The sequence below is a fragment of the Osmerus mordax genome, chromosome 12, assembly GCF_038355195.1.
Source record: "Osmerus mordax isolate fOsmMor3 chromosome 12, fOsmMor3.pri, whole genome shotgun sequence".
Lineage (NCBI taxonomy): Eukaryota > Metazoa > Chordata > Actinopteri > Osmeriformes > Osmeridae > Osmerus > Osmerus mordax.
The window spans coordinates 10,706,950-10,995,307 of NC_090061.1; the positions used below are offsets into that span (position 1 = coordinate 10,706,950).

General features: G+C 44.8%; 11 protein-coding genes and 1 long non-coding RNA gene across 21 annotated transcripts in view; 6 read left to right on the forward strand and 6 right to left on the reverse strand.

Annotated features, from left to right (window-relative positions):
• Window positions 1-6,287: 6,287 nt before the first annotated feature.
• glra4a (glycine receptor, alpha 4a) lies at window positions 6,288-34,773 on the forward strand. Its single transcript, XM_067247619.1, has 9 exons — window positions 6,288-6,515; window positions 24,504-24,634; window positions 24,890-24,957; window positions 25,884-26,107; window positions 26,881-26,963; window positions 29,752-29,892; window positions 30,040-30,254; window positions 30,772-30,921; window positions 34,480-34,773. The coding sequence occupies exons 1-9, from the start codon at window positions 6,448-6,450 to the stop codon at window positions 34,771-34,773; spliced, it is 1,374 nt and encodes a 457-aa protein (XP_067103720.1). The 5' UTR covers window positions 6,288-6,447.
• Window positions 34,774-48,137: 13,364 nt separating this feature from the next.
• gla (galactosidase, alpha) lies at window positions 48,138-51,925 on the forward strand. The gene is made up of 7 exons (XM_067247668.1): window positions 48,138-48,381; window positions 48,611-48,785; window positions 50,027-50,201; window positions 50,311-50,402; window positions 50,531-50,692; window positions 51,018-51,215; window positions 51,302-51,925. Exons 1-7 carry the CDS (start codon window positions 48,212-48,214, stop codon window positions 51,629-51,631), a joined length of 1,302 nt encoding a protein of 433 aa, XP_067103769.1. The 5' UTR covers window positions 48,138-48,211; the 3' UTR covers window positions 51,632-51,925.
• Window positions 51,926-52,283: 358 nt separating this feature from the next.
• LOC136953999 (large ribosomal subunit protein eL42) lies at window positions 52,284-53,871 on the reverse strand. Its single transcript, XM_067247517.1, has 5 exons — window positions 53,788-53,871; window positions 53,017-53,122; window positions 52,868-52,935; window positions 52,639-52,761; window positions 52,284-52,364 (listed from the first exon to the last, which is right to left on the reverse strand). Exons 1-5 carry the CDS (start codon window positions 53,869-53,871, stop codon window positions 52,344-52,346), a joined length of 402 nt encoding a protein of 133 aa, XP_067103618.1. The 3' UTR covers window positions 52,284-52,343.
• Window positions 53,872-59,521: 5,650 nt separating this feature from the next.
• On the forward strand, window positions 59,522-64,670 carry btk (Bruton agammaglobulinemia tyrosine kinase). Its single transcript, XM_067247313.1, has 17 exons — window positions 59,522-59,761; window positions 59,855-59,959; window positions 60,243-60,324; window positions 60,545-60,673; window positions 60,812-60,870; window positions 61,007-61,194; window positions 61,367-61,429; window positions 61,700-61,754; window positions 61,849-61,928; window positions 62,173-62,300; window positions 62,399-62,473; window positions 62,793-62,964; window positions 63,130-63,349; window positions 63,520-63,584; window positions 63,682-63,800; window positions 63,889-64,046; window positions 64,147-64,670. Exons 1-17 carry the CDS (start codon window positions 59,621-59,623, stop codon window positions 64,216-64,218), a joined length of 1,911 nt encoding a protein of 636 aa, XP_067103414.1. The 5' UTR covers window positions 59,522-59,620; the 3' UTR covers window positions 64,219-64,670.
• LOC136954430 (uncharacterized) lies at window positions 62,522-63,347 on the reverse strand. Its single transcript, XR_010878107.1, has 2 exons — window positions 63,236-63,347; window positions 62,522-63,168 (listed from the first exon to the last, which is right to left on the reverse strand). It is a non-coding gene; the product is annotated as an uncharacterized lncRNA (long non-coding RNA).
• A 207-nt stretch (window positions 64,671-64,877) lies between the features above and the next one.
• timm8a (translocase of inner mitochondrial membrane 8 homolog A (yeast)) lies at window positions 64,878-66,149 on the forward strand. The gene is made up of 2 exons (XM_067247895.1): window positions 64,878-65,076; window positions 65,475-66,149. Exons 1-2 carry the CDS (start codon window positions 64,966-64,968, stop codon window positions 65,634-65,636), a joined length of 273 nt encoding a protein of 90 aa, XP_067103996.1. The 5' UTR covers window positions 64,878-64,965; the 3' UTR covers window positions 65,637-66,149.
• Window positions 66,150-66,204: 55 nt separating this feature from the next.
• On the reverse strand, window positions 66,205-69,439 carry zgc:101583 (uncharacterized protein LOC494104 homolog). Of its 2 annotated transcripts, none has more exons than XM_067247894.1 (6): window positions 69,311-69,439; window positions 68,791-68,923; window positions 68,624-68,680; window positions 68,149-68,239; window positions 67,766-67,926; window positions 66,205-67,584 (listed from the first exon to the last, which is right to left on the reverse strand). In XM_067247894.1, exons 2-6 carry the CDS (start codon window positions 68,921-68,923, stop codon window positions 66,923-66,925), a joined length of 1,104 nt encoding a protein of 367 aa, XP_067103995.1. In that variant the 5' UTR covers window positions 69,311-69,439; the 3' UTR covers window positions 66,205-66,922. The 2 variants fall into 2 exon arrangements, with proteins under 2 accessions (XP_067103995.1, XP_067103994.1); XM_067247893.1 differs by having other exon boundaries at window positions 69,378-69,429.
• Window positions 69,440-69,886: 447 nt separating this feature from the next.
• On the forward strand, window positions 69,887-72,180 carry mars2 (methionyl-tRNA synthetase 2, mitochondrial). Its single transcript, XM_067247393.1, has 3 exons — window positions 69,887-70,213; window positions 70,293-70,627; window positions 70,784-72,180. Exons 1-3 carry the CDS (start codon window positions 69,952-69,954, stop codon window positions 71,975-71,977), a joined length of 1,791 nt encoding a protein of 596 aa, XP_067103494.1. The 5' UTR covers window positions 69,887-69,951; the 3' UTR covers window positions 71,978-72,180.
• Window positions 72,181-72,328: 148 nt separating this feature from the next.
• med12 (mediator complex subunit 12) lies at window positions 72,329-91,803 on the reverse strand. 2 transcript variants are annotated; one of them, XM_067247392.1, is made up of 44 exons: window positions 91,680-91,803; window positions 90,581-90,685; window positions 90,283-90,474; window positions 89,796-89,955; window positions 89,374-89,549; window positions 88,955-89,065; window positions 88,255-88,527; window positions 87,942-88,088; window positions 87,642-87,741; window positions 87,393-87,529; window positions 86,875-87,006; window positions 86,322-86,448; window positions 85,866-86,095; window positions 85,666-85,725; window positions 85,373-85,543; window positions 85,007-85,151; window positions 83,801-83,919; window positions 83,528-83,671; window positions 83,174-83,337; window positions 82,916-83,047; window positions 82,558-82,785; window positions 82,277-82,421; window positions 82,052-82,172; window positions 80,651-80,761; window positions 80,405-80,518; window positions 80,153-80,289; window positions 79,101-79,280; window positions 78,647-78,718; window positions 78,363-78,523; window positions 77,990-78,151; window positions 77,554-77,665; window positions 77,195-77,284; window positions 76,909-77,018; window positions 76,598-76,733; window positions 76,192-76,341; window positions 75,721-76,089; window positions 75,357-75,504; window positions 74,953-75,164; window positions 74,674-74,748; window positions 74,290-74,513; window positions 73,959-74,136; window positions 73,223-73,444; window positions 72,950-73,031; window positions 72,329-72,780 (listed from the first exon to the last, which is right to left on the reverse strand). In XM_067247392.1, the coding sequence occupies exons 1-44, from the start codon at window positions 91,779-91,781 to the stop codon at window positions 72,743-72,745; spliced, it is 6,504 nt and encodes a 2,167-aa protein (XP_067103493.1). In that variant the 5' UTR covers window positions 91,782-91,803; the 3' UTR covers window positions 72,329-72,742. The 2 variants fall into 2 exon arrangements, with proteins under 2 accessions (XP_067103493.1, XP_067103492.1); XM_067247391.1 differs by having other exon boundaries at window positions 74,290-74,516.
• A 186-nt stretch (window positions 91,804-91,989) lies between these two features.
• Window positions 91,990-110,126, reverse strand: wu:fb13g09 (ATP-binding cassette sub-family C member 5). Of its 3 annotated transcripts, XM_067247226.1 has the most exons (29): window positions 109,843-110,126; window positions 108,186-108,374; window positions 107,599-107,754; window positions 105,732-105,879; window positions 104,118-104,351; window positions 103,675-103,848; window positions 102,997-103,144; window positions 101,812-101,960; window positions 101,618-101,725; window positions 101,157-101,516; window positions 100,982-101,053; window positions 100,676-100,800; window positions 100,516-100,588; window positions 100,179-100,382; window positions 99,794-99,919; window positions 99,361-99,472; window positions 99,051-99,235; window positions 98,547-98,693; window positions 97,332-97,461; window positions 96,989-97,142; window positions 96,013-96,141; window positions 95,700-95,886; window positions 95,145-95,234; window positions 94,438-94,630; window positions 94,160-94,319; window positions 93,983-94,061; window positions 93,777-93,890; window positions 93,395-93,559; window positions 91,990-93,289 (listed from the first exon to the last, which is right to left on the reverse strand). In XM_067247226.1, the coding sequence occupies exons 2-29, from the start codon at window positions 108,362-108,364 to the stop codon at window positions 93,182-93,184; spliced, it is 4,209 nt and encodes a 1,402-aa protein (XP_067103327.1). In that variant the 5' UTR covers window positions 108,365-108,374; window positions 109,843-110,126; the 3' UTR covers window positions 91,990-93,181. The 3 variants fall into 3 exon arrangements, with proteins under 3 accessions (XP_067103327.1, XP_067103328.1, XP_067103329.1); XM_067247227.1 differs by lacking the exon at window positions 99,794-99,919; XM_067247228.1 differs by lacking the exon at window positions 109,843-110,126 and having other exon boundaries at window positions 107,599-107,747; window positions 108,186-108,222.
• Window positions 110,127-117,451: 7,325 nt separating this feature from the next.
• LOC136954203 (ecto-NOX disulfide-thiol exchanger 2-like) lies at window positions 117,452-224,055 on the reverse strand. 4 transcript variants are annotated; one of them, XM_067247783.1, is made up of 16 exons: window positions 223,946-224,055; window positions 202,280-202,368; window positions 171,270-171,413; window positions 144,794-144,925; window positions 137,619-137,774; window positions 136,143-136,349; window positions 134,335-134,568; window positions 132,770-132,982; window positions 129,709-129,815; window positions 126,004-126,124; window positions 124,105-124,289; window positions 123,336-123,476; window positions 120,700-120,756; window positions 120,041-120,146; window positions 119,162-119,247; window positions 117,452-117,637 (listed from the first exon to the last, which is right to left on the reverse strand). In XM_067247783.1, exons 2-16 carry the CDS (start codon window positions 202,311-202,313, stop codon window positions 117,506-117,508), a joined length of 2,055 nt encoding a protein of 684 aa, XP_067103884.1. In that variant the 5' UTR covers window positions 202,314-202,368; window positions 223,946-224,055; the 3' UTR covers window positions 117,452-117,505. The 4 variants fall into 4 exon arrangements, with proteins under 4 accessions (XP_067103884.1, XP_067103883.1, XP_067103887.1 ...); XM_067247782.1 differs by having other exon boundaries at window positions 124,105-124,295; XM_067247786.1 differs by lacking the exon at window positions 223,946-224,055 and adding an exon at window positions 217,495-217,549 and having other exon boundaries at window positions 124,105-124,295.
• Window positions 224,056-254,510: 30,455 nt separating this feature from the next.
• LOC136953907 (ecto-NOX disulfide-thiol exchanger 2-like) overlaps window positions 254,511-288,358 on the forward strand; it is an 80,678-nt gene continuing 46,830 nt past the window's right edge. For all 3 annotated transcript variants that reach the window (XM_067247374.1, XM_067247376.1, XM_067247375.1), the window contains exons 1-2: window positions 254,511-254,635; window positions 279,874-280,017. In XM_067247374.1, coding sequence (XP_067103475.1) covers window positions 254,614-254,635; window positions 279,874-280,017 — 166 coding nt within the window. In that variant the 5' untranslated portion in view covers window positions 254,511-254,613. The remainder of the gene's footprint in view (window positions 254,636-279,873; window positions 280,018-288,358) is intronic.

Consider the following 288,358-nt stretch of genomic DNA (forward strand, 5'->3'; position numbering starts at 1 on the left):
AGACTCATTTGAAATAGCAACCGTGACTCTCCTGAAATCAGGGAGAGCAGACTCAGCAGAAGGTATGAAAACCCAAATAAAGACACAGCAAGAAGGAGAACCCCAGGTTATCCCTGTGGACCACATTTTCAGACAATCTCCCTCAGGACGCATCTGAGGTGCCCTGTGGGGAAATGCACACTGTGGGGCAGAGCGGGACCGGGATTGTCATTTAGACCTGAGAAAAATACTGTTTTCTCGGTCGCTTCTGCAGCTAGAGTAGGTGAAAGGGATGCAGGGGCCCCTCGGACTGAGAGACCAGCTCCTGTCTCCATCTTCCATGAAGAACACCAACATGACTGGGTCTCCATTTTGAGAGGACACCACACACAAAAACTCAAACATGGAAACATCACTTTCCCACATCGGTTTGTTTGAAGTTGGTCGTTTTTTGTTGTAAAGCAAACTGAATGACAGCTTTTGTTCCATCCACCAAACCACAACTCCACCACGTGAGGACATGGGAGACATGACAGAAAAGGGGAACATGGGGAAACTTGACACCCCACGCTGTCACCAGGCATCCTTGTAATTCTTCCGTGACCTTTCTCACGGTGACCTAACTAACCTGTGCAGCCATAAGAAGGTCTGTCATTAAAGTCTGACCTTTTCCTCTAATTTAGCCCGTCTAGCAACTTACGTTGAAGCACCACACTCGATACCACATTGCACTCACCAAGCCTTCCCACCACATGCATACACACACACCTGTTGTAGGGCATCTGCAGCTGGCTGAATATCCAACAGACCAGGGTCAGAGAGAGGTGACTGGGCCGGGGTCACAAAAAGCGGCCCACGTTGATCCGTGTGGGTAATTCTCCATCGTTATAGCGTATTCTCTCTTTGTAATCTGTCAGAGGCTGAAGTGGAAGTTGCACAGGCGGCCTTCTCGCATAATTCCGAGAGATTCCCTTGTAATTATGTGTCAATCAAGGCAAAATGGAGACCCGTTCACTGCATTAATGCAAGCAGCAGTAGACAGGGGACAGGTGGGCTCTGTGGCAGATACCTTCTAGTTTCTGCAGATTTCTGAAAGGTATATTTATGTCCTTCCACATCCTTAGTCCTGACCAGCTCCATTTAGCTGTGAAGCTGTGAGGTTGACAGCCTGTACGGTAATAGATAGTCAGGGATGTCTTAGATGAGTGTTTTCAAAAGGGTGGCTGACAAAAAAATAATCAGTTCATTCTGACAAGTTACAGTGCTCTGTGAATTGGTGTTGGTTGTCTGGTATTGTTCCGGGGAAGTTCAACTGACTGTTTTGTATATTTTCACATCTTTTAGTATGAAGAACTTTTACTATCAATGTTGGATGTACAAAAAAACTTCCTTGTCTGAACAGTTTAGTTTCAACTACATTAAATACAAATATTCAGATCCAGCAACATCTCTGAAAACTTGTACAAAAGATTCCTTAATGAGGCACTGTTTAGCGTTGAAATTCAGGTCAAATGAGAAACTCCCCTTCAGGAGATCACGGCTAAATCACCCGACTAAAACCCTATTCAACCCACTGTGAGAGGAGCTTTCTCCATCACATTTGCACTATTGTCGAAAATCCTCTTTGGCATCTTGGCTTCCCACTAGTACTCTGAGCCAGACTTTTCCTGGCTGCTGGGCAAACACCTTAGAAGGGGAGAACGTGATCTGCTCTGTCTCATGAAGGAGAAAAGAAAACATAGCCCAAACACAAAAAGAAGCTATATGTGCTCCGCAGCACTTTCATTCCTCCTCATTAATCATCCTCGTGATTTTTTTTCTCCAAAGGTGACACATTGTTTCAGTCACATATGTATATGGGTTGTCATTTGCTCCGTGTCAGCCTTTTCACTTTGTCAGTGGCTGTTGACATTCTTTGGGATGGCTTGTCTGCTTTGGCTGCCTGCAAGATTGAATGAATGCTTTAGGCTTGCAAACTCATGCCAGCGTCTGTCCCTTTGAATAATGCTTTTACCGTCCCCACACGGAGACCAAGGGAACGTCATCTCTCTGCATTTACATCTGCTCAGGGGAGAGTTCCTTGCTTGTTCTCCACACACAATAATCAAATGATACAAACATTAAGTGAGGAGAGCACTTTTGCTTTCGAGAGTTCGCCGCCAGTCAAGGTTTTTGGAGTTCAAAAATGTGAACAGGCGAATGAGCAAAGGCCGGAAGGATTAGGTTGAACAGAGGGATTTCCATCTTTATGTATGAGGTACTTAGATATGAGTACACACGTTCTTCATCGGATGGAAAGGCCTCTCTTTGAACAGGCTGCCCTGCGTACCTTTTCGAATAGAACGTTATTACATGGAACAAACGGGTCGCTTCGCAAGTCTGAGCAAAACATAAGGCAAAACCTTCCATTAAGGTTACAATAATGACCATGTGACTACATGGCCATACCTATAGTAACAATATTGTAGTTACATAGGAAGTGCTATATTTACACCTCATTTCAGTTTAGCAGAACAAGTTATGACACAAGTGACACTTTGAATGGGGGAGGTTCTGCTTTCCAGGGGTGCATGGGTAGCATTGATCTTGTTTTGCTGGTCCAACCTTCAACTGCCCCTTTACAACCTTCCCTCACACCCCTCTGCCATACTGGGCCATCTCACACTTTTGTAATAATCGTTACCACTCACACATTTAATTCCATAGCCATTCTTATTCAGTGTTGTCAAGTATTGCTGTTGTTACGTGGTCGTTAATGTACCCTTAATTCAAAGTGTTGCCAAACATACTTATTTCAGTATACTATACTGCATGGTATCAGATTACTGGTCCATTTTACATCCCACCAGCCTCTACTATTGCATTTAAACCTGCCATGGATATTTTTGTCCAACTAACCAAAGTCTTGACTAATAACAAACTTACCATCTCACATTCCATTTGAACAAGCTGATGTTCTCTTGTTCTATTGATTATTTCACATGAAGAAACCAAACATGGTCCTCCATATATCACCATGGCAACAACAGTCCATAAAAAGGAGAAGCCATTATAAGACTATTACTTCTATGTCTGAAGCTTTTATCTTTTCTGGATAAAAATAAATAAATAAAATAAAAACAAGACTTTGTAAATACGAAGAAGATACGTACTATCCATAAACGTATGAATGAATTATACAAGAAGCTAGCAGGAGAATTGTAATTAACAAATCTACCTCAATCCTCCACGACTACACCACAATAGTAACAATTAAAGACAAACATATCCGACGTTGTTGCAGTGTCAGTTTCCTAAACAGTGTGAAGATAATCGCCTCTTTAGGCAATGTACAACATGGATCGGTGCACAAAGCCTTTTGTATCAAGCTGAGGGCGTCTGCGGAAGGTTATTTCGCCTGCTGCCTGTGGAGGAGGAAGGAGGGGGTAGCCCCCGACAGAGGAACGGCCCCAGGTCAGGAGGCAAAGACCCAGGATGTGCCAATCTCCGAGGATGCAGCAGGTCCCAACCCTGCCAGGTATACTGAGCAAGCTTAGACGCCGTCCTCGCCGCTAATGGTAGACGCAGCACCCGTGAAAGAAAAGAGCTCAGAGCAGCTTAGAGAGCAGAAACATCACAGACATCCTGGGTAACTGAGCTGATATGTAACCACTCTCTGTGTGGAAACCTGAAGGTAGGTGTCTTCAGCAGGGGCTCCAAGTGAATCCATTTCATTTGATTTCTTTTTACATGAGAGGCACGAGAGTTAGTTCTGCACAGCACAAGAATGTTTGTTTATATTGAGAATTCTGGAAGTCGACTTTTCATTGGTTGGTACAGGTATGTGTGGTTGAAAAGGCCTTTGAGAGGGACTGGCAGACACAGCTGGAGAGTGACCTTTCGTGACTGCTTCCCATTACATCTGAAGGGGAGGCTGACAACAGAGGTTGACCATAGAGGTTGGGTGTCCTCTTCTACTGTAACAGTAGCCACGAACAATGTCAAAAGGCTGTCACTGCTGTTTATTTACACACTTGGGTGAAATGTGTTTCTCCGAATCTCTCGGACTTCTCCAGAAGTCAACATGAACATAAAAAGCAAAGGCATGGAACTAAGTATTTTTTTTATCATGTCAGGCGATGCAGATGCAAGTGCAATCAGTTTGAAAACACAGCACGTTGGACAACTGGGATGTTTGGTCTTGATACCAGAAACCCACACCAATACATTCAATGTGTTAACTTCAAAGTTGGGAACATATTCTATATTCAGCTCTGCTCAGTACTTTCTGGGGAGCCTCCCTGCAAGTGGTGGCATGTGCTCCCAGCCTCCTCCAGGCACAGGTCAGGAGAAACACTCGACACATAGCATGAGTGAGGAGCCAACCTGCAGTGATGGGAGAATTCCCCATTTGATTTGTGGCCAAGCCTCTTCAGCCAATACAACAGGGATGTCATGGGACGTTGACATCCGTCTATATTGGGTGAGCGCTGCTCTCTCCCATCACGTTTGTCTCTGGTGTGTGTGTGACAGATGGATCCGCCACCCTGGGTGTCAGCACCCCTGTTTGGGTGCTGTCCGCCAGCCAGCGGGCAAGGCGTGCGAGCCCCAGCCTCGGGGCCAAGCTGGCTGGGAAATGATGCTGTCAGCTCCGCGTTTGATAAGGGTTGCTGCTAACAACATGCTTTTCCTCCTATCCCTCCCTCCTCCCTCCGTCCTTTATGTTGTTCTTCTCTAATCCTGCTCCACCCCACCCATCGCCGCCCCCCCCCCCTCTCTTCCCTCGTCTAGACCATCCTTACATTTCCTATTTTCTCTCCCTCTGATGTCACCTCAACTCACGCAGCCCCCGTCCTACCCTCCAGTCCTCGCTGCCCTCCGTCCCAGCTAGTTACCATGGTTTCAGCTGTTGGCCAGAACAACCAGCTGATGCGTTATGGGAGGGGCAGTCCGGTGGGTGGTTGTGGTTTTGTCAGAACGTGCAGCCACCATCTCAGCAGCCAGGACACTCCACTGGTCAGCAGACAGGGACACACATTGTGATGCTCAGAGCATTCTTCAGTTCAGAGTCTTCCTGTCCCTCTCCTGTGTCTTCTACAACCCCCCAAGATGAGGGTTTCTGGCAGCACTAAAGCATCTAGTCCAAAGAAATAAAAAAGGGCTTCCTTTTCTTCAAGAATAAGCATTTTCACAGAGAGAGAAAACAGAGAGAAAGGGAGAGTGAGACAGACAAAGGCAGAAAAAGGAGAGAGAAAGACGGGGAGAGACGGAGAGAGAGAAGAAGAAAGACAGAGAAAAACAGGGCACGCTCGCTTTGTGATTGCCAGCTTTATACTTCCAAGTCACTCATGGGAAAGAATGTCATGCATCTTTAATAAGATGGCTTCAGAGCAGGAGGAACAGGGAGATAATTGTAAAAGGTGAGGATGTAATCTGCCGTGTTGCACTCCCCGACAGATTAAAAAAGAACGAGACCTTTATCTTCTTGGGTAGCTGGGGAGTGCCATGCACGGTCCGCTGGGAAGATGAATGACTGGAACCGAGGCGATTTGATGGTCAGGCCCATGAGTGATGTGCTATGTCGCGCTCTCTTCTTTTCTGATCTCCAGTTTACTAAACCATTAATGCTCCCGCTGAGCCTCCCTTCGTCGCCACACCATTCATTCTCTCTTTGGGCTCCCTCTCTTCTCCTCAGTGAATGTTCTAGATCAGTCACATTCAAGTTGAGGTTATTTCTCAGGTAATGGCATCAGTACGGAATAATTATTGTGAGATTGGAAAGGAGCCTTTTATATTTGCTGTTATTTGTTATTGAAGTTATTTGATTAAGAAAATTACACTCTCTTTGATACTCATGTTTACATACTCTGCACACACATATCTATTTTTACTGTACAAATCTCGCCACGTCCATTTTAAACTAGTATGAACAGATATCTACAACTCTTCCTTTATCAGATCCAATACATACAGAGGGAAATAACATCTCAGCTCAGTCAACCTGTATGCACGATAAACTAGTCTTTCCCATCCCAGAGACTCCATCCTCATCCTCTCCATCCATCTTCCTCACTTGAAGCTAATTGCGAGTACATCGCAACTATCATAAAAAGGGGGACTGGCCCTTTAAATCCTCCCCCTGTTATAATTCCTGGAGCGAGCAGCTGGCCATAAAAAAGAGCGAGAAAGAAGAAGAAAAGCACAGACTAGCCATCTAAAACACAAACACATTGACACAGACACATGTCCACTGACATACTGACCACTCCTGCTCACACAAGTAAGGGAAGAGGCTATTCTGGATCTGTACAGCCCTGTGGACTTGGTGGGAGGGGAGGAGAAGTTTCTCCAAAGACAAGCTTGGATCACTCTGCAAGACGATGCCTTCCTCTTGCCTAGTCTCCCAAGCAGATCAGTGGATTTGGTAATTCCTCAGATTATTTATTTCAGCAAGTTTTTCAGAGGGACTGAGAGAGACTGATCCAGAGAATGCTCCCACAAGTCATAAGGATTCTATATGTCTTGTCTTTTTGCTTTTTCCAAGGAGGCTTTATCAGGTAAGACACACTCGATTGTTTATTAATTCTCTCTCTCTGTTGGATTGTGAGGTGGATGGAAGACAAACGTTACATTTCCTTTCTGACCCTTTTGTGGTGACACTGAGGTTGGTCACATTTTGATGAGGATTTTCTGTTTACTTCTGGTCTTTAAGTAAAACTTTTAAATCTCACAGCGTGTGAACACACTGAAATATCAACTCGGAAAGCAAAAGAAGACCTCTCTAGGAGCTTAAATGTAAAAAAAAATGTAAGAAGCTAATATATTACCCACAGAAACCAAATACGCCTTAAAGACACACACTCACAGATAAGGATGCATCTTGAAGGTACTGACCTACACCTCCTCCTCCATGTGTAATCTCTGATTAAATCCAAACTTTTTGTAATACCTCTACAGATAATGAAACATTTATCTGCTGAAGTCTCACTTTACCAGTGAATAAACTGTTTTAGATAAACGCACAGAAAAGGAATCTGCACTGACCTGAACTACCTGTGGAGTAACCAGCTGCGATACAGGTCTTTGAGAACGGACACAGTTGTTTATTGTGCATGACTGACATGCTTAATTAATTATTGTGTGAAAAAGTCCAGTGCACCCGTCCGTGTTTATGCTGTGTGTCTGGAGTGACAGACACAGCAGTCACACCTCTCCTCCCCTCGCTCGCTCTCCGCTGCTTTGCTCAGTCTGCCCGTTTGCCCCACCTTCTCCACTTCCCCCCCCTCTCTAAATCTCTCGCTTCTCTCTCCCTCCTTTCTTTCTTGCTGGGTTTCTCCGTATCCTCTTCCTTCTGCCTCTCTCACTCTTTCTCTCTGTACGTCTCTCTCTCACTGAAAGTCTCACCCCTTTTCCTCTATCTTTCTCTCTGCATATCTCTCTGTCTCCCCCTTTACTCTTTCTCTCTCTCTCTCTCCATAGTTTTGCAGTGAACGCTTTCCCTATTTCATGCCCTGTCAACCCCAGGTGTGAGCGGAAAGGGAATTAAGATCTGCATAATCCCAGAGCCTCCACTGTTTGAACCCGGGGTGGAGAGAGCAGCGCTTAGCCTGAGGAGCACTGAGGGGACAGGACCTCCTCAGAGAAATCAGCAGAGAGGGGGGGTTGAGAAAGAGAGAGAGACAGAGGTAGAGGGAGGGTAGGGAGAGAGAGTGAGAGCGACAGAGAGAGAGAGAGAGAGAGGGGGGGGGGGGGGGGGGGACAACAGAGCAATGAATAAGAGAGATAAAGGGTTTTGGGAAAGAGGGCAAGGGGAATAGGACACTTTGAGAAAAGGAAAGACAGAAAGGTGGGTTAGAGTATAGAGAAACATGACATACTATGCATAGAGAGGGTGAAAAAAAAGAAAGGCGCCCTTAAAGAATGTAGTGGGAATGGGAGCGATATAAACAGAAATGAAGACAGATTTGTGGGGGCAGGAAGCCATAACCCTTCCAGACATGGGGGCAGAGAACTGTGGAGGCCCAACATGGTCACTTAGGGACTGACAACCCAGGACAACTAGACAGCAGGGTTCAGTAAACCATTTGTGATATAATCGCGAGGATGGGCACATTAACAACGTGTGTGCGTGTGTATCTGCATGTTTAGGCATGCGTAAGGCTCAAGTCTGAAAATGTCAACTGTGAATGGCAGCTGAATCATTCAAAAACATGACTTTCCTAACAAAAAATAAGACCCTTGTCTAGGAGGAAGATGGATTGACTAGACTGATACATGTTATTAACATGTTGAAATCTTCTTTTTCTGACTTCATTTCAAATTACATGGGAAATACTGAGATGGGTTAATATTGTTAAGAAATGTTCAAATGCCGAGAGAGAGGCATGAAGGAATAGAAACGCACTGAGCCAAGAACAGAGACAGACACACAGATAGAGGAGCGAGACATACACAGATAGAGACAGAAGGAGAAAGCACACTGTACCTCTGGTAGACACCAGAAGATCATCGTAGTCATTCTATAGCCTAATCTGAGAGCAAGAAAAATAAAGAAAGAATAGACAGAGAGAGAGAGAGAGAGAGAGAGAGAGAGAGAGAGAGAGAGAGAGAGAGAGAGAGAGAGAGAGAGAGAGAGAGAGAGAGAGAGAGAGAGAGAGAGAGAGAGAGAGAGGGTGGGTGGGGGGGGGGTTTGGTGGGGGTTTCCCACTCAACTTTGTTCAATCACATCACATAGCTCAGCGAGAGAAGGTGAAAAACGAGAGAGGACATTCATTAAATATGTACTGTACAAACACAAAATGGGGGTAGGAGGTGATTCAACTGGATGTTGACTAGTCAACATTGATTCCAGGGCATCTTCTAAAATGGGTCAGTGTCTGAATTATGTAGATACACAAGGGTAACTTGGTCCAGTAAGAACAGGTAAACATACACGGCGGTGGACATGTCAGAAGGAAAGGAGGATTTGGGGAAGCACTGATTCCCGGTTCAGCAGTCATGCTTTGTCTTGGCCTTCACACAGAACACTTGCTTTGCATAGGTGGGTTTTTGAAATCAGGTCAGAGAACTCAAGACCAAGTTTGTCAGCCGCATATAAAAATGTCCTTTTCCGTGGCCATAGAGAACTTGACAGCTTAACAAGTCAGGTAGCCTAGTTAAGTATTTCCTTCCTTCTTCGTTGAACATGCAACACAAAAACCTTCCATCCAAAGTGACTTCAAAAGAACGGTCTGAAACTAACATTGTTGCCTAACTTTCTGTAAATACTTTAATTAAATTCTGATGGCTAGTCTCACTGGAATGTAAGCATCCTTTACAAAATGTTACTCGAGGCATAAATACAAAGAAGAAACAGCTTTTTGGAGCAAGTCTGTCTTCAGTTTCCCTGAATCACAGCGCTGCTGCAAAAAGAAAACTGCGTACCAGTAGGTCACATAAAAAAGCAAAAACAACTAGCTTGTCAATAATTAAACGTACAAAAATGTGGTTGGAAATTGGTCTGTCACAGACACCTGGGACACATCATCTCTCCCTTTCCTTTCAAACCCCTTGAAAGTCCACTTCACTTCCCTGAGAAAGAATGGAACAATTAAGAAATACTGGGGTGGAGGAGGAGAGAAAGCACATTTGTAATGCTCACACGTTAGTTCAATATTTTCACGAGAAAAAGTTTAAAGCACAGAGGAACAGGCGTTTGTCCCACACTAGGCTCACACAAGACAAGGCACACCAAACAGTCCCAAATTACCACTGAATTAAATAGAAAAAGAAATCCCATGTCAACATTTTATCAGACTCATGAATTAGCAATGTCTGTTCATAAAGTTAGACAGTCTATCATAATGAATATTCAATGTTCATCCTTGGCATACTGTGTTGTCTAAGACTGTTTGCCATTGGCTTATCTGAGTTCAATAACCAACTCTAGAGCCAGACAAAATCACTCCAGACTAATTTTGTACAAAACAAACAGACTTGCTTCTCCCTTCTATCAATATTTGTCTGTTTGCCTCAGTGCCTTTCAGCAAACAGTTGGGGGTTAAACAATGAATCAGGCAAACACACTTGGCCTAAGTTTATCCCGACAACACCACAAAAGTGGACCGCAACAAGGTTGTGACACAGATACTTCCTGTGCTTCAGTGGGGATATATGGTGCGGAGGTGACAGTTTACTGATGGTCTCTCCGGAGAGAGCCAGTGTGTTCGTGGCAGGGTTGACACCTTGGGCTGAGGAGATGTGACAGATGACTCTCTGCCTATTTCACTCGTTGCCGTGCATGACCTTTCCCTGTCTTGACGAGATGAAATGTGCATAACAAGCTCCTTCCCCACATTTGAAGACTGAGCAAAACCCTGAGTGCTGCGGAGGTACTGAGATGTCAAGGTGCTGATAGGACTCCTTTTCAGGAAGTGATTTCAATTAACACCACAGGTTCCCGGTGCCAATGTTATCACTTCCCTCTGTCGCAAACATCCCAATGCAAAAAGTACAAAAACTCAGGTCTCCTACTGTTTTTCACACTGTTCTTCACCATTGTGCTTCACCCGTGAGAGAAGTGTGAATGTTTATTTATTCTGGAGTGTTGTCATCAGGTTCTGTTCATGCTAGCAGGGTGTCATTTCCACACTTCAGCTGTAAACCATGAACCTCTGACTCATAAGAACAACGATGCACGTGACCCGAGTGTAAACTCAAATAAATTCCCCTTAGCACCCCGCTTCCTACTAGACGAGCGGTGAGTTGGAAGTCTTCCCTATGCCGCGCTGTCCACTGTGGATGCCAGCTGTCTCATTCACACATAGGACGGAGCACGGCTGTTTGAACATGTTGGAATCAAACACGGGTTCAGAGCTTTCCTGGGTGGGCTGGCCTCAGGAACTCCCCTGGAAAAAAACACAAGGAATCCCGAAGGTGCCAGAAAGCATTTAGCCCATTTGTGTTCATGTACGTGGTCTAAAGGGCTGTAGAAAGAACCAGGGAGGAATGTGGTCCTGTCCAAAAGGCTTAAGCTTTCGTCGTCAGAGAGGCATATAGTACAAGGTGAAACATTCTCAAAGAAACCCCAGGCCTGAGATCCATTTTTATAACGTTCAACCTGTCAACATTGAGACGGTCTCTTTCTTGTCTTCATACTAACAGGCCCAACACTGTCACATACAACATAGACGACAATCCTTCTAAATATTTACACGTGAAGTACAGTATGTGAGCTGAGAAAATGTTGGCACACTCCTTTCTATTCACAAACATGTTATCTTTCTAGAGTGTTAAGACTGCATGGGCTTAAATAATGTTAACTAGTGATGCTCACATATGCGTTTATTTGCATAGTCTATGCATGCGCAACCCGCCCTCTCCAGAGTATTCAGAACACGGCGTCCCGTCTGGTCTTCAATCTACCCAGACGCTCCCCGCTGTTACCCCGCTCCTCATCTCCCTCCACTGCCTTCCCATAACGGCCCATATCAGATTCAAGACTCTGGTACTGACGTTCCGAGCGGTGAACGGGACTGCACCCGTCTACATCAAGTCTCTCCTCCAGCCTTACACCCCCCCCGCCACCTACGGTCTTCTTCTGACAACCGTCTGTTGGTCCCACCGCTCAAAAGCGCCCGGTCCCCACACAAGCACTTCTCCTGTCTGGCCCCCAAATGGTGGAATCAACTTCCCACCTCCATCAGGGACACTGACTCTCCCCACCTTCAAGAAAAGGCTCAAGACGCACTTGTTCCGGGAGTACAACGGCACTTAGGAATGCTTGGCTGGATCTGATGTTAGTTTCCTCCAGGATCACAATGACTCGTATTGAGAGACTTGTTGCTCTTGTTGGTTAGTGTAACAGTTTCAAATTCTTGTACTCGCTGTGAAATATTTTACTGTTGATTGTTTTTTCTACAGGTACACTCTTGCAGGGAGTTTCATGTTGTTCAATTGTAACTTGTTTAACTGCATGCTCTTATGGTTCTTCCCTTTGGCACTTATTTGGTTTTCCACAATGTATGCTTCATGTTTTGGCTGCTCGCAATGTTTGGGGCTATCTCGTGGTTATGATCAGTGACCTATGCTCTTTTGTAAAGCTCTCTCTTGGAACTCGCTTTGGATAAAAGTGTCTGCTAAATGCATAAATGTAAATGTAAACCCATAGGTATGTTTAAAACAAAGACTTGGCTGCCTGCCCTAATGGACAACAGGGGCCAAGGCAGACTACAGCTCTTTGTCAACCCTTGACAATGGAAATGGCCACTTACTGACTGAAACGGCACTCCAGGGTTCACTGCTGTAGGTCATTATATTCTCTGCAATTAGGAACATGAGGTGAGCCCATTCCAAAGCTTTTCATCTTGTCATTACATTACACAGAACATGTTCATTAGACGCAAGCAGGGTTGAGACAGCCTTACAAAGACAGACAGAACTCAGTGAACCCCACATTAAAAGAGTCAAATCGAAGTACTTATTTGTCAGAGTAGTTTTGATTTGCAGTACCATCAATAATGCCTGCGGGTGTGTAATTACTATACTAAAATGTAATTCATCATATCATGTCATTTGGTTGTTGCCGATGAAATATATGAGGCTATCATGGAACTGTAATAGAATCGCACTTCCAGACTCTAATTCAAAAATAATAATTTTCAATAATCTTGGTTTGGTTCAAATACATGGAATGTATTTAAGAAATGGAACTGTGGATTGATAATCTTGTGTGAAAAGGAAAGGGACTGGGAAGATTGAATCTTTTGATAAAAGAGAAGGTTCTTCAGACTGGGTGAATCTCACAGAGAGATGAGTGGGAGATGGAGTTCTACTGCCAGTTAATGGAATTCGGAATGAATGAGATGTCAGTCGGCCAATTTCAGTTTAACCCAGCACTGGCCGGTCAGTGAGGGGTGGGAATTCAGACTGTTGCAAACTGTTGACAACGGGTAATGCAATTATTTATTGTTGCTCTATGCGTACTGATAGTTTGCATCAGTGAATTTAATATAAGTGAATCAGTATGACAACACAAACACAATTTCCTCAATTTTATCATCACAGATCTAGTCTGAGACGCCACTTCAAGGTCACTCACATTTAAGACAGACAGCCAACTTCAGCCAATTTTTGTGCTTCAGAGTGGGCTGAAGCACAAAAAAAACAAGTCTCCTCAAAACGGTTTCTTTCACTTCACCTCCAAACCTCCAACCTCTAACGCTCCCTCCTCTCCCAGCCCATGTCACGCATCACTAGCGAAGCAGTCTTAAGAGAGGGGGGGGGGGGGGGGGGGGAAGGGGTGTGTAGCGAGGTTGGGATTACAACTGTGCTCGTCAGATAACACAATGGCGGGGCACGAGGGCCGCTCCTCTCCGGCAGCATGGACTGAGAGCGAGCCGCGCAGACGCCACACGGGGGCCCGTGTAATTCCTCCGCACGCCAGATAAATCAAGGTGCCCCTTGTCTCTCGTCCGCTGCCGGAGGAGCAAATTAAATCCAACGGCACTAATCACAGCCCTGCCGCTTGCCGAGTCTGAGACTCGGTACGCTGACCTCGCTGGCGCTACTAACAACAAGCAAACGCACACTGCCTGGCCACTCAATGTTTATGCTATTGACATTCTGCTTCCTCCATTACACCAGCAAGAACCAATGAGGACTCCGATCATTTGTTTCCATGGCAATCGGACATTATTGATTGGCTGGGAAACCGGTGTCCATAACGGGGTATCCATTATGTTTCTTTGCCGGTGGTGTGTGACCCATTAGCTAAGGTGATTCTCTCCACAGAACAACTGAGGGGAGGATGCTCTCTCAAGGGTAAACATCTCTGTCCAGCTGGACCACTCTGGCCTCAGGTCCAGTGCCAGACACACTGCGCCACTCCGCCATTAGTGAGATTGACAAGATGTCCTTGCGTGGGCTGTGTCAAAACTTGCAATGTCGGCTATGTTATTACCACACCATGCTCTTAGCATTAGTGCAAACAAGCGTCTATCCCCAACCCATGATGTCGATTGTATCTAAATTCATGGGCCGCCCTCAGAAACCTGTCCACCCTCGGATGGAGGAGCTGACGACATCAGGCATGCGTGGCCATGCTGCCGCCATGTTTATCTGAGTCGCACACACAGGGCCCAGACTCTTCTAACCATCCATTACTCTGCTGGGGACGCATCTCTTTATCTACCCCAGCAGACGCAGATTGGGCCCCCAACAGCCGTCCTTGTTCTCTCTTCTCACCTTGATTGCCGACCACCGAGACTCGAGCCATTAGTCTGTCTGTCCCCAGAAGACTTCAGCGTGGGGCACCGAGGTCGTGCAGGTCGGCCCCTGAGCTCCCACAGGCAGGGGGATGTTTGTCTTTCAATAACGGGGAGGCGCAGTCGATAAACACGTCTCAGATAGGACTGAACACAGTGGGGCCTTTTTTGCCTCAACTTCCCCAGGAGATTCCGGCACAGAATGAATTTGTCTCAGAGATTAAGGTGATTTACCTGCTATGTCTCTAAGATGGGCTGGACGCACAGCAATCGAAGACTGAATCTGCGGAGGGGCAGACTCAAATGTCTGCTCCTCCAGAATGTGGGTAGGTAGGAGAGCAGGACAACACACGCTCTGTGTAACTGGATTAGTTTGTTCTCCCTTTACTTCTATTGTCTTTAACAGGCTGAAGCGGGACCATGCCCACATTTCTTTGTTCTCAACACGGAATCAAGCATGGCTTGCAATTCCACAATGTGTGTCCGATACAGTTACTTTGTACTGGTGCCAGTTTGCAGAAAGGCTCTCAAGACAAAACAGGTCTGGGTCTCTGGATACAGTAAAAATGGGCCAGAGACAAGCTGTCTTACTAGGCAAAGATGACTATACTTCACTGGTTGTGAAAACAGCATTCGTGTATGTGGGGTTCAGACAATTACTCAGTACAGAGAATTAAACTACAAAACACCCTTGCCTTGAAAAGAACCTTAGCAGAACCTAAGATATTATAGCATGGCTGTTCCATCATGAATATGCATCATTACTCCTCTTGCCTCCCCCTGCTTCATCAGCAAAGAGGAAATAACAAAGACAATATCATTTTTCTCTCAGCCGGAGCTTCTGCGTGAGTTGCATCGGTGGCCATTCTAATTAGTCGTAGAGTTTCAGGAAGCGGTCTGTGAGTCTGTGGGTGGTGATGTGTGCTGGGAGTCTGAATCTCTCCTCCTATCAGGCTGAGATGAGCATGGAGACCTCAGATGACTGGCACAGAGAGAGACGAGCGAATCGTGAGTGTCATTGGAACAGGGCTAGGTGGTGTTGAAGAGGGGAAGAGTAAGGGGGGGAGAGGGATAAAGGATGCAACATGTTTGACTCCTACTTGAGCAGCTACGGCAAAAGTTGTGCAGAATTTTTCAGAGTCCAAGAGAGAAAACCAGCTCGTTACCACCAGTGGTTGTCTGACGCAGGATTTATATCTTAATAGAACAGGCTATTTAATAATGAATGGCTTTGGCTGCTGATGCAAGATTCTCTTTAGGATGAGCAGCTCAGCGGTTCCATGGTGAGGCAAGGAGAGAACATCCATCCAGCGGCATCCTGGTGGAGAGGAGTACACTCTCCTCACGGCGATCCTCACTGTGGTATTGAGCGAGTGAGGAAAACTTCTACGACTGATAGTGTCAGGAATAACTTTTTCCCCCATAGATGATGGCGGTTAAGTAGAGATTTAATAAGCTTTAGCAACTTCATTTAGGGAATCGAACGTGCTTGATAAGCCATGTGTATTATTATCATCCGGGATTAAGATCTTGAAATTACAACAATATGACTTCCCTCTATGCATGTACATGTCCAAATCACTCCGAATCCGAGTGTGAGGATTAAAAGTTCCCAGGCTGATTGTATTATCTTCCTGTGCATGTCTAGAACTTTAAACAGGGAAAATGTCTGCCAGGGTTAGTTCTGGGTTAGATGAGCAGCATTGACTCACACGGATGAAGGGAGGGAGAGGCAGTTCACTGAGCTTAGTTAGCTGGCCTCTCCTGCCTCCTTCACGGGTGTAATTCAGTAGAGCCTGCAGGCATGGATCCATGGTGGCTTTGGTATGTCCCCCTCCACCGCCACCGTCCCTCCCTTACTGCGGCTGGCAGTTCCGCTGAAAGAAGCAAACCATGGGCCATGCCTTTGGCTGCTTCTGGTCTCGCTGTCATGTCCAAAACGGGGGGTCAGAGAGAGTGCACTGACGGAGAGGAAGGGTAGGGGTGGGTGAGAGAGAGAGAGAGAGAGAGAGAGAGAGAGAGAGAGAGAGAGAGAGAGAGGAGAGGCCAGGTTATTTCTGACAGTCTGTCTTTCTATAATTTGCCTCGTCCCCATTGGCAGCCATGGTCCCGTTATCTAGAGGAGAGCGTCAGAGCCTCCCAGCTCTGTCCACACTGGTTTAAGCCATAGGTGGACAGTAATCGGGACCAAGCGAAAGCCGCTTGACTCACCCTCCAAGGAGGTCGGCAGGCCCCCGCTCTGCTCACTATCAGTACACCCTGGTCCCTGGAGGGAGACAGGCAAGGGGGCCAGCTCACCTCGCTTTCCCCTGAGAAGCAGGCCTGAATGGATAACTAGGGTGACTCATTGGGCCAGCGAGTGGGCAGCGATAACAAAGAGGAGCCTGAGAGGCTAAAAGAAGCTAGTGTTATCAGGCTACGTGATTAATACTGAGAATGATGGGAGCTGACACCTGCATACATATTCATCCTGGCCCAGGTAGCGAATAGAAGACATTAATCATTACACTCAAGCAGACTACATCTTCTAATTATACTTCACTGTATATAAACACTGAGTCCTAAGGGATTTCACACAGAGAGATTTACCGGTGGGATTCAACACCGGGGTGGTGCCTGTCAGCGGGAGAGAGAAACATGCGCACATATTGATGCGCACACATACACATGCGTACACACACAGGCATTTACACAAGCTCACGCTTCATTATGTCACACACAATTACCGTCCTGGTTCAGTCTCATTGAAAATCAGATCTTATTCATCTAATCACTGCATTTCCTTACCTTGACTAGATCAAGAGTACACAGAATAGTGAACGCCCTGCTTTGATCAGTCACATTAGACTCAATCTAGAATATACCTTTGTAGGGTGTATCAAGGTTAAAGAAAGCAGGGCAGGAATTTCCACTTAATTGGCTTGGGTGTATACAAGAACATGTTGACCAAGTGGAAGAATGTTAAGATCCAAGATGTCTGTTCATTATTTGTTTATTACTAAATCTACAAGCCTTTGGATGTGTAAAAAGCTGATTGTGATGCAGTAAAATCTATAAATCCTTGATGGTATCATCAGTGCAGTGCTTCATAAGTAGTATGACGCACTGCAACATACACCTGAGACTGGTGTAAAGATCTACTCCACGGTGCTTGAGTAATCCAACCAGGTCCTGAACCGACACATCAAAGCTCTCTCTCACGGCCAGCTCAATCCTTCTCTGTATCAGTGATGCTGCCAGCGCTGTTTCTCTGAGACTGACAAGAGGCAATCTTCCCCTGATATCAGATCTGAGGCATGGGTGAGACTTATTGTATACAGAGAAGACAGACAGCGAGGGCTGGATCGTGTCTCTGCTAGGGCCCCTTCACCTCTCAGGTTCATAGTCAATGTTCGCATTGGCCAGCATCTATTTATCCATTCTGGGATTTGTGCTATGGTCACACTAGCCGTTTGACTGTTGTGCGATGGTGGGTTTTCATACCCCTGGATGGTCATTGCAAGCTGAAGGATGTGTGTGATCAGAGCAACTTTGATCCCGCTGTTATTAAAAAAAGTACATCCAAGTGAAGGTGATGATATTTGCATTAAGGAATCTCTATCAAAAGAATCTTTCATTGAAAATGAGAGGGCGGTAGTAGTAGCGGCTTACTTTTTAAACCTTCTCGTTCTCAAAATTGGTAAAAATTGAATTCAATGCGAGCAAACAACCGACGAGATCCTTCACAAAAACTCTCTTTTTCGTGGTTACATGAGTCTACAGTAGACAGTTCAGCTCTCAGGAGAAAAATCTGACGGCAGATCTTCCAATTAAGAGTAAGAGAAATTAAAGTGATAGAGCTTCGATCAAGGCCTAACATTCAGGCATCCAGCTGATAGCACTATCAAATCACGACAGTGCACATTTTGGCATGAAATAGGAATAGGAAGATGTAGCCAGTCTTCGGAGATGAGTAATGTAGATCAGTGGAAGACAGACCCGGGAAAGCCTGAGGTCGTGGTGGGAGTTCAAACTGGGAAACAAAGGGCACCCTCTAAGACATAAATCGAGCATCAAAGTGCAGCCTATTGTGTCCCTGTCAGCGACTCAGCACAAGCATAAACACATCATTTCTGTTTGGTCTCTAGACATGTCAAGCCTCACTCCCACCAGATTAAAGATTGCATTACAAATTAGAACACATGAACAACGATGCAGAGTGGGAAGCAGCGATTGACTTTGTGGGTTAGTGTGGATTAGTCTAAATCATTAAACCCCAGGGCCTGCAATCCCAGTGCTAAACACACAACGTTTCCATGAAGCTAATTTTGCCATCAGCTTTGGCTCACGTGCTAAACAAATTCTTTACCCAAAAAAACTAACCATTATAAATACTGCAGAAAACATAGTATTTTAAGGGAGTGGGGGAATCACTCAGTAATCAGATCATGAAGTAATTTGTTTGTGGCATTTACATGAGATAGAATTAAACTCTGCTATGCTGGAAGGTCAGTTCACTCGCATGACTTTTAGTGGTCTGTCAATTGAACAGCAGGTCACCTTACTATACATCTCATTTTCATCTAGGAGACTTCTCTCTTAGTGTTGGTCTACCTTATCTGAAGAACAACGAGTCTCTGGATTGATAAAACAAAAAACATGAATAGTACATGCAGTAAGATGTTCAATAGCTTCCAGTCAATAGTTCAATAGCTTAATAGTCTATGCTCCTTTTTTGACATGAATCTCCTTTACATCCTGGTCACGATCTTACTGAAGCCTGATTGATACTCCCAGAAAGATGTCTGGCCTTTCCAGTTTGCTGTGGTGTGTGTTTCTACTCTATGCCCTCAAAGAATAGACTTGACCTATACTTGTGACCCATGTCCATTTGTCACCATGTTCCTCGGCAGGGTCATTTGTCCTGCTGGGGGCGATGTAACAGGGCTCTAGTGGGGGTTGCTGGGAGTTGGAGGCAGTGACCGTGCGGTACCATGCTTTACATCAGTTCATCCATGTCGCCCGACACAGACGCTTCACCCTAACGGAGTGGCTGAGACCACATCACTGAAGACAAATGTGCTCTGGTAAATTGCAGTGTGCTCTCAATCCCATTTTCCAATGATGCTATTGATCAAAAGAGAACAGCGATGTCCTTAGGCCACTCCCCCGTCACACAGGCGTTCGTGGTGGCTCACCACTACACTGTGGCATGACGGAAAGGTCACCACATGTTGTTACATCAGAACATTACACGTCAATTTGTTACCACAAAGTTCAGTGAAGATGTACCGTGAAACAAGACCGGTGACCGGTAAAATGACTGAATTTCCTCAGCATACTATGAATGGATATTATGTCTGTTTAATGAATGGACTGCAATCTACATGAGTTAAAAATAACTGTATCCGCTAAAGAAGTCTTATTCGTTTTACTTTTCAGCAGTTGATTGCTATTCAATAGCTAATTGCAATTCAAAAGCCCAAAGGGAAGTAATATAAAATACTAGAAGGCCGAGTGTATCAGAGAGTGCGGGTGGTCTGGGGACAAGACAGAAAGCTTCTGTGGATGTAAAGGACAATTTCACAGGTGGGAAACCAGAAAAGCGTGTTACTACAGGCCGAGAGACCTGTTTAGCTCCGTCTCACATTATGCTAATGGCCCTAAAAACCTGGAATGTTCACGCATGGGTGTCTGACGACTGTGATTTCCCCCATGCTCACAGGATCCAGAGCACAGCCGAGCCACATTCCCAGTTGATATGCTTTCTGATCACTGGCTCCTTAATGAAAAGCAATTAGCAGCATATGTTTGCAATTCACTGGCAGAATATGTGCTCCATCTAATTGAAACTAATCGACTTCGGTAAATTCTACGCTGAGGCGCTGCTCAGATGGGGAATATGAAATATGAGCCCAACTCCATTGACTAAAATGTCCCTGTCTTTGTCTGCCAGAATCACTGTTTGAGTAAGTAGTTAGAAACGTACATCAAGGTACGCCTTCAGGCAAGAATATGGAAATCTGTCCACTCACAGTGTCCGCAGTCGCTTTGAGATATGTGAGATAAGATGGAAGGAGAAGAGCTCTTAATATACTCCTATGGGTCCAATAATAACTATGAAACGAGAGTAGAATATACGTCCGTGCCCTAAGGTCTGACCTCACCACATCCCTACGGTTCACTCCTGCTCATATATACAGTGCGTTTCATCAGAATTCGCTGCAAAGTTTGGCTGATAGGTTCTTTGTTCTTATAGCAGATAACTCTTATAGCTAGTGTAGCATGATAAACAGATCATGCATCATTTGCAGGCTTTCTTAGTCCATCAGTGTCTTTTCCAGCATACACAGTATTACTTAGGTAGACTATTGTCATCAATATATAATGTTGAGGCAGTTTACCACAAAAAGATAGGGGTGAGAATGCTGCTTTAGAAATCTATAGAATCAGATAGGCTAGATGTGAGATAGGTGACATGATAGTCTTGCATTTATTGGTACTCTGTAGAGGTGAGATTCAACACCACAGGAGATACCCAGGTTTCCATGCCAATACATAAAGCTTTGCTAATACACAGAGACCCCTGCATGGAATTCTACAGTGAAAAATAGAAAGGTAATCAAATCTAGACTAGCAGCTGTTCTGACACACATGGTGATATCATGCCATTCCAATAGGACTGTCATTTCTCTGCTGACAGAGTTCCTCTGACAGGCTTGGCACAAGTCAACTCACTGCTTCCTTTTCAAACTGCAGACGTCACTCCACAACACAACACCAGTCATGCCCAATATCAACACGAGCCACACACACTGATACCTGTTGTTGAAATGTGAAATATTGTTGCTGTTGAGTGTTTGTCCATCCGGATATGACACAAGCATGCGTCTGTCCTGAGTTATTACTATGCAGTTCAATCTCTGAGACAACACAAGCACCAGACTAGAGAAGACAGGTGTCTGGAAACATGCTTAATAACATGGCAGCACAGACAGCCACCTGGATCCACACAGTGACTGGGAGAAGACAACTTATCATCATGCATTATGTTCAATGGATATTTGTTTGCTCAAAGTGAAATGTGCATATTGAACCTGAAAGAACAACAGGTATACATTTCTTTCAGAGGTTTTACTTTACTCTACAGATTGGTCAAACATTCAAACGTGGACAGTTTCTTTTCACTAAAATGAATTCTGAACAGCTGTTGAGCTATGATGCTATTTAACCTGTCTTGTTTCATAACAGCTCTTTTCAAGGTTTACCCAATCATATGCTTTAAAAATATAGCCAATTGCATTTGGACTGTGGCAGAAATATTGACTTTTTCCTCCTGACTTTGGAGCAGTCCCACTTGCTTTTAAGGGTCACTGTATTGATGTTCTGTTGATCATTTCAAGGGTACGACACATTTAAAACACAATTTCCACCAAATATTTATATTTAGTTTGAACCCAGGTAGGGAACAACATAAGATTCTTGATGATCTCTGCAGACCAGAACATTCACTTATTCTCTGGAAGTGGGAGTCAGGTGGCTGAGCGGTTAGGGAAGCGGGCTAGTAATCAGAAGGTTGCTGGTTCGATCCCCGGCTCTGCCAAATCACGTTGTGTCTTTGGGCAAGGCACTTCACCCTATTTGCCTCGGGGGGAATGCCCCTGTACTTACTGTAAGTCGCTCTGGATAAGAGCGTCTGCTAAATGACTAAATGTAAACGTAAGTGAGAAAAAGTGGAGGGAGAGTTGTTTGGTATTCAAGGAATCACTTCAACATGGATGCAGAGATCAGATGTAGGTAGAGAAGACCTCAAAAAGGTCAGTCTCATTAGATGTCCCCTACTTGGTTTTCAGTGATTTGGCCTCCACGGTTTCATTCACAGGCTCCGAGAGCCTCTTCAAGGCCATCAATGACTGTCAACAGCATTGACAGAAAGCCACAATTATCCTCGGAGGGCAATTATGTCTGACAACAATGGCATAATTTACATGTACTTTCAGGTAACTAAGTAGACGTGTTATGTGAGTGCTTAATTGCTGCAGTTGGCAGGTTTCCTTCAAGCCTTTAATTGATCAATGACAAATATCATACCAGTCAGCAAAAGATTAGTCAGCGAAAGACTTCCAATTAGTAATTCATGAGGGTTGATGGGGAGGTGTCCAGGGGCCTGGGGGAGTTTTCCTACTACCCAGGGCTCAGAGATTAATATTCATCTACGGTCAGAGGAGAGACAAGGAGACCCTGAAACTACTGAACTGCTTGTGGAGAAAAACAAAATTCCAGGAAAGATCCAACTTTGTTTAATGTGATGACTTATACGGTTTAGTGACTTATGGTCACAGACTTATCATGTATGTGAAGCATGCAATACCTTACCTTCCAGTGTCAGCACCAGAAACCACAACAGATGATGAATCCCAAACAGAAATCCTCCTTCACTGCTGACTATCCCCAGTGACACATACAGTAAAAGTCATCCTAGTCGCTCACACCCTGGCTGGTCAACATGTCCCAGCAAATGTCTTCTTAGCTAATCACTTTGGCTTCAGAACATTGACTCTCTGATGTATGGGTGGAAAGTATGTTGGTTTATGTGCTTGACTTTGCGCTGAAGCCAAATGAGAAAGGGAGTCTTTGACTCTTCTGAACCCTCTCACAGCTTAAGTGACATTTAAGTGGATTTATGTAAGACATCCCCCTGTCATCGTCAGTCACTTTCACCCCTCTCAGAATCATACGGAAACCCCTGCTAAGACTAATTATTTCAAATGGGAAATTTCTCCATGTCTCTTGATTGGATTAGAGGTATTTTGTTTTTGAGTGCATGTGGTAAAAATCATATGACAAACCTGCTCAAAGTGAATCCCTTTTTCAAACAAGTTGATTTGTGCTTGAAATGTATGCTATGGTTTTGCAAGTTAGATTGTGGTTGAATTTACATAAATTCACATGTTTATTTGTGTCTACAGTTTGTGTGGGTGTGTGCCTGCGTGAGGGAAAGTAAAATATAGAGAAATGTACAGAACAGCAGTCAGCAATGAAACAACCCAATTCTAGTGGGAGTTCATTAATTCAGAGTAAAAGGGACTTGATGAATGGCTAGTCTGTTTCTGTATGTTAATTACCCTTTATTTTCACCCTAATTAGTATCAGCAACACATTTCTAGTCTGTTGCACTGTGTGAAAATACTTTCCTTGATTTAGCTAATCCCTGACCCCCTGTAACATTTGCTTGATCAAAGCCCTTTTTATCCTCAGCAGCAAATGCAACATGTAATATCACTCAAGGTTTAGATCTAAAGGCTAAAACAGTATGACGCTAACGAAATATTAATTTCCCACAAAACGTCACTTCTCAGAAGGTCAGTGAATAGCTTAATGGCTTCAGAGTTTTTGAAAACATCCGCTGAAGCCTCCATATATAGTTCCTCGGTGGGAAGGGAGATGCAGAGAGCGAGGTGCCGGGACCTCAGGGTTGGTCTGTCTGTGAGGAGCCTAAGACAGCCAAGGAGCCCTAGGCAGCAGATTGGGCTGGCTGTCCATACTTCACCAGAGACCCGGTCTTGACTGATCCGCTAACAATTGCATCAAAAGCATGGGGGGGAAATCAGCCACGTCACAGCAGGGGCTAGCTGCTGAGAGAGATCCGTCACCCACGCTGGCCCCTGGGCACCAGTAGGTCTCTCTCTCCGTGTCTTGTCCTTTCTCTGTCTCTCCCTCTCTCTCCATTATTCCTCTCCCTCTCCTTCCTCCTGATGAGGCTGCCTGTCGGCGGCAGGCTGAGCCATGCTGGAGCTGGTATCAAAGCCTTCCTCCCCTGGTGTGACATTCACAGCATTTCAATTGAGCCATCAATCTGTCAAGCCTCACTGCTGCTGAGCCAGAAACCAGTGTATAGGGAGAGAGGAGAAGAAGAACGGAAGAATGGAAGGAATATATCTTTTCCCTTTTTACCACCTCTCCTCTCGGTAGTTAGGGTCTATCGAGCACAATATGTCCCAAACAAAATGGGAAATGGTGGAGCCATTCAGCGCCAGCTGAGACTAGTCATTTTCAGCCTTGATTTCTATCCTCATTTCCTCATCAACCGCTGGGTTTTCCTGTGATGACAAAGTTTTGATTAATTACGCATCTTTTTTTCCGTCTTTTTCTTTCCGTCTTGCTCTCTTCCTGTATTTCTTGCCCTCTCTCTTCATCTCTGTCTCCATCTCTCTCTCTTTATCCCCCATCTCCTCTCCCCCTTCTCTGTTGTTTAATTTCCGTTTCTTATTTCCTGACTCCTTTTACGTGTGTGTTTTCTCTGCTCTTCCTGGGTGGTGTCAGACCAAGCTCCTGTAAGGAGGAGATAAAGCCGTCCAGCCGGGCAGGGCCACAGCTGTCCCCGTCTGACTTCCTGGACAAGCTCATGGGTAGAACGTCTGGCTATGACGCCCGCATCCGACCCAACTTCAAAGGTACTGTACATCAGAGCAGTACCCTGCTTCTCTGTAAAATATCCCAGACAGAGCACTTACAAATATACATAGAGGCTTTCTCCAACGCCTGAAAATTTGTTGCCGCAAAATGGGTGAAATTGAAGAGCTGATCCTCCTGCCACATGGTTTGAATGAGTAAAATCGAAAAATAAGCTAAGGTTGACTTCTACAGGATGCAGGGATGTGGACTAATTTGTCCCAAACCACTGATATCTTTCATTGATCTTTTTACAGGGGAACCTGTAAATGTCTCCTGCAATATATTTATTAACAGCTTTGGGTCCATCACCGAGACAACAATGGTAAGACATTTCTGAAGAAAATGAACTATTTTTTACAAATACACATCCAGGAATTAGAAAGTAGCTGAACGTCATTTAAGCATGATAATTGAATGCCCTTCCTGAAAAATATCAAGATTAGGCACCTTTTCATTTTCAACTTCTCATCGCTCTGATAGCGATCTTATAAAAAAAAAAAAAAAAAAGCAATATCTTTCTCAATCGTTCGCTTCTCAGTGATTTAAAAAAGAGCCGTCCAAACTCTCCCTGTTCAGCCTGCTGGTCCATGGCTAATACAGTTCTTTGTTAATACTCAGAGTGTCAAACCTCCCAACGTTTCTGGGGCACATCAGACCAACCTTCAGACCATAGGGTCAGTGATGCACTGATAATGAACTGTCCGCTCCGCAATTAAAATAAAACATTGAGAAAATTGATGAAACGAGGAGAGAGAGGGGAAGGGAAGGATCCTTCACAGGCTTGTGGTTTGGTCAGCAGAAAGTTATGATGACCCGGTGTAAAGGTTGTCATGTGGAGTCCCAGAAGGCCAGTGTTTCAGTCAGGCCATTTGGGGCGAGAGACAGGACATTACTGATGTCACTGTTAGGCCTGGATACAGCCTGGCATATAGAAAGGACAGAGACAGACCTTCAGTTAATAAAGGTATACTTGCGAAACTTCAGGTGAGCATGTTAATATACCCCGAAATGAATTGGGCATGATCATCTGGGTGCTTATCATCCATCTCATTAGTTCCTGCACTAAAAATACTCAATTTAATTAACAGTAATTGCAGGTGATTATTCCTATCAGGGTTCTCACTGAGCAGATCACAAACTGATTTAGCTAATTAAAGGTGTGAGGCCAGGCAACTGCGTCATCATATGATCACCCAAGCATGAACATGAGGACGTATGACGCATGCCATACTGTTGGTCCTTCTACAGGACTACAGGCTCAATGTGTTCCTACGGCAAAAGTGGAATGACCCCCGACTGGCATATAGTGAATACCCCGATGACTCTTTGGACTTGGATCCCTCCATGTTGGACTCCATCTGGAAGCCTGACCTCTTCTTCGCCAACGAGAAAGGGGCCAACTTCCATGAGGTCACCACTGACAATAAACTGCTGAGGATCTTCAGAGATGGCAGTGTGCTATATAGTATAAGGTGAGCAGTTCATGATAAAAACTGGCATCTCAAAACAAATCTATGGCTTTTTTTGGAGGCCGTAAATCAATTACACAAATAAACCCTATGATATTGATGACCATAGGTGAATTTAAAAGAAATACACAAGTTGGTTTGCAAAGACTTTGAAGTCTCTCTAGGACTAAGACTAAATGATTGCGGTTGAAGAACAGAGGCTTCATTCATTACTGTGCAGTTGTGGGCGATGTTCGGAGCCGAAAGTGTGTGCGCTAACACAGCACTAGAGAATGGCTGTCTGCGAGTAGTGCTTGTTGCTTTCGTCTCTCCACTGGGCAATGCATTACAGCAGGTAATTACACAGCGCTCTCTTACCCAAACTCCTTAATAGCGGCGGCTCTTCCACACGGCTCCTTGAAGGCTTAATGCGTCAGCGTGGCAATAAATAAAAGGAGGGATGTGTTCGCCAATTAGTTTGCTATTACGGTAGAGTCATGCAATCAATTGGCACCGTAACTTAGTTCGTGCTTTGAAAACTACTTTTGTGATAAAGGGAAAATGCCATTTAGGTCACATTTGACGTTTATCATGGTTGTAGACTATAAAAACGCCTGCCAAGAAAGATTGTGTCTTGTTTAAATTAAGCGGAATTCGCTTTAGTAGCCTGCAGCTCTGCATCTGTCGTCTTTGCGTCTAACTTCAGACCTACGTTGTAATTCTGCTCACTCTATCCATCCCCTGCTTACCTTCACTACCTATATGTGCCCTTTTCTCTCTCTGCATGTCTATCCCAGGCTGACTCTTATCCTGTCCTGCCCTATGGACTTGAAGAATTTCCCAATGGACATTCAGACCTGTACCATGCAGCTTGAAAGCTGTGAGTCCTTTATTTTCCTCCCTACCAGTGGCGAAAATCTGCTAGCAAATTTGGGGGGGACAATTATATGACATTTTCTCAAGAGCAATTCCTGAGGGGGACACCAAAATTACTGCTGTAACACATAGCCTACATTGTAATATGTTAAATGTATATTATTAATATTATTTACATTTTCTTATGCTTACAGTGATTTATTTGGGGGGACAAATCATATTTTTCTCAGGATGGGGGGGGTCGCGTCCCCCCCGGGGATTTCCGCCTATGCTCCCTACCATTCCTCTTTTCATTGCCTCCCTTTCCATTTTCACACTCTGGCTTATTATGACATATTCTTCGAGACAGAGTAAAATTAATTCACCATCCTTTCTTATGTAGTCTAATTATTTTTCTAACGCATTCTTAGTTTTCATTAATGAGATGAAGATTGTGCTTTCTGACATTGCACTGTGCAGTTAATTGTGGGTAACCCAGAGGAACAAATTAAAAGTGTAGCTTTCAGCCACAAATGTTTCTGAAGGCTAATTGAATTCATGTGCAGCAGATCTAAATTGTAAATCAATTCATGAAAGGAACTTGAGTAAAGTCCCTGGCAAATCTTGTGGATAACATGTCCTACCTTATTACGTTGATCGAAGCTAAGGTAAGGGAAAATAGAACAAAAGTCCATTCAACACCCCCTTGCCCTTGTCACAGATAGCATCTGCCCTCATGAAACCAATTTCTCGGATATCAATAATGAAACTTTCATTTTGTGTTCTTATATTACATGACCCACCTCTATAGCTTTTTGGTGGCTTAATTCCACCATGAGAAAAAAGTACCAAAGTCATAGCAAATGAGCACAGTGAAGCAAAAAATTCATCTTGAGCTGGCAGTTCAAGATACTGTATCTAAAACACCTGAATAAGCCAAGCTGTGTAGTGGTATCTTTATCTGCTTCCTCTCTCCGTCTCAATAACGGAGGCATCTCTTGATTTTTCCCTTGCAATTAAAGTTTTCAGTTTGACATACATAAATATTTAGTTGTGTGGCAATCCTTGCACATGCATGTTGCCCTAGATGCTCAGGTACTAGAGGCCGAGGAAACAGGGGAATGTCATCCCAGTAGTGTAAGGCGGGCGGGCAACCAGGTGGGTTTTAATACCTGTCAGCACCATTAGCGGATACCTAATCATTTCTGATTAAGGGGGGGGCATCCTCAGCCGTGCTCTAACACGGCTAGCCAGTTCTGTTTTTGACAAGTGTTAGTACACCCCCCAAGGGTGTCATCACCTTGGCTGACGAGGACACTGTGAGGACACTCAGGTTTTACAACCACACACTGTGCCAACACTGCCCCCCACCCCACTATTCACGGAGAAAGGGTGGTGTGTGTGTGAGAGAGAGCGAAAAACAGGGTAGGGATGAATAAAAGAGATGGTATGGTATGTGTGGTGTGCATGTGGACTGTGCAGGGGAGGGCGTTGCGAGGAAAATATATATATTTGGGATCCTAACATGAAAGTTAAGACCAGGGCTGTTTGCTGGCCTATCATGCCCTGGGCTCATGTAGATAAAAATAGCCCTATCTATAAGATTATGCCTTATTGTGGCACATCAAAGTCCTATATGTGCAGTTTATCCTTCCTCAAATTTGACTCTAAGCTGTCATGTGTTCTTATGACCCAAATCAGAATCATGAAATAGAAATAAATAGCTTCCGTTGGACAGTAAGTCTGTCTGACGCAAGTCCAGGGTTCAGCACAGACACTAATCTATAGCCTGTGCTTTTAATAATATCAAGGCAGCATCCTAGAACGTCTCAAACACAAACCATTTCCTCAGCTTCCTCACCTAGTCAACACATTCACTGCCCACCTCACACCTCGCCTTTTTAACTTCACACATTGAATCATTCATTCGATTGTTGACGAATGAATGCTTTGTAGCTGAGCACCACCTTATGAAAACATTGCTATTCCACTCGCTCATGAGGGAAGGATGTGTGACTGACATGGAACCCTCCTCAGGAGTGAGATTGTGGTCTTCGTTTTCCAATGAGTTGAGCGAACAGAGGGATAATATCTTGAATAATTGATATATTTGTAATGTGGGCCCCAAGGGGACCCGATAGACATTCGTATTATTCAGATGTGTCAAGAGTTTCCAAGGCATTATTGCATGCCGCATGCATTTTTTATGCACTTGTGATATGGAACCTTTGAGGAGAAACCAGCACTCCAAAGGTGAATGTGTGTATGTGGACGAGGTGTGTGTGTGTGTGGTGTATTTGTGCAAGGGTAATTATAGTCACCTGACATGGTCTGAGTGGTCACACATAGCTATGGTCAGGTGATGTGTGAGCTTTCCCAGAACCTCACCAAACCAACAAGGTCTGTAAATATTTAGAGGTGCAAACACATGTTAGGAGGAGTGCGAGGGCAACCTTGCATCCATTAAGCCATCAGCTCGATGTGTGTGCTAACATCACTCGCTGACGTGGATGAATGCTCCTCACGTGCACCCTTGTGTTCGACCTTCAAACCTCCGTTCTGTCACTTGGGAAACTGTGGCGTGTGACCTTTCTAATGACAAACACTCAGCGCCCGGGGTGGGAGGGTTGGAGAGGGGGGGGGGGGGGGGGGGGGTTGGCAGCTGGACTGAGGGATGTCACTATCTTTCATGCCCCCAACATCCCACCACCACCACCACCACTTTTCTCTTTCCTTCAATGACAATTTCTATGCTATTACATCTATTTCTCACTCTCTTTTTTATCTCTCTCTCCCTCGATCTCATACCAAAGTTGGGTACACCATGAATGACTTGTTCTTTGAGTGGATGAGTGACGGGCCGGCCGTGCAAGTGGCTGAGGACCTGACTCTCCCCCAGTTTGTGTTGAAGGAGGAGAAGGACCTGGGCTACTGCACCAAGCATTATAACACAGGTAGGACCACCCACTGTCCTCTCAGTACGTACATCACACAACCTTCCTGCTATGGCTTTAAATATAGCATCTGCCCATCTGGCCACACTGTTGATTCTAAAGCTCATTTGGCTCTTTTGCTGACTATATTCCATTGTGTGACTGCAGGGAAGTTCACCTGCATCGAGGTCAAATTCCACCTGGAGCGTCAGATGGGCTACTACCTGATCCAGATGTACATCCCCTCCCTCCTCATCGTCATCCTCTCCTGGGTCTCCTTCTGGATCAACATGGACGCTGCGCCCGCCCGGGTGGGCCTGGGGATCACCACGGTGCTCACCATGACGACCCAGAGCTCGGGCTCCAGAGCCTCGCTGCCTAAGGTGCCCAGCGAGAAGCTTCGGTTCAGCTCGTCCGGCCAGGCAGCCGTCACAGTGCAGCACTACTTTCACATGAGTTTTTACATTGTATTAAACTTAGCACACGCTACGTTAGCATATCTATAGCGACATACAAATAGCGACAGCCACAGATCAGTATTGGTCTGGTCCAGATTGATACTGTCGCCTTAGCTACACGTGTTGGTCCATACTATCCCCTTAACTGTGTCATGTGACCATCCCCCAGCTGATGGTCCTGACATGTTGTGACACATCCTCTCTGTATGGATGCTGCTGAGCAGGGCTTTCCCTGGCTCTTGACTCTGACCTCTCCCCAGGCTGTGTGTCAAGCTCTTGTGTCATGGTGACTCATTAGATTATTCCGGGCCATTCTGTGGAGTGTGGGTCAATAAAATCCCAGGCTGAGGGTTGACCAGAGCATTACCGGTTCTGCCCCCCACCTCCTGCCTCATTGATTGGTAAAGGATGAGCAGGTGACCTTGCGTATCCTCTCGTACAGGTGTCCTACGTGAAGGCCATTGACATCTGGATGGCGGTGTGTCTACTGTTTGTGTTTGCTGCTCTGCTGGAGTACGCAGCGGTCAACTTTGTCTCGCGGCAACACAAGGAGTTCATCAGGCTGAGGAAGAAACAACGACGGCAGAGAATAGTGAGTGCAAACACACACACACACACTAGCAGACACACACAGGTGTACTGACACAGTTACCAGACACACACATAGGCGCTGCTGTCTCCTCTTATAACACTGACTTCTGCCTCTTGTTGTTGTGGGTTGCAGTACCGTATATTTAGGCACTCACAACAGCACCACACTACATCTGGCTGTCACATTACATGAGGGAGATGAGCTTGTTTCCATGGTGAGCACTGACCTGCACAGAACCGCTCCCCTGTCATTCCTTTCTACGGCTGGTCGACGGAACAACAACCAGCCCACCAACCTGATATTGACGGGGAACACGGCCAGTAACTGAAACTATGGAGCAGTATCACTAGCCAGAAGGTCACTGCGAGACAGCGAGATAGCATCCAAAACAGGAGGGCAGCTGGTTTTAACTACCATCTCCTACTATTGATTCTATTCCACTTCATTTCTGTTGCAGCACAACTTTGGGATTTTCCCAGTTGATTTACCTTTACTGAGTCAAACAACCAATCCAGTTGTGGACAGTAACCAAGAGGTTGTTATAATGCAAGACAACAGATGTGACAGAATTTGCTCTGAAAAGCAAGAAAGTCTCAAAACATTGTATTTTATGGTTCTCAGATAGCTGGGCAGCTTCCCAGACTTGAAGAAGAGCTCTATAACTGTTCATGCAGTAATCATGTACATGTACTGGACTGTCTATTTGCCCTGGATCAATACCAGAGGTGAAGAGAAGGGGAGTGAGAAGGAACTCCTCCGCATCCTCCTCCCTCTCTTCCTTCTCTCCTCTTCACATCATTTGCACTGTTACTCCCATTGAGTTTTGCAAGCGAACCGTCCATCTGGGATGAATTGATGTCTGGCCTTGTGCTGAGAGAGATGTTGACAGGCCGATGCTGTGCACCTAACACCTCCAAGCAGCCAGGTTTAATCAATAATTCCCTGAGAAGAGGAAGAGGAAACAGAGGAGAGCATTCTGACCCTGGCTGTAAGCCGACATGTTCTTTATGAGTGCTGAGCACTGCGGAGCTGTTCAAACTGAAAAGCACACATGGATGTTTTTTTTTAAACCCAAATGCTAAGTTTTGGAGGATATTCTTCACAGTCTTCAAAGCTAACTCCCCTGGCTACAGCCGTGAATGATGAATTATATCACTTCCAAAACGTGCATGCATCAGTGCCTCTCCAACTTAAAGGCTAAATAGCATGGCTTCTTTTCCATTTAGTCATGCACTGCCATATTTTATGAATTTGATGTCCACATCTCTCATTACTATTTGTGGCTCAGTGCAGGTACTGAATTTGAACGAAGCATGGAACATACATTGCTTTCAGGAAAAACAAACATGAAAAGCAGATTAGTACTAAGAGAAATCTTTTTTTCCACAAGAGCCTTGCGAGTATATAACCTCAGTAAAAACACATTCTGTATCAATATCTTGAACCAACCAACCATAAAAACAAGGAGAAACCACTCATCTAGATACTCAGATAACCGAATGGCTTTGATAGCAACACTTTTAAGTTATTTTCCCCCCAACTTCTCTACTTTCTCTTTCAACGGAGGTCTTTGCCAGTATGCCGGGAAGTGTCGAGTCACTGGGGAAAGTGACCGACATGCCTGGTAACAACGGGACTGTGATGCAGCACTGCAGCGCCTGTGCCAGGGTAAAACTCACCCCTGTCACCCCTGACCCTCAAACCCAATGTGTCCTGCGACCTCTGAACCCCCAAGCCGAATGTTCCCTCACTCCCCAGTCTTGTAAACCTACTCGCCAAGTTAACTTGCTTTTCTCGCCTCTTTGACCTCTCTCCGTCCACCAACCCACCCTTCTCTCCTTTATCCATGTGTCAAGGGCTGTCCTGGGGTTGATTTAAAGTGAAGTGCCCTTCTGTGTTTTCAGCTCCAGATGTATACTTGTCCTCCCCTGTCATCACTTTGAGAACAAACGTGTTTCACCTTCAATGTCTTGTCAGAGAGTACCAACTTTTTTTTTTTTTTTTCAAGGAAGTCCTTAGGGTTAGGCAAGAGCGTTGGCATGTACTTATCACTGGGTTTTGACCACACTGTCCTTGCTGATTTCTAAATACATTTACAATACATTTAGCCCACAACTTTTGGCTAACACATGACATCACCCTTCAAATTTAAAACTAAAAACACATCCACACCACACTCCCCAGAACACTGCATTACAGGACATTTTATGACTCACTCCCACAACAAATCACAAAGTACGTAGCAACTGAAGCTAGCTTACAGGGGCCATGACAGCAGAGCAGAGGCTGAGTACCTATTATCTTTGGTGAAACGCATCATTAGACTTCAGCACATGATGCACTGTATCGTTTAGGTAGAAGTAGAGGAGATAATTAAGCAGTGCAAGAAGAGCTACAACTCTTCATCCCTCTGTTGTAAGGTACAATTTGTCATCGAGCCCACAGAGAAACGGTGAGTTTCCAGAATGTTCTACTGTCAGCCTTGGAGCAGGAGAAGCCAGGGAGACAACTTTTAATGGAAGGAGGGAACTTGAATTTAGACTTGAAATGGTTGGCAGATTGCCATGTTCTGACTAGGTCCTACTCTGAGGTTAGACTGACCAGAAAGACCATAATGACTTTGATCACAAATACATCACATGCTACAGGGCTCAGCCTCTCTTACAAAGTTAACACAGGTGAGACACAGACCACAGTTCTCTTGACAGGAAAGGGTAGTCTCCAATCATTGCTCCCCGACAAGTCCACCAGCCAAAGATGAGATGTGAAGTTAGGCGGAGTACCAGAGAGCTGCCAGGGTCAAAGAGAGAAAGAGACAAGAGGTCAATTCACTCAGAGCTCTCACCCAGACTACTAATCACCCAATTTAGATCTCACATCTCCACTTTCCCTGCCAAAGCGCATCTCTCAAGGTGTCAGGACTGTCAGAGTTAAGCTACATGTCGATTAATATTCTCTAGAAAGAGAGGAAATAGGGTATTTTACTCAGTGGGAAACAGTGCCCTGCCATCCATCACATGGTGATGTGGCCCATTGTGAGTTTTTTGTTCAGACCCTGATTTTTGCTGAGCAATTTTGAGAGATTCCTAATTCGGTAAGTTTGGAGAAAGAAAAAAATGTGTGTGTCCTTATCGAAAAGACATGGAGGTTAATTTTTCAAACTCTGGTAATTCAACTTTCCTTTTCATTCTAAAACAGCAGCTTCATTACTGCCTCTTTTCTGTCTGAGTAGTCTCTGCGGTAGGCTCACAAAAACCCCATCTTAATTTGATCCAAATTGGATTAAACACTATTGACCTAAAATATCTATCCCGACAGCAGAACAAAGATGTTTGGAAACAAACCTCCAGGCATACCCCAAGTCAAATGATCAAGCATGCCTAGTGTCCTGCCACTTCTGCAGGCATCACACTTTCCCGTCTCCACTCTCCCCCTCTTGTTCAACTACACCCCATTTGCCTGCATTTGGAAATCACCCACTGAGGAGAGGTGGCCTATGAGCTCATCCAAGTTGACAGCAAGAGGCCAATCTGTTTTCCAATGTGTTTCGTTCCACAGGAAGAGGAACTGGTGAGGGAGAGCCGTGGGTTTTACTTCGGGGGTTATGGCCTGGGTCACTGCCTGCAGACCAAGGATGGCACTGGCGTGGAGGGCGCCTCGGTCTTTGCCCCGCCGCCACGAGTAGCCACCATACACGACAGCGAGGCGCTCCGCAAACGCTTTGTGGACCGGGCCAAGCGCATCGATACTATATCACGAGCTGTCTTCCCCCTGAGTTTCCTCATATTCAACATCTTCTACTGGGTCACATACAAAGTGCTGCGACATGAGGACATCCATGCAAACTTGTAATTGGCTCTCTCATCTCCAGATACCCTCCTCCTCAATGTTTCTTAGCGTTAAGAGCTTCTTAACGAATCTGGGAAACCCGGCCATTGCAAGTGAGGATTTTTTGGGGAGGCGTATTCTGCTGCGACATTGTTGTTGATGCTATAGCCTACACTACGTGCTCAGGTGCGTTTTCAGAATTGCAGAGAGAAAGAGAAAAAGAGGGGGGGAGGGGCAGAGTGAACAAATGTTATTGTTAGTTTATTGTTTGTTGTTGGGTTCTCTTCGTCTTTGTCTTCTAGTTTTGGCTGGATTACCATCAGAGCCATTACAGTGCTGGTATCTGGAACTGGATGAAAAATACTGACTTGAATTTTGCCACTAATCACATCTTTGAATGAATGTTTTTGAAAATTCTCAAGATAATGGCTTTTTTACACCTTAGATTGCCAAAATATATGGGGTCTTTGATATTTCAGAGTATTCAAAGGGTGGTTATGAGTCATTTTACGTACATATGACAAGAGACTATATCTATACAAATGTATAAACTGTATATAAACAGAGCTGTTCAATGATTGCACAGAGCACAAAATGTGTCATTTCCTTTTGTCAAAATTTGAATAAATGGATATTCTGCCAGGAAATTGCAATTGCTTTTGGTCCTCTGTACCTCCATATATTGTTGACAGAACTAAGAAATTGCTTACATAATAGAAATTTGCAATACACAAGATTTGAGTTTGACTTTCCAAACATATTGTCTGTAAATTCCCTGGAAAGCTTTAGTGCTTTAGAGACAATTTTTCAGTTATAGTATTCTATTAGTCTTCAGCAGTGTTCTCAAACAGTGCTGTAAATTCCATTAGGCAAGTGTGAAACTTGCCTACACCTAAAATTAAACCACCATTATGACATTTAACAACTTTGCCTCTCAGCAATTGCAGAATTAAGGGTTGCTTACATCAAAAGTAAGAAAAACAATGTTTTTCTTACAGCCTTGATTGTTCATCTAAGAGGCCTAGATCACCCCTATACTTTCTTAAATTAGTGAATATAATCTTTGAGCAAATCTTTACAAAACCTGCCATTTATTTCCATTTTCCCCTAGTAGCTGTGAAGGTGTGGAGTTATGGGCAAAGGGAGAGAGCATTGCCAGTGATGGAGGACAAATGTTTTTTTTAAATGGGACATCAGAGGTTTTATCAAGTAATGAGTTTGAAAAGGATTCGCCTTTCCACAGCTAATGACAATGAATTCTGAGAGACAGCCGTACTGTCCTTTGTCTGAGGCCTGGCATTTCTAATCTGCTCCTCTCCCTTGAGAGTAGAGTGTGTGTGTGTGTGTGTGTGTGTGTGTGTGTGTGTGTGTGTGTGTGTGTGTGTGTGTGTGTGTGTGTGTGTGTGTGTGTGTGTGTGTGTGTGTGTGTGTGTGTGTGCGTAAATGTATATGTATATGTCTGTGTGGTTGATGAGAGAGAGAGAGAGAGAGAGAGAGAGAGAGAGAGAGAGAGAGAGAGAGAGAGAGAGAGAGCATATGTTTTAAAGTTTGGTGTATGGCTGAAAGACAGGACCTTGCTGTGTGTGCCAGCTATGTCAAACTTACTGTAGGAGTATATAGAGTCTAAAGTTCAGTCTGGTTAAAAAGTCCTTCTATTTGAAAGTTCAGTCAGGAATACCTAACTGCACATAACTTCCATCCCCCCTTCATCCAGGAATCTGGAGCTGTGGTTTTGCATGTTTCATATCATAGCTAAAGTTTTAACATGTCATCTTTCCAACAAAAATAAAATTGCTAATAATAGATGACAGCACATTGCGTTAGACTTTGTTGTGGGCAGTTTCAGCTTTCAAGGAGGGACAGTCAGGTTGGTTTCTTTAAGTTCAAATGCAACTTCTTTATTTGATCTCATCATACAGAGAGTGGGCTTTCCGCAGTGAAAGTCCTGGCTTTCCTGCTCTGGCTATCTTTTCCTTTCCTATAGTCAGCACTTCCATCCAAAGTACATCTCTCAGTCTAAAGGTCCTACATTAAACTGTGTCTTTGTTCTTTTCCATCTTCATATATGGGTTGTATTCTAGGTCTAAGGTCAGTTATGGCCTTTTTCCATGTCTCCTGATTACTTGGTCTGACATTCGGTCAGTGACAGTTCATCTAAGGTAACTAAGATCTTGTTATGTGCTGTGTCTTGTGTGATGGAAAATTCTAGCGGCCCTGTGTAATTCGATCAGTCAAGAATGGCGGTTTCAACACAATTTATTTAGTTTGCACAAACTTAAGTTTAACAGAGTACTCTGTGATCAGTCATGACCGAAGGACATACTACAGGTCGTTCGGTAGCGTGATAGAGAACATTCATAAAACACTGCCTTATATTGAACTGAGAACAGAGGATCTTCTAGATGTTCAATCAATCAATATAGCAGTCTCTGTGATTGACCAGCACTACTCAGTGACAGTTTGACTCCACACCAAGTGTCCCACAGTTCTTTGATGTCACAGCTCCCTCTCTAAATGAAGATAATAAAGATACCTTTAATGAAACATAAACAGGATGTCTGACTTGGCCATCTCCTTGGCAAAGAGGTTAGGTCAGCTGGCTCAACTGAGATAACAATCTCCCCCAACCCCCAAACCTAACTAAGACCCCCTGGCTCTTAGTTAGGTATCATAAATACTTTAAGTCTATCTGCTACATCCATTCTACAGAGCAAAGTATCCTGCAGACCCTCAGCCTCTTACACTTCACTTAAAACTAGTCACTGGCAGTCCTTTATCAATGAACAAAGAAGTTTATATTCAAACCTTATTTAAGACACATTACTTTTCATACTTAAGCCCAGAATTTCATCTACACTTGTTTTTGAGGTCAATGCTAGTTCACCTGAGGTAACCCTTCAGTTCTTAGTCAGTGAGGTAATCTCAGGATAATTCAGACAGTTAAGTGCTCGTTAACGTCAGGACTATCAACCAGTTCAGTGATAGTAGTTTAATACAGTTTTCGGCCACAGCAATAGTTCCTCAAGGGTTCCTCAACATAAGTATGAATAAAACGTGTTGACATATTTCCTTTAGCCCTGCACACTGCTTCTGACAGCTTAAGTAGATTTCTCAGACTTTAATCTGAGAGCAATAGGCAAATGTCATAAAAATTGGCTATTGTGTGTCATCAGGGATGCATTCTCAAGGATTTCCATGATAGTAACCAGGGAATGATATTTGACCTCCAGTTTCCACAAAACAAATGTATCCAAAAGGGGGACACACTAAAAAAGGATCAGTTCTAGCTCCAAAAATACAATTAGCATTATTTTCCTCTAGCAAGCCCAGGGTGTCTCCTTTTATTTTAATTATAGTCTTGCTATAACATGAACAGGTATTGTTTAGTGGGGAGAAAAGGTTTTTTTTGTGTCAGTCTAAGAGGCTTTTCTAAATCTGCAATCTATGACTGACACGCACAAAATATGCCTCGTGCTTTCTAGCGCATCAATCCCACTGCTCTGCCGTCGTCGCTTCCTGAAAGGAGCGGATCTCCTCAGCGCCTTGTTGCTATGTGTGTGTGTGTGTGTGTGCGTGGGGGGGGGGGGTCTAATGGTTTCCAATAAAGTGGAATCTCAAGGACCTGCCTTTTGACAAGCGGCTGGGATTCATAAGCTAACTGTCATTATGCAGTAAATCCCAGAGGCGTGAGGACTTTTGCAAATGTCTCACCTTCTTGCTCTCTTTCTTTCTATATATAATCTTGGCCAGGTGCCCCCAGGTTGTTCCTCTTGATGGATATCAGTCAGTTCTCTTGAGAGAGAACCTGAGGACCCCCACACTGTTCGATCAATAACTTAATCCACAAGCTTCCGTAAGCTTCAAATGTTAAATATGTATTCCCTCAAGCAATACGTTCTCAATAATGTACTGTCTTGTGTGACACCGATGATATATAATTTACCTTCTAACGTGCTTTAAAGTTTTTTGCTCATTCAAGTCATCATGTTTTTTTTTTCTCGCTGTGATCTTGAATGATCTTGAATGTGAATGTTCAAAGCACAGGACAAAGCTGTTTATTTTGATGAATGTGGGGGTGAGACGTGTCTAAGGAGTGCCCCTTGATCTCTCCCTTGGGGCTAATCAACATGCTTTCTCCACTTCATCTGAGATGACTGTCAATGGTGCCATGGGTAAAACTGATGTGTGCGCTACCTCCGAGTGTCCTGAGACCTTTAATCAATACTCTCAACACAAGCCCCTCCTGTCTTACCCTTTCAAACACATGCATTAGGTTTATGTACTCACTTTGTTTCAGTCAACATCTCACACACACACACTTAGAAATACACACATACACAATAAAATAGGAGTGTGAACACAGGGAATTGCTCCAAGTGTGGTTTTGAAAATGCAGGCCTTGAAAATGTCACCAGGCTTCAAATATAGATATTCTGGCATGGTGAATGAGACTTTAATATGACTCATTCAATAGCAGCTTTGTGTAGGGAGCAGTTCAGGGGAGTGATCCTATTTCTCTGTTTCCCTTTCCTTAGAAGTCTCTTGACAACCTTGTGAAACCATGTGTCAAGGTCTGTCTCTGCCACAACATCATATCTACATTGAACAGAGCCTTGAGGAATTCACCTCTAGCAGAGCCCGACAGTCATGTGTCGGGAAGACACCACTGTTTAAAACCAGACGTATCCTTAAATGGGATGCTTATTTCCATGTGTCAATTGACATGTATTGTTGTTGCTTGACAGAGACTCAATTAAGTCATCTAGTCTGGGCATCTTTGTATGTATCTGTGTATCTTTTGAATTTGGGTAGATCCTCGCCTTGTTTTTCCATTTCACTGTTGCATTATGTCTACTGAGTCTACTGGGAGAACCGGTGAGGGGTCACAACGTTTAACCACCACTGAGACAGAAACTCATCTTAAGGCTTCGATTCTTGCAGGTTCTTGACTGAGACCTTTGGAGAGGCAGAGGTAAATATTTCCCCTGTGTCCGCCTGCTCATCTGTCGAACAAAACCCCAAGGTTGAGGCTTAAGAGTTCAGATAATGAATGGGGGCCTCGGGGCCACAGAGAGACAATATTTGCAACCAGATTTGGAAAAGACTGCAGAGCAGGAATAGAAGGTGAGGAATGTTGTGACAGTGAGGAGAGACAGCCTTCAGCAATCATTTTAGCCATTTTACTCCTGGCTAGAGCAGAGGTTTCAATCATCCCAGTAGATTTGGTCAATGGATTGAAGTCCTGTGAACAGCTGCTCTCAAAAGTATGACACTCCCAAGCAACCCTTTGACATGGCTGGGCACCTGGAGCCTAGACCACTATTAAACAAAGGCAGAGATGCTGAGTGGAGTTGACAAGTGTCCCCCATCTCCTCAGACTACTTCGCAAGTCTATTTCCGAGGAGCTTGAGGACTATGGTGTAGGATTACTGTACAGTACAGAGAGAAGGACAGATTGGTCTCAGTGTTTGGTTGCAAGTCTATTCTGATGATGGAAATCCCCCAAAACAAGCCAAGCGCTGCAATAACCAGTGACCATGCTGCACACTTACCATGAAAATCCCATATACTGTTTAATTCTCACTAATCCTTTGCCACTTTCACGTTTCAATCAATTCCAGCTGTACATCAGCGATTTACATGGATAATGATTATGAACTTGTAGCTATAGCCAACATCTTTGTATGGGTACTGTACAGGGAATTAGCACCTTAACAAATCCCTCCATGTTGTGAACAAAGAAAATAGAGAAGATGGCTGCCAGCAGAGCCAAAGCCCCCTCAGGAATCCCTACACTCACAATATTTTGAATTCATTGGTGAGGGCTCAATAGAGCATAGGATTAAAAATAGCATTGATCTAAGATTATCTATGGCCTCTGGTTTGAATATGGTGGTTGATTTGGTGATTCTTTTTCAGCTGAATGAGTACAGAAATCCTTGAACAAATCAAAATATTCTAAATAGATATCAAGCACTGAACTGAAACTTCATTAACTTACTTATCAACTGTTTGGTGGTCCACATTCTTGGCCACTTATGGTAGAAGTCACAATGTAGCGAGGACATAATGAACATTTTGATTTTCTGTTTCAGATTCACGTCACACCTCCCCTTCCTTCCCAATCCATCTCATGGCTCCTAAACTAAAGACATTAACCACACTGAAATAACACTGAGAGCAAAAATGTAATCTTGTTTTTTATAAGAAACCTCTGGGGACCAGTTCACACTGACACGGTTCAGACTAGTCCTCCACCATCTCCCTCACCTTCTCCCTACCAGTTTATTCCTTCTCTCACTCGCTCCTCTTTCCTGCCTTCCCTCCCTCTCTCTTCCACTGTCTCACCCCTCCTTCTCTCTGTAGATTTCTATCTCCCTCCTGTTTTAATAACCAAGCGGATTTAAGGAGCCTGCAGGTACGGGCTAGACCCAAAGACTGACAACTTGCTGAGGGGTGGATAGCCAAGCTATATAGCAAGTGGAGCCGTCTGTCTCTCTCCTCTGAGTCCCTGTCCCTCATCAGCCCCCAGTCTCAGGTCTGTGCTCTACTCTCCCCATGCTGTGAGAGTAAACCGTCGATTTTTCTCTTTCTCCTGCTTCCCTCCTGTCCGTCCGACACGGCTCACACTGGTGTTAGGACCCAGAAGAGCAGGCGAGTGAGACAGCCTGCGCCCGTCTTCCCCAACTGCTCTGACACTGATTCAGTGCTGTAGGTATGCCAGGAAAGGAGGACAGAGGGGGAATCATTACTTCCCTGGGAGATGTGTGTTTGTGTGTGTGCGCGCATGTGTGTGTGGTTAAGGCAGCAAGACAGCAAAACGCCTTGTTGCCTCCCTGAAGGGGAGAGTGAGAGAGATGGTGTGTGTGAGAGAGAGAGAGAGAGAGAGAGAGAGAGAGACAGACAGAGAGACAGAGAGAGAGCGAGAGAAAGACAGAGAGAAATAACTTCCCAACTCTATTCTCCACGTACATCACTGGAAGCTTGTCAGTTTATCTGTCTCGGCTGTTATTCGTTCACCTGTTAAGTGTTCCTCTCTTTGGCTTGTCTTATTGACTTTTATTACCAACATCATGTCACTGCACTCTACCTCAGGCACAGCCACTAGAATTAAACAGCATTGTGGATAACCATAGGATCTGTCACCATGATTTGGTCTCATGCCAGACTTGGCAAGCACATTGGCAACTGATTTAATTCAGGGTCTTTAACATAATATAAAGAAAGAAATAAAGCACACACTTTCCACTTCTCTTGTGTCAATTCTCACTTCAAATCAAGTCTAATGAATGAATGTTGTCCCACTTGTTTTTCGTGAATGGGGGAGCTCAGCCCCTGTGCTCATGTGGAGTGACTGAGAGGGAGCTATCTCAGCAGGAGCAGGTGTCATCTCCATGCCTCTGGACATGGGCCACAGTGCAGGCCTGTGACAAATAAAAAGGTCATTTCCTCCATGCTAATTAACAGAGGGGGGAGAGAAAAAAGCCCTCTGCTAAATATCACGTTACATCCTGGTGAATGCCACATCCAGCATGATAATGAACGTTTGTGATGTTTCTTAAGGTTAGCCTTTCCGCTGGCACCTTCTTCGCTTATTCTCACTGACAGTTGACAGGCAAGGGCCGGGGAAGGGTTGAGCTTATTTTCTAATTGCTTCTTGTAATCAATACAGGAGAGGGCAGTAATTAACAAAAGTCACCCAGAAACCATTTATTTGCTTGTTTAAAAAACCAGAGGGTGTTGAACACACAACTTACACGCAGACACAAAACAGGAAAGCTTCAGTCTGTACACAGTCTGATCTCACCCAACTACAGAGGTTCTTAGAAAATCTAGTTTTAGCCCACACTGTTTTTCAGCTCAAGGTTTTAAACTTCCAGAAGGGTGATACGTCTTACAGCATCGTCCCGAAATCGATCTAAAGACGACCGTCTCTTGCAGTGGCCCAAATTTCAGTTCTCTATCTACACCGTCTGCAGTCAGATACTAAAATAAAACTTATCTAGGGAAAGGATGAATTGGTGGGGAAGAAAACTTCAGGATTTATTTTTGAGTTAATTCTTTTCTTTTTTTTACAGGTGTTACAGTTTCTTTTTATGTCTCTGCAACTGACAAAAAGGACTTATTAATACCAGTTCATTTTAAAATGGCCTCATGCACAGACTCTCAGTTAGGGAAAATTATGAAACAGATGGCAGTTACTTACAGAATCAGAATCAGAAAGGGATTTATTCGCCATGAAAGTTTGCATAGACAAGGAATTTGCTTTGGCAGGAAGGTGCATACAATAAACATATACCTAAAATTTAAATATGTGGACTAACTATACTAAGGGTACATAAACTAGCAGTACTAAGTGGGATTAGAATAGAATTAAATATACAATAAAATATAAGTTGCCGTAAATTACAATATAAAAATACAAAAATACAAATATTACAAAAAATACAAATGTACAAGATACCATGTTGTAATGCAGTGCAAAAAGCAGAGTGTTTTAAGCAAGAAGTCATTTGAGTTACTGATACACATTTTAAGCTGATACACATTTTAAGCAGAGTGTTTTAAGCAAGAAGTCATTTGAGTTACTGATACACATTTTAACTTCACCTTTTTTAGCTTCCCGCAACTGTGGCTATACTAAAATAATGACAATTGCCTGGACTAGAACAAAGCTAGATACACAGCAACCCGTGTTGCCTTGGAAACACAGGCCTGCTGAGATGCTGGGAGGTAATCATTCTGGTGGAGGAACAGGAGGAGAGAAGGGTGGGGGGGCGGGGAGGGAGGGAACCAAACCCATGAGGGCAAGGAGCGGAAAAACAAGGAATGGTAGGAGGAGAAGAGGTGGGGAGAGAGAGACATGAAGACGAAGAACATGCGTAGAGAAGTGGTGAATTGAGTTCATGCACCATTTCTTCACTCTCCACCCCCACCACACCCCATCCACTCCCCACACCCGACATCATCAACAACACAGTGTCTCTATCTTTGGGGCGCTCTTGTCATAAAAATGGCATCATCTCTCTTTATTACCTCTGTGTTGAAGGGAAGGCTTGCATCGCATGGCTGGCCCTTGGTGTGAGGGCTTCGGGTGCAGGGGGTGGATCAGCTGCACCATATGTGGAGGTGCCTAGAGAGAAGGACTCCGGAGGTGCTCCCATGCCCAATTATTTACTGCCCAGTTCCTACAGCACAGCATCCCCCAACTGTCATCCCCCACTGCACTCTCACTACATACAGCAATGTGTCATTTTAACTACTAGGCATAAAGAAACTGCTGTACAAACGTAAAATTTGTCTGGGGCCCACCATTGCTCATAATGTAAATAAATAAGTAAGTGGCAGATACAGAAACTGTACCCGCAAAAGTCATTTGTCAAGCATTCAACCTTGCAATGAGTGCTGAAGTAAGTTTTTTTCTTCCAGCTAAACAAAACTGACAGAGGTACCCTCACTGAACTCCAAACCGTTGATGGAAATAGTATGTTGTGTTCTGGACTCTCTGCTGTGCCAAATGGGTCAGGTATTTCATTGTTCCCATTGTGTTAGTCAAGCTCAATCAAATTTGACCTAGGTAGGCTCTCCACTCATAAAGCAGCCTAACACCAGCACATTCTCCACTTAAGACTTGCATGTTTTTATGGCAATAGAGAACAACGGTAATTACTAAAGAGAATTGTTTGTGATTGAATCTGACATGGCCTGAAGCAGAAGTCTTTTGATAGGCCTACCAGCTGTGGCTCTTCTAATAATGAGAAAACTGAGAACAAATGTATTCTTTCTCTGTGCTCATCTTGGCTTTGCTTTCATGACTACCTTGAACTTTGAAGTATGTCTAAATTGTTATCATTTTACTTGAAAAGAATGACCGGTAGTAAATATAAAATGTGACAGTAATGTCACAAGGTGGTGTTTCTAAGAAATCATGAGCATATTTGAGCACAAATTTCGACGACTTTTCACTTGCTCTTTTCCTTTACTGAAAATGTATTCATTGAACAAAAACATTACGATAATGTTGTGCCCCTCCAAAAACCAGTGTTTTTTCAGTAGATTTTTTAATGTGCAGTTTTATAGCCCTGTGCCAGCAAAAAAAAAATCTTACAGAGACCCCTCCTGTAAACTGTCAAAACGGGTGGTAGATTAAGGCTTGGCAACTGGGACTATGCTGTTATACATGATCTCTTCCCTCCATTAGCATCACCTAAAAACCTGCACATTCATGTTCAAATGTCTTCTTGCACATGAGAAATTGATTTTTTTAAGAGGGTAAAAACTCATTCTAATCCAATTTGCCTTTGCCACATATTTCCCATATCACCATGCCTGCCAGTCGAGTGTGACATAGGAAATTAACACTCTGTTTTAGCATGATGGAAATAACAAAGCAGGCACAATGCATCTGATACATTGCAGAACGTAGAATGAAAATCTAATATTTCCTGTCGGGCTTTGAGGACAGAGATCATGCCTCTATGGAAACTTCCAGTACAACTGAGGTAATTCGATCCAAATTTAATGTCAATACTATTTATAGATGTGTATCATATGTGGCTGATGACACTTAAAGTGGGTAAGATAAATTCTATGGACCTGTGTGGTACATTTCTTCTCCCATCTCTGAGAAAGGGAAGCTATGACACTAACCATACAGTGTGAGACCATGTCCAACACTCCCCTCAGTTCAGACAGACAATCAGACATCACCTGCTCTTATTTAGGCCTAGCTCATAAGCAAACAAACACATGAACAGTTTGCTCAGGTCCTGCTCAGGGCCTCACAAGAAATTCAGCACAAGAAATAGTTTGTCACTGTAAAAACATCCCAGTAATGACATAGTGGCTTGGCTGTTTTTGAATTAAAATGTGTTTTATGTCCCTGTAAAATTGACATTGAGATCCCACTCTAAAACTCTTCTGAAGCCAGATGCTAGGTAGTTACCAACTTGTATTATGTATAAGTTAATATGAATTAGGGTATATCATATTTATTGGCACTGACAGCTCATGGTTGAGCAATAGAATAGTAAACACCTGGCAGACAGACTGACTGTACTGCATATCTAAGGCTTTCGTCTCTTTTCCTCTTACAGACTGAGCAAAAGAAGGCTAAATCTATCTGACTAAACATATTGCCTCTATTAGATTCATTGATTTTACACTGTGCTTTGTATCAGCTACAGTACAGCAGGTAGCAATATGCAGTTCTATTTAATTACTACAGGGGGCAGGAGCTTGTCAAGGTTTTTCAGAGGCTTTCAGTGGCAAGATCAGTCATGGAAACCCGACAGTGGCATGGTAATCATAGCCAGAGCCAAGGTCAGCCATTGTGTACTCGCTGACTTTTTAAAGGCTACAAGCTGAATCATGTATCGATTACACTATTAAAATGGATTTTCTCAAAATATACTGGAGGCCCCTTTGCCGAGTCCTTGTAGCTCTCTCTGTCTGTGTAGATGCTCTGAGATCATTACTAATAATATTTTAGATGTAATCACCAGGAAACTATTATTGAAAACCATTTTCCCTGCAGCGCTGAAGCAAATTTATAATTAGAGGGTAATCATTTTCCCTGGCAGAAATCTCAGGATTGTTTGACTCTCAGTTAAAGCATTGTTTCAGTGTAACAGAAGAGCAGACAGAAAAAAGTGGTAGTCCATTATCAGGTGGAGAGTATCAACACCCACTATAATGGAGTCCTAGTCCATGGACTAGAAGTACACATCACAGACAAACACCCAGACAAGGTAAGACCCCAGCTTGTGTGGCTGCATACTACAGCTAGATCCAAAAGAATAAAACATGCATATTTACTAAATTATGTATGATACATTTTTATATTATTATATTAAACTTATATGAAGGACATTCCTATAAAACAATGGGAGCCTAAACTACTGCAGGGTGTTTAATAAATCACACAACACAAAATTAAAGACAATTCTATCAACTGAAGACATGCACTCCTTAATTGTGTGTCCAATGCATGTAAATGGGATTCATCACTCAAAAGAATTATATTCTGGTTGATAGTACAACAGGGACGACATTAGGCTCTCAAAGGAAATGTTTGTTTACAGGCTTTGGGCGCAATTTCCGCCACTGAACACCTCTCCTGAGATCCCCATAGAGTGACTATAAAGCCCATGACTGGCTGAGTACCCCAGATCATAGTATCATGAAAGACTTATGACACAATGAAGATAACTTTACCAAGCTCTCTCTTTTACGCGTAGAACCAATAAGCAACGTTAAAAACTCAAACACAAACTGTATGATGGTACTACAACTGAATTTAACCAGGTTACACTAACAAGCAAACCTAACTGCACGGCGGCAGCGCTACTTGAAAAACATAAACGGTTTTCTTTCAAAAGTGCAGCATAGTAGCCTATAGCCTACATTCACAGCACAGCGGCAGTGTTATCAATTAACAAATGTCTTACCTGAAGTTACAGGGAACCAAAATTGCCTTGAGTTCCAGTGTTCTACTGAAACGCAGGAAGGGGGTGCTGCCGGGTCGGTTACTCAACAAAGGTTTACTGGATGTATTATAAAAAAGATACATTCCGCGCAGCACTAGCACAGTATTTAAAATAAATGTTGACCTATGTTGAATGTTTTGCTATCGTACGTTAGGTAAAGTTTGGGGCCTACTGTTGCGACCCACACGTAGGCACCACAGGCTGCAATCCAGGCTGCAATCAATCACCAACCCTAAGGTCTCCACTTGTTATCCCAATAACCAATAACTTGAATTGCAGCTGATCCAGATCCCTTTAAAAGTGTAGCTACAGTAGGCCTACTGTAGAAACTAGATTTATAAATGCGTCGATGGCCCATCCATTAGGGACAGTCAGTCAAATTGAAATTTGACAGTTAGAGCATTTATGACTTTGCTCATGGCTTCGTAGTTTGCATCCTTTGGTGAAGCCTCTGATGATGCTTAAGGTTCAAACACAAATTTGTGTTAAGGGCAGGATGTGTGTATTAATATAGCCTACTTGCAGACACAGGCAGTAGGAATTATTATTTTAAAATCTTCAGTACAAATTTGTACCAACCGCAAAATCTTAAAAGAAGTGGTGTCGAATGTCTTACACAAAAAGAATAGCTTGGTGCAAGAATGTAACTCTGGGAGTATACCATCACGGAAGAAAGGGAACTTTCATTTTGTGCATTTTACAGTAAGGGTTATGATCACCTGCATATCGCGAGTAACCATTTAAAGCACCTGACACAGTCGAGATTCGACCACGTTTTATTGTGACATTTGCAGACATGCGATTGGCTAGTTGCTGGCGCATTCAAATTTTAGTGGTCGATCAACAATCAGTCTTTTAAAAGGCGGGTTCCATTTTAAATACGGAAGTAGACGTGTTTTCAATTCATTTTTCACTTTGTTAATCAACGATAGCTGTCAGATATTTTGTTTTTGCTGTGAGATTATCTTTCGAAAATGGGTTCTGTTGGATTTTCTCTGTTGACAATAACCATATTTATCATGAGTCAACAACTAGTTAATTCGCTAGACAATGGGCTCGCACTGACACCGACAATGGGCTGGCTTCATTGGGAAAGATTCATGTGTAATGTTGACTGTGACACGGACCCTAACAATTGCATCAGGTAAGAATCTGACAGCAGCATCTCAAAACAATTCCCCCCTGTGTAAAATCCAAGATATAAACGCATCATGTTGGCCACAGGTTCTTGTGGTTGCCCAGCCTGAACACTAATTACTGACCTACAATAAATAAAAATGATAACTCCTACTACTGTTTTAGGCCCATGACCAGAAAATGACAATACCATTTTGAGGAACTATTTTAACTGCTTGTGCCTCTTGCGCTGGCAGTGAGCGGCTGTACATGCAGATGGCAGATGTGATGGTGAAGGAAGGTTGGAGAGAGGCTGGGTATGAGTATGTCTGCATAGATGACTGCTGGCCTTCTAAGCAACGTGACGCCAATGGACGCCTGCAAGCAGACCCCAAGAGGTTCCCAGGGGGCATCTCAAAGCTAGCTGACTATGTGAGTATACAGAATAGCAGCATCAAACTCCTTATTCACATATAGAGCTGCCCTACACCTGCATGATGCCATGACCATGTTGTCATGATGACGTTTTTTAAGACTTTTCCATCTAACACAAAAACGTGAACACCAGGGGTGTCGTTAGACCCTTTTTACTGGGGCACGTGCCCCAGTATAAATCTGCTGTGCCCCAGTAAAATCAAAAGTTTGAGTTTTAACAATTTACTTTATTAGTCAGTGCATGAATTTAGATTGATAATCCTGGAAAAAAATGTATCCAGTATCCCAATCAACGCTTGTAAAAGTGTTTAACCGAAAACCCAAACCTATAAGCATGCAGAATTCCATGTCAGCCCGCTCTTCTGAGTTTGCCAAATAGCCACTGCAGCACGGACACAGAAGTCATGGGGTGTATTCCAGAAAGCAGGTTATGCAACATAACCGGGTAAGTTAACCTACCAGGTGATTCACAATGTTGCAGCAACCTACTGGCAATGTTGCTACAACGCTGGTTGTCAGCTGGGGCGTTAACTTACCCGGATATGTCACATAACCTGCTTTCTGGAATACCTCCCAGGCGTCAGACTTGGCACACAAGTCAGAATTGAGTTAGGCTAAGAAACTTTCCAAAACTAAAGATAGTTTCTAAATGATAGGCCTACCGATCATCTTATTTTGACTAAAACATAAAAACAATATTACATGAAGCTCAAAAAAACAGTAGGCCTATTTGCGCTCAAATGAATGCGAAAAACATATGTGTTCGCATTAACTATTGATGTCCCTGCCAAAGTTGATATCAAACTTGCCTCCCTGAACTGTTGTATAGTGGGTTAAGCAAGGGGAGTTTCTATAGCCTAGTAGTGCATTGTGCGCAGCAAGCTTGAAAGAAAAAAAGGGATATGAATTAGGGGCCTGTTCCCCAGTAGTTTTGTCTAACAACGCTTCTGGTGTACACTTATTCATATTAAACAGGTAATATTATCACCTGTCAAGACTGAGTAAAGTAGTAATATTCTGTCCAAACAAGTGTCACACATCAAGAGGAAACAGTTGAATAAATAGTCACTTTAGTCTCATGCAGCATGAAAACATTATGATACAATATCTCCACCTACTGGTGGTAGTGTGCTACTGCAATTAAAACCAACTTCCTTCCATCAAATTCCACAGAGCAGGAAACGTAAAGTATGAGACTTTCAATTTGAACTTTCATTTACGTATGTTTATGTTCAAAGGTCCATTCTAAAGGTCTGAAGTTGGGCATCTATGCAGATGTGGGCACCAGCACGTGTGCAGGCTACCCTGGGAGTCTTGGCCACTATGATACAGATGCTCAGACCTTTGCAGACTGGGGTGTGGATCTTCTCAAATTTGACGGCTGCTACATGGACTGGACTTTACTGGGAGAGGGTGAGACTCACTGAAAGTCTGCGGGGTTGATTCATTATATTAATATTTGAAAGTTAATTTCTGAAACTACGGTCTAACCCACAGTCAAATCAAATGTTTTTTTCTTCAGGCTACAGGAACATGTCAAAAGCTTTGAACAAAACTGGGAACAGCATCCTGTATTCCTGTGAGTGGCCACTGTATGAGTGGTCGTATAAACAGGTAACAAATACAAAAAATCCAGGCCTTTCCACCATCTTGGCCTCTATAGTGAACACACAACACCATACATTACACATGAATTATTAATGGCTGCAAGATCAACATTTGGATATATTTTGTGATTGCAGCCTAACTACACAGCCATTCGGGAGGCGTGTAACCACTGGCGCAACTCTGCAGACATCTACGACTCGTGGTCCAGTGTGAAGTCCATCTTGGACTGGTCAGCTGATCATCAGGACATCATCGTGCCCTCGGCCGGCCCTGGGGGCTGGAATGACCCTGACATGGTACTGTGACCACATCTCAGTACTGTTCTGCTCTGGTGACCCACCGGAGTCTGGTAAATGACACGTGACCTGATGAGGAGCAATGACATGCTCGACAACTCATGACATCATGGGGTTATCAGGTCCCACATCACATGACTACTGTTTCACAAGCAAACTAAAGCAATGCTTTGATATAAGGTTTGATGTGAAAATCTGGTATAGACAATCAAGTTTCAGAGTCATTATGTCATTTGTAACAAGTGTGAGTACAGTTGAACTGGAATTATTGGTACTGCTTCTCTAGAACGTCCTTGTGGTAGTAAGAATATCATTTTGCCTCCAGCTTGTGATCGGTAACTTCGGGCTGAGTCATGCTCAACAGGAGTCACAGATGGCGATGTGGGCCATCATGGCTGCTCCTCTGCTGATGTCCAATGACCTGAGAGACATCTGCCCCAGGTCCAAGGAGCTGCTACAGAACCACCACATCATTGCCATTAGCCAGGACCCACTTGGCAGGCAAGGTTACCGCTCCATCAAGGTAGGCCTGACTGCACCAAACTTCAGGTTACAGTAATTTTTGCGAATAGACGCAGCATAACTGTTTCCACTGTACTGTTTTCAAAGTCGAACAGTCTGGAGGTGTGGGAGAGGCCCTTGTCCAGAGGAAGACTGGCTCTGGCTGTATGGAACAGGCAGGAGATTGGCGGTCCACAGGGTTTTAACCCAGTCTTACTGCCAAGCTGGAAGATCTGTCACCCCAAGTGTAACGTCACACAGGTTCTGCCCAGCTACAAGGAGCTGGGGGTACTGACCCCTGACAGCAGGGTAGTAGTGAAGGTGAACCCCTCTGGAACTGCCTTGTTGACCATCTCTCCAGTTGAAAGCCACATCAAGAAAAATCAGAACATGCAGTGGCTGAACACACCTCATAAACTGAAGAACGCAGCTCTGTAGTATTTGTACACTACATTCAATCACTGCACTTTAAATCAAGGGAATGCGAAGCCCAACAGTAAATTGCCTTTTACTTTCTATGATGTAAATGTAATACATAACTTGTGCTTTGGTTTTTTTCCATCGGTTTCATCTTTGTACTTAACGAAGGGGCTTCAGATGCTTGGATCACCCTTTGGGGTCCTCTTGGGTCATCCATGAAAGCCAATGTTTTTTCATAAAATAAGTAGCCTACTAGTACCCTGTCTACATATGAAAACACTTGTAATCATGTCATACTGTTGGAGGCCGGTCGGACCAGCCTGATTGAGACTCAGAGCACCTTTTCTCAGGAACAAATTACCTGTCAATTGAGGCTGACTCCATTTCAACTTTCAAATTTGGGTGAAAAACTTGTCACTTGTACAGCTGCTTAAGTATGTGTACTTTTAAAGCTTCACTACAAATAATGCAATCCTGAAGTTTGTATATGTAGCATACAACTTATAAAACAAATAAAGCATCCATGTCTGCCTAGATATATCTTAAATTGACAAACAAAGTAAACTTGTTACTGTTGCTAGTTTAGTATAGGGAATCCCTTGCTGAATAGCTCCTCCCAGGGTTTCTTCCATTTTTGTTTATTGTGAAATGTTAATGAAGGACAACAATGAACATTTCCACAAATTTATTGAAAACTGTGACAACTCCATTCAGAAGATTAAGCCAGTGTTTAAAACTGGATGACCTGGCCCTGGAAAACAAATTTAAAAGCATTTTAGAATACAGAATTCATAAAGCAGGTGAACCATTTCTAAACATCTCACTACTGTACATGAGCCTTGTTAATGAGATGGCTAAACCAAACATCGACATGCAAGAGGTGGAAGTTCATTTTACAATCAAGTGACATTAGCCTTCATTCCAATTTGTCACTAGGCGTAAAACATGCAACTGTCTTGGAAACACTTGTGTAAGCAGCAAATACAACTTAGGGTGAAGATCGGTTGATAGCCTGAAAGCCTTACCTTTCTCTTCTTGTCACCTCCCAACTCAAAGTGTTTGCATCTTTTGATGGCCAGCATTCTCTTGGATCTGCAGTTAGGCTCCACACACTCCAGCCTCAGCACAATCTTCTTTGTGGTCTTGGCCTAGGACAAAAAGATGTGCCTTTAAAAACAAGGTTCACTGGTACAGCTTGTGAAATAGGAAAGACAAGAGCTAAATGGATAAAATGTAAAAGCGAGGCAGGCTCACCTTTTTGCGGAAAATAGGCTTGGTCTGTCCACCATAACCAGACTGCTTTCTGTCGTATCTCCTCTTACCTATAATAAATACATGAATCAATGCCTCTGATGGAAAATGTAGTTCTTAAAATGTGGGAGTTGGGACCCTTTCAGACTTACCCTGTGCATAGAGGGAGTCCTTTCCCTTCTTGTACTGGGTAACTTTGTGAGGCTGGTGCTTCTTGCACTTCTTGCAGTAGGTTCTGCGGGTCTTTGGTACGTTGACCTGTCAAAATAGTGGCGTTAGCTATGCTCGACCAGGGTACAATTGAATAGGGTTAGATCTGACAGCATCTTCAGATTCAGCCATCAAGCAACGAAATCACTAACAAGCATGGCCACCTTGGATAACTTGCTATTGCTACTACTACACCAACACGATCCCAATTTGACTATACTGTTCGCTAAACCAGCCAATGTACGCGTCTGTCAATTCATGTGCACCAATGTATTGGTTCATGATCAAAAGGTTGAACTAGTAGGCTGACAAGGAAATGGTTAACTAGCTAGCTAATCTAGCCAATCTTTCAACTGACGCAGCACAAGCAAAGAATTTCAGGCTAAATTTGACGGCAAGTTCGTGATATGGGGAAGGGGGGGTATAGTCAATAGGCACTTCATGATATGAAGCAATATCTGAAGCTTAAGGAAATGTTTTAAGCAAAAGTCTAGTACGCGTTGGGAAGGCCGTTTGGTGGATGCTGCTCTTGTCGCTAGAAGTTTGGTTGTAAAATTTACGAAGACATCAAAACACAAAACCACAAATAATTGCATGTAAAGATCCCGCTATATAACGTTTACACATATGCTATAACATGAATGAGTATATCATGTGCAATTGAGACGATTACAATTGATTTTTAAAATAGTAGTCGTGGACCAATTCCTTACCATGGCTGCGACCCGATGCAGACGAAAGAGGAAGGAAGAATTCGGAAGCAATCCTTGATAAGGACCTCTCCGGAGGGAAAACATAGGTCCATGTTTTTGAAGACTGCCATCGTGTGGTGGTTGGTGTGTGGAGGACACGTCAAATGAGAAAATCCAGGAACAAAAAAGATTTGAACATGTTTGTAATGTAGGTCTATGGTTAGAACCTTAAAAAAAAGTGAAATAATGATTACGTAGTGCAACCAGTCATGGCAAGAGTTATTTTACAATAACATTGATACTGGCAATTCAGATGATAATAATAATACATTAAAAAACGTTTTTTAATGTATTATTAAAAAACGTGTACACACGTTTTTTAATGTATTATTAATGTATTATTAAAAAACGTGTACACACGTTTTTTAATGTATTATTATTATCATCTGAATTTATAATAACGTGATGTATCTGTATTAAGGGCTGCACTTTTCAGCCTACTTTAGCAAACAACATTCTACCACAAAAAATTACTGATATGAAAATGAGCAGGAAGCAAAAGGGGAACTGAGTGAAGTCAGTTTCTCACAAAGGGTGGGGTTTGGTCTCGGAGCTACACAAAGGCAGGCAGTAGATGACCTGGAGTAGAAGCAGTCTAGTCACAGGTACCTTACTCTGTTTCCTCACAACACTCCTCAGACTGATGCCTGGAGCTTCCTGAGTCACAGTCCAGGTAGGTGATGATGCCGCTGAAGCCGTAGGATTGCACACACTGGGAATCGTGTTGGTGTCAGAGGGACAAGCCTTCTTTCTGTTTTGGAAGGCAGAATAACTTCAGCAGACTTCACGTTTCTGCTAAGTAGCTGCTGTACGAAAAACTAAAACATGATTGTTTTAGTTAACATTGGTTGTGCATGCAAAATATTTTTAAAATACTTACAATATACACCAATGTGTCTGCAATGACTAGGTTACTGTGACATTCTATAACTGTATTGTAAGTAATTACATGTATTAGATGTGCAAATATAAATGCTAACATTACTCTGCCAGTTTACTGTGTGTATGCGTGTAGTATACATATATATGTATACATAGATATACATATTAGTTGTATATAGTTTCTTCTTGATATGGACAACACATGGATATGTGTGTGATTTAAGTAAGTTTTACTCCCCTTAACACTGCCAACACACAAACACAAGACTCTCTCGCACACGCACACGCACGCACACACACACACACACACACAAACAGTTATCTGTCAGGAAACGTCCAGAAAGAACATTCATGAGAGAATCTTCTTATCACCAAACAAACACTATCATTGGTTAGTGTGTAATAGAAAAGAAGAGAAATATGACGCTGCATTCCTCTAAACTAGCTTCACTAACCACACCAAAATTACTGTGCACAAGACTGTATGCAACTACGCCTGATTATCGATGACGGCTAGATTAAATAGTTTGATTGTACAGTACACTGTTATGGTAAAGCCGTATGGAGGATTCCTCTCAAATCCTTTATGACAGACTATAGTTTGAAGCGGGGTGGACCAAGTCTGCTTATGGCAACCCTGCCGTACGTTTCTACCTTAACCCCTGTTGTAACAAATGTGAATCATCTTGTCTCCAGGAACAGGGTCAGACTGTCGGTACAGTATAATGGATGTTTTAAAGTGATATTCACTCCTGTATACTACAATCCCCAACCACTAATCCCATCTGTCAGGAGTATTTTGCGACACACTGGAATCAGATAGGTTCCATGCTTATCTACATCTGTACCACTGAGCCTTTCGAAATTAGTCTCTTCTCCCATCCATTGTCATTCAACCCTGATGCAACTTCCCTATACATAGAAATGTGACAGTCCAAGTGACTCACAACCCCTTTGAAAAACCCCTAGCATCTATTACTGCCATGCAACACAAGCAGTTGAAACAAAACCTCAGACAAATAAAACGAGGTGGTACAGAAGCCGCTCCGTGGGAAAGGGACAATAATCTCACAAATGATCTGCTTTTGACAATTTTTTGGGGACTCCTATGACTTTACAGAGGTAAGGTTACTGTGACACTTTGTCGATGTGAACTAATAGACTGCAATGTTCATGTCCCTCACAGACTATGTGCAAAATGAAACTTGCTTCAGGAATAGAAATAACTACAAAGTTCACACTTTGGTTAGTGACATATGTAGAAAGTCTCCGTTGGCTTTAAAGGCATAGTTGAAACCAGGAAATAACCAGAGGATGTTTAAATATTCTAAATGAACTGTACTATGACCACAGTGGTCAGATGTCAGTAACATTTGAAACTTATAATGTTCCTGTATATGGATGAGCTTGAACCTTGATATGTAGTTTAGACTAAAGCTACTAAGACTAAAGTATTTCATAAAATTTGCAATGATAGTTGTTATTTAATTTTCGTATTCAGTTGTAGATGTACGTAATCATGGAATTTGATTGTTGTTCTTCCAATATGAATAATCTTTACATAATATCAAGTAAGCGACTCTTTAGATGAGTTTCAATCATTTGTCAATCTTGTAAGGCTGGGTATCACACTGCCTCCGTCCTCTCAAATGCTAAAATATGGAGTTGCTGGACGGTGTCTCAACTTGATGGGTCTCACATCTCATTATGTAACTTACTGTTGCATTGCTAGTTATATGTTGACAAGTAAGGGTCAAGATGCTGTCTGATTGGTTGTTCGACGGATGATAGTTGGGTACAAAGGGAATTGTGGAGCATTGTTCTCTAGATTCTTGATCTCCGGAGGTCCTCCTCAACTGTGGCTTCTCCCACTCATTCTCCTTGCTCACCTCTTACTCACTCTCTCTCTGTCTCTCTGTCTCTCTGTGTCTCTCTCTCTCTCTCTCTGTCTCTCTCTCTGATTTACAATAATCAAGGTAGAGTTGGTAAGAGTTAAAACCTTCCTTTTGTAACATGTAACATGTGCTTGCAATGTTATTACCGGTAAATATCTATTTCTTTTAACTTTACTTTGACCATTTTTGCTCTGATTTAACCCATTGACTCAAATAACTGTAATTTCAGCACATTTGGTTAATGTTAATACATTGTTCAGTTTACCCCTATTCTTTTAAACCTAGGGGAATAGTTTTGTTGTTTGGCCAATATTAAACCCCCCTATAGTTGAATACATTTTTCTCCTCTGTCTTCTGTAAATCAAAATATGGTATTTAGCTACCTTACTGCACTCTGGTTATCACTGGTTAAGGTGATACTGTACCAGTATCTTCCTAAGTAATTATCAAATGTTATTATCTCTAAACCAATATCCAGCCCACCTCCACTTCCGTCTTAGACTAGCATCAATAGGGGATTTTTTTAATGTCTTATCCAGGGAGGTGACAGGTTCATGGTCTCAGTGGCATACTTACAATGCATTTTTTATGTATTCTCCACTTTGAAATACGCATTGGTTCTGCAGTTGGGAGTTTATACATGTCCATAGATCTTCCACTAAGAGAATCAGACCAGAGAGCAAGATTGGTAATTTAGTAATGACAAGGACATCTAAAATGACAAGAATTAGCTGCCTACATTCACAATAAAGATAGTAATGCACTTCCCTGTCACTTATGGTCAATAGCATGGAACACAGAGAAGTAGGAAGAAGTTTCTGGAGGAAAACTATGCGCTGAAGAGGGAAACACTTGCAACAAAGGGTGTCATTGACACGAACAGCAGGGCTATGCAAACTAAGCATTACTCAAACACTGATACCTGATCAGGAGCTTTTTCTCTCTCCTACTGTCTCTTTCTCTCTCTCTCTCTCTCTCTCTCTCTCTCTCTCTCTCTCTCTCTCTCTCTCTCTCTCTCTCTCTCTCTCTCTCTCTCTCTCTCTCTCCCTCTCTCTGTCTCTCTCTCTTTCTCCTAATCTCTCCCCCTCTCTCACCCACCCCCTCTATCTCACTCCTACTCTCTCCCCCTCTCTCACCCCCCCCCTCTCTCTCTCTCTCTCTCTCCTAATCTCTCACCCTCTCTCACCCCCCTCTCTCTCTCTCCCCCTCTCTCTCTCTCTCTCCTAATCTCTCCCCCTCTCTCCCCCCCCCTCTCTCTCACCCCCCCCTCTCTCTCCCTCTCTCTCTCCGGAAATAATTAAAGCTACAATAGCACAGTTGGACGAAGCTACTTCATCTCTAATACGTTAGAAACAGCTAAGCATTGTAAAAGACATAAACAGCCACAGCTCTACAACTTGTTACAGTTTTTCTCAATTGCTAAGACACATTTCTTGAATGTGTACTGTGTTTTCTCCAAACTCTAAACACACATCTTCATACTTACACTGTTTTGGCCAAACCCTTGGCTTTTGACCCAAAATCAAACACAGTAGTCAAAACCATATTATCTGTCGTATAAACCTAACTTTGCATTCAAAATACACACAAAGCCCTCAAATAAATTCTACCTTCTGAATACCTTTTAGACACTGCTGGGAGGAATTAAAAAGCTTTTCAAGAACCATAGACTACAACGTGTCCCTGAATTTTAGATATGTTCCACCTCATGAGTTTGACACAATGTCATAAAACTCACAATTACTGCAATTGTCCTTCTTACAGGCTGTTTATTTTCTATTTACATTATACAGCAATTGCATTTTGAGCTATTGTTACTGTAGTGGTCACAGTATACAATAATAGTAGTACTGTTAGTCAACAACACAAATGTATTACTGTAAATTGTAATTTGGGGAACAAAGGCTAAGAAAACAAGGAAATAAACAAATAATTGTTGCCTGGGTAACAGAGCTTGAGTACAGTACTGTTCATTGTGGGTCAGCATCCTATCTCTGACCAGGGTCAGGCCAGAGATTTTCCTCAACTTCACAGGCAATGTTTCTCTAGCCAAACAGCAGGGAAAATGCCCCTGAATGCCTGAGCCATCCCTGACAAGACTCAAGAGCAATGTCCCCACAAGCTTCTTCCATGGCTTGGAGAAGGTTATTCTATCCCACTTAGTACTGCTAGTTCATGTACCCTTAGTATAGATAGTCCACATATAAAAATGTTAGGTCCCTATATGTTTATTGTATGCACCTTCCTGCCAAAGCAAATTCCTTGTCTGTGCATACTTTCAGGGTGAATAAATCCCATTCTGATTCTGATTCATAGGGATTTCTGTCATAGTGTGGCACGGATCTCATTTGAGATTGTTGTTCTTCTTCCTCTTCCTCTGCCTCTTCCTCTCCCTTGTCCACCTCCTCTCATTTAGACATTTCTTCCTTTTCTTCTGATATTAGCATTCATGATTTCAAAGTACAGATCAGCTTAACTTTGTATTCATTCCAAACCCCTGATTGCTTGTTGAGTATATTTGCTTGTTACTGCTTACACATGGATAATTGGTTGTTAAGGTTGTTTGAATTGCGCTGTTTTGGGTTTACTTATCAAATGGCAGTGTTTTCTGAATGACATAATGGTGATAATTGTGTCTTAAACTAAGAGGTGTGTTTAGACTTTTGCAAAGAAGTGTGAATGAACCTGAGAAATGTGTCAAAAAGGGTCAATTGTGTGTAAAGATTGGGATACATGGTCTTTCTGCTGGGATTTGGCAAAATGGTTTTGTGGGGATGGCTTACACATACAATTTTTGTGTGTTAGCAATCGAGAAAAATTGTAATCCACATTGGGTGGAGGTGACAAATTGAGGTTATGCGGAACTGTATGAGTATCTTGTAGCCTGTACAGAGATATGATACTATCTATGATACTGTACAGTAGTATTTATGGTATTTAATGTTATGCCCTTCAATTAAATATTCATGCTATTCAATTTGATCATTTCTCCAGCTACGAATACGTCTGGTTGAATCATGTCAGACATTCTCCTGGAGGAGATCTTCATAAAACGTTCTCAGCAGAAGAAGAAGACCTCCCCTCTGAACTTCAAGGAGAGGTTGTTTGTTCTCACGCAGGACAAGATATCCTACTATGATTATGATGTTGACAAAATGGTAAGGCATAATTAACTGGTGATTGAATTAAGTATCAGTTCATTCTCTAATCATACATTTGGATTGACTAGGTCTTTTTTTGTAATCTCCCAGAAAAAGAAAGGTCTGAAGGGTTCAGTGGATCTTGAAAAGATCAAGTGTGTGGAAGTGGTCCAGCCCGAGCCCAACTCCCCTAAAGAGCGTCTCTATCCATTTCAGGTTAGCATGTGACTGAACAGTTCCTACTGAAAAGTCAAATGACCAAACAGCTACTGTAGCATGCATGGTTAACATGCTGGAAGTCAATATCAAAAGTAAAACTAACTCTGAGATTTCAAATTCAGTGCAGGTGTTGTGACTGCACAGTGACAACGCAGCCAATAATAAAGTGACACAGTATGAATGTAGTATTAATGAAAATATCGGAGAAAAGCACTGACGGCTTTTCAATTCAGATTCATATTCAACAATGAAAGGCCTCTTTCTTTTCATTTTACTACAGATAATATATGATGAAGGACCCCTGTATATTTTTGCCAAAAATGAAGAGATTCAAAAAAAGTGGATTCACAAACTCAAACATGGTAAATATGATGAGTCACAAACTAAAGCTATTCAAACAAAAGAATGACCCTAAAGTACAATACATAATATTCACAAAGATGTTGTATAAGATATACCATACACAGTGGAGGCAATCTCCCTACTCTTCCATGTAAAATCTTCATAGGCAAATGCATGTGTTGATCCAATGTAAATGTCTTCCCACGTTGCGTGTGTGTCGGTTTTATGTTTTAAATGAAGTGGTGCGCATCAACAAGGACTTGATACAGAAGTTCCACCCCTGTTTCTGGGTAGACGGCATGTGGCAGTGCTGCCAACAGGAGGTCAAACAGGCCATGGGCTGCAGGGTGCTGGAGACCAAGAACAGAGGTAGGTGATGGGAGAGCTATCCATATCCTACCCATAGACATGCAATGGTTGTTTTGTGTTTGACTGGCATCACTTTATCTGAGCAAAATCCTTTAGAATCATCTAACTTGATATTGACCCTTCCTCTCTCCCGGATAGGATTCGCTAAGGGGTCTCGAAGAGAATCCCGGAAACCTCTTCCCCCGACCCCTGAAGAAGTACCTATCCTTCTGTTGTCCTGCACTCACATACTCAAACTAACAGAGTAACCACACAACAACAACAAAAAACACTTTTGTATTCCAATTGGCTCCCTCATTCCACTGTCTCTCGCACTATTCTCCTGTTGCCCAGGAGAGAGCTACCAGAGCTCTACCTCCTCAGCCTCCTGAGGAGTCTGGCCCCTCTGTGGGCATGACGGTCATCGCCGAGTATGAGTACACACCTATGAACCCCCAGGACCTGGAGCTCAGGAGCGATGAGGAGTACACCATCTTAGAGATCGCTGATCAGCACTGGTGGAAGGCCAGAGATAAATATGGGTGAGAGAGTAACAATATGTGTCTTACAATGCAACAACACTGTCCTAAGAATAGATGCACAAGATCATGCGTGTATGAGTCTTCTAAGACAAACATATTTCACATTTAGTTAACTGTATTTGCACATGGATTTATCTGACCGTGAAAACTGTTTTTGTCTTTCCTTTTGCAGAAAGGAGGGATATATTCCAAGTAATTTTGTGGTGAAAGCCAGAAATGGACTGGAAGGGTTTGAGTGAGTGTGGTCATGTTAAACTTCAAAACATTTACATTTATTATAATGGGTTTGTCTGAAGTCAGTCAGCTTTACATCGTTAAGATTCTGGCCTCCATGTGAGGTACCAAATTACCCTGCCACCCTCCCAAAAGATAAAGTAACATCCCTGAGGCAGCTGATACTGCCAAATGAGGAAGTAACAGTCATGTGATATCCTGTAAAACCCATTGCTGTGAGGTCAGTTATTCTTCCAGTTCTGATAATGCACATTTGACCTTTTTCTCTCAGCTGGTATTGTAAAAACATGAATCGCAGCCAAGCAGAGAAGCTACTGAAGACTGAGGTGAATAAATTAGAGCAATATACATATCTGATTTTCATCCTCTACTTGGCTAAAACAAACTTTCACCATCCTGTCATGCTGTGGTTTTTCACAGAACAAAGATGGAGGCTTTTTAGTGCGAGATTCAAGCAAGGCTGGAAAATACACAGTATCTCTATTAACCAAGGCTGGAGGGTAAGTTTGTTTGAGAGGCATGGCCGAGCCATGAGTGAAAAGCAAAAGAAGAACTTAATACTGCAAGCGGAAACCGTGGTCTGCAAAGGAAGAGAGATGTAAATGTTGTCCATGCAAAACCAGGGATCACTAGTACCCATCAGTATCAGTTAGATATTGCAATTTAGCTTTCGTGCTCAGATCTCAGATTTCAAAATAATCTGTCAGCTCTACTAATCTGCTCCAACCATTCTTTATTTCATAGGGATGCTGTAGCTAGCTGCAGACACTATAATATCTGTACTACCCCACAAGCACAGTACTACCTAGCAGAGAAGCACAATTTCAGCAGCATTCAAGAACTTATCAACTATCACCAGCACAATGCAGCAGGTACCACTGGCCATCCATCCAAAGTCCTTTCATACCATAACTGTACATGTATGTCACCTTGACAGATGCACAATGTCTTTACACCCTTCCCAAAACAGGCATGGTGAGCAGGCTCAAGTACATTGTTTCCAATCAGAAACAGAACGCCCCGTCAACAGCAGGCTTGGGCTATGGTACGTATGAGTCTTCGTTCTCACAGTAGGTTAACAGAACACCAAAAATCAGAATCAGAATCCGGTTTATTGCCAAGTAAGTTTGCACGTATGAGGAATTTGCTTTGGTGGGCTGGTGCACAACAATAAACATAGTAAGTTAAAATATAAAGAGAGATCAAAAAAGTACTGTAAGTAAAAGAGTGGACAGAATACAATAGAATGTAAAATGTGTACAATATGACTGTTGATAAAGAATACTATAAAATGTGTGCAATTTGACTGTTAAGGGAAGTCCGTGTTCAACAGGAAACATGTCATTGTCTGTTGTATCCTCCAGGTGTTTGGGAGATTGATCCCCGCCACCTGACTTTTATCAAAGAGCTGGGGAACGGCCAGTTTGGAGTGGTGAAGTATGGGAAATGGCAGGGTCAGCATGACGTGGCCATCAAGATGATTAAAGAGGGCTCCATGTCAGAGGATGACTTCATCGAAGAGGCCAAAGTCATGATGTAAGTGTGTGACAATTACAAAATAATTTATGAATTCAGTGTCCATTATAGACAACAGACTTTCTAGACATGACCGTTATCTCTAAACAAGTCACGTAGTCTCACAATGTCATTCAGGATGAAATCACATTTGAAGTTGTCCCTTCTTGTTTTTGCTGGTACCAGGAAGCTCCGTCATGAGAACTTGGTTCAGCTGTATGGCGTCTGCACAAAACAAAGGCCCATTTACATAGTGACTGAGTTCCTCTCTAATGGCTGCCTGCTGTCATACCTGCGTGAAGGCCTGAAGCAGCACCCCACATCCATCCAGCTCCTGGAGATGTGTAAGGACGTGACTGAGGGCATGGCTTATCTAGAGAACCAGCAGTACCTCCACAGAGACTTGGTAAGAGAAAGGCAGATATTACACACTGTTATGATACAACACAATACAATGATAAATATAACAAGGTTTTCACACTATTACACTCTAAAAGTGTGTGATGGCAGCATAGAATGCTGCATGTGATCCAAAATAACATCTGTACTTATATGGAACACTGTTTTTATCGATAGGCTGCCAGAAACTGTTTGGTAGATACAAATGGCACAGTTAAAGTGACAGACTTTGGACTATCAAGGTAATGCATGATATTGCTCTGAATAAAATCACACAACAGTAAGACACAATCAACATTCCTGCACTCAATCTAATGGGATGGATGCCTGACGTTTCAGGTATGTCTTAGATGATGAGTACACAAGCTCTGCCGGATCAAAATTCCCAGTCCGCTGGTCTCCTCCTGAAGTGCTGCTTTACTGTAAATTCAGCAGCAAGTCAGACATCTGGGCATTTGGTTAGAATATATTAAATCCACATACTTTGTGATCCTGATCTTATTTTCACCAGGTTTTCTTGGACTCACTCAGTGTTTTCTGGTTTAGGAGTTTTAATGTGGGAGGTCTACACTTTGGGCAGGATGCCTTATGAACGGCTAAACAACACAGAGATTGTGGAGCAGGTGTCTAGAGGCCTGCGTCTCTATCGCCCCCAGTTGGCCAATGACAGGGTGTACACTATCATGACAAGCTGTTGGATTGAGGTATTTGTATTTGTTGATAACATAAAAATTATCATGTCATCTTATACTGTCTTTTCTACTTCATCACCCCATCTATATCTCCTCTTGATTTATATTGTAGAAGGCTGAAGAGAGGCCCAACTTCGAGGAGCTTGTGGTGACTATTCAGGACTTGCTCTACGATCTCCAATAAATCACACGCAAACAGTTCACACCAATTGAGGAACACACTTCCTTATAGAAGTCCCTCTTCCGCTCTTGGCATCCAACTTCAAAGTCCCTGTGTGATCCCTACTTATGGAGAAGTCGAAAGAACTGCACGTTCAAAAGCAGGTTCAAATAACCACACTTTCTCTGAGGAAGCTATCTGGTTGAACATGGGAGAAATCTCAAGAACTTCAGTAATGTGAACACCTCTGTAGATATTGTGATTTGCAGGATTAAGCATGAAACTGTTAAATGCTGATAAGAGCATATTGAATACTGTCTGTTATGAGTAATGTAAATGAATTTAGTCACATCTGTTATTATTATTATTATTATAATTACAATCAACATTGTTATTATTATTATAAATATTAGTAGTAGTAATTTCATTCCATGTAGACCCAACCGAATTAAATAAAATGTGCCTTTTGTGTTACTTTCCAAATTAGTATGCTTGACGTCTATCATCTGATATTTAGATTTTTAAGAAACTCTGCATTTTAAATGTCTCTTACGAGAAAGACTACATTTCAGTAAATGACGATAGAAAAGTTTTTTTAAATACAAAAGATACCTACCTATGTGTTTTTCACTCACACCTACGTTCTTGCATTCTGTTTGGTATAACAACTTCCGGTTTCCCATCATGCTTTGAGTCCATCCATACACGTGAAGGTCAGGAACTGTAATATCTGTAGTTTAAGATCACGTATTTCTAGATTTGAAATAAATCATGGACAGCCAAGGAGCAACGGCTGACCCTCAGCTACAGCAATTTATCGAAGTTGAGTCTCAAAAACAAAGGTTTCAGCAGTTGGTGCATCAGATGACGGAAGTCTGTTGGGTAAGAAAAGATTCAGTACTTATTCTGAGCTTTCTAGCTCGATGCTAGGTAGTAGCTACATCTTCTCACCTGAGCATTTAGACATATGGAACATAGGCAGCCAAATCAGCATTTAAAGCATGACAGTTATCGTGAATTTAGCAAGCATGGAAGATGCTGTTGTATGTTATAGGAATGCTATTTTGAGGCCTGCAGAGCCATCTAGCTAGTAGCTAGATAATCGGTTAGCACGTCTGTAGCCACAGCCAGGTTATTTCAAGACTCGTCGTATGTCACTACAGTAAGTTTTAACCAACTGTTATAACAAACAAAACTTATGAATAGCTTGCCTGTAGCTAATGTCCAGGTCATATGTATCCTGAAATGATTTGTCCATCTCTTCTGTCTCACCTTTTCAGGAGAAATGCATGGAGAAGCCTGGCCCAAAGCTAGACTCCAGGACAGAAGTCTGCTTTGTGAACTGTGTAGAACGTTTCATTGACACTAGCCAGTTCATCCTCAACAGACTGGAACAAACTCAGAGGGGTCGGGGATCATTCTCGGAGTCCATGTCCGAATAGCAAAGATTCTTCCACAAAATGGACACAGGACACAGATGGCCACTGGCTTTCACGCATAGCCATGCCACATTTCTATATGGTGCAATGAGAACCAAAAGGAAACATGGAAGTGTTACTATTGATAAGTGCCTCAGATTAGGTTGTTGTATATTGTCACCAAGATTAGTATGGACTAATTTTCTCTTGCATAATAGGATATGTGTGGTAACAATGTGAAGTTAGATTGAAAGTTCATGTCTGTGAAGTCCAAAAAAAGGGTCCATGCCCCCTTAAAGTTGATATTATGAACAAGGCATCTGCTATAGTAGAGTTCCTGGTTCACATGGCTGGTGAAAAACCTGAGACCTGATGCCAGACCATGACATCTGAGAGACACACTGCACTCCTATTTAAGACATTGGGAGCTATACAGGTTAAGCACCTCAGTAAGAAATGATGGAAAATAATTGCATGGTTTAATGCTAAATCAAATGTTTTACTGAACATACGCAATAAAAAGTATTATGTATGGTTTCTGTAGTTTTCCGTCTTTTAGAATGCACAGGTTCTAAGATGATGCACAGTTTCAAATGTTTATTCTAAAAAGAAACAGGTTGTTACAAATGTGTTTTTCAATGTGTATTCTAAAAATGTTACATTTTAAGTGTACATGCTTCTAGGAAACTGATTAATTTCTATGGTAAGTAAATTACAACAGATAGTAATTGTCAAGATCATACATCTTTCATGTATGGAACAAAGGCACATTTGTATAATTATCAAAACATGTAACGGTAAGTATTTAAATAATAGTAAGGCACAAGGTTCATTTGGGGTGTGGAGGTGGGGAAGGTGGAGGATTACATTTACCACACCATGACATCATTGGGTACCTAGAAACAGTGCAGATGTTATGGGAAGAGAAACATCAGAACCCTTTTGCTTTATACACTTAACAGTAAAAAGGTTAAAAAAAGTAAGTATGAATTACCTTGAGCAAACATTCAATTTGATTAGGCTACAATGTCTGTCTTCAGATTGTTTATCACAAATAAATAAATATATACAAGTCCAAGCATAACTACTAAAACCAGTGAACAGACTTTGGCACATACAAGTAAACTGAAATTGACAAACATTTCCAACAGTACAGTGTTCTTATAGAAAGAGTGCATGGTAAATTAAAGAAAAACATTTCCTTTTGATACAGATTGAGTAACCATCATGTGACCTACCTGTCTATTTGGTTTACCATAAATCTAGGTCTAAAACTAGGCCATGGTCAGAACTTTAGTTAGAGGTTGGCTTTAAGTGGCAACAAAGCTATTGTTCCTCCTGGTGGAGTTCTCTGGTGAGTACCCAGCCTTGGAGCTCCCGTTTCTGGCTGACTTCCCCTCCTCCTCCTCTGCCTTTCTCTCTTGCCTGGGGAGGGCCATGTAGGGCTGGTGGTTCCAGGGTGACCCCTCAGGACGCTTTCTCAGGTAAACTGGTAGAGAATCCCAGGTGAAGGTAATGTCCTTGAAGGCATGGAGGAGAAAAATCCCCAAGATGATGGTGAGGAACCCACTGATGGTCCCCACCACCCCATCTGTGCTCATACTCAACCACTCCTTGAACAAGATAGCAGAGCAAGCCATTACTGAGGTGGTGAAGAACACATAGTAGATTGGCGTGACTATAGAGGTGTTGAATATGTCCAAGGCTTTGTTGAGGTAACTGATTTGGATGCTAACACATATCACCAGGCATATTAGCAGAGCCCAGAACAAGGGCTCTTTCAGGACAGCAGTCCCAGCAAAGAGCTCCTTGATCCCGATGCCCAGCCCCTTGACACAGGACACAGATAGAGACCCAATCACGGAGCAGATCAGGATGTAGACCAGCACGTTCTTCTGTCCGTAACGCGGGGCAACAAAAAAGACGAGGACCCCGCTGCCCACCACAACACACAGAGCAAATACGATGAACCCTGGAAGAGATCACAATACAATACAATAACAGAAATGGTGTCAAATCCAAATATGAATTCACGCTAAACAAGCAGCATTGATCTGCAATATTATTTGCTGCTTCACACATGATCAGCTGGTTCTCAAGTTGTAGTTACTATGAACACTGTGTGCATGGATGGTGATGTGTGCTCTCAGTACCTGGGTCTTTGAGCTTCTCAGCCATGACACTGAGGGAGGCCACCTCCTCCTCCAGAGGGGCATGGATGACCATCACCGTGGAGCCCAGGATGCACATTAAGCAGCCCACCTTCCCATGCACATTCAACCGCTCATTCAGGAAGTAGGAGGCCAGCACCGCACTGGGGTAAGGAGTGAGATGCGGAGCAAGACATGAAGATAGGCCTTGCTAATATCATCAGAATAAACACTGTCTGATGAGTCAATGAGACCAAAAAGCCTTCAAAGCATGACAATGTTTGAATGTGTGATCTGAAAGAGATATTCTCATTATCACACCTCGTGTTGACTGTTAATAGAGCAAAGCGTAAGTATCACAACTGTGGTCATATACATTTAGCTACCTCACAAGTACACTCAATGCTCCCAGTGGTGTGACCAGAGTTGCAGGGGCAAACGCGTAAGCAGCAAAGTTTGCAGCCTCGCCAGCACCCACTGAAATGCAAGAGATCAACATCAGTATGCTGTGGATGGTATGGGTAATGTCTGTAAATATAAGGTGTGAAACGTTTTGATCATTTGGCTTATTCCGCCTCCATATGCAAATGTTTTTTGAGGAATGTGTACTTCAAAGATTTCCATATGGCTACTTGTGGGTGTTGCATAAACTCAAAAGTACAACCAGCAAAAATACCAAACCCACAATAGCCTCCCTTTCTCTTTGAAAACAAAGGCCACAATGTGATGGACGAAAATCAGTAGGCAAAGTAAGTACAGGGTTGACAAATTGAATACAGCACATACTGTACTATGAAACACAACTGCAGTTATTGTCTTTTATTTTATATGTAAGAACACAGTTATTAAAACAACACTTACTTGAAATTAATCCTGCCCACCAAAGCCATTCCTTCAGATATGCATAGCCTCCTTGGCCTGCAAATAAATAAATAAACGAAAATCATGTTTATCATAAAAATGCAATAAGCAATGCATCATGCTTGGTTTATAATGTTACGAATAAAATTGACAGGAGTGTTAAGTACCTGCTCTCATAGAACCCTTGCCAGCCAATCGCAGTAGCCCCTTCTTCTTCAGGATAAAACTTCCTCCGATGAAGATGCTCGAGCTCATAGCAAGAGAGAGGCCAATGTAAAAATCCAAACGATTTACTTCCATCTGGAAAACATTAAGTGTTAAAATAATCGGAAACAATTATCAATCTATTACGTCAGCAACATTTAACAGTAGTACAGCGCAGCGTTAGCTCGCGTTAGCTTGTTTCTAAACTTTTTGCCTTATCACATGATTGGGGGTGTGCTCTCAGGTTGCTCATGATAGTATTGTCAATTAGTTTCGATTGATACGATTGCTGTCTGAACTATAGTATAAATGGTGGCACATGCAATCTCAAACGTGTAAAAAAAAAAATACGAATCGGTAATGGTTTAAATGGATTTGTGTAATTACACGGGTTAAACACCAACTTTTTTAAGCTAATATCGTCTGAAGCAAGCAGTCAAAACTTCCCGTCTGTTTTTATAAGTAGTTGTTCACACACCTTACCGCTTAGATGAACTGTTTCCCCAGCTATTTTGCAGCTTATACACACACATTATTTTTAAGAGTTCACCTTAATTTTGTTGTCAACCCATTCGATTAGGCGATGTACAGCACAGCAGCATCTGACCAACCCCCACCCAGGACTTGGCTCTTCTTCCTGTTCTTTTTCTGTCTGTGCTGCATAATCAGTAACAATCTGCTATTAACGTCGCTGTAGGTTGACTTGCTGATATATCTGAATGCGTATAACATTAATATATATGTATATTTATTTGTTTACGTAAATTCGTGTTTTGACAACTGTTTACAGTAAACGTGTATGTTGATCTGATTGGTTTTTGCTCGGAAAAGGCGGGGTCATACTTAAAACACTGAATTGTGATAGGTCTATTGGCTGGGATCAAACCGGAAGAAAATCTAACCTTGAAACGTGCTTTTACATGTAGCTGATTAGAAACTGTAGACCTCTTTCGTACAATCAAAATAGCACTGCCTGAGTCTTCCGCTCTTCCAATGGTACGGATTTTTGGTTTCTCAAAAAAGGATTGTAATTATTGCTAGCTTGCTAGCTCTGTTCTACTTACTATAAGAATCCCATGTGAACTGTTCCGTCTTTAAGTTTCATCTTGGAATGGTGGGACAGGATGAGTACCCATCTCTCCATGTTCAGAAACGTAAAGGCATTAATCGGATTGCTTTCCAGTAGCTCCTCGCATCAAAATCAAAGACTCCTGTTGAGATACCTGGGCACGAATAGTCCCAGCAAAGACAAGACCTACTACGTTACCACCCCAATTTTCTATGTGAATGCTGCCCCTCATATAGGTCATTTGTACTCTGCTGTGACAGCTGACTTCCTGCATAGATATAAACTCCTGCAAGGTTTCAACTCGAAGTTCGCCACAGGTAAATGCAGAATACACTGGAATATATGTTTACTGAGAGTAAATGGATGTCTTGTGGTAATGCCCTTTTTTGCTTTCAGGTACGGATGAGCATGGCCTGAAAATTCAGCAGGCTGCAGATGCTGCCGGAAAAGACCCTTTGACATTATGCACGGAGGTGTCAGAGAGATTCAAACAACTCTTTAGGAGCTGTGATATCTCCTACACAGACTATATTAGGACTACAGAGGAGAGGCACAGGCTGGCAGTGGGGCACTTTTGGACTTCTCTTCAAGCCAAGGGTTTTATCTACAAGGGGAAGTATGAAGGCTGGTACTCCACACAGGATGAAACCTTCCTCACTCCATCCCAGGTGGGCGATGCTACAGACGCCTCAGGGAAGGATATCAAGATATCACTGGAGAGCGGCCATAAGGTAATAAACAGTGTGACTGTTTAATAGTTTAAACAATAACTAAAGTATCAAATATGTTGGCCAATGTAAAGAAAACTGTAAACAAATACCAAGCATTTATTTGTTTCACTTTCTGACATACACACACAAGGTAACTGATTACTTTGTTTGTGGCAGGTGGAATGGATGAAGGAGGACAATTACCTTTTCCGTCTGTCTGAATTCCGGTCTCAGCTTCAGGACTGGCTGAGGTTCAATCCCAAGGCTGTGCAGCCAGACCGCTTCCACCAGGCGGTTCTCCAGTGGCTGCAGGATGACCTACCAGACCTCTCTGTTTCCCGCCAGAGAAGCCGGCTCCAGTGGGGGATTCCTGTCCCCAGTGACCCTGAACAGACCATCTATGTGTGGTTGGATGCACTGGTCAACTACCTTACGGTTACTGGCTATCCTCACACACACGCTGCATGGTGGAGTGCTGCCCATCATGTTGTGGGGAAGGACATCTTGAAATTCCATGCTATCTATTGGCCGGCTTTCCTACTGGCTGCTGGGTTGCCTCTCCCACAGAGTATACATGTACATTCTCATTGGACGGTCAGGGGGAAGAAAATGTCTAAAAGCTTGGGGAACGTGGTGGATCCCCAGGAGAGGTCACAAAGGTTCACGGTTGATGGCATCAGGTACTTTCTCCTACGTCAGGGCGTCCCGGATTCTGACTGCGACTATGACGACGACAAAGTGGTCAAACTGCTGAATTCGGAGCTGGCGGACTCTTTGGGTGGTCTTCTGAACCGCTGCACAGCCCCGTCTCTCAACCCAGCCCAGACGTACACCCAGTTCTGGGCTGACTGTTTTCCTTGTGCATCCTCAGGGGAATCCAGGGGGAGAGCTGTAGCCGAGGACTACCACATGCTGGAGTCTGTAGCCGGACTACGAGCTGTGGTAGAGCAGCACTATGACAACATGCTGGTGTACAAGGCGCTTGAGGCCATCAACAACTGTGTGAGGCAAACAAACAGTTTCATCCAAAGACATGCGCCGTGGAAGTTGGACAGAGGGGAGAGTGGTGATCAGCGTTGGCTGGACACCATCCTTCATGTGTCCCTGGAGTGCCTCAGGGTTTATGGAACCCTGCTGCAGCCCGTAGTGCCACAGACAGCAAATAAGTTGCTATCCAGGCTAGGAGTGAAGCCTGGGGAGAGGAGCTGGGCGCATATCAACTTCCTGGAGAAGTATGGGGAAAGGGAGTGCTGCTTTGAGGGGAGAGCACTGGGGACTGACACTGGAGTACTTTTTAGTCGTTTGGAGAGACCAAACGTAGATAAGGAGAAACCGAAGAAAACAAAGAAAGACAGAAAACAAGCATCATAAACTGTAACCCAAGTCAATGTTTGAGATTAATAAATAATCAATTGAAATTATCAGGTGATTTTATTTATTGAAACCAGTCTACACAGCCTGCCTGTCTCAAGGGTGTTTGTGATTGATATGGCCTGACAGTTTCATCATCTACCCACACATTGACACCATCATTAAGGCAGTGCAATCATGTCAATGGTACAGACATGCACCTTTCATTAGATGGAGAGTTGATCAAATCTGTTGGGAATTTGGTAGTCAGTCGCCATAGAGACAGGAAACCCTACTGCATAGCGCGCTTAGTGGAACTGTCCATGGAGTCATCCTTAATATCCTATAAATGTAACAAACACAAGACCTAAAAACTGACATGATTTTTTTTAATGAGAAATACACGAAACTGAAAAATTGTACAAATTGAAATAAAATAAAAAAATTGCATTATTCTTATAATTTCTTGTACTTCTTTTTTACATAAACCTTTTCCATTGTTCTCCATTATCATAATATTTCACAGCACAATCCCTCCTTGGATTTCATAATTACATGACTGAAATTGAAATGGATCAAACAGCATGTTGCCTCTGTGATTGAGTCCTGCTTCTGTTCGCTTGTCCTTTTGGCCTATAGCAGTCTTTCCCTCCTAAGAGCCTACTCCTCTACACACAGCCTGCACACGGGCACTGGACGTCTATCTGCCCATTTACAGGCTGGGGACACTTTCACATACAGGGTCCTCTCTATCCTCCACACACACACTAATTTACACAAGCACAATCAGTAATATGAGTTGGTGTTCTGTCCAGGTTGTGTATCTGGAGACAGAAACAAAACAAAAGGTTTTGTGAGAAAATGTGAAAGATCCACACCCTGTAGCAATATTCCTAATACAATGACATAGTTGAAGGTGACTGGATCATGTAATATACTGGTTATAGCCTACATTTTCATCAGGATAATGATAAAACAGTCAAAATGGCTTACTTGAGAGCTGTTGTTGGAGTTGCCTGACTAGTGCTGCGGTCTGCTGCTGCTGTTGAGTCTGCTGCATGCCCTGTCGAGGGAACTGGGACAAGCACACAGAAAGCACTGTAACATTTCTATTTACTATCTTGATATGAATTGTATAGATAAACATGTAACATATTTCCACAAAAGGCTTTCCCCTTCATATTGGAGAAGAATCATGGTTAAACAATATTTTCTATGATATATGATGTGCCTTGTGCTACGTCTCAGGTATTGTGTAGGACCTACCATTGGTTGCTGAGGGGGAAGGGGCTGCATGCCCAGGGCCTGGTTCTGGTTCTGGGCTGGGGGTTGGGCCGAAGCTACCTGCTGCTGCTGGACCTGCTGAGGCTGGACTTGCTGCTGTTGGACCTGCTGAGGCTGGACCTGCTGTTGGGCCTGTTGCTGAGCCTGCTGTTGGGCCTGTTGCTGGGCCTGCTGCTGCTGTTGCTGGACCTGTTGAGCTTGTTGCTATGAGGGCGACATATAGGCAACTCAGTTAGAGAAAACACTAAACTTCAATATCAAATTTAGGTTAAGTTATTCCACGCATACATCTGAGATATAGCACACAATCTCAACCACCGTCCTGGGTTGGTCTGTTGAATAAGTTCTTATGTCCACAGTGGAGCCGTGTGTGTGCGGAGGTAGCCAGTGGAGCCGTGTGTGTGCGGAGGTAGCCAGTGGAGCCGTGTGTGTGTGCGGAGGTAGCCAGTGGAGCCGTGTGTGTGCGGAGGTAGCCAGTGGAGCCGTGTGTGTGCGGAGGTAGCCAGTGGAGCCGTGTATGTGTGCGGAGGTAGCCAGTGGAGCCGTGTGTGTGCGGAGGTAGCCAGTGGAGCCGTGTGTGTGCGGAGGTAGCCAGTGGAGCCGTGTGTGTGCGGAGGTAGCCAGTGGAGCCGTGTGTGTGCGGAGGTAGCCAGTGGAGCCGTGTGTGTGCGGAGGTAGCCAGTGGAGCCGTGTGTGTGCGGAGGTAGCCAGTGCGTACTCTGATGGCCTGCTGCTGTCTGAGGTACTGCTGCTGCTGTGCTTGTTGCTGCTGCTGAGCCTGCTGCTGCTGCTCGGCCATCGAGGGGTTGGGTCTCATCCCCGGGTGCACCCCCTGGCCCCCCATGTGGCCCAGGCCGTGCATGATGGGAGCCTGCTGGAGGGGCTGGTGGGCAAACCTGGGGGAGAGAGGAAGGTTTCAGAGAGAAACTAAAGTACAGAAACACATTGCCTGCAAATACGCAGCAGCTATAAACACTCATAAGAACTACAATAAGTGATGTCACTATTGTTCATTAGAACCTGGCTGAAAGGCACAACTTTTTTCGAACCTCTGTGTGTTCTGCATGGAGTGTGCGTAGCCTGGGGCCTGCTGGTGGACGTAGCCACTGGGCCTCTGCTGCATCTGCCTCAGAGAGTCCACCACGGCCGGGTTGTTGCCAGGGTGAGAGCCCTGGAAGCTCTGGTAGGAGGGGGGGACGATGCCCCCGCCCTGGGTGGGGTGAGGCTGCATGCCCATGTGGGAGCCGTACGTGGTGTAGCCCTGGGAGATGTTCTGCTGAGCGGGGAAAAAACACAAACACGGCAGACAGATTGAGAGGGAGGGATGTGAACAGACAACAGGAGGAAACACAAGGCTGGTGACAGTGGATGGTTCAGTGTTGTTGCAGGGATTGATTGGAAAAGGACAGTGCTGGTCAGTGGAGTTGACGTGCCTGGGAGGGCTGCATGGAGGTGTACTGGGGGTTGGGTACCATCTGACGCAGCTGCTGTCCCATGATGCTCTGGTTCTGAAAGCAGACGAGGGCACGTTAGTCTCTAATCTCCCGACAGACCTCTGCCTACACCCTCCACATGGAGGAAAATCATTCACAGTGATCATTATCATCAGATCAGGCACTCGGATGAAACAAATGAAACCCCATGACTGTGTTTAATTACAGATGCAGCTCATTAGCGCCCCCCAGAGTGGAGTCTACAAACTGCAGACTCACCAGTCTGACCTGTAGCTGCTGCCGCAGTATCTGGCCCTGCGGTATGTTTGGCTGAGGCTTGTAGCCCATCGGGTACTGCTTGTCTAGTCCCATCATGCCCGGCATGCCGCCCTGCATGGTGGGCATCATGCCAGGGTAGCTGGGCCGCGGGGGCCGCGCGCCCATGGGGGGGTTCCGGACTGGTCTGTAGGGCGTGTCCAAGCCAGGGCCACCTGTGGGGGGAGGGAGAAGGAGAGGGTGGGGGTGAAAGGCTGTTGTAGTAGTTGAATTGATAGTCAGTGTTACGGATCAGTGGCTGGGTTGGTCCCTTCTGACTTTTACAAACACACACTGCTATCCTAACTGAGGAGAATGCCTACAGGCGTGGATGGTTGGTGGTTAGTGATGAGGACGCTGCGACTGACCTGGAGGAAGAGGCTGGTTCTGGGCGTACATGCCTATGGGCTGCTGGCCGTAGCCTATCCTACTGTAGGGGTGGTTCTGCTGGCCCATGAGTTCAGGGGGCATCCCCGTGCCATATGGCCCTCCTCCCTGTGTACGAGTCACGTAGTCCTGGGGATGAGGAGAACACGTCACATTTCACTCTCACATCTTCCAAAAGATGGACAGAATTAGCGATTACTGAACACACACAAAATCTGAGGTAGGAGAATAGTTGACCGGTACAGGTCAGCCTGCCCTGGTCAGCCTGCCCTGTTCAGCCTGCCCTGGTCAGCCTATCCTACTGTCATTGTGTGTGGTACTCTGAGCTCCGCCCCCCCTCCTCACATCGGCCTTGCTGGTGGAGGGAGTCTTCTTCTTCTTGCTGGATTTCTTCTTGCTGGAGTCGGAGGGCACGGTGGGAACGCTCTTCTCCGGCTTCACGGCCTCCACCATCTTCTTCTCTGGTTCCTGGGGCACGGGCGTGGGGGGCTCCTCCTCCTCGGGGGGCAGGGGGAGGGGCTCCAGGTAGTAGGTGCGGGGCTTGGGCTTCAGGTGGGTGTGGTAGAGCAGGAAGCGCTGCTGCTCCTCCAACTTGGTGACCTTACGGTCGACCTTGACCGTACCGAACCAGCCCCAGGAGAGAGGGGCCGAGTTTTTGAGCCCCTCAAACACGTCCCAGGGAGAGATCTTCTGCTTGGTGGACACTTGGAGCCCCTGGTGGCCGATGGAAATATATTGGTTAAAAAAAAACGACAACAAAAACAGTGAACGGGCGAACATGTATGCAGATGGTCTGTGGCAGGTGAGAGCCGGTACCTCCTTCTCGAAGCCGGCTATCTTGTTGCCCTTGGTGTCTATGAGGGAGCCCTGGGGCTCGCAGGTGATGACGTCCCGGGTCTGCTTGGGCAGAGGTAGCAGCTGGCGTACCTTCTCCAGACTCTCAGACTGACGGTCCCCCAACTCTTTCTGCAAGAAAGAAACACTTTGTGAGCAAAACACCGATCCCCCTTTGATCGACCACACTCACAACTCTACAGGACAAAAGGATGCGTTGTTTGAGCCATATATGAAAAAGCCTTGCATCTCTGATCACTTCAGAGTCCTGCCTCCTGACCATCTGTCTGTGGTCGTGGTAGACACAACTCAAGTGTTCTCAAGCCAAAGAAATAGACATTGTGTTCATTCAGTCTTCAAAGCGGTCGTGACCCCTGGCCCTCCTCACCCTGAGCTTCTTGACCAGGTTCATGTAGGCCCTCTTGTTCTCCTCCATGCTCCCCTGAGAGATGCTGGACATGTCAGCAGCCAGCGTGCCGTTGATCAGCACACTCAGCATGTCCAGCACTGTGGTGAACAGCTCACTGGCGCACACACACACACACACACACACACACACACACACAGGTTAACACACGCAAAATACTCATAGTGAAGGTAGATTTTCTCCAAGCTAGAGTGGCAATGTTCTGTGTGTGTGTGTGTGTGTGTATGTAATTACTATATACGTATGTATGTATCTATGTATGTGTGTCTTACTTGTTGGACTGCATGTCCACCGTGCCGCTGCTGATGATGTCGAGGAGTAGCACGGCCCACTCAGTGGTCTGCTGGGTGCTGCGCTGCACTGTGTCAAACATCCCCCCCACCTGAGGAACACACATACACATGTACCTTAGTGGAGCATCCAGCATTTGGCTTTTCCACAGACCACCAACACATTATATATGATGCTTGTGAGGCATTTCTAATCTGTCCTGAAGAAGTTCTGATGATGACAGGGTGGGAGGAGAGGTGTGTGTGTGTGTGTGGGGGGGGTTCTTACCAGATTGAGCCTCAGCTTCAGCGCCTCGTGCATCATCTGCTTGGCTTTGCAGTCGTCCTGGTACTGGTCCTCTCGCCAGTTAGTCACAATCTGGAGGGGCAACAGATCCCCACCATCAGTCACATGACTCAGGGGCAAGATCGTTCATGGAGGGAGAGAGGGGGAGACAGAGAGAGGGGGGGAGAGGGTGAGAGCGACAGAGAGAGGGACAGATGGAGATAGAAAGAGAGGGAAAACGAGAGGGAGAGGGGAAGTGAGGGATAGAGACAGAAAGGGAAGAGAGAGAGAGACCGAGAGGGGGGAAAGAGACAGGATACAGAACCAGGGGGAGTGAGGGCCAGACAGAGAGAGACAGATACCTGCTGTACTTGGTTGTAGAGGGAGGTGAGGAGGCCTTCCCTCTGCTCGTCCTGGCCCTTCAGACAGGTCAGCACCAGGGACAGGAAGGGCTGCTGGCTCAGCAGAGACATACTGGGAACAAGACAGGCGGTCACCACTACAGACCACACCACATCACGTCTCCCTGCTTCTAGAAACTTCCATCATTAGAATATCTAGAGCACAGTCCTGCAAGCTGTCGAGCATCAATGGAGGTGCATCCGTTTAATATCTACATGAGAGCTTTACGGGAGCAGGGCATGGCCCGTGGAGGAGACATGAGAGCTGTACGGGAGCAGGGCATGGCCCGTGGAGGAGACATGAGAGCTGTACGGGAGCAGGGCATGGCCCGTGGAAGAGACATGAGAGCAGTACGGGAGCAGGGCATGGCCCGTGGAGGAGAGGGGCTTCGGTTACCTCTTCTGTTTCTGCCGGTCCCTCTCCTTACGGGACGAGGAGCCCAGGTGCTGCCCCTTCTCCAGCTCCTCCCCCGCCGCCTTCAGGACGTGACCCTGCACCGACGTGGGCAGCTTGGCGATCAGGGGCGCCACCAGCCACACCCCGGACCGCTCCGACGAACTGGAGGACAGCCGGGACCAGTGTGAGTGCAGTTCACATTACCTTAAGAGTCTTAAGAGTTCATGCCGGCCTTCATTTACTAGTACATACCAAGGGTGTTGAATTAACGTATCGTTAAATCTCACAGCTTAACATTAATGATGTGAGCTATTTATTATGGATGTATTTCTTATAGTACTATTCAGGTTTGAGTCGTAGGTTGTACGCCCACCTCAGCACCGGCTTGGTCTTGCTGGCGTTGTTGCTATTGGATACGGAGCTCCCCGCGCCGGCAGAGGCGTTCCCTGAGGGGTTACTGGAGTTCATCTCCGCCGACTTCTGGAACACCTCGATGGTAGCCTTGGCGATGTTCTCCAGCAGGGAGTACAGCTCCTGCAGGGGGGGGGGGGGGGGGGAACGACAAGTGACTCACACGCTCCCCACAGCCTGGAAGTGTGCGAGTGGGGGGACAGGATAGAGGAGAGGTGGAGGGAAGAGGAGAGCGAGAAGCCTTACGTTGTTGGTGCTCTGCTTAATCATGAGCTGCAGCTCCAGGGAGGACTGTCTCATGGTCCACTGGTCCATGTTCTGAAGAGAGAGGAGCGAGAGGCAGCTGTTGGAAGCATTCCCAGTGGCGGCAACATTTCACTGACTGATTTCTTGACTGCATGTTGTCCCTGCTGTATCCAGTGGATGGCAATAGTGCAACACCGACCCGGTCAATAGATGGCAGAACCTACTTCAAGTAAACGCCCCAGTTGTGTGTCTTCTTACTTTACACCGTGACAGAGCCAAAAAAACAGACTGTAACTTGTCTGTTACACTGAGGGGTGACCAGGATACATTTAGTTTAATTATATGAACTTAACATCTGCTTATGGGCTTCCTCTGAAGGGTATCGGTGCGTGCACCGCTGCGCGTAGCGTCAGTGTGCGGGGGTGTGGGTGTGAGGAGGGGGCTGTGTGGGGACCTGGAGGATGCGTTTGATGCGCTGCCTCTGGGGGTTGTCTCCCTCGTCGCTGTCCAGCTGGCGGTGGGGGTAGCAGATGAGCTGCAGGAGCCGCTGGGCCTGGATGTTCACCAGCACCGGGTCCTGCAGGGCACTGCTGTCCTCCGACAGGGACTTCAGACAGCGCTCACCCACCCACTCCTGGGAGACGGACGGGAGAGGGGGAGGGAGGGAGATGGAGAGGGGCAGACAGACAGATGAAGGGGAAGAGAGAGCAGGGAAACAGAGAGTTCAGAGAGGAAATGTGACCCCAGAAATGTTAAGGTTTGTTTTTGTACCTTGTAAAAAGCTTAGCCGAACAACAGCTGAGGGCAGGGCCTTGTAAACACTAAAACACAGTGAGTCAGCTGCAGACAGCTACTCCACTCCGGCAGCTGACAGTGACGACATGACTCGACACATAAGCTCTAAAAACCAAGCCCCGGCTGACTTAAAAGCCTGTGCGGCCTTTAGCAAGAGTTCCATTTCCCATTGGAACAGAGTGGGTTATCTGATAGGAATGGTCGGGGTGTGTGTCTGTGTGGCGGGGGGTCAGGGTCACCCTGGCCTCTCAAGAGCTCAACAGATGCTTTGTAACCTGAACCACGGGAGAGTGCTGCGCAGCACGAGCTGCAGCATCACGCTCCCAAACTAAAACACTGGGATGTGTCCTCAGCCCTGAGGCCATTAGAAGCCATTAGAGGCCAGCTGGGCTACCTGACAGCCTCTACGCTGGCCTATCTAAACTGTGACCTACACAGTCAAGACTCCCTCTTCACTGAGCTACTGGGAAACTCCCTCTCTGCCGTAAAACATGGCGGAGGTAGCGTTTAGAAATATCTAGACATGTAGGAGATTCTTACTGTTAGAAATACTTCTGGTCCTTGATGTTGCGTACTTCCTTCATGCACTATGTTGCTTTGATTGAAAGCGTCCGATAAAGGAATCAACTGTATCCGTGTAAGGGGAGAGAGAGAGTCTCTCTCCCGGGAGAGAGACTCCCGGGAGAGGCGGTGCTCTGCTCGTGTTCTCACCTGTTGACAGATGCTCTTCAGCACATACTTGGCGTACACATCCAGGCTGGCTGTTTCTATGGAGACCGTGCGTCCCCCTGAGATGTGGTCGAGGCCGGCGGGGTGAGACAGGCCCGAGCCCCGGAGCTCAGCGTCCCCTGGGAGGAGGAAACAGGAAGTACAGCTCTTTCACTGGAGGACCTCATCTGGTCCCACAAGTCTGGTGAATTGGGGGATTTGGTCATGAAAATGTCTTATTCCGTGGAGTCCTACCCAGCATGAAGACTGCCTTTAAGACAGCGAAGACCGCCCCGACAACGATGCTGTTCTGAGAGGCCGCCAGCAGGTGGCGATCACACGACGACCGGATCCCTACTGAGGATTTATCTGAACAGGACCAAGAAACACAATCAATTGTATTTCAAATGAGCAGCAAGATATTTCTACGAGGCAGCTTCAGAGAGCGAGGCATGGAGGAATGGCTGTGGCCAGCTGTGTGTGTGTGTGTGTGTTGGCTACCTGACTTGGCACCATCTTGGGGACAGGGGTTTCTCTGAGGGGTCTTGAAGAGGTGAAGGAGGATCCTGCAGGTGAGACGAGCTCCAGGTTCAGAGTCCTGCTCGCTGCAAGCTGAGAGACACACACACACACAGAGACACACAGAGACACACAGAGAGAGAGAGAGACACACAGAGAGAGACACACAGAGACACACACAGAATTTAGCAGAGTTCGTAAACTATTTGCCTATTCACAAACCCGACAGCCCCGTCTGACTGCTGACATTTCTCCATGCATAGTGCCAAGATCACGGTGAGTTTTTAACATTGTGTTATACAGTTAGGGAAACTAACGAAACTAACGCAAAATAATTCGTTTTTCTTCCTTTGTGTCCTCTCTGGCTACGTCACCTACAGCGGTTCTCATCGGATGAGTTTTAGAAAGGTCAGGGGCAACCGATGTCAAGGTTCAAATGAATGCACTTTGAGCGCAGCGCTCTGTGAGAATTTCAAGCAATGTGCCACGCCAAGGGTAGCAGTTCTGCATAGCTTGGGCTTCAGCACTCTCCCCAGAGAAAAACAATCGCACAGCCAGCACAGAGCGGTCTGAACGCTGAGCACGTGTCACCAGCTCTAGCCTGCACTCACATCTGTGAAATAGCTGACACACTGTCAAAGGAATGGGCCATGGTGTGCCTCTATGGTCAATTCTGCACAACGAGGCAATTAATACAACGTCACCCTTTTTAGTAGTGCGACAAAGGAAGTTTGAACTCCACGCCAAATGTGCTTCCCCACACTGGGCCCTGGGAGAGTGCGAGGTGTGAATGCTAAGAGCCAGCATCAAGCAGGCTGAGGAGAGGACACATGGCTGGGCGGTGAGAGGGCGAGACAAGCTGGGAGCTGGCACGTGCAGAGAGACCAACGGCAATTCTCATCGACATGACTGAATAGGGCCTTGTCCAGCAGAGAGAAAGAGAGATGGAGGAAGAAAGAGAGAGAAAAAGAGAGAGCAAGAGAGAGCAGGACAGCTTGACCGTGGAGAGGAGGACAGTTCCCTGGCCCTGGCACAAAGCACAGAGGCTGCTGAAGGGGGGGTGTGTGTGTGAGGGGTGGGGGGGTGTGGACAGAGATCAGACACTGTGTGTTTACTCCTTTCAGACTGAAGTGATGCATCATGGAGCTTGGTGTTTCTTCAAAAGCTCCATTGGCGGGACTCAGTGTGCTGTTAACCCATTTATAATGCCTGTTAGCTGTGAGCTTTGGGCAGATTAAATATAGATCTTTAGGAGAAGCGCAGACGTGAAACTGAGGCAGCGTCTGGGAACCCAGAGGGAGAGAGAGCGTGGAAGAAAGAGGGAGAGAGTGAGGGGAGTTGAGGAATAGAGAGAACGAGGGATAGAGAGAAAGAGAGACTCACCAGCGTTGAGGAGAGAGGGGATGGCCACACAGCGGACCAGGTCCTCCAGGAGCAGACACTGCCGGGCGATGAGGATCGCCACGAAGGTTGCCAAGGAGTCGTGGAAGGACAGATCACTCACCTAGGAGATAAACACCACCTTACAGCAAACACGTATTCTTGTGTGTGCGCGCGTGTGCAGACCGTCGAGCGTGCGAGCCCACGCCGGGCGGCGGACAGACTCACATCCACGTTACACAGCAGGTCGTTGAAGCCGCAGTTGCCGTTGTTGGAGGAGCAGCAGAGGGCTTTGAGGATGCCCAGCCACTCTGCGCTGAGAGAGCGGCAGTAGGCCGTCAGCTCCGCGCACAGGATCCCTATGTCGTTCACCCTGCGCGCACGCACACACACACACAGACACACGCTCAGCATCCCCAGCCCACACACAGCCCCAACACCCAGGCCTCTCCCCTGTGAGGGGGGGGGGGGGGGGGGGGGGGGGGGAGATTCCGGAAAGTGCCCCTTGCCTCTCTGGGTCGCGGTGGTCCACACACACGTCCATGAGCACGTTGCAGACGAAGCTGTAGCGGTTGGCGGGGCTGTCGTTGAGGATCTTGCCCACCATGGAGTGGTTGAAGTTGTGGGCCGAGGGGTTGGCAATGGCCTCCATCATGAACACGGGGTCCCACAGCATGTTGGAGTCGGACGGGTCGATGTTGCAGTAGATGGAGTTCTTCACCTTGGAGCAGAACTCGCTGCAAGGGAGGGAAAGAAAGAAAAAGAAACACCTTTGAATTATTTGTGAATGCAGAACCAAAGAGCTGCTGTGCTTCTAGTGACTGGTGTGGTCTGCAGTGGTCACCATGATGGTGTCTGGCGACTCACCTGAAGATCTCTCCAAACTTGCTCTTGAGGTGGCTGCAGGAGGTATAGAGGTCGTACAGGTAGGCCAGGATACAGCGCTCTGCTGAGGAGCAATCTGCTGGGTTCACTCCCGACTTCACCACGATACGCAACCTGGAAACACACACACATACACACACACACACACACAGTTCATCAGGTTAGAAACACTGTCCTCCCACATTCAGGCTGGGGTTTTTATGCGCGGGTGGAGGGGAGGCTGGGCGAGGGCGGACCTACCCGTCGAACACCTGTGCGGTTTGCTCGGGGTTGAGGATGAGGCAGGAGTGGTACCTGCGCAGCACGGCTACGATGCACAGACACAGACCTGTGGTGTAGCTGCCCACCAGGCTGGACGACTTCAACAGCAGCTCCGCCTCCACCAGGCTCAGCTCGTTCAGCAGCTACACACACACACACACACACACACACACACACACACACACACACACAAGCATAGATAAGGGTACATGCAAGCAGTTTACAAAATAACAAAACAGAAAGACATGTTTAGGAACCACATGAAGTAAAACTTCCCACAAGTACATGTTCTATTCGGTTTACAATCCTAGCTGGCAGATGACGGAATAGTACCTGAATAGCAAAGTCTATGAGGCCACTAATGTTGAGGGAGTACTCCATGAGGTCAAAGATGAACTGAATGTGTTGGACCAGGGGCAGGTGATAGGACATTCCTAAGGCAAAGCTGGTGATCTGTTCCAGAACATTCCTGGACACCTGCTCGGACCCAACACAGGAAACAACAACAGGGGCGTTCACATATCTGCACCGACGCTGAGGAAATATCAGGGAGGAAATATCAAGCATAGTTGGAATAACTTGGGGCCCTCTGGTGAGAGTGCTGACCTGAGAGGTGACCTGGTGCTGGTCAAAGTGGGAGAGGTGCTGGAATTTGGAGAAGATGTCTTCTGCTGTAGGGAAGGCCTCTGGCTTACTCTTCTTCCTCTTCTGTCCTTCCTCCCCTCCTGAGAGACAGAAAGGATACATAGAGAGGGAAACCAAGAGAGATAGAGACAGAGAGGATACATAGAGAGGGAAACCAAGACAGCGAGAAAGATACACTTTAGATGAAGTGTAAGCGAGAATTCCATCAAGTCTGAGAAATTGAATTAGGCTGAAAGTCCAATAACATTCTGCAATTCGAGAAAATACGACACAAAAAAATAAGAGAGCAAGTGTAAATGAATAATGCTTGTCACCCTGGGATCATCAGGTTGAATACCCTGGGCTTGAGTGGCAGAGGCAAAAGTGTGTGTCATTATACCTTTCAGACCTGTAGTCAGCCTGCTAAGGTCGTATGCTAACAAGATAGAATGGGTGATTGTGGACTGAGCTATTAGCATAGAAATAGGAAGACATGAATATTGAGTGAAGCGATCCCCTGGCGGTGATTTACATTACATTTAGTCATTTAGCAGACGCTCTTATCCAGAGTGACTTACAGGAAGTACAGGGACATTCCCCCCGAGGCAAGTAGGGTGAAGTGCCTTGCCCAAGGACACAACGTCATTTGGCACGGCCGGGAATCGAACTGGCAACCTTCAGATTACTAGCCCGACTCCCTCACCACTCAGCCATCTGACTCCCTGTGATGAAGTGTGTGTGTGTGTGTGGGGTGCATTTAATAATGAAAGGCAAAGAAAGAGTGCAGAGGAGAGATATGAAAGTCGCTAACGCCAGTGTTGAACTTCGAAGTCAAGGATCAGATATGTGTTAACAACAGAGGTGACCGCATTCATCTCCACAATGCTAGCAAGATGACACCCCCCCATTGAAGTCTGCACAAACGCACGCACACACACACAACTATCTGTTGAACAGAACAGCAGCTTCCTCATCGAACACAGCTGCAGGAACGACACTCTCCCGTTCCAAGAACAAGCAACACGACTCTCAACCTGAAATACGAGTGAGAAACGAAAGTAGAGCTGACGGCGCGGGTCACTTCCGGCCAGGATGAGAACAGGCTCTCAGAAAGGGAACAGAAACAGGAAGTGGCATCAGCTGTTCCATCAGCCAGAGAGCGAGCCCCCCCCCGGCCTGGGAGCTTACCTGTCTCGGCCGTGCTCTTGCGGTTGAGCACCTTCAGAATGTCTTTGGTGATTTTCTTGATGGCGTGCCGCGCCTCGTCCCTCTGCTTGCCCACGCCGTAGAGCACCACCAGGCGCTGGTTACACTCGTGACTGGCGCTCTCCTCCTGTGGGAACGTGGACAGTGAGTCCACAGCTCACACCCTAGATAGACCATCCCGTCCTATCGGTGATGGGTGAACTCAGTGGGAAAACATATGACTGCAGATCGACAGGTCACAGGTTATGGACCCCCCCCCCCCCATTTGTTGCTTCCTATAACCGTGTCAGCGCAACGGAATGAACGCATCCCCGTCTCTGGGTGGTGAGGCCTGGTAGTGCTGCTTACCTGAGGGATGGGGAAGTGAGTGGCGTACTGGATGTGGCGGGGCTGTTCGTACACCAGGGGGAACACGGGGTCCAGGCCCTTGTCCTTGCTGCCGCCCTTCCCCTCCTGCTCCGGGGCAGGCTTCTCTGGGGAGGGGCTGCCTTTGGACTCGTGCATCGGGGGGGAGAACATCTGCGAGACGGCAGGAGGAGGGGTTTCCGTGGTTACAAAAAGGCGGCAGACGGAAGAGATGTTCCCGTGTGGATGCAGATCACATGGCGGAGCCAGGGTGAACATTTTAGGAAAGGACTTACCTCATCGAAGTTAGCACTGGAGTTGTGATCGATCTCCATGGACTCTGAAAGACCAGTGTCCTGAAACAGGAGAGAAAGAAAGAGCTGGTGTTATTCCCCCCCCCACAGCCAGGCTGGTGGGTGTAAACACAGTAAACAACAGCAGATGACTCATCATCGTGAGTGTCCTCATCAAACGACAGCTGATGCAACCAACGTGCCTCCATCTTGCCACTGTTGCCGGCCTCCTGCTCCTTGCGTTCCGATTCGTCCGAGGGCTCGTCGCTCGGGGAACGGGGCCGGGGCAGGTGGGAGTCGGAGGCCAGGTCGCCACGGGAGATGAGCGTGCACATGTAGATGTTGTGCGAGAAGACGTCGTGGCGAATCAGCTCGCAGAAGAGCAGGACCAGGTTGGAAAACTCCACCCTCTCGCTCTCGTTCCCCGGCTCGGCTGAACACAGAGAGAGACAGAATCACTGTCATTACACTCTCCACGCAAAGCACTAAACACAAACGACAAGGCTTATTTAATCATCTCTACCTAAGCTTGAAACTAAACGTTTTTAAAAAACACAAACAACATCAGACCTAACACCAGTCCCTATGAGCCCTGGTAAGGAGGTTAAGGAGTAAATAAAGCAGAGGGAACAGACTAGGAGGACGGAGGCTGGACTCACTGAGGGTGGGCGCCTGCGTGTCCAGGAACTGCAGGAGGACGTCCTGAAACACGGGCAGCGTGGCAGCAGACAGCGAGCCTGACGACACCGAGCCCTTCTCATCCACCACCTCCGACTCCCCGCACCGCTGGAAACACACACACACACCATAACACCACGACACGGACGCAATGTGTCAGAACCACCGTGAGAGACGATAAACATTTTGGCTGTGATGGGTTTTAACACTATGGATTACAGTCGGTCCTCGACAGCTGTTACTGTGTGAGGGTGTTAATAACCCATTTACAGAAGCACTGTGAAAAGCTGACGAGCATTCAAAAAGAAACAGCCCTTTGGACCTGCTGGGTAAACTAGGCAATACATCAGCAAAAAAGGTTTCCAATATCCTCACTTTTTTTTACATTTTTTTTTTAGGAGGCATACCAACTTTCACAGTGCTTAGACCAGCGACAAAAGGATTTACATCAGTGACTGTGACTGTGCCACCGTGGACTAACAGGGAGCAGATTAGTATTGAGAGCATGACAGAGAAGGGGGGGGGGAGTCTCACCTCGGCCTCGATCTCAGCCTGCCTCTTCTCCAGCAGCTTGGCCACTACCATGGCCCTGTGCCTGCCTGACCTCTTACAGCACACCGCCCACTCGCACAGCAGAGTGACCACTGCGTCATCGTCAGGGGACATCTGCAGAAACAAGCACACGTCTGTTAGTGCTCCTTTAGCTCAGAGGGACTGGCCCTCTAAATATATGCCTGGTCACACAAGAGCAATTTCATGATTTGGGGCTGTTGAAACCTGCTTCTGCAGATCATCAATTCAGTCATTACTAACCCTCTTAAAACTCCTGCTGTTTATCGTTACAGAAGTCCAATATTAGAACAATATTGACAGAGAGGATAGTCCAGAGATTCTGTCTGGCTCTTGTAAAGGTCATTTTGGCATTGTGACAAATGCTTTTGTAATTGTTAGCCTTCTACTTAGACTTGGCATTTTGCCATGTCATATCATACTGAATTTTGTGATTGTGAGCTCAATTAAATGCAACCACTGCACATCGAAAAACCTTTTACCTCATGGCCATCTTTGCTCTGGCCCGAACCGAAGATTCGGTTATAAAGAGAATCCAGGGAGTTGCTGAAGTCGGATTTCTCAAAGCTGTGGTTGTCTAAAACCTCCAGCGTGTGCAGGACCCTCCCAATGGTGAAACCTAAAGATAGACCAGGAACAAGTACTGAATGAATTCACTCATTACTAGAACTGCTATAAAATGCTTGTTTAACGGTGTCTCAACTGAGGTCATATTTATTAAGTGTCCTTACCAGCAGTTGTCTCCTGGCACTTGTCAAACGACCATCTGAACTCCACCGCCTGGCCTCTCTCTTTTATCTGCTCCTCGATTTCTCGCACCTTGGCACGGACCTGTGGTTGAACCGTACACGAGCAGATAAGATATCAGTCCTGCCAGCCAGGGCCATAAACATGCAACGAGAACCAGCAGAGAAAACGATAGTATGTTTCAGGTAGTCCGGTCATTCTTAGGCTACTCTACATCTACCGGTGTTGCCATGAGCCTAGAGCCTAGAGTGTTCCTGAAGCAAGGGATGTGAACCCCAGCGGACCTGCTGTGTGAAGGTGATGGTGCCCCCTGGCATGGGCAGGTTGGAGGGGGCGATGGGCAGCAGGTCCAGGGGAGAGCCCGTCTTGTTCCTGCTGTCTGTTAGAGAGTAGTGCCACACCAGCGCGCTGGGACAGCACAGCACGATACTCTGAGGAAGACACAGGCAGGAGCACACAGCATGACTAACCCGGCCGAGCATGCATGCCGTGTAAAACGCGGCCCCGGCATGCAAATCGAGGCCTGCCGTATGAAATCACCATCCGCCGCCATCTCACACAACCATGCGTGACTATAATGAGTGCGGGTGAGTGTACCTGGAGCATGCAGCTGAGGCCGTACACCAGGGGCCTGTGTTGTGGGCAGATGTAGAAGTCTGTGAAGGGTGTCTGGGGCTGGTTCCCTCCCGCCGGCTGGGAGGTTGGCGTGGGCGGCAGGGCATTCCCTGGCTGGGCCAGGATGCCATGGGCCGGGTGTCCTCCTGTGCCTGGCCCCAGACTCCCATCACTTAGCAGCAGGTTGAGGCGACGCGTGCAAAAGTACGCCAGCCTCCGCGACAGGTAGGCCGACTGCACAAACTCCCCTGAGTACTGAGAGGAGACAAAGAATCCAAACGTCACCCTCCTTGAAGGTCAATGGTATCGCTACATTAACTTAATCAGCATTTCAAAATTCAGTCCAAATTGAGCTGTGCTTTATGAATAACCAGGGACTTAAACCAGTCGGAAGATGGAGGGATATTACAGAGATAAAGATGGGGGAGGTATATGAAGGGGATGTAACTGGAGGAGGTATATGAAGGAGAGGAAGATGGAGGTTTATGAAGGAGAGGAAGATGGAGGAGGTTTATGAAGGAGAGGAAGATGGAGGTTTATGAAGGAGAGGAAGATGGAGGAGGTTTATGAATGAGAGGAAGATGGAGGTTTATGAAGGTGAGGAAGATGGAGGAGGTTTATGAAGGAGAGGAAGATGGAGGAGGTTTATGAAGGAGAGGAAGATGGAGGTTTATGGGTGCACCTGTAGCAGGAGCGGCAGCAGCAGTTTGAGAAGCTCATCTTCACCAGGCCGGACTTTCTCAAAGCATTCCAGCACCCACGTCAGGAACTCATGTCTGTCTAGCATGCCATCCTGGACACACACATCTTATTACTAGAAAAGGTCTTTACATTTAGTACAAATAGTACATATAGAAGACCAAAGATGAGAAGTGCATAGTTCTACAGTATTTCAGTGGTCTGAGTCAAGGAACAGCCTACATTTACTAGCCACATTGCAAAGTATTCAACAAAGCCACTAGACCCTAAACAACATGGTGATAAGCTACAGCTAGACAATGTTCAATAGTTACTTTACTTATTCCAAGCACATCAGCCATGAAAAAATAAATAAAATAAGCTGTGTAATGAGGAGCCAGATGGATGCAAGGGCGTGCTGACCTGGAACATGAACATGGCTAGCTTCTCGTTGTACTCCCACTGCTTCATGGCTGTCTCCACCTCAGCAGGGGTGGCCGGCAGGGGGGAGCCACAGCCTTGGCTGGGGGACTGCCGGTAGAAGTCAGCCACCTTCTGGAGTTGCTCCCACAGGTACTTAGTAATAATCTGAGTCCATTCTGCAGACAGAGGAAGAGAGGGTTGGATGCTTCCCTGAGGGGAGTCCTGAGACGCACAGCTGCACAAACCCCTGGGAGAGTTCTTTTAATCTTATCTTCTCACGGAGCAGTGGAGACAGTCAGGGTACTAGACAATGGTAAACTATCAATAGGCATCACTTTCCCCCCCAGCTTTTTCCTTATGATCTCATTCCTGAAACTCAATCAATGCCAGTCTAACAGATGACCTGTTATGTGGTTGTTTACCTATGCAGGGGTCAATCACATGCCGCTTCTTGACTTTTGTTTCTGTGATGGCAGCGTGATATGCACAGGTCATTTTTATCATCCATGCTGAACGCATAACAGGAACTGTGTATTTTGCCAAGTAACCAAACACTTCTTCTTTCTTGCTGAAAATTGGCACCTGTACACAAAATAAAACCAGGTTTTAAAACACATGTTGTGTTTGCACTATAAACAACAACATAATAATAATGTCAGGCAGAATTCTAAGGTTTCTCAATTCTCATATGTCTTTATATAGCAAGGAAAACTTGACGTCAAAGATGCCCCACACCAGTTATTCACAGTCGAACAAGCTAGGAGCAACACAGAGGTGTACCAACATGATGTTAAGTACTTCCTGCAATGTTCCATAAATTACACATAACAAGGTGATTTTCTTGGGATACATCCTCCGCACATAGGTCGAATCTATTCACTGATTTACAGGAGTGGTCCAGAATCCTACCTTCTTCGCCAGCTGGGTGAGAGCTTTGGTCCCTGCTAAGTCTGTAAACCAGTTATTGATTGAGCTCTGTGACCTCGCTGTAACAAGCCAAAAATTGTCCTTCTGGTTAACTTGTGGCTTTCTTTTTCCTGTGTCTGGAAATGTGTTGTATCGCAGCTTCTCTGCAATGATGCTGCTGAAATTCGAACTGATCTGTTGGGGGAAATGCATTCAGCAATGGTCACCTATTTGCATGATGCATAGGTTTATAAACAATTTGAAAAGGAAACTGATATATTGCTACTTGGAAACTAGTTACCTTTGAGGGGTTGAAGTTAACATTTTTTGCACTGCCATGTTCATCTCCAGACACTGCTGGTTGATTATTAAATCCTTGCTTTACATTCAAAGCAGTTAATTCATCCTGAAATAAAGATGATAAAGTTATCCCCTAGTATGGAAGAAGAATCAAGCATAAAGTACAACCCAAACCCCCACTACATGCAATGTTAATGTGTAAAAACTGCACTCTCACGGCTGCAGTTTCCAAGATGATTTATGTACTTAATGGCCTTAACACTGATGTGATATCAAGGATGACCAAGTAGGATAATCCTTTATTTCAGATATGTTTACGGTGGTTATGCAGTATGCTAGCAATACACCCTTGAAATACTCGCAAGCCAAATTTTTGCCAAAGACATTTGACAGTCGATGTTGCCTAGACCTAATTACCGTTGGTTTAACTAGCTAACTGGAACATTTTAATCCGAGCAAAACAACAGCAACCAAACCTGTTCGTAAATTTGCTTGCTAGTCTTGATTTGTGCGACACCAATAAGGTGCAACATAAGATTAGAATACCCGAGCTATAAACCATGAGCAAAAGCTAGCTAGATAAGATAACTATCATATATTCTGGTGAGTAGGTTGAAAGCTAGCACCAGCTAGCAAAGCCAGCAGCATCAAGCTAGCTGGGTACTGTGGCTTAGCTATATGATTTGGAAATCATGTTATTCTGGCGTTAGTCTTGCTAGCTCTCGTTAGCCGATGGGAAATGTTAAAAATGCATCAGTAAATATGGAGCTAATAAAATAAGACGTCTAAAACAAAATGGCTAGGAAGCAGTAGTTAAGCGAACAAGCAGGATAACTGCATGGTGATGTTTTTGAGGTGATGTAGCTCAGCAAGCTTGACAAACCAAGATGCTGCTCATTGTTATTGTAGTTAGCCTACTGGCTAGGGACGCTAGTACCGCTAGCGGCTTGCTAAAAGGCCTGAGCCGTCTGGAGAGACTTTGTAGCCAGCTAGCTGGCTAGCCATACGTCGTAGATACTGGGTCTTCTTTCGAAATACATCGTTACTGTTAAAAACTATGGCATTAGAATCTATATGCACTACATAACAAAAACACACACCTCTTTTTGCTTCGGGTCCTGTGGGTAAACGTCCGGAGGTCCAAGTCGTGGCCGCTTCAGGGGCCGGTTTTCGTAACTTAGGATCCCGAAAGCAGCCATCATCCAGCGGCATCACAGCCTAGGCTTTCCCCTTTCCGTTCGAGTCTTGGAAGCCGGAAGGACGCCGTTAGAGACGGAACAATTCAAACATCCCATCATACCTCACTTCACTGATGGTGTTATAATGTATCATTTGTTCGGAGTCATAAACTGTTTCAAATGAAAAACCTCTTATAGACGCAATATGGATACAAAATAGGACACATTTGCACATGTATAAAAAATATCTTTATTGCTAAAGCATTTTTATTCATATTATCAAAACTTTACAGATATAAAAATTATACAAATTACAATCTCACGTCTTACAAGGCAATCTTGTCCATTTCTGCATTATTGCACTCAACCTTTGATCAGTGTTAGTTTTAAGGCAGATGTTTACAATCCCAAAAGATAACAAAACACTGAATTGTTCATTATAGTTTCAACATTGTGCCATTAATTATTCCTGTCATAATTCCATATTGATATAATCTCAACGTATCTAAATGTATGTACAATAAAATATTACATTTAAAAATGTTACACATGAGGATCAAAAATAATACATCAGATGTACCTACAAACATGGTCCCTGCAGAAATACAAGAGATACCATAATTTTAAAATACCTGCATTTAGATAAATACCTTTGATTCACCTATACGAGAACAAAATATGAGCAAATCTTCACATAACAGCTTAAAGGTCCAGTGGACTACATGACAAATCTCAACTGTAACTGTATAGGCACACATACTGCATCTGCAATAACTTTCGGAAATTATATTGTCTATACTATATAACAATCTAATAAACCTGATAAAAAAGGACAGTACTTTTGAAAATGCATATTCCTGACATTAAAGTGGACTGGACCCTTTGGTACAGTTATTTGATAGGGGAAAATGCATTGTTGTAATATGATAATGACAGTTTAATGCAATCCAGTCTTCTGTCAGTTTAGTCAGAAAAGCTTCTTCCAAGTATAATTTCTACTACTTTGTGTGTGGATTTCAAACTATTGCAAAAAATGCGATTGTATCTCCTAGTTCGCCTCCTAGAGACAGGGGAAAGGGGGACTTTCATGGTCTTCAGTGTTTCATCATGAAATATAAAGTGTCATTGTAAGAGTCAATGCTCTCAGGCTATTGCGTCTGCTCTTTTGGCCTCCGGGACTTTAACTCTTTTGACAGCAGCGAAGATCAGCTGAATACACACTCAGATCCTGCAAATACATACTGTAGGAGATATATGATTGACATATATGGTGTGACTTTACAGCATGGTCATCAGAGGCTTTGGTTTATCAAATCAACAGTCTGTACACCAAGCAGCTTTTGAGCAAACCTCCGCATTGCTTTTAAAAGAATTTTTTTTTGAGTTGGGTTTACTGTCAGCTGAGTCCTGGAGTCTGGAGCAGTTCAGCTCTGGGGGGTTTCAGTCATCTTGCCATCCGATGCTTGGATCATGGCACGGAATCTGGAGTTCTCATCTGCCAGCAATGCAGAGGGGGAGTCGAACTCCAAAATCTTTTGCGATGCAGAAACACAATATAAGCAAAACCATCACATCTATCTTTCCCTCAGAGAAATCTTAAGGAGGACAAGCAAACAGGGAGGGGCAGGCTGGCTCACCTGTCCGTGGTCCAACACCATAACTCGTTTACAACTGAGCACAGTGTTGAGGCGATGAGCAATAACCAGAGTGGTGCACCCAACAAAAGACTCCCGGATGGTCTCCTGGATTAGCCGGTCTGTCTCTGTGTCTATGGCTGCCGTTGCCTCGTCCAACAGAAGGATCTAGGAGACATCACATGAAGGTATGAAGCTTACTTGGTGCACCTTCAATAAGGAATTACATCATTTATCACAGTTTTAAAAAATACCTGCAAATCACATTACAACAGTTGATGCGGCTCAACATCAAAGGGATGTAGTTACACTACTGGCCATGTGGTGGTGATGTTACGCCATTGAAGGTGTGGTGTGCTCGGGCGCTGGTCAAGACCCTCGTTACCTTGCTGTGTCTCAACAGAGCTCGTGCCACACACAACAGCTGTCTCTCTCCGACGGAGAAGTTCTCTCCGTTCTCCGTCACCTCTGAAGAGAGGGAGTGGGGCAGTTGGCTGATCTGGAGATAGAAAGACGTAAAAAGAGGTTTAAACATCAATGATTGGCCTATTTTTATGATAGATCAATTTGGGCCTTTTCTTTTCTACCTACCATTTCCTTTATATGGGTCCTTTCAAGTGCGTCCCAGATTTGTTCATCCGAGTATTGACCCCATGGGTCGAGATTGGACCTGTTAGCGGGAGGAAAACAAAAATTACTCCATCATTATGGACAGATACGTAGCAACTGTAGTTATCAAACGATGAGTGACCCTTCTCCTGATAGTACCTGACAGTGCCGATGAAAAGAACGGGCTCTTGTGGAATGATGGACAGCTTGCTTCTCAGGTCATCCAGGCCAATCTGAGCAATATCAATGCCGTCAATGATGATGGAGCCTCCGGTCAGCTCGGCCAGTCTGAACAGAGCCACGCCGAGGGAGGACTTTCCTAGGTGCAGAGAGAGAGAATACAGAACGATGATACACACCTTCATGAAAAATACCAACTGCACATTTTTCGATGTAAGAAAATAGCTAAGAAGTAGAGGATATTTTTTTCCAATTACCTGATCCAGTGCGACCCACAATGCCAATGGTCTCCTCTGGCATGATGTTAAAAGAGAGTTTTTTGAGGACCAGCGGCTGGTCGTCACGGTAACGCATCTCCACGTCCTGGAACAAGATGCGTCCCTCGTGCGGCCAGCAGGGGGCAGGAGAAGACGGCCCAGGGATGCGCCTGGGCGCCTCACTCTCTAGGTTCTGAGAGAATAGAAGAGAGGAGACGGTTTTGGATGTTAATCTCTGCATCTCCCACCCTGGAGCTAAGACCCCCTGCCTCTCGCCAGCAATGTCTTCTGTAGAACGCTCCAAATTAACTAGGCTCAGGAGGGAGTAAAAGTTCCACTGGTCTTAGGATCTTTATGCTTTGATGAGTGTTGTGTGGAATAAGCTCAGTCGTGTGCTATGAAGTGTGTGGGGCCGCACACAGGGTTCCTTCTGCTTCCTGCTGTGTGCTCGTCGCACACTTCCTGCTTCCTGGACTGAACTGTGGCCAACTGCTCAGCCACACCTGGATGGCCTTAGTTTTCACATGTTTGCGTTTTCTCGAATGATCTGGTTGTGGCGTGCATTTGGAACATGGATAGTGTTGTGGTTGGGCATTTGGATTTCCATGTTAGTGCCTGGAAGAGTGTGTGCTTGTGTACGCCTTCCCTGCAGCGGCACATGTTCACCCTATGGTGTTGGCAGACGGCCACATCATTAAGGCTCCTACCTTTATGTAATGATTGATCCTCTCTACTGACGTAAACCGAGCTTCAGTCTCGGACAGCAGCCTCACGGTGAACTGAAACAGACCAGTAAGCTGGAGAGAGAGAGAAAGAGAGAGATAAAGTGGTGAAAGGTCAGCGTCAATGATTAACATCCTCACGCCCAGTTACAGTAAAAACATGCTAACCCTATTGTACAACGATACGCTGAAATAAATGGGCTGGATAAACGCTGAACATTTATAACCCCTTTAGACAGCTATGCTGATAAGACTCCTTTTTAGGGGTGTCCAATCAATTTTAATTTCATATTGCTCCGTGTGCGATCCCATACCTATGGTCATTAAATGGCAAAATGATGAATGGAGCGTAATAAAACATGTACGGTGTCGTGCAAGGAGAAAACCATGACCACAGACACATTCCCAGCAGGACGAGTCAGAACATGCCCTATCACATGTGAACAACACATGCCAAAAATGTGCTCTACGGTAAATGAGAATGATGGTGCAGTCGAGGGGGGTGTGCGTGTGTTTGTGTACGTTTACGCCTGCACGTACCTGCACAGCATAGGATATAGCCAAGCCTGCATATGCTGGAGGTATCTGGTTGTGCATGAAGACGATGAGGAGAGCTACAGATGTGATGAGGGTGATGCTGATCAGGTCCAGTCGCACAGCCAGCCAGCGCATAGCACAGCTGAAGAGGTAGTGGGAGGCCTGGTTGGTGTCCAGCAAAGCCTCGTACCTGAGAAACAGAGATAGACTTAGGAAACACCTCTATACGGGGCTGGGCGCACCACCGAAGGGCATTTCTAGAACGTTCTGTACTTCCTAGAGCTTCCTGTCCTACTAAGCAGATGAAGCGTTATACCTGTGAAGAAAATCGTCCCCTCGGCCATAGGCGTGGATGGTTGATAAGCCCTGGAGGCTACTGGTGATGTGGGAGGTGAATGGCGATAGGCTAATGTTCTCCAATCTCTTCAGCTCACGGATCAGAACCCTGGAGAGGAGACAGAAGGTAGACTGTCCCGGTTAGAGAGAAAGGTCATAACAAGTGAATGCAACAGAAGAGAAAATAAGTGAGGTAGCGGTGGCGAAAAAAGCAAAGGTGCGGTGGCGGTGATTTGAAAGCACACACGGGAGTCGTATCCTGCAAAGGGAGGGCCCACATTTCCTGGCAGACCTTCGGTCATTTCTGGGCTCAGCGTCTGATTTATGTGTGATTTTATAAGCCTTGTCACACACCTACGCTACAGGACTGGACACAGACTCCACGGGGATGTGCGAGAGAGAGTGCTTATTTGACAAAGGTGGTGTGGTTTGCTACATTTAGACACAGAAATGGCTGGACTGTGCATGTGAATAACAAGTTCCCCATGAATCATCCCGCTTTCTCATAAAAAGAAGAGTGGGGAGAGAGAGAGGGAAGGTCTGGGGAGAACATGACATCCCCTCGTTCCGAGCCTGTTACCTGAACCAACATGTTTATGCAGTCAGGCTGTTTCCTCTCTCGATCACCAAGAGCCACTTCAAGAGAAGTCTTTTTTTTTATCTGTGTGTGATCTTATCAGCCATGTCACACATGGATGCTACAGGAATGAATTTGAATAATATTTCGGTATATTTTTGAGAATGGGAAGAAAGCCTGTGGTATCGTTATATATTTCAGTCAAAAAACGTTTTTCATCATCCAATTGTCTTGGAGCATAGGTACATTTGTACACTTCTAGCTGTTGTATAATTCAGTGTTGCAGAAGGTACTGTCTTTTGGTGTTTTATAACTATGAAAGCTGTGCACCAAACAGCATCTTAGGAACTGGGAGCTGATGGCATCATGGAAGTCTGACCTGGAGATGCGGTTGATGACAAAGAGGAAGACTCCAAGTGGCAGGATGGAGAGCAGGAACCATGGGAAGACGATGCCCACCATGCCCAGACAGAAGAGGACCAGGGTCATGTTCTGGAGAAGCATCTCAGCCTGCATGGTCAGACGCACATCCACTGAGGGGGGAAATAGCAGAGGAAAGAGCATGGTGTCAGATCACATGTGGTGTCCCACTGGCTGTGTGTGTGTGTGTGCGTGCATGTGTGCCTGTGTGTGTGTGTTTGGGTGTGCGTGTGAATGCATGGGTGTGTGTGTGTGTACTGAGAGCGAGTGTCGAGAGTACATCAAGACACATCAGGACTCACCCTCGTCCATGTCTCGGGAGAAGCGGGTGAGGACGCGGCCCAGAGGTGTGGTGTCGAAGAAGCGCATGGGGCTGAGGAGGAGCTGGCGGAACAGCTTGTCGTGGAGGACGGAGGCTGCTCTCACAGTGCACTGGCAGGCAGAAACACAGGGGTTTGGAATCAGGAGACAAACAAACAAACGCATGAAAACAATCACAACATTGGTAAACAGAAAGCGACCAGAGGGTGCTTCTAGAAAAAAGAAAACACTAAGAGATGCCAAAAACTGTATAAATAAATACTGGCATTTGGGAAGTGTTACTAGCGTACACAGTTATGTACACATTGTAACACTCACATGACAAGCTGCTAATGTTAGCTAGCCATATGTTAAATTTACTCACGTTTTGGGCCACTGTTATTTACACAACATGTTTTTTCTTGTTCTGTCAAATCCCGATTCATAAATGAGTGCCTGGGACGCTGACACTTAAAGGCTGTGACCCCAATGTCTAAGTGAACGCTTGTGGGAAGTCATGCCATGTGGACATAAATTACTTTGGCAGGAGAGAACACATTAATTCTATTAATGGAATATTCAGCACTGCAAATGATCTCATCACCGCCAGGGGTAAAGAAAAAAAAGATTAGCTATCTGAAAATTTGCAAACACACAATTATGCTGGGACCTAACCTCTGTAACTTGCTGTCAAGAAGGGTTAGCAAAGGAAAGGGGGCATACACAGACATACACACACACACACACACACACACACACACACACACACACACACACACACACACACACACACACCCTCACCAACAAGCAAAGGCACACACACTCACCTACGTCACAGACAGCACACACAGTCTGCACACACACACACACACACACACACACCCTCACCAACAAGCAAAGGCACACACACACACTCACCTACGTCACAGACAGCACACACAGTCTGCACACACACACACACACAACCTCTAAAGCTGCAAGTCATGGCAGTGGACAGATAAATGGATTTAGCCTGCAGGCACTTTCAATTAAAGAACTGAAACTCTGAGAACTCAAAAGGATGAGAGAAAGAAAATTAGAGCAAGCAAAGGTTGTACAACAATGCCGTATTAACTTTCCCTTTCAAAGGCCGAGTACACCAAGGAAAAGCTAAATTATGAAGGCGTGTTTGGAGAAAAAAGGCCAGGACATGTTCAGGTGACAGCTGGGGTGCTTACCTTGACGAACACAAGCCCTCGCATTGTCTTCAAGAGCAGGGATGCTCCCATAGACGCCACGTACACAGTAGAGTAGTACTTCATGTGAGGGTTCAGCGTCATGCTGTTGCCTGCCACCGTTTCGTTCTCCAGGACTAACGATGAGTTCTGAGGGCAGATGGAACGACAAATTACCATGAAAGAAAAACACTGTCTCTGAATGAGAACCCCCGGTTGAGTGATCAGTCAAACACCGATGGAGGCAGTCAGAATTACGTTGCCATCCCAAACACATTTCTTTCTCAAAACATCGTCAGTTTTGCAACACACCTGTTACACTGCTAGTCCTCCTTTTTTAATCAACAGTGCCGATAGGTTTGGTGAAGCAACTACCACGTTAGGATTTCATTAAACGCATTCAGGTATGATAGAATCCTGACAACTGTCCGGCTGTTTTCTGTAAATGAGCGCCAACAAGGCACATATACAAAACAAGGAGAGTGATTGAATCGAGTGCAGACTGACCCCTCCGCCCTGGCGAATCCAGTAGCTGAGCCACCAGTTGCTGAAGGCTATGCTACCGGTGGTGGAGAGGAAGAGGAACATGTTGAAGGTGAGGGCTAAAGGACCTCCTGCAGCTTTGATGTAGGCCGCATACACGGACCAGTCCACTGCACCCGAACCTCTCTCCTCAGCCTTCATGAGCTGGTCTGAGGAGGGAGAAGAAAAAGGAAAGAAACAAACCAAAAGAATGAACGAGGGAACAGAGAAGCCTGTGAACCTTTTGAAACAAGTTTTTTCCGGGACATTATTCGGAGTGTTGGGCAGGTCTCACCTCCTTTCCTGTTCTCCGCTGGTGGTCTGGCAGCCTTGGCGACGACGGTGGTCTCGACCTTTCCCTCTGCCGCTCTCCCTTCCTTGTTCATCAGGTTCTTTCTCACCAGGTCCTGTGACAACCAGAGAGAGAGAGAGAAACAGAGAGAGAAAGAGGTGAAGCTTTGAAAAGAGGCCGCCACAAATCTATCCGCCATAACAAAGCCCACTAAGTCATTTAAACAGAGGTATTGGTGACAGGGTCTTTAGTGGTCTACACCGGTAAATCAATGTGTGCATAAATAATGAAAGGCCTGTATGCATTAACATTTCCTCGCCACCCGCTCGGCTGTCCCCCCTCATGTTTAATTCAGGCGGTGATGTACGATGTTATTGTGAGGGGGTGGCTCTGGTGCTTTTTCCCAGACAGCAGTGTCGGGCACCCTGTGCCTTACCTCCTGCTGCATGCTGTTGAAGAGGCTGGCATAGTCTCGCCCTCTGCCCATTAGCTGGGCGTGGGTGCCATGCTCTGCAATCTGCCCGTCCCTCATCAGAATCACCTCGTCACACTCTGACAGGTACTGAGAATGGTAGTGCAGGAACACGGGTGTGAATGCCATCAAATTGGAGACCAATTTCCCTTTGATAATAAATCCCAGACTAAGCCCATTCACACAAATGTCACTCCTCTAAGAAAGGTCACGGATATAACTGCTCCCTTCACATTGGTGTTCACATTGATAAAAGAAAAAGGAACTTAGGGCAATTTCAGATTCTTCAGACAGAAGGATGTTGAGCGGGTGACGGGGTTGTACAGCGCCTGTCAGACGGTCCCCTCACCTGCAGCTGGTGCGTTACGAACAGGATGGTCTTGTCCTTGGAGGCTCCGCGGATGGCTTTGTGGAAGAGGTGGGAGCCGACGTGGGCGTCGACGGCACTGAGGGGGTCGTCCAGCAGCAGAAGGGGGCGGTTGCTGTACAGGGCGCGTGCCAGACTCACCCTCTGACGCTGGCCTCCGCTCAGGTTGGCACCCCTCTCCCCTATCTGCAGGGACACATCTACGTCAGGCCTTCCTACTGGGGCCACACCAAAGAGGCTTTGGAGAGTGATAGTGGAGTTGTAAAGTTGAACATGGCATCAGGTTGTAATTAGAGCCCTGAGGAGAAACCGCAGGTACCTCGGTCATGTCTCCGTAAGGCAGGTCTAGAAGATCGGGAACAAGACAGCAGGCTTCCAGCACAGCATTGTACCTAACAGAACACACAGAGACATCACTTCAGAATGAGTCCTCTTCACTGTATGCAAGTTGCTGCGCCCGGCACTTTGATGTTTCTTACTTGGCTGAGTCATACTCCTTCCCAAACAGGATGTTCTCCTTCAGCGAGTCGTTGAGGATCCAGGCCTGCTGGGCGACGTAGGCAAAGCCCCCGCCCACCGCCACAGTCCCCTCCAGAAGCGTCATCTGAAAACAAGCACAACGGATCCATGTGGAAACACAGCTGGCTTCATTCCACTCCAAATGGGTTATTCATAAATAATACCGATTGTATTATGACTTGGTAAAAGCAACCTAACATGTTTCCTTTGCGAAGAGAAATGTGAGTGAGGTAGGACTAGGCCTATGTCACAGTGTAGAATCTCACCTGGCCAAGGAGAGCAGACAGAAGCGAGCTCTTTCCACTTCCTACACCCCCACAGATTCCAACCAGTGCCCCCTGCACATCAGATCACAAACCCTTAGTATAAGATTACTGTGCAAAAAACATATGCAACGTGCGAGTGTGTCTGAGCGGGGGTGTCTGAGCGGGGGGTGTTTACCCTGCGCACGCGCAGGTCGATGCGATGCAGGGTCTTGTGGAGGGGGGGTCTAATGCTCTGGGTGGAGGAGATGGTGCTCTGAGGGCTCTCCTGCTCCATGTGCGTGAGCAGGCTCTGCCCGTTGGGTCCCTCGCCGCCGCCCTTCCCGTCCTCCGTGCTGATGTACAAGCTCAGCTTCTCCCTGCGCAGGACCCGGGAGATGCCCCCTCGCTTGAAGGGCTTCTTGGGCGGGGTCGGGGGTTTGGCCGCCGGGGCGCGGGCCTTCTCCCACGCCAACGTTGCGTCCCGGAACTCCACGGCGTTCTCAGGATCCTCCATTTTTACCGTGACGACCTCTCGGTCTTCCATCATGAAGAGCCTCTGTATGTACACAGATGTATGTGGGAGATGTGGTTTACTGTGTGGAATGGGACTCGTGTGTTTTCCTTCCTGCTTCCAATAATGTGTTCAAACATGCTGACCTGAAATCTTTTGACAGCCACTGCACCCTCTGACAAAGAGCGCACGGCTAATGGCGTGACCTTGAGGGCAAAGGTCATGGAGTTGAAGACCGCCACCACAGTGAAGGCCTGAAGGGGTTCAAAAACAGTAATTTCATTAGATAAAGCACACACTGGTGAAAGTTACTGAGGCTACTACAATAGAACATGCATACCTGAGCAGCATTGAGATCGTAGCCCAGCGCCATATGTAAGGTGAACGTGCACACGCTAGCTATTACCACGACGATGGGAGCCACGCCCACTGTGAGGCTCTGCACACAGCCAGCCTTCTCCAGTATACCCTTTTCTTCTGAACGCACCTCTGTAGCAGGAGGATGGCAGAGAGAGGAAAGAGAAAGAGAAAGAGAGAAAGAGAGAGAGAGAGAGAGAGAGAGAGAGAGAGAGAGAGAGAGAGAGAGAGAGAGAGAGAGAGAGAGAGAGAGAGAGAGAGAGAGAGAGAGAGAAAGAGAAAGAGAGAACAATAGCCTTGAGTCATATTACACCGCAATCTCTTGGTGACTTCTCTGTACATTTCCACTGTGCTGACTGAGCACGTCTGCCCAGACGTCAACGTTGCAACACAAACGAGGAAGATGACCAAAATAGAAGAAACGAGCAGGGCCTCGCGACCATACAAGGTACGAGGAGGTCTCGTGGGCCCTTGGCAGTCATCCAACTTTAGTTGCCCCCTTTCTGTGGGCCGTGTTTGTGTTCAAATGCATGTGCCTCATTCAGTAGTCCCCTGAGAGCACTGTCCTGGCATCTGGCCAAACCCTGTCTCCCACTGCCAAGGGGACACTGTGCTCTAGGGAAGCCACAATACCACTCCTCCTAAAACATTTCAAACCCCCAACTGACTCACTGCAATCATACACGTATTTCTTCTCTGACAATGTATTCCAGGCAAACGTAAAAGCCATGTGTAATAAAGCCATCCGATGAACAATAAAACGTATCAAACGGTATCAAAGAGCTTTAAATGCCTTTCAATTTAAGCCTGCGGCATGAGGGATTGAGGCGTTGGCTTGATAATGCTGCAAGACATGGCTGGAGTCGTAGCCAATGGCAGATAATGGACATTGACTTAATGTCAGTTCGACTTCTCCAGTAAATTCACGGGAAGAGTTTAACTTCAATGAATGACTGGAGGGTTTTTCAGCTAATGGTGTAGATTTCCTGAGGCACGAGAAATCGAATTTGACCTCACCCTTAACCCAGATTAACAAGTCAAAAGGGACTAGAGAAATGAAACACACAAAACCAGTTGCAAGTTCCCTGATCTAGACCTAAAACAGGAAGTCCAAGAAACTTGCTGAGTCACTGAGCTCAGGCAGAAAACATGTTGGCCAGACACTCACTGTGGACATTCTGGGCGAAGGCATCTTCCCAACAGTACATCTTGATGAACTTGATACAGCCCAGGATCTCGTTCATGAGCCTCACACGCTGGTCAGTCACGACCACACACTTCCTGCGGAAATACGCTGTGAGACGCGAGGCCAGCATCTGTCCAGACCCCGGAGAGACGAGAGAGGGGAGACAGAGAGACAGAGTGATGGGAGGGAAAGAAATAAAGAGAAATGAGTGTCAGACAGAGGAAATGGAAGCAGACACTTGCTGTTATACATCAGGTATTACTGCAGGGTTGCCCTGGGGAAAATCACTAACAGTCCCCCATGGTCTCTAGTCAGGGCTCACGCTGCTACCGAATGAAATGTAAGAATAACAGGACCAAACTAGACAAGAGATTGGCAGGCTGAACCTTTGGTTTTTTGGTGGAGGGAGAAAGTGGTAAAAAACCCAGGTTGTGTTCGAAAGAAAAATGGCCTGTCAACAACAATGTAGCTTGTAATAACTTCCAATGCGGTCGATGTCATGAGAGGAGGTTTGTGGCTGGAAAATGGTCAACGTGCCACATAAATAGCTAATGATTGAGTAACTATACCCTGCTGTTATCTAAAAATACAGCCAAAGCATCCACAGTTACATGTTTTTGTATGACGCCCAGACACAAATGGATGACGATGAGTCCATACCATGAAGGGATAGAAGATAAGGAAGATGGCTGATCCCACCAGGGCTGTAGGGCCCAGGAAGTAGGTTGTGTAAGACAACCCCAGGATGCCCACCAGTGGCCCCCCAGCCAGCAGACAGCCCACAGACACAGCCTCATACAGCCTCTGGCCATCGCTGGAGCAGATGTTGATCAACTGGAAATACAGGCACACATTTCAAACAGGGAAAATGACTCTCGCTTCCTTATGTAAAATATTTGACAATGGTTTACCAAGCCCAAATCGACTCCTAGCTCTATTTATGACAGCAATATGCTGGACATTCCGCTCGACCAAATGAGTTATTTGAGGGGCAAATGTCCGATTGCCAAAGTTGACATAATCCTTTCCCGTCTGAATGAATTGCCAAAACAACAGTTTCCTGGGATGGATTTGGAGCTGGGCTGTGACCCCCCCACACTCACCTCTCCAGCACTGATGTCTTTGGTGCTGCGCAGGCGAAGGATCTTCTGGAAGGCGAACGTGAGTGCTGCCCCCCGTAGGCGGGCGGCGGTACGGTAGTTGACAGCCCACATTAGAGCCAGGGACCAGGAGCGCATGAGCTCCATGAGGAAAATGCCAGCCACCAGGGAGAGGCCATAGGGAAGCCAGCTCTCAGCGCTCTGGGAATACTCCAACAGAGCCCGCACCAGGACGGCCTGCGGAGGAGGAGGAGGACAGAGGGAGAAGGGATGAGAAGAGAGGGACGAGGAGAGAGGGAGGAGGCAAGAGAGAGTGGGGGAGGGGAGAGGAGAGAGGGAGGAGGAGAGAGGGAGGAGGAGAGAGGGAGGAGGCAAGAGAGAGTGGGGGAGGGGAGAGGAGAGAGGGAGGAGGAGAGAGGGAGGAGGAGAGAGGGAGGAGGCAAGAGAGAGGGGGGGAGGGGGGAGGAGAGAGGGAGGAGGGAGAAGAGAATGACGAGGGTGGAGAAGAGAGGGAGGAAGAGAGAGGGAAGAGGGAGGAGGAGAGAGGAGAAGGGAAAAGGAGGGACAAAAGGAGAGGGAGAAGATAAAGCGTGATTTAGGAGACGGCAGGTGAGAGTGGGATGATGGAGGAGGTGAATGGACAGAAAGACGATGAAAGGGAAGAGAAGGAGAGAACATTTTGAGAAGATTAGAGAGATCAGAAGGAGAAGTATGACATGACTGTGCGGAAGGCGTCTGGAGACTGGAGCAGGCAACCGTGTTCTGTTACACAGAGTACAGCAGAAGAAAAGGTTCAACTTTACCATCAAATCGTTCTGCTCCTCTTGAGTTTCCTAGTGGTCTACATTAAATCCTGTGTACGTGTCCCTGAATCCTAAATTCCTAACCCTCTGTGCACATTCATTAAACATGTAATTAACGTCTTTACAGCCTATATGAAATGTGTAGGTTGCTTGTCCAATGTGCAGTATAATAACTAGTGTTTAGGATCATATGCAGGACAATACATAGTATTAGTGCAAATAAATGTGCACAACTGACAACAAACCATGAAGTCCCAGATGGTAATGTGACACAACTGAGTTATTGTGGAACAAGTAAATGGAGTTAATGCTATTAGATTGGGAACACACACACAGTACCACATGCAGTCTGGATACCAGCACTCTGTAACATCCCAGTTGGGGAACTCCGAACATAATTACCGCTCATGAAGATTGAATACAATAAGAAGAGCTGCAGCCTTGGACTGCACAGTCAGCCCTTCTCCTCTCACTATTGTTTGAGTTTGGTTTAAGGGTATTGTAAGGGGGAATATTGAACCGAAAGTGTGGCAGTTTGGAAAGAACAGCATATTTCTTGACCAAAGCATGACTGGGTACACACTGGCTAATCTGAGAGTCTTAATATGGGTTTCACTATCTAAAGCTTTGTAATCTTCTGGTATGTTTTCATTTCAATATCCAGCCCAGCGTGGAACAGGATAAACCGATTTGAAAAAAATACTTGGACTCTGAGCCACAGCACTGGCTGAATAAGTTAAGGGGGAGTTGTTCACCACATCAGCAGAATAATGAGGAGAAGGGGGATTTGTAGTGTACTTTGCAGAGTACTTACAGGCCCCACAAAGCCGGCCACCATGGTGAGGAGGAGGGAGAAGATGGCCACAAGCATGCGGGTCTGACAGAACCTCCAGAAAGCCAGCGTCAGGGAAGCTCCGTCTTTGCCTTTTCTCTTCAGCTCATCGTGCCATAAGGACTCCAATCTGAACAAGAGAGGAACAGTTACATTCCCAAGTCATGAGGGAAAAATATGTCACTCACCACATTTACCTCTGGTGAAACTAGCTACATTAGCATACCATGGAATGTTTTTGGGGGTCAGACAAAGGATTGTTGTGCTGACCACTCAGTTCACACAAAAGTGGACTGAATTGGTGGGGGAATTTGCTATTGAGAAAGACAAAAATATTATATGTGAAAATTAGACATTTTGTGGCGGTCATTTACCATAGATTGGACTCATTAAATGTTATATTGGACAGATGACGCATACATGATTTGTCTACGTGAGGTACATCCAAACATGCTGAAGATGTACTAATGTATTCCTTCAACGCTGTTGAATGCCCCATAACTATGTCATTTTGACTAAATGTATAATCTAATGGCTTTAAAAAGCTGGAAAAGACCAGCTGCAGAACCTAATTTACACTTTAATGGGTTTATTAAAAACCTATCAGAGACATATAGGACATTAAACTAAGCCAATTCTCCCACTGGCTGATAATTATGACTTTAATTCAAACCAAGCTAACTGTGAAGTTACAATTAGCTGCCTTTATGCTTCCCATTTACAGCCCAGTCTGAAAAACTGCCCTTCGGCTTTAGAAATTGATATCAACCTCAATGTTAAAAAGGTTGATGAAACAATAAGTATATGTAAAACAGTACATAAAGTGGTAGTTCATAAGATTGTTCAATAGACTGTGGCCAAAAATGTGTCTGCCCTATGCTAAATCTTTACCTAATCACGTTAGGACAGTCTTGATGGTAAAACAGACATTTGAGGAAGTTGTTGTTACCAAGCAGAACTGTCCACATCTCTCAAACACCTCCCTCACTCAGCACTTCCAAGTGTCAACTCTCCCAGGATAGCCTTCCCATCCCCCCATTGCCTGGGGCAGGGGCATGTGCTGTTGCATAACTGTTCTAGCCAAGTCAACACACAGTTATACCCTCCATTCTACCTCTCTCTCCACGCTAACACATACTAGCGAAGCAGGTTTGGGATGACTGTGTCCTTGGTCCAGAAACATTACATTGTGCCTCACGTTTTATAACCCAGAGAGTCTCAGCAGAGTCCTTTCAAGAACACTCTTGTCTTGATTAACACTCACAACATATACGGAAAATCCTTAGGGTTCATTCATAATGGTCCAGTCATTCTTTAGAGTTACACTTTCACAAGAGCAGAGTCTAAAACAGGTTTTTCTAAAAAGTCATTTGGCAGGTGCCTAGTAGACCTGATCTGGACTGAAAGGGACAGTTAATGAGATAGGCTGAGAGAGTGGTGTGTTCCAGGCATGAGGGTTAATGACATAACTGCTCTAAAGGACATCCTTCCTTGGACTAGCTAACTCTTGCTCTAATCTCTAATCCCTACTATTAATAACACCGTTCCGCCAGATCTCGCCTGGGGAGTGAGAGGGAGGCACAACGTTCATCAACCTCCCTGTCACACACACACACACAGCCTGGGAAACCGAGGGAATCCCAGCCACACAGCCCTGCTCATTACCCAGAAGTCCACCAGGCCAACTTTGGCCGGGCCAAAGTTGGTGTTTGTCCCACCAACATTATCTCGCCTGTTATGTACACTCACATGCAGCCCCAGAAAAGTGAAGTTTGTCCATTAATGTTTGCTCAAAGAGGAAACACAACAGCCTTATTGAAATGAGAGAACGCCTGTTTCCTGAACTCACCTCTGACAGTTAGTTTCAGAAGCCTCGTGACAGGATAGGCCCCATACATCGTCAATGGACAGACTGGATGCCTTATAGGCCTTGAGTGCCAACGGGGAGAGCCAATGGAGAGTCATGAAGGAAAAGAGTCCAGCGTTGTCGACTGGGTGCTGGTGCCTAGAAAACAGAGAGAGTTGCCAGAAAACATCATCTTCACGGTGTTATGTGGAGAGATGAGAACACACTGGCCCCTGAGAGAGAAAGAAAAAGCCTGCACTCTGGATGAAAGATGAATTGAGACCCCTGTGTTTGAACAGCAGTTTGCACACACTTCATAGAAATCTGAGGGAGCAGTGAAAAAAGTTCAGGGCCAGTTTATCAGTCAAGCGTTTATCAGTGAAACACTGAGAGGTCTGTTGGTGGGTGATAGGTCTGAACCTTGGGAACACTTAGGCCAAAAGCATGGTATTAAGCTATACTGTAAGACTCCTCACAGTATAGGAAACAAGCTATGTCTGTCAGTCTATCTGCCTGTCAGCCTGACCATCTGTCTGTCTATCTGTCTGTCTGTCATGGCTGCAAACGAGCCGTGAAGCCACAGTGCTTACTTGTGTTTTATCCTGAATGGTTTGAGTATGTGCAAGCTGTGTCGGTAGCGGCCTCTCCTCTTAAGCCCCTTCCCCTCTTCAGTTTCTCCATCCTCTTCCTCTGGGTCGGGCAGGGTGTTGGGGCAGGAGAGGGGCAGACCCTCCACCCGCCCAGCTGCTTCCAGGGCATCAGGAAACATGGCAGCCGTTCTGGAGGACAACAAGCAGACACACAGTTCTGCTTTACTAAAAGGCGTTCTACTTTATTGAAATCCCTGTTCGAATGCACTGAAGCACTGCTACAGTATCCATCCTCTCATCCTGGAGTTCATCTTTGATCTACAATGATTTAAAAGGAGGTCCATAAGTCCTATGAATGAAATGTCATAAATAAATGCTGTTTTCCTTTGGTGTTTCAAAACATGGTGTCATATGACAGCATCGCTGGGAGTACACCAGCATGCTCAAACTGGCATTCCCTGAGGATAAAAACCTCCTATCTGAGGCTGAGGCCAGGGTGTTCTACCCTATCTCCCTACCCCTGAGCTTCCTTAGAGGAGACCTTTGTTTTGCTGACTCACTGGGGAAGGCGTGCTATAAGTATAAGAAACACCTTGCTTACAGGTTACCCATCTTTCGTCTCTCCAGACGTAAATATAAAAGGCTTATCTATTTAAGGGACGCCTGCTGGTTTCAAAGGCTTGAAAGAACTGAGAGGGGTGACATTTGAGACGCTAGTACGTCTGCACACTGTCACTGATCCCCTCTGTGTGCTCTACTCCAGTCAGACCAGCTCAGCATGTGCGGCTGATAGGCTGGCCTGGGAAAAAGGCCAATGACGGCCACTGAAAGGTTCAATCGAGATAGCCTGGAGGGGTGAGGTACAGAGCTTGTTTCAATATTGATACACACTCTGCTGAGCAGAACAGAGTAAGATACAGTTCCAGTTGCAACGCTGTGGGAATCGTGCTCAAATGTGAGAAACACCAGAAAGATCTCCTTATTGAAACCCACAATCTACAAAGGGGTACAGTCACACTGCAATGGGAACTGGGTCCAACTTAACAGTAAGAAACATCCCACGTTTTCCGCTTTACATTGTGAAGTTTGACACAAAGTAGTGAACTTTCAGAACTAGCCAAAGAAGGGCTAAATCCACTGCATAGGTCAGCAAGTTTCCAGGACCTGCACTTTCCTTGACATTTAAAAACAACAACCTGTTGGTCCAGTTTGGACTGTAACTTACTAACTCCCGTATGTATGCATTTGATGCACTGTAAATGTACATTTTAACAAATAAATGACCTACAAACACTGTTGTTGGATTAGGTCAGAGCATGTAAATTATTTGTTAAGGGTGTACACTTTTATATCAATAGACCTACATGTGGTAGAATTATATGACCCCTGTAACTTAAACTTTGTTTGTTTCTCTGACAGTTGTACTGCCCCTGAATGCAAACTCATGAAAGGTAAACAAGTCAATGTGCTGTTAACTTTTCATCATATATTACATGAATGTAATGTTATTATCATGTTAATACTATATTTTAGTCAACCACAGTAGTTGATTACATTATTTAGGTGATACTGATTCCTTACATTTAATAAAGCATGTTCTGCAAGGGTTTAAGGTTGTCAATATTTAAAACACAACAAATGTTTAAAAAAAACTTACATGTGGCAAGGCTGTTGTCTTGGCCTTTGTAAAGTGTTCTTCTTTTGGGAGTACACTAGTTAAATACGGTGTTTATGAGTGATAGCTGTCGGGTAGGACCTCTACCGAAGTTTGCCATATAGTTAGGCCTATGTAGTTTTGTTTTTAGAATTCAGTGAAACACTTTCATTGACTCGCAAACGCTTAATAGTAAACATAGACAGCACTGAATGCGACCTTGAAAACCAAACGCCAGTGCGCTAGGCGAAATGTTTCTCGAGAGTTTCCTTTCAACTTCGTCCGTGTCCACTGAGACGCTTGAAGTCTGAACTAATTTGAAGCCTCCAGCTACCCACTGCAGGAATCCCCGATGTTTATCTGACGTCATGGCTGCTCAACCAACCGCAGCATGGCTTGCATAGTCGCCTTAGTAACTTGAAAGATGAAGCCAAGAAGAACACGTGGTGATTACTGTCGGGGCTTATGTTTCTAAGCTAAATTTGGACAGTGGAAGGAAAAGGTAAACACGGACAAGATAAGTTATGTCCTCGTGGGTACAATTAAATAGCATATGGCTATAGCATACAGGACATCTTTCTACAATAAATAACTTTGGCTGTGAAACATGAACGACTTGTGCATGTTACTGTGTAGGCCTATCTACTCTGTGGGTAGGTGACTAATTTGAATGCGACAATACCTCAAATGAGGAATGAATCATTCTGGGTGTTACAGTATCATTCTTGGTAGGCTATCTCTTTTTGCTGCAAATGGTCTGAGGTTGTAGTAGGTTATTCAGATTATGTGAGCGCAAGATTTGTTTAGGCTACTCAGCTGACAGGGAAGTGGAATGTAAAGTAATGCAAATGCGCTGCTTGCGAAATCAGAGAATGAGTCAGGGTGTAGACTCAACATGCATAGGCCTACAGCCTAAATACACACACTGTGACGACTCATTCTCTGATTTCGCAACCGGATATTACAGATACTATTCACCCAAGTTATCTATGGGCCCTATCAGGAAACGTATCTCCAGTCAAGACACACCAGGTCACTTTGTTCTTATGTCATCCTCCAAGTCTATTGCCACAACCGGATTCTGGTGATAAGACTGGCTCTCTTGGTCAACTACATTGCTAAAGACAGCTGGAGAAAACAAAAACGGGATTTGTCACAACAAAACTACTTAAACAAATACATCAGTTGGAGTCTTATCAAATGTGCTTTATCAGAAGGCAACTGTTCCAAGGCCAGGAGCACCCAAAACACTTAACAAACCCTTCTTTGCTTTGAGCTGTCTGTATTTACTAGCATTGACAAAGTATGTGGCCTTGTAGCTGCCCATGTGGCTGATCCCAGTCGTCATCTCACCTCCAAACTGAACTGCACTGACCCCTGTTGGTTTTCCTAACTCGCGTCAACAGTGTAAGTGGTGCTCAGCCTTTGACACCAACGAGCCATACACATGATTCACTCAAACATTGAAAGCTCCATTGCACTCATGGTTGTCTTTCTGTTCAGATGCTTTTACTTTACTGAGGTACTGTACTGGAGTCTTACATAACATTGTGATTAACTTGTTACAAATGTTGTCCTACTTCATCATCACACTTGATCAAACTAATAGATTACCATTATTTTCATCCACCAAACAGTTTATCTACATCTGACATATTCCTATAATTTCCTCAATCTGAGAATTATTGTTACTTCAACTTGGGAGTCTGCTGCTTATCTATCATTGGTCCATCTGCATCATGTGAGCAGGTTTTCTGGTCAGGTTTCTTCCAGAACTCAGGTTTCCCACCCTGTGAAGGAGAAGCACCGTCAGCACACCTGCATACTGACAATATATCATCCAAGGCTCCCGTCCCCAGATTGAATGCCATTAGATTAGAGAAAGCTGGGCTATATATACCTTTCACTAGTCTAATCACACCAGGTGATTTAATGGAACCACTTTCAGAGGCATCAAACAGTAAAGAAACAAGTCCTGTTTTTTTATTTCTTTTTTTATAACCCCCCAGTTCTTCACTAGTTCATCACAAAGATAGTCTGTCCCATTTCTACTTTATCTGTATTCAGGGTAGAACCATCCTCTTAATACAGTGATGCCATCTCAAGTGCCTTCTCTGCCTCCACTGACAGCCTGCAGAAAGCAATACATAAGCTGCCAGAGAAAGTCATTGGACTTGTCTCACTTTACTGAGCTGGGAAATTCGCTGAATGCAGGAGATCAATGAACTGAATCCAGTGTTCCCTATCAATTTCCCAGACGATTTATGATCTGTGGCAACCGATGGCCGAGTTTGGACCATAAGTTTAGTCACGCACACTCTACATTTCTCCACTGAGAATACAAATTGAGAGGGACAGTCTTTATGTGGCAGAACACTGGGTGAAATACAGACAGATTTAAAGGGAAGAGTTCTCTCTAAAAAGTACTTCAAATGCGGGTTTACATTAGGCTGAGCTTATTACAACCTTGATGGCTCTTCAGGACTGTATCCATAATGAATGGGAGTGATACAGTAGGTGCTGCCTGTAAGAGTTACAGTTCGACAGCTTAACAGCAATTTTGGTTTAGAGTAAATGGAAAGCTCTCTCTACAGTGTATGTCTCTGGAGAGGGAGCAGACTAATCCTCTTCTTTCCTTGCATGACAGGCTAAGCAAGCCAGAGAGGCAATTTAAAACAGATGAATAGGGCTGTCCTTCACCATGTAACTGACTCCCGATCAATAACTGTAAGCTGATTATCAACTCATAGTAAGAACATAAATACTTAAAAAGTTAGGAGACCTAAATACAGAACTCCCAACAACAACAACTCGCCTCACAATCTGAAGATCAAGATCAGCCACGTTTTTCCAGTGAAGTTAAAGACTCCAAGATCTGAAACGATCATTATTGGACCTTCCGTGACATGAATGACAAGGAATGTATGTGTTACAGCTCAGTGATTTTCAATCCAATGGGTTTCCTATTAGGACTTTTACTCTACACTTGTGAAACCTGGATCAATCTTTGAGAGAGAGGAGGGACTTACATCCAGACCTGAAATCAAACCTAATAAGGGGTCAGTCATGCATTCAGTTGGACCTCTCCTCTCAACTCTAAATTCTGTCCAAGTACATCCAGGGGATCTCAATCAAGCTCCACACCCCGGGATAAAAACTTCACAGAGAAGCTTCATTTCATGCAGATTTAATGAGTGTGACACTGACTAGGTTCTGCAAGGGGAGTAGCTCTCCAAACCAGAAAGTTAATAGGAATAACACATACACACTGTGCTCCATATATCCAATTACCACCTGAAAGTAGTTGTATGATGAGTGATAGCCATTTGATATTTCTATGTAAATCCGTCTGACAAAAGCCTATATTTAGTATGTCAAGCTTCAGAATCTGCAGTTAGAAAATGTTGGAAACTAGTCTGAGAAAACTCAGAAACAAACAAAATGGGCAGTTTGGCAGTAAAAAATAAAGAAAATGACAAATAGCTGAATGCAGCTGGATGGCACTTTCATTTCTAAAAATACAAATCTCTACAGTGCACATAATTGCAGCTTGTGTACAATATCTCTTCTCCCATCCAAGAAAAGGTCAAACAAAGGCATATTGAGCAGGCTTCACTCATTAGAAGGAGTTAGGCTTCACGCCATCTCCCTAGCACCAGCACTATTGGGTTGGCATTTTGAATGAAACACACCTTAGAAGCAGACCAGACTCAATGTTGTCATGAAATGGGACAAAAATAACATGATTGATCCCAATTACAAGATGCTAAAATGCACTAAATTGTCAATAAAAAGCTTAAGGCCCTGTATTGAATCGTGTCTTGTTCCAAGATGCCATTTTAAGTGCCTGCAGGCTAAAGTGCTGTCTGTGCAGAAGCAATGGCTCATGGGAAAAGCAGTGATTTTAGAGCTCTTTTGCACATACATAAATGAATGAGCCCAGTGCTGGCTTTATTGAGACATGAGACTGCAAGAGCTGTTCCCAAATGCTTGGCTATATAACAACTGCCAGATCAAATCACTAACTTCATATCGCCTGAAGAAGCCAACAGTCCACCATGTAGCTGCCCCTCTGACCAACAGGGGGGGCTGTGGACTCATTGAGAGACGTCACACCACAGATCAATTCATTTCTAAAGCAGTGTTTTTTTTTTACATGTTTGACGTTTGCCAGTGGATTTCCTTTCCTTTTCGAGCAGTATTCTTAATCAATGGGAGATATACTGTGCCTCCTTCAGAGAGTGGCTCTCTGTCTCTCTCTCTCTCTTATACACACACACACACACACACACACACACACACACACACACACACACACACACACACACACACACACACACACACACACACACACACACACACACACACACACACACACACACACACACACACCAATCAGCATCTTCTCACCTGCTTACTCAAGAGAAACTTACTCATAATTAACCATATCTCAATGACTTCAGGGATTGCAATAAGAGGTAAAGTAATTAGAATGATCTCAAGCATCCTGATATCACCCCAAAGAACATCGTTAGCTACTCAGATCTGATTACTCCCTTTTATAACACGTGTTAGGAATGTTAGAATGGGATTTTAAACTGACGAGAAAACGAAGAGGAACTCATAGCCGGCCATGGTGCCCTTCACAGTGTAAAGACATTGACCCTGCATTTGCTCTTTAAACACAAAACAAACTTGTCATGGAGACACAGGAAGGCCTTCAAACACTTCCAATTCTATAGGAAACCATATATTTGTTTTTCATTTACTTTTACTGGCTTAGTGAATCCCATCCAAGATTGGCAGTAGCTAGAATCCATCTGGAATCAAAATACAATTTCCTGGAGTCGGCTGGGTGTATTACTTAGGACCCAAGTACTTGCTGTGTTTTGCAGACATTGCTGTCACAAGAGCCTCGGATGCGTTTACATATTTATTGGCCTATTTCTTTTTGGCAAAACAGCTCATCCAAACAACGTGACACAGCACGGCACATCCTTGGGGTCCTGCAACGTCATGTAGCAGGCGCTACCTGGTTCTCCAGATCATCGAGCCACAGACACACAGATGTTTGGAAATAATAGTTAAATTATTGGTCTGTAGCAGGCCCCTGATCAATGTGCTCCATTGAAAAATGGCAACCAGCATTGTATTTATTGTTTGCTTATTATTTTCACCAATAAAAACTGTAGAAAAAAGAAAGCTAAAAATATTAGAGTCTCTGGTACTTTCTAGTACAAGGATGAGAAGACCAAGTGGAACACCGAATGGAATATGTAACCACCAGGGACTGTGGTTAGATTTAATTAGTCTGTGTTTACCTCGTAGCTTGATGCTCCGAATTTCACATACAAAACTCAGGCAAAAGAAAGTTGAATAATGAATGCCTCCTGTCTGTTCACCTCGGAGGTGGTTTGAATCTACAGGGAGATTCCTGACAGAGAGCATGGCAACCTCTGATAAGAAAAGCCGAATGGAGCTTGTTGACGTAGACAGCGAAGATATTCACCCAGCTGAGCTGACATTTGTCAAACTGGTGTAAGATGGAGGAGTCTTTGAGAACCCAGAAAAGGGATGCACTGCTCTCTCTCTGTCAAGAGTGCATCTTGGGAGTGCAGCTTCTAGCATGGAAGAAACTACCAGGGCAGACAGTCACACACAGATGTGACAGCAGGGAAGAGTGATGAAGCTAGATCATTAATCAACCAGAAGAAAATGATGAATTAAACTTATTTGGCGTCTCTAGTTTAATTATTTGATGTTGTTGCAAAATCAGAAGAGAACCAACTCCACAAAACATTTATATGCATAAAGGTTTTCACCAACCAGCCTTGGTTCTCCTATCCAGAATGCACTGGAGGACATCTTTGCTTCCGTTTGAAGAAAGAGACGGCCATGGATTCGACCATGATTTTGAATGACGAAAACAGTCTACCTACTCTCTGCTAGGATAATCATGCATATACAGCACTGACAGTTTTGAGAGTTTTAACACATGCATGACCTAAACCTATATGGTACGTGGGAAGTGGGTTGGAAATTCATATTACAAAAGAGTACATCTCTGTCTCAATCCACTTGTCTACAACCCATCGGACCACTTCCGTCTGAATAATGTACGTCAAGACATGCTCACATTTGTAGGAGGCCTTATAGAGGGAAAACACACTCATTATTGATTTATTATATATTAATTCAGGAAGGAAGCCTGGTGCTCTGACAAGCGTGTGGACCATAATGTTTCATGTGTACAGCCTTTAGAGACAGAGGAAGATGATAGGAGTAAATCATGCGCAATAAACATTTTGTTTCCTAAACTACTGGGGAATAAACAGCAGATGAAGCGCTCCACAGAGGTGCATATAAAGAAACACTTGACGAGGGTTTGGAGAGGCCCCCTGGATCCTGCCGTGCTGCATTCAACCAGGAGAGGGTTGAGGCCTTGATCTGAATGTTATGAAATAGCCCAAAGCTCGAGACACACATACGCACACACAATCCCCTCTGCGGATTTCTCTTAGTCACAATATTCCTTCGTTAATATAATCCCAGAAGCATGTTTTCTCTCAAAGTTGGATGATGCTGTGCTTGCTCTGCCTCGGCCCAGCCACAGAGAGGGATAATGGGCTTTTAAGAGGCTGGAATGGCCTTAGGTAATGTTTCATAACCAGCCTTGGGGTGAGCTGAGGGGAACAACAGCAGCATCAGAAAAGGTGGCCCTCTGGCACAGATGGACACAGGATAAGAATAGAAGTATGTGTGCGAGTCCCTGACTGTGGCAATGTGTGTATGTATGTGTGTGTGTGTGTGTATCTCACAGGCTAGATCAGGGTTGGCAGGCCAAAGCCTCTTTATACAGCCAGGGACCACACTTGACTTTATTAGCAGTTTCCTCACACACACATGAAAAATACTACATCTTTCATCCAAACAAAGCAGGTTCCCCCAGGAGCCACACCATCCAGAATCAAAAACGCTCTCTTCATAACAATGCTTTGTCTTTTTTTTTATTTAAAAAATATCATCCAAGCATTTACAGAGTATTAAAACAAATTACTCTATGGAACATTTTTTCACAGCCTTTACAGAAAATGGAGAAATATATCAATTTTATTTATAGACGTTTACAAACAAAAAAAATGGAGGAAAAAAATATAAGAAGTGAAAAAGTCTCAAAGGGTGTTTTTAAAGTGTTCAGTTGACCCTGATAAGCTCCCTGTAATAGTCCAAGATGACTGACAGAAAAAGTGGCCAAAGGCTATGAGAAAGTAATTTCCTGTGTGTGGAGAAACAAACAGCCAATCATGTGTCTCTGTTGTGATTGATGCTCATTAGGGACGCCCCCAGAGGGCGGTACAGAGTCAGGCTCAGAGCAGCACTTCAGTAGCTGGATGTCTCCTCCCCCTTGGGGAAGTGACTTCTTCTCTGTCCCCAACAGAGTCAATGGAATGTCCCTGGCCTCGTAGCCGTGTCCTCGCCCTGTCCCCATGACCCCACGCGTATCGCTCTTCCTGCAGTTCAACAGCGTCTCCCACCGCGCCCCCTTCCTCCCAGTCCCCCCCACCCCCCGTCCTCTGAGGGTCCGCCCCGTCCCCCCCCACCCCCCGTCCTCTGAGGGTCCGCTCCATCCTCCGTCCTCCGTGTTCCTGAGACGTCCCCAGCAGCTCTATGTGCTCTTGATGCCCTGGAAGCCACAGAAGCTCCAGCGTTTCTCCAGGCTGGCCCCCACCCCCGTCAGCTCCTGTCTGAAGGTGCAGGGCAGCCGAGACAGCAGAGCCTCCACCTCTGGAGGGTGGATCTGCAACACACAGCCGCAACACACACACACACAATGCTGATTATACACCTCCAAAAATACATTCATAAGCAAAAACCAACACGTATTGAAGGGTTTTCAACATCTATTGTTTGGTAGAGTAACACTTTGCATTAAGTGCAGAGATGTACTGCAGATGTAAATGAGAGTTCTTCATGGGCAGTGTTTTCCTGTGAGAACGTGTGTGGTTTTGTAGTAACAAAGCCCGCTATCTTGTTGTCTGGCGAGTAGAGAAGCTGCGTGGGAGAAAACAGATCCTACGGGAACAAAAGACAGGCCCGAAAACGACAGAAAATACCCTCATGCTCTACATCTGTGGGTTGTTCTGAGTGTGTGCATGTGAGAATGAGTCAGAGTGTTGATGAGCACAGAGAGGTTTTAATGAGCTTGCAGCAGAAAACGGGTGGCCATCTCTGTGGGCCTCCTTCCGAAGGAGGCGGCTGAGAGAGGGGTGTTGGGTTCGAGGGCCTCCTTGTGGAGGTGGCGTTGCGGTTAGTCATATGTTAGTCCAAGTGAAGGAGGCTGTGAGGACACCGAAGGGCCTCCCTGTGCAGGCTGTGGAGGCTGAAAGTGGTCATACATTAAGAGGGGCCGGTGGTGACGGTGACACCAGGTCTGTGGGCCCCGTCGTGAAGGTTGTAAGTGGTCATTCATTAGAGGGCCTGGTGGTGGAGGTGACACCAGGTCTATGAGCCTCCTCGTGGAGGTGAACGAGAGGAGGGGGAAGCCCTCCCTCCCTCCCTCAGACAGACAGACAGGCGCTGAGCAGGGGCCACTGAGGACGCTGACACGCTGCGATGGGCACTTTAGAGAGACGTCAGGACACATCAAACGGTGAAAGAGAGAGAGATGAAAGATCCCGCTCTAACATTTCTCGGTGTCGGGGGAAATTAGCCTCATCGGCTCTCCAGCGGCGCCACTTGGAAGATGAGGGCAGACAAGCAGCGCCTCTGGGGGCCGGCGACACAGAGGAGTCGAGAGGGACGGGAAGGGCCGCCTTTAGCTTTTACGCACGCCTTGAACGCTTCCCAAATGACGAAGTGTAGCGAAAGAAGGGAGGTCAAAAAAGCGGACCAGATAACAGGAGACTTCCTTGCGCGGTAAGGGTTTAAGTTGTGCAGATGACTCGGGGGGCTCTGGATCAGGGTGCGCTGGCTGCAGGGAGGAGACACTGGCTCCATCAGGAGACACTGGCTCCATCGTTGGGGGGTGGGGGTGGGGTTCCTGCCTCAGCAGGGAAGCTGTATCGCCACAGTGGGACTCTGGCAAACATCAGACCCATATGCCAGCCCTGTGAGGGAGGGGGGGGGCTCCTCCCTGGCTCCGTGTCTGGCCTGACAGGGAGGTTGCGTCTCTGTGTGTGAGAACAGTAGGCTGTTCCTGCTGCTCCGTTCACTGGGTGAATGTTTATGAGTGTCTGTGTGTATTTGTCTATGAGTGTGAGTATCGGTGTGCGTGCGTGTATTTATCCATGTGTGTGTGGTTGCGTGTGTGAGCCAGGTCTACCTTGGTGTCCAGACGCTGTAAGTAGGAGCAGATGTACTCGATGCTGGCTCCAAACGGGTGGACATGGAGGAACGTCGAGATGATCCCTGGAGAGAAAAAGAGAGAGAGAGAGGGGAACAATGGGTGAGAGAGATGGAGGGAGATGGAGAAAGACAGACAGAGACAGAGAGTTATAACCCTAAACGGTCTATGAGCGTGTCGTGCAGCTCTTGAGAACTGGTCTCTCTGAATGTCAGTCCCCCTTCTCCACCGGGAAAGATAAACCCCGACAGGAGATCCAGGAGACCACCGCTCTGGAGGACTCCTCAGACTGATATGGAAACGGGTCTGAACGCTTCGAGTGTCGTCCCCCCTAAAGCAATCACCGTTGTGTGGATGACTCTTGTGTTTGAAGGCTCCAGATGAAGAGGGGTGTTTAATGACTGCTTTGATGCTGTTCTCTACATTCCAGCTCTCTCTTCAGAGCACCATGGGCTTTCATCCAGCCCAACAATCCCATCTGCTAGCAGCTCATTGATATGATGTCCCAGCCGTTATAATCCTCCACCTCTGGACAACAACCACTCTCTGAGCCTCAGGAGGTGCCCATAACACATACACACACGTATACAAACGTATACACACTGCTAAATGAGACCTTAGGGGGTGAAATAAGCCAGGTGAAACTTCAGAGAAGAATTCTTGAGCCTTTGATGCGTCTGTGTGCTTTAAGATCTGCGTAGAATGTGTCCAGTCATATCACATCACCTGGAAAGTGTACCTGACAAAGCAGGGTTTGTGTCCGGCCGTTTCCAAACGTTCACATTTAATGACACAGAGGGGCTCGTGCAGCACCCGTACAGATCTTCCTGATGTGTGAGTGGAGTGGTATGGACGTACCAACTAGCAGGGCCTCTCTCTCAGACTGGACAGGACTGGACAGGCTCTTCTCTGGTGCACCCTCCTTCTCCTGACTGCAGGACACCACCGACGGCACTGGGGAATCCTGCACACACATACACACACGCACACACACATGCATAAACACACAGCTGATGGCAAAATCAAACAAAACATTGTCTGTACAACCTCTGATACCCGTTAAACTGTTTATTCAGAAACAGAAAGATAAAAGAGATGGAATGACAGAGGGCATATAGCTGACTGCAATGATCAAATATGTTGTTTACTGTGCACTTCTGACACGAGAAAGGTACTGCAGACAAGGACACAAATGTGTATGCTTCAGTGTGAGTGTTGTTTTCTATTATGTGGGCAAAGCCCTACAACAGCCAAGCTTGCTTGCTCTACCACAAGGTCTCTACAGGGTTTACATAACCAGATCATTCCTGTGCAAGTCTGTGTGCGTGGGCATAGATCTTTCCTAACCAGTGATCTACATTGGGCTGTGTCATGTTCCAGGAAGAAGTTAGAGAATAGGTGAGAAAAGTGGAGAAATGGAGCAGGGAGAGAGCAAGAAAGTGAGTAAGAAAGAGCTGGAGCAAGAGAGAGCCACTCCGAACAGAAGGATGGGGAGTCCACAGACCATTTCCACTTACACTGGTTTGATTAGCACTCTCCTCGCTCCCTCTGTCATCTCTCGGTGACGTCTCCAGCTACAGTCAATTAGAAACATGAGAGGAGCCGTCAATAAGAAACGTCACACCCTAATGCATCCAGACACACACACACAAACATACACACACCACTCTCCTGCGGGCTGCGGAGCCGCTTAGAAAACGAAGAAAAAAGGAGTTCAAGAAGTCACCAGAGATTAAACGCAAGGCGTGACGTGGGGACACTCGTGCCCGGTTGGACTTTTGAAAACCATTTCCTGAATGCCCAGCTAGCGTCTGAGAGCACGTGTCTCCTGTCTCCACCGAGCGGAAGTCGAAATAATTGACTGTCCGAACTGTCTCCGAAGGACAATCTTTATCATTAAAGCCTTCGCTCCGAAAAACTAACAAAAAGGAGGCTCATCTTTATTTCACGACTCCCACGCACAGCCAGCATGAAAGATTCATGAAGGAATGGCTGTTTGTAGACAGTTCATTACAGTGGTAAAGACAGGCTGCTAGAGTGGTTGTAGAGGCAGAGGTGGAAGGGGAGAATGGAGTGCTGTAGTGATGAGATTCTGCATTAATGAGCTGAGCTGAGATTATGCCTAGTGATGTCGTGGTGACGGTCTGGTGACATCCAGGACAATGGGGGGGGGGGGGGGAGGTTATGGACAACATGGCTACACACACACATACACCATCACTCTACAATGGCCACACATTTACAGAGAAATGTCTCTTCCAATTTGATTTTGCTTTCTTGTATTAATAAGACTGTCTAGAGTGATTCATTTATGAGCCTATGGATGGATTTAATTACCATATTTCCCATGAATCACTGCTGAGCCGACACATTTCACAGCCAAGTGACATTCTAATCAACGGCATCACCATTAAACCTGATATTGACAACTCTGTCACTCTCTCTGAGGTGAATTAATAATCCAGTCAGCAGGTCTGGATGCACCGTCACCAAACTCTATCAACGCCGCTCCCCGCCCACGACCAGCCAAGCAGGTGTACCGCGGCACGGACCGGAAAACGAGCAAATGTGGAGCATGCTTCATTTGACTGCTTCATGTCAGTATTATCTTGATCCAATTAATTTGTTGACTGAACCAGAAGCTACTGTTCCTGTTAACCCTTTCTTGATTCATTATCAGACTTAGCCCAAGTAACCACAAGTAACACCAAACTCCTCTGCAACTTGCTGGTAAAATAAGATATTATTCCTGGGCTGTGTATGGGAGTTCCAGGAATACAACAGTTCTGGCTGCTTACTTGAATGATTGCTGGACCTGATGTTAGTTTCCTCCAGGATCACAAATTACTCTTATTGAGAGACTTGTTGCTCTTTTTGGTTAGTTGTAACTGATTTAAAATTCTTGCACTCGCTGTGAAATATATTATTGTTGCTTGCTTTTCTACACGTACACTCTTGCACTTTTTGAGGTTCATGTTGTTTAATTGTAACTTGCTTAACTACATGCTCTTGTGGTTCTGGCCTTTCAAGCTTATTTGTTTTTTCACAATGTATGCTCATGTTTTGGCTACCCGCAATGTTTGGGGCTATCTCGTTGTTATGATCAGTGACCTATGCACTTTTGTAAAGCTCTCTCTTGGAAGTCGCTTTCAACATGCTGGTCTAAAATGTGTGTTTACAGTGAACTTGCTTCAGTGAGTCCTGTTAGTGCTGCCTTCTATAGCCAGTGGGTAAAGTAGAGCTCAAGGCTGGTGTAGAGAGTGTGAGAGGCTAACTGCATGGATGTAGCCTGGGGTGTAGCATCCTAGCTAGCCTCTGAGCAGCTCCACTAGTCTTTATTAGAGTCCAGACCAGCAGCAGGGGGCATGGCTCACAGGGAGAATGGACCTCTAGACCTCAGTACCAGCTGAGGAGAAGAGGGAGGGAGGGAGGGGTGAGAGAGGGAGGGTGAGAGAGGGAGGGTGAGAGGTAGGACAAAACAGTGAGAGGGAAGGAGAGAGGGAGGGTGAGAGGTAAGAAGAGACAGTGAGGGTGAGAGAGGGATAGGCAGAGAGAGGGAGGGATGGAGAGTAAGAGGATGAGAGAGGGAGGGTGCGTGAGAGAGGGAGAGACAGAGAGAGAGGGAGATGGGAGTGGAGAGGGGGTAGTATAGTGGCAGGGTAGGGATACATTCTGACTGGTACAGCATGATGAGCATTTAAATGACCCACTCTAATATTGCATCTCAACTCACCTTTTTCTTTCTGTGACATTTTTATTGACCTGTTATCTCTACCACAGAATGTGGGAGTGTGAGTGGAATCAGGAACAAATTATTTTAAATGATTTTCTAAAGAAACTGGATAGTATAATACGGCCCAGTCTGGCCCAGTCTGGGCTGCAGTATCTGATAAATTATGTCCACAATGTTCTTGAAACTCATTTTAAACTAATTTAATTCTAATTACAGCACAAATCAGATAGGGTGATTCCAATTCAAACCCGGAGAGTCTCGCCAGTGATTTCCAGGACACACACAGAGTTCTCTCTAGACTGGGAGCCTTCATCCTCACCTTCCTCTTCCTCAGTCCCAAATAGACTGTGTTAGTGTATGTATGTATGTGTAAGAATGTGTGTATGTGAGTTAGTGTGTGTGTGTGTGTGTGCTACTGACCTGCAGAGTGTGTGTCGTCTGCAGGTTCTGCACTGCTTCCTTCAGACTCTGGACCTGAGTGTCCAGCAGCTGTTTGTCCTCCAGGCTCTTCTCCAGCTCCGCCTCCCTCTGCTTCAGCTCCTCCCTCATGTTCAGCAGTTGCTGCAGACAGACGCCAGACCAGCAGGTCAGCCAGGAACGGCAGCTTCTGATGCTAACCCTGATGCTGCTGCCATAGAGGACCACTAGCCTCATGTGCTAACATCATCTCAGCTGTGCTGTTGCTACAGACCCCAAGTAGGGAAAGCCTTGTACTGTAGAGACTCCCTGCAAATATTACTATTCAATACACAGACTAGACAGACTTAAATTACAGGCTGACAATATTTCATTAAATATTGAAGGTACCACAGGATAACACAGTTTAGCACAAGGCAATAGGAGCTTTTCTATCTTGTGTTCATAAACATGTCACCACCAGTTAGCATGTTGGAGATGGAATTATCTGCTGTCTATTAAGTTGAGCTAAGATAACAGACTCTTCTCCTCAAAACAAAATGTTCCTTCTTTAATTAACTTCAGTAACTACTGGCAACACCAGGCTATTTAACAACCCATCAGGTGATGCTGGAACAAGATTTAGCGCCTCAAGAACTGTTTACTTTTTGCTAACTTTTTGCCTAGAGTAGATATGTTTTAAACCCCTACAGCTACACAGAATTCACAGAATACTTTTCTCTGTCTGCGACAGTTTTGTTGTGATCCACACGTGAGAGGGTGTGTGTGCTACCTTCTGCATGCCCTGCAGAGCCTGCTGTAGGAAGCTGAGCTGTTGGGAGTGTGTGCTGTCCTCTTCACTCCTGATTGGCTGGTTCTTGCCCTGTTCCTGTTTCAGCAGCTCCACCTCGTTCCTGTAGGCGTCCAGCTGGCAGCGCAGAGAGTCGTTCTCCTCCTTCAGAGCCTCCACCTGGGACACTGCTCCTGAGAGAGGGGGGAGGGAGGGAGAGGAGAGAGGAGGCAGAAGAGGGAGGGATGGAAGAGGAATGAGGAGAGAGAGGTAGAGAGGGAGGGAGAGAGAGAGGCAGGGAAAAATACATGGAGGAGGGAGGAGAGGGACATTAGAGGAGGAGAAGAGGGACAAGGGAGAGAAAGAAGTGGTAGAAGAGAGAGATAGAAAGACAGAGAGACAACGAGAGAGAATATGAAATTGATCCCAACCATGGTGTCAATAGAGTAACGACAGCCGGACAAAAAGTGTGCTAATGATCAGAGGATGTACCATATCTTTCTGAGAGGTTTTTGGACATGTCCTCTTGAACACAGAGGAGAGCGTGAGTGTGTGATAGGAGACCTGCTCAGCACATCTCTTCTGGAACAATCTTTGTTCTTCAAAGCCGTCTGAGGGAACGTGTGTGTGTGATGTTGATGAAAGTATGCTTGAGTGACCGAGCTGGGGAGATAAGGCCTGAGTGTCTGGGTGGGTGTCTGTTTAGACATATCACGCACACACACACACGCACACACACACACACACACACACACACACACACACACACACACACACACACACACACACACACACACACACACACACACAAGAGCGCAGCCTGTACCGTTTCCCTGAGAGGTAGACATTTAGCCGTTAGCATTGATTCGCTTTTAAAGACAGAAACAAAGTGTTTGAAGACGGCAGTGGCAGTACAGGTGTTCCTCTTCAAGCCTGCCAATTGGTTCAATAATCTTTCTTAGAATGTCTGTCATTCTGAGTGGAATCACAGACTCACGTGGCCCACCCACCTGCTCTACCGTTCTTTTTCAGGTTGACATCAAATATTATGACAGGCCCTTGACAGTGATGCTTATCATTGTTTTCTAATAACCAAGGTCACACATGAGAGGAGGGAAGAACCACAAACCTGGCAGGAATAGAATTATATTTGCATATATCTACACACTAATTAGGGAGGCTGTCTGCAAACTTTTATCTTAACGATTATAAAACGATACAAATGTTTCATCAAAAAACAAACTGATTAGATGAGAGAGGTGATGTTGGCAGCAGCATCTCTACCCGGGCTCTCTGCTGTAGAGAGAAGCAGTAAGACCCCTGAATTCCCAGGTGAATATTATGGGCTGTTTGAATATTATGGGCTGTTTGAAGGTGTTTAGCATCAGTATTTCTGTTGGTTCAGCAGACCTGAACAGGCACCTTTGAGCAAGCAAGGTCCTAATGGCCCTTCAGTGGTCCCCAGAACAGCCCTGAGGAAGCTGGAGGAGCAGCTGGCACACACACACACAGGCACACACACAGGCACACACACAGGCACACACACACAGCTGTGAGTGTCAGTATTTAGAGGGGCAGGCCAGAGGGGAGCAATGCCCAACGTAAACACAGCAGTTCATTCATGGTGTCAGCTGCATGCTGTTAGATAGCTGGGCGTGGCTCTCAGTCTCTTGCTCCAGGGGTCATAACTGGAGTTTCAGGAAGAGGACAGATGTCTCCCTCTGTCATTTCAGAAACATTATGTTTCTTTTCAATGATGAATTATGACCCTTAGTGGCACTAATGTGTACCATACTGTGTATGGTGTGTTTCTGTACTGTTTTGAACTACATCTCGTCTGCAGCTGGGGGAGTGTATAGAGAGTGTGGGTTGTGCATGTTCTGGCTGTGTGTGTGTGTGTACCTGAGTGGTCCGAGTCCTTGCTGTCGGGGGCGTGTGTGTCCTCCATGTCATCGTCAGACATCTCCATCTCCTCCTCTCGTCTGATCCCCATGAGCTCCTCGTTGTGCATGTTTCTGACCTCCTGGAACACACAGCACAGACGGCTCATCATCGCCCTAGGAACCCTGGGTAATGTAGGCCTCTGGGAGATCCCCTCTGAAGACAGGCCACTGGTCCGCTCAACATTTCTGGGAAGGGTTTCAGACGGCTGGTGGTGGAGCTGTAGGGAGCTCCACACAGAGCAATCCTGGACTCCCCCCACCACCCCCCCCCCCCCCCCCACCCCGGTAATGGCGATGTAGACAGTGGTGCCGTGCGTGTCGTGACAATGTCCCATGGAACAGAGTGAAAGACACATAGATCGGTGTTTCTCATTGAAGTTTCAACTGGAATATGCCAGTTGTGTGTGTGCGTGCCCACTGTGCTGATGCCTGTCCACATCTTCCTCTGTGGTCTGAGTGCACAGTTGGTTTGCTCAGCAGTGTTACTCCTCCGAGTGCCTTGGCTGATCAGTGTCTGATTGAAGAACACCCGGCCAGCCAGCAGGGGGCAGCTCCTGCTGTAGACGCATGGGGGGCAGACATCTGGCCGGGAGTGATGTGTGTGTGTTATTTTGCCAGGGCTGCTCAATGGCTAATTGACAGAGGGTGCCAAGGACAATCAGTCATGCTCTACCATCTCTCTCTCTCTTTTTCTCTCTCTCTCTCTACCACACACACACACACACACACTGACAAAATACTATAGGTTTGCAGAGAGTGATGATTAATATGTGTGTCTCTAGTATGAACACACACTCAGAATGCCAGGGGAGAAAAAGTGTCCCCAGCAGCAAACACCAGTCTTGGAGTAAACATGCCTGGTGTCTTCATCACCAGATGCTGCTGGCCATCCAGAGGTCAAACAGGTAGTCTGAACACAAACACATCCATCTGGCGTCTTTCTCTTTCTCTGTGTCTCTCACACACACACAAACTCAAACACAGACACACACTGCTCATTGTGAGAATGTAAATATCCAGTGGATGATGCTGGAGGGAGAAAGACAGCTGTAGTTTGATCCTGTCTCAAGTGTTTCACTCTCATCTCCAGCCCCAAGACACACGCTGCTCTCAAACCCCACTTACATTTACATTTAGCAGACGCTCTTATCCAGAGCGACTTACAGTAAGTACAGGGACATTCCCCCCGAAGCAAGTAGGGTGAAGTGCCTTGCCCAAGGACACAACGTCATTTGTCACGGCTATGAATCGAACTGGCAACCTTCAGATTACTAGCCCAACTCCCTCACCACTCAGCCATCTGACTCCCTTCTTCTGACTCCCACGCACTTCTGACTCCCACTTCATGTTGAACAGAAACAACTGACGTCTTCCTGTCAGCTGACTTCCTCTCTACAGGCTGTAGCTGCTAGCCTGCCGGTGCCATGGCGACCAGGCTTCAGTCATGGGCTATAAGTCAACAACTCAACTGAGCTGGAGGTGTGTGTGGAGACTTTTCCCTTCAGCTGTGTGGGACTCCCCAGCCTATCAGAGTCCAGCAGGCTGCAGGAGTCTGAGAGAGCTGAGGTAAAGACTCTGGATCAGCAGCTCTGGTTCACTCTGACTCGACCTGTCGGCCCTGCTGTCACCCTGCTGTCTGCCAGCACCCTGGCTCCAAAACCAGGCTCTGTACTCACACACACATATGCGCATACAGACACACAGAAAACAATCACATCACTGCCTAATCCCTCTGGGTGTTAGACGGTCATAATCTTGAACTCCTTTCAATCTATTTCCCCCACCAGCATGTGTGCTTCTAGCGTCTGCCAGGAGGCCTGTTTTCTTCCCTGCTGAGTCACAGTGGACTGGAGCCAGACTCCCTGGGGGGGGGGGGGGGCACTTCAGGGGTGGACGGATTGGTGGATGGAGGGGTGGATGAAGGGGTGGGTAGAGGAGTACATAATGTAGATTTAGAAGGATGGATAACATGACTAGATAAGTGAGCAGACAGATGGGGGGATACGTGGAAAAAGGACAGATGAATGGATGGAAGGAGTGATAGATGAATACATGAACGGATGGATAACAGATGTGAGTGGTGAGATACAGCATGTTCCTGTGAAACTCTGGCAGACTTACGTGGCTGCTGTAAACATGAGGACACACAAACAGATACACACACACACGCAGAGACTAACACAGAACAAAACACAGACACACACGAGAGTAGAGTAGGGGAAAAAAGCAGAATAAAACCCAGCATGTCCTTGAGGGTCCTCATTAACACCTCCCTGAAGAGAGAAAGAGGAGGAATGAAAGACGGACAGACAGAGGAGGGAAAGAAATCAACTCTGCTCCAGTGACTAGACCGTTTATACAGACTCAAACAGGAGGACAGATTGCTCACGTGATTGGACACAGGTCACAGGTCACGTCACAGACAAGGGCCATGTTAGGAGACCAGAGGAACATGCTCATATACACCAGCCCACTAGACTGTTCAGTTCTCCTCCCAGAGTGTCTTAGAATGCCACAGCTCTATTCCTGGTGTCATTATGTTTGATAGTTCTAGAGGGGGTTGTGCAGTACGGGGACATGAGTGTTCACACACAACAGATAAGCAAAAGTGGGGATTCTTATATCCACACCGTGCCAAATGAGTCACAAACGTGTGTGTGTGTGTGTGTGTGTGTGCTGCACGTTAAAAGATTAGCATGGTCATGGCCTGCAGCCTTTTAAACACGCTTCACCAACACACACCGTGCACAGCTCATCTACTTGGTTGAGATGAACATCTCTGAGTGAAAGAAAACTAAACTCCCCTGATAATCCATGGCAAATGTCTCCGTGTGGCTTGGAGACAGAGGCTGAGATTAGGTTGTTAATTACACACAGGCACCATCATACATCTCTCAAACATCCAACTTACCGATTTGTGGGGAGAAAAAAATACTGCAGCCCACACATGAAAAGCCTCCATTAAGAAACAGTGTTTACGGTAATTACTGTGTCACATTAAAAATAATGAACAAAACCAAGAACACATTTAGCTAGTTTCTTACATTAATGAACAGTCAAGCAAGAGATGGATGATCCCAATTTAACAGCCAAAACAACATTGAGATCAATCATTAGCGAATGTTTTAGTCCACACAGCCTGAGAGTGATGTACAGTTGGGTGTGTTTGTGTAAGGTGGTAAAAGGATGGTTCTGCAGTTACCTGTTCTGTTCCTGGCAGCCTTATGAGACTGAACACTCACCCAGCGGGTCTCCAGAGGAGAGAGAGGGGCGAGAGGCCGGGACCTGGGCCTGAGAGGAGCTCCCTCTCTGGGGTGAACTGAAAACGGGAGCCTGGGTGTAGCCTAGCCTAGCTTTGTGCCTAACACTGAGGCTGTCTCTGTGCCTGACCTCACTAGCCGAGCACTTACTGTACCTTAGTGTTTCAGTCTAAGACTAGTTTCGCAAATGCGTGTCTTTGGTTTGTAGTCTCTTAAAACCAAAATGCTACCTAATGAAAAGATTGAGTTGTCGCTAAGACAACACTGAACTTCACAACCAGTGAGTGGAAGAGGATGATGAGGGTTCACATCAGCAGCAGAATCATGTTGAGACTATCCCTAAATAAAGATGATATGAACTTCAGAGATAGAACAGTAAATAAAAAAAGGCAGAAAGCACCAACCTCAGCTTGTTTGCGCCACACATCCAGATTCTTGCGTTGAGCTTTGGAGAAATGGTCCCATGCCTTTTGTTTGGAAGCAGCGTGGAATACAGACACAATCTGCTCAACTGTGGAGGGACGCAGGGGCCAGTGACCGTCCAGAGAGGGAAAGAGAGAGAGAAAGAGAGGTAGAGAGAGATCAAGAGTGAGACAGAGAAAGAAAGAAGGCGGTGGGGAGGAGCAGATTGAGAAAGTGGAATCAGGTAAGAAAAAAATAAAAATAAAAAATAAGGTAAAGGCAAAAAGTGTCAACAGCTCTGGGTCACACGCACGCGCGCGCGCGCGCGCACGCGCACGCGCACACGCACACGCACACGCACACGCACACACACACACACACACACAGAAATAAACCACACCCGTGTCTGTAAGATGATTAAACCTATGTGAAGGGAGACCCAGAAAAGGAGACATTGTCATAGTTGTGCACGTTGCACGTTGACTTCCCAAATATGTTGACATGACGCCCCGCTAAATAATTGGTTGTTACAATACTCACATGAATCCATGTAGAATGTAGTACCACAGTGTCATACCCACAGACACTGTACATTAGGTTGTATCAACTATACTCCTACCAAGGTCCAGTTCCTTATTACGGTAATGCATCCTTGAAAACTACCATCAACAACGACTGACATGGACACACACCTCCTCTATAACTGCGGTAACGTAGATATTCTACAATAATAGCCAGCACACAGTGCCGCCATTCATATATCTGTGATGCTAGTGGACAGTGGTGCAGAGTGTGTGAGACTGTGAGAGGGTTCTGTTGATTCTCCCTACTCAGCGGTCTATTGTTGTCTATGAGAGGATGTGTCTCCGTGGGGGGTCTCTCTCTGGATGCCCCCGGTAGGGAGTCAATACCAGCACCAGAGTTGTGGACTTGGCAGAGGGACTGAAGGTGGGTCTCTGGGAGGTTGGAGGGTGAGGACTGTGTCCAGATCAATAGTGGCTTTTCAGAACTCTGTAATTTGATGGAGGGGAATCGATGAGGAAAGGCAGAGGAGAAAGGAGCGAGTGCAAGGTTGTGGCCGAACGTTTACATGTGTGAGAGAAAACAATTAGATAAAAACTTCCAACCAGCTACCACAATCTGTATATAGAGCAGTATGCATGCAGAGTCTAGATATCTGGATGCTAGCAGAGTCTATAGAGCTGGATGCTAGCAGAGACTGTTTATAAAGCTAAATGCTAGCAGTCTGTCTCCAGCTAGCATTGTTATCAGTGTGGCCTCAGGGTCTATATTCTCCCATCCTTTCTAAATTAACTGAGAGTCATGACGGTTCATCTCCACGATGAGATATGCAGTCAGGCTCACCCGACATGATGGACACTGATCCACACCCACCTGTGGAATGATGCCATGTCCTGTAAAGATCATTTTGAAATATGAGCAAGGCGTTTCATTGGCTGCTAAATCCTTCCAGGTTCTACCAGAGGAGATTTCTGCTGCCAGACATTCATCAATAGGGCTGATTCGAATAACCTGTTTCAGAGCAGGAACAATGTTAGGGGTCTTATTCCAGGTGACAACCAGAGAATGCCAGCAGCAGGGCTTGGTGAGACTGCATGAGGAGACAGAGGGAGAGAGAGCATGGGGAGACAGAGGGAGAGAGAGCATGGGGAGACAGAGGGAGAGAGAGCATGGGGAGACAGAGGGAGAGAGAGCATGGGGAGACAGAGGGAGAGAGAGCATGGGGAGACAGAGGGAGAGAGAGCATGGGGAGACAGAGGGAGAGAGAGCATGGGGAGACAGAGGGAGAGAGAGCATGGGGAGACAGAGGGAGAGAGAGCATGGGGAGACAGAGGGAGAGAGAGCATGGGGAGGCCTGCATGCAGCTGTGAGGAGCCGTGGAGAATATGGATGGATCTTTTGTACTGAAAACTACCTTGTTGGAACCCAATTTCTGTGTTGACATTTGGAACCGCCGAGACAAACATAAATTCATAAATAGAAATACGTGTTGTGTCGTATTGGTGGCCTGTCTGAGTGGAAGAGAAAGAAGGAGAGCGAGAGAAAAGACAAGGACCTTCCTGGCCTTTCTTCTTCTCCGTGGCTCACCAAATTGATACACACAAGCTCAATTTGCATACAGTCCTACCATTTAAAATATGAACAACATGCTATAGCATGAGGTCACGCCGCCCTTGGCTGAACTCAGTGTAGTGAGGCTGAATCCGGACTGTCAAAGGTTGGTCGGGTCAGCTGTAGGCTGAAGCCTTTGGCTTCTTTCTTTCATCAATATTTCAACATAAAAGCATCTATTTCCTTCAGCTCCAGTTGGTCCAATGAAGACAAAGGTGAAGGGGGGGGGGTACTTACTGTGGCTAATTTGGTCTCTAAAGCAGGTTGTCTTGTGGGTCAGCTGCCATCTGGGTTGAAGTCAACTACAGGAGTTTATGCTCTGAACCCTCCAAGGGATCTGGGGTCTCCAACCCCCCCTAGTGGTACCTCCAACCCCCCCTAGTGGTACCTCCAACCCCCCCTAGTGGTACCTCCAACCCCCCCTAGTGGTACCTCCAACCCCCCCTAGTGGTACCTCCAACCCCCCCTAGTGGTACCTCCAACCCCCCCTAGTGGTACCTCCAACCCCCCCTAGTGGTACCTCCAACCCCCCCTAGTGGTACCTCCAACCCCCCCTAGTGGTACCTCCAACCCCCCCTAGTGGTACCTCCAACCCCCCCTAGTGGTACCTCCAAGACCGGCCACCCCTGGGTGTGGCTCTCTTACCGTGGGGAACTGATGACAAGCAGGCTAGTGAAATGAGGACCGTTGCAGCCAACTTACCTTTGTTTACCCCAGACACAATGTCCTCTCACAGAGCACAATTGTTTGCTAGTCGATTTTGTTTGAGACAGTTTGAGAAAGGGTATGTGAGATCCAGAGAGAGAGAGAGAGAGAGAGATAGAAAGAGATAAAGAGAAAGGAACAGAGATAGAAATGGAGGCTGTTTCATAATCTGCTGGTGTGTGCTTGAGTGTGTGCTGAGGGCTAACAGCTCGGGGAGGCACTCACATTGAGCCAGGATGCCGGCCAGGGCGGTCTTGAACTTGTCCTTGGCCTCCTCCATCTCCTTCTCGTGGGCAGCCTTCTCAGTCATCAGCCGGCGGATGTGGCTGTTGGACAGCTGGATCATGGAGTAGAAGTTGTTGGCGTTCCTCCGGTTCACCTCGCCTCGCTCCACCCAGGTGAGCAGCACGCGCACCGCCTCCGCAAACTTGCTGTCGTCTAGGAGGAGGAAGTTGAGTTGGGGGCAGTGAGTGAGTTAATTTCCCTCGTGTCGAGATTGCAAAGCTACTGTCAAGTTTTCATGGCTGGAGGATGTACTGGGGAGCTAGTGTACATTTTAAAAGAGACATCGTTAGCAGGGCCCAGGGCCTTAGTATCTTCAGCCAGCAACAGTGAGTGCTGCATGAGGACAAACCCCACAGCCTGCCAGCCTTTGCTAGCAGAGTAGAAGCTGTTTAGCATTATTCATGCTCTGGTTGGATGATAAGGTGATGTCGAGAGACAAGATTGGTATTGATTTCCATTGCTGAAGACACAATGAGATGCCCTTCCTGTTGTTGTCATGTTATGCCTGAACAAACGCATACACACAGACATTGTCCCCATACACATGCAGGTATACATGCACACACACGTGCACAAACAAATGCGCACATACACACACTGAACTGCTGGAGGGCTTTTCATGTATTTAAGACACGTCCTGCAGATGTCCAAACACACACACCAACCCCCTGTGCGCTCATTTGCATGAATGATCCATCACAGCTGAGAGATTGAATCAAGGTGTCATCACTGTAACTCCCTGGGGTTCTGTTCAGTCTTTCTAGAAGGATCCAGCTCCCCAGGTTCTCCCCAGCCCCCAGAGGAGCCCAGCCCCAACAGGTCCATTATTAACAGAGTACCTCCAGCTATATTAATGCTGCTCAGTCACTGACAAAGGCCTCGCTCCACACAGTTTCATATCTGTTCCAAATGAGCGTTGAGATGTGAACTAATAACCTCCACATGCATCTAGATAAACGTTACTGCAAGAGTGTCTGTGAGCCCCTATCAACCATCACCCACAGAGATGTGAAAATGAACAGTCATAAATAAACACTCATCCCGCTGTCTGGGCATTGGAGTAACCAACAGTCAGTGCAGACCCAAACAAGTCCCTCCCTCCCTCCCTCCCTCCCTCCCTCCCTCCCTCCCTCCCTCCCTCCCTCCCTCCCTCCCTCCCTCCCTCCCTCCCTCCCTCCCTCCCTCCCTCCCTCCCTCCCTCCCTCCCTCCCTCCCTCCCTCCCTCCCTCCCTCCCTCCCTCCCTCCCTCCCTCTCTCCCTCTCTCTCTCAGCTCACGCCCACAGACAGAAGCAGCAGTCCATCCCAGGCAGACAGGTAGCAGATGGAGCTCTTCACTTGACAGCTACTTTAAATCCACAGAGGCACATTCACACTTACATTCAGAGTCATCAGATGTCTATAGACAACATCACCCTCCTCTGTGGCAGGAGAATACCTCACGCAAAACACAGGAGAGGAGAAGAGCTGTGTGTGTGTGTGTGTGTGTGCGTGTGTGATCAGCCACCTTTGATCTTGTCCCCCAGCTGGCTGCACTCGTGCTCAGAGTAGTGAACGATGGGGGGAGGGGAGGGGGGTCGGAGGAGGTCCTCCTCCATCCTCCTCCGGTGTCTCTCCTCTCGGGCCAGCATGCGCTGGTGACACTCCCACTCATACAGGTCGTCTCTGGCCTGGGCAAAGTCCACATGGAGCCGGCCTGTGTCCTTCTTGTCAGTACTGGAGCCCAGACGGATACGGTAGCCTGGGGGGAGGAGAGGAAATGACATGGAGAAGGCAGGGGAGGAGGAGAGCAGGGGAAAGTGGGGGCGAGGAGAGGAGGGGATAAAAAAGGAGGGGAGAAGGATTAGGTGAACAGTAGTCATGAGAGAGGGAACAGAGACCCTCAGAAGAAAACAGAGTCAGAAGAGTCGTCTAGTTATGGAACAACAGGCTGCTAAGAGGAAGTTAAGGATCACATTTAGGCCAGCGTTCTCTCTCTCCAGATGTACATCTGTCTCCAACTCTCTCCAGACGTACATCTCTCTCCAACTCTCTCTAAATCTCTCTCTCCAGATGTACATCTCTCTCCAACTCTAAATCTCTCTCCAGACGTACATCTCTCTCCCCCCCTCCATCTTCTCTATGACATAAGTGTCAGACACCTGCATCATTTAGGCTAAACTAATCTGTCTATCTAGCTGTCTCTCCATCCATAAGTCTCTCCCTCTCTCTTTCTCTGTCTGTCTAAAGTAGCCTTGGGGCTTCAGAGTAGACACCCTGTCTCTCTGCATGCTGGTACACAGAGGACACTGAGGAAGCTGCCTGCTGCTCCAGTGAAACAGCTGTCAAACCCTGATAATGCTCTAAACACTGAACAGGAATGTACACTGGACTTGTTTGACACTAATACGAATACTGGATTGGCTTACATGAAAACATGTCTTGCCGTATATTGGGTCTACATTCACACACAATAATGGCCAGAGAATACTGTTCCATATATCTGCTCTGCCAAACAAAACAAAACAAAACAAAAATAACAACAACATAAAAAAGGAATTATTGTGGCCGTGCAATTTACAGTTCTTCCATCTGCTCTGTGCTTGAGGCTCACAGTCTGGTTAAATATTTCATGTGTTGAGTTGTGCTCTGTGCTGTGTTTGTGACTGTGTGACTATTTGTGAGTGTCTGACTGTGGGGTTGTGTGACTGTATTTGTAACTCTGTGCTGTGTTTGTGACTGTGTGACAGTGGGGTTGTGTGGCTGCTAGACTGATGGGTGTGGGAAATGAATAACATTATTTATGGCCAAGCCGCACAGCTCTGGCTTCAGGACAAGATATATGGAGCAGAGTTCCAGGCTCACCAGAGGGAAGAACTGGACCAAGTCGCAGGGGACCAAAAACACACAGTCCCACGCACATTCAAGTGTGCACCCACACAGTAAATAATTCAGAGGGTATTATTGGAAGGGCCCGAGCTTTAAATGTATTTGGTGAGACAGGGATATATGTCCTCCAGTTTGCATACAGAGAGACGTTTAAGATGGCTGGGTCGACTGGCTGGGAAATCGAGATAAGATGCTGGTGTCACATGACTGGTCAAGAAGCTCTCTCCTCTTGGTGATTCATGCTCTCCCTAGTAAGGATCTCTAACTGGAGAGGACATTGATCCTAACACACATCTCCTCATTGTCTTCTAAAGAGAAGGTCTCAACCTGGAGAAGAAAATACCTTCTCTCTTCCAGAGTCTCTCTGAACATCAAAGACCCTAGCGCTGAACTACAAGTTCCAGTTCCAAAGTGTTGGGGAGGACAGTTGTCAAGACAGGAACTCACCAGACAGGAAGAGAGCCTTGTCCACCGTGAACTCCTCGGCGAATCGGATGTGGCAGAAGTTCTTCTTGCTCTTGCGGATGGCGATGATTTCACCACACTGGCCGAACACCTCCACGATGAGCTGCTCGGTGGAGTTCTCTGGCAGGCCGCCCACGAACACCGTCTTACAGCCAGGAGGGCGCTCCCTGGTGGCGGGAGGGGGAAGGTCTGGGCAGCATGAGGAGGGAAAGGAGCCACAAACGGATGTATTAATTGGCGGAATGAGTCACTACAGGAGTGATTTAGGATGAGGACAGATATCAACACAGACCTTTTATACACTAGGCCTATATTGTACACTAACACCACACTGTGAGATCACTTTGGGAACCTACTATTGAACCTAAATGCATATTTTACCAGTGTATATTGTCCTATTTATTTCAATAAGATAGAAGTGATTTGCTTTTAATTTTATGAAATATTATTCAGAGGCTTCATGCGGAGATCAATTAAAATACCTCATCTAGAACATTAGCTCTGAAAACCATGGCCACAAAATAATAAGCTTTATAGATCTGCAGTGGTCATATTGGCAAAATGATTGGATAACTTTGAAACTATTCACGTGAAACTGATCCATTAATACAAATGAATTCTCACCGCCCTGAAAAGTAGCTGATCTCATGCACAGATGGTGCATGACAGACCAGACTAGTCCAACACAGATGAATGTGAACTGATCTGCTATAGATCAGGCCCCTTGTTCCCCAAAATGGGATTAGCCATGTCTATATGGACAGAATGAGGTAATCAATGGAACACTGATCTGGTGCATGTCGGGATTACCTTCTGGGCCCCGGAATCCCAGGCACCTTCAACTCACTCTACGCTCAAATCCAAATGACATGGGGTTGACATCAAGTTAATGAGCAGTGACCTATTTAAAGATAACGATTTGCTACATGTAACCTTTGAGTTAAAGGGGTCTGCTAGGGGATACGATAGGTCCATGTCATGAATACACACTCACACACACCCTATCAGTACAAAAATGTCATAGGCACACAAACACCTGTGTATTTACGAAGGAGAGAGAGAGCTACATCAGATTGTGCTGAAGTATATGTTCGGTGAACAGCAAAAGAAAAGAGCCTAAAAAAGTTATTTCTGATTTGACAATCTGACAATGGAGTTGGCTCTGAGAGTCCACAGACAGAGAGAAGTTGGTATTAAAGGGAAGGTCTGGTGAGACACCAATTTACACTGGCTGAAAAACTTAGGTCAGGAGAGACTACAACAGACTTCCAGAGGACACAGTTTTAACAGAGCATTTGGGGTTGGGAGGGATAGAGTAATAAAGGGACATTTCAAGGTTATTAGACTTACTGGGGTTGGGAGGGATAGTGTAGCAAAGGGACATTTCAAGGTTATTAGACTTACTGGGGTTGGGAGGGATAATGTAGCAAAGGAACATGTCAAGGTTATTAGACTTACTGGGGTTGGGGGGGAACAGGGTGCAGGTCTTGCAGTGGATGATCTCCTTGATAACGGGCACGTCTTGGGAGAGGGGCGGGGGCACCATGCCCAGGCCGGGCATCATGGGGTTCATGGGGGCGATGCCCGTCATCATGCCAAGGCTCGGGTCAAAATCTGACGGGCAAACAGGAACACACGGATGAGAATGCTGCAAGACACAACATCATGGCCACAAGTACACACTGGAGGAAACTCTTCCTGAGGCAAACCTTCTGCTAGACATCAAAGACAACACACTAGCTTCTTCAACCATGTTTCATTGTCTATTTCCTCCCTCACCACAATGTGATGTTTCTGTCAACAGCAGAGCCAAAAAACTGCCTGTAAATACCCGAGCACATGCTCTCATGAATAAAGGAACAAACAAACTTCTTGCATATTAAAAGGGGCAACAAAGGCGTCAGTTGGCCTGCCTCTCCTCTCTCCAGCTGCCTGCACGACCTCTGATCCGGAATATGTTGTTCTTAGTCACAAAGACCGAGTTGGATCTCGCTAGAGGACAGAAAACAGACACGCTTTTGTTCTCTGGTACTGATTTAGACTGCAGGTGGATTCCAGAATCAAGGCTTTTTGAAATGGAAATGACATTGCCTTCTTCCATGAGTCTACTGCACCTGTTGAAGACTGTGGACCTTAAAGAGAGCCTAAACTGCGTGTGTCTGTGTGTGTCTCTCTTTCTGTGCATGTGTGTATGTGGGCATAGGTACTGCCTTTCTGTTCATGAACACAAATAAACTCTATGGACCACAAAAACCGTGACAGTGACAAAACTGAACAAAAAACTAAAACTGAACAAAAAGCCTTATCCAGATTTACTCAATAGCAGTGCAGGGCAACATTTCTATTGTGAGTGAGATAAATATACTTTAAAAAGAACCACTTCCAGTGAGCTGAGATGCTCAAATGACCCTCTCAGGAAATGCTTCATTTTGCCCGTATTAGATGTAACACAGTGTCTAAACAAAACTTGTTGAGTAAGGCTCAACATGAGATGAGAATAGAACGAGAGTAGAGAAAAAGGGAGATTGGCGCACTGGCTAAAGTGTTTGGGTAACAACAGCTAGACCAACCAGCAGAGAAGGATGAGGACGAGGAAACACCATGACCTGCATTTATCTTTCTGTCTCACGTTGATGACCTCATCATTAGTATTTGTGTCTGGTGGTGTCAGATTGAGAGGAAACGGCTGATAAAAGAGATCCTGGTTGCTTGGGTGATGACTTCCCCTGCTCAGGGAGGCAGAGGAGAGATTTAGGGAGATAAGGGAGGGACTGGTACGGCCGGGGCAGGGTGTCTCCTAAATGCCAATGCCAGCCCGGCTGTGCCGGCCTTCTGGAGGGGTTTCATGCTGTATACAGGAACACTGGCTGACACAGCCTACCCAGACGCACTGTCCACCAAGCCTGGGGTGATGACTGAAGCATGCCCACTCACCTCCACTGGCCTCTGCTAGCAGTTCTTTTATAAGACACACTTAGAGTCTGCTTCTCAAAACAGTGAGTACGAAGAGTCTGAAGATTTGGTTCAGACTCATAACCACGGCAAACTATCTCATGGCCTGGTGGACAATGGGTGAGTACCAGTTCAGGGCACGGTTCTGTATTTTCTGAGCTTTAATCTGGTCCAAGACTACGGTGGCCCTGAAGTGCAAATCACACCCACTAACATGAGTGCATCCCCTAAATGAAAACACTCCCCCCAAATACAAGTCAACTCCCCCCAAATAGGATGACTTGCTCACCTCCCCCCAATACAAAGACACGCTCCCCCAAATGGGAAACAACATTACATTAACTCAAAAACACATTACATTAACTCAAAACGGAAAGGGTAGGTACAACACTTTGTCGCTGAATGGATGCAGCAGACTACTACAGCAGAGTTCAGGAAACAGCCGAATCTCAGACCGGTGTTACTTCGAAGGTTTAATCAGTTTCATCACCACGCACATGCCCTTCCACACACTAACAAAAAACCCTTCAAAACAAAACACGCACGCGCACACTTCAGGGTTTCAAAGAGGTGAAAACAGCGAGAGGCTACGTGGAGATCCCAAAAGGGCCTCTCACCCACACCACCACACACAATCTCTCTTACGGTCTCCATCCATCCAAACACACACATACACAATCTCCATTACCTTCTGTGGTACTCTCGATCCATTCAAACACACACAGACTTCCACGCACACACAAGCTCCACAGTTTCAGCCTATCCATATTAAACTATCCGTTTCCTGGAGGTTTGTGGAAGGTAATTACATTTCAAGCTGCCCATCAATCAAAAGTGCAGGAAGGAGTGACAAATCTGGCATTTGAGTGTAGAAACCTGCTGGCTATCGCTGTCACATTGGCCCTCCTCCTTCTCCTCCCCTCCTCCTCCTCCTCCTTCTCCTCCTCCTCTCACTGATTTCCAGGGTAAACGTCCCCACCAGCAGTGGTGGTGGCAGGGTGACACAGGATGTGCTGCAAGGCACGCTGGGTAATGTTGTCTAATGAGGCGAGCAGGTCCGTGCCCCCTGGACCAAGCTGAGAGGCTCCAGTAAGTCTCCATCTCCTTCCTCTGTCCTCTTTCAGAAAAGAACCCATCAACATCTCAACATTTGCATTTTTCTATCAAAACAGCTCCTCTACCCTCCTGCAGATCTCAATTTGAACGTTTTAAGTGGATATATCCCCCAAAGCAGCAGGAGACACTCCAGGGAACAGCCGAGAGAGGCTGTTTATGTATTCACAGAGGTGTGTGTGTAGAACAGATGACATTCATTCTAAGATGTGTGTGTGTAGCAAGCTCAATGCCCTGCAAAGAGTGTGTTGTTTTCCTTCCACCCATGCATTTTCCTTAGTGTTATAAGCCGTTTCATCCTTGATGACTTCATCCAATCGCAGCAGTAAACACAATCCAAACCAACCAATCATTGACATGATGACTGTGAGGAGAACCATCTATCTGCATTAGTAAAGGACATTAATCATGACTCTCCAAGGCCCACTATCACATTCTCTGCAGCCCTACAGTCACTGTGGTATTGAAACTCCACAGCGTCTCCCTGTAGCTCCACAGGCACCATGGGGTTCCAACCTGCAGCTTGTTGTCTGACTCATGTATGTGTCTCCTGCAGGCTGGCTCTGGTGAGGACGAGGCAGTCACTCTGCAGCAGCCAGAGCTACACAGCAGAGTCAGGCTAGCACACTCTGGAAGCACAGCCAGCTTCCTGGGTCAAGTGTCTGGGATCATAAATCTTTGTTTCTTGGGAGGTTTCCACACGGAGACAGGGACAGAGGAGGAGGCACTAGAAGATTCCACTTGGTCCTAATCACAGCCTGGATGTGTTAGTCTGGATTGAGGTTTCTAACAGGCTTGCCAGGCGCTACTGTGAGGTGATGCTATGTCTCTCTGGGGGCCAGAGGGAGCAGGTCTGGACTGGTCCCCTGCAGAGAGACTCCACTAGGGAGAGCTCTGCCTGGAGGCCAGCTTCTTCAGTCCAGATCTCTCAGAGCTGCACAAAGCATGAGCTCTGGAGAACACACTTACAGGGTATCAATACTGAACCACATCCTCTATTCAATGTATGAGTCACTAGCACAGCATGTACACTGAGGCTCTACTGACCGAGACCATATGGAACAAATCCTATTGTAAACCAGCTTTGTGGAGTCGTGTTCAGGACCAATGCAGCCACAGAGGAGGCCTAAGTTGGACAAGGACTTTGTATTCTGCTTTCTGACAGCTCCCACAAGGATCTCATTGGCTGAGGTTAGGCCTGGCTTATCCTTCAGCTCTCCCGTGCTCTGTGGTAAAGTCACACAATCCTGGATCAGCATGGTTAAAGACAACCACACACTGGGATGCTATCTCGGCGTTCTAGTGGACCTGTGCATTTGGAAGGGTTGGTCTGAGTCCTCCAGGACACGCATACATACATACATGAACACGGACACACACACACACACACACAGTCCGAGGAAAAGCAAACAAAGACCATGAAGGATGTTCCTTCATAACAGAGAATCAATGGAACATCTGGGTGGATTCGTTCAAAAGTGGAAGCCGACCAACAGACAAGTCAAAGACGGCGCCAGAGGCACAGGCGGAACTCTGATTCATCCTGCGGGACAGTTAGTGGTCAGCGTTGACGGGGTGGAAACTAGCTCTCCTTGTGATACTGTACACTGGGTAAAAAAAAAAAGACAGAGAGATTCCAGATGTGGGTGTGAGCGGGTTAAATTGAGAAGCAGCGTGACACACGGGGATGAACGTTATGCCTCTTCACTTGGTTGGGGAGCTGTGGAGGAGTTGCAGAGAGCTGACTCAGCTGTAATGTGACAGTAATGAAGCTGTTGGATCATTTAGGCCCTGGAAGGAGGGGGTAGAGATAGCAAAGAGAGGGAGGGGGTGGAGAGAGTTAGAGAGGGGGGAGCGAGAGGGAGAGGGAAGAGGAATAAGAGCGTGAGAGAGAAGGAAAGGAGGTGCGAGAGAGAGAGAGTGGGGGTGCGAGAGGAAGGAAAGAGAGCGAACAGGAGGGTAAGAGAGAGAGTGAGGAAGACAAGAAAAGGGAGAGGGTGACGGTGAGACAGCGAGAAAAAGAGCGAGGGGGGAAAAAGCGAGAGGGAGAGCAGGTACGAGGCAGAGCGAGCGGGAGAGACAGAACAGCTGTTTCTCCAGGTGATGAAGGAGGCGGGACACAGCTGTCTACCACACCCTATTTACACTGTGTCATTCAACCCCTCCTCTCACCCCCCCCCCCCCCCCCCCCCCCCCCCCCCCCCCCCCCCCCCCCTGACCCTGCTTGACATGACAAGCTCCTCCCAACTCCCAGCTGTGTCTTTGGGCAACACCGCTCCAGGGGGAAGGAGGAGAGAGGGGCAGAGTTTGGTCCCCGGCCAGCCCCGCCCTGCCACACTGTCAACACAAACGGCAGTGCTGAGCATGTTTGTAAGTCGGAAAAACGGATCATGGTGTTCGGTGTCTCTGTGACATAACACACACACACACACCTCTGTGTTCCAGATCATTACACTCATGTGGCTACATCTACGTCTAACGACCTGAGCACAGCTGAGCAGTGTTCTAATGAGTAAAGTGCGAAGTCGGCCTGAGGCTCTGTAATTGGTGCAAATGAAATTGAATAGGAAAATCACAGCGGGTGGGACTGTCGTTCTCCAAAGCTACTTCGGCTGAAATATGGACTGTGAGTGGAGCTCTCAGCATATTTCCGTAGCTTTGTTGAAAGGAAGGAGCAGGATAAACAAAGATGGAGGAGGTGATTTAATAAAAGGCTTCAGGAGAGCTGTTGCCAAGAGACAGAGCCTGAGACCAGACCTGGTCAGGGTGAACCTCACACTACCCAGACATGTGATCGTGCTGAAACCACCACAAACAGCAGCTGAACGCGGCTCTCAGTGGAGCCTCATTGGGCTTCAATCATCTTCACCATCTCTGGTCCAAACCGTGAAACCAACGCTGGTGGAGCATCCTCAGTCTGGAGGGAGCTGGCGTCCCCCTCTCACTGTCTCCTCCCCTCCGCCGAGGACGGACCAACGACACGTCTCTGTGATGCGTCGCTAAGTGACGGATGACACGCAGCGTCCAGGACTGAGCACCTGGAGGGGTACGAGGGAGCACCGAAGGGGCTAAGGTCTGGGCTTCCTTCCAGAAAAGTTCTTCCCTTTTTTTGCCACCCGTCATTCTCTCAAAGATCGGAGAGAGCTGGACCCTTTGGGGACTGCTGGCTGCGGTGGGGACTCAGTGTTGGAACGCACGCCTACCTTTTCCTGCCAATGTGGGGCACAACCAAGCGTGTGTCTCTGAGCTACTGTGAGTGTGGATCCTGATCTTGGATGATAACTCTATCTCACTGACGTAGTGCCGCCTGCTTATTTTAGTAGAGGACCAGATGAAGGCTTGACATCGGCAAACATTTCAATCTCTCTCTCTCTCTCTCTCTGGGCATTTCTGCTTAGTTGAAACAGAGATAGTGAAGGGCGACATGCCATGTAAGGGAGAGGGGAGGACATGCAGGGAATGGCCAGGGCTGGACTTGGTCCCTGGGGTAAGGCCTTACCTTAGCATATGGTACGCGCACTTCACCAGCAGAATATAGAGACTGCACTGAGCCGTCTGAGAAAAACTGCCAAATTAATGGGGGCCACATACTGTCGATACCTCATTAAATACAGAGGCCACAACACAGAGCTGCTCCACCTGGACTGTAATGCAGAAACAGATGAGCGGGGCCACTGTAGCTTTAACTTTCTTCTAACTCATGTACCCAGGACATAAACATGAACCAACATACCAACCAATCTGACCTCAACTGAACTTGTGGAGAAATAGTTCCACAATAACTGCGGGGTAAATATGGCCTTAGACAACCTGGCTCCAGAAGGATTGAGAAGATTACGTTGTTATGCTCGGTACTAAGGTAAAATATGCAGAGATGTGTGGCAGCATCCTCTTTTCAACCACCATGTCAATACATCACGACTCCTGTTTCGACCTGATGCGACAGGAGAGAGGGGAGAGGCGGGGGTTAATGCCGCCAGAGAAAACTAAAACCCTGAGCTGCAGTGGAAGTCGGAGCCCATGCCAGACGGCAGGCGCCCAAGCCATAGTTCAACACCCCCACACAATACGATGTACCACTAACCATACCTCGCATGTCTCACCTGATATGAACCAGCTGAAATGGGAGGCTAGGAAAACGGATTATGAAATGCTCCTGTTAGCCGAAAATTGATAGACAGCAGTATGGTACAGATAGGAAAAGGCATGGCATGAACTTATTGAAGACAAATTGAACTGCGAGGTTTGATATCCACACAGAGACTTTAAAAACACAGATGATACCGTGGTGAGCTCCACATGAAATAATGATGTCCTGGTTCAGGGAAGGCACTTCACGACTCGTCAATACGCTTCTTTGTGTTTGTTAAAACAAACCTGTACTGTATAAAAATACAGTACAGGAAAAGTACAGTTCAGTGGTGGAACATTGGACTGCAGATCTAGAGGTCTCAGGTTCAAATCCCTCTCAGCGCGTTGCTTTGGATAGAAGCGTCTGCTAAATGAAGGCATTCATCTCGAAAAGTTACAGTGTTGAGGTGTGGAGAAACAGTAATAAAGATGTGTACCTGGCATGAGGGGCTGTCCGGTCAGGCCCATGGGAGCCATGCCCAGGTTGTTCATGGCTGTGGCCCAGGCGTTGGGGTCTGTCATGGGCATCGTCATGGCACCGGAGTCCATGGCCATGTTACGAACTCCTTCTGTAAGAGAGAGAGAGAGAGCCATCACTAGTCTTTCCTGTCAAGCATTTCTTTTCTCTATGACCTCTGTGAGAGAGAGAAGGTCTCCTCATGATGATGCCTCTCCCAGACTGGCATACTGACACTGACACTGACACTGACACACACTGACACACACACACACACACACACACACACACACACACACACACACACACACACACACACACACACACACACACACACACACACACACACACACACACACACACACACACACACACACACACACAGAGGTGAAGTCACCCTCTGCAGAGAGGGAGCAGAGGCAGTTCTTATTGGGCTGTGACTCAAATCTAGTAGAATTACACACTATGAAACATGATTACTATGGTACTAAACAAAACTCTCGGAACATATGTGAGGTATTATTGCCGGAAAAATATCTCTGGCTCACAACTACAAATACACACATCAGTTTACACACATCCTCTAGCAGTATGTTTTTTTTTGTTGCCAAGTTTTACGCAGCTAAGCAAACGCGTTCAAATCTTCGTAGTTAAAAGCCGCAAGTAAAGTCAACGAGAGGAAGTCAATATAGATCTTCAGCGCCCCAGACTGAGTTTCAGCACCCTGAATGGACAGTACTGGTCTGGTCTCTCAGACTAGTCCTCTGTCACAGCTTCTCTGCTGGCTGACACACCAGGCTGCTCTCCTGTCTCATGATGCCAAAACACACACTGGGTGCTAATATCAAGCAGTGCTGAAGACAACACTTCACACCTCGCTAGCTCACCACCCACACTGGTGAGCTAGTGTGTGTATGTGTGTGAGAATTGGATCCCCAGTAGTTAGTATTATTGAGTGTGTGTGTCAGAGTGTAAGGTAATGAAGCACTAATACTGTTATTTTGTCCATGTCCACCCTATAATACAATCTACAAAAACCCATGTCTGTGTTACCATGGTGAGGGGCAGATGAAACTGCTCTGCTATTATGCTGCCATGCAAATGTCCCTGACGGCAGCTTATGAAACGTGTTAACCAATTACAGCCACATTAGCTGTTCCACTGGGTGTAGGGAGGCTTTAACAGTTATATGACCAGGGAAGAGAAGGGAGGAACTGCTTTACTGCAGTTTTACTGCAGTTTATTGTGGTTTTACAGCAAGTGCCATGGTGGCAGCCTGGGGGGGTAAATCAGGCTGAGAGGCTTGTTTAGATACTAACGCACGTTAACAGTTTCACTGAGAAAGCAACAGGAGCTGGTAGTAACGCCAGAGTGGTGTCAGGGACAGGGTTTACTGCCAGACAAACAGCCTTCATATGAACAGTCTGACTGACCAGTCACAACAAACAGGACGGTTCACCTCCTCTCCCTTCCCCCTCCTCTTCCTCTAACCCTTCTTATCTCTCTCTCTACTTCTCTCTCAAATGCTGCTTCTGCCTTCCTACTTCTCTCCATCCCTCCCCCCTTCTGTCTCTCCTCCCTTTCTCCTTCTCTCCATCATTCAGTGCAGTCTCTCAGGGTCTCAGAGTGTGACCGTGAGGGCAGAACTCTGGCAATGCTCCCCTCAGCACGCGTCCATCCCATCAATAGAGCAGAGGCTGTGTTTGAATAGCAAACAGCTGCAAGAATACGCACACACACACACACACACACACACACACACACACACACACACACACACACACACACACACACACACACACACACACACACACACACACACACACACACACACACACACACACACACACACACACACACACACAGCTGCCGAGCCAAATACGAAACATTTGAGCCAGTGAAAATAAACATCAGCGAAGAGTAGAGTAGTAGAATAGTAGATTGAGAATGCACATTACATAACTTTGGTTATGTAATGTGCATAGGTTGAATTCCAAGGTTTTATAAGGTCAAATGAGTTCACTGCTAGTCATCGATGCTAGTAAAATTGGGATGAGAAAAGGCGGAATTATCATAATCCAAAATGTTTTCAGGAAAGCTGTCCTTTAATCTAAAAAAGTACGTTGGTAAGAGAGATGTGACCTGTCCCACCAGTGGTGCTGGAGGACCCCAGTCCCAGGCCTCCCTGGTCTCTGCTGGGGACCCCAGTCCCAGGCCTCCCTGGTCTCTGCTGGGGACCCCAGTCCCAGGCCTCCCTGGTCTCTGCTGGGGACCCCAGTCCCAGGCCTCCCTGGTCTCTGCTGGGGACCCCAGTCCCAGGCCTCCCTGGTCTCTGCTGGGGACCCCAGTCCCAGGCCTCCCTGGTCTCTGCTGGGGACCCCAGTCCCAGGCCTCCCTGGTCTCTGTGCATCTGGGCTCTGATTGACCAGGAGCTGCAGGACAGTAAACTGAGTAGGCTGATGGGAAATTAAAGCTTTTTAACTTCTGTTGGCTGCAGGCCTTCCAGCAAGCTAAGAGGACCTCAGAAACATTTAGTTTACTAGGAGCAACCGCCAACAGGCCAATATGAGACCCTACAAGACAGAGAGAGGAGACAGAGTGATAGGGAGAGTGAGAAGAAGGAAGAGAGAGAGGAGGGAAGCGAGAGAAGAGAGAGAGAATAGATAATAAAAATTAGGGAGAAAGAGAGGGAGGGGGGGGGGATAGTGAGAGAAGCTTCAGGAACCTTCTCACGGTCATCTCCAGGGCCAAGAGGTTACATGAAGAAGGATCGATGATGGAGAGCACAGTGAAAGAGAGGAAAGTGAAGGGGGAGGAGGTGGAAGAGGTCTACTGAATACAAAGTAAGAGGTGACCTTCCAGTGAACCTGGAACATCTTCATCCTGGTTATTTAGTCTAATGATAGTAATTACTTGTTACTCAGATTCACAAACTGGTGTTAAATAAAACTGTAATTACAATATACAGTAATATACCCTCAATGTCCCTTTTGAATAGAAAATTACATAGTAGTGTATTGAGCCAGTTTTCGCGTACATGTCCGTATTCCAAAGAAGAAAATAAATAGCCTTGACTCAGTGTGACTGCTTTCTTCTGAACACTGTGTCCCAGACATGCAGTATAACAGAGCCGTTCTTCTATTTAGTCCTTCACTTCAGAAACACACAGCAGCAGAAAATAATGTGCACGAGGAACATCCTTCTGGGGAATGCCTTTTTGACTCGAATTTCGGCTCTCGTTCGGCTTTCGGTTTGTAGTTGTGTGTCAGCAGAGACTCTCCCCTCCTAAAGACGACATCGGCACAACCACATCAACACAACTACATCAGCACAATGTGCCAATAGAGGGATCATAACAAGCAGGAGAAGAATACACACACACACGCACACACACGCATTTAAGGATGTGCGAGTGTCCTTCTCTTCAGTCCTTTGATCTCTTAATTATAATAAAAACCGCAGAGCTCTTATCATTAGTGGTGGCGTCTGCAGAGCCCAGAGTGTGCTAGCTAACACAGAGAGAGGGAGGTGTGTGACAGAGGAGTTGGAAGAAGGAGCCTGAAGACCCAGAAGATCCTCTGAACCAGGGAACCTCCATCCTTCAACACAGCACACACAGCAGATCCTCTGAACCAGGGAACCTCCATCCTTCAACACAGCACACACAGCAGATCCTCTGCACCAGGGAACCTCCATCCTTCAACACAGCACACACAGCAGATCCTCTGAACCAGGGAACCTCCATCCTTCAACACAGCACACACAGCAGATCCTCTGCACCAGGGAACCTCCATCCTTCAACACAGCACACACAGCAGATCCTCTGAACCAGGGAACCTCCATCCTTCAACACAGCACACACAGCAGTTACTATACACTCTCAAACTGTTACTGAATGGCCAGACTTTCGACATCAGCTCCATATCCAATAACATAAGGCATCGCATTTTGTATTCCTGTTTGGATTATGTGTACACAAATAGAGCGCTCAGTCATTTGCATAAGCGATACAAATCCCTAAAGCACATCCCAAAGAAGAAGCAAAATCTTTGAATGGCGCTGCACTCATCAAAGACAACTTGATTTTGTTTCATGTGGTGACTGTAATCCATTAAATAATACAAATTAAAAAAATCGGCATGCTGTTGCATGCATTTGGGCTAAATAAATAGGCTACATGAAAATAAGCAGACAGATTGAGACGTGACTATTATGAACTCAATCAGGGTCTTACACAACCTTACTGTCTTATTTGCCTTCCTTATTAATGCAGATCAAACATACCTGTCCCTTCATGTCTGACCTGAATTAGTGTCTTTGTAAAATCCTGTGGAAAGAAACTCTTGTTTGAAGTGAATACTAATTTAACATGCGTTGCTCCTCAAGGTTTGAAAGAAGGATGCACAGGAGACTTCTACATGACACCAGTTTGGTAATGGAGCGGGAACATGGTGGACAAAAAGATGAGTGATCGTAATCTTTCGGGGGGGTTTTTGTGCCTAGTGTTTGGACTCTTGACAGACAGGTACTGTGCCCACTGACGCCCATCTGTATTTGACGAGGGGAAGAGATTCGGCGAGGGTGACTCTCCTCGTCATCTTGTCCTCCACTCTTAGGCTGAGCAGCACGATGTGGAGACAGATGGAATGAAACACACGGTACAAAAGCACGCTCGTCCGAACGACTCTTTCCGGCAACCTCGAAGAGGATGAGGGAAAAAACAGAGGTGGAAATCTTTTTGTGTGCGTGCACACGCGTGTCTTTGAAGTATTTTGCTGAGGACTCCCTTGAACAGAGTGCTTTTGGCAAACAACCTCCATTTCTCTGCCTCCTGGGGATCCATTTACAGAACAGCAAAGAATAAGAAGCCTTGTTGTGTGTCAGTGAGAAGCTTCTGGAGCACAGGGCTTTACCTCTGCTTATCAGAGAGGGATGTGAAGGACAGAGACACAGATTACACTGACAGATAGCACTGACAGAAACCTCCAGGTAGGCCCGTTTTCTTACCAAACAAAACCACTTTTAATCTACCGCTGAGGGCCTACAGCCAACCAAGACACACCTTCACCAATCTTCAACTCATCGAATCGCCATAGATAAAACAACCAATCGCAGGCACATTATCAAGTGGGGCCATAATGATCTTATGAGACATCCTCCTCCACACAGTTTGGGCACTAACACTGCAGTTCAGCCAAAGGATCCCAGCAGTCTGTCCGTGAATCATGCAGGAGAGAGAAGTATGGGGATCATCAGAGAAGATGATGAATCGTTACATAATTTTATCATCACTATCATTATCATCTCATTCCAGGTACTTAACTGCTTGTTATTTAACCCCAGAAATACTCTAGTATTTAGTAATTAGGAGGCTTGTTGTGTTATTGATCTGTGCCATGTTCACACCTCTCGGTAGTGTGTTTGTGTACAATCCTGCTAGTGAGAGTGAATCTCAAACAGATGTGCACCATCTATCTGCAGGTGGAATATTGATTTAGGATCAGAGGACACAGTGTGCATCAGATAGAGAGCGGTTATGAATACAAGAGTTGTGGGATGTGATGAAGATATTGACTCTGATCAACAACTGTATCGTGAAAAGCTATGCATGATCTGCAGATCCATCCTCTTTATCAACACCTCTATCTGATCACAGAGGGGGTTTTAGATGAGCTCCAGACATGTCCCAGAGCCTTGCCCAGGACCCAACATGGCTGAATCCAGGCTCAGCAGCAGACTGGCTGCTAGACCGAGGTCTTCTCCAGCTTCTCTCCAGAGTGGGTTCATGTTGACACTCATCCTGCCCTCCCACTCTCCCTTCTGACTGGATATAATAATGACACCGCTGTTCCAGTTGAGTAGTCATGGTGACCCTTTGTCCCTCAGTGCAGTCAAGTCCCTTGGTGTATATGTATATGTGTGTGTGTGTGTGTGTATATATGTGTTTGTGCATGTGTGCGAGTGTGCTTGTAAGAGACTATAGAGCTCAAAGGCTACTCTCCAGTGCATTGTGCTGTGACCATACTGTTCACATTACCCGCTCCAACATTATTTGCAGTCATTAAACCAAGACTTCAACTAGAGGCAGGCACCTAAAGCATTCATGTCTTCTTGTCTTGTAACTCATCATTAGGCTAATAAAAATGCACAAGAGTAAAAAATAAAATAAATGAAGCAGAATGATGGACATCCTACTTCTCAGCCCCGACAGACACGTCTCCCCTCAGTCTGAGGGGATTTGGAAGAAGCACTGCATACACACTGGTTATTAAAACGAAGACTGGAAATACAACCCGGTGAAAAGTCATTTGAACGTCTTTTCATAATCAAAGTGAATAGACAGTTGGGAGTGGCGCTTTCATTTTACTAATGGAAATGACAAATTCAGGGGGTTGGTTTCTTTCGTGTGAGCTAATCTGTAAAGACTTCAACCCTCATTGCTGGAGCAGGAATTCAGACTACCAGCAAATTATGAGAAACACGGGAAATAACCAAATGAAACCACATTCACATACTGTATGTTTTGGTGATTCCATTGGTTACTTCCTTGATTAAATAGCTGTCATAGAAGCACTTGATGGACTCATGCACTGACGGACGCAGTCAATTTAGATCCCCTACAGAACTGTCTTACATTACATTTGCATTTAGTCATTTCGCAGACGCTCTTATCCAGAGCGACTTACAGTAAATACAGGGACATTCCCCCGAGGCAAGTATGGTGAAGTGCCTTGCCCAAGGACACAACTTCATTTAGCACGGCCGGGAATAGAACCGGCAACCTTCTGATTAATAGCCCAATTCCCTAACCGCTCAGCCATCTGACCCACCTTACAGTCAAAAGATAAGATCAGTCAAAACAAGCTTCTAACCACATAGTCAAAATAAGGCTGCCAGTCAGAATACCCCAGCAGAGGCTCCAGCTCTACCTCAGAGAACAAACAGTGCTACGTAATCTTCCTCCTCTCAGCCAGAGGGGGTGTTTCTGAAGAGACAGAGCAAGGCCGATGTGTTCATTAATGAAGTTACCTTCATTCAGGATACAGAGACAGATATGAGCAGAGTGGGAGATCAACTTCCAGCAGGCTCCTGAAGGTGACTGTTATTAGCACTGTTCTCATTACCTCCACATCTCTTTAGATCTACATTTATATCAATAAAACCATCAGGCATTAACATCCATAAAAGTGTCACTTCAGGGCAACACAGGGCCCTCTGAAGGGAGGACGGGGTCATCTGGGATGTTCTGGCAGACCACACATCATTATCACGCATGCCTGCATTAGATAAGAAATAATGGTGATGGACTTGCCAATCAACAACCTCCTCTTTACCCAGTGGGAACCCTGTCCGTCCCTGCCCCCATGAACAGTCCTTTCTCAGAACCCCTTGTCCGTGCATAACTAACTAGACCAGCGTTCGTTTTCCACAGATAAAAGCAGGAGCTTCAAAGACAGGGCCCACTCTGGATCCTTTAATATGTGGTTATCCGTCAAGCTGTCTTTATGGCTGGACGCTGCACAAAAAAAAGTGTCAGAAGTGTGGAAAACACACACACACACACACAGTGTACAGTGTGGTTCTTGTCTCCAACTGTGATGTTTCTTGACTAAAAAGGACCTTGGATCAGAATTCAAATTGTGTGAATAGTTCATGAATGTACAAATGAGAGGGTTGGGGCCTGAGCTGGAATTTCCTCCCAGATACTGAAGAAGTTTGTTCTGCTCTCTCTCCTCCTCATTCATTTCCATTCATCAAAACAGCTTCATTAACAGACATGTATTACAACACACTGGTGAGGCCTTTGAAGAGAGAATGCCTAGGCATTAAATATTCAAACTGTTGTTTAAATTGCATTTGAAAACTGAAAAAGAGTAATTAAGTAAACAAGTGCAAGTTTACGCCACTGCATCTTGACATCTCTATCAAGAGTTTCATTTACCACTTGCACCCTTTATTTCACTCTTCGTCTTCCCTGCCCATTCTTAATTAACACCACCTAACTTAATTACCACCCTTACATCACTATCCTTGTTGATGTAGAGATCTCCTTGTCTACATGAGATAGCATACATTCCCCCACCATGTTCCCTTGGTTTCCACCGGCAACGCACACCACCCACAGTTGAAGACGCATCGCAATGTCAACAGCGCACGTTTCATTTCCATGTTCACCACATGAAGGATTACCACAGCAAATTGACGCAGATATGACACGCGGACATTCCAGCGTGTCACTGCAGCAAATCCCATTGAGAACTCTTGGTGTTTCAGTTATTTCAGAGGCCCGTATTTCAATGAGGTTCATTATGTCTTTATCAAAGTCAAATATGTGTAACACACAGGATATTAAGGTTGCTCCGTGGAGCAAAAGAGGGGATTAACTGACGGGATAAAAGCAGGACATTCTTACCTTTACATTCAAGTTAACTGTCTGTACAGTAGTATGATGACAAGTGACGGTTTCTACCTATCCCAACAGCCTGTTTAACACACAACCAGTAAACTGTTCAACTTCAATTTAGTAACAGGGATGATTGACAGACTCTGTCAATCGTCCCTGGAGGAGAACCTGACGTCCTCCCAGACAAAAACAAGCACAAGAGTTTCTTTAATCAGCTTTTCTCTCTTGAAGTTGTATCTGTCACAACAAGACCGCTAAAGATGAGAGGGCTAGAGCACTATCCGTCTTGCTCTAGTTACAATGACAGAACCAGATTCTCAACCTCCTAATTGTTATCTTATTTACGAGAGACAGGAGAAAAACATCTTTGATGGCGGCTGTTAATTCAATAAGAGTGACTAACAGAACCTTTTGCTGGAGGAGGGGACGGCAGCTTTAACATCATGTCGTGTGAATAACTTTGTTTGGTTGAGGTGTACAGCAGAACATTGGTCAAAAAAGTATTGATGTCATAACATACATAGCAACACACTAGGGTAGTTGCTATGTATCATCATATGGAAGGAAGACTACCAAGTCCAGAGCGACCTCCTTTCATACGTTTCAAACAGGAAGGCTCAAGACTGCCTAGACGTGCAGGACCCACAAGTCCACTGTGTTTGTTCTTGTTACAAATTGCAACTAAAAAACAGTCCTGAAGACATTTTGCAGGGCCATAAACTCTAGTTTTCATTAAACCGGCATAAAAAAATGGGACATATTAGATATTGTTCTACGGCAATCACTTCACCTCTTAAGGTTGCAGTGCCAGATATGTCTGTGTCTATTCGATCCATTCACCACAGATCAAGTGTCTGTCTCTCTGCCCTCATCCAACACCCTGGAGTTGGGAGAAGACGGACAAAAAACAGGCCTGAGAAATGTGATCCTGTTGGAGATATTGATCCACCGCAACTCCAGAGTCCAATGGAGACCCCTGGCAGAGGCAGTAAGAATCTAGACACGTGTGGAGGGGTGTGGGGGGTGTGTGTGGAGAGAGGGGGGGGGGGGTATGGGTGTTCATGTCTTCATTTCCTGCCTCACGTGTGGAGAACGTACAAAAAACAACTAGACACACATCCATTAGGTGGGCTCTGTGGAACGCTGGTGTGTGCAGGTTATAGAGATGAAGGTGCATTGTCTCATAGCTAATGGCTGTTCTCTGCTCCATTATCCAATAACAGACAGACACACAGCTATCTGGAGACTAATGAACACATTAGCCAGTCACCTCATGCATGGACTCTTCACTGAGCATAAAAAGAAGAAACGTGTATAAAGCAGAGGACGGAGAAGCTCTGTACTTCAGAGAAAGTAGGCCAACTGCAGAGAAAGACACTTAAGGACATGGGCCAAAAACTCCTTGATCAGCAGTTTCAGTGAAAACCACAGGAGACTTTGCTGGTGCGGCCAAAGAAAGCATCTGCTCAAACTGTAGCTAAGCATTCAGAGAATGGAACACTTCTACCAAACGCTGAACATTTTCTCTAGGTGAACCCAAATCCGTAAAACCGATGTTTGCGATAAAGACCGCTTGCATAGAGACAGCACATTTATACCACAGAGTGTCAAACAAGTAACACACCACGTCAGACTAAAAAAAACAAGTAGGCGCGTTCCAGCCTCTTCACCCACTTGAGAGGAAGCTAATCAGAACAGAGGTTAAAGGTCCCATTGGGCCGGGTGAACGGCTAGATGAGGTCTTTTGTTGCCTCTGTCTGTGGCCATCTCCACCACGAGTCTGTTTAAATAGCTCTCTTCTTCCATCCCATCTAGTCTCCGAGCAGCCTGACTTCCTGAAGGCTCTTCCAGATCTCTTCTTCTTTTGTTCCTTACGTTGGCATCCTTCAGCAGACAGTTTCTTCCCCTCCAGCTGTTGCTGACAGCATCTTATCACCTGCAGTGAATTACAACAGACAGGCCTTATCTACAGCAGCCAATTAGAATCAAGGGAACTGTTTACAGCTCAGTGAACTACCACGGCTCTTATCTGGCCCCGCCTACCCCACCAGATAGCACAGGCCTCTATTGTCACCCTACAGCACCTGGACTCCCCAGCATCCTATGCCAGGATCCTGTTTGTGGACTTCAGCTCTGCCTTCAATACCATCATCCCCACCCTGCTTCAGGACAAGCTCTCCCAGCTGAACGTGCCTGATTCCACCTGCAGGTGGATCACAGACTTCCTGTCTGACAGGAAGCAGTGCGTTAAGCTGGGAACACAAGTCTCTGACTCCTGGTCCATCAGCACCGGATCACCTCAGGGCTGCGTCCTTTCTCCTCTGCTCTTCTCCCTGTACACCAACAGTTGCACCTCCAGTCATCCGTCCGTCAAACTCCTGAAGTTTGCGGACGACACCACCCTTATTGGGCTCATCTCTGGTGGAGACGAGTCTGATTATAGGTGGGAAGCGGCCAACCTGGTGCAGCCAAAACAACTTAGAGCTCAATGCTCTTAAGACAGTGGAGATGGTTGTGGACTTCAGGAGGAACACAGCCCCACTCACCCCCATCACCCTGTGTGACTCCCCAGTCAACACTGTGGAGTCCTTCCGCTTCCTGGGCACTATCCTCTCCCAGGACCTCAAGTGGGAACTGAACATCAGCTCCCTCATCAAGAAAGCACAACAGAGGATGTACTTCCTTCGGCAGCTGAAGAAGTTCAACCTGCCAAAGACAATGATGGTGCACTTCTACTCAGCCATCATTGAGTCCATCCTCACCTCCTACATCACTGTCTGGTACGCTGCTGCCACTGCCAAGGACAAGAGCAGACTGCAGCGTATCATCCGTACTGCTGAGAAGGTGATTGGCTGCAATCTGCCTACCCTCGAGGACCTGCACACCTCGAGGACCCTGAGGCGAGCGAGGAAGATTGTGGCCGACTCCTCCCACCCTGGACACTCCCTGTTTCAGTCACTCCCCTCCGGCAGAAGGCTGCGGTCCATCAGGACCAATACCTCACGCCACAAAAACAGTTTCTTCCCTTCCGCTGTTGGCCTCTTCAACAAGGCCAAGGGACCACACTGACTCTAATGACTTCTTGCTTAAAACACACTGCTTTTTGCACTGCATTACAAAATGGTATCTTGTACATTTGTATTTTTTGTAATATTTGTATTTTTATATTGTAATTTACGGAAACTTATATTTTATTTTATTGTATATTTAATTCTATTCTAATCCCACTTAGTACTGCTAGTTTATGTACCCTTAGTATAGATAGTCCACATATTTAAATTTTAGGTATATATTTATTGTATGCACCTTCCTGCCAAAGCAAATTCCTTGTCTGTGCAAACTTTCATGTCGAATAAATCCCATTATGATTCTGAAGTCACTCAGCTCCAACCCAAACAATTTCTCTTGACGGCTGGAGCCCAGCCTGCAACAACACTGTTTATGATCTACTTGATGAAAGGCTACAGCTACTCTGACACACACTCTGAGTGTGTGTCTCTGTGTGTGTGTATGTGTGTGTGACTGCTTGACCCCTCCAGCTAACACACACCATTAAAAATAAATCACCAGAAGCAGGAATAGACAAGGGTAAAATGGCGCTCACATTAGCCTCTTCACAGATGTGATTATGAGAGAGGAGATTTAGAGACGACCTTCTTCTGAGGACAACAAATAAACACCGGCAGAGCTTGCTGGTGAGAGTGAGTGGCAATCCATGGGTAACACTGAGGGAAGGTGGCTGTGCTGCTCATGGACTGTGGGATGTGGTCAGGTGACATGGTCAGGTTACAGGGTCAGGTGACATAAATGACAGTCAAGTAGCTGTTGCCAGAGATGTGCTCAGGCATGTCAAGGCCACACCACTGTGACATCTAGGCCATTTCTACAGTAGACTGACCACAAGAGACCAGTTATCCCACATCCAGTCCATCACTGCCGGTAAACAAGCACACATTTACCCACACACTTCACTGCTGATGGTCGACTGAGATGCTCAGAGATGGCTGGGTTGTCTATATGTGTCACCTCCAGCCAAAGCAGTGGTCCTCATAGTCTTTTAATGGCCAACCTTTCCTCAAATGGTGTGAGGGGTTGGCTAGTTCCCTGATGGAGTGCTACAGTGACAGTGAAGGGAGAATTTTAGTGAGAGGAAACATGGGATCATGGGATAGGTTTAACCAAGGACACTTTCTCAGATCATTTAAATTTAGAGGGTTGGTACTATTTTTGATGTTTAGACAAAAAAATGACTACCCCCAATTGTTTTTTGTTATCAACGGCTACAAAGTGTAATTTGGTTATTTCATTCCCGTATCAGCAATACCCTCATTCATTATCAACAAAGACAAGCCTGAAGAAGGACCGTTAACAGCATTTAGCTCTCTATGCTCAAACAATGACAAGTCAGTGGCTGTAAGAAACATGACTGAATATCAAAGATCCCTGTTTACAACCATGAATGACCTTTTAACACCACTGAGACACTCACTGAGGAGATCCAAACCCTGAACTAAACCCGACAGGCGCTTATGGGTGCCGAACAGAATAATGTTTTCAGGTTGTTAACAAAGCCACTGTTGTGTTGATACAAAAATAACAACATCATGATAGTATACCCTGAGGCCGTCAGATATATATAGAAACTGACACATCAAAGAGAGACGGCTTGTTCTCGCTGCAAAGCTGTAAGAAATCAGAATGCGAAACTACAGTTAGATGAACAGCAGTCTGGTCTATACAAGCTCATTCGTTTCATCTGATTACTATGCTATCCCCAGAAGATGTTTTATTACAAATGCTCCAGTAAAGAAGACTCATTTAGTTTATAACATTAATTGGTGGAAAGCTTTTTGTGAATGTATCGCTTTCATACAAAATATGAATCCATAAATTGAAGAGGCAGGATAGGCTCATGAGCTCTCAAGATATATGAAATGCTGTCATTTTGTTGCCCTCCACACAATTAGAGGAAGAGAGAGAGAGAGAGAGCTAAGGAGTTACTATTGGAAATGAGGTTTGCCAAGCAGATTACATTTCCAACCAGAGATGAATATCTGTCCTTCCTATGTGTCAAGGAAAGATGGAGGGAGTGATAGAGTGAACAGATCTGGAGAGAGATCCGGAGGAGAACAGATCCATCAACCTGCCTTTGTGGAATCATTTACTTGTCATGCCAAGGATCTGGAGATGGAGGGTATTTTGGAGGGCAGAAAAGATTGTTTTTAAGAAATTCCAGCAACATCTCCATATGGAACCCCCTAGACTTGATCCTACGTATCCTGTGACGGATACAACCTCTATATAGTGTGGTCTATGTAGTGTGTAGCTAGAGTGTAGAGACCAATCAACACCATCTGGAAGACCTACCTTGATGGAACGGTTACATGTGTGGAAGTGAGGCTTAAACAAGCCCAGGTCTTTTTGCCTCAATTACAGCTACAATGATTTGTTTTTGTTACAGGAGGTACTATTATGTCCCATTACAAATCAGCAGTTTGTAGATGATACTTGTTAATGGTGCAAAGAGTACTTCCACAGAGCAAAACACGTTCCAACATGGTTTGCTCTGTAGCCTAATGTTCATTCACAATATTGAACTACAAAGAGAAGAATATAGATTTCAAGTTGTGTCTAAGGTGTATTTCAATTCTCACTGCGTGGAAGAACATGATACAGGCTAGAAGTGGAAAGGCCACTAATATCTAACATGAGGTTATTAAAGGTGTACACAGTATCTAACTATAAAGGCAGGAATATTTCTGCTTGTGTGTTAGTGTGTGCCTCGATAATTGAGAACCAGGCGCTGTATGAGGTTACAAGTCGGCAGGTGTCTTGCTCAGGACCCAAGGAAGTGCAGTGCCATGTGTGACGTTTGGATCCATGACTCCATCGCTTAGTTCAGCTTAATATGCCGCCGACTTGAACCTGCCGACTTGCAACTTCAGACAGTGGTCGGTTTGCGAGATTATCGAGTCACAATCAGACTCAGACACACACATTCTTGCCTTTATAGTTCTAGAATGAAAGAAAGTGTGGAATACCTCTGAAAGGGTCTGTACGTGTAGGGGGGGGGGGGGGACTGGCTAACATTCAGGAGACGATTCATCATAAAAGCCAGAACTAGACAGCATTCTACACTACCGTAACGTTTTAACCTCCTCGTGGGAGGCCGTTAATGGAGACAGCCATGAAAACTGCATCGAAGATCCTACGCAAAAAACAAGAAAGAATTTGAAGATGGAGAAAAGACACAGAGTTGGGGCGGACCATTCGAAAAAGCAATCCTCTTTATGGAGGTCAGAGAAGAGGGAAAAAGCCATCCTCTGCTCCTGCCTTCAGCATCAGAGGAGTGGCCTGGAAATAGCAATCAGAGGGGGTTAGTGGTCAAGCAAGCTGCAGGGTGTTGTCATCACAGACTCAGACACAGAAAACCCTGAAAGAAACCTCTTGAAATGCAGACTTGCAGGGTAGATGAGACCCGCCCCTTCACTGCAGCACTGAAGTAGCTGGAGCAGACACGAGCTGATCTCATGGTGTGTCAACTCTGTAGGCTTCACTGGACACAAAGCTACCTGCTGAAACTACAGCAGACCAGTAGAGAGGGAGGGAGGGAGGAGAGGGAAGAGGGAGAAGGAGGAGAGGAAGGAGGGATGCTCTGGAGGTAAGGTGCAAACACTTTCTTCCATTTATCATGGTCAGTTGGATTTGTGAGGGTGAACCTGACCAGGCCCTAACTCCCTGCTGCAATGTAAAGATGATGGACTAGCACAGGCCACTGGTGTTTATTGGGTGTCTGAAGAACACTGCTCTTCCATTAAAGACAACCAGGGAGTTGTAAAGGGTGTCTTGTACGCTCACAAAACATATAGTCCCGAGCTTGGCCACATTTCTCCTCTTTAAGGCTACCTTGGAATTCAATTATAAAACCCAATTACCAAAAACGTGGTTGAAGGGATTGATGAGTATTTAAAAATCTCTCTCTTTTCTCTTCCAATTCACACTCTCTTTATCCAACAGTGGATCAATAACCTTCGCACGCCGTCTTTAATGGAAAAGCTGGGGGCCCCCGGGTGATTTAGTTACCTTTTATTCCTGAGACGTTATGAATAAAATCTGCCTCATAAGAACAGGGGTCTGGTCATCCATCAATCTATCTGGCCTATCCATTCACTGAGCAAACCATTTACCCACCTCCTTCCTCCCTCCCTCCATTATTCCGTGCTTATCGAGCAGGTGGTGCCTACCTGCCCTTTCTTCCATGCCCTGTAAGGGTACTCTAACCCCTCATTCCTCACAATGTACTAAGGATGAGAACAACAAGAAGGGTAAAAGAAGAGAAGGATTGCAGGATGATGATGGGGGAGAGCAGCACCTTGTTAAAGCACCACTGTGACTACCGCTGTGAGGCAGCTGCTGTGGGTCAGTAGAGACAGTTGGAGGTGGAGAGAGGGAGGGAGGGAGAAAGAGGTGTTGATAGAAGATGAGAGGGCCAGAACAGAGAGGTGACCAAGGTGTGTGCTAGTGTTGCTGGGTTAAAAAGAGGGATTCCTACAGAATGTGTCAGTGTTTTCACCACAGCAAAGTCCTAAAGGAATTAACACAAAGTACAAACAATGACTAAAAATGTCATCTTACTAGGCTATTCTTCAAAGAAGGTTTTAAAAGCCCTCGCAAAGAGACCAGTTCTGTGGAGGTCAAGGTGTTCTCATAACCTGATTCATTAGATGGTTTGTTACACATAACTATCTGGGAAATAGTCCTTGAAAACTGTTTGGAAAAGGGCAGGGATTTTCAAAAAATACTTATCAGGTGGTTGGATAGACTGTCTATCACAGTCTATCACAGACTTACTTCAACCACGCCTATCGCTGCCAGTAGTTCCCTACAGGATGTTTATTTGTTCGGACCACTGGTTTGGGCAAAGACGAATAACTTGCAGATGAACTCAACACTTTCTTTGCACGGTTTGAGATGGAGAGCGAAAACCATAACTCAATGACAGTCATGGCCGACATGATTGCCAATAACACCGAACGCCCCTTCATAGTCAGTGAGAGTGATGTGAGGAGGGTGTTCAAAGGGGTAAATGGGGAAAAAGGCTGCCGGGCCTGACCAGATCCCTGAGAGGGTCCTTAAATCCTGTGCTGATCAACTAGCTCCAGTGTACACCATGATCTTTAATACATCCCAAGCTGTCGTCCCATCTTGCTTCAAAAAGTCAATCATTGTACCGGTGCCCAACAATAGTTTACCATCATGTTTGAACGACTACCGTCCAGTGGTCCTGACATCTGCAGTGATGAAGTGTTTTGAAAGGCTGGTGAAAAATTACATCTGCACCTCCCTGCCCAACTTGTTCGACCCCCTCCAGTTTGCATACAAAGCAAACAGAAGCAGAGACGATGCCATCTCCAACCTGCTACACACCACTCTTACTCACCTGGATGGTGGGGGGGGAACTATGTGAGGATGCTGTTCATTGATTACAGTTCAGCTTTCAATACCATAGTCCCCCTCCGCCTGATCGTCAAGATGAAGTTGCTGGGGATCTGAGCACCCAAATGTGCAACTGGGTGCTCAGCTTCCTCACTGACCGCCCCCAGGTGGTAAGAGTGGAGGGTGGTGAAATGTCTGGACCGCTGACCCTCAACATAGGTTCCCCCCAGGGGTGCGTTCTGAGCCCGCTGCTGTATAACATCTACACCTATGACTGCACAGCCTCCGGAAGCTCAACCTCCATCATTAAATTTGCCGACGACACTGTGGTGCTGGGTCTAATCTCCGATAACAACGAGCAGCCCTACCAGCACCAAGGGGCAGACCTGGCACTGTGGTGTCAGTCCAACAATTTGGCCCTAAATATCAAAAAGACAAAGGAAATGGTGGTGGACTTCCGGCAAAAGCAGGACAGCGGGTACACCCCCCTCCCCATCAGCGGGGAGCCTGTGGAGAGGGTCCCTCGTTTTAAGTACCTGGGGGTGCACCTCACTGAAGACCTAACCTGGACTCTCCACACACAACACGTGACAAAGTCATGTAGGCAGCGGCTGTACTTATTCCGTAAGCTTAGGAAATTCAAGATCTCCCGTCCCATCCTAAGGACCTTCTACTCCTCAGCTGTGGAGAGCGTCCTCACAGGATGCATCTCCGTCTGGTACGGAAGCTGTACCGCCCAAGATCAGGCCAACCTTCAAAGGGTAGTGCGCTCAGCTGAGCGGACTATCAGAGCGTCCCTACCCAACGTGAATGATATTTACCACAAGAGGGTGGAGTCGAGGTCAAGAAACATCATGAGGGATGACACACACCCCAATGCCAGCCTCTTCACCCTGTTGCCGTCAGTCAGATGCCTACGCAGTCTGAATTCAAGGACTGAGAGACTAAGGAGGAGTTTTTATACCCATAGGCAGTGAGACACTTGATCTCAAATTTTTAATTCAGGACCTTTTTTTAAATTTATGTATTTAAATGTAATTTAAATGTAATTTTTGCACAGTGTGGAACGTAGACCCTTTCACATGTCACTACATTTGTTGTATGTGACAAATAAAATACTTGAACTTGAACGGTTGTGATCTCTCAAATTTGTCTGCAAATGGCTGTCTGGCAAGGTTGGTGTTCTTATGTCATTTCTAAAAAGCTCGAGATGCAGTACGCAGATCAAACCTCAACCACAGAGCAGCGTCGCTTCTTCCCTTATGAGCCGTCTTGACAGCCCTTTCCTGTCATTGTAAATGACAGGAAAGGGCGGAGGTGGAGGTGACCGTGTGACCGTCGCTGGCCCTTGAAATCCTCTTTTGCTTTGATTCAAACGCGGCCAGAAAGAGCCTGGGGTCACTCCTGCTGCTCTGAGACGAAAGCTGCCGTTTGGTTGGCTTGGGCAGCAAGCTGTCAATGGGAGATGCATAATTCAACAGGCCGGCCTATCAGAAAGAGTGTTACTCTTCTGGTGTTTGGAGCCTGTCTCTAACGGAGGCGTAAATCCTCCAGTTGCTGCTCCCTTAATGAATAACACTGGGATAAAATGACTAAGCAGCCTTTGCATTTGAAATTGAACTGTGATTCCTGAAAGCTCAGGAATGCTTTCAGGGTACTGGCAAAGGCTTTGACCAGGAGGAAGGTTCAGATTCTATTTCACCCAACCTAGGGGTGGGGGCTGGGGAGGAGGGATGTTGAATTACTGTTGCAGTTGAGGAGATCTGAGGAAACTGAGGGATGTGGTTAAAACGTTCTAAACATCTCCTTCAACTCTGACATACTCTACCATTCCCATGATTTTTGCCCCTGAAGCTCTCGGCTAGTTTCCATCTCAAACCTCCGCATTCCTTTCTGCTGAGCCTAAGCAGTGGACTGGTCCATGTCCAATGTTTGATGTGGAGGACATTTCTCATCAACATAAACCATGCTGAAGGTAACAGTAGAACTCAGGTCTCTCCACTTCATGCTGCAGACCAGGTCAAACCAGCTGAGGACGGATGGTTTAACGGAACGTTTCACACAGAAACACCTTTTCTCCCTTTACCTCCTCCCCAGTCTCATCCCCCCTCCATCTCTCAGCTCGAATTCAGTTCTTCCTCCAGGCTGCCAAATGACCAGATAACAGTTAGACTGCTGGTGGAAACTATTTAATTACATAAATTGCCTCAAACACGTTTTACTTAGAATTACCGTCCAACAGTCTTTTAACAGTCTACAATTGCTTGGTATAAAACTGCTTTGCCATGCAGTTTAGTTAGAATAATTTATATCAATAATCAAAGTTACATGCTGCATGCTGTTCATTTAATAACCTTAAGGAAGAGAGCAGCTGTTTGTAATCTACAAAACACTTGCGAAAGATACCACTCTACGGGCAGCTGAAATTATTTCTAAAGAATTCACAAACCAACTGTGCAGCAAGTTTTTTTTAAATCTCAGTTAGGCAACAGTTCAAACTGAACTGAAATCCCTTCACAAAAGGTTCCAAAGCAACCGTATCAAGAAACAGAATCTAAAGCAGAATTTATCATGACCATGACCACAGCAGGAAGACAGAAGTGATTCAGCGTCTCCAGTCCTGCAGGGCGGCCATGTTCCCCAGGCTGATAGATGGAGGGAGAAACTCATCACAGCGCTAATTGTCTATCTCCCCTCCAGTGTTGTGTCTGGGTGGTTGAAACACCACAGCCATCTTTTCTGATCATGTAGAAAACAAACAGGGCTGTAAGATCCCAGACAACCTCATTCTTTCTCCTCAGATCAACCCCTACAACTAGGGATGCACTGATAACAAAAGTCTTCTTTTCTTGAACTGCTGGCCGATTCATCGGTGCACCCCTACCTACAACTCCTGCAGCTTTAGAAGTAGCAGAGAGAGGATTCAAGGAAAAGCACTAGTGAAGGTAGCATTAGCTAAAGTGTTAGCATGAGCAGGCGGAGGACTGGAGCCATTTGTTCAGTGAGAGTGAAGTCCGTGTCCTCTGGCACTCTGAGCTTCTCAGATCCCATATTCATGTATGCAGGATGGAGAGCTGAGACACTGCAGCAGCCCAGGGCTCTGCAGTCCTGAGAGGAAGGATGGAGAGAACAGAGGATGGAGAGAACAGAGAGGATGGAGAGAACACTTACGGCGCATGAACAGGGGATGAAAGGGAGGAGGGAGAGAAAGAGAGAGAGAGAGAGGGAGAAGAGGGACCTTTCCTCCTTTGATGAATCATTCAAGGACGCATGTAAGGGGGAGAGGATGGAATGGGGTCTGAGAGTTCCACACATACCCGGTTCAAAAGGAATCCCCATCTGATCCAAACACTGTTTGAATGTTTTATGAGTGTCGGGGGAGATGGGCCAGGTGGAGGGTTGAATGAGACTGGGCCCTGGAGAGGCCAGCGGGGCCAGGTGAGGCCAGCGGGGCGAGGCCAGCGGAGCGAGGCCAGCGGGAAGAGGCCAGCGAGGCCAGGCCCGGCCATCCTCTGATGAGTCCCAGGGTCCCAGACTTTACGAGCAGGTCCTCGCTCCTCACGAAACTGGAAATGTCGCCTTTCATCGCCCGTTCTCTCATGTCTCAAATTAGGCTATGCTAATCTATAATCGTATCTACAGCAGGGGGAAAAAATATACATTTTTTTCTGACACGCAAGGTGCTCCCAGTGCTCAGCATACTCGTTCTGGTTGGTTAAACGTTGGATAAAGGCACAGAACAATGGTGCGACACAAGAGCACACCCACTTAAACCTTCCCCATGGGTGGGCGCGCACACGCAGAGCGCCATGTCAACAGACTAACTTGTGTCTTCCGGGGGCCAAGAACACAGAAGCTCTCATATGCTCTCTCACGCCTGACTGGACTAAAACCATAGGCTGTATTCAATTCAGTTCATACACAGACACGCACTGCCACACACCACAAGCTGGAGCCTGCACAATGCAACACACAAGCAACCCACACATACGGGCAAACACGCACGTGCACGTTTTCCCATTCTCGGCATGTGCTCCATCATAGAAGCCGAGAGAGAGAAAGAGCGAGAGAGAGAGCGAGAGAGCGAGAGAGAGAGGTAGGCTGGAGAGAGAAAGATGTTCAGGTCTGACTGAAGCCTTGGACTCCCTGGGGAATACAGCAGGAAAGGGCTCTTCACAGCCTGTTATGCAGATTCAATCACCCAGCTCTGTCATCATGTCATACACATAACACACACACATACACACAAATACACCCCTGCGGTTTCCTCAAAATCACTGCACCCCGCGTTATGCCAACACAACACTTAATCACACAGGAATTGCCAATAAAGTCAATCACCAAATAATAATAAAAAAAAAAAAGCCGTCAGCCAAGAAGAAAAATAAACCTTCACGCAAAGACCAATCGAGCCAAAAGAACAGAAAGACATCCCCCTGTGCATGAGTCTATGCAAATGTGTAGCCCTAACATTGGAACTCTACCTTGTCAAATCAGTCAGTGTCTGTGGTAACCCTGTCTGTCACCTCCTGCCTCTTCTGTCAAAGAGACAATCACATGCAGCCGTAGATCTGAGCCACTGAGAGATGAGCTTACAGCCTGGCTTTACAGAGAGCCGCGAGGACATTCTCCACACAGCCACAGTTCTCTGGGCAACACAGACACAGCCATATATCTCTGTGGATTTCAGACACAGCTTAGCTCTGACAGGTTGAGTAGCCCATTACTTTGCTTACTTTTAAACTGCGCTCCCCATGCCAACACCTGAGAAGAGTCCAGGACGTTCAAATCATGGAGAGGTACGGTAGGCTAGGTGTGAAAGCACGACACTTAGACCTACACAGTGCTGGATAGTAGGCTTTTCTGCTCCTCTTAAACCAAAACCAAATCAAATGGAATCGTTTGGAATGTACGGTAGAGAGAGGCAAATATGAACCTGCAGCCCTGCCTGATTCTAACCTCCACAGTAGCCTGTCCCCCACGAAACACCGCAGCCCTGCTTGATTCTAACCTCCACAGTAGCCTGTCCCCCACGAAACACCGCAGCCCTGCCTGATTCTAACCTCCACAGTAGCCTGTCCCCCACGAAACACCGCAGCCCTGCCTGATTCTAACCTCCACAGTAGCCTGTCCCCCACGAAACACCGCAGCCCTGCTTGATTCTAACCTCCACAGTAGCCTGTCCCCCACGAAACACCGCAGCCCTGCTTGATTCTAACCTCCACAGTAGCCTGTCCCCCACGAAACACCGCAGCCCTGCCTGATTCTAACCTCCACAGTAGCCTGTCCCCCACGAAACACCGCAGCCCTGCCTGATTCTAACCTCCACAGTAGCCTGTCCCCCACGAAACACCGCAGCCCTGCCTGATTCTAACCTCCACAGTAGCCTGTCCCCCACGAAACACCGCAGCCCTGCCTGATTCTAACCTCCACAGTAGCCTGTCCCCCACGAAACACCGCAGCCCTGCCTGATTCTAACCTCCACAGTAGCCTGTCCCCCACGAAACACCGCAGCCCTGCCTGATTCTAACCTCCACAGTAGCCTGTCCCCCACGAAACACCGCAGCCCTGCTTGATTCTAACCTCCACAGTAGCCTGTCCCCCACGAAACACCGCAGCCCTGCCTGATTCTAACCTCCACAGTAGCCTGTCCCCCACGAAACACCGCAGCCCTGCTTGATTCTAACCTCCACAGTAGCCTGTCCCCCACGAAACACCGCAGCCCTGCTTGATTCTAACCTCCACAGTAGCCTGTCCCCCACGAAACACCGCAGCCCTGCCTGATTCTAACCTCCACAGTAGCCTGTCCCCCACGAAACACCGCAGCCCTGCCTGATTCTAACCTCCACAGTAGCCTGTCCCCCACGAAACACCGCAGCCCTGCCTGATTCTAACCTCCACAGTAGCCTGTCCCCCACGAAACACCGCAGCCCTGCCTGATTCTAACCTCCACAGTAGCCTGTCCCCCACGAAACACCGCAGCCCTGCCTGATTCTAACCTCCACAGTAGCCTGTCCCCCACGAAACACCGCAGCCCTGCCTGATTCTAACCTCCACAGTAGCCTGTCCCCCACGAAACACCGCAGCCCTGCCTGATTCTAACCTCCACAGTAGCCTGTCCACCACGAAAACACCGCAGCCCTGCTTGATTCTAACCTCCACAGTAGCCTGTCCCCCACGAAAACACCGCAGCCCTGCATATGCATCATCATATCTCTGTCACAAACCCACACAGGTGCTTCTAGTCATACATGAAGCGATACAGACATAAAGTAGCTGTAAGCTTTTGCTGCCTGCGTCTTCCACCCACACCCCCCCAATCCCCTGCATGTCTCACTCCACAGTACACCACACCCCCCCAGTCCCCTGCATGTCTCACTCCACAGTACACCACACACACACCCCTCCAGTCCCCTGCATGTCTCACTCCACAGTACACCACACATCCCCAGTCCCCTGCATGTCTCACTCCACAGTACACCACACACACACCCCCCCCCAGTCCCCTGTGTCTCACTCCACAGTACACCACACACACACACACCCCCCCAGTCCCCTGCGTGTCTCACTCCACAGTACACCACACACCCCCCCAGTCCCCTGCGTGTCTCACTCCACAGTACACCACACACACCCCCAGTCCCCTGCGTGTCTCACTCCACAGTACACCACACACACACAACCACTGCTATTGTTTCATGTCCAGGAAGAGAGAACAGCCCTGCAGCGTATCACTTTCCTTTCCAGAAGTAATCTAAAGCACTCACCATGGGAATCAGCAGGATGTTACCGTTCTTCAGCTAGCACTCACTAACGGATATAGTACATGAGCCTGGACTGGAGAGCGAGGGTTGCAATTTCATCGCTATTCATAAAGACTCGAAACAGAACTGTTTCATGCATATGACATATAGACTTTCTGTAATTTTACAGAGCTGACTGCAAATGCTATTGGGTGAAGTCCAAAGCAGAAATAAACGGGATGTATGGTTTAGGGAATAAGGCAGCTTCAAATCTAAAAGGTTAATATCGTCGTCATGGTAACCAATTGGTTCACAGTGGGCGCTTGAAATGCGTTCATCAAAGCCTCAAGGCAACACGTATCAATGACAAATAAACCAGGCTGTAATTATTAAAAGTAACAATGGGTGTGCTGTGTATTAATCATCTCTTCTGTGAAGCGCGTACTGTACATCACATGTAGTCATTTAGCAGACGCTCTTATCCAGAGCAACAGGCTCGACGAAGGCTCTTTCACGAACCGAAAGCCAGTTTCTGTATACGTGTCGACCACAAACACTGAGCGTCTTGCCGTTTTGCAGGCAGGATATCGATCCAGATGGAGGGATCCCTCTCTCGGTATAAAACAAGACAGCAGCAGCCTGTCAGCAGCTGTCTGTGGACTCTGACCTCGGCTGGAACACCCTGCCTGTTTGCCTGGCCTGCAGCTGGCTGGAACAGCCATAAAACAAGGAGCCCCGAGGCTCTGCTTAGTGGAGGATGTCTACCAGCTAGAGCCAGTAAGATCTAGTAAGGATCCAGTAAGGATCCAGTAAAGATCCAGCTTCACGCTGGTTAAAACTCCCTGGGAAGTGCTGGTTTGAACAGGTGGACCTGTGTTCACTGACCTGGGTATGTGATGCGGTCAAATTGAGGATAGCTGTACAGCCTAAACTGTCCTCAGACACGTGGACAAATAACAACTAGAGGAATGAGCGTCAGGGTGCGTGTGTGTGTATATATGTGTCTCTCTAGCTCTCGTTAACTAACGGAGTGCCAAGCCCTAATGAGATGAATCTATCCATTATGGTTGTTTAACGAGGGTAAATCCAAATGGCTGCTAATTAGTCCTGGCTCTATCTGGCCTCCACAGAGGGCGGGAGGACTTCACCAGAGACACCAGAGAACATTAAAGGAGCTAAACGTGCTCTGCTCCAGACGCAGCAGATTGTCATCATGTAGCCGTTGTTCCATCATGAGGCTTGTACCATTTGTATTTTTTGTAATATTTGTATTTTTTTATTGTAAATTACTGCAACTTATATTTTATAGTTTATTGTATAGTTTATTTTCATTCTAATTCCACTTAGTATTGCTAGTTATGTACCCTTAGTATAGTTAGTCCTCATATTTAAATTTTTGATTCCTATATGTTTAATGTTTGCACCTTCCTGCCAAAGCAAATTCCTTGTCTGTGCAAACTTTCATGGCGAATAAAACCCATTCTGATTCTGATTCAGGCTGCTTCCTGCTGCAGCAAGGCAGCTGGAGGGCTGAGGGGAAGCGTGTCTGTCTCTCTGCTGCCCTCATCATGATCCTCCCCTCTGGTGAGGGTGGAACACACCACGGAGGCCCACCGACGCACCACAATCCTCCCCGCTCCCTGGAACCTCCTCTGGTGACCCAGCGCTGCTCTGAAGGCCACCATTGTGTGGCTTCAAAGCAGCAGGTAAGCAGAACACGATTAAAGAAGCTGTTGCCAAATGACTGATTGCACAACAATTTGGTCATTACTGGAAAAGCGGGGCACGTGGAGTGCTTTGATCTAGGGGTCTCCGCTGGACATGATCAGAATGCAGGCCTTCTCCGTCGCTAAGATGCTTTCACAAGATTAATTCTCCCCACCAGTCGGTCAGATGAGATGTGTGTTTCAAGGCTTTGATCTTAAGCTCGATGATGCGTTTATATCAGAGGAGAGCACACGTGAACAGAAACAGACACACACTCACACACACACACACTGCAACCTCATCGAACATCGACAGTGCCGCCCATCATCCAGAAGGCTCCAGTAATGGGTTGGGAGAATGTCCATCAATCAGAACCAACCAGATGTTAAGGATTTACAACTGACACACCATGCTCGCTCTATGCGAAAACTGTGTTTAATATAGGGCTACAGTACTGAACAATGATGAATGCAATATAGAATATGGCCCATTAAACTAACAATTAATCCATACCAATTACAGTCACAGAGACAGCAGAGAACAGAGAGCAACACCTCTCTGCCTTGAGGGCCTCTTCACTCAGCTCCTCATAATGCAATTCATTAGAGGCTCTTTCTTTAATTAGAAGGCACACTGTCACTGAATAAAATTGGGCCTCATTTAGTGACGGCAACACGTACACACGAGCACACACACCTCCAGCAATATCACTCCTTGTGCGAAAGGTCATTTCTGTGGAGAAAGCTGAAGGCATTTAAGACCTTTGATTGGCAGGTGCTGTTGGCACGGAAACAGCCAGACTTGGGTGTGACTGCTGCAATCACAGCTGAGCAGATACCTGAGCCTTTCACTGACAAGACCCCGCGGTCCAGGGATGCAAGTCCCTTAAGATGCAGGAAGCTAATGAAAAACAACAAACACCCTCTCTACCTTCAAAGTTAGCCATGAATCAAAGGGAGGGGAGTGCTTATTTTAATACAAGCTCGAGTATTACTACCAGTTGCTGGAATTAAACATTTTTTTTATATATATATATAAATTAATATAAAACACATATGTAAACGTCAAAAGCCCTCATAAAAACAAAGGCAGCATCAGTAGAGCTGGATATACTGTTCAATCAGAATTCCTGGCACTACTTGAGAGTAGAGAGCGTTTCTGCGTACCTGGAGGCAGGCTGGGCCTCTTCCTCTTCTTGCTGTTCTCCGCTCCGTTCTCCAGAGGACAGTCGGACACCAGCGGGCCGTTGGAGCTGCTGAACTGCAGGGGCTCGTTGTTGATCGAGGGGTCGAAGGGCAGCGTGTTCAGCCCTGAGAGACACAACACAACAAACGTGCTGTTAGACACAGTGGAGCTCTTTTGTCAGCTGCAGCGTTTACATATGTCACTCCTGAGACTTCATATCTAACACTTGCTGTTGAAGCTCTGCCAGTATAACCAGAAGAAGAAAGGAAATAGCAGAACTTTTACCATATCACATTATCTGATCTTCTAGATGAACTGGATGAAAATAATTGATCTAAAAAGCAATAAGGAAACTATTCAAGACTGCCATAAAAATGCAACCTTGGGATTAATCTTTTTAAAGGAAAAATATAACCTATGGTTCCGTTTCAGTTTGTTCAGAGTCCATCAAACACAAACCTGGGTCTGAAAAAGCACTAACTAATGAAGAACAGACCAGGGACTTTACACACAAATAAAGCTATCAAGAACTCAGATCACACAACAGATAATGATCTTCTAATATGATATGCTTAACTTCCATTAGTAGTTTATCTAAATTCTGCTGTCTCATTTTGAACAGCCTCAAGCTGAAACATATTTTAGATTCCACAGTTCTTGTTCCGGTGTGAGAGGGTAAAGCAATAAGGTAAGTGGTTTTCATGAAATATGGAAACAATAATAATGTGGATATTTACGTACATTTCTTGGAGAGTATAAACATTTTGGGGGGGTTTGTGTTCTGAATCTAATGTAGCAGTAATTTCTGGTATAAAATAGTTGCTAAGTATTTATGATTAAAAACAGGGTTTGAAAGGCAAGACTTTTTCTCATCAAAGATGAATCTCATATCCAGGTGTTTGTGTTTGGCTTTTTTTACTCTACAGGGAAAAAAACAACCAAGTGGATGGAGAGGGAATATCTGTATGCATGTCTGTTCTGCAGTGAAGACACATTGCAAGCAAAACAGGCACTAAGAGTAATTTTAGTTCACCTGGGATTGCATGCGTGTGTGTTTGTGTGTGTAGCCATGCAGAAAGGCCCCTGCCTATATTATTTCCGTATTCTGTTGTTGCGGCAACATTTCCATCACAATAGGAAGCATCTTGTCCTCAGTCATCAGGGCTTTCCACATGAAGAGAGGCGACGGGTAAACAACGTGGTCATGAACACCACAAACTGTCGCAGGAAAAGGGCAGAATTGTCTCACGATTTGACTCTTCTTTACTCCTTACAGCTAGTAGCCTTGCCACTCAACTAAAGCAAAAATGCAGCTACACACACACACACACACACACACACACACACACACACACACACACACACACACACACACACACACACACACACACACACACACACACACACACACACACACACACACACACCCTTGCTCTCTCTTCACCGTCTCTCTTCGCTAATCTTTTGCTCTGCCCGTCACCACCCATCTGATGGGGCTGTAATTTCTCCCTGCTATTTCTTGCCAGATGAAAGTCTGCACATGTGTCTAAGAAGGACACAGTCCTTTCAATTCCCTGGTCATATTCAGGTGAAACCGGGATATTCTGCCTACTAAAGATAATGCTTTTTTCCAGATTACAGCATGTGTGTGGTCCAGAGCCAGTGTGTCTTTGCTGGGTCACTGCCTCTGTCTCTCTCATCTCCCTGTGGTCCTCATGTGTCTGCAGCCTGATGGATGGTCTGTTTGAGCTTTCACATCTGGACCCAGCCACAGCTCACAGCCACCAGGAGGAGAGGGGGGAAACATCCCTCCCATGACCAACGGAGAGAGTGAGGAAGACAAGGGCGCATTTGAACTGAAACGCTTTAGTCAGGAAAGAGGTAAATGAATGGTCGACGATCAACATGTGACCAGGAAGGGAGGAGCGGAGCAATGAGAGCTCTCATAATATCAAAGCGAGCACGGATCAACGAGGAAACAGAATAATGACTTTACTTAATAGCATTGATTGAGTCAGAGGCTGTGAGCCCAGTGTGTGTGTGTGTGTGTCTAAGAGTGGGGGTTGCATGGTATTTTTCTGAGAGGAATGTCAAATGTAGGCGACAGGCCACAGTCCAGACCACACTGGTTCTTTCATACAGGTACACCCCCCTCCTTCTCTCCCTATTTGCCATCTAAACAATATGGATCCCGTGCCCTGAACACGAGTTCAGTCCCACTCCTACTGTATATGAAATAACCTGACTCCCTCTTAATCCCGCCAGGTCACTGCATTTCCAGTTGATATTTATGAATTATGTAAGGTGAGTGTGTGTCAGTGTCTGAGTTTCGAGGTGGTATGACCGTGAGTCAACCATTAATCTTTCCAGAACAGGAAGAACAATTGAAGACGTCAATTGGAGTGTTCATGTGTCTGCGAGGGGAGGATGACACACAACCAGAACACATCACTGACCTCATGAATTGGATTTGCTTGACTTTGACTTTTCCGCTCCATAAAAAAAAGTCAAAGCTGTCTGTCCCTGAAGACCTGTGGGCCTCCCTGATGCACACTCATCTCCATGGACTTGTCTTATTACCCAGCAGAGTGTCGACACAGCACTTCCACCTAGTGTGTGACTGGAGAAGATTCCTCCCTCAGACTCTGGAGGTCAGGTAGACAGCTGTCTCTAGACGCTGTCATTTGTCCTGCCTACACAGCCCAATAGCACATCCATCATCTCCATTCAATAACCATATGCCAGCACTGACATCAGTTAGGCCTATTTGAGACACAATCATGTCCTTTATAGAGAGAAAACCTATATCAAAATAGACACAACAGATGTAGATAAAAAAATTAAAAATAAAAGTTTCCTTTGAGTCATTCATCGTTTAAGCATAGCTGCTGAGTACAACTAACAATGCCAGGTGTCAAAGCAAAACAGCATTCTCACTTGGTAAAGGTCTTGACCCACTGGCCTTTTCTATTGAATTAATACTGGAGAAAGAAAACCCTCCAAAGACGTAAATAATCAGAGGAGGCCAGAGAGCAGACTGATCTGTAGTCCTATTAGGAGATGTAGAGCAGAGGCTCTTCACACACAGCATCACACTGGATCTGGAGTGCTGTCCCCAGTCTAAACAACTCTGAATAATATCTGATTACCTGGCCTTGCTGAGACCCCAGTGTCATAGGTACTGCTCTGGTGCTTACTGATGCTGTGAAAAGGCTGGTTAATGTGTACTGTTATGATCCATTGGAGGACAGAAGGTGATCTCTTCTTTCTGCTGATTTTATTAGATTATTTGAAGTTGTTTGTCTGTGGAATTGCTCCACAGGGAGTCATGCCTTTGTGGTTATCAGCAGAAGTTGTGCAACCCTCTGACCTCTCTGATTGTGTGGTGTGACGATACATCACCTGAATCGCCTGATTCCTGCATTGACAACAACAGCTTCCTGCCAGAGATGGAAACGGTCAATAAGGGTCACATCTCTACCCAGAAGTCATTAGTGACATGGCCCAGGGGTCATTATAAACCCCAGAGACCCACAGTACATACGAGGTTGGCTGTGATTGGTCAAGGTCAGGAGACCTGACTCTGGTCGTGGCCTTTGTGTTGACAGTTGGCTCGTCAGGTGGCCTGGTCCTAAATTAGCCTCCGCAGTTATGTTCTAGCTATGTTCCCTATAACAGCAGCACTGCCAGCAGCTATGCTAATGCTTGGAGGGTGCTGATGAAACCCAGTCACAAGGCCTACAAGACTGAGCAGAGTCTATTCATAGTCTGTCCAGCAGCCTGAGGAGATGTAGCACATTAGTGGGGTCCAGGGCCCTGGACATTAAAACACCATGCTGACTATGTGGAGTGATGGATGCTCTGGGCAGATGGGTAAACAAGGTGACTGACTGACTGCTCCAGCTTAGCACGGCAGCACAAGCATGCTAGTCTGCTGGAGAACTCTAGTAAGGACACGACCTGAGCTTTTCACTTGGTGTAGAAGGTAACTGGATGTGAGAGAAGGAGAACGTTGATAAAAACCAACAAGTGCATGTCACAAGCCAATACGTGTTGATTATCAGAAACTCTTTCGATAATTATGTCTTCACTCTAGAGGTGTACTGACTTGGCCTTGCTTCCAAGTGGAAAGGAAAAGGCCTCTGAGGGCTCATTTGTGGGTTCTGAGCCCCATCAAAGACCCTCAGTCAGGTGAAGCATGAACAACCGCCCCCCTTCCCCCCGGATACATCAATCAAGCTTTTTGGTTTCAGATGGACAAACACATAAAGTGTTAGAGATGGAAAAGGCTTTAATTGGCCAATCCCAGCACAGCAGGTTCTTTATCGAGTGTGAAGACCAAGGTGGACCTGAAAGAGAACATGCATCAATAGCTCCTCAGTTTGCCTCTACAACACCTGCCAGTGTTGAGGATATGAAAGGCCCCATGTCCAATCTGGGAACCAACATACCATTGAAAAAAGGAACTGTGTTGCTAGAGGCAAAAACATGACTGACCAACCAGAAACTTACTTAACATGACCTGACTGTGGTCTGACTGATTTTATAAAGTTTCAGAGAAAAAGTTCCCTGCTCTACATAGACTTCCATAATTGGTGCCCTTTGAGACAGAAGCATTAAAAGTCCTTCAACAGATGAGATAAGTTAGTGATATGTTAGAAGTTGGAGAAGAGACAGTTAGGCCGCAATTTTGGCCTCGAGGTGATTTCTCTGGTTCTTCATTCCAGCTCACTAATGAACACAGACAGACACAGAATCACTGAGTGGAACAATGGGTTCAAAACTTATTTGAGCTGGTTTTTCTTTAGTCTTCATGGCCTTCCTCCGTCTCCTCTTCTAACTCTCCCTGTCCTTCTCTTTCACCCTCTCCCCCACCATCACAGGCCCTCCTTCACATTTCAGACATCTAAAACGGCCCTCATCCTGCAGAATGCCGTGGTGACAAATATCAATGGAGGGAGTTAAGATGGCAGCCCAGTGATGAAAGGAAGGGATTGGCTAAACCCTCTGAATAACAGTACTAAGAGCTGTTAAAAGACTGTGACTGTGGCCAGCTGAGAGAGGCTCACTGTAACCAGTGGTGACAGGTATCCGTTGGCGACGGCTCTGGCTGCTGTCATTGTTCAATCTGAACACTTCAAAGGGATCTGCTGAGGAGCTGAGAGACTGAAGGGTTCTACAGGACCAGTTGTCATGCCCACCTTCTACAGCCAAGCAGGGAACTGAAAGAGAAAGAGAGATCCACACAATCCATCTCTCATGTCCCTCCTCTGGATCTCTCCCAGACACACACCTGCATGGCAGCAGACACCCCCCCATCTCCTAAAACAGCCATGTTGATGTATCAAGCTGACACCTTTTGTGTGAAAATAGGCTTAGAGCAAACACAAAAAACAACAGTCCATCACAGTTTTTTTGGGTCATATTTTCTTTTTTAAAGAGGGAAATAGCAGCTTTAAAGTTTTTCAGCAGCGCTTTGAGAGGGACGGCTGTCCAGAATGCAGTTGGCGTGGGGGAAACTGTGTCTTTGTATTTGGAGTTAAGTGAGGAACGGACGCAGACAGTACAGTAGAGACCAGGTAGTCACACACTATTCCAATCCAGCCTCCAAGCAATATCATCTTGCAGTTCCCTGGAGAAAATGTGACCGAGCTCAGCTCCAATGCTCAGGTACTGTGCGAAGACATCTAGGCCAGTACACAAATGAGCAGAGCAGAAGATAAGAATACACAAGAATGGAGTGAAGACTGCAAGGAAGCCGCAAAGAACAACTGTGCAGCGACCAGTGATTACATTGGCACACAACAAGCACACAGAGGCTCACTGCCGGATCCTCTTGCTAAGCTGACAGGAGAGAAAGTCAGAAGATAAATACTTCTGCCGGTTCCTGAACATGAAACGCTGTCCACGCAGCATGTCCCCTGCTCTTTCATTCCAGCTGTGCAACCCACCAAATCTGTTCAGGTCGGAGTCGAGGGTTAAACGACAACAAACTGCTTACAATAATGTCATCAGTCTTCATTATATCAGTGACAAGGGTAGAATTCCCCATCAGCCACCTCTGTCGTTCCTACATGCCTCTGGGGATCCAGTGAAGGTTAATTTATTTAAATCTCCCATCCACTCATCTCTATTCCATTAAACTAAACTAATGGATCTTTGGTTTGCAGTCTAATCAGCTTTCTACTGTCAATGGCCCACATTTCCCCGAGAACTTAGACTGAGTTTGAAAGTGTTCGTAGATAACGTTGCTGCTAATAAGGTCACGTTAACTCCTATGGACACCAATGCCTGTGTGTGCATTTACACCGTTTTGTGTGTTACCCCATGGGTGTAACTTGAATAACCTTAACCTAATCTCTCCAATTACACTGCGTAGAGGACGATAAAGTCTGGAGGAAGAAAACATCTCGACTGCTGATTCTCCCCCTGGACCTCTAAACCACGGCCTGTCACCTCTCCCCTGAACACTAAACCCTGTCCAGATAGAATGTGGTAGCAGCTATCTCATCATGATATCAGTACATGTAGTCATTAAGTCCTGATGCAAGGAGACCTTGAGGACATGTTCTGCATCATTATACAGCATGGAAGGTCAGGGTTATGCCAGCGACAGATGTTCCTATGGATATGACTGTGACAAGGCTACCACGTCCGGTTAATTGTCGGTGAAGCCATTTGGAGGCTGTTTCTGATGGTTTCCAGCTGATGTCAAAGTGCCTCTTTGGTTCCGGTGGTCAGGCTGATGGGAGAGGCTCCAGAAGAGGACAGAGGAGTCAGAACCTTCACAGCCCAGCTGGTTGTGATGGGTCTCAGCCACGACATGCACGACATGGGTGATGCACAGGTTCCATGTCCCACCGACGGCTCATTCTCTACTCAGGCCTGAAGCACTTCTACGGCCCCACAGGTCTGCTCCGGTTCTGCTGGCTTCGGTTCAACCATCTAAAACAGCTCTGGACTCAGCTAATTTGAGAGGGGAAGGAGGGAAGGTGAGCAGAGAAGTGTGTGTCTTCAGGGGCTGACACACTCCCAGAGCCAGACGCTGCTGTAATTTACGATGAGCAGTCTGGAATAACAGCTGGGGGAATTGAGGCATGCAGCGCTCACCCTGTGACAGACAGCATGCAGCGCTCACCCTGTGACAGACAGCATGCAGCGCTCACCCTGTGACAGACAGCATGCAGCGCTCACCCTGTAACAGACAGCATGCAGCGCTCACCCTGTGACAGACAGCATGCAGCGCTCACCCTGTGACAGACAGCATGCAGCGCTGACCCTGTGACAGACAGCATGCAGCGCTCACCCTGTGACAGACAGCATGCAGCGCTCACCCTGTGACAGACAGCATGCAGCGCTCACCCTGTGACAGACAGCATGCAGCGCTCACCCTGTGACAGACAGCATGCAGCGCTGACCCTGTGACAGACAGCATGCAGCGCTCACCCTGTGACAGACAGCATGCAGCGCTCACCCTGTGACAGACAGCATGCAGCGCTCACCCTGTGACAGACAGCATGCAGCGCTCACCCTGTGACAGACAGCATGCAGCGCTCACCCTGTGACAGACAGCATGCAGCGCTCACCCTGTGACAGACAGCATGCAGCGCTCACCCTGTGACAGACAGCATGCAGCGCTCACCCTGTGACAGACAGCATGCAGCGCTCACCCTGTAACAGACAGCATGCAGCGCTCACCCTGTGACAGACAGCATGGAAGGGAAAGGTGGGTGCTGGGATTGTCAGGCGCAGTGTTGAGTCAGGAAATGCCTCCTGATTTAGACAGAGCTGCTGGACACTGCCTCAGACACACAGTGGACCTTTTAGGACGACAGACATACAACACCAACTCACACCATCTGCCATTCAAACACTCCATCTCTTTCTCTCCCCCCTGCCGTCTTCCAGTCTCTATATATATATATCTCTCTCTCTCTCTCTTTATACAGGTCCAGAGGTAAACACAGCTCTCAGACTCTAATGCTACTCTATTATTTGCTTTGCTCCCATTCATTGTTATCACATTGTAAGTTTTACTGTAATGGAGAGAGTGGTGAACAGGTGCCCTGGCAGGCAGTCAAGTCAATAACAATGGAGAAGCATACAGGAGCAACATCATTACTGGGATTGCATTAAGCAGTGCCTCACCAGACGTGTTCCTACAGACACACTGACTGCTTTAAGAGGGCTGTGACATTGTAAAAGCATTGAATTCTCATCCATCTATTGGACATGTTATCGTTTTACACCGTCTCCACACATTTATTTCTTGTGCACTACAAAAATGTAACCCGAGAGAGGATTAAACTGTTAGGAGATTCAACTTTCATGATGGTATACAGTAACGCTTAGATGGCACCAAATACTAGAGTTACCCAGACCCTCTTCATATGTAATTCTATCTCATGAGATCTCCGTTTTTTTCACCCACTTGACTTTTTTTCCAACACTTCTCTCATTTTACAGCATCTAAAATGTTCTGCCTCATTAGTTTGCCTGAACATGTTTAGTTCATAAAGGGAAATGCTGTTTTGTTTTCTCCAAAGATTTCATGGTCTGTTTACTCCATTGATTTGTTTTCAAATTGGGTCTTATGCTTGTTTTCTTGCTTTATGTCAAAGAAGGAAAAAAAATAGATTGAGGCTATGCTAATGTGCAACCTAGATTATCTCTTATACCACAATTGTTTCTATGTAGCCAGTGGCAAACAATTATGTATAACTGGAATAAAAATGCTCTTTTCCACGTAATCTGCATCTGAACTAAATGGGATGGAAAGAGGGATGGGTGGGATAGTAAATAAACTGTATAATTGAACTGGGCTGGAACTGGGACTTTCCAGTCATTCTTACTATGTGAGTGTTTATCTCTCGAAGGATAGGTAAGCATGCGACTGCATGAGAACATTGTCCATAGTTTACATAGGAATGCATAACAGTCCAATTACCTCACCACAAATCAGGGGGGCAAGCGGGCAGGGTTCAGTTCCAGCATAACAATATAGTTAATAAGACAACCAACGAACCCCGCTGTGATATTAATTGCATATTGTCTGAATACGTTGCATTAGACTGAGATGAGATGGGCAGGATTTAAGGAACAATAAATGCAATCACATCCAATCAGGGCTCCCTCAGCTATTCACTGGTTTGACCTGGCTTAACTACAGTACTCTCACGACTTGAACGCCTTGCATCCACACAGTAGAACAGTCAAAAACAGAACACAAACTCTCCCTTCAATGGAGGTCCAATACCAATTCCATGCTAGAAGATTTGACAAAGAATAGTGTTCCCGTGAGGGTCAATTATTACCTCATAATTATAAAAAAATTTGAGGGAGATTTCCTTTGTTGTTTCCCTCTATAATACCCAAGTCATTATCTGTGTTTTTGGCACCCATTTCCATCACCCAGCATCTTACGAGTAATTTGAGTAGTGTCTCCAGGTATACTCTGTCCCCATGGTGAGAGTGAGTCTGTGATTGAATCGGTCTCCAAATGAATCAGCTCTACAGATAGATTGCGTAAGGGAAAGCCTTCTGGTTTATCTCCAAAAGCCTTCTTTCAAAGGGAGAAGCTTTCTGCTTTGAAGCTATTTCAGGATACAGTTACTGTATAAGCCATGGGAGACGAGTAGCCAGTTGCCTGCTTGTCATTCTCCATGAGTGTGAGTTCTCCAGTCTGGGTGCAGGTCCTCACTGTGGAGGATGATGCTGACCCCTGTCTCATCTCATTCCTCTGTGAACTATTCCTAAACATCTGACCCGCTCAGGCATCTCATTTTGTCCCAAGGGATCAGACAGCCATTTCTTAGACGGTAGAGAAATTCACATTAAGTGCAAACAATATTTAGTCTCATATTCAGCAAAAGTGTCCAGACCCCTCTCCCCCTAACCTTACAGCTTTAAATTCTTTACATCTGAGAGAGAGAGAGAGAGAGAGAGAGTGCTTCACCAAGTATTAATCTAACTTTAGCTACTAACGTGTTGTTCTGTGGCTTTTTTTGTACCAAGCCTGTCTGAACCATCCATTGTTCAAGTACTAGAGCGAGAAGAGGTTGGTGTATGTGACAGAGGTTTTTGGCATGACAACACATTATTCGGCCTGGGCTACAACAAACAAAAAGAATCCTCAAAGGGCGAAGGATGAATTGAAGTAAAGAGTATTTCTAAGGCTGCCAAGGCGATATCCAAAGCATAAATAAAGAATGTGTTTCAAGTAGACCGAGACAGCTCAGAGCAGCATCTCATCTTCACTTCATTTGGCTTGGAGGCTGGAAGGCATGGTAGGTTGGAGTCAAGTGTACACTCAATACACAATCAGATACAAGTAAATGTATCTGATTTCTTCATTTGCCCTGTGTATTCACTGAGAAATGCAGCAACATTATTCCAAGAGAGAGTAACTAAGGGGACCCTGAGTTTAGTCCCTTTATTGTGTCTTTGTTACAATTCCTCTACAGTCAGAGAAGAGAGTCATATGTTGAAAACATAAAAGTATAACTTCCAGGCATAGAATAGCACTGAAAACTGCTAATCTTTATTCTGGGTGAAGTTCTATCACTCCAACATTAGAAAATTAGATTCCAAAGCAACAACTCTGATCATTCCATCTTTCAGCGAGAATAGATGTTACAATTATGTTCTGATATCAGATGTCATCTTTTAAATCCTCCGTGGTCTAAATTAGGTGTATAAAGCAGCTCCTTGTAGCGCTCCAGTGAAAGCCTGTCACAAACACACAGCTCTCTGGGCTTGAGCAGTCCCAGTCCTCCTGCAGAGTCTGGAGCTCTCTCTGCTCCCTCAGTCCACCTCTTCCTTCTCTGGTTCTGACCCAGTAGAGGACTGGTGTGCCACAAACTCAGCATGGAAGGATTGCGAGGTCTAATAACCATCTGTGGGGCTCCAGTGGAGTCAGTTATGCATTCCCAGCTGTTGGACTTTCCCATGTTCCTGCTTGGGCATCTGGTTAAAGAGGGGGAAAGAATTAAAACAAATAACACGGCGGAAACATTACATTTTCCCACCAACTTCAGTCCTCTGCTTTATGAGTCGTGGCGATGGGAACTATTGAACCAGGACGGGAAACGACCTTTCCAGACAGGAAATGGCCAGGTCACGGAGGCCATAATGGCAGTAAAGGACAAAGACAATTAGCTTGTCCATAGATCACAATTTAGAAGCTCTGGGAGAGGCAACCAGGCCTGCAGACTCTATTCTGCCACATAATAGAGATCCCTGCAAAACACATTCACTGCTGTTCTGACGTCAAAGACTCATTATTGGACACATTCATAAAAGATGATAAAATGCTAAATATAATAAATAAAAGATAAAAGACTAAGACCTCTGAGATTTAAACCTGGAGTCACAAAATATCCCCAGAGGCTATAAGGTGTATTATCTAAACTACATGTGCAATGGTGTTTAAGAACTCCCACTGGTCTATGGACAACTGTTGCCCATTAATTCATTCCATGACCTACTCATGCAGCAACAATAGTAACACTTGACCACAGATATACTACATTTCCAAATTCCAACCAGATGGTCACTAATTGTTTCCCCTGCTGATTATTTTAGACTACATACACTTCAAGTGTAATAGGAGGAAGGACAACAAAAGTCTGCCTGACCTCTAAGCATTGTTTACCGAGAAAGTCATGCAGACACGCAACATTGGAATTGAAGATTAGGATTATGACAAGAGGAATAACAAAATATGGACTCTAACTGCCTCCAGCAGAGGACTGATGATTTGTGGAGGCATTGTGAAGGGATTAAAGATGAGTTTTAAAATGAGGAAAAGACTAGTGAGAGCCAGGAACACTCAAGCCCCTAAATACCTCAAAGTCCCCATGTAGTCCCCTTGTCCCACCACAGCTGGCCTGGGCTATTTTTGTGTGTTTGACCAAAGGCGAGTACTAATCCTGTCTGAATTACAAGCCAGTCACCCACACAGTTGCTGTGCCCACCAGTGGAGACAGTACACAAAGAGATTCCACCATTGACTCATGGCTGACGTCAAAGTATCTCCAACAACATCTTCCACTTGGGATGCAGAAAAAATATATAGGCTATATAGTTAATATTCTGCATAGATTATGCTAAATGAAGCCTTTTGAAGCAAGAAAGAGAAAGAAAAAGAGAAGGAAGCTTAAGCAGCTTTGGTTATATTCTGTAAAAAAAGAAGAAAGAAAAGCGCATCAGGGATATGTGAATCCCATCTGGCAGTGGTTGGGGTGATGGCAGTAATACTAACTACTGTACACTTATTCACTAAATCTCGGTGGAAAATGACTTGACAAACCTTCTGAGGGGGACACTTGACTGCCTACTGACGCTGCATTGTAGCTCATTCCCTGCTGGACAGGAGTTATGACAGTCAGTGCAACTAAATGCCAAGGTTGACTCATGAGAGAGCCCTTCACTGTGGCCCTTTGTGTCACTTTATGACCTTTGTAAATCTAAGTCGGGGGTTGGGCGCCCTGTGAGGCAGCCAGGATCCCTGACTGTTAACCGGGAGAGGAGGAGAAAGGCCTCCCAGCCTACATTACAGCTGGGCTTGCCTACTCGGATATATCTTTAAGTGGAAAATAGATCCTTTTCTGAACAGTTGAGGTGATCATTTGCACACTGTGATTCAAAGAGAGTAGATGACATAGAATGGAAAGTGCAAGATAAATGGAACCCCTGACACAAGTTCACACAATGCATGGATGGTGAATAGAAAATTTGAAAATAAAAACGGTTGTTACATCAGATTGAGTGAAGGAGTTTTGAAATTACAAACAGCTCAAAATCTCTTTAAAAACTACGCCGAGTGCTGAAGCAAAAGCAATGGAACATTCATAAAGCTGTCACCGAATTGGAGGTTGACATAAAATGTTCCAGACAATCAAACAAAATAGTCTCAGCTTTGATGTGTTTGGATGACAATGGTTGAAGAGTTAGAATGCCTTCATCCATAATATAGCTTAGGGTTGGCATTCCAACTTCTCAAAGGGAACTCAAAGCGCAATGACCTGATTTTCATGGAGATTATTCATTTTGAGGGTAAACCTAATGGACAATGAGGCCTTCGGCCCTTCAGGCTGTCGTGAGAAAAGAAAGGAACAGAAGCAGTTGGCATCTAGCGCCGGCTCTTGTTTTTAGAAGGGCCGCTGAGGCAAAACCTAAGATAATTAATAGTGACAAAAACACTTCTAAATAAGGAGATGGCACGGAGGCCTGTCAGGTCTGTGCACTCTCTGTTTGTTCCCCTAGCCTGCAAACATCTGGATGAGTCACATCAAGCCAGCACCAGAAGCACCAGAGAAACATGTTCCCTGACGAGAAGCAGTCCACCAATGTGATTGACAAATGCAAGAGGAAAATGTCTGGGCCAATTAAAGAGAGAGAGCTGCCCAGAGCTGGTGCTCTGGCTAAGCTGCCAACATGGAGGTGGGGAACTCTCTCTGATTACCATCCAATCAAATGACTTTCTCTGCTTGTTAAACCTCTCCAGAGACACGGGAGTGAAAGAGTCAGAGAGAGACACAGGAGGACCAACTATTGGGGAGTTTAGCCAGGGGCAAGATAGAGAATTGTTCAAATATAAACTTTGCACCTTCAAGCTACTCCTTCAAATCCAGATTAGACAACGTGTCTTTTGTCACGCTGACATCTTGGGCTCCCCAAACACAGCCAGAGAATGACTTCCAGCTGTATTTACAATCTCTCTACAATCTCTCTCTAACCCCCCCTTCTCTGCCCGCCCCTGTCCAACTGTATGACTGGCAGTAGAACAAGCCCTCTCTCTCCTCCAAACCTGTTAGAGGGGTGGTACCTCCATACCTCCCTGTCTCTGTTGTGGGCTAATGAGGGGCTGGCTGAGATCCTACCAGTGACAGCTCTGCTCTTCAAAGGCCTTTGTCAGGTTTGCTCCAGGGGGTATTTGAACAGCCAGCTCCCATTGGAACAAGTGCTGCCCTGAGAAGCCCTCACAACTCCACACTGGCCTGTTTACCTGCAGGCTACATGTCTACACGCTCACATCAATGCAGATCCACATTCAGCCATGCACCTGCCAAACACACCGCGTGAATGTATGATTGCTGCATTCCATTGCATACAAAACAGATCACATACATTTCATAGGGGTGGGAATCTTTTTGTACCTCACAATTCGATTTGATTCTTGGGGTCACGATTCGATTAAAATCGATATATATATATATAATTTTTTTTTTAAATTATAATCGAACAAAAATTTGTGAATCAATCTGAATCGCTAGCAGACTGAATCGCGATTCAAATGTGAATCGATTTTTTCACCCCACCCTTCCCGTTTCAGATATGGAGCAATACAATCCTGCACTGTCATTCCTTCTGATATTGTAAAACACCGTTTAGCAGTTACTTCTTTGTGACATTTTACAGTTTAATTTATAGAGCCTCATATTTCACTGAGAGGAGTTCTGGACCAATGGAACAGCCCAAAACCTAAGATCACCATGACCGCCTGACACCATAGACTCTCTGGCCCAGATCCTAATAGAGAGAACAGCATGAGGAGGAAATGTGGATAAACAGGCTGAATCTGCTCTATTAACACAGCAACCAAGGGTTCCCCTGCCACTCTGCCTTTAATTATCTGGTCTTACAGGAAGATTAGAGCAGAGAAACACAAACAACAGGGAGAGAGAAAATAGCACACAGCCAGACTGGGTCTCCACTGTTAAAGTACCACAGCAGCAGACACTAAATAGAGGAGAACCACAGTCTTATGGATCATGCACAGGACAGCGCTGCATTGTCTTTAACAGTATCTCTGTCTGTTTGTCTGGATCTTTCTCTCACCCTTTCTCTCGCTCTCTCCACCATCTGTCCCTCTGTCTCCATCACACTACCAGTTAGACAGGCAGGAGGCTGTGAGCCATCACAAGGCCAGAGATCTGGGCAGAGGGAGGACATGGAGGAGGAGGAGTGGGATGGGGGAGTGTGTCTGCGTAGGGAGGAGGGCTGGGGGGCGTCTGTGAGCACAGACACGGAGTGCAGCACCAGCTGTAGCCCCCCCCCCCTCCACACTCCTCCTCCAACAGGTTCGATTCCCGGCTGTGCCAAATGACGTTGTGTCCTTGGGCAAGGCACTTCACCCTACTTGCCTCGGGGGGAATGTCCCTGTACTTACTGTAAGTCGCTGTGGATAAGAGCGTCTGCTAAATGACTAAATGTAAATGTAAACTCCTCTGCCCCCCCCCCCCCCTTCCCGCTGAGGGCTGCAGAGGAGGAGAGGCAGATCTTTAGGGGTCCAACGCTACCCGACTATTAAACTTTAATCCCTGAAAGCAGGCTAAAGCAAACATTTGATCACAGCGGAGGTGATTGATGTGGAACGGCAGTCATCCTCACATACACCCATGAGCAAACAGACATATTACACAGGGCTGCACATACATACACCCCGTCTCTGTGGGTCTTCAGGACACTTGTGGGGTGAGTGAGCCTGAGTTAAGAATGTATATTGGAAATGTGAAAGTTATGTGGAGAGATAATTGAATTGTAAATAAATGTTTGACTACTGACGCTGGTTAGGGAGTGAGCGACATGGAAAATCATTCATACAGAATAACATTAATATGACAGTGTGTATGGTGTGTGTGTGTAGGTCAGTGAGTGGGTGGGTGAAATATAGATGGTGAGAAGGAGACAGAGTGTATGAGAGAGTGTGTGTGTGTGTGTGTGTGTGTAAGAGAAAGAACTGGACATCTATAGACAAATGTTCTGGCTAGAGTGCACAACTAAGGATCAAGCTTTTCTATTTACTATTATTGGGTAGCAGTGTTAACACTTAAGTCTGAGAAAAGACTGGGTAAGTATCAAAAAACCTTTCAGACTACTATATCATTAATGAGGCTAGCTATATAGGCCCAACATCCCACTGTGTAAACCTACAGACTGACCAATAATTGATTATATCTGAAGCATCAAAGACAGCACGAAATACACTATACTCAGGAAGTTGTGTAGAGCAATGTTTAATGAGCACTTAGATCTACTGTCAGCTGAAAAACAACATACCCTCATGAAACAGAACTCCAGGAACCATGGTTTAGTATTGGATCAACAGTCTTACTAAATCCTACCCATGTTGAAATGAAGACTAACTTATTATCTATGCTGGGATTGAGTCCACACAGTCCCAAATCCTTAGTGGTATCAGGCTGAAAAAGCAATTATAATGTATGTATTGTACATCAATATTGTTATATCAAGTTCTGTTCTGGCAAGGAGATTTGGTCTGGTGCTTTGCTGGTGCTGTGGACGTTATTAAACAGTGATGCGGTGTGATAAGAATGAGGAGATTATCATGTGTGACGATTGAAATAGTTTGACCCTGTTATTACAGGGCACAGTTGTTTTGCACAGTACACAGTGTAAATCCTACTGGAGGGTAGGAGAGTGGAGATTGTTTAGTTTCCCTCAGCACTGAGTATGTTCCTATCAGCATATGGGGTCACACCCCAATGGTGACACCACAAATCCCCTAAACCGGTGGGCAGCATCACAGTTTGAAACAAGTGTCCATCAGTCTAGCGATGTTCCCTCTGTCATCCCTCCATCATCCTAGGTCTTCCCTCCATCAGCCGGGGCACTCCTCCATCATCCCTTCTGGACTGATCCATCAGCCCAGTAACAGCCACAGGCTCCAGTGGCCTTCAGAGAGGAGATTTATCACTCAGCTGTTGGACAAATCTGGCCCAGCATAGACAGTAGGCCACAGTACAAAGGGGTTACACAGATTTATTGAGATGATAAACGGGAATCTGCTCAAATGAAATACATCACTTTGTTTTATAGGACTGAGTCCATATATCTTCAATTCGTCACAAGTCTATATCTGGTGAAGGACACGACAGACAACACAGTATGGTACTATTTCAAGTGTCTAAGGCTTCCATCTCTACCTTTGAATGTCTGTAAAGCCTTACAGGGTCTATAGTAATTGTTGGCTAGTTAATGCATTGACTGACCTTCCAAATAGTCTAACTCTGCTGAACATTGGGGACAATCCCAAAGACAGAAGTGTAAGCGTATGTCTGATAGTCTTAATAATGACAAACTCAAAGAGCTGTTATTTAACATATTCATCAATATTGATATACACATCAAACGTGGTTCTTCACACAGGTATCCAGTATGTTTCTCGAGGCTTAGGGATGATACTGGTCCTGGTTGTGTGTCGGTTCTGCTGGGCTGAGCTGAACACCAACATAGTGCCCTTGGAGCCTGGCCCAGTTCTGTCTCTCGGAGGCTCTGGGCCAGCGAGCTCGCTAATACGCTAAAGCTAGCAATGCATGAGAAACACAACATATTTCACCCAGCATATGGGAGCAGAATAAACGGTGGCTGGTGGTGCCCTCTTTACCTATTGAAAACAATTAATCCTTGGTTCGTTCCGCTTTGCTGACTATTGCTTGGACCTGTGTCAGCAGCACAAAGAATGTTCTGGTGAGAGGGAAGGGGGAGGGAAAGCATGCGGGGGGTCATGCTGGGGTTCCTGCTGCTCTGAGAAAACTGAAACCACAGCAATGTTCTTTGACTTTTGACTCCTCCCACATATCCTCCTCTCCAGCAACCAAATAGTAAATAATATTGAGCTATAAGGGGGGGGGGGGGGGGGGGTGGGACAAAGTTTAGAAGTTTGTGGTCATCCTTCTCTTTGGGTCTTGTAAGCATCAGGTTGGAGATGCGAGCTGATCCTTTCTTCCAGGGCATGCCGGACACTCTGACCTTCTCATTCAGCGTACCAGCTTGTAAGAGGGAACTACATGACCAGAGGACTACCTTGCATGCCTTGTCAGACTCCATATCAAGTACATGATCCTGTTGTTCACGAGTCACTCTCTCCCCTCTAAAAGGTGGCACCGTTTACAGTCCCGGAGAGCTTCCCCCATAACCAACGCATCTCCTCAGCTTAACCGCCCTTCTAAGTTGGAAAAGCACCCAAATTCACACCCGCCCCTCACCTCAAAGTACTTCTGACAGCCTCCACACCAGGGCCCTGTGATATTTCCCATAAAGCTGAACACCGTCATAAAACTGCAGCCATGTTTGATTTGTGAATCCAATTATGTTTCCTCTGTAATGGCAGTGTTCAGAGCCATGATGTTAAGTCAGCTGTTGTCAGCATCTGTCCCACAGGCTTTAACATCCACACAGAAAAACATCAGAACCTGAGACTAGAACATGCCGACTCCAGAAAACCAAAAATCCCCTGACAGTGACACATTTCACTGCTATATAGAATAATTTATGCTGTGGAAATGTCTCTTCCTACACTACCTTCTGAATGTTGGAGACACCAGCTATATCATATGGTTTTTAACTGACAACACAAGCATGAGATATGGATTCTTCACTAGATCAATGTTTTAATGCCCATAGATATGAAACCGAAATTGAACATTGTACCTGAACTGTCTAAGACCCCTGCAAATCTCTGGCTTGGGGGGACATTATGTTTGAAAGGCGTAGGAGGCCTTCTCAGCTCAGAGAAGAAAACCAACAAGATGACGTTGAGGTAAACTCAGAGAGTTGGTTTCTGAGGGAAAGTGTCTGCTCGGAAGCAAGGGTTGAGTGGAGTCAGGAGATGAAACTGTGAATGCAGATGAGATCTCAGCCAGAACATGTTACCCCAAGCATGTGAAGCGAAGAGATATTACTTGACAGATACTGTAGGTGTCTGGGAATTTCATTGGATTTTTGCCCACCCTATTATGATTTTATTTGGTTTGGTGGGTTCTTGTTTGAAGAGAGTTGGATAGCCGCCTCAGGCAGACTACTTCCTATACTTGTACAGTCTCTAAAGGCACTGAGGGGGATGTGAAGGATTGACATAAGTCCAGTCCTTTAGTAGAGTTGATGACTGACAACGTACAGAGCTCCATGACTTGAATGTGCTTTGCTGTGAGCGGCAATAGTCTCCAGTGGTCTCCAAGCCCTGGAACTGTATGAAGAAATGCTCTAGAGCCTGTTTTTAAGTGTATTAAATCTCTTTGTACTGGTATTTCACAAGGCGATTAAAGTGATACAGTACATTAGAAATAAAGAACATTTGGCCTATAAGCATTATTGACACAACTGAAAATCGATATGCAGTACTTGGCAGCATAGTGTTTTTGTACGAATAGTTGTAATTAAGTACAGACGGCCTATTAATACAGTATTGGCAAGCCCAAACTGATGTCCACCGGATCTGAGCTATAACGTCCTGACCTAAACTGTCCACAACCAGTGGATTGGTCATGCCCAGGGGAGGTCCTGGCCTATCCTCTCCCTTGAATACTGCTGACCTCGACATACATTCCTCTGGCTTAAAATGAACACAATCTCCTCATGCTCTCTTGAAATGGTGATTCAGACACACACACACACACAAAGACTGACTTCTCAAGCCTCAAGGACAGCCTTTGAAAAAAGCAAGTGAACACATTTGTCCTTGCTGAATTCAGCAAAAGCAACCCAAAAACAAACAGCGAGAGACTGGTTCCAGCCAAGCATAAAGCGTAAACAGGCAGGTACAGGCCTTCCTTTGAGCTCAGTCAGCCTCGAATCAAACACTGAGCCCTTCATACCAGCTCCATAGGATAAGCTGGATCTCTTTTCTTTGCCTTATTGGGGGTGTGTACACATGTTTACACCAAACGAGGAGAAAATCATAAGGGGCACCGCATCAACTGACTGAAGCCAATGGAAAATTACTATAATTCTGCAAGCAAATATGTCTGAATGTTCATTCCCTTCTGAGGAAGTCAGAGGCCATAAACAAATGTATTAAGTCTTGAATACTGTACAAAGAGTCAATCAAAGTGGAAATTATTTTGCAGAGCTCTATTTAGGAGGTGCAGACGAGCTGAAGAAGATTACATTATTTTAAAGCCAAAGTAACCCTGTAGACAACTCAGTAACCAGAGGGCTTGTGCTACTCTTTTAATAATGTATTCTTGGTTATGTCGCTATATTCTCTTTCCAGTACTATTTTGTTTTTCATTAGGCTTTTCTTTTCTCCAGGGAGTTCCCTTTCCTGCCAGAAGGCCATATAGATCTTGGCTTTCCATCTCTATTACAGGGGGAGGGCTGCTTTCCAGACAGGCAGTCTCAGTAGACGCCTCAGGTCCCTGGGCCTAACTACTGAACCACAACTCTAGCCCTGCGTCTCAAATCGCATACATTTCCTTTTACTTTTATTGCGTACTGCAGCTGCCCTTACAAAGTGCGTACTGTTGCATGCTGTGTCCATATACTTGGAACATACTACTTTGTCATAACATTCTGCCTTGAGCTTTGACCCTCTTGCTCAAACATACGTCAGTTTGTAGGCCAAATTGCCAATATTGTACAGAAAATGGTTGGTGCAAAACAAATAACGTTGGCGATACAACACCAGAGGAGGGCAGCCAGAGTTCTGGTTTTGTTAACGTCTATGGTTCAGTCAATGTCTGTTGCTGTGCGGAGATGGTGGGTCAGAATAGCCAGAAAAGCATGTTGGCCTACATACAACAAAATGTGACCGGATGCAGTAGAACATCCTGGTATTTTTGGCATACTGCATTTTACATCCTGATGTGTGTATTGGGACATCAAAAATATTTTTCTGGCATACTAAATAGCATGGAAGTTTGGGTAGTGAGACGCACCCTTGGTACCACTCACCATGAGGACTTGTTCAATGTCAACTAGGAAGCAGATAGGTGGATAACTTCCTGCACAATCACATGACATCAACTTTAATGATAATATATCTTGTAATTTAGTGTAAAATACAATGTGGTCCATCCTGATGTAAAAACAAAGAATGTGCATGATTTGTGCAAAATGTCATATTTATGCTAAATTGTGGTATGGTGACCAATTAGTCATCCAATGACAGGTATGTATATGAGATTTTTTCCATTATCAGTGCAATGCAAGCAGATGTATTTTGGTGCATCCTTAGAGGCAGCGGTGGACACAGGCACACTCAGATGTAGTGTCCTGCACCACTCTGGTAATCCATCATGGCCTGTGCTGTGCTACATCCAATTGTTTATCCTGGCAGTGTTGGGAAGAGGGGGAAGGGATTCCTGAGCTTCAACAAAAACTCAGTTTCACTTTATCTCTGAGAAGGCCACAGGGCAGGGAGGATGATGTACAGTACAATATCACCGCCACAGGCTTCCTCAGAGTCCCTCTCCCCACGTCCATCTAGGGCACAGGGGGGGAGACGAAGGCCAAACTAGAGACAGTTGCTGGTATAAACTAACCTAACACACTAAAATGACCAAGGTACTTTAATGGGGCCTCCTGCAGTGAACGGTTTAAATTGAGTTCCTAATGTTGTGTTCAGCAGCAGGACCGATCCTTACTTCTCTGACTGTGCCTGGCACAACTTCACCCAGGGGGTCAAATGACCAGACTGAGGAAAACAGTGACTGATATGGAGGACAGAAGGCCTGGCTCTGACTGAGAATGGAGGTGCAGAGAGGTTCCATCACACGCAGCAGTCACAGCTCCCTGGTGAGGAGTCTAATCCAGCTCCCTTCATCCTCTCCACTTCTCATACAGATTGTCAGTAGGGTTTTACACTTCAGCTCTACACCCTCAATCCTGTCCTATTCACTGTTATTACAATCAGAGCTGGGAAAGAGGCTGTCTACTCCACCAACCCTCCTGCAGCTCCTGCATTTGCTGCAGACCTGAGCCCCAATCGCAAGGCTTCCTGGAAAGCTTCCGGATCTTCAAAGTTGCTCTGACAAAGAACTCCAGTCAATCAGCTTGGGTCCTACCAGGCCCACAGTTGATCCCGAGACGCCTCCACACTGCCATGCTTCCCCCTCTGATTTAGACTGGACGGTTGGCTGCTGCTGCTGCTCTCAGGGCTCTGTCACACAGTCCTACACATTCTTCAACAGCACCAATACAAGTCAGAGAAAACCCAGTCATCTCCTGAACCAGCCAGCTGGAATAGACTGGACCAACCAGCTCGCCTATCAGGCCAGCGCAGATGGTTTCTACAAGGCACAATGTGAAGACAAGATGTGAAACAGTAGCTATCACACCAGCCGCAGAGATTAAGGAATAGAGAATCCTAATTGCGTCATCTCACTGCTCAGAAATCTCCGTCTTTGTCGTTATCTCGAGAACAGGGTACTGTATGAAGTTGACATTCGGCAGGTGTGTTGCGTAGGATCCAGGGATGTGCAGTGTCGAGTGAGAAGCTGAATGGATGAGCGGTTTGCAACAAATATCTAAACAAGTTTGCTCTTTACATGTTGAGCAACTGCTGCACTAAGCGATGGAGACATGGATCACTCCAATATTGTATCCTTCCGTGTGGCAAGATATGCTCAAGAACCCACCCCATTTGTAAGATCACAGAAGCATTTTCTTCAAACAGGCACAGCACTAGTTAAAACAAAATCCACAACATCGGCTCAACAGATGGGAAAGGGCTGGGCTGTGTTGATTTCATCAAAACATGCTTTACGCTCTGGCACTTCTCAGATAGGAGGACAATTCTCTCGTAAAATGTAATTAGGCCCTGTTTAAAGTCACACATTTTTCTCATTAAGTGCTTTTAAATTGTTCTATGTGAGTTTGTTGGACTTGTTTATTTTAATATGAGTTACAAAAGCATGTGACGATGACTGGTGTACTGGGACTATTTGTCCAGTTAGAAAATGGTCCCATGGATGATGCACATAATATGAAAACATGCATCCTTTATCGATACCTGCTGAGACAGAAAGTTGTGCCTCTATAATTGTCATTTCCATATTTACATCTCATTCCCACTGGGAGCCAAGACAGGCGGTGAGGATAAATATGTAACTTCTTTCATCACGTGAAAAAATGGCCTCCTCTGACAGGAAACACAACGCTGCATAAAAATAGTCCTCAGACTGCTTACCCAGCAGGACACAAAGCAGCGCATCTCTCATTATCAGGGACAGAGCAGGGTTTGGAGCAGTATCAATTATCAGTTACCCACCACTGGATACCACCACTCTAAATTAGCTACAAAGTGTTGGGAATGCCGATTTGCAGGTTCATCCACCATGAGGAGTAGTGGGAAAACAAAAACATTCTGTATATAAGACCAGAACAGCCCTTTTCCATCAGCTACTATATAAAACCTGCTATGTAGTGCATTTACATTTTGGGTTAGGGAATGTAAACAGACATGTTATTGCAATTCCTAATATAACAATATATACAATTAATGTGGAAAAGATTTGAATAAGTAGTAGTACAAAAAAAATCACCAAAGAGTCACCAAAATTGATTTAAGGCAAGCTAAAAGCGACATCATCGCCAGTAACATATGTTGTTCACTTATAGAATATTGACTCCCCATATTATTCAGAACAAAAAAAATAAAATAAAAACATTAGTGGACCAAAGAGAGAATGCACCACCATAGTTTAATGAGAACTACTTTCAGAGGGGCAGTATAATTAATCCTATTACTATCTCTGCCCCATGGCAGCTAAACTGGCACATTGCCACACATTTAGGCTGCAATATGGCATGAAAGTGGCTTGTAGCCATAGCAACTTATCCTGTGTTGTGACTTCTAGAACCCTGAAAGAGCACATCTTCTCTGTGGCCCCCAAGGCCTTCCTGAATGATCCCTAACCAGGTTACACTGACTTTGTATGTCACCTCCTTAGAATTGGTGTACACTGATGAATGACACTGATGAATGTGTTCACCAACAGTCTGTTGCCAGAGGTATCCACAGGCTTTTCACATTTCACGTTTCATTATGTTGCCTCTCTATTCCCTACAGTCCACAAGAGTGCCACTTACTGTTGAAATGTTAGTATGTCTGCATCTTCACAATGAAAATAAAGCTTTTCTAAAGCGACCAAATCAATTCAGACTGTAGGGCCTAGGAGTTAGAAAATCCCCCTTAACCAATTATCCATCCTGAGGAGAATTGTGAATTTCATTCACACAAACCCTTTCAAGTTCAAACTCTAAACTGATGATTTGAGTCTCCCAGTCCGAACATGATTGTGCCATTCTAAGATTGCCCACTCATTGATCTGGCCAGAAACCTTTGCTCCATCAAAGTTGCCAGTTCAAGACTTTAGACTCAACTTTCAGTCACTGAATGATGCAAAGATGTCTGTGCTCCTGGACTTGTAGAGAAATGTGTGAGTTAATGAAAGAGGAGGCATGACCACTTCAATCTCCATATCATAGACCAACTACATTTACATTTAGTCATTTAGCAGACACTCTTATCCAGAGCAACTTACAGTAAGTACAGGGACATTCCCCCGAGGCAAGTAGGGTGAAGTGCCTTGCCCAAGGACACAACGTCATTTTGCACGGCCTGGGAATTGAACCAGCAACCTTCTGATTACAAGCCCGATTCCCTAACCGCTCAGCCACCTGACTCCCAACTAGTCTTCCTCTCCTTGTGTTAATGTTACTTCCTTCCCATACATATATGCACTTTGTAGCTTTCATCTGAGGCCAGAAGAAACGTTTCAATTTTGGAATTCATCTTATGACATATGGGATTATAGGGCAGAGCAGAGTGAAAGGCAGAGAAGTATGAAGTCCTCCCCTTCTTCCAATTAGAATGTAGCTGTGACATTTCGTAAATGACAATTTACACAACAGCTAGAACAGACCATCAGAGAGAAAAACCCTGCTAAACGATAACTATAGATCCATTCTAAGGAATTCATGACGAGTAAATAAAACATTAAATTCGTTACGGGGTCCCCTTGCGTCTCTTAGGCTACAAGTTGAAGTCAACACAAGGTAAATCATAAGGCAGCAGATGGTTTATTCAGACACTTAAAAAAGAAAAACACGTTTAAAATACACACAAGTGTCGTCATACATTTACATAATAGGGTACTACCATATTTCAGAATATAGTGATTACTCTGGATGTTACACAGCACAGTGCACTGGGTTTTCAAACAACTGTGCAACAATGTATGGTTGCGTGACGTCTCATCAATTCGACTCCGGCACATCAGTTTAAAATACAAACAGCTGGCTGCTCCACATAAGTGATAATTACACATAAGAAATGCATACTGTGTTGTCTCAAGGTGTCATGTTGTTGTGGACTTGCTAAAATCGTTAAATATGAATGATGAATGTCAAAAGCGCGCTCAGTTGTTTCTTTGTAGAAAATGGGTAGCCCATGTCTTGGGACATCGTACAAGGGAGTGCACGTTGAAATAGACAAGTAAAATAACGAAATACGTGGAAGTTGAATCCTACCTGTATATTGCAAGAGAAACATTGTTCACGGAAGCTGATTGCAGAACTATCTTCGTGATCGCTGACACAAAATGTTCTAAGTAAATCCTTTGAACTGAGAAGAGAAAGATCTGTTCCAGTCGGCGTCGCTCGGCAGAGATCTGCAGTGTGGGAACGGGAAAGTGGGTGGAGATGGATACTACAGTTTCTGCCTGTGGCAATATTACGCACACACACACACACGTTGGTCTTGTTACATATTGGTAAAGCGGAAAAGACTACTACACAATCTCACGTGCCGGCGAAGCAAGGGATTAACCGGTAGCTACACTGTCAATCGCTTTTACGGACGGCGAGCAGTAGGTATTGTTTTTCCGCAAATTCGAAGAGCTAGTTTAGTTACTAGTGGCCAGTGGTCCTTCCACGTATTTTAACAAAAAATTGTCCGTACTTGTCAGAGGGGAGATGGAAGTTTGTGTGAAAAACTGAAAAATACTATTGTGCTCAGTGATTAGTAACCAGTCATTATTTCCAATAAATAACCACGGTCTCATGTTCAATTTCGACTTTTGGCTCAAGCAAATGCGGAGCTGGGCTTTTTGTCTGACAATGCACTTCCCACACCTAAACGTAGTCAATAGTATCAAATCCATTTAATTCACTGTCATCAACTTTTTATAGATGCCATCTCTGTGTGAATTTGTAAAAACACTTATAAGAAGTCAAAAGCTAGTTGTGCAACACACGGGCTTTAAATAGGCTTTAAATATCACAGAACGTTCTATGGAAGATTATGATACAATATTGGGGGCCTCCTTCTTAGATGGCACCATCACTGTGGATGAGCGAGAGCGAGAGAGAGAGAGAGGGTGTTGAGGTATGTGCCATGGCTGTAGGCAGCTGAGCTGTTTATCCCTGCTCTCGTTAACACTCCTCAGCCTAGCGCAGTCAGTATCTGGAAGAAATATAGACTTCAACCTTCTTCATGTCACTACATAAACATAACAGGGAAACACAGTGACTGAGGGCAGCACTCATAACAAATGGCAAATGGAAAAACGGCAAATGGAAGTCTGATTTCCAATGTGAAGGCCAAACCATAACACTGTGTTTACCATGGACATAGAAATGTTCTCAGCATTGGATGCAATTAAACAGCTTGGATGCAATTAAAGAAATAGATGAGGTGTCTGGTTGGTGGAGCTGTAATGTTGCTTACTCAGTCTACAGAAACGTTTTCTGGATATGGATATTGTGCTGCTGCAGAATGCTACAGAAATGGCCAAAAAGGTATTATGTGATCTACGTATGTGTGTATGCTCTACATTAGACCAACATAGCTACAGTACTGTAACATGTGTAGTAGCTGTTAACTGGAATACACTTCGATTGGTAAAGTTAGGGTTGTGTTGGTAATTTGTATTTCCTTTCTTTTGAGGCATAACATCATATAAAACATACTTTTGTTTTTCAATATAATCTTTATCGGGACATCTAAACAACACAAAAAATGACAAATTAGCAATGAATGGGAAAATACAATGACTACATGTGGATTAGATCATTTTAACCAATCATTGTCTGGTCCCTATTGTATGTGTGGTCCGAGGACAGTTGTAAGCTCTGTTGAGCAGTCCTTTGACCTTCTGCAGTATTTGAAAGCTGACATTAACCAGTAACATCTGACAGCCCACCAACCCTCAAAATAGACGTCCTCAAACACAAGGCATGCTGGTGAAACCAGCTGGTTCAAGTGAGCAGCTTCTAAACAAGCCTCTGACAGGCTTGTATCCGGTAGTGTTGGCCTTGTGAAGGCTACTCAAGCATAGGCACACAGCAGTCTCCATATTTTCCTCACACATGTTGGTCCTAAATAAATGTTTTCCAGACTGAATTCAAATATATTGGTAAAATGGGGGGGGGGGGGGGCAAAGTCTGTGCAGTCACGTATTTAAATCTCCTTAGGCCACACATGACCTCATATTTGTGATGAACAAGGTGACATACAGATTCCTGGAATTATAGGCATAGAGCAGTGCCTGTGATGCAGCTGGGGATGACAGTTTTTCTCACATTTCTCAGATCACAATTGAAATTCTCAGAAGTACTTGTTCAACCTGAACGTCACCTAGTCACTTATGCACATCATAAAAGCAATTCCTCATTCTTTTAAACTAATTGCCAATGCTCTGGTACGTTCATGCAAATGATTATGTAGCCTACACTTGTCTTCTGTTTCCTACATTATCAATTGCTTATGTCATGTTGATCAAAATGTATTATACGTGTTCTCTGTTAAATTGTCTTACCCCCACAAACACAATTCGTAAGAACATTGTTCCTGATGTGTGCCCATTTGCGGCTCGGTACATCCATGCCTCAAGAAACCGACAGAGGAGGCAGGATTAGAGTTTCGACACCAACGACTGACCAAGGATCAGGCCAAAATAATCAAGTTACAGACCCCATGCAGTACCTGTGATGCAGCTGGTGATTACAATGTTGGTTAGTTGATTTGGTGTTAGTTTAATGAATAATAATAACAATAAAACGTAATTTTATATAGTGCCTTTAAAAGTTGCATCTCAGAGTGCTTCACAAATTAATACATAGAAATACAATGCATATAAAATACAAAACGAAAATGAAATAACAAAAGTACAGTCAAATACAAAATCACATAATAACCACAGGAAGACACACACACACACAACACACACACACACACACACAGATTCTTTGCATGATAGTATAGACTTCTTCCAGAGGATGCTTAGTACCGTGACTCGCTTATGGTCGGGCTGGATATGTTGAGCTGCCTCCTGTGATGCATACACTCTAAATCACCTGGGGCTATTCTTTCTCCACAGGCCCTTTAGGAAACATATCCTTCCAGCCCATCACTGAGATTTTGCTTTCTATTATTGTCTCTTCTGTATTGAATATAATTTATTAAGCCCCAAAAGTAGTGTACATTTAGTGTAGAATGCTGGACCAATGTGCCCTTTCCAATCAAACACAGGTGTCAGAACGCTGCCTGGCCGAGCCTTCAGAGAGCAAGAAAGCTGGATGATATTTAAAGGTTCTGCCAGTTTAAAGAACTGCTGTGGTATTTGGTGTCATCCATTTTGAGATCAATGAAACATACCGCTATGTCTCTGACAGGCGATACAAATGTCAGATATGAACGCTCATGGTATTTCATTAACACTGTTGCCCTCTGTAGATGGGAGGACTGCATATGAATGGGAGGACTACACAGAGAAAATAGGAAAATTCTATCCCCCACCCTCTCTCTCCATCTCTACCCTGACTAAGTAGATTATCAACTGGACAGTAAAGGTTGAGGCGACTCCACAGTAGCCAATCAGGTCCACACCTCATTAACGGGCCTCTATGGTTCTACAGTGGGAAGACTGGGTTGTTCCTCACGGGATATGAAGCAAAATAATAGACTCTGTAGAAGAGAGAGACCATAAAAATACAACTGTGGTGTTTTTTGTTCCAGAACCTTCTGCTGAAATGATCCTGTTTTCCTGGGGCGAGAGGACAGCTGGGAGCTTAGGCAATAGTAACATTCTGTAAATTGGATTAAATCCAAGACGATCTCTAAGGAACCCCCCCCCCCCCCTCCACACACTCACACCTCACCCCCAGCATGAATATTGATGGGAGCCAATTTTATACGGAGAGCAGAATACATCTTAACCCCTCTCTACAGCTGAAGCCCTGGTGCAGCAGGGGCTCCCCATCATCAGTCACAGCCTGCAGGTCACTGGGCTCAAATTCACCATCCACATACGCCACAAAAGGCGAGGAAACATTTGCTCTGCTCACATAGCGGATGAAATGCTTCTAGCACAAACTATCCTTTAAAACACAAGTGGCACTACAGGGGAGGTATGCAACGGCTTTTGGGAGCTGAACAAGCTTGCCATGGTCCCTTGGAATAAATATGCAATTTGCTTCAGACAAACTGACGCCTATTCAACATTGTTCAGACCGTCTCTGCGTTTCAATGTCAAAAGTCTCGGCAAAACTTACTGGAGAAAAACAATGTGTCCATGACCGGTACCACACCACTGAAGGACTAACTGGTTCCAGGTCCTGAGGCTACATTGACATGAAGCCAACCAAGCCATTATAATTAGACCTATTCAAACTTAAATCAGCTCTCTTATCACACCTGAGCCTGCTCATTTCACTGTTGTTCAGAAAAGCGAACTCCAGTTTCATTACCATCATCTCTCTCATTTCAGAGCATTCCAATGCCAGTCACAACTTGAAAAGAAACTATTGAGACTGTGCCCTGCCCTCCACACCCACACGCTCCCCAATTAAGAGGTTGTGGTGCGTCAGCTGACAGCCTCACACCTTCACTTTCCCTCCGATAATTATGAGTCTGGCATCCGAGGCCACAGAGAGGACATGGACCTCAGTCGGGATCCAATTAGTCAGGGGAGATGTGTGACGTCTTCATAATGTCAGAAACAGACTAGCGTCGACAGGTAAAGGGAAGACAGGAGGAGAAGGGACACTTCTACAAGGGACAACCAGAAGGAGAGAGAGGTGAGTATGTGCAGTGGGCAAGACAGAGGGAGATGGAGCACGCATGACAATGCGCTCGTTAACATCTGACCCGTTCGCGTGACCCTGGAGGTGAGGGCGACAGGAAAGAACACGCATTGCTCAAAGGAAGATCAGCAAAGAAGAAGCTCCTTTAATTTCCTCTCTCCTGAGCTCCCGCTTCTGTCTCTAATCCCACTCCATGTTCCATCCTTGTGGAAATCACTTTCTCCATTTCTTTCCTTGTTTCTTTCTCTCTTCCTATCTCTTGCCTCAAGTGCTCAAGCCTTTTAAGGGCTTCTCGTGGCACACTTTACGTTGTATTATCGGGAGTCAGTTGAGCGGTGAGGGAGTCGGGCTAGTAATCCGAAGGTTGCCAGTTCGATTCCCGGTCATGCCAACTGACGTTGTGTCCTTGGGCAAGGCACTTCACCCTACTTGCCTCGGGGGAATGTCCCTGTACTTACTGTAAGTCGCTCTGGATAAGAGCGTCTGCTAAATTACTAAATGTAAATGTAAATATTATGTAGTATTGTAGAACAGTCCTTCATATTTTTTTTTCTCAGGGAAATCAACACGTTCTGTACAAACACGGCCCTTACATGTGTTCTGTTCTAGTCTCGTGTGTCCCTCAAACAGAAGAGCACGTCTGTCTTATTTTTGCGCACATTTTAAATGAGAAAACAAATGTTCCCATTTTCTATGAGGTTTGAGTCACAGTGGAGGGGTATGCGTGTCACTGCTCTGTCTGAATCAGGCCTGTGAGCCTGGATGAGCTGAACGCTGCTCGGATCAGGAGCCCTGACGGACAGAAACAAACACAGAGAGAACAGCAGGTTCCGACGCCTGCGTGAAATCAAACGAAACGAAACATGGAAAACAGCGGTGATCAAATGAAAGCAGTGAAGATGAAAGCCTGCGAGATCGTGCTGCATCTGTGTGTGAAGGAGACGGTGGAGGGCAGCTCCAGGGGGTTGGGCAGAGAAGAGGAGGCTCTTCTGGATGGAAGGAAAGACCCCCTCTAGGGGACAGCGACAGTCTTATCAGGTGTGAAGCAGAATGTTGCCAGTAAATCCTCTTTGTGCTGTGAAATCTGGACACTCCACCTGTCGTGAGAGGACCCCTCAAGGGTTGTGGTGGTCACTCACTCACACACACACGCACTCACCTGTGGCTCGGCCTGATCTGTAGTCTCTGAACATTTTGAAGTTGTGGAGCTGCTTCTTCTGATTTCCTTCCAGTCTCTTAGCAAATCTCCTGTATAGACAACAAAACAAGCAATAACTTGATCAGTTTTTGTCCATTACCTTTAATACAGTGCATCTGAGGAAAGCTTCCATTCTAATTCTGGGAACCCAGCTCATCAGCTCTATGGCCCATTCAAGGACGCCAAGAGGACTGGGTTAGAAGGTCCACAATAATGGTGTTATTGTGTTGAATGAAGAAAGCAGATGACTGAAACTGAATGTAATTCATCTGTTGCTCTGAGACGCACAGCCCTCCTGCATTGTGAAGCAACAGCTCATCTGAGCCAGGGAGAGATGGGAGGCTCAGGAGGGTCCTATTGGCTGTGTCATTAGCACTCAAACCTGGAGAATAACATGAAGAAACACAAAGCTACAAGAGGCTGTGCACCGGGAACAGGCTACTGTAGTGTATTACATTACACAGAAAGGCCTTGAGGGGCTCGTGATGACCAGAGTAATTGGCTTTCAGTTGCCATGATAATATGCATCAGTCATGCCATGCCAACACACACGCACAGAGGCCACTGAAAAGGTCAGCCCCCAGTGCTCCATCTAGTCTTCATCACTACTCCTGAATATCCTCTGGCAAGACACAAACATGGTGAATTATTCTGCATCGGTGGGCATCTTACCTACCGTCCTAGGCAATGAATTGGACATAACACAGCACAATCTAAGCCAACTATAACAGACCCAAATCCTGACTTTGTAATGAAAAGTCAATAAGTATTGATCATTGGTTTCTGAGTTTGAAAAGGTTCATGGAGTTTCAAAACAGTCTTAAGAGAACCAAATGCCCCTCTTGGTTCCTATAGGGCGGTAGAGCAGAGACGTGCATGAGACAAGTGATGTGGGTCATCATCCCCTCTTACCTGCAACTCAGAGGGGGAGGTATGTATACCTCCCACTCTCTCTCTTCTTCTTCCCTCCACACCTCAAATCTCTCCATTACATCACACTAGGGCTGGGCGATATATCAAATGTTAGCGATAATATCGCAATAATTTTGACGACAATGTAAAATGTAAAGATATTGTGAATATCGAATACTTCAAATTCAAGAATACTTTCCCAAAGAACACGCCGAACGTCCAATATTATATCCCCTTTTTGTCTTGTCACGTATTCCCGCGTAAGAGACATGAGTTGGGGTAGGGCCTTTTTATTTTTACTGCCTAAATTTGCACTACCCATTTTTTACTTTGTAACAATTGCTGTTCTATCTAAATTGTTTTAGTTGTTTTCTAATGGGGGCAAACGAAAATCATGTTTTTTTATTATTTAAAAGCAAATGCAAACATATCGAGATACATATTGAATATCGTACATTTTTTTGTTATATATCGCCCAGCCCTACATCACACTGAAAGGTATTGTCTGTCTTCTAAGTGGGGCTCCACAGTAGGCCATATTGGCAGCTGTGGGTGTTGAAAACTTTTAACCCCCAGACTGGGGAGCCCCAGGTCCAGCTCCGACAGGCTCAGAGCTGCTCAGCAGACCCACATGTCACAGTGAAGAATGGTGTACAGGACAGAAATAGGTGCTCTGGTGTAAAGGATTGACTGACCGGCTTCACAGTTTCTCTGGGCGCATTTCAATTGCCCAGACACCAGGAAAAGGAATAAAGACAGTTGCACAGGCTCCAAAAATACCACAGATCACAGAACTACACTATTTTAATAAGAGAGACACGTCTGAATAGACTAGAATTATGTGCAATGGATACTCAATGATTAACAAATCCTTCCAACCTACTGCACATGTTCAGCAGGGAAAGACAAAAAAAGGCTTCCAATAACAGGTAAAAAATAGAGAACATTGTGAACATCCCAAAGGTTTGAAAATATTAGAATATGTCCTCTCAAAGCCTCTCACAAACAACACAAAATTGGTCAGCTGGGCCTTGCCTGAGACTTGAGAACATCTCAGAAAGCTGTTTTTATATTTTTGATGCTGCTACAAATGCGTGGTCTCATGTACAGCCTCCAGGCGCTGTCTAGCTTGTACTTGAGTGTTCTCTTTATTCGCACTAACAAATGTTGAGGTCATGGATGAGTTATGGTCCTGCCCTTCAAGCTGTGGTTTAAATGGGTCCTAGAATTCACTTTAAAGCTGGTTTGGCTGTAAATTGGTTTAAGTCAGGCTCAAAACAGAAGTGACGACAAACGCAGAGAAACAGTAGAGGAAGGAATGACAAGCAGGAGTCTAATTAAACAATGTAACTTCTAACTAGACGAGGCTTGCAAATGTATGACCACATCATTACAAAAGACTGAATCAAGGTTTTATACATCTTTCACTGGGTATGGAATGCTTTTTTTGATCAAGGGGAGCCACAAAGAGGGGAGGACTGTTTCAGAAAGAACTGTATTATTACAGCACAACAGTGTTGCTCAAGAGTGCCTTTCAGATGCAGAAGGCCCACAAAGGATTTCAGAGAAGTCCAATTTTCTTCAGAAAGAAGAACTGGGCAGATGCATGCTAAGACATGGGTGAGAACACAACAGTAGAATAGGCATATTCCTGTTGGGGAAGGACATCTTAAAGCGTGTTGCAAACTCTGAGGAGGTGTTATACCTGAACTGTATGCTAGGCTAAACACAGTAGCAAACAATACAAATCACATAGTGGGATAGCTCTGAGCTCTGAGCACCACATACTTTAACATCCAGAAGCATTCTGTTTAGTGTAGGCTACTTCAATTTTGTGTAAGAAACTAATAGTGTTAGTCAGGCTAGATAGCTAGGCTCGATGAATGGTAACTGAAAGCACAGAGGCCAGAACCCGGTCTCTGTCAGAGACCAGAGGACCTCCTCGGTGAACAGTCTTATCAGAGAGAGTCAACAGGCCCACATTGTGATGGAGGAAACAGATTACACCCCAGCTCATCTCACTCCATCCATCTGTCCCTGTCGGCACCACAGGGAAACTGCAGTACGAGCCGCCAGAGAGAAACACCGGGGTAGTTCCAGCGCCAGTGTGTTACCAAGCACCGAATTAATCATACAAACTTTAACAGAGCTGATCTGTACTTCACAAGCAGCTCTCCTCCCCTTCCTGTGCTGTGTCTCTGCCTCAGCCCGCCAGGTTATCTGTGTGATGAAGTACCTCATCTCCTACACAGGGGCAACAAGAGCAGGCACCTTCAGTTGAAAATAGTAAAGATGGTAAATTTAAAGAGGGGAAACAAGGGCTGCAACAACTGCCAGAGGGCAAGGATATTTGTTTGTATAGCGTGAACAGAAATAGCCTATGTGGGCGAAACTTATTTGATTATCACATATTGAAAACGTAGCACTTATATGAACAACCCTCAGGCCTACGTCTATAGGCCTATAGTTTCATGGCTCTCAAGCTGTTTGTCAAGATATTTTCTTTCTAAGCTATTTCTGTTACCATAGTCACCAAAGACATAATTTCCCATTTGGCTCAAAATGCAGCCTTAACTTCTCAGAATTATTTGTTGTCGGTTGAAGGTGCATAACTGTCAATTCAATGTAATGTTATTACAGCTCATACACAGTCTCGTAAAGCCTAAGGATGTATTTCCTTCTAATACTCTATCTGTCATTTTGTTCCGGTGGACAAATTTGATAGCCAGCTATGGAGGTACAGTGGCATAGCGTTGTGGGGCCTCGTTGTTCTCTGCTGAAGCGCGCTGACCTTTGTCCGTTTATCGTTCACCAATGCGGTTAACCGAGTAGAACGACCAGGACCAGGTGTCTTTTCTCTGGAGATGATGAATGCTGCAAATTGCTTTTTTTTTTGCTTTGCGAGTTATTATCCTCGTGTGTCACTGTCATGGCAACAAACGGCTGAAACTAAGGGAAGGGCAGATGTCACATTAGAATATTGTGTAGTGGAGGATTTCTAAAATGGGTGAAGCCTTTCTCTGGGTCCAACAAAAGAAGATAATCATTATCAAGATCCATAAGAGCACATTGGAATAAGGTTTGTTTTTCGAATGTTGATTACAGCTTGCCTGGTCAAGTAAGCAGGTTTAATATTGTAGAGAACATATAGAACTTAATGGGCCATGTCCTAGAAAGGCACTTGAAGGGTAGCACACAATACGTCCACCCAGGGCTAATCATTGTGACCGTTATTGTGATTACAATCTTGGTATTCAAAATAATGTTATGAAGTCGCCGTTTGTCTACCGTCGTTGCACGAAACAAACTGCAGCAATATCTCAAGGTTTGTTTCTGCATTAAAGTGACCAAACAAGACACAAAGTAAGCAGCAAAGTCATTATTTAGGGGTCTTTAATAACCAAATGATAGACCTTGTTAAAAGAGGACGGACAGGACACACACTGCAGACATCCTCCCTCCATCATTAAGTAGCCCCACGTGACTGACTATGTAGCACATCACCGTATCTGAATGCTTACACCCACAAAATGGATATGAAAAAGGTTTTAAAAAGTCAAGTATAAAATATGTACCACAGCTGTGTAATCAGAGAGGACGAATACCTTCCTGCTTGGAACTTAGCCTATAGTGTGTACAAAAAAGAAAGCATGTAATGTCTGGAATTAAAATTAATGAATGCAGGCTAAAATCAGAGCAGGAAACTTCTTAACGACGAGGGCAGAAGAAAACGGCTTACAAAAAGGGAAAAAATGACCTCCCTTATTTCAACCGAGATACAGAACTTTGTTTGCATTATCCCAGAACACTTCTCAGATCAATACAAAAGTCTCAACATCCCCAAAGGTGTCCTATAGAACCTTGTGTCCTAGCAGAGACTTGCTAACATGACACTACAGATGCACCTCTATTTTCTCAATCTGAAAGGTTTCATTAACATTTCAGAGGTAGCAAGGGTCACAAAATTACATTTTAGGCTGACTTCAAACATAATAATGTTACAGAAGGCTACTCTTTTCCATTCAAATCTTCCTGCTGGTGTTCATTAGCCACAGCAGGAACAGGCCTGAGGCAGGGCCTATGAATCTGTCCTGGCAACGCGGGGTCAACCCAGGTCATGTTATTACACAGCACCAGGAAGGGAGAGGAAGAAGCACCCAGTCACCAGGGGCCTGAGAGGAATGAGAAACACTTCATCCAGTTACATTAGTACTGTGACCCATTCAGCCCACCAAGGCCTCAGGGACACCAACCTGTTGATGAAATCGGACAGCCTCTTTAATGGGATTTTAGTGTTCATATATGTAGCCTATAGCCCTTTCATAAAGCCCCTCTGAAGTCCCTGCAAGGATAGATGAGGTACAAAGTACACATAAGCTTTAATCTGCTGAATCTGGGCTATACAACCAATATCATTATAGCTGGATCTGGAAGATGATTGGCCAGCTGAATACAAACAGTAATCACCAAAAGCCGATAAAAAAGGGAAATCATCTTACATTCAAGAAGAGGATTATACTTTTTTTTTTTTTGAAAAAAGAACAATTACCATTCTGTTAGCAAATGCTGCAACGTTTCTGTCTACTGTTTAATTAGGCTATTCCCTTCCATGCTGACACAGTAATGGCAGGCTCTGTCAGGCTTCCACATGCAGGGAGACAGCAGATATGTTTAAACGCTGGCTTGGTCATCATGCTGAGAGGCAGACGCTCAAATAACAAATATCTCCCATTTTGAAACAGAGTAGCATGGAATACCCAATAAAGTAGGATATTTTAGTTTAAGAACGTGGCGAGAGGGCTGTTACAATTACTCTCATAAAAGTCTGCATAGAAGGGAAAAAGTTGATCAGGTTGAGCTGAATTTACAGTTTGGAGATTGCTGGGCTGTGGAAGCATCAAGGTTAAAATGACAAATTACCTTTTCAATTAATGCAGAGCAGACTTGCCTTATTACTTAAGTCGGTATGGTTCCTAGAGGAATTGTTTAATGTAATAAACAGCCTGAGATTCTACATGTTACATGTCCCTGCGACCCTATTAAAGCCACTTTTCCTGGATATTTGTAACGCTGCTGTTTGAGTCACAGAGGCCTTGTAGTGGGGGAAGCTTCAGCTCTCACAGAATAGCAGCTCCTAGAAGGAGCAGCTCCAAGTGAAGGTGAGCCTGTGAGAGCGCTTCCTCTCTTGTTATTTACGAGTGGGCCTGGAGCCAGTAGGCCTTGTTTAACAGCCTTCAGCCACGTGTTTTCATTGCATCCACCGCAAATCAGCACACTGGATGGGAAACCATTCCCAGCCCTCCCTCCCTCCATCTCTCTCTTTCTCTCACACACACAAAGCACCAACCCAGGAGCAGATTTGGCAGGTGAGGATCCTGGCAGTGCTTGGGGATGTTGAATTTAACCCACAAAAAGAGAGAGAAAAGTAAATAAGATTTAATTACGCTGAGTTAGAAAAGCTAATCAACATTTAGAGGAATTCTTTCACACCAAACATCTGCCTTTAAATCACAAAATTAGGCTATGTTGCTGTCAAAAAGAGGTAGATAAACCTCACACATTATAGAAAAACAAAGACTACTACACAGAAAATGCACCCTTCTCTTTCCAAATCAATGCTAGCACAGACTGGCTTATGAATAGGCTCATTGCCTCCCCTCACCACTCACATTAAAGGAAGGGTCACAGTGTGCCATTGTCAATGGATGACAGGAGAGAAGTGGCGTTGACACAACTATGAGAAAAACAAAGGACCCCCCCAAAAATGTAACGCACAACTGGCCAAACGTCACCTGAACAGTGAAACAATACGGACCCCTGACTAGAGGAATAGGCTTGACCCAGAGCACTCACAGTTGGAGATTTCATCCAGCTTTCATGATGAATGGACATTCTGAATTCCCTCTCTGCCTGCACCCTGGGTGTCCTCTCCACACTGGGGCCTGAAAGCTGCCTTTGATTTGGGAGCTGATGAGCCTGTTCTGGTGTTCATTGTCAGCCTCAGCTCTGATCTTAATGGTTAATTACCTTGTTTCAACATGCACTGAGGCCTGCTCTCTCTATCTCTCTAAGGAGAGGGGTAAGCCCTTACTGAAAGCTATCGTAGACTGCTGGAAGGTATCCGTCGATAGACCTCTTGAAACGTTAATATGTCCAGGTCATAAGTGATACCATTCATAAAGAAAGATTCAGTTATTAAACCAAAAACATAGAACTCTACTTTCCCATACAGTAGTTCAAATTGTGCCTAATAATGCAAAGTGTTCAGAGGGTCCTCCCAACCACGTTTAATCTGAGACAATATGGCCTCACATTCCTCTCATTCAGAACCATAATGAAGATGACCCAAGACCATTAACAACGATTGAATTGTTACACAATTTCCTCACACACACTGCTGATGTGAATGAGGGTGTGGATTCCAAACCATTGTATGGGAAAATGTTTCAATTGTCACAGAACATCTCTCCCCACTTACCCTGTAACAGTCCTTCCCCTCTTCACAGAGCCCAGCAGTAGCTTTAAGCAAAGCATAAATAATTCATTGTTCAAAGCGGACACAATGAATACCAATTCCCCCATATTGCCAAGCTCTATCATCAAGGCTGATTGCAGAACCTGAGGTCATTAACTTCATCTGTGGCAATGTGCCTGAAATTCCAAACGGCCAGTTCAGCCTGCTGACACCAAGGTTAGCCAGCGAGCTGTTAAAGGCTCTCTCTGGCTGTCTGCTGGCCGGCCCATCAGAGGAAGCAGCAGAGAGAGAGGGAGGAAATTACATTCTGAGGTTCAAATTGTTTTTACATTAGACTTGCTCACTGCCCACCACCGCTAGAGTAGGGTGACTTTGCATTAAAGATGAGTGGACACTAGACAGAGTTATCCATCGGAAACAAATAAGCCAGTTCAACACTATCTGGGTCAAAGGCTATTTTATGACACATCGTTTTGAGAGATTTGCATGTTGAATTGGCCTCTTTGGAACCCAACTCAGGAGCTTGAGTCCCAGTCATGGACCCATCTCTCCGTGGGTCTTACAAGCTAAGACCATCTTCCTGTGTCATCACTGTACACAGTGAGCAGCAAGGGTAAAATAGTTCAAAGGGCATCTCAGCTATAAGCACAGGCTCAAAAACATAAATTTCTGCCAGACAAAACACTCTAGAGCTCCCATTTCTAGACCTGTATCTTCAATTTAGGATGTCAGAATTGTCTAGGTTGTTTAGGTTCAGAAATCCATAGCCACAATGGCCATCCCTGATATCTCATCTAGAGAGAGGCTTCTTCATCAGACGAACCCATGATGAGAGCAGTTCCATCACCCTGTCCCAGGTCTCCTCACACATTGGTCATGGCATGAGACAGACTGCCCCTCTCTGTCCGGCTGGTTGACTGATGGATTTCTGTCCTCTGCATTGGCCCAAGCTATTAAGAGGTCTGCTGGAGCGGAAAGGCTTTACTGTTCCTGGGGAGACGCAATTGGCACAGAAATTCCTGGCTCCTATTGTCTCAGAACACTGTGACTACTGTAAGTTAATTTCTTGCCAGACATGCACAAACAATCATGCCGACATGCAATAAATAACAGAAATGAAACCATCAAAACACTGGAACTCTCGTTTTATCCTACTTGTTTATAGCACTGATGTCAGTCAGAAGAAGTGACCCAAACCAAACTAATTAAATACCCCAGTGAAGTGTAGTCACGTGGATTTACAGTTTGAGGTAACTTCTCGATCCTGCTGACTGAGAAAGTACGTTTTATACTGGACAACCATCCTTAGAAGCAGCTCTCATCAGAAGCAATCTCACAAATCATGTAGGTAACCATACTTTTGGGAAACAGCTCAATTAGATACTGACACTTGGTGGATCTTTGGGGAGACCATGCCCAGACATACTTCCAATATCTTCACTGCTCATGCTCTAGGCCTACCACTTAAGGAGCCAGTCTTTGATAACAGCCTGAAAATGTTAGACTTGATCAGAGCATGAAGCTAAGATCCTGAAGCATGCACATCCGCATGACTATTGATGATTATGCAAGATTTTAAATGTGTGATATCACCTCGCAGGGAAATATGATGAGTTCCTTACCATTATTTTGCTTTACACCTGCCTCCTCACAAATTATTCATAGTCACATCTCTGCATTATGAGATAAATCCTTTTTTCTTATTCATTGAGAGATGCTGGATGGCCCTGGTGGTTTCTGGGTCTTTGTGATTTAAGGCTGTCATGGTTGGAGAAATGCTGAACTGATTTCCTGACAATCCAGGCATCTTAAACTGGGTCTGTCCCTTATCCTTTCCCTCAAATGTTCCATAACTTTACGGGATTTGCAGCTAAATCTGTATTTCAGCTCAAGTTCTCAACTTTCTTCACTGATACTAATATTTACAATCACAGTGGAAACAGCTACAGCGCTTTACATTGAGAACCCTAGCCAATGGAACCACCTGTTATTGCAACAACCTTTAGCCAAACCGTTAAACTGAGCTATTATTACAGTAATATACAAAAACATTTCAGTGGTGACAAGGCTAGGGAGCCTACATCCTCCAAGACTGTTGAGTTGCTGCACAAACACTAGCCTATAAAACCAAGGCAAAACATTGTACGATCACTAAAACTATCACCTCAATTTAAATAATTTAATAGAAAATACTAGTTCAAGAGTGTTAATGCAAAACGGCACAAGACAAGACCTTGCAGCAACTTTAATTTGCATCAGGTTAACTAATTATAATGTGGCTGTGCATATGCTATCGCAATCATGCACCTAACACAACCTTGTTACTGTGTAAAAGTATACCTATAGTAATGAGAGCTAACCTAGGCTTCACCCCATTGTTACTCTACCTCATTCTATAAAGCATGCACCAAATGAACCAAAACCATTAGATTTGTTGGTGATGTGGCCTGTATCAATTGTGGAGACAGACCCCTGTTAGAGAGGATCTGTCTGGGGTCTTATCTTGCTGTGGTGTCTGTCAGGCTCTGTGCTCCATGTCTGTATTGGCCAGTTGATGGAGGGAAGGCCTGTGTCCCCAGATAAACAGTCCCTCTGTTCTTACAGCAGCAGACAGAGAAGGCCTCCTGTTTGCTCACAGTGCTGTACACACTGCCCTGCTCCCACAGACTCCAGCTACAGCATCTGGCTCTGGTGACAAGCTGGCTCCCCTAACTGCAACACGACATCGAGAAGGGAGGTGGAAGAAGAGGGTGATGGAAGGAAGAGAAGGAAATGGGGTGAATAGTGGATGAAAGAATGGTGTTGGGGGAAAGTCTTAATGTCCCTGTCTTGAAGCTCCAAAATGTGCTCAATATTCATCTGCCATGTCATATCCAGGGGGAAAGAGAATGGAGTACACAGAGTCATTTTATGTCCTTTTCCAAATTCACATTTCCATTTTCTAAATGTCTTCTGTTGCAATGTATGACATTTCAGTTGCAAACCCCATGTCAGCCTGACATCACTCTCACTCTGATATTGGGCTGCCTTTAAAAGTAATAATGATTTTTCAATACCATACAAAGCTAGCATACAAAGTAAGCCTTGACATTATCAACAAGAGTTTTGATTCTGTAACCAATAGGCGATTCTGTTGTTTCTAAAACAGGACACAATTATTCTGTGAAGGTGCTAAATTATATTAAATGTGGCCTTAAAAGTTAAGGTACGGGAATATACTGCTGACAGAGTCTGGCAAAACCACAGTCTCAAACCATTTTGGTCCCGTAAAACAATTTTTTAAATTCCTGCTAATTTCTCATTGGTGTTAGGCCATCCAGTAAGGCTGTATTCCAACCAGGCCAGGAGATTAATGGTGGGTTACGACAGTGTACATGATCATTCATCAGGGAAGTGGAGGTGTGCCAGGTCATTACCCACACTGAGGTCACCCTCTGTGGGCATGGAAAGGAGCTGTGAGGGGACACACAAACCTCCAAGCCACGCCACAAAGCCCAGTGGGGGGCAGGTGGAGGCTGAGCCAGCAGTTTAGAACACCTACTTACCACAGAGATCCTGCCAGCATATTAATACATGGGACAATAAATGACTAGAAGGCATGCAGCCAACAAGCAGAAGCCCAGAGGGAGGGAGGGCTGCATGGAGGAGCTAAGAGATACTATGATCTTCCTACATTTGTCTGCCAAAGTATTCAAGTGGAGGGAACTAATCGGTGTCCTGACCCTTTTCCTGCTACCCTACTCTTGTCAGATAATCTGGAAGTTAAACAGGCCTAAAACAAAAGGAGAAACAAAAAAAGCAAAGCACAGAATTGATATTTTACAAAGACTGCATTAGGAAATTGAATATTTCGAGCAATGGAGAAATTCCTTGGGAACATTTATTTTAGAATTTTGCCCCATTACAAAGACTCAAAACATATTTATCCTGACTGTCAAAGATAAGGCTAAGCGGCCAGTGCTTTGGAAAGCTCTCAATTTCCTGCCAAACAGCTACTTAACAAGTCACAACTTCAGAGTGAGGAAGTGAGACGGAGACTTCTCGACAGCTCAAGCTGCCATTACCATGCCTTTTTAATTAATGGACATCCTATCCTTCAGCTTCCCTTAGAACAGGAAGGGCTAGAGGGAAATGGAGCTAAATGCGTGGTAATGAGTTATCGAATGGAGCTATGTGAGCTGTGGAATTGGACAGCCCCTTCTAACATGAGTCAGTTGACAGCCTACACCATTCGTTTTTTTGTCTCCGCCCTGCATAGCTCTGACACTTTTTATTCTGTGTCATGTTGTTTGGTCAGTTATCAACATAAATCTGCGGTATGCACTCTAAAGTGACAGGGCAGTGATTTGCCTCAGGAACACTTTATAGCCAAGCCTTACAAATGTGAAATTTGATCATGAAAACGGTGTACGGTGTACAATTAACAATCTAAATTATGTATTTACATCTGTCAGCCAAGTTTTGGTATCAACGTTTCAAAGTTTGCAACCAATTGGCAGATACCTGCCTCCTGCTGAACCAGGTGGTCAAGGAACTGTCCAGTTAAAGCTCTTTGAAGAATTACTTGGCCCAATAAGCAATGAATTACGTGATGACGTGCATATGAACTACCATGTACCTGACAAGTGTCGGGCTTGATCCACTGTGTACAATTTCTGGAAACCGTTTTTGGCGTGTGAGTTACCAAAAGACAAGCTACAGAAGTTCTGTGTAGTTTCGGTAACGGACAGACTTCAGAGTGGGGGAACTGACGACATATTCCCATATTCTTCCAACATTCTCGGATAAGCGGATAAGGCAGACTGTATCAAACCTGTGTCATACAGTGTCAAACTAATTAGCTAACAATGTCTAACAACTATGATGCCAATCCTCAATGGCATAGTTCAACTAATTGACTCCAAATAGCACCATAGTGCAATAGCCACAGTAGGGGCGCACTTTGGCAACCATGTTTGACATTCAGAGTAGGGGTACTGGGAGCTTTGAGAATACTGTAAAAACAGGTGGTGTGTGTGCATGTGTGTGTATAAGCCCAACTGGGTAAACACTCAACAAGTGCAAAGGAGAGAGATATGTGGAGCTGGTGGAAGGGTATGCTACTAATATCTTGCACTCAGACACTTGTCAAGTTTCTTTTCTTTTTTTTCCTTTTTTTTTTAACCCCCAACTGGAGGCTGGGAACCTTGAGGAATCCCATGAGAGACCTGGGTCTCCTCCAAGACAGGATACACTTACAGCATGGAGCAGAGCACAGCTCCTGTTAACCTCAGTCATGAGGAGGAAAAGGATGAGAAACCATACTCGGCTAAACCATACCAGAAGTAAAGCTAGCCTACCGGGTGAAAGGAGAGAGGTTTGAGTGTGCTGCTCAAAACTTATACCTCCAATTTAGTCAAGGGACAGCAATCGATTCTAAGGTCTAAAGAATGAGAGTCCACTGCTGAACTGACACAGGATAATATCTACTCACCTACGGAGAGAGGAGGAATTCACTCTCTCTCAGTCAAATGGCTATCATCAGTGTCAAGACCCAGCCAAAGCAGTCTCTGCCCTCTAATGGGATGAAGTAGAGTGAAAGGGCTGTCTGACAGCAATACTGAGATGCAGTGATCTTATTAACAGAGAGCAGAAATGGCCTACTGTTGATCCACAGATTTAAGCTTGTCTATGACAAACGCGTTCTCAGAATTATAGGGTTTGTAAACAAATAAAAATATGTTTTATGCTAAATGAAAGTTAATAATAATGCTAAAGATCCCCTCCAAATAACGGCCAAGAACAAGTAGTCAAAGTATGAGTATTACTTTACATGGATTTATACAGAAATCCCCATCCATTTCTTGTCAGTCCATGTGTCCTTTTGAATGCACTATTGGTAGAAAATATCCCCCAAATATTGAGGCCCAATGGTTCAAGTCTAGATGGATCTAGCACTCACCAGCACAACAGTTTTAACCCATACAACAATCTTTCTCTCAGGGGCTCACTAGTTACAGCCTAGAGGCAGAATGTAACGTGAGCTTGAAAGTCTGTTAGATGCAAATCTATTTATTACTGTAAAGGAGTGGCACTGCAAATCACTACACAAGTAACATTATTGTAATTGTTTCAAGGGATTCAAAGGAGTCCTTATAGTCCTTTTCCTGTTTATGAATCATGTTGGTAACACCATATAGTGTGGCTTTAAGGATTTGTTTGATAATCCCACAAAGGTGCAAATCAAGATGGGCATGGGTGGGCAAAGTGTGGCAGCCCCTTGCAGGGCAGAGAGAGGGGCTCTGCTAGACTAGAGGCCCAGACTGTCACCTCTGGCCCATAATCCCAGCAGACCAGCACCCCTGCCAATATGGTAAACGCCCTCTCACTGTAGCAAGGAAATTAAAGGTAACGAGAATCAATGGCGGTGTTAAAAGTATTGGCGTTGTTGCCCAGAAGGTTCTTCTCTGAGCTCTCTTGATTAGACTACACAGAGCGCTGGTCTCTGGTCAGCCAGCTCCAAATAGAGACCATTGATCAGCAGGTCAGACAAGTTGGCCTGAGTTCCTTAATTACTTGTGTCAGTCCTCATTCTCACCTCAACAGCTGTCAATTACCTCCCAGGTAAGCCACGGCCAGCAGCAGCAGCTCTCATCCCAGCTCAAAGCCAAGCTGAGCCTGAGGCATGACTACAATAGAGAAAGTAAACTAATATGCAGCAACTTCTTAGAGACGGTGGTCAATAAAACAAATCAATAATTGGAGGAAATGTCCATGTTAGGAGAGGCGCTCCTACCTTCAGTCTCGGCACGGGGGGTGCCGTTGGGCGCCCCTCCTGGAAGGTCAAGTTAATAATAATAATTAAAAAATATATATATACTATATAGCGCCCGATCACAAAATATGTCATTTAAGGTTACCTTTCCTATAAAACAGGTCTATAGCTTGCTCTTTTAATAAACAAACTAAATGGCCTTATGTTATTTATCTTATTTACACGACGGCGTGTCATTTACATTTAGTCATTTAGCAGACGCTCTTATCCAGAGCGACTTACAGTAGGTACAGGGACATTCCCCCCGAGGCAAGTAGGGTGAAGTGCCTTGCCCAAGGACACAACGTCATTTGGCATGGCCGGGAATCGAACTGGCAACCTTCAGACTACTAGCCCTATCCCTAACCACTCAGCCACCTGACTCCCATTTCTGTCTCTACATGGTCGCCGCCCCCCGCCCCACCCCGCCCGCCGCCCAAAGCTGTAAACCTAGGGGAAACACTGCATAGGCCTACCAAAAGGCCTTCTGACAGTAGCCTACCATTTCACCATAAGGCTGGGCGATATATCGAATACTAGCGATAATATCGCAATCATTTTTACGACTATGTACAATTTGAAAATATCTTGAATATCGAATATGTAAAATTCAAGCATGTAAGAACGTGCCAAACGTCCAATATTACATGCCCTTTTCATCGAGACGCGAGGTGGTGAAGGGTTTTATTTTTTTACTGTTTAAATTTGCACTACACATTTTGTACTTTGTAACCATAGCTCTCTGTTTATCTAAATAGTTGTTGTTGTTTGATGGGGGCAAAAGAAAATGATGTTTTTTTATCATTTACAAGCAAATGCAAACATATCAAGATATATCGAATATCGTAAAAATTTGACAATATCGAATATCGTAAAAAAATGTAAACCTTTAAATCTCGCCACAATTGGAGGGTCTTCTCAATTCAATGACCATGGCACCAGTAATGACTCATGGAGCAGAGAAAGTCAGCGTGCAGAGTGTATTGCCATTGTGACCTTTTCAGGTTCCCTCTCCAGTGCTCCTGTCTACGGAGATTGGCTTCCCTCTGCTCTGTGCATGGGGGGCTCACTGGCATGCTGGGAAGCAAGCCTGAGGGCTGCTCGACTGTGTCTAATCTTCTTCCATCATGCGTCAGGACCCGGTGTGCTTAGGGTGTTTGTGCAGAAGTGAGCAGTGGGACAGAGGATGAGTGTTTGTCACAACAACCACACATGTCCCTGTCACTCACAGAGGATGACAGTTTGTTACGTGTCAATCTTTGGCTCTGAATGCTACAGTACATTCACTGAAAATGGGAGACGGAAAAAACACTGGTCCAATCCTCCGGCACATCAACCCAGATGGCTGTCTGCTTCAGGCCTCTGACACCCCTCATTGTCAAATTCCTGCTTGAGTCACACTGCAGGCATAAGGCTTCCAAAGGCTATTTGAGATGCATTTTTGGATTCCGTTCCAACTTTCAAACTTGAATCAATCAGTTCAACTTTTTTTGTATATAGCCCAAGCAATGTCACAAAGGGCTTCACAGTTGCCAACCGACCAGCACCTTCTCCATCCCATTAAACAAACAGAAATGTCTTGTTTAAGCAGGGAGTCAGATGGCTGAGTGGTTAGGGAATCGGGCTATTAGAAGGTTGCCGGTTCAATTCCTGGCCGAGCAAATGGCGTGGTATCCTTGGGCAAGGCACTTCACCCTACTTGCCTTGGGGGAATGTCCCTGTACTTACTGTAAGCATCTGCTAAATGACTAAATGTACAATGTAAGCCATTACAGAGTTCCATAACAAAAGAACACCTTGCTCCACAGGTCAGAGTTCAACAGAACTTAAAAATAAAAATAGAGGGTAAAAGAAATGCCATCAGATTTGCCATCTCAACAATGAAGAGCAAGAAAACTGAACCAGCTTTTGGGGAAGTGGAAGACAGATGAAATCTGATTATTCCTGTTTAGTCCTTTCAAATTAGTAGATTTTTTAAAATGTTTTCCCCGAAAGCAGGGAAGTCAGCATGCTAATCTACTCCTGCATAAAATAGGTCAATGCCATTATAGTCAACCACAAAGACGTCCTCTTTATTATTTACACAAGACAGCATATCAAAGTACAGGAAGCAAATGACCTCCTAGTCATAATGGCTTGTCTAGTAAAGAAGTCGTAATTCATCACCGTGATAGTTCAATTCCATGAGCACAACTGATTATAATCAGTTCCCCTATTAACCAACCATTTGAGAAAAATATGTTGTTTATGAAGTCAGTCAGTCCCCTGGGTGAAGTTGCCCTCAGTCAACCTCACACAAAATCTATTTTCTGCTATTCACTCTCTCTGAAAAACACTCATACAGCAACTTTTGAGCACTAATTTAATTTTTGGTCTCGCAGTCACTCCTGTGCTAGATGACTATAGTGCAACCAGCAGTTCACCAGTCAAATATAGAGAGAACAGATCTTAACCACATTAAACTTGTATTAGTTACTGAGACCTGAAAACAACATCTATTAGGCTTAGTGGAAATAACTGTCCTATCTGATAGGAGGAGTGGTCTGGTGGATTTTTTACCACACAGAGAAACCCAGGGAACCTGTTCCAGGGTATGTTGAATGTTAACTGGAACTTATGGAGAGAAGGGCCCCATATTTATCAAGCATCTCAAGATAGAGGTGCGGAACTACAGTTGCAGGTCCCAGTCTGTTCATATGATGTAATATCATTCGAAAAGGCCCCATTGGTGCTTGAGCAGCACCATAGCGCTTAGATCACTGATGAATACAGTATGGGGTTCTGCTGGAAGTAGCTCCATTTTCATAAATGTATCACTGTCTTCTAGAGACTCCTTTAAAGATGGACTGGGAACACTGCTAGGCCATACAACCCTCCAGAAAGACCCAACACTTTCACTGCAGATACATTTTATTTGGAGGAAGCCTTTCACAACATTCTAGGACGTCTTACAGAAAATGAACCCATGTAGGTTAAAAACAGTGGAAGTTCAAATAAAAAGTCTAAAATCAGGGGACAGATCAAACAATCTGGGAAGGACAGGCAAGGCTAGAGGTTATAGGCAGTGAATAGCATTCCTTAATAGCAATTAAAGACATGGCAAAACCTTTGGAGGTGGTTTTGGGGGGGGGGTATCATAAGGCCTATAATTTTTTATTAATAGGGAATGTTTAATTGTCTATCCTTGCTAAAAATATCTAAAAGTTTAGGCCTACACTGTAATTTTCTCAAACATGAAAGCAAAGTTGGATATGAAGGCCTATGATTTTATTCTACATAATAGTGTGATTAATTTGTTACATGAACTGACAGGGCATGTGAAGAAAAAAAAAGGCAAACACATTTTTCTGTGACATTTGACACATGGGAATTAGTGCAGTTTAGGCTTCTGAGCTCCTCTCCTAGCTTCCAAACTTGAAGAATTCAACCTACATTTTCCATCTCTCTCTCTCTCCAGGTTGTAGACCATTACTCAGGATGTCACTTCATCATCAGAATCCTCCTGTTATAACTGGTTGGAGGCCAATTAGAGTGAAGAGCTCATGTCTCTTCTGACAGCTCTCACTAACCCTAAATGAGAGGAGACCAGCAGCACGTTATGACAGCTGTAAGGCTGTTGGAGGTAATTAGGCTGTGACTAAGACTTCAGGTAAGAGACAAAAATGGAAACACATGCACAAACCAATTCAGAATTCGAGTTTCCTGTTGATGACATAGTGTGCTGTTCAGCGAGTCAGAACCTATGCTCTGTATCCAGTAGATAGTTTATGGCTGTGTTGTTCTGCAGAAAGGACAGATAGTACTGCTCCTCTGACAGGCAAGGACTATTAAAAAACGATATTGATTGGTTTAGAAGGCATCTTCTCACACCCTGCCTGTTCTTCTGTTTTTTCATTTCACCAATTCCCTTGAGGGTCAACATAACATCCGGTAATGAGAAATGCCACCCTTCTTCACCAAGAGGGACAAAAACAATTTCGGCCAAATAGGAGAAATGTTTTCAACATGCCGTCTGCCATGCTAAGAATTGCATGTGGCCTGAGGCAGTCCGGTCTGACAAAACCTGCATTAACACTGGAGAAATCTTAGGCAAAGGACAACAAAACACAGGGAAGGAAAGTCTGGAACTAACCTATCAATTGTGCTGGCTAAAATAATTTGTCTTTCTGGGATCCTAATTATTACTGACTGCACAGTATCATGACCAAAAATGCAAAGTAATGGACCAGCTGAAACGTGTCATAGATCTTTGTAGAATCTCCAGCACACAGTGAAAGTAGGGTTGTAAAGGTGGAAAGTTTCTGGTAATTTTCTGGAACGTTTCCATGGGACTTATCAGAAGCAAAAGTTCCTTCAACCAAAATGTGTTGCTTATTTTCCCATTATAGATTATCTCAAAAAGCGAAGTCAGAACCAATCTTGGCCAATTTGAAAAAAAAGCAGCTTGAATTTCCCAACTACATTCAAGATGAAACAATAATTAAAACATAGTAAAATACAGGCATTGGCCACATTGGACCATAAGGGGCCATGTACATCAACATCATGGTCAACAAATATTTCCTATGAATCAACATCACAGTACAGTCGGCTATATTAAGGTGGCCCACTGTCATTGATCCATGCCATATTTGTGCAGGGCAAGGTCATGGAGCCAAGTGTTTCTTGGATCCATCAGCAAGATGAATAAAGCAGAACTCGCTGACATGACCGATACGTGAGACTCTTAAGTCTCATGGCAAATCTGGCAGCATCGCTCATAGGGACCCTCATCATTCCAACTTCAGCTTTGAAAAGCTCTGTAAAGTATTCGCCTGAAATTAGACTGCTAAATGATAACCTATTTTAGCTGAGGCTCCGTGAAATGCAACCACGAAAGAAATAGGCCTGGCTGTCAAATCTGTGCCTAAATCACTCTGCATGCTATCCAGGACCTGACTCAGTGCAAACTTACCTCTGAAAAACAGTCTTTCACCTCTGCCCAGTCCACCAACAGAATCCCTAAATGGGGATTATGTTTTTTGGACTTCTTTTTTTTTTTTTATATCAGTGCTTCTTGTGGTTCGAATGTTTTCTATTAAGAGTTAGGGCTAGGTGGAAGAGAGATCTAGCCATTGCATGATGTTTAATTAAGAAGCATAAAATTCAATTCAGGCCAATTATTCTTTGCCATGAAATTGCTGTATCACTTGCTGTGCTTGATTTTAATGCAAAATGTATGTCAATCAGACAAGTTTAACTTGAAATCCCTAACTAGGCTAGGTATTTAAACTCAAATAGCCTAGTCATGACATCCTTTAGGTTATCAAGCAGCAGTGTAAGCCTGTATTAATCAGCATTACATGGACTCTGTTTTCAGGTTTTTGACAATTGGGGCTCAGAGCAGTCAAGAATAATAGCCATCCAGAGTTTTTAATCAGTTGAAGGATTAACTTCTAAATCACAGAGGTGCTGCTGATAGCCCAACCCTGAGTCAGGGTTGAGGATTAGACCATAGACGACAAACAGATCATTACTGAACTCAGGTTTACAGACCTGTATGAGACCCCATATTTCACTGACATTACCAGTAATAACCCAGTAATCCCTTGAACCTCTCCAATGACAGGAGATTTCAAGAGAAATGCACCTTATCATGAGGCCGGCTGTAGCTGAATGTCTTTGCAGAAGCAGCATGGGTAATGACCCAGCTTATTTTACTCTGGAGGCAAGCTCTCCACGTTGGTGTCCTCATCAAAGGCACGTCTTCAAGCCATTTATGAAATGCTTTCAAGATCCCATGACATTTACATTATTGTTGGATCTCAAAGCCTCAGCTCTTGGAAATCAAAGTAGGCCTGCCTTAAGGTGGTAGAATGCTGCCAAATTTAAACAGGTTCAGAATGTATTATGATGACTTTTACCTACGTTATGGTTTCATTTTCTTCTTTAAAAAGGCTATTCTAGCAAAAGTTTTGCAGAACGGCTTTCTATTTTTGAAACTTTACTTGCTACTGATAATTATTTATCAAGCTTGAATTTCCTTCTGGACTGATAAAGTTCATTGAATTGAAAATACTTCCATTTGACCACTGTGGTAATGCCTGTCTGGACTGCACCTCATGAATGATAGCTTCATCAAGTTGACAAGCTCTACTTGGTCACAAAGTGCAAATTAAGTTGTCAAGATAATTCCTCTTAAAGATTAAGCTTCATTTTCACGCCAAAACATTTCTTGCCAACAAGCAAGAAACAAGTGATGTTATCGTCAGGAATGATAATTAGCATTCGAACAGACAAACTCACACAAGCAACCCTGATTTATTTTGCAGTTAAAAAAGGAAATATTTCAGTATCCAGCAGAATGGAAAGGGGGGCGGGGGGCTGGAGAAGAGAAGGGTTTGCCTGACGACAGTTGCTTGGCAGAGAATTATGATTCCTTGACAGTAGCCTTTCAATGAAGTGCATGCATAGTCAACTGGGGAAGAAGTTATAGGCTTCATTATATCCAATGAGCCACGTCTTTCTGCAAAGAGTAAAATCAAATTTTGTGAATCTTGCATTACAGGAATCTCTTTTGAATGTTCTATGCAGCTTGGCCTGATGCGTCATCGACCAAACGACAAAGAAACATTAACAACAGAATAGGGTTAATCGTGTTAACAAACTGTTGTATTTTGGTTTTGTGGGATAAAACAACAACTTTGAAATGACGACTCGCTGTATGTCTATGGAAAAGTACAATAAGTTTGAGAATTAGCAAGAGATAATAGAAAGAAAAAATAAAGAATTCTCTCTATGAGCAAACAAGAGAGCAAGTCCACTGAGGGTGCTCTGGTATTGTATGATATAATATTAAACCTCCGCCACATAGCTGATTATAAATCCATAATAGGCTAATACATATATGATCACATCATGTGATCATTAGATGTGGTTAGATCAACAAGCCAGGTCGAGTATTATTAGTGAGATAACACCCATTGTGGTTTGAGCAGTTACTGACCCTGTTTACTTGTGCTGAAGACTGCAACCAATGTGTTGCTGGGTTACAAAACACCCATGTGAGCCAGTCTCAAGTGAACCACATTAGTTGGAAATTGATGAGTTTATGCTTTGTTGCTCCTCGAGAGCTCTAGCTCTATGACTCTGACACACACTCACACAAGCGCGCGCACACACACGCACACATACACGTACACACGCCCTAATGCACCAACTGCAACTACGTTCGCTGGCTATGTTAGCGTTATGACCAATAACAGCGGAGTATTGAATACAAGAAGTGGCTACAGTTTCCTATGTAGCTAGTATCAAACTAGACTGCACACCAAAGTAGCTAGCTAGCTAGCTAGCATACTAACTTCATGTTACAGGCGGAAGTCCAATGCGGGACATTCAGGGAGATTGGATAAGAAGTTGACAAGCACAATCTAAAAAATACACAAACCATATCACAAATACTTACCGTTTCCATCTCTTTCACAGTGTACTTTAATCCAACTGCACTTTTACCTCGAACAGCCTTATACGTCTTATTTTACGTGGTCACTAAGCAAGCGACAGACGCTCTTGTCCACAACAAATAATAAATGGAAGCCCGGAGGTTGCACGTGTCCGTTGTTGTCGAAATGTTTATAGCGCCCTCTATGGCTGAAAGTTCAACCGTAGCTTTGCGGCTCGAGCACCAAAACGTTCAGTCAAAAGTGAGCTGTTTTCCTGAGACAATGTTCAACTGTAGCAGCATACAGTACATGTCTGCTATAAAATTTTAAGATAATTAGGCTAATAGGCCAGGTTATTGAATAGAGTTTACCGGTAAGGACAAACACATCCTATTTTTGCAGGGATGTATAACTATTGAGCATATTTTCAAATGCAAATGTTAATTCTCATTTGAAACATTATTGTCTTTCAAATATTTTATCAAAATATGCATTGTAGGATAGTTGCTAGGGATATATTCCACTTGTAGGGCTATTCAAGATGTTTGTATGGAAATAACATTGTTCCAAAACAATTCTGTTACATTTAATATTGAAAGTCATTTCAATATTTGTAAGCATATTTGGCACGGCTATGTTTGGAATCATATTTGTTCATATTTAACATCTGATTTGCATGCCTTGTCGTGTCCTGCCTTTCGGCTCCCTGGTTAGTGCTGTTCTGATCGTTGAGCTGGCTGAGTGACGCTGGGTAGGAACAAAGCAAGTAATATCCAGGGTATTCTCATTACAGGGGGATTATTTTATGTGCCAGCTTGCTTTGCAATCCCACATCATTAATCATTTGGACCATTTACAATCAATTATACCATGGATAATGCTCTTTTTGCCCCCCAAGGTACAAAATGATATTTGACATGTTTTGACATTTCAGTGAGGATGTATCTTTCTTGACATGTTTGCATTAGGTTACACCACCTAGCAATCTTTATATGATGTATTAATGAATATTTATGTTGTCTGCATTGACAAAATGGCTACATCAGCATCAATTGTCTCTTCCCACGTTGCTCATATGTTCAAACTGGGCAAAACAAACTTGCACAAATACAGTTCTAATTAGGTTTAACACCATATAATGATCTGTTAATATCCACCAATTGGTTAAATATCCCAGTAATGTCTTTGCCACAGCAGGGTATGTGTTTATTTACCTGCTTCACAGCAGGTTGCTTCAATTACCACTCATAGCATTTCATGTGCTTCTTGCAGATTTTTTTTTTTTGCACAATGTTAGCACTGCTTGTTAAGAGGCCACTGCAAGTTGAACCCTTCTGTTCCTCACTCAAAATATTCCTTCTCAATGTTATTGGAACGGAAAGAAAAAGGTGCAGTGGTCCAACTTTTTTCCAAATTGGATATCTGGACAAAATGTCAGCCTTCTGGACACAGCCATTCATTTAATACTGCATCTGGACAAAATGTCAGCATTCTGGACACGGCCAATCATTTGATACTATAGCTTGACAAAATGTCAGCCTTCTGGACACCATTCTTTTGATTTTACAGTTCTGGAAAAAAGTTAAAGAACACTGGACGTTTTTCTTTCCTTTTCAAAAACGTTGAGAAAGAAAGTTTTTGTGAGAAACAGAATGTTTCAACAGGGTTAGAACTTTGCTTTTGTTCTGATCGGAACACTATATTCATAACTAGAAGTCATATAATATGTATATAATACCCAATGACCCAATACAATATTTTAAATTAGCAGGGTCTGAAAGGGATAACGAATTGAACTAAAAACAAACCAGTCAAACTATTTAAAAGACTTGAGGGTGTAATTTGCTGCTGAATAGTAAAAAGCAAACAGAAAAATACAGACATTTTCTAAATAAAGAAGAATGTCCTTGGATTTCCATACACTTTGCTTCTTTTTTCAGGTAAGATCAACCCTTGTCAAATCTGGTGAGAGAAGAGAAGTCACCCTCTAAAAGGGTTAAGAGTACTTGAACATGGTCAACGAACCATCAAGACCTACATTATGGATTATCATTGCTGTCAGCGCAGAGATGGTGGAGGAAAGCAATACAATTTCTTCATTGGTTTTACCATCTACTGTCCAGCCTTTACCAGTAAAACAGTCCTGCAGGAGCTTGAAAATGAAATTACCTACACGGAAAGAACTTCATGTTAACAACAAAAACCATGTATTTTCTCATCAGCAGCATGTGTGAGAACATGTACTATCTTCCCTCCTGCAGGCACTCAATTTCCTCTCCAAGCAGCTGCCTGCTTTACCATTCGGAGACACTCTGCTTTCTCATTAGATTCCACACACTCATGCATCCCAAGTATTTTCTGAGTACATAGTGTGTGGAATGGTGTAAAGCATTTGAGTGTCAGGACTGCACAAGTCTCATCTTTTTCCGCAGTGATTCACATGGAAAGTTTTGTATCCTAGCAACGCCCAAGAAAAGCTTTCTAGCCTGCAGCCATCAGTGCGAGGCAGTCAAGAGGAATCCCTTTCTGTGAACTGATGAGTAACTGTTTACATGCAATCAAAGGTTGTTTTTCTAATGATTCACACAAGCCCACGGTGCATCATAGAGGTAATGGCTTTTATTGTCTAAGATGAAGGCTGGAGTGGGTGTCATACTGCTCACTATCTCCTGGTACAGTGCATATCACAACCTTGGATAAATGGACCCAATCAGGTGATGGCAGTTGGAAGATTGCTGAAATTAAACAATCTTGCTGTCTTTAACACTTGAAAATCACATTATATGATTGTTGTCCATTGTGTGTGTGACAGTTTGTGTTTATTATGCGATTGCTTATACCCTTAATATTCATATCTTGGAGAATCTTTTTCCACCTAGTTTGATTAATCATACACCACTAAAATATTGTAACTATTGTAACTAAAAGACAACAGTCAGAAACTGCATTTATGCCTCTCCATAAATGTATTGTGACTTTTTGATAACAGATTACAATTTCAATTACTGCAGCTCTGTGTCAAAAGGATATCTCACCATTTGAGGTCAACCTGTGTTCAATCGTAAAGGGTGACCCTAACCTAAATTAGGGTAAATTGTATTTTCAGTGAAAAGCTTGAAGAATTAAAGTTTTCTTCCAAGCAACAGTGGAAGACAGCTCATTTTCATCCCACAGAGAGAAATAATATTTTCCTTCTCTCTGAAATTTTGGTCTTGCATGTCTGGTTGTCTGTTTATGAGGACAAAGTATGTACTATATGCTCTTTATCAATGACAAACACTTGCACAGCATGTTGTAACACTCTTTTAGATGAAAGTGACTTTTGGAACAGCTCTATTTGTCATGAATATATGTAAAACAATATGCCTGTTGGGAAATAACTATCATCCACACTATTTTTTATAAATATCAAATCTTTGGTTTCCTTCTCAACAAAGCAGAGAAGTGGTGATGGAAACAGAAAAAGGTTGAGTTAAGCAGGCATTAGCATACATTACTAGTACTGAGAGACTGTCTAAACACCCAAAAGGATGAAATGTTGATGCCTCATAATGAATGGGTCCCATGGTGTGACAAAATGTGGAGGTAAAAATGTGGAGACAGACGGTGTGAGAATAGAAAGACTTGAAAGCAAGGATGTATTAGGCAACACTTATAAATGGTTTGAAGACGTGCTTTTGATGAGGACACCAACGTGGAGAGCTTGCCTCCAGAGTAAAAAATCCTGGGTCATTACCCATGCTGCTTCTGCAAAGACATTCATCTACAGCCGGCCTCATGATAAGGTGCATTTCTCTTGAAATCTTCTGTCATTGGAGAGGTTCAAGGGATTACTGGGTTATTACTGGCAATGTCAGTGAAATATTGGGTCTCATACAGGTCTGTAAACCTGAGTTCAGTAATGATCTGTTTGTCCTCTCTGGTCTAATCCTCAACCCTGACTCAGGGTTGGGCTATCAGCAGCACCTCTGTGATTTAGAGGTTAATCCTCCAACTGATTAAAAACTCTGGATGGCTATTATTCTTGACTGCTCTGAGCCCCAATTGTCAGAGAGAAATTAGTTGCTGTAATCCAGAGACACAGATAAATGGCAGTGATGTAGTCAGTAGGCAATATTTCTCTCCATATGTTGAAAATGTCACTGTGGAAATGTTTTAAAAATAGCTTGTTTATTAGATCTGTTATCTGATCCATGAACTTTAAATCAATCAAAAGGAATTTGCAGTTTAATATATTGGGGTGTGCGGAAGACACTTTTCCTGAACAAGGCACTATCAAAGTAGCAAAATTACAGTGTGTGGACTATAAATAAATACTCAATATACACTCTGAATCCTTAATAAATAATACTCTATATTAATAATGTATGATAATGTGTTATGTGTTCTCCCAAACATGTTCCAGTTCCATGTCAATAGTGGTTAGTGAATAGTGAATAGTCCATCTAATAGTGGTTCTGAACTAATTGCACAGAGCAGGAATGGCTAGTCTGAGGTTATTTTATGTAAACTAGATGCCCATCTATATATAAACCAATAAAGCCAATTTTTTCACACTCAGTTTACAGATGAGCTCCAGAAAAGATTTGCTGTTCTTTTATTTTCTTGAGCTGGCTTCAATTTTTACAGAGCTTTGAAACACAGATTAAAGTCTGAATTGATTCGATTTTCCACATTTGATGGTTGCGAGGCATGTAAATAAGACTGAGATTAGAAATGTGGCTTTTAGTAAAATTCTATTTTTACAGAGATCTCAATCTCTTTCCATGCTGTGGGATGTCCTGCCTTATCTGTTTGCATGTGCGGGAAGGACTTGGACGCAGTCCAGCCTGGCTGTTCAATACTGCAGAACTGTCATTGGATCTGGGCAGTGGTTGGATACTGCTGGACCTGAATGCAATGAAAGTCTCAGGTATCAGCGATGTCAGCAGGTTCTGATTCATTCATCTGTCTGATTGATCCTAGATGCAGGTGACTTCATGACCTTGCTCTGCACAAATCAGCCATGGATCCATGGCAGAGTGTCATTTGATATACTGCCTTGTTGATGCGTGGGGCCAGATTTATTGATGGTACAGGACACGAACATGGACAAGACATGGTCAGTAACGACTCTGTGCTGTAGCAGATGCTTATTATATGATACAGAGAAAAGCGGATGGAGGTGTTTATGACACCTTTTGATGCTGACACTGCTAATGATTACCTGCTCATGTATTTCTTGTATTTTAAGCACTCTGCAGCTAAAGGGATGAGTTGTGTGTCTCAAGGCTGACCATCGCTCCATTTGTAGGTCCACTGCTGAGGTGTGTCTGTTGATTCATCACATAACATAATTTACTACAGGAAGTCAAGTAGTCTCAACAAGTAATTATTTTCAATTTTAAGATGAGAAAGAGAGATATATCTAATATTTTAACAATGAATAAATCTATTCACCATAAGAAATACGATCATTTCCTACAATATGCTGGAATGCATAGTGAGATATGAACATTTCATTTTAACTGGATGAATATTTTGTCATTCTACTTTAAGCATTTTAACTGTTTTGGGTGAATGCATTATTGTACTGCATGTCCTTTTGCCACATAGTTTGTGTGTCTACTGTCAACCAATAACCAACTGAAATAACTAATTTATTCCACAGCCAAACAAAAAACAAGCAGTAGAGGATATTGTAGAACACGATTTAATTGGTTTCCTTTAGCATAGTATAATGGTGGTCAGCAGAGTGTTGAATGTTGCTGTTTGCTGTTTGCTGTACCCTCTAACTACAGATGACTGGGACTCAGTCATCAATGCTTGAAAGTCATGTGTGATGGTGAAAGAGCTCTTGCTCAATTCAGTGGACCCATTGAAGTTTGTTTCCATGAAGAAACAAACTTCAAATTTGTATTTACTTTGGCTATCATTGGACTAGCATTGTGTTTAAAAGAAGAGAAATATAGTGAGTAATCCTTATTAGAATGCTAGTTGGTAAATACTAGTTTCCCAAATATTTTCCTTCAATCCAGGCATAAATCACATTTAATTTGAACCGGGAATTGATCTTGCTACAGATTACAGATGTGTACAGATGTGATTTACACAAATTGTAAACCTTTACATTTACCTATGTAAGTGTTTTTTTTTTTAACTTTCTGTTACATTCCCTGCCAATCCTGTTTCACTTTATCTCTGTTTTTATTTCTGTCCAAGGTACATTACCCTCTTCATCTGTGGGATTCTTTAGACCTGACCTCTTATAGAAGAACATTTCTACTTCCAAGAGCCACAATGCAATACTTCTCCAGCAGTCGCTATCGCTATGTTGAAAACATTACCCCTATTTATTACTCGTTTGTGACAAAATTGTTTTGTCCTTCACATTGAGGAAGGGTGGCATTTCTTATTACCAAACAAATTTTGTTGACCCTCAGGGGCATTGACTGAGATGAGAAAAAATTTAGATGTGAGAAGGTGCCATCCTAAGCAATCAATATGCTTTTTATAGTCCATCCCTGTCTGTCAGCAGAGCCGCTCTATCTCTGCCTAGTGCAAAACAACACTGACACAAACTGAATCACTGAGATGATGGCTGCAGATACTGAGTATAAGCATTGCTGCAGGCTATTTGCTTTATCAACAGGAACATAACTCTGAACGCTGAATCAATGTTTCGAATAATAGGCTGCTCTTTTGTCGAGTTGTGTCAGTTACCCGAAGTCATGAAGCCTCATAGTCTCCAACAGGCCAACAACTTTAATAATGTGCGACATCTCTTCTGTTATTGAGGGTTGTTGAGAACTGTCAAAAAAGCCATGAGCTCCTCACTCTAATTGGCCTCCCACTGGCTATTACAGGAGGGCCCTGATTGAGCAATGGAGCGTCATCTTCACTAATGGTAGAAGATTCTGGTCTAATTATGAACCAGAGAGAGATGGAGGACACAGGTGGGACCCATCAAGTTTCAATAATGTTGTAGCCAATAGACATTTTCCCATTGTGTTCTTCCTTATTTTGAAGTCTGAGAAAACTTTAATTTCTGCACTTCATTAAAAACCTTCCCTGTCATTTATCAGCAACACTGTTAGAAGTGCTAGTGGAATTGTGTGCATTTTTTGTCTTCAGCAGACTACAATATAAGATTATTTGCAGGTGCTTGTGCAATGTATGTAAGTGTGACTTTTAATCACCAAGAAAACACAAGTGAATTTACCTATATTCAGGGTTAGATTTGTTTGGTTTAGTTTAGATTAGTTTAGATTTTTAGAAAACATGGCAACGTACCCATTCCCACCTGTTCAGTGAAAGTTTTAAGATACACAGCTTATTCTAGACTGGTTTCTATATGTGATTTAAAAAAAATCATAGTCATGGAGTTTAACCAGCTCCTGATTTCCCTGGACAGGAAAAGATGGAGCTGCCTTTTCAGAGGAGTAAATTCAGCAGTGTTTCCACTACTGTTCTGGAGGAGTCTTTGGAGAGTCACAGGGAGCGAATGATGGATAGAAATAAATGCTACTATTTTCAGCATTTGGTCTATTTTCCTTTTGGGACCATCACCATCAACAGATCCAGGATACGTTCTTGATGTTCAGACATCTAGACCTGGTGGTGTCGTAACATTAGAATCCCCATTCTCAGTCTCCGGTAACGTAGGTTTGTTTCTGTCCTGGTGTTAAGAGGCATTAAAAGGTAAAAGCCACCAGACCCTGGCTGTAAGTCCTCCAATCAGAGCTGAATGGTTCCTGATTTCACATGAAGTCTGGGTGAGGTGTGAAGTAAATGAATTTCATACCCCAGTAAGCCTGAAAACTCTGCCCAGGCTAAGCAGCTTCTCTCACTGAGGTTGACAGGTGCATTTTTACCTCAGCCATTCTGCACAGGGAATACTGCAGTGTCTACCACATCACTTGTACATATAGCCTACTGTATAGACGTTTTTAACACGCTAATGCAGCATTCAGCAGCAGTGCTCAAATGAGAACAGGCAGGTAATATTAGTTATCTGAGAAATGTACCTATACGTACTGAGGGCATCTCAACCAAGGTACTCTTGGCCATAACAATGGGTGTGAATGACCTCACACTTCTAAACAACATATTTTTCACCTAGACAGTTGGTCAATGGTAGAACTGATTGTATTTGTGTGGGTGGAATTGAACCATCAGTACTGGTGATGAACTATGAGTGCTGTGGTATAGACTAGCCAAAATGACAAGATCATTGCTGCCTCCACCCTGGTCTATCATATAAATAACACAGAAGACATCTTCATAGTTCATTGTAATGGGAGTTGGCATTGTTCTGTTATGGTGGAGTGGATTGGAATTCACATGACTTATCTTTAAAGTTAGAATGCCGATCTTCAGAACCATAACCAAATAACCATTACAAGTACTTTTGTCCATTGGATTCAAGCGGTGTATTGGGAAATACTGTGTGATTCTGTCATACCAAAACTGTCAGGTGTCCTGGTGGTGAGGCTATAAGCTACAGATGGTGACTCTCATCCCCCACAGCTGGTTTACACTCCCTGTTCTTTGATTACAAATCTGAGAGCGCTTTCATTGAGTAAGACTTTCCTCACCTGTCACCTGTTTCTGTAGTTCAGTGCAGATACATTTAAGATGAAAGAGTTTTGAATCATGAGCATCCTAGCTTCAAAGCAGCCAATGAGAACAGGATATTTTATGTTTTATATATTTTTTTGGAATGAAATAATCAGTTTTACCATCCCTACAGTTTTACCATCCCTACAGGGGGCAAACCCTGTAGGGATGGTAAAACAACAACTATGTAAAGCAACAACAACCGGATCCCTGAGTTGATGTAAAACCTCAGCTGTTTTGAGCCAGTATTGTGTTTCATTGTGCCCCTTTTCTGTAGGAGAAACTGCTTTTATTCTTTGAAAAATATGTATACAATATGTATATACACAGTACATTCCCTCTACCCCTGTCAGACACTTGACACACAAACAATAAAAAAAAAAATCAAGAACACCAACTACGACTGCAAAAGATGGTCCTTCAAGATCCTGTACCTCACAAGGTGCCTTGGTCTAGTTGTCAAACATGCAACAAAGACTAAGAGACTACTGAAACACGTGTCCCTCTACATTTACAAAATACAAAGCATTCTATCTCTACTTCTTAGTTGTCTAAAGGTTATTGTACATTCATGTTCCACAAATCATGTGTCTGGCATCATAGAGTTGTAATGATCATTCAGCATCACATTAGAATTCTAACTTGTTTCCTTCAGCATGACTCAAGCAGCATGATAAGCAACGACTCAGAGGGAGTTCGTGAAATGTCAGGGAGTCACAATGAGAATTTTATAGCGCTAAGCCGCCAGCCATCTGGATTAACGTGCAAAAGAATTGGACCGATCTTTTCCCTCAGAGGGAATGTAACCTCCAGAACCAGACACTGACAAATAAAAACCTGTCATCTGCTATGAATACAAGGAACATGTGTGGTTACTGTAACATACTGTATAAACTCCTCCTCTCACCTGTGAATAAACACTATGGCCGTGCAACTGCAGGTCCTGATGGGCCAGGGGAGCAGATGAGACACCGATGTATGGCCCCCTTATACCTGCGTGCCAGTGGGATCCCATCACACAGGGAGGCCAATGAGACAGGAGCACAGGAGGGAATAGGATACAGAAAGGTCAGGGTGGCAATCCCTCACAACAAGGAGGGCTTTCTGCAGCCCAGAGAGTCTGGGACGCTGACTTTACTGGTGCTTCTGCCAGCATACCGCTGAGAACATCCTCCAATTCCACTGTAATTGATAGATTAGACTGCTCACCAAAAATCCTTCTACTTTTAGGAACAGCATCAGTGTTTGTCTGTTCACCGTGGTTGTCCTCTATTCTGGTCATGCCTCAGGCTCAGCTTGGCTTTGAGCTGGGTTGAGAGCTGCTGCTGCTGGCCGTGGCTTACCTGGGAGATAATTGACAGCTGTTGAGGTGAGAATGAGGAGTGACACAAGTAATTAAGGAACTCAGGCCAACTTGTCTGGCCTGCTGATCAATGGTCTCTATTTGGAGCTGGCTGACCAGTGCTCTGTTGAGTCTAATAAAGAGAGCTCAGGGAAGAACCTTCTGGGCAACAACGCCAATACTTTTAACACCGCCATCGATTCTCGTTACCTTGAATTTCGTTGCTACAGTGCGAGGGCTCTGACCATGTTGTCAGGGGTGCTGGTCTGCTGGGATTAGGGGCCAGAGGTGACAGTCTGGGCCTCTAGTCTAGCAGAGCCCCTCTCTCTGCCCTGCAGGGGGCTGCCACGCTTTAATATTTTAATAATATATAATCGGGCTAGTAATCCGAAGGTTGCCAGTTCGATTCCCGGTCATGCCACCTGACGTTGTGTCCTTGGGCAAGGCACTTCACCCTACTTGCCTCGGGGGAATGTCCCTGTACTTACTGTAAGTTGCTCTGGATAAGAGCGTCTGCTAAATGACTAAATGTAAATGTAAATGTAATATGGAACCTGCAAATAATCTGGAGATGGACAAGGCAGCATGGCTGCTGCTCACCTCTCAACACTCTCCAGTTTAGGCCAATGCAAAGAAAAAACGCCCCTTTATAAGAATCAGCCTTAATTTGCATTTTGTGGGATTATCCAAACAAATCCCTCCATGCTGCCCCCTTGGAGATGTTGCCAATGTGATTTGCTAACTAACAGGAATTTTTTTAATGAGTAGCACCCACTATTTAATCGTCTAAAACAAGTCTCCCACTGGAGACAGTGATTTGCAATTCACTGTACTGCCTCTCCTTCACAACAATAAATAGCTTTGCATATTCTAGTGGACCTTGAAGCATGTGTTACATTCTACCCTTTGGTTCTAATTACTAAGCACATGGGAGGAAGGCTGGGTCCTTGGAGAGAAGTGTCTCTTGTGTTGTCCAATAGCTCCACACAAAGGTAAATGCAGACCTTCTTTTGGGCTTTACTACAATCTCTGGAAACCCACCATTAAATGTCCATTCAGAAACAAATGAGATTTGAATACTAATCACAGTGTGAAAATTCAGTCAGTGATTGGTTTTCCAACCTGGCAAACATCTATGAAGAAGAAATTCTATATCGTCTATGTCCTAACCCAGGATAGCAACCTAAAGGAGAAAGACATTTTTGGCTGATACAGTCCCAACAGCTATGGCACTCTGTCTGTCTACCCTGATCTCGTCTGCTCTTTCCAAGTGCTGCACTGTCTTTGATGTTTGTTGCAGGATTAGCGTAGCAACAATATCCTCTATTGGGGTTGCCATGCTAAAAGCTAATCTCTGGCTTGCAGGATATCATCTCTAATACGCTGCCCCAGTGGCCCAGGTGTTGCCACCTCAAAGGTTAGTGATATTGGATGATGCTCCCCCCAGATTCAGCTGAAGGAAGCAGCACTATCTTCTCTAATTGGCTAGCGGCTGAAAACTGGTGCTGCTTGCATGTCAAACAGTTTCCTCCCACACTGCTGTACGCCTCCTTTCCTGCCAGACCTTGGCTTGTCTTTCGAAGCGTTGCAGTATTGTAGTCTCCTTAAGAAATCTTAGAAATGCCAGAGACCAAAGACCAACAAGTTTATATATAATTTATCTTAGATTACAGTTATTGTTTCTGTCCAGTCTTTCAAAGGTATGTCCGTCAGCACTGAATTCATTATTTAAGGATCACATCAATAAACAAGTAATTTAAACTCTGTTTTCTGATTGAACAAAGTATCGGAAACAGTAATATATTCATTACATTTAGTGTTTGTGGAAATGTAATTTTCACAAAGCCCAATTTAATTTGTTTATTTAATATCAACTACAAAAATGCTGCCTTTTCCCTTCTCATACATATTTGATGTGGAAAGGCTGTTGGTCAAAATATTTAAACTTTAATTGAAACAGTATTCATTAAATATTTATAATGAAAGGTAAACATAAAGTTTCCCTTTATCACCCTTTATTAGAAAGAGTAAGACCAGAAATGCAAAAATATCAGGCCATAGTCACAGAAAAACTCAAGGTCACTGCAGAAATATGGCTCACATGAAAGCTCTTCTGGCTAAATGTCATATAGTCCAAACAGTCATATAAAAGTCTCCATAAATCAACATGTTTCCTGTTTGTTTGGCAGGTTTTATTGTTGCAGTGCTTGTTAAAAAAAAGCTATGTAAGTAATGCCATTCAAGGGACATTTAACTCTTTGTACACATGCTTGAGTCTTCCTTCCCATGATTACAGTGCTCTGTACATACACACATAAATGCAATAAGACCAGTTCAATTCAAATGTTGCCTAGGTGTGAGACGAAACGAGAAGAAAAAAAAAAGCATCATGTATATCCTTTTCTGTTGCCATTGATTGATCCATGAAGTTAACATGATGAGGTTTGTTAACTCGAACTTTGAACGTACTGTAATCATTGATTCCAGCCCCTGCACAGTTCCCTTCCTGTCCAGATGTTCTCATGTGCAAGGTGAGAGGTGAGAGAGACAGAGAAGTCTCACTGTTGTAAACAGCAGACAGGAAGTGCAGCAGGTTAGCAGGGAGCTGCCGTGCATGGCTCTCTGTTATCACCACAGTGACAGCCCTAATGGAAGTAACACACTGCTGGACGGCACTACACTACCCATGATTCCTGCTGAGTTGTTTCACTGTAGTACTGCTACACCGTAAATGTGATAGCACCTTTGTGTTAATCAATGCAGCTTTATTTGTTGCCCACCGTACTCTCATTCTCAGTCTTGCATGCTTAAAATGAATTAGAATGTGTGTAAAATAGGTCAGGTGTTAGGTTTCAATTAGGTTCAGACCTAATTCTGAGTAAGGGTAATGGTTGGAGATAGGGTTAGGCCTAGGGTTGGTTTAAAAGATCTATCTCTCTTCTTTCGTTCTTGACACTGGAATCAGAATCAGAATCAGAATGGGATTTATTCGCCATGAAAGTTTGCACAGACAAGGAATTTGCTTTGGCAGGAAGGTGCATACAATAAACATATACCTAAAATTTAAATATGTGGACTATCTATACTAAGGGTACATAAACTATGCTGCATGTTGCTGAACCACCCATTCAGATTAAATGTAAATGTAAAACTGCATGTGGTACACCAACAGTATGTAATTGGAAAAACAGTTTGCTTTGTCTGATTACCTTCTCTGAAAGGTAATTGTTTAAATAACATGACCCATATGTTGACTGTAAAAGAACAAGAAAGAAGAATCTTGGGAATAAGATGTCCTACTTGCTGAATGTTATTTGTGAACTCAATGCAATGTATCATAAGAGGCAAGCTTCCTCCACCATGATGACTTTCCCTGTCACAAAGCATATGTCAATAAGCACCACTCACTGTGTGCAAAAGCCATCATGTATGGTCTTTGGGGAATTTCAGTATTCTCAAGGTAGATCATGGAACAATCAAAGCATACATTTTCCACTAGTATGGTACTGTAAATAATCCCTTTTCATATGCAGTTTTGTTGAACAAACTTTGTGTGCTTAAATTGGCGAGTATTTGAGCTGGTATAACCATCTAACCCTACTGTAACAACCCTGCTGTTATCAGAGCTATTTCTGTGAGAACGTAAGTTCACACGTTTTCTCTGTCTCTTTCTTCCCCCCCACTCTCTCTTTCTGTCCATACACGCCAGTGAGTGGGATTCATGCTGGCGCTTAACAACATGGAGGTTTTAATTCAGAAAACCTTCACATATAACTTGGCTCCAGGCAGTTTACTGGTGTAGAGTGACCTGTTAGAATGAAAAAGATAGTCGGGTCAGTTTGTGCTGCTGAATTGGTGCAGCCTGATACAGCCAGTATAGTACTGTATGTTTTAGAAAGATGATAATGGTGTAAAGGATAAGCCTCTTTTACGGTAGAGCTTCTAAGAAGAGGACCCATGATTCATTTGTCTTTTCACATTGACACCACAGGACAGTTGATACAGAGCAGATCCAATCAATATGTACGGTGGAATGTGTATTTGGCTAACCTGTATGAAGAGCTGCATTAATGTTCTTCAGGCGCTTTCAGAACCTCAATACAATTTCCTTTCACAAAATAGCAAAGCGAGGAAATAGGATTAGGACTGAAATATCTGAGAGATTATGTCAACCTTTAAAACCTGGTTTATTGCTATAGAATGTTACACAACTAAGTAAACAACACCTGCAGAGCTTGACGCAATGCCTGTTCATGTGGTGTTATACAATGCATTAGAATGTAAATATGTTGGCTAATTGCTTACCTCATGCACAAATCTATGAACCTTTTCATTTGACAGGATCGTTAAGAGGTCAACATATTTATGTAATCAACAACTTTCAGTGCATTTTCTATTACACATGACCACCTCGCATGCTACATTAATTGAGACTGTAATGAATGCATAAAGAATGGATTTGGACATTTTGAGTCCCTGGAAACAGTAAAGATGCTACTAAACTGTCAGTAAAAGGAGAAAATATCCAGATGGACCTCAGTGTCCTTCTGTCTCCTGAAGGCTAAATCCAGATTATTGGCCAAAGACCAGCGAGCCCAGCTCAGAAGAGCATAGTGTACTCATTCAGCAGACTCTTCCAAAACAGCATACGAGGGGGATCTGAACCTGAGACCTCTTGATATGCAGTCAGAAGTTCTACCTCAGAGCTGTAGCCGTTCCTAGAGAATCTTTGTCCCTCTCAGCTGTCTGATGTGGGGTCTCTGGGGTGCTCTCTCACAGACTCCCTATGAGACCCCAAACCATCAGAGAAGACATAGACTGTTGTGAAATATTCATCAACCTCTGGCTGGGTTTTCACACCGAAAACAGACAGATGATTTTTAAACAGACTTACTCCTCTCTGCAGTGGATAGGATATTACAGTATCCCAATGGACCTCAGTATTTATAGTAATTATACTGAATTGATGATGAGAACCTTGTCTTTCAAGTCTGAAATGTTTAACTATGGTGTGGTATAACTTAGAGCTGAAAGAGTGGTATTTCGTAGTACTGGAAGTAGTGGATCAGGTAGTTTGGTGTCTTGAGGCAGTAATGGTTTAACCCCCTCCTGCCCCTCCTTCTCTCCCAGTCAGATCTCAGTGTCTATTTCAATTAGAGTTCTTCTGATTGTCCAACGTTTTCCTCTGCCATCCCTCTACCTGTCCAAATAAACATGTCACTCTCAGGGTGAGTGGGTTTGTTTACTGAGATGAGCCGGAGCCATGCTCTGTGCTATGCTGTAAATGTATCCCGCTCTGCAGGAGACCCAGACACCCTCACAGGATTTCCCAGGGTTGCCAGCCTCTAGCCATGACGTTTAAATTCCATCAGATCAACACCACCCCCCCTTCCCCCCCCGCCCCCACACTTCCTCGCACACCTGCATGCACACACACACACGCACACACACACTCACTCACTCACTCACACACATACGGTACTATGCATACCCACAGTATAGCAAATAAGGCCGTTGTACTGCTACTTACCCAGGACTTGCTGTCTCTGCATGCTAAATAGATTTGTTTCTATCAACAAATGCTGCATGTCTCATTGCTTTATCATATACTGTATGTGACTACGGTTTGCCTAATCCACTGTTCTAAAATGACTTGCTATAAAAGTTTGTGATTGTATTCTGCTCACCCTGTCTTGGCTGTTTCCTTCTTTCTCTCTCTTTCTTGCCCTCTGATTCCCTCTGTGAAATACATTTTCTGGTCATTGAGCAAAGTGATTTAATCATGATGGCCAAAGGGAAGTGTGTTCCCGATGCAGATCTCTGCTGTGTCACTTTGGATTATATCTCCTGCAGAATGATGAGGATAAGTGAACTGAGCAGACAGCCTGATGCTCTTACAAGTGACAGAGCTATACAGGGAGGTGACAGAAACCAAATAGTGTAGCCTGTCACCTTGAGAATCTCTCATGCTGCAGAACTGACATTGCAGCACTGTTTACTGTTGTCGCCTCTATTGCTCCACTCAATAACTAATTACAATGTATTTAGCTCGATTTCTCTACAGACATTTTGTATTTTCCAAGGGAAATTGACGGATGGGATGTCCATGAAATTGGGACATTTTAAGTATCTGCCCTTTCTCCCGGATGAGAGATGCAGCCAATTTACTTAGCTTTTTGTCTTCAGGGGCTGCATGTTGCACAACTATTCACGCCATGACAACATCCACAACCTATTTGACAGTGGTGGAGTGGAGGTCAAAGAGCATGAAGGAAGTTTATAATCATTCACACATTTAGACAGAAGCTGAACAATGTTAAGTGAAATCTTTTGTCTATCTCAACCAGCTATTTTGTGAGTTAAATGTTTTCTTCTTGTGTATGGAGTCAAATTACTGGATGTTTGCCTACCCACATCAAGATATCTGACACAATCTCTGACAGCATGACAGGAAATGTCAAAACTAAGGTTTGGTTAGAATCGGCCAAACATCTCCATAGGTCGAGATGAAAAAATGACAGAGAATATTCGTACTATGCATGTCAAATCTCAATGACAATATCCCCTTAAAGTTACACAAATATATACAGAAAGTTGTAGAATTCTTTGTCTTGACACTTAATGAAACCCCCCAAAACTTTTCAGCCCACAATTTCAGTATTTTTTGTTTTAATCTTAATGTCCTTTCTTAAGGGAGTTGTACACTTTGGTTCAATCTCAGCAGCCATGTTAAGTTATTTAGGCAGCAGAACCTCTGAAGCTTGGCTCAGCAGTGCTATTAGGGAGAGGGCCAGGACCCTGTGATTTGTTCAGTCCTCTGGGATATGCTGGGAGTAAAGCAGAGGGAATGTTATAAGAGTATCTGTTAGCTCAATCCTTCCTTCAGGAGGGGAGCTGCCCACCTTTGGGTGTCTGGTTATTGGCTGGTCTGGTCTGACTGGAGAGTAGTAATTTATTGTGTGTATTAATAGGCTGGCAGGAACTAAGGGGCAGGTGGTCTGATCTGCCTGCTCAGCGTCCCTTTGCCCCTGGCCGTGCACCGAGGGGTTTGTGTGTGTGTGTGTGTGTGTGTGTATGTGTGTGTGTATGTGTGTGTATGTGTGTGTATGTGTCCTCACACCTCCTAGTTATGCCCGAGTGAGGTTTCCCAAACTGACCCTGGAGAGTCAACTGGCTTACACTAGATGTAAACAAGTCAAATCACAGTGGATGCAAATGACAATGCATCTTTATCTGTAATCTTGTCTGCCAAATGATAATAAAGTTGACCTGCTTTTCATAGGCAGCCAAAAGAAATATATTCTGAATGAAGTTCTCACAGTATCACTATCATTCATCTACCTCCTTGAATTAGTTTATTTGAAGCTTTGTCAATGTCATATACTGTAGCCAAGGGATAATTGCTCAGTCTTAAAGGTTTGTGCAAAGTATCGTCCAACAGTCAATAAAAATAACATGCCAGTGCTAAAGAGACTTTTTTTTAAAGAGTCATGAAAAAACTTGATAGGGACTCCAGACTCCCACTGCCTGAATGCAATATAGTAGATAAACATTCAGCATGACAAAGATTTTCCCCTGAGTTCTGGAATGGTGACATTTTCAGGAGTAAACAGCTCGGTCATCAGTCAGGAGCCACATCAGCAACTCTGTCCCCCATCACTGCTTACCTTGCTTTCCAAGCTTTCCTTTCAACCTTCCATAACTCTTCCCCAGTCTCTTAACCCAACCATGGCTGCTACCTTTCTGAGTCACACCCTCTTCTTCCACCTCCCTTCTCAATGTCGTGTTCCAGTTAGGGGAGCCAGCTCGTCACCAGAGCCAGATGCTGTAGCTGGACTCTGTGGGAGCAGGGCAGTGTGTACAGCACTGTGAGCAAACAGGAGGCCTTCTCTGTCTGCTGCTGTAAGAACAGAGGGACTGTTTATCTGGGGACGCAGGCCTTCCCTCCATCAACTGGCCAATACAGACATGGAGCACAGAGCCTGACAGACACCACAGCAAGATAAGACCCAAGACCGACCCTCCCTAACAGGCCTCACTCTACAATGGATAAAACAGGGATGTAGCACATGACTCAGTTACAATTCTCAGGTACAAACCATTAATTCGTTTTAAACCCTGTATCCCAATTGAGTTTGAAAATAGATACAGTGTATAGATAGAGAAATGTAAACCCATTAAAGTACATGCTAACTGCATTATAATGATAATTTTAAGCATTAAGCTGTATCACCTGATTATTTAGTTGTTATGCAACGTAAAGCCAGTAATTGGTGTTCCTGGTTCTGGTCTGGTTCTGGCCTTTTCCTCTCCCTGCTGTGCTGGCAACGCTCCCCTGTGGCTTCTTCAAGGCTGAAGGGACAAGGCCTCAGTCATTCACTTCTGGACTGTCTGGAAATCACTTTTGCACATTCCCAACCATGACTGACAGACTTAAACCACAGATAAGAAGAAGAAACTACCCAGCATGTGTCTATGAATAGCAATACATTATTTATCATAATGCTGAGATATAAGAAGGAAACATTTTTCAGCTGTTTAGAGCTTGAAAAAATGAATTGTACACCGTGAAACCCCAGAATCACTATCATGCTAAATCACACAAACATGAATCAGGATACAGATGCGCTTAGTTATCTAGTTGTACATTATTACACGCAGCATCTTAACACTGTGAAAGTGGAACATTTTCAGTTTATCATCAAAGTGGAAGAGCATGAGCAGTGGACAAAAACTCAAAGATATCAGATGTGCTGGTTAGCTACAGTTATCGTCACTGTTCTGTCATTTGTTTGGGTTGAGTCAACTCCTTTAACATACATTAGAGCTAATAAAATAGGATTAATAAGTGGTCCACATGTGTAGCTTCACATTGCAACTGTATTAAATGTCGTCTGTCATGTATTGTGTGTGTTAGCAATGGGTCTGTACTTGTCTGGTAAGGAATTAACTTGGTCACAGTGTTCTGAGACAATAGGAGCCAGGAATTGCTGTGCCAATTGCGTCTCCCCAGGAACAGTAAAGCCATTCCGCTCCAGCAGACCTCTTAATAGCTTGGGCCAATGCAGAGGACAGAAATCCATCAGTCAACCGGCCGGACAGAGAGGGGCAGTCTGTCTCGTGCCATGACCAATGTGTGAGGAGACCTGGGACAGGGTGATGGAACTGCTCTCATCATGGGTTCGTCTGATGAAGAAGCCTCTCTCTAGATGAGATATCAGGGATGGCCATGGTGGCTATGGATTGCTGGACCTAAACAACCTAGACAATTTACTCATGGGGATGTAGGGCTGTAGGCCTAGATAGTATTGCAATGGAGTGTTTTGTTTTTAGCTTGTCGTAAAATATCCTTCTGTCCTTTTGACCCTGTGATTAAACCTGAGCTGTCTCAATGTTAGGGCACCTGTTTCTGCTACGGCTGATGGTATGTGTGTGTGTGTGCGTGTGCGTGTGTGCGTGTGTGTGTGTGGGTGTGTGCGTGCGTGCGTGCGTGTGCGTGTGTGCGTGTGTGTGTGTGTGCGTGTGTGCGTGCGTGTGTGTGTGCGTGTGTTCGTTTGAGCCAGAAAGTCATATTGCACTTAGAAACCCAGCTGCCACTCTATATATCAGCCATTGAGTACAGAGGATGACAGAGGCAGAGAATCTCCTACAGTGTTTAAAACTAAAGCTATTAAAATATGTCCTACATATTGTTGTTTTAGAAGCATGGTTTTTATTGGTTGTCATCTCTGCCTGGACATCTCTTCTCCAATAGTCAGTTGAAAGTAAAGCCAGTCAAGCTATGTTAGTGGTGTGGTTGTTTCAAACATAGTAACTTTGAAAGGACTTGTGTGTATCATAAATGGAGAAAATCCAAATGAATGAAGATCATTTAAAATTGTACATTATGAAACAGTGTATGGGGAATAAATTGTTGACCCAAAGCATGTTGTTCTTTTTTCCCAATGCATAACTCAGTGCCGACACATCTTTAATGCACAGTCACCCTACTCTAGCGGTGGTGGGCAGTGAGCAAGTCTAATGTGAAAACAATTTGAACCTCAGAATGTAATTTCCTCCCTCTCTCTCTGCTGCTCCCTCTGATGGGCCGGCCAGCAGACAGCCAGAGAGAGCCTTTAACAGCTCGCTGGCTAACCTTGGTGTCAGCAGGCTGAACTGGCCGTTTGGAATTTCAGGCACATTGCCACAGATGAAGTTAATGACCTCAGGTTCTGCAATCAGCCTTGATGATAGAGCTTGGCAATATGGGGGAATTGGTATTCATTGTGTCCGCTTCGAACAATGAATTATTTATGCTTTGCTTAAAGCTACTGCTGGGCTCTGTGAAGAGGGGAAGGACTGTTACAGGGTAAGTGGGGGGAGGATACAAGTTTGGGTAAAAAAAAAAGAACAAATCTAGTCTCACATTCACATCAGCAATGTTGAGAAAATGTTGAAACAATTCAAGCATTAACAAATGAATGGCTATGGGTCATCTTCACAACTGCTCTGTCTCAGTGAACTGTGCTGCCGGATCATCTCGGAGTTCAGAGATTAAATAGGGATGGAACCCTTCAGACACTTTGATTCATTGCCAGCGTAAGAGAACAATTTGTACAATCTGAACTGTAAGTGGGTGGTAAAGGCTTAAGTTGAATTAAACTTTCTCAAGACACCATGTTTTTCTGGATTGTATCACTTACAGGCTGCCGCCCATACAAGTGGTGAGTCTTTTATCTCACACACCACCACAGTGAGATTCCAGCGCTCTATGATGGATTTCAGTAAGGATATACCCCTCTCCTTAGAGAGGTAGAGAGAGCAGGCCTCAGTGCATATTGAAACAAGGTAATTAACCATTAAGATCAGAGCTGAGGCTGACAATGAACACCAGAACAGGCTTATTAGCTCCCAAATCAAAGGCAGCTTTCAGGCCCCAGTGTGGAGAGGACACCCAGGGTGCAGGCAGAGAGGGAATTCAGAATGTCCATTCCCCAGGACTTATATCTGGATGAAATCATTAACCTGGAGAACACTGGTTCACTGGCTTATGCCCATAGCCATGAATAACGACATGTTTGTCTTTGCTGAAGTTTTTTACCTTGGTGGTGTGTCTGATTCACTTTGACATTGTTTTCTACCCTTATTACCTTTCAGTTCAAGTTCGGTCATTTCGTCAGGTTTTTTTCTACCTCCCTAATGTTCATACAGTTTACATTTTTATGTTTAGGTTGATAGTTGAGACAGTCAGAAGGCTCAGCCTCTTTACCTATGGTGACACCTACAGTATGTTCATCCATCTCCTCCCTCCATACTCATCCATGTTCTACTGCACACTGAGAACCTGTCATCCTGATGTAAAAATAAGTGACAGGAAGAGGGGTGTTGATCTACCACTTCACAGGCAAGCAACTTCTGTTTCTGGGGACAAAACCAGAAAAGAAAGATAAGTGCTTTTTTCTTTTAAAAACGGTTTCACTAAGTTACATTTTTCTCTCAGGGCTCTAATAATAAATACATTTAACTGTTTTAAACACCCGGTAGCTATTAATTGTGCTTTCGAGGATGTATCCTTATTCAATGTCATCTTTTCTATGGCTAATTAATACCGTAAATTAATGGCAGATGTTTTGTGTGATTTGTTGAGGGAAAGAATTCCACACAGGGCTATTTTACCATCTCACCAGGTTGCCTTTCTTCTCCATCTGGTTTCATAATGTTTATTTATCTCTCTCTTTTTGTGGGTTAAATTCAACATCCCCAAGCACTGCCAGGATCCTCACCTGCCAAATCTGCTCCTGGGTTGGTGCTTTGTGTGTGTGAGAGAAAGAGAGAGATGGAGGGAGGGAGGGCTGGGAATGGTTTCCCATCCAGTGTGCTGATTTGCGGTGGATGCAATGAAAACACGTGGCTGAAGGCTGTTAAACAAGGCCTACTGGCTCCAGGCCCACTCGTAAATAACAAGAGAGGAAGCGCTCTCACAGGCCCACCTTCACTTGGAGCTGCTCCTTCTAGGAGCTGCTATTCTGTGAGAGCTGAAGCTTCCCCCACTACAAGGCTGTAACCAAGACTGAAACACTGTCTGTTTACTGAAATGTTTGCTCAGAAATACACAGCAGTCTTTACAAGTAACAATGAAAGCCACTCAACTGGAGCTATCTTTAGACCTTACAATTTGTGTTGTACCCAATTTGGTAAATACAGGAATTTAGATACAATTTCTAACCTCTGAAAATGTTAACTTAAGTTTAAACTGAATTCTATTTCCTCTCCCGAAACAACTTCAATCATTTGTATTCTATTTTGATGGGAGACATTTATTATGTCTAGGAATCTAGCTCACTTGCAACATGGTGCCAGATTTCAAACACGTCTGTCATTGGCAGTCAGTACTGTTGTATTTGCTGCCTTTGTGGAAGCCTGAGAGAGACTGACATGTCTTAAATGTGTCTGGAGGGACTCATTAGATTAACAAATCTGTGCCACAAACCCGCTGCCCAGTAAAATCAGACTGTATAAATATAATCAACACACAGTATAATCTACAGCAGAATACAATACAGGGCCTACTTTGTCTAATGACCAGCTTGGCGGGAGTGGATCTCCATAGAGGAAACACAGCACTCAACTGAACGTTCCCACATGTTCCTCCCTCCTTTATCCTAACTTCCTCTGTACTCAATAGTGGGGAAAATCTTGCTTCATATTGTTGCCCCTGTGTAGGAGATGAGGTACTTCATCACACAGATAACCTGGCGGGCTGAGGCAGAGACACAGCACAGGAAGGGGAGGAGAGCTGCTTGTGAAGTACAGATCAGCTCTGTTAAAGTTTGTATGATTAATTCGGTGCTTGGTAACACACTGGCGCTGGAACTACGCCGGTGTTTCTCTCTGGCGGCTCGTACTGCAGTTTCCCTGTGGTGCCGACAGGGACAGATGGATGGAGTGAGATGAGCTGGGGTGTAATCTGTCTCCTCTATCACAATGTGGGCCTGTTGACTCTCTCTGATAAGACTGTTCACCGAGGAGGTCCTCTGGTCTCTGACATAGACCGCGTTCTGGCCTCTGTGCTTTCAGTCACTATTCATCTAGATGACTGATGGACTAAACTTTTACGTGAAAGTATATGTAAACAAAAGAAAGGCTTCGGAATGAGAATGTAAAACCTTGAGTCTGATTGGACTGTTGTTGTGGTGATGAATACATGTGTACATATTTTGTATTTCAGCGTTTTTTCAGCACTTCAATCCCACACTTATTTCTAGTCTTTTCACATCTTCAGGACAATCATATCAAGCTGTGATTTTCAAACCCTTTGTTCTCCGAAGACTTCGGATGCGTGCATATTTTATAAATGTTTATGACATTTACGCTGTTATCAAGACTGTACAGTAGTTGTATAGTGCTATGCTCACCTATATGGGGCTCATGTGTATCCTTGTTGCTGGCTACATACCCAGTGAAATACGATACAGAAACCTGGTGTAGCTTTTCTGGAGCTTGTCATTTGTAATCATTAGTTACTTGCTACTTCAGAAGAGGCAGTGTTAGCAGGCTTTTAATCGTTGGAGAGACATACAGGAGGGAAAATATAGAAAATGTCAGTAAGAATGAATGTGTAATAAAATTGGTGGGTGTGTTTTGCACATCAACAAATGCAAGTTGATGTTGTTGTGTGGGATGTTTCATTCAGCATTTTTGCTGAATTACTTTCCACAATATGCCAGATCAATGTAAAGAACATACATTTTCTAAAGATGTTTCTAATGTAGGATCAAGACTACTTTACCAGCATCAGAATGTGAGCAGGTGTGATGGTGGGCAGAGTGTGTTTTGCTGTAACCTTGTTTTCCTCGGGAGTGTTATGCCAAATGTAACACAGACTGCTGTAGTCATTGGTTTTCCCATCTTGGCTTAGCCTGAAGAGTAAATTGAAGAATTGGGTTGTATACCACAGCTTTTGCCCCCCTCTCACCCTTCATCTTAAGAGTTTGCTGATTCATCGCTGAGATATCTGGCAACCAGCACTCAAGCATGGCTACCTGTTCAAGCTTCAAGGTTTGCATCTGCCTCTTCAATCCTACCACCACAATCTACCACTCCATCCTACTCTTTTTTATATATATATATTATTATTTTTTTGTCATCTGTTCCCTGCAAACTATATTTACAGCCAGCCAACACAGGCTATGAGTCCTGTTAAAATGCTTGGTGTTGGGGCCCACTTAGTGTACAGTGTGAAGGGCAGTGCTGTAATTCATCCATGACCTCAACATTTATTAAAGTCAAACAATTGAAAATAATGCTCAGTTTAGTGGCCAGGAGGTCCTATAAAAACGTTTGCAGTTGTTGTTTTGTCTTGAGTTGGCGGACCTTGGAAGGTCATTGATGTGTGAAATTAAATAATAGTTGAGGCCCTGAGTTGTACCAAATATCAGACTCAACTGTTTGATTTCAACACATCTTTGTTGATATGAGATGACAATGTTTTCACTGATTTCTCCCAGGTTACCTGGAAACTAACCTCTGAAAAGTGTCATCTTGCTGAGAGACAGTTCACAATAATGTCTGTGTCCTCTATCATTTGAAGAAATTGATGGTCTTCTAGTCCAATCTTCTGTCCATCTCTCGTAAGCATCCTATTACGTTCATCAAATACAATTCTCCAGTGCCCCTTCTTCCAGTGAATACTAGGCGACAGCCCTGTGAATAACAACCTTTTATTCAAGCTCTTTAATGTCACTTCATGAGATAATGCAGATTGGTGTACTAGACATGCTGGAAAGTCATTTTTACCTGTGACATGTAGGTTTACTGAGAAAGACCTCACAAACCTCTCTGCTGTACACTCCTGTTGTGGATGCTAGGATGTCCAGTAGGAACTAAGAGGGGGATGGGGTTATTTAATGACTTGTTCGTTAGTGAAGTGTCATTTTTTTAATACGGTGTGAACGGAAAAGCACTATATCAAGGTATTTGATTATTACATTCTAAAGTCTGGAGTTGGGTCTGATATCACTGGTCTAAACTAAAACATCTTGAATACCAGGGGGCATTTTTTGTCTAAAACAAAGACTGTAAGACTCTGATGATATTCCTGCTGTCAGGCCAAGTGCTGTGTTATGTTGATTAAGAAGGCAGTTAGTTTCCAAGATACATTTTGGATTTCTCGGGTTGACATGAAGACAAAAATGAGCTGATCTGACCTTTTCAGCGGCCTCAGTGCAAAAGCCTATTACTCTGGTCATCACGAGCCCCTCAAGGCCTTTATGTCTAATGTAATACACTACAGTAGCCTGTTCCCGGTGCAAAGCCTCTTGTAGCTTTGTGTTTCTTCATGTGATTCCCTAGGTTTGAGATGACACAGTCAATAGTACCCTCCTGAGCCTCCCATCTCTCCCTGGCTCAGATGAGCTGTTGCTTCACAATGCAGGAGGGCTGTGCGTCTCAGAGCAACAGATGAATTACATTCAGTTTCAGTCATCTGCTTTCTTCATTCAACACAAAACACCATTATTGTGGACCTTCTAACCCAGTCCTCTTGGCGTCCTTGAATGGGCCATAGAGCTGATGAGCTGGGTTCCCAGAATTAGAATGGAAGGTCTCTTAACACTCATCGTTTGAAATATAATGGACAAAATGTCATCAAGTTATTGTTTTTTTCTGACGTCATCATACAGGAGACTTACTAAGACGTAGCAGGAACAGAGATCCAGTAAAGTGGTACCAAAATTCCTCAATGGTAACAGACTACAGGTCTGAACGACAGGTGTGTGTGCGTACGTGTGTGCGTGCATGCGTGTGTGTGTGTATGTGTGACCACCGCAACCCCTCAGGGGTCCTCTCACGACAGGTGGAGTGTCCAGATTTCACAGCACAAAGAGGATTTACTGGCAACATTCTGCTTCACACCTGATAAGACTGTCGCTGTCCCCTAGAGGGGGTCTTTCCTTCCATCCAGAAGAGCCTCCTCTTCTCTGCCCAACCCCCTGGAGCTGCCCTCCACCGTCTCCTTCACACACAGATGCAGCACGATCTCGCAGGCTTTCATCTTCACTGCTTTCATTTGATCACCGCTGTTTTCCATGTTTCGTTTCGTTTGATTTCACGCAGGCGTCGGAACCTGCTGTTCTCTCTGTGTTTGTTTCTGTCCGTCAGGGCTCCTGATCCGAGCAGCGTTCAGCTCATCCAGGCTCACAGGCCTGATTCAGACAGAGCAGTGACACGCATACCCCTCCACTGTGACTCAAACCTCACAGGAGAGATATGGCTTATTTCCCTTGTAAATGGCAGATATGCAAATATGCTAAATATGTTATTTTGTCTTCGTGTCAACCGTCAACAAAGGATAATTGGCTTAGCAAAAGTAGCTGTGTGTATGCCAAAGGTCTACATCCTTATTTACACTTCGGCTTTACAAAGCTGAATGGAAATATAATTTCCAACATTTTATGAATGTGGAAACCGCTGACAAACAATAGAACAATCTTGCACTTTTACTGTAGAGGTTTCCAGACAATTGTGTGCAGGAGGAGAGACAGGAAAAAGCCTGGAAAGGATTACAGGAGGAATTGAAAATGGAGTGGTATTGGAAACAGAGGGGGAGCTCAGGAGCGAGAAAATGAAAGAGGCTCCTTCCTTGCTGAGATTTAGAGGATGAGTGTTCTTTCCTAGAGTATTACCCCTTTCTCACCCATTGTGCTTTACAGGTTGGCCAAGTGATAATGAATGTGTTCTGGTGTCTTCCACAAAAAGCAGACTTCTTGTCTTTGACTATTATTTTCGTGCCAATCCTCCACTGTCAACTTGAGTCTGTTTCTGACATTATGAAGACGTCACACATCTCCCCTGACTAATTGGATCCCGACTGAGGTCCATGTCCTCTCTGTGGCCTCGGATGCCAGACTCATAATTATCGGAGGGAAAGTGAAGGTGTGAGGCTCTCAGCTGACGCACCACAACCTCTTAATTGGGGAGCGTGTGGGTGTGGAGGGCAGGGCACAGTCTCAATAGTTTCTTTTCAAGTTGTGACTGGCATTGGAATGCTCTGAAATGAGAGAGATGATGGTAATGAAACTGGAGTTCGCTTTTCTGAACAACAGTGAAATGAGCAGGCTCAGGTGTGAGCAGAGAGCTGAAAGAACTCGAGAGCCCTTCAGTGGTGTGGTACTGGTCATGGACACATTGTTTTTCTCAAGTCAATTCAGAAAAAAAATATAAGTCTGTGAAACTCGACTGCCAGGAATCTCACCGTAGAGTAGATGCTCGTCTGGACACATGGTTTCTGGATATCATTGCAAACTCGCTGCACATTTCAGCTGCCAAAATGCATTAGAGTGGCCACTTGCCCTGATGGGCCACTTGTGTTTTAATGGAGTACTTAAGTTATTTCAAATGGCATCAGCTGTGTGGCGGCAACTAGGCATCCCTGTCCTTCATCTTTTGGATAATGGTGTATGTGGATGGTGAATTTGAGCCCAGTGACCTGCAGGCTGTGACTGATGATGGGGTGCCCCTGCTGTTGACAGGGCTTCAGCTGTAGAGAGGGGTTGAGAGGTATTTCGCTCTCCATATGAAACTGGCTCCCATCAATATTCATGATGGAAGGGGGAGAGGGTTGCTCCCTCTTGAGATTGGCTAGCCTGTTTGGATTGAATTCAATTTATGGCATGTTGCCATTGCCTAGGCTCAGGCTCTCCTCGTGCCAATGGGAAACATGATTTTAGCAGAGGTTTCTTGAACATCACAGTATCGTTCAGATTTTTTTTTTTACCATCCCCTCTCTCCTACTGTGCACATTATTTGGGTAGAACTCAGTCTGTGCAACAGGGTACATGGAAATCAGTGGACGAGTTTTTGCCCTGATGGGTCCTGGCACAGTCTTAGATTTAAAGTATTCATTTTAGTAAGACAGCTCTGGATTCCCCAATGAAGGCTCTGCGATTGTATGAATAATCTGTGAGTCCACAAACTAGGCACAGAAGGATTTGACAAACAAGAGAAAAGCTTAGCTCTTAATCCAGACATATGCAGTGTGGCATGTTAAAAAGCACAATAAAACCGGTAATATCTGAAGACGACAACTGTGGCATGATTGAAGACCATATTTGGTTCGGGTTAGTGTTGGTTGGATATAGGATGAGGACTCTCTTAATATGTGTTTGATTTGAGTCGGAAACTGTCAACTCTGCCAAAGAGTTATATTTTGTCTCTAAGATGTTGAACTGGAATACACTAAACTCCAGAGCCACCATGTGTTCGTATTAACATAATGTTCGTACAACCATAACTTAGAAATTGAAGAGTTGGCACCTGGGTGAACTTTCCTGCAACAGCACAGATTATTTTTCTGTTCCCATTATTAAAGTAATGAAAGTATAAAATGTGACTTATTACTATCCACTTCCAAGCCACACAGTTTGTTTGGCTAAAAATGGATGTTAATTTACAGTGCTTACTATAAAAACCCATGAAGGTTTCTTTCATTTGTTAAGGAATAGAGTCAAATTAGGGTCTGATATAAATGCACTTGCCGACCCTGCAAACAGTAGACAGGCCATTGTTTGAAAGGAAGGGAAAGGCAAACATCTTTCCCAAGGGTGATGTAAATTAAATAAGACCACAGACTCCCTTTTATTCATTTCCCTTTCAGTGACATAATTGAATTCAGGCGCTGCAGCATTTACTTTCTTTACAACCCTGCATGGGCAAACATGGACAGAGCAGCTGTCAATGAACACATTTATGACAAACATTGAAAACGAAGGCTGCCACATGGCAAGGATGTGTTTGGAGCTCACCTGCTCAGTATGACCTGTCATAAAACCCTTTCTGTTTTAAACCTCCTGACTGAGCCCCTCCATTTAAGTCTCCATGAGGTCCTGGGTAATTTCATGTCACTAGAGGTCATAGGACTGCTTAACATAGCTTAACAAGATGTCCTCCACTTGATAACCAGCTATATTCTTCATTATTGTGGAAACTTAAACTGGAAAATTAATCACATGCCTTACACCTTGAGTATTTTGTATTAATGTTTACATACATTTATGTTTTTATTAACAGCAAACAACTGTAAGCATGAGATTTATAAATCAAGGAGATGTACCTGTACACTGAGTTAACATTACAGCTCCACCAACTACAGATGCCTCATCTAATTCTCTAACTGCGTTGAAGTTGTTTAAAAATCAATGCTGAGAACATTTCTGCAATCATGGGAGACACTTTATGTTCCACAGGTTTGCATGTCAGCGTCAGTCTGACAGGCATCTTGACAGTTTGACTTTGACCTTTTTCATATTAACAGTGTCTGGGTGCTTGAAAGGCAATTTTAAAACATTTGCTGAAGAGACACAGATGCTGCCTGGTAAATTCATTTTAAAAATCAACACTCACTCAAAGTGCAAAAGAGAGATTATTCTATAGTCCCACCAAGTCATAAAATGTTCTATTGCTTAAACTCTTAGATAATTTTACAGCAAGGTGAATGCCCCATTGTATCAGTATGTTGGAGGCAGTTTTGAGATTGGTTTGCAAAGGGGCAAAGTTGGGCAAAATAAAATTGGGGCCAGATTCTGTCTTATATTTTTCACCCAGAATTCTATTTTCATTGTAGACTCTTTGACATACAACCTTTCACGTTCTGAGGTTTTCTGTATACCTGACATGAGTCACTTGAAGAAGGTTGAAGTCTAAATTTCTTTCAGATACTAACTGCACTAGGCTGAAGAGTGTTAACGAGAGCAGGGATAAACAGCACAGCTGTCTACAGCCATGACACATACCTCAGCCCCCTCACACACACTCAGAGCTCAAAACATAGTGGGAATGTCAAATCGTCAGTGTGGTCCCTCAGGATGTTATGTGGAAGTTTGACACTGAACTAGCGCAGTTGCGTTGAAGAAAGTTGTTTTTCTTCATAATTTGGCATGCATTCATGCAAGATTTTCGGTCAGTGTGACGGTAATGATGTGTGTTGGTAGGAATGATTCCACCCCACATGGCATGATGGTAGTGGCACCTTTTTTTATTTTGTTTTATTTGTAAACTATATTTACAGTAACATTATAATGTCACCTTGGCATCCTACTGTAAGTTTCCCAGCAGGAAAACAAGCAGGGTTCTATCTCACACCAAGCCCCCACAAACGTAGATAAATTCATTATAGATAATTATGGAAATAATGGATGTAAATATATACAAACAAGGGGCATACTTTTATACCAATGTTGAATTAAGGAAACATGTTAACTTAATTATTTCAATAATCACATTGAGACCCTTTTTCTTAAAGGGAGGCTGTAGGTATAGGCTGTTGAAACGCAATCTGATAACAAAACAGAGGTAAAATAGCCAAAACAAATACATTTAATGGTCGAATATCTCCAGTATGCTGTATTCTCTCGCCAACTCTTTGAAGAGCCCGTCACACTGGCACTTTGACAGCTTCAGTGGCGAGGACGGGCACATCCCTGAACAAATCACAGGCGCGCCCTTTGCAGACGCTCAAACACTGCTCGTCTGCACGAGGCATCTGCAGGGCACACCATAATTTGCTCAGTGAGCGTATGTATTCGGGCATGGGGTGGTTACTTTAAGCAATATTTCTGTGGTAAGAAAGAGGACTTTCCTTCATTCACCTGGAACACTGCAGCCCAGTTTGCCGTCTTACTGAAGAACATAGGCTATACTTCTGAAAGGATCTATTTCACATTGCTCGTTCAACAGCGTTAAAACTGCAACATTTCTGCCAGTCTCCGTCCTTGGAACATGTTTCTGTTGCAGTACACAGGTATGTGTCACAACCTTACACTAAACACATAATTCCCACTAAAAGCATTGTATCGTCAGCCTGTCTGGTCTTTATGCAGGCTAAATCGACCGTGGTGTTGCGATCCTTTGCTCGTATACTTCGATGTCCACTATGTGGACACATTCTCTACGACGATGACAGCACATTTAGAAAAAAGATGTCACACTTAGGCAAATTATTAAAGGTATAATTGCAAGAATAATTTTAACACATTTTTATCTACAAAAGGAAGCGATAGTTAAACGAGTTCACAATGGTAGGCTAAACCGCACATTGAGAAACATGTTGAGATACCATTGTGATTACCTGCACAATTGTGCAGGTAATCACAATGGTATCGGTCAACAAGATAAGTATTCAATGAACCTTTCGACCAACACTTTAACATGTAGGCTATTGATGTAACGTACTAAACGTGTCCTAAGTTTGAAGCTGCCTATGAACTGATTTTATCACTTCTGGAACTTTCTTTGAACACCACCTAATTAAACGCATTTTTATTTCATTTGTTGGTACAATACAATTCCATAAAATGTTAATCGTTTTTTTTTTTTAACTCATAATAGCGTATTACTCTTCCGGATATAGTGGAGAAAGATGTCACGTTGACGTATACTACATGTAGGCTAAGCAACTGATTATGATAATAAATTGTACCCATAATTCAGCCTTTTTCAAAAGTTTAAAATGTAATTTAACTTGACCTGTCACGTGATTTATTTTCGTTAGATATGGGATTTACGACTTGTTTGATGACCTTGTCGTCCTTGAATATTGTTTGCCTTGCGAAGGAGTTGCTCTCTAACATCTTGCAGATTCGTGTCTGTACTAGAATTAACCGGCGATGTAAAAAATAGCTCGTTAAACTGATATTTTTTCACCGTCAGTCTAATTAGGGGAACAGCACACTGAGCCCTCAAATTAACCTGCTTACTCTGATTTACTCCTGAACTCTGCTCCCTACTTTTTAGCCTCTGATATTTATGGTCATGGGTATTTTACTTCGAATCTCTTATAGGCTGTCTATTGGTGGATAAGTGCTTGTAATTGCATAGTTCCCATGACCCACAATCAGAGATGAGTGGGTAGGCCTCATTCAAGTTTATGCACTGAAAACAGTCCATAGATGGAGCCTTTTTGTTGCATAAATAACTATTCAGAACATCATGTTGAAGGGTAAGTGGGATAAGAAACTGGGGAAAATATTTTTATGCATAGTTTATGCAATGACACCTGAAATAACATTCCCCAAACAAGAGGTGAAAGGGATCATTGTGGGATATTAAACATAGCAAACATCATGACATGTCTAATCAAATTGTGTAGCTTTTTGTTTTTTTTGTACATGCATAGGTGCTGTTTGTATATGATAATTATATTACTGTTTTGTCTTGTAAAATTATTTCACATTTAACAAACAAGCCAGGGGCATAAAAGTCTTTGCATCACTCTGCGTGAATAAGGGTTGAGTGCTCACCCAGGCGAACCATGAAAGAGGGAAGGTCCATCATGCACTCTGAAAGCCATTCAGCCACTCTGGCCTGTACATTCCTGGGGTGATCAATGGGGAAGTCATAGTTAAACTGCCAGTTAATGGAGGGAGAAGGAGAGAGACTGCATATTATGAACTTAAGAATAAGAAGCAGAGAGAGAGAGAGAGTGCTATGTCAGGAGAGAAAGAGATGGAGATCTTGGTGATTGAAGTTCACTATGGCCCCAAGATAATGGTGCTGCATGGTAATTATACAGGAAATTATTGTAGAATTTAGGGGGAGATTTGAACACTTGAGAAAATCGTCCTTTTTAATAAAGAAACCTGGAGAACAGTTTTGCTAACAATATGCTAACAATATATAACAGTAAGTGGGTCTCTTGTAGGCTGTGGGTAAAAGGGTCTGGGGAAAACAGAGGCTGCATAATGAAATGTGAAATGTGTGTTAGAAAGGCAGAAAAGTCTGTGGATACCTCTGACAGCAGACTGTTGGTGAACACATTCATCAGTGTACACCAATTCTAAGGAGGTGACATACAAAGTCAGTGTAACCTGGTTAGGGATCATTCAGGAAGGCCTTGGGGGCCACAGAGAAGATGTGCTCTTTCAGGGTTCTAGAAGTCACAACACAGGATAAGTTGCTATGGCTACAAGCCACTTTCATGCCATATTGCAGCCTAAATGTGTGCCAGTTTGGCTGCCATGGGGCCGAGAGAGTAATAGGATTAATGTTACTGCCCCTCAAGGAGTTCACCTTGAACTGCATTACTGTACTACCATAATGTGAGTCTCTTGTGATGTACTGTACGTCTCTGTTAGTGCAGTACACTGGCCTCCAGTCTTCACAGAAACCATTGTAGAACTCTATCCTTTCGTTAATCTTTTTTTCCCAGTGAAATGTGAGATTCTGTTAATTAAGGGAGATTCTGACACAATTAGGCGAAGCTGGTTCAGCCGTAACGCTCCAAGGGGCATTGCGTCAGTTCACAATATTACGGTTAAGTTACTTACATTCAATCACCCTCACCAACGTTAACAGGGCAGGCTATTTAAGACCAGGAACTATCATTATCTCATGCTCCTCTGACTTTTCCGCTGTGTAAAGTGTATTACAAATGCTCATAATTTGTGGTGTTCCACAATGAATATCTGAACTCTCTGAAATCGAGACAGTCTCAAGTTGGATTTTTCAGGCAGAGAGCTGTGATGAGCAGAACCATACTGCCAAGATTATGTGTCTGTACAATTAATGAAATAATTCTAAATACTTATGGAGTCTCCTGATTGAACCAGTACAAAAATAAGGAACTAGGTGATGAAAATGCCAAGGGTTTCATTACTAGATGACGCATAATGGCTATTTGATGTACAAAATAAATCTGTTATTTGATTAAATGAGTTGCAATGATTATTCTCTCAGGGAGCTATAAGGTACAGATGTGCCTTGAATTCTTTAACAGCTTCGTTTCCCCAACTTAATTTCCATATTTTCTCTTCTTTCAAGATGGAAAAGCATAACATTGAAAGCCAATTTTACTCTCCCTCCCTTCACTTCTTCCCCAAAGCTTATCTAAATACTAATTTGAATTCACCCTCATTCACTAGAGAGCAAATGTGTTTGATGTTGTAACTCATGAAATAAGGGGGTGTCTGTCCTGATTTTCTGTGAAAAAAACATTGTTTTCCCTCAAGGTGGATGGACCTGCAAATCCACATTTTCCAGCTCTTTGTATCTAATTTAGAGTGGTGGCATCCAGTGGTGGGGTAACTGATAATTGATACTGCTCCAAACTCTGCTCTGTCCCTGATAATGAGAGATGCGCTGCTTTGTGTCCTGCTGGGGAAGTAGTCTGAGGACTATGTTTTTGCACCATTGTGTTTCTTGTCAGAAGAGGCCATTTTAACAACGCGATGAAAGACGTTACATATTTATCCTCACCGCCTGTCTGGGCTCCAAGTGGGAATGAGATGTAAATATAGAAACAATAAAAATAAATAGAGGCATTGCATCCTGTCTCAGAAGGTGCTTTCAAATCATTTTTTTCTTAATAAACATCTTGGCTTGAGAAGCCTCTAACTGGGAAGAAAATGCACATGGATCCGTTAATAACACAACCCTTTTGACTTTCATGCTCCTCTGAACACAAAACACAAGCTTCTCTGAGCATTTGACAGGCCTTCAAGAACCCATCTTTACAAATCAGCAGCTGATCACAGAACAATCCCAGAACCCTTAATTATTAAAAAAAGTATGACTGTTTAAATGATTCATTTTTACCAGACACATTGTCAAGTTATTTCCTACTCTATCTGAGAAGTGCCAGAGCGTATAGCATTGTGATGAAATTGGCTCAGCCAAACCGTTTCACATCTGTTGAGCCAATGTTTTATTTAGCTCTAATAACAATCTCACCAGTCCCCCCTAATCTCCACGGCTTGTGCTATAGTTGTTGTTTCACATCTTTTTTTCACAATGTGCCTTGTAGAAAACCCCATCTGCGCTGGCCTGATAGGCAAGCTGGATGGTCCAGTCTATTCCAGCTGGCTGGTTCAGGAGATGACTGGGTTTTCTCTGACTTGTATTGGTGCTGTTGAAGAATGTGTAGGACTGTGTGACAGAGCCCTGAGAGCAGCAGCAGCAGCCAACTGTCCAGTCTAAATCAGAGGGGGAAGCATGGCAGTGTGGAGGCGTCTCGGGATCAACTGTGGGCCTGGTAGGACCCAAGCTGATTGACTGGAGTTCTTTGTCAGAGCAACTTTGAAGATCCGGAAGCTTTCCAGGAAGCCTTGCGATTTGGGGCTCAGGTCTGCAGCAAATGCAGGAGCTGCAGGAGGGTTGGTGGAGTAGACAGCCTCTTTCCCAGCTCTGATTGTAATAACAGTGAATAGGACAGGATTGAGGGTGTAGAGCTGAAGTCTAAAACCTTACTGACAATCTGTATGAGAAGTGGAGAGGATGAAGGGAGCTGGATTAGACTCCTCACCAGGGAGCTGTGACTGCTGCGTGTGATGGAACCTCTCTGCACCTCCATTCTCAGTCAGAGCCAGGCCTTCTGTCCTCCATATCAGTCACTGTTTTCCTCAGTCTGGTCATTTGACCCACTGGGTGAAGTTGTGCCAGGCTCAGTCAGAAGAAGGATCAGATCCTGGTCACTCTAGAGTATGAGTTTACACCAGGGGCGTAGCCAGAATTTTATTTTTAGGGCTCCCATCTTTAAATCAGGGGGACCACTAAAAATCTCTCTCTGTGTGTGTATGGGTGTGAGGGTGGGGGCAAACATGTAAACCAGGACCCCTTATGGCTACGCTACTGGTTGACTCTAGCAACCGACCCTAGTTTGTCCTTCATTGTCTTCATCCCTGTGCTGTAGATGGACTTAGGGAGAATAACTGACCAAGAGTGAAGTAGTAAACAGTTTTCTTTGTTGCTCAGGCATTTTCCCTCTTCCCAACACTGCCAGGATAAACAATTGGATGTAGCACAGCACAGGCCATGATGGATTACCAGAGGGGTGCAGGACACTACATCTCTGAGTGTGCCTGTGTCCACCGCTGCCTCTAAGGATGCACCAAAATATATCCGCTGGCATTGCACTTATAATGGATTTTTGTCATTGGGTGATTAAATTCACAATTTACCTTGATATCTAAAAGAATATCACGTAATAATCCCATCACGTACATTTCTAACAGCCATATGGCCAATGACCAAACAGTATATCCCTGTGAAGATAGTTTTGCAGTGAATTTGTTGTTAATGGTGGTGTCAGTGGTTATAAAGTTAACCCATTGCCCACCTTTCTGTTTTACTCTTCACCATGATGTCACGTTGAATGGTTCCACATGATGAGAATGAGGAACCACCAAGAGTTGTGGTTAATTGGTTAGGCCTGGGGATCTTGGGCGTCCACTGAGATTGCCTGTCTGCAAAGTAGCCATCACTCTTAGTACAGTAATAGAGATGGAGAGCCCATAAGGGCCATGATGTCCGTTTGAAAAAAAGGAGAAAAAAAACACTCAAGGATTCTTTTTTAATGAAAATGGAATTCCAGTGGATAAGATGGACACCATATTCTGTAATACATTATTAATAGAAATGCAGAAGCATGCTAAGTTTAAGGGCTCTCTGGCATTGAATTAAGGATGGGTTTCTTCCTCTGAAAGTGCATTTCCCTTTTCAGAAATCTTGTTCGAAATTATGGGCTGTTTTTGCCTCGAAACATTTTCGATTTTGTAGAACTTTTTACAACTCTAGTAACCCAGTAATTTTCCGTTGGCTTCAAATGAGTTTCATGGAAAACCTTATTTGGGGTTTTCAAGATGTTTCCCCATAAAAACATTCAATCACACTCCCCCACTGTGAAGGCTCTTTCATGAACCCTTAAAGATTAAAATACAACTTGTCCTTTGGAGCTGGTATAGTGTGAAGGGCACAGTTTAGAATGAAAGCATAAGGACTGAAAGGAAGGCCTGTACCTGCTTGTTTACGGGTTGAGCTTGGCTAGAATTAGACCCCCTTCCCACCAAGTCTAGAATGCTTGTACTAAGCACTCTCATACAAGAGCTTCTGTGTGGTCTTCTGTGCCAGCCCAAGGCTTTAGTCCCAGAAATAAAGTGAACATTTAATCTAGAGTTAGTTGGAGCAATATGATAATAAGGAAATAATGATCTGAGCATGGCTTCACTGCATGCATCATCAGTTGTACTAATGCTTAAGAACAAGGTACATCGATCATAATTCTGTCTGTCCTTTCTATTGTGGACATGTTTTTGTTAGACAATATAACTTTTTAATTGATGCAACAGCCTTTTGAAAAAACATGAACATGAAAACTTGAGTGTCCAAAAACCAGCAGAAGTCATGGAATCCTATGGTTTCTGTCAAAGTTCAGCCCTCCAAGCTCCCTGTGTGGGATCTGAGATTTGATCTGGGCTCATCTTAGCTTTGCCTGGCTTTCTCAATTCTCAATCCATACCCTCTTATCTCAACCCGGACCCTCCGTTCACTTAACCTCCCTTCAGAGTTTGGCTGTCTGCCGTTTGTCACGGTCATTATCCATTTGGCTCGGTCTGTCAGCGGATGAATACCCGATGCGGTCCAGCTAAACTAGATTCCACACTTGATTGAAGATCAGCTGAGGGGCCGTGCTGTTCAGGTGCCTCTTTCAATGAATCATTCCAGGTTGGAAGGAGGGTAGACACACTGTGGTGAAAGCCTCAGCATGCTTCTAAAGTGCTGTCCTTTCCTCACCGGCGCTTGAGTCGTTCTCTCTGTGGAGGTCAAAGCCTGTGGGACATGTGCTGACAACAGCTGACTTAACATCATGGCTCTGAACACTGCCATTACAGAAGAAGCGTAATTGGATTCACAAATCAGCTCCAGGTTTATGGTGGCGCTCAACTTTATGGGCCATATCTCAGGCCCCGTTGGGGAGGTTGTCATAGGTATTTTGAGGCAACAGGGGGCCAATGGGTTGGGGGTGGGTAGAGAGGTGTGTGTGTGTGTGTTCACACCTCAACAGGAGTAGTTCAGCTGAGGAGACACTGCTGGTGAAAGGTCTGCACTTCAGTTTAGTCATATTGCAAGGATGTGGCATGATATTAATGTCAGGTGCAATGCTTACCAGGGTTCTTTTGACAGATTTATTTGTGGATGTTTGTTGATGTCTGAAAGTTAATCTGAATCTTTCTGTGAGGCTTCACTGAGAGAATAAAACACCTGCTGTTGTTTTCGTCTCAGCCCTCTTGACGATTAGAAGAAGAGTCAGTGTGCAGGCCAGAACATTGGGAGATTTCCACATTTATGCCCTCATTGTTGTTGTCTTTTCTTCTATGTAACATTCTTTTACTCAGCCAGGAGAAATATGAATCCCCCAGGGTCATTCAAAGGTCACTGGACAAGCGGGTGTGTGGTAAGAGTAAGATGTCAAAGAACATTGCTGTGCCTTTCAGTTTTTCAGACCTCCCTCTAACCTCCCGTTCCCTTCTCCACATTGCTGACACGGTTCCAAACAGTAGTCAACGAGGCAAAGAAATTAGGATTAATTGTTTTCTGCAGGTACAGAGGGCACCATCAGCCGCCAGCTTATTCTGGGCACCAGTGAGCTCCCATATGCTGGTTGAAATATGTTCTGTTTCTCCTGCAGTGCTAGCTTTAGCGTATTAGCTAGCTCGCTGGCCCAGAGCCTCCGAGAGACAGAACTGGGCCAGGCTCCAAGGGCACTATGTTGGTGTTCAGCTCAGCCCAGCCCAGCAGAACCGATTACCAATAGGTTCATCCCCATTCCTTCAGCCTAAGGAAACATTTCATAGACATCTGTAAAGAGACGGTAGTCTGCTATCTGAAGCTTACTGATATTGTTGTCTTCAGGACGTCTCTCTAAAATGCTGTCATTGATTTAGATGTCTGTGGTGTGATTATTGAAGCTCAGCTAGGACTTTGAAGTGTATGTGTGTGGCCTATGTCACATGCAGGTTTTATTACGGTTTTGTGGGAAAACAAGTAACAAGGTTTTCAGATCAGTGAAGAGGGTACTCATATTCTAGATGCCAAGAGAAACAGCAATGATCATCTGAAATATAGAGTTACCGTCCCTGAAATAGCCACGACTTTCTAATGAACTTGAGATGAGTTCATGTTTAGAGACCAGATATTTAAATCATGATTGAAAAGGTTTGTGTCACCAAAGTTAAGGTATAAGTTTATTAGATAGGGGTTGAGGCCGCACATACTGTACACATTATTCAATATTATCCTTGCTGTGTCCTTGGACTGAAGATAAACTTGTGACTTTCCAAAGATGTATGGATCCAGTCCTATAAAACAAAGTGATGTATTTTATTTTGCTATGAGCATGTGTAACCCCTTTGTACTGTGGGGCGTACTGTCTATGCTGGGCCAGATTTGTCCAACAGCTGAGTGATAAATCTCCTCTCTGAAGGCCACTGGAGCCTGTGGCTGTTACTGGGCTGATGGAGGAGTGCCCCGGCTGATGGAGGGAAGACCTAGGATGATGGAGGGATGACAGAGGGAACATCGCTAGACTGATGGACACTTGTTTCAAACTGTGATGCTGCCCACCGGTTTATGGGATTTGTGGTGTCACCATTGGGGTGTGACAACATATGCTGATAGGAACATACTCAGTGCTGAGGGAAACTAAACAATCTCCACTCTCCTACCCTCCAGTAGGATTTATACTGTGTACTGTGCAAAACAACTATACTAGTTCAACAGAAATGCATTAAAGCTGTACATGGGTTCAGCTCATGTATAACAACTATATGATGCAAAGATCACGAGACAAAACTATTGAATGTTTTGGATTTCCCCTGACGGGATTGATCAAATGTAGCAGAATTTCAATAGGTTTTCATAAATCCTTGACTTCAGTATGATGCTGTTCTCTGCATGGATTGGAGATTTCATTACAGAGACCCTGGGCTTCCAACACAGCATCTGCCAGTGTACAAGTGGTGCACCATGGTGCCCAGGACTTAATCCTGCGGTACCTAAAGTCCTTCTCCTGAGAACACACTGCTGTTTGCTTTTCTAAAGAAAACCTGGGTTCTATGTTTAGTTTTTCTTACTCTTACCTCGGAAGAGACATTACAGTAGTCATAACATACACATACACACACTCATCTCACCTTGTTATATAAATTTAAACAGGTTGCATCAGTATTCATACAGATTTTTACAATTTAATTAGCTGGCATTTACATACCATACCCCTTGCATTCTGTGCCATAATCAAGTGCCATCTGCCAGCTGGTAGATGACGTTGCATGTTTGTTTTTTCTTTGTGGATCTGTGTGGACACATTCCACTGAGGGTATGACAGGTCCACATCAATCACCTCCGCTGTGATCAAATGTTTGCTTTAGCCTGCTTTCAGGGATTAAAGTTTAATAGTCGGTTAGCGTTGGACCCCTGAAGATCTGCCTCTCCTCCTCTGCAGCCCTCAGCGGGAAGGGGGGGGGGGGGGGGGGCGGAGGAGTTGGAGGAGGAAGAGGAGTGTGGAGGAGGGGGGGGGGGGGTTACAGCTGGTGCTGCACTCCGGGTCTGTGCTCACAGACGCCCCCCAGCCCTCCTCCCTACGCAGACACTCTCCCCCCTCCCCATCCCACTCCTCCTCCATGTCCTCCCTCTGCCCAGATCTCTGGCCTTGTGATGGCTCACAGCCTCCTGCCTGTCTAACTGGTAGTGTGATGGAGACAGAGGGACAGATGGTGGAGAGAGCGAGAGAAAGGGTGAGAGAAAGATCCAGACAAACAGACAGAGATACTGTTAAAGACACTGCAGCGCTGTCCTGTGCATGATCCATAAGACTGTGGTTCTCCTCTATTTAGTGTCTGCTGCTGTGGTACTTTAACAGTGGAGACCCAGTCTGGCTGTGTGCTATTTTCTCTCTCCCTCCCCCTGTTGTTTGTGTTTCTCTGATCTAATCTTCCTGTAGGACCAGATAATTAAAGTCAGAGTGGCAGGGGAACCCTTGGTTGCTGTGTTAATAGAGTGGATTCAGCTTGTTTACCCAACTTTCCTCCTCATGCTGTTCTCCCTATTAGGATCTGGGCCAGGTCGTTGTGCTGTCATGGCGATCCAAGATTTGGGGTCGTGACATTGGTTCAGACATCCTCTCAGTGAAATATGAGGCTCTGGTCCAGTCTGGAGATGAACAGCTTAAAGTGTTGGAGCGATAATGATGAGCTGTTCTGCTCATGCAACTGCATAATTATCCAGCTTGGTTGTCATCTTTTGTTTGTTAGATGCAAGAATTTGGAGGGTTGGTGTGTTGCTGAAAACTGGGACATTCAAATGGTTTGCACTTCCAAAATACATAAATTACTGTTATTGATAGATATTGTTTGTCATCTACAGTTTTTTACACATCCATTACTGTACAAATGAAGTAGAATTCCTAGTAGAACTATAAATTCCTCTGCAGAATAACAAAGCAACTAATTCCTCTGCCCATCCCTTCAACTGTTCTGTTCTGTCTCCAGTACTCTCCTTTGAGGAAGTGTGGAGGGCAGACGACGTGGCTGAATGTGGATCTGCATTGATGTGAGTGGGCAGACATGTAGCCTGCAGGTAAACAGGCCAGTGTGGAGTTGTGAGGGCTTCTCAGGGCAGCACTTGTTCCAATGGGAGCTGGCTGTTCAAATACCCCCTGGAGCAAACCTGAAAAAGGCCTTTGAAGAGCGGAGCTGTCACTGGTAGGATCTCAGCCAGCCCCTCATTAGCCCACAACAGAGACAGGGAGGTATGGAGGTACCACCCCTCTAACAGGTTTGGAGGAGAGCTTGTTCTTCTGCCGGTCATACAGTAGGACAGCGGGATGCAGAGGAGCTATTGAATGGTTGAGTGAGATCATTCATTCATTAGAATGTGGTATTTCCACTGCATTTGGGTAGACCAAGTGTCAGTGCATGCGTAACACAATACTTGTCTAATCTGGACTTGAAGGAGATGGTTGAAGGTGCAAAGTCAATTGAACAATTCTATATCTTGGCCCTGCCAAAAGTCTCCATAGTTAGTCCTCCTATGTCTTCTGTCTCTCTGACTCTCACTCGCACTGGAGAGGTTTAACAAGCAGAGAAAGTAATGTGATTGGATGGTAAATTAGCCCTGACACAGTGATTGGCTGCAGAGACTTCTGGGTCTGACTAAGGTGCTACGGCAGGTTAGTCCCTGTTTTACCTGGGCAGATGGTTTTACATTACAATAAATTTTCATTTAACAGACACTTTTATCCAAAGCGATGTACAAATAGTGCAGCAGAAGATCAAGAATCAGAGGTGTATAGATCTGACACTATTTCAGTGGTCCGAGTCATGGAATGGTCTTCAGCTCTATAACTGGCATTGACATAAGAGTCAAGAGAGGTTTAACAAGCAGAGAAAGTCATTTGATTGGATGGTAATCAGAGAGAGTTCCCCACCTCCATGTTGGCAGCTTAGCCAGAGCACCAGCTCTGGGCAGTTCTCTCTTTAATTGGCCCAGACATTTGCCTCTTGCATTTGCCAATCACATTGGTGGACTGCTTCTCGTAGGGAACATGTTTCTCTGGTGCTTCTGGTGTTGGCTTGATGTGACTCATCAAGATGTTAGCAGGCTGGGAGAAAAAACAGAGGGCACAGACCTGACAGGGGTCCGTGCCATCTCCTCATTTAGAAGTGTTTTTGTCACTATTAATTATCTTAGCTTTTGCCTCAGCGGCCCTTCTAAAAACAGGAGCCGGCGCTAGATGCCAACTGCTTCTGTTCCTTTCTTTTCTCACGACAGGCTGAAGGGCCGAAGGCCTCATTGTCCATTAGGTTCACCCTCAAAATGAGTAATCTTTACAGCAATCATGTCACAGCACTTGGCTTCCCTTGATGAAGTTATGTTACAATCTCCTCATCCCAAATGCAGTACATGTATCTATTCATTCTTATCATTCACAGACATAAAATCATGTATTACTTGTATGTGTTGTAGTTTCATTGCCTGAATGATTGAACTACTGTGTCCCAGTGATAGTATAAAGATTTTTCCTTTACCACAGTAGACTGGGTTGGTTTCAAATTGACTCTTCCACTGCTGTTGGCACACTCTTATGTTGAAACCTGAATGGTTTTTTTTAAAGCATTTATATAGGCCCTAGTAAAACATGTTATATACCCCTTCTCTCCCTTTTCTCCCTTCTCTGGTCCACTTTGGTGGTATTGGCTATACATTTGGGATATATTGCCTAGACTGTGAACACAATGCGCTTTAATCTATGTGTTTGTTTGTCCATTCGATTCTGACCCCCTATGGTTTGTTTACGCCACCTTCTTCAGTTAGTGTTGTAAAGTTCAGAATGTAAAGTTCATAAACTTGAGTAGTCCTCATACAGAATACATTTCATATATCAATATCCATAACTGAGAGTGTTCTTCTGTGACCCATGATGGGTCTGTATGAAGCTGGGGACTTCTCTGGTAGTGTGACAGTGTGCCAGAGTGAGAGGGGGATACTCCCCTAAAGCAGTGACACCCCAATTTGGTAATTCAGTCCCAGATGGACAGACTGCTCCTTCTGTTTCCTCCTTGCCTTGTCAAGTTGTTGGGGGTAGCGGCTGGCTTTAAATCTCCCACTGTCTTCGCCGGCGCCCAGCACTAAGGTAGATGGGAAGCTTTATAATAGTCATAAAGAAGCAGAGAGGCCTCTAGTCGAGGGTTCTTACATGAATCAGCCTCTGCATTCATTTGCACCGACAATCTCCTAAACTCCTATGGTGTGCTTTTAACACCGTGCGGCAGGGAATGAACTGGAGGACATCTTCAATTACATTTTAGAGTGTCTCCACCTCCCTGTAGAATTCCTCATAAGTGAGAATTTGCTGAGAATTTGCGATAAATTAGTAAGGAAATCTCAGACAGCTTTTTGGCCAAGCTGAAAAGCCTTAGAGAATACCAGTGCAGTCATTATTCATCCTCAAACCACCCACTGATTTGGTTCCTTGGGCATTCTTGTTTCAAGTGAATAAAAAGTAATATGTTCAAGCTTACAGAAGGAAAGACATTATCTAGTATTTCATATTCGATATGACTAGAAAAACTAAACTGACATTCCATCCAAGCAACCATTTTTGTGGAGGGAGCCCAAAAGGGAATTTGCTGTGGATGTCACCCAAACCGAATTGTGATGGTGACAGTGGACTCTCTATTTGAGCTTTGATGGTATCCTTTGGTGGGCACAGGGACTGTGGGTGGCTGGCCTATTATTCAAACAGGATTAGTGGTCCCCTTTGGTCCAGCGCACAGAAATAACCCAGGCCAGCTGTTCTTGGGTACAGAGGGAATACTTGTGAGGGACTATAACATAACTGAACCTTAGAGAAGCCACTCCTTGGTACAATAACAAGCTTGTGTTCCTGAGCATCAAGAAAGTGCTACTCTACTCTACAAGCCCCCACAAAAAACGTTTTGTACAATGTCAGCAGCCTGTTCTTGAGCCTGAGTCTTACTTTGTATTCATGTGAAATCATTGATTGCAATTGTATCTGTATCTGTACTGTATATCCAAATCAGCGACCGTGGAAGGAACATCTTCTGTCTTCTCAAGTTTCATAACAGTTTCTTCGGGATGTGCACTATAGAGAAGCATCATATCATTCTCATCAGCTCCATACATTTCATCATTTTTAATGGGGGGCTGTCCAATTATAAACTTTATGATGTCAGGAGAGCAGTGAATGTGTTTTGCAGGGATCTCTATTATGTGGCAGAATAGAGTCTGCAGGCCTGGTTGCCTCTCCCAGAGCTTCTAAATTGTGATCTATGGACAGGCTAATTGTCTTTGTCCTTTACTGCCATTATGGCCTCTGTGAAGTGGCCATTTCCTGTCTGGAAAGGTCGTTTCCCGTCTTGGTTCAATAGTTCCCATCGCCACGACTCATAAAGCAGAGGACTGAAGTTGGTGGGAAAATGTAATGTTTCCATTGTGTTATATGTTTTAATTTTAACTTACCCAGATGCCCAAGCAGGAACATGGGAAGGTCCAACAGCTGGGAATGCATAACTGACTCCACTGGAGCCCCACAGATGGTTATTAGACCTCACAATCCTTCCATGCTGAGTTTGTGGCACACCAGTCCTCTACTGGGTCAGAACCAGAGAAGGAAGAGGTGGACTGAGGGAGCAGAGAGAGCTCCAGACTCTGCAGGAGGACTGGGACTGCTCAAGCCCAGAGAGCTGTGTGTTTGTGACAGGCTTTCACTGGAGCGCTACAAGGAGCTGCTTTATACACTTAATTTAGACCACGGAGGATTTAAAAGATTATATCTGCTATCAGAACAAACATGCTCTCAAATTTTTTCAGCCTTTCAACCTTTTGTCAGCAAGAGCTGTTCAAGCCGTATTGCCTTAGGTGGGAGCATAGAAATCTAGAGGATGACAAAGCCTAATTCAGTTCACTTATTATATAACAAGTGTCTCTTGTCTTTTTTCAGTCAAAGATTTTGGAGTGAATGAGAGTTGTACTTGATGATGACTATCAGATTGACTCAGAATGAGCTTGGTGTCACTACGTATTAATCCTAACACAAGACTTTCCTGAAATCAGATCAATTTACTGCTGTGTGCACTGAGCGTGCATTTAAATCTGACCCACAGTGACCTCACGTTGCTCTGCCATCACTCCCATCTCCCAGCTCCCCTGAAGTGGAGAGTAGATACAGTTTTTTTTAGAAACTGAGTCTTCTTGCCCTACTTTGTATGCTTTTTAAATTTATTCGTTGGATATCCATTTGGCAGGCACGGAAGTGAACACACTTAAATTCCTCCCCTGCTCTTTCAGAAGAAATCCTCCAGCACTCAACAGAATAATATAATTTGTTGTTTTCAAAACCTCACTTTGCCCTAAACATGAATCCTTGTTCTCTCCACTGCAAAAACTAAGGCAATAGACATTTAGCTTTGCTATCACGAAGATCTATACATTAGCACTGTCTCATGTAGAGTAGTCTCATGTGATCTTCTGGCAGCTGGTGGGACGGATGATTTACGTTGTGTGTAGAGAATGAGCAGGCACAGACATGGCCAAGTCGCCATGCACAGACAGAGCTATGGACCAGGGACTGTTACATGGCGTCTTGCCTAATCAGATGGACAGTATCTCCAGCATGAGATGAGACAGGGGTCAGCATCATCCTCCACAGTGAGGACCTGCACCCAGACTGGAGAACTCACACTCATGGAGAATGACAAGCAGGCAACTGGCTACTCGTCTCCCATGGCTTATACAGTAACTGTATCCTGAAATAGCTTCAAAGCAGAAAGCTTCTCTTTTTGAAAGAAGGCTTTTGGAGATAAACCAGAAGGCTTTCCCTTACGCAATCGCTCTGTAGAGCTGATTCATTTGGAGACCGATTCAATCACAGACTCATCCTCACCATGGAGAGTGAACCAAGAGACAGTTCTTCAATTGAAGGATTGGAGGGAAATGGATGTCACAGAGACTGATATGATGGTAAACAGGCAACCTCTCCAACAGGATCACTGAGAAGAGGTATTAATTAGTTCACAAGGGAAAAGGGGGAGATTTCTGTAATTAATACAAAAACAATCAGTTTTGCTTTGTAAGTTTTATGGCGCTTCTTTCTGTTGAAGGGGTTGGCATTGCAATGAAAACCAGTACAATTTGATGTGATTGTGTTTATTGTTGTCAGATCCTGCCCATCTCATCTCTGTGTAGCCATCACCTTCAGTCTCACTGATTTGTTCAGAGGTATGCTTTACCGTCCCTTACATTATTGGGAAACTCTTCTCTATGGACAATATTCCGATAATGTACCTGCACATACTTGGGGACCAAATAACATCCTTTTATCTCTGCATCCCATCCCATTCTCAGGTGACAATTGAGGGGAGATTACCATCATTCGAATAAATACGAATCACTTTTAACCAGCAATGGACTACCAATCAGAGTAGAGCACAAAATATAGGTTGATCATAATCAAAGCTTCAATCAATTTTTCAAGTCGTAACGGTGCAAACAGACCAGAAGTCTTTTCTCTGTAAAATAAACATGCTCACTTGGTTGTTAGAAAGACAATTGTCTAATTTATGCTAAATTACCTTATTTGATATCAATTAATAGCAGTAACTTATGAAGTGATTGGGTGAAAACTGTATTGAAAATGTCCTAGCAGTCACTATTGATAGAAATACATCTGGCATCATAAAATACCAGGCTGCTTTTCAGTCATGTTTCCAGTGATAATTGCGATGCTATTGTGTCAGAATACTTTTTTATTGCCAGAAATTCCTGCCAGGGCACTTGTTGACAATGTTGAGCCTCTGTCACCATGACACTGGCATCTTATGACAGCTTGTCATGAAAGCTCACATGGCTTCTGTTTCTGTCTGACCTCTTGCTCTCTCCATTACAGTCAACCCTAAAATGTGTTAACAGTGAATGGGAGCAATGCAAATAATAGAGGAGCATTAGTCTGACAGCAGTGTTTACCTCTGGACCTCCTCCAAAGTGGACGTTCTTGACCAGCGGAGACAGCAGGAGAGAGAGAGATAGAGAGACTGGAAGACGGCAGGGGGGATAGAGAGAGATGGAGTGTTTGAACGGCAGATGGTGTGAGTTGGTGTTGTATGTCTGTCGTCCTAAAAGGTCCACTGTGTGTCTGAGGCAGTGTCCAGCAGCTCTGTCTAAATCAGGAGGCATTTCCTGACTCAACACTGCGCCTGACAATCCCAGCACCCACCTTTCCCTTCCATGCTGTCTGTCACAGGGTGAGCGCTGCATGCTGTCTGTTACAGGGTGAGCGCTGCATGCTGTCTGTCACAGGGTGAGCGCTGCATGCTGTCTGTCACAGGGTCAGCGCTGCATGCTGTCTGTCACAGGGTGAGCGCTGCATGCTGTCTGTCACAGGGTGAGCGCTGCATGCTGTCTGTTACAGGGTGAGCGCTGCATGCTGTCTGTCACAGGGTGAGCGCTGCATGCTGTCTGTCACAGGGTGAGCGCTGCATGCTGTCTGTTACAGGGTGAGCGCTGCATGCTGTCTGTCACAGGGTGAGCGCTGCATGCTGTCTGTCACAGGGTGAGCGCTGCATGCTGTCTGTCACAGGGTGAGCGCTGCATGCCTCAATTCCCCCAGCTGTTATTCCAGACTGCTCATCGTAAATTACAGCAGCGTCTGGCTCTGGGAGTGTGTCAGCCCCTGAAGACACACACTTCTCTGCTCACCTTCCCTCCTTCCCCTCTCAAATTAGCTGAGTCCAGAGCTGTTTTAGATGGTTGAACCGAAGCCAGCAGAACCGGAGCAGACCTGTGGGGCCGGAGAAGTGCTTCAGGCCTGAGTAGAGAATGAGCCGTCGGTGGGACATGGAACCTGTGCATCACCCATGTCGTGCATGTCGTGGCTGAGACCCATCACAACCATCTGGGCTGTGAAGGTTCTGACTCCTCTGTCCTCTTCTGGAGCCTCTCCCATCAGCCTGACCACCGGAACCAAAGAGGCACTTTGACATCAGCTGGAAACCATCTGAAACAGCCTCCAAATGGCTTCACCGACAATTAACCGGACGTGGTAGCCTTGTCACAGTCATATCCATAGGAACATCTGTCGCTGGCATAACCCTGACATTCCATGCTGTATAATGATGCAGAACATGTCCTCAAGGTCTCCTTGCATCAGGACTTAATGACTACATGTACTGATATCATGATGAGATAGCTGCTACCACATTCTATCTGGACAGGGATTTGTGTTCAGGGGAGAGGTGACAGGCCGTGGTTTAGAGGTCCAGGGGGAGAATCAGCAGTCGAGATGTTTTCTTCCTCCAGACTTTATCGTCCTCTACGCAGTGTAATTTTAAAGGTTGGTCATGAGTTACACATGCAGAGCTCTCTGTTTGTTGACAGACACACACAAAGACACACACGCACAATCATTGTTATCCATCAGCGTGAATGTTCCCACACACAGCCACGGTGTTCCTAAAGAGATGACAGCTTTTGACAGTAGACAGTTGATTAGACTACAGACCAAAGATTCATTAGTTTGTTTAATGGAATTGAAATGAGTGGATGAGAGATTTAAATAAATTAACCTTCACTGGATCCCCAGAGGCATGTAGGAATGACAGAAGTGGCTGATGAGGATTTCTACCCTTGTCACTGATATAATGGATACTGATGACATTATTGTGGCCGAGTCTGTTGTCAGATAACCCCGGACACCAACCAGAACACATGTTGCAGAGAGAGAAGGAGAGAAAAGGGGGAAGGAGAACGAGAGAGGGAAAGGGAGGGAGAGAGAAAAAGAGAGATGTTTGCCTCATTATGGAAGAGCAAAATATAGCTATATTTAGTGCCAAGCCAAGTGAAACTGGAAATACACAAGGAGATTGGAGAAATTAGCACTATTCGCAAATGTCACATCTTCTGCAGGGAATTGATTAACTTTTAACAAATCCCAGCAGTGAAAATGTGAGTTTTTTTTATACCACTCTCTTCATATTATTAACCTTTATTAATGGATTTTTGGGGAATTCACTGGAAACCACTTGTGGCTCAGAATGAAGCTGTCAGCGATCAGTTTTACTCTTAGTGATATTGTACTTCATTTCAGTAAGAAGGAAAACTATTAAATCATTCTAAGATATTTAGAATTCCCTCAATTTTTCATTGGTTTTTGGCTTGACTTTTGAACATAACGGTGTGATGATCTTTAACATTTTCCCTGCAACTCTGAATATAACTCGGACATCTTCCCCAATGTCAACAAAAAGCAGTTGTTTTTTGTGTTTGCTCTAAGCCTATTTTCACACAAAAGGTGTCAGCTTGATACATCAACATGGCTGTCTTAGGAGATGGGGGGGGGTGTCTGCTGCCATGCAGGTTTGCATGTGTCTGGGAGAGATCCAGAGGAGGGACATGAGAGATGGATTGTGTGTGTGTTTGTGCGTGTATGTGTGTGCGTATGTAAGCTCATAGGCACTTGTGTGTGTGAACGCATATGTGAGTGTATGTGTGCACATGTGCATAGAGCATGTGTGTGTGTGTGTGTGTGTGTGTGTGTGTGTGTGTGTGTGTGTGTGTGTGTGTGAGAGAGTGTGAGTGTCTTTCCCACATCCTGCTGGGCTGTAGAATGCAGGGATGACAGCTTGTCCAACAGAGACCTTCACTCTGTCCTGCTCCTCAGTGGATTCCATGGAAACAGTCAAACTGAGCAACTGCAGCAGCCAGCGCCGTCACCAACGGATACCTGTCACCACTGGTTACAGTGAGACCCCGTACACCAATACTCTGCATGGCCTTTCCTCTCTCAGCTGGCCACAGTCACAGTCTTTTAACAGCTCTTAGTACTGTTATTCAGAGGGTTTAGCCAATCCCTTCCTTTCATCACTGGGCTGCCATCTTAACTCCCTCCATTGATATTTGTCACCACGGCATTCTGCAGGATGAGGGCCGTTTTAGATGTCTGAAATGTGAAGGAGGGCCTGTGATGGTGGGGGAGAGGGTGAAAGAGAAGGACAGGGAGAGTTAGAAGAGGAGATGGAGGAAGGCCATGAAGACTAAAGAAAAACCAGCCCAAATAAGTTTTTAACCCATTGTTCCACTCAGTGATTCTGTGTCTGTCTGTGTTCAGTAGTGAGCTGGAATGAAGAACCAGAGAAATCACCTTGAGGCCAAAATTGCGGCCTAAATGTCTCTTCTCCAACTCCTAATGTCTAACTGATTTCATTGTAGGATTTTAAATGCATCAATCATGTAAGTCTGTGGAGAGCAGGGAACTTTTCCTCTGAAACTTTAAAAAATCAGTCAGACCACAGTCAGGTCATGTTAAGTAAGTTTCTAGTTGGTCAGTCGTGTCTTTGCCTCTAGCAACACTCTTCCTCTTTTTAATGGTATGTTGGTTCCCAGACTGGACATGGGGCCTTTCATATCCTCAACACTGGCAGGTGTTGTAGAGGCAAACTGAGGAGCTATTGATGCATGTTCTCTTTCAGGTCCACTTTGGTCTTCACACTCGATAAAGAACCTGCTGTGCTGGGATTGGCCAAACACGGTGTGTGTTTGTGCATCTAGAGCCAAATATCCTGATTCATAACCAGAGTATTTTTTGGGACAAATCTTTAATGGATTGAAGATTTGTTGACGTGAAGACTACTGTGTTTGTGTGCTCCGAGTCGCTGTGCTTTTAATGCCAAGAGTTGAGAAAACAGAAATAAGCCTTTAAATATGCCTTAACTTCTACTTTGACGTGAACAGTGGAAGATAGCTGTTACACTGCGCTCGACCATTAGTGCTGTGTAAGGAAGAGGAATGCAATGTTGCTCTCTCCTTCTATAAATACACCAAGTGAAAAGCTCAGGTAATGTCCTTACGAGAGTTCTCCAGCAGACTAGCATGCTTGTGCTGCCGTGCTAAGCTGGAGCAGTCAGTCAGTCACCTTGTTTACCCATCTGCCCAGAGCATCCATCACTCCACATAGTCAGCATGGTGTTCTAATGTCCAGGGCCCCACTAATGTGCTACATCTCCCCAGGCTGCTGGACAGACTATGAATAGAGCTTTCCCCCTCCATTGTCTGCCTGATCTCTGTTGGCTCTCATCTCCTGCTCAGTCTTGTAGGCCTTGTGACTGGGTTTCATCAGCACCCTCCAAGCATTAGCATAGCTGCTGGCAGTGCTGGTGTTATAGGGAACATAGCTAGAACATAACTGCGGAGGCTAATTTAGGACAGGCCACCTGACGAGCCAACTGTCAACACAAAGGCCACGACCAGAGTCAGGTCTCCTGACCTTGACCAATCACAGACAACCTTGTGCTGTTTATTTCTCAGTGTGGTGGAGATGTACTGTGGGTCTCTGAGGTTTAGAATGACCCCTGGGCCATGTCACTAATGACTTCTGGGTAGAGAATGTGACCCTTATTGACAGTTTCCATCTCTGGCAGGAAGCTGTTGTTGTCAAGGCAGGAATCAGGCGATTCAGGTGATGCATCGTCACACCACACAATCAGAGAGGTCAGAGGGTTGCATAACTTCCTTCTGCTGATAACCACAAAGGCATGACTCCCTGTGGAGCAATTCCACAGACAAACAACTTCAAATAATCTAATAAAATCAGCAGAAAGAAGAGATCACCTTCTGTCCTCCAATGGATCATAACAGTACACATTAACCAGCCTTTTCACAGCATCAGTAAGCACCAGAGCAGTACCTATGACACTGGGGTCTCAGCAAGGCCAGGTAATCAGATATTATTCAGAGTTGTTTAGACTGGGGACAGCACTCCAGATCCAGTGTGATGCTGTGTGTGAAGAGCCTCTGCTCTACATCTCCTAATAGGACTACAGATCAGTCTGCTCTCTGGCCTCCTCTGATTATTTACGTCTTTGGAGGGTTTTCCTTCTACTACACACATACTAGTGAGGACATTTTTTAGGAAAAAGGAAATCTTTAATGTCTGGCTTTGCGGTAGCTGGACTGATTGGAAATTAGATTTTTTTCTTAATTTTCAGGAGATGATGGATGTGCTATTGGGCTGTGTAGGCAGGATAAATGACAGCGTCTAGCGACAGCTGTCTACCTGACCTCCAGAGTCTGAGGGAGGAATCTTCTCCAGTCACACACTAGGTGGAAGTGCTGTGTCGACACTCTGCTGGGTAATAAGACAAGTCCATGGAGATGACAGACAGTTTTTACTTTGTAATGGAGCGGAAAAGTCAAAGACAAGCAAATCCAATTCATGAGGTCAGTGATGTGTTCTGGTTGTGTGTCATCCTCCCCTCGCAGACACATGAACACTCCAATCGACGCTTTCACTTGTTCTTCCTGTTCTGGCAAGATTAATGGTTGACTCACAGTCATACCACCTAGAAACTCACAGACACTGACACACTCACTTGCACTCACATGCAGGCACTCATTTCCTGCATTATTTATAAAGATCGGATAGAAATATTCAGTCAGATATAGTAAGTTAGGAAGCGGGAAGAAACAGTACCTCTTGTTAGGAATTGTAGAGGAAGAGGAAAGGGATAGGGACAGAGAGAAAAAACTGATGGAGAGCAAATGTTAGAGACAGAGATAGACAGATAAGTGAGAGGAGGAAAAAGAGAGAAGTTCCTCCACCATGATCCAGACCCTGTGTGAAGGGTTCATTGTGGTCTCGACTGATGTGTACCCTTGCTGTAACCCTCCTGCCAGACACGGTCTCTCTAACAGCAGTATGTTCTCCCTGTCTTGCACAAGGACCATTCGGGGTGCTGTGACAGGCTAGCCAACACTGCATCTGAACACTGAATACTTCAAAACAATACACACACTTGCACACACACACACCTACACACACACCTGCACTCCCTCCTCCCCCCCTCCCACACACACACACACACAGGGCTGAATCAATGTTATTGAGTGAAGTTGGAGCTGTTATTATTCTGTTCTGTGGTTTCATGAGATCACTGTGATCACACACCCTGTTCTCGGAATGCCTTTACTCTCTCCATCGACTATTGAATTTATTCCCCCCCCTCTCCTTCTCTCCTTCTCTCCCTTTCTCTTTGTCCTGTTCTTTATGTCCTCAAGGACTTAGAGCATTGAGGTTCCATGTATCTTTCTCACAGTCTTCTGATATTACTGTGTGTCGTGATCCAATGCTTACAATCCAAACGCAAATGCTCACTCAGCATTACTGCAGCATTACTGTCCTACCTATAGCCTCAGCAGTAGTTTGGATGTCATTGTTAAGGTGTTAGCTGATAGCGTTATTGCTTTCACTAGCATCAGCACTTAGGCATAAAGTATATACATTGGTTTTCCAGGGAGCTGATTGCTTTTTAATGACTTCATAGTTCAGTTGGTGACTGTGCTTTTCTCCACACGCCTCTCCTCTCTCTAAAGTGTTTGAACCAGTGTACCTCTGGTCTGGTTTTACTGTGCATGTGTTGTTGTTACTGTTCTCTGATCGTACTGCTCTAATGTGCAACAGCCTCCGTCCTTGGAGTGGCTGTTTCATAGATGTTTTGTTCCGTACATGTCCGTCACACTTCTATTTGATGTTTTGGGTCTCTTTTAACTCTCTTTACTGTGCTGTCGTTCCCTCCATTGGTTCTGCTCTCCTCTCCTGGTTCTCTTTCTCCTCCTTCTCCCCTTCCTTTCCTTTCCTTCTGCTCTCTTCCCATTTGGTCGGCTCTCCTCCCCCCTTCTGCTGTTTCGGTTGCCCTCCGCCCTGGTCTTCCTCACTCTCTCCGTTGGTCATGGGAGGGATGTTTCCCCCCTCTCCTCCTGGTGGCTGTGAGCTGTGGCTGGGTCCAGATGTGAAAGCTCAAACAGACCATCCATCAGGCTGCAGACACATGAGGACCACAGGGAGATGAGAGAGGCAGAGGCAGTGACCCAGCAAAGACACACTGGCTCTGGACCAAACACACACACACACGCACACACACACATTCTCGCCAATAGCACATAGGCACATCATCTAATCTAAATATATATAAATACTGTATATATACCATGTAGAGAGAGAAAGAAGGAGGCAGATAAAGGTGAAGAGACGGACTGGGTTTGTAGGTGTAAATGAGATGAAGGGAGAAAGAGAGAGAAAAGTAAGGAATATCCAGTGTTTCCCCTAGGTTTACAGCTTTGGGTGGGGCGTGGGGCGACGACCATGTAGAGACAAAAATGGGAGTCAGGTGGCTGAGCGGTTAGGGAATCGGGCTAGTAATCTGAAGGTTGCCAGTTCGATTCCCGGCCATGCAAAATGACATTGTGTCCTTGGGCAAGGCACTTCACCCTACTTGCCTCGGGGGGAATGTCCCTGTACCTACTGTAAGTCACTCTGGATAAGAGCGTCTGCTAAATGACTAAATGTAAATGACACGCTGTCGTGTAAATAAGATAAATAACATAAGGCATTTAGTTTGTTTAATAAAAGAGCAGAGTTTTCTAGGAAAGGTAACCTTAAATGACTTATTTTGTGATCGGCCGATATATATATATATATATATATATATATATATAAAAAATTTAAAAAAAAAAAAGATTTCTTTTTTAAATTATTATTAACTTGACCTTCCAGGAGGGGCGGGGGGTGCCGTTGGGGGGGCGGGGTGCCCCCCTAATATAATGGTAGGGGAAACACTGGTATCCTGTCAGATGGATGCTGATGGTGATGACAGGAGTGAGCAGGAGCAGGGGAGGTGTGTGAGCACTCTCCAGGTGTGTTTATGATGTTTTCAAGACAGAGCTCAGCAATATCACACTTAACATCATTACAGACCGCACTCTCTTTTTATGAGACTCAAACCCAAAACACTGTTTAAATCTATATTTACAGGCCCCATTTCCCTGTTGAGTTCCCTGGGTTTGAGTAAAGACGATTCTGCCCTTTTCCTGCGACAGTTTGTGGTGTTCATGACCACGTTGTTTACCCGTCGCCTCTCTTCATGTGGAAAGCCCTGATGACTGAGGACAAGATGCTTCCTATTGTGATGGAAATGTTGCCGCAACAACAGAATACTGATATGCAGTTCCCTTTCGCTTTACTGCACTACAACTACAAAAAACACATAAAGACTCACACAAACAAGTGTAAACCCAGACATGAGAACAGTTGCAGACCTCGTTTTGAATAATAAATGTCCTTTTCTTATTTTTGGACCAGAAAATCTCAGTAATAGTAATAAATAGATTAGACTCAGAACACAATTTAATGTGTTTATTCTTTCCTGGGATTTGGGGCACTATCCACCTTATTATTGTTTCCATAATTCAATGGAGTTAATCTCTGTAGAGCTTTATGCTCTCAAAGACTGGAAGATGGGTATAAGATGTTTTTAGAAACTATTAAGCCTGAGGCTGTTTGACAGATTGGCCCACTTCTGCACCTGAACCTTCTGTCTATTTTGGTGACAGAATCTTATTAAGTGTGTGTGTATATGTGTGTATGTGTGTGTGTGTGTGGGGGGGTCTTTTTTGGTCTTTTGTGTACAGTATCCCATTTTTCATATTCGACAGGAACATACAGGGATAGAAGTGTACCACATGATTTGGTTGAAGTTCTGTATGAAATGTATTTTCTTCTTCTGGTTATACTGGCAGACCTTCAACCGCCCAACAGCAAGTGTTAGATATGAAGTCTCAGGAGTGACGTATGTAAACGCTGCAGCTGACAGAAGAGCTCCTCTGTGTCTAACAGCACGTTTGTTGTGTTGTGTCTCTCAGGGCTGAACACGCTGCCCTTCGACCCCTCGATCAACAACGAGCCCCTGCAGTTTAGCAGCTCCAACGGCCCGCTGGTGTCCGACTGTCCTCTGGAGAACGGAGCGGAGAACAGCAAGAAGAGGAAGAGGCCCAGCCTGCCTCCAGGTACGCAGAAACGCTCTCTACTCTCAAGTAGTGCCAGGAATTCTGAAGTCCTTACACTGCTGCTTATCAGTGAAAACACAGACTGAGTGGTGGTTGACTCTAATCCTTTATATTTGAAGCCCGCTAGGGTGGTATGGAAGAAGGTGTTTTTTAGTTTTCATTAGCTTCCGACATCCGGCAGTGTGAGAGTGAACCTCGGGATTGTGTTCTGCTGGGATTGTGTTCTGCTGGGATTGTGTTCTGCTGGGATTGTGTTCTGCTGGGATTGTGTTCTGCTGGGATTGCAGTTCTCACACCTGGATGCAGTTGTTACCGTGCCAGCATCGCTAGCCAATCAAAACTCTTACTTGCCTTTAGGCGAAGACCTGTGGGATTCACGTGTGACATGCTCGACAGGTGTGTGTGTGTGTGTCTTTTTTGTGTCGGTTTGTGTGCATCTCTGTACTCTCTATGTCTTTGTGTATGGAATTGTGTGTCTGTGTGTGTCCAGTTTTAATCAGTGACAGTTTGCCTAATTAAAGAAAGAGCCTCTAATGAATTGCATTATGAGGAGCTGAGTGAAGAGGCCCTCAAGGCAGAGAGGTGTTGCTCTCTGTTCTCTGCTGTCTCGGTGACTTCAATTAATCTAAATGACTTGGTTGTCTTAATGGATTACTCTTTATAACCTGAAACTTTGTTGATCATATTAAGCATAGGCCTCTTTATAGTGAGCCTTATTTAGCTGATATTAATTATGGTTCTGAAAATCTAATCTAATTATGCATCATTACCAATCAAATGTTAAGTTAATGAGTGGGAATGTAAATTAAGGTTCAAAACAACATGTCAAGTAGATAGAGAATAGTTGACAATGTTGTTTTTGTCCTAAGTGCGAAAGCTTGTCTTTTAGTTAATTTCCAATGCCTTTCATGATGGAGTCTGTGGTCATGTAAGGACTAGTTCTACGGGAGCCTATCATATTTCTCCTGTGCCGGATGAGTCATCTTAGCAGAAGAGAGGGAGAGGACTGGTTTCCACAATCTTTTCACGGACTGCAGCAGTGACTCTGACTCGGTGTATAGACAAACTTCATAGAAAAGCTACCTTGACTGTCGGTGGGTGCAGGAATGTACGCACGTGTTGACACTGCAGGTGGTTCAATGTGTGGGGTTTCGGTTTCTGTTAGTTTGTCACAAAGTGTCTGCTCACCAGAGGAGGTTCCAGGGAGGATTGTGGTGTGTCGGAGGGCCTCCGTGGTGTGTTCCCCCCTCACCAGAGGGGAGGATCATGATGAGGGCAGCAGAGAGACAGACACGCTTCCCCTCAGCCCTCCAGCTGCCCTGCTGCAGCAGGAAGCAGCCTCATGATGGAACAACGGCTACATGATGACAATCTGCTGCGTCTGGAGCAGAGCACGTTTAGCTCCTTTAATGTTCTCTGGTGTCTCTGGTGAAGTCTTCCCGCCCTCTGAGGAGGCCAGATAGAGCCAGGACTAATTAGCAGCCACGTGGATTTACCCTCGTTAAACAACCCTAATGGATAGATTCATCTCATTAGGGCTTGGCGCTCTGTTAGTGAGACTGAGAACAAGCCCCACACAAGGAGACACAAATTCCTTTACTGTATGTATGCGTGTGTATGTGTACTTTTGTGTGTATGTGTTGGGCATAATTATTTAGGCTGTAAGATTCCAACACCCACACATTACTGCTGACAGGATGTTTACTCCATTCAAACTTTAAACTACCCTTCGTCTAAATCCCCAAACACAGTGTCTTGCTGCCGTAGAGTCCAGCTCTAATGAGTGTCTGTTTTTATCTACCTAAGAGACACTGCAACTGTTTATGAAGTACAGGGTGATTAACTTTCACACTTCAAACTAATAAGAATAACTATTAAAATCAACTATAAAACTCACCCACTCGCACTCTTATAATTAAGCAAATATTTAACTTCAGTTGACGTTTTATTGGTTGACATGAGGCCAACTATTAAACAGCTAACAAATAACAGTGAGTTAGGTTTAATAGAATTCCTGCCCACTCAACACTTTGTATGACAGAGCCCTCCAGTACTGAGCTGTACATTGATGGGCTGTGACCCATTTAGACAGGCTTAAGTGGAAATGCAGGGAGTAAATTCAATGTTTTGTTATGCCTCTGCCTTGGGCTTGGTAAAATGGAGTCACTACATTTTTCAACACGATGCCATCCTTTCATTAGCAAACACTCTTAAGGGTTGTTTATATCTGTTCCTTGTCAAGTCTTCTCTTCCTCTCCATCCTCTATCTCTGAGTGTTTCTGTAGGACGTCTGGCTGTGAAATATCCAATAGTAAGCAGAGCCTCAGGGTCCATGCTGTATGGCTTCTCCTACTTCTAACCCACACAATCCAACTATATGGCACAACGGAAACATATACACACACACACACACACACACACATACACTCACACACATAGATGAAAAGCTTTGGATGAATAACTGTATCAGGGACCACTCCATGCAGCTGTGTTGGATTGAAGCAAACATTTCTCATTTGAAAACCACTGTTTACTTTGGGACTCCATTCCAGAGCCTAGTTTTCAAACTCTGAATGAAATAAACCACTTCACTGTCACGTCTGTTCCAAAGACAATTATATTGTATGAAGAGACATCGGTACACAGTTCTAGCCATGGCAGACGTAATTGTTATGCTCTCTCTCCAATTTAATCTTGTGTGCAATAAGCTTTAGTGAGCACTAGGGGAGGAATGCTGAGTACAATGCTAATGATTCCCATGACGAGGAATGTAGATGTTAGCTCTGGAAAGACTGAACAGGAAAGCTCTCTCCAAGTGGATTTGAGTGTTTGTATGTGAACATAGTATGTGTGTGTGTACGTGCACATGTGTGTGTTTGTATGTACACATGTGTGCGTACCCTGCGTGTGGGTGGGAGTAGCAGAATGCAAAGGCTTACAACTCTTGTGTGATGTCTCTCCCCTGTGTGGAGGACTGGCAGAGGTCGACAGGGAAGTCATGTTGGTCAAGTTATGTTTATTTACATATGATGGCTGTAGGCGTTGCCCTGACAGCACAGTGTAGAGGTTCTACACCACCGTTCATGTGCACATTCATGCCACGTCTGCTGCCAGATTGAAAAGACAGTGTGCTGTCGGTGTCTAGCTGCGTATGTGTGTTTGTTGTTGTGTATATTTGTTCACGGATTAATTTCTGACTCTGGTTCATTTCAGACAAACAGTGTGAGTGTGGGGGGGTTAAGCCTAGATGTCTGATCCTGGATCAGACTGTGAGAGGAAACTCTCTCCTCCAGAAGGGGTTTCTCCTGCTCCATGAACCTCATTGTGGAGCCCCACATTCTCCCTCTGTCTTAATTTGTCAGCTGCCTGCCTGTGTGTTAGCACTGGAGAGTTGGTGTTGTCCCCAGTTGGTGTGTATTGGGGCGGGGGGGTTGGTGTGTGTTAGCTCTGAAGGGTTGGCGTGTGGTGTGTGTTAGGGCTGGAGGGTTGGTGTGTGGTGTGTGTTAGGGCTGGAGGGTTGGTGTGTGGTGTGTGCTAGGGCTGGAGGGTTGGCGTGTGGTGTGTGTTAGGGCTGGAGGGTTGGCGTGTGTTAGGGCTGGAGGGTTGGCGTGTGTTAGGGCTGGAGGGTTGGCGTGTGGTGTGTGTTAAGGCTGGAGGGTTGGTGTGTGTTAGGGCTGGAGGGTTGGTGTGTGGTGTGTGTTAGGGCTGGAGGGTTGGCGTGTGGTGTGTGTTAGGGCTGGAGGGTTGGCGTGTGTTAGGGCTGGAGGGTTGGTGTGTGTTAGGGCTGGAGGGTTGGCGTGTGGTGTGTGTTAGGGCTGGAGGGTTGGCGTGTGGTGTGTGTTAGGGCTGGAGGGTTGGCGTGTGGTGTGTGTTAGGGCTGGAGGGTTGGCGTGTGGTGTGTGTTAGGGCTGGAGGGTTGGTGTGTGTTAGGGCTGGAGGGTTGGCGTGTGGTGAGGGCTAGTTAGAACACTGCAGATATGTGGACCTCAAAGACATAATCTCCCCCGATGCCAGTGGTGCTGCTGAAGACGAAGATGAAGTTTTGGGGACTACATGCCGTCATGGAGAGTGCATGTGTGACCCATGCCCTTTATAGATCACAGGAGAAGGTTTGACTTTCATATGTGATAGCCTACTGTACTGTACTTTACTGTACGTCTCCATGATTTGGGGGTCCTGGACTCTTCTCAGGTGTTGGCATGGGGAGCGCAGTTTAAAAGTAAGCAAAGTAATGGGCTACTCAACCTGTCAGAGCTAAGCTGTGTCTGAAATCCACAGAGATATATGGCTGTGTCTGTGTTGCCCAGAGAACTGTGGCTGTGTGGAGAATGTCCTCGCGGCTCTCTGTAAAGCCAGGCTGTAAGCTCATCTCTCAGTGGCTCAGATCTACGGCTGCATGTGATTGTCTCTTTGACAGAAGAGGCAGGAGGTGACAGACAGGGTTACCACAGACACTGACTGATTTGACAAAGTTCCAATGCACGCACGCACACACCCATTCACTTACACACACACTCACACACAAACACACACGCACACACACAGTGTCTTTGTCTGTCCCTCAACTGGGATGTATTGATCTGAGTCTTCAGTGCAGTATCAGTCTTTCAGCTGCCTGTACATGCATCGATTTTAATATTTGCTCATTATCTTCATGGAGCTGCAGTGTGTTATAATGTTGTATAGCTAGATTTGCTGATGCAGTGACATTGAGAGTTTGCAGTGCTGTCCTGAGTACTTCTGTGTGTGTGTGTGTCTGTGTGTGTGTTATGTGTATGACATGATGACAGAGCTGGGTGATTGAATCTGCATAACATGCTGTGAAGAGCCCTTTCCTGCTGTATTCCCCAGGGAGTCCAAGGCTTCAGTCAGACCTGAACATCTCTCTCTCTCTCTCTCTCTCTCTCTCTCTCTCTCTCTCTCTCTCTCTCTCTCTCTCTCTCTCTCTCTCTCTCTCTCTCTCTCTCTCTCTCTCTCTCTCTCTCTCTCTCTCTCTCTCTCTCTCTCTCTCTCTCTCTCTCTCTCATGGCTGCTGTAATGGAGCACATGCAGAGAATGTGAATGTGCATGTCTGTACTGACGTGATTTGTATGCATATGGATGAAGATCCATATGCTGCATGGATTCATTTATTAATACATGCAGCATGCCAGTAATTCCAGGTCCATATTTTGTTTAACCAGAACATATTTAATTTGTCTCACTTCTACTCTGTTTACATTATAGATGGATATACACATGGATGGTCTGTGTTTGTGTGCTGTGTTCTAGAAAGCTGGCACTTTATTTAACCTTTACAGTACTACAGATCTTAGATTCTGTGTTTGGATCCACTCTGTACTACACGGAAACAATGTCTGTAACTAAGATATGAACTCATGCAGTGAAAGGGACTGTGTGGTTCCACTCTGGTCATGAGCAGACGCTAGTTTAACTTTGACGCTAGTTTAACTTTGACACTAGTTTGCATGGAGCTGTCACACCCCAGCCTTTCAGTGGTGATGGATTCATCAATGCAGAGATGAAGCTAGGGTTCACCACCCTCCTCTCTCTTCCTCCATGTCTTGTTTACTCTGTTCTCTCCATCCTCTCTGTTCTCTCCATCCTCTGTTCTCTCCATCCTTCCTCTCAGGACTGCAGAGCCCTGGGCTGCTGCAGTGTCTCAGCTCTCCATCCTGCATACATGAATATGGGATCTGAGAAGCTCAGAGTGCCAGAGGACACAAACTTCTCACTCTCACTGAACAAATGGCTCCAGTTCTCCGCCTGCTCATGCTAACATTTTAGCTAATGCTACCTTCACTAGTGCTTTTCCTTGTATCCTCTCTCTGCTACTTCTAAAGCTGCAGGAGTTGTAGGTAGGGATGCACCGATGAATCGGCCAGCAGTTCAAGAAAAGAAGACTTTTGTTATCAGTGCATCCCTAGTTGTAGGGGTTGATCTGAGGAGAAAGAATGAGGTTGTCTGGGATCTTACAGCCCTGTTTGTTTTCTACATGATCAGAAAAGATGGCTGTGGTGTTTCAACCACCCAGACACAACACTGGAGGGGAGATAAACAATTAGCGCTGTGATGAGTTTCTCCCTCCATCTATCAGCCTGGGGAACATGGCCGCCCTGCAGGACTGGAGACGCTGAATCACTTCTGTCTTTCTGCCGTGTAATGGTCAGCTTCAGATTATTTTGTATTTATCAACAGTTTCTGTCTTCGAAAACTTCAGAAATAATTTTAAACTTGAACATTGTTTCCTGACTTCTTGACAATATTGTTTGTACAGCGCAATTACCCTGCAAATGTTTCTCTTCCGTAGATATAGAAAAATTATAAACTGTTGTTCCCAGCTTAACATTCAAAGTACGATGGTGTGATTTTAGGAGAAAAGAACAGGAGACTATTATCTGTAGGTGGCACAGAAAAATTGTGAACCACCAAAAGAAGCTCTAATTCCATTCTAATTTGATCTTGTTTGAGGCACTTTATGTCATTACAGTTTTTTACTGTAACATTACCATCTCTCTCAATCCAGCCCGGATCAGCCATATGGTAGTTATCTGGTCATTTGGCAGCCTGGAGGACGAACAGATTTCGAGCTGAGAGATGGAGGGGGGATGAGACTGGGGAGGAGGTAAAGGGAGAAAAGGTGTTTCTGTGTGAAACGTTCTGTTAAACCATCCGTCCTCAGCTGGTTTGACCTGGTCTGCAGCATGAAGTGGAGAGACCTGAGTTCTACTGTTACCTTCAGCATGGTTTATGTTGATGAGAAATGTCCTCCACATCAAACATTGGACATGGACCAGTCCACTGCTTAGGCTCAGCAGAAAGGAATGCGGAGGTTTGAGATGGAAACTAGCCGAGAGCTTCAGGGGCAAAAATCATGGGAATGGTAGAGTATGTCAGAGTTGAAGGAGATGTTTAGAACGTTTTAACCACATCCCTCAGTTTCCTCAGATCTCCTCAACTGCAACAGTAATTCAACATCCCTCCTCCCCAGCCCCCACCCCTAGGTTGGGTGAAATAGAATCTGAACCTTCCTCCTGGTCAAAGCCTTTGCCAGTACCCTGAAAGCATTCCTGAGCTTTCAGGAATCACAGTTCAATTTCAAATGCAAAGGCTGCTTAGTCATTTTATCCCAGTGTTATTCATTAAGGGAGCAGCAACTGGAGGATTTACGCCTCCGTTAGAGACAGGCTCCAAACACCAGAAGAGTAACACTCTTTCTGATAGGCCGGCCTGTTGAATTATGCATCTCCCATTGAGAGCTCGCTGCCCAAGCCAACCAAACGGCAGCTTTCGTCTCAGAGCAGCAGGAGTGACCCCAGGCTCTTTCTGGCCGCGTTTGAATCAAAGCAAAATCGTTTTCTAAGGGCCAGCGACGGTCACACTGTCACCTCCACCATTTCTCTAATTGGATCTGACTTTACAAAGCAAGTGTAAAGGAACATATACAAGTGATGTAATTCAGCACTGTGCCACTAGCTTATCTCAGCCTTTAAACAGACAGGGAGGCCTCAGGGGTTATGTCAAAAAAGTCTCTATTAGCATATTAAGAGTTTTTTTACTGTTGGTATTTCCTTTAATGTTGTATATGTATGAGAAGGTTGCTGGAATAGCAGAGGTCTGACTGAAGAGATAGAAAATACTTTTTATACTGGACTCATCCAATCGCCTTCAGATCTCTATCTGTCTCTCTCTGTGTCAGTTTCTCTCTCCCTCTGTTCTCTCTCCCTCTCTCCCTCCATCCATTTTTCTCTCTTTCTCCCTCTCTCTCTCTCTCTCTCTCTCTCTCTCTCTCTCTCTCTCTCTCTCTCTCTCTCTCTCTCTCTCTCTCGCGCGCACTTTTTATCTATCTCACTGAGAGACTGCAGGAATCTATCTTTTTAGCCCGGCGCCACACATCAGCACACAAATGAAAGAGTCACCCATTGCTCCTCTTCTTTCGTTTTCTATCAACACATTTCTCTCTCTCTCTCTCTCTCTCTCTCTCTCTCTCTCTCTCTCTCTCTCTCTCTCTCTTACCTACCTACCTACCTACCCTCCCGCCCTCCCTCCCTCCCTCCCTCCCTCCCTCTCTCCACCTCCAACTGTCTCTACTGACCCACAGCAGCTGCCTCACAGCGGTAGTCACAGTGGTGCTTTAACAAGGTGCTGCTCTCCCCCATCCTCCTCCATCTCCTTCATCATCATCCTGCCATCCTTCTCTTCTCCCTTCTTTCATAGCGATTGAGGCATGCATGTGAAGAGGGCAAGGAAGGAGAAGAGACACACTAGTTACCCCTTCTTTACCAACGTCCTGGTTTATAGAGAGATGGGGTGTCCTTATCACTGCCAGAGGGGAACAGAG

Bases quoted from the DNA above. Each gene is read 5' to 3' on its own strand.
- med12 (XM_067247391.1), bottom strand. From the start codon at position 91,781: ATGATGGCTGCTTTCGGGATCCTAAGTTACGAAAACCGGCCCCTGAAG. The intron at 83,338-83,527 runs GTACTATTCCGT...GTGTGTGTGTAG, and splicing joins TCATAGACTTTGCTATTCAG to CTGCTGAACGAGCTGAGCCT. The intron at 74,517-74,673 runs GCACGTCAACTC...TTCCCCGCTCAG, and splicing joins CCTCCATGCAGCCCTCCCAG to CAGAACATCTCCCAGGGCTA.
- LOC136954203 (XM_067247782.1), bottom strand. From the start codon at position 202,313: ATGTTCAGAGACTACAGATCAGGCCGAGCCACAG. The intron at 136,350-137,618 runs GTAAGTCTAATA...CATGCTGCCCAG, and splicing joins CCTGTTCCCCCCCAACCCCA to ACCTTCCCCCTCCCGCCACC. The intron at 126,125-129,708 runs GTTGGTGCTTTC...TGTGTGTTCCAG, and splicing joins TGTGGCGCAAACAAGCTGAG to GAGGTCAGAAACATGCACAA.
- zgc:101583 (XM_067247894.1), bottom strand. From the start codon at position 68,923: ATGGAAGTAAATCGTTTGGATTTTTACATTGGCCTCTCTCTTGCTATG. The intron at 68,681-68,790 runs GTACTTAACACT...ATTTATTTGCAG, and splicing joins CAAGGGTTCTATGAGAGCAG to GCCAAGGAGGCTATGCATAT. The intron at 68,240-68,623 runs GTAAGTGTTGTT...CTTGCATTTCAG, and splicing joins GTGGGCAGGATTAATTTCAA to TGGGTGCTGGCGAGGCTGCA.
- timm8a (XM_067247895.1), top strand. From the start codon at position 64,966: ATGGACAGCCAAGGAGCAACGGCTGACCCTCAGCTACAGCAATTTATC. The intron at 65,077-65,474 runs GTAAGAAAAGAT...TCACCTTTTCAG, and splicing joins AGATGACGGAAGTCTGTTGG to GAGAAATGCATGGAGAAGCC.
- wu:fb13g09 (XM_067247226.1), bottom strand. From the start codon at position 108,364: ATGTTTCCTGATGCCCTGGAAGCAGCTGGGCGGGTGGAGGGTCTGCCC. The intron at 94,062-94,159 runs GTACTATCAGGA...TCCCGCTAACAG, and splicing joins CTTTTCATCGGCACTGTCAG to GTCCAATCTCGACCCATGGG. The intron at 93,290-93,394 runs GTGAGCCAGCCT...GCATCGCAAAAG, and splicing joins TGGTGTTGGACCACGGACAG to ATTTTGGAGTTCGACTCCCC.
- glra4a (XM_067247619.1), top strand. From the start codon at position 6,448: ATGCTCCCACAAGTCATAAGGATTCTATATGTCTTGTCTTTTTGCTTT. The intron at 24,635-24,889 runs GTACTGTACATC...ATCTTTTTACAG, and splicing joins CATCCGACCCAACTTCAAAG to GGGAACCTGTAAATGTCTCC. The intron at 24,958-25,883 runs GTAAGACATTTC...GTCCTTCTACAG, and splicing joins CCATCACCGAGACAACAATG to GACTACAGGCTCAATGTGTT.
- mars2 (XM_067247393.1), top strand. From the start codon at position 69,952: ATGAGTACCCATCTCTCCATGTTCAGAAACGTAAAGGCATTAATCGGA. The intron at 70,214-70,292 runs GTAAATGCAGAA...TTTTGCTTTCAG, and splicing joins CAACTCGAAGTTCGCCACAG to GTACGGATGAGCATGGCCTG. The intron at 70,628-70,783 runs GTAATAAACAGT...TGTTTGTGGCAG, and splicing joins CACTGGAGAGCGGCCATAAG to GTGGAATGGATGAAGGAGGA.
- btk (XM_067247313.1), top strand. From the start codon at position 59,621: ATGTCAGACATTCTCCTGGAGGAGATCTTCATAAAACGTTCTCAGCAG. The intron at 61,929-62,172 runs GTAAGTTTGTTT...TTTATTTCATAG, and splicing joins CTATTAACCAAGGCTGGAGG to GGATGCTGTAGCTAGCTGCA. The intron at 62,474-62,792 runs GTACGTATGAGT...TGTATCCTCCAG, and splicing joins AACAGCAGGCTTGGGCTATG to GTGTTTGGGAGATTGATCCC.
- LOC136953999 (XM_067247517.1), bottom strand. From the start codon at position 53,871: ATGTTTTCCCTCCGGAGAGGTCCTTATCAAGGATTGCTTCCGAATTCT. The intron at 52,936-53,016 runs GTAAGTCTGAAA...TATTTATTATAG, and splicing joins GGACTCCCTCTATGCACAGG to GTAAGAGGAGATACGACAGA. The intron at 52,365-52,638 runs GTAAGGCTTTCA...TTTGTTTTCCAG, and splicing joins GAGGTGACAAGAAGAGAAAG to GGCCAGGTCATCCAGTTTTA.
- gla (XM_067247668.1), top strand. From the start codon at position 48,212: ATGGGTTCTGTTGGATTTTCTCTGTTGACAATAACCATATTTATCATG. The intron at 48,786-50,026 runs GTGAGTATACAG...TTATGTTCAAAG, and splicing joins TCTCAAAGCTAGCTGACTAT to GTCCATTCTAAAGGTCTGAA. The intron at 51,216-51,301 runs GTAGGCCTGACT...CTGTTTTCAAAG, and splicing joins AAGGTTACCGCTCCATCAAG to TCGAACAGTCTGGAGGTGTG.